Raw genomic sequence first — 288,358 nt, 5'->3', positions numbered from 1 at the left:
AATTGATCTTCATGTGGTATGTCTGTCTCATACATTTGTCACTCTGTTCTTCATTCTTGTGAGAGATGAATTTCCTTCCTCAGACCTTGTCAACATTTAGATTGAGAACATGCAGATTGTGCTAGTGCATCAGGTTAGAAAACTTTATTTTGACAGAACAATCAAGTTGTATAATTTTGGATGAAGACATGAGTGCTGTCCCAACCACCTACATTTTGGCAGAAATCCTGATGTCAAACAGGCCCTCTGATTTGTGTCAAGATTTTTGTTTGTTTTGTACCATTTGGAGAAAATTAAAATAATTTCACTTTGTAGTCACTTGATAGTTCCTGTATATCTTGCAATACTGATTCAGTGCTGAAACAAATGCCTAATTAGAATGTTAAGGGGGAAAATGTACATAATTATTTGAGTTCCGTTATCTGTTATTAACTTGGTCCCATGTCCCATTTTTTTCTTTCCTCTTTTTGAATGCTATTTAAAATATTCTACATTTAAAAATCAGAATTTTTTTTTTTGTTCTGTAAGTCGGTAGAAAGACTGAAAAAACCATTGATCAGATCTGTTGAGATTACATTTTCCATGACATATTTTACAGATATGTACTGTAATAATTACCATCAGTTTTCAATTAAATTAAGAGAAACAAATCAAAAAGGACTGGCTGAAATAGTTCTGCAATACTCTATTTCAGAGAATTTTAGTTACAATTTTCATTTTCAATTCATGCTTTTTTACAATGCTTCTAATATCTTAATCCTTCAAAAAGAAATAAAGATGCATAAGCTAGAAATACCATTAAGATAGAATTCTTTTTTCTTTGAAAAAAAATGATTTTACAATAAAATCAAGGAAGTTCTGAATGATAAAATGAATCTTCAGGCAAATGCTTAAAATCAATTTGGTTGGATGGTGCACAACCAAACCAAACCATGGTGTTTTCATGTACAGAACTGTAGAACTCTTAGGTCCAGTGATTGGATCACTTTCTTGAGAAAACTTGATATCTCAAGTTCTGATGTTTGAATTTTCTTATTTTGATCATCTATGAAAACCTTCCTTCTGTAATATAATAATTTCAGAGTAGAGGTCTGCAAAATCGGGACAAATGGCCAGTTAAGAGACACATGCAGGTCAATTTTGTTCAGCCACTCTTTTGTACTTTTTTCTTGGGAGAGTCAGGCTCTGGTCTGGCTCAAAAAAAACAGTCTTTGAGCTCTTCTGTTTTCCAGTGGCAATAGTGGTTCACAGGGACTGTCCTCGCTGACAGGACCACTGAAACACAGTGCACGTCAGTCATAATTTATTCCCACCCCACCTTACCTGACAAGTTCATTGAACAAAATGAGGTCAAAAGCAGATGATGCAGAGCCAACAGCATCCTTAAATATAGCACCTGGAGGTGTTGCTTCTATAGAGGACCCTGTTGTTGGGGAGTCCAATTTTTTATAAGCTGCTGAGCATTCAAGGTACAACTGAGGAAGAACAGAGCCAGGTTCATGGCTGGTTGTTAATATAACTATTTGAAAGGTTCACGCCTTGCATTACATAATGCATCTATAAAGCAGACCTTGAGAAAATATATTCCATAGAAAGACTTTTACTAGCACAAGCTGAAGGATGGTAAAAATAACAAAGCTGTTCCTCCAGTAAACAAACAGCCAAATAGAAACCCTTCATTTCCTGGCTTTTGTGTTGTCCATTTCCACTTCTGCCTCTCTCCTTGTTTCTTCTGCAGTATCTAGAGTAGTGCTATATAGCATATCAGCCTGTTTTCTCATGGCTTTCCTTAAATGGAATCTTCCCAAATCAGATTTCTCAGCTCTTCCAACAGATGTCTAAATCATTGTAGACCTAACTGTCTTAAGTTTAGAGAAAGTTCTGCAGTTTAGATGACATAAATATTATTGCTAGTGTTATTAATGGCAGACAGCTGAATGACATCATACTACCTAGAAGGTCATGCAGTTATCTTCCCTCCAGAGGAAATTATCTTTATTCTCTTACCAGGAATCATAGAATATCCTTAGCCGGAAGGGAGCCAAAAGGATCATCAAAGTCCAGTTCCTGGCCCTGCACAGGACAGCCTCAAGAATCACACCATGTCCCTGAGAGTGTTGTTCAAATGCTCCTTGAGCTCTGCCAGGCTGGTGCTGTGATCACTCCTCTGGGGAGCCTGTTCCAGTGTCCAGCCTCTGGGTTGCAGCTGTAACTGCAATGCGATCTCTCCTCAGTCTCCTCCTCTCCAGGAGAGAATGAGTGACCTCAGCCCTTCCTCATATGCCTTCCCTTCAAGACCCTTCACCATCTTCACAGCTCTCCTTTGGATGTTCTGTAATAACTTAAAGTCTTTTCTATATTGTGGCAGCCAGAACTGCCCCCAGCACTGGAGGTGAGGCTGTCCCAGAGCAGAGCAGAGCAGGACAACCCCCTCCCTTGCCTGGCTGTGATGCTGTGCCCGATGCCCCCCAGGACACAGTCTATGCATAGCTATGAAGCGGGTCCTGTTTAGAGTAAATTTAGACTAGAAGACCTCCAGGTGTCCTTTTCTACATTAATTTTTCTGTAATTCTACCACACAAGCTAGCATGGAAGGCAGACACCGTCTGTATATGTGACATTAACAACATCATGCAAAACAGCAGTGTGGAGGGGGAGGACTGTTAAAAAGCTTTGACAACTGCATAGGAATTATACCAACTGTGCAGGCCTCTCTTTTTAAGTGTGTTCAGATACAATTCAGTTAATTTTGGTAATGTTATTGTGTTCCTCGTATAGACATAACTATATTAAGGCTTGTAGTTAGGAAACTGCAAGAGACTAATGCAAATCTTTGCAGCTGTGGCATTCAGAACCATTTACTGGTTTATAATTACCAAAGTAAGCAATATGCCTTTTTTCAAATATTTTCAGCAACAATAAAAAGCGCATAAGCAAAAGAAAGGAGCTGAAGCTTTGAAGTCAGACAACCACATGTACAGCACTTGTTTAATGCAAAGAAACATATTGCTTCTCTAAAACAGATGCTATGGGGAAAAAAAAGAATAAAAATATATATAAAAATATCCTCAGATGAGCAATAGGAGAGCACTAGAATTGTGTGTTTGAGACAAAAATTAACCCCACAAATACAGCAATATCGCCTTAACACTTTGATCTTGCATAATTCATTGCAAATGTGATTAGAACCCTTTTTTTCATATATATATATATATATATATATATATATATATATTTAGGGACAACTAAGACAGGTTCAACCCTAGCTTAGTGTTGCTAATAACTAATAGGCAATCTTTTTGATACTTGGCTAATTTCAGAGCATGTATTGGACAGTTACTCTTTATCTGGAGTTTACAGATGCTCTACATTTTCTTCCCTTAAAAGGGTGCTGTGAGAACAGCAGGGAAAAGTTATTTCTCTGGATTTTTATGGGGGAGGGGGGGAGTTGGGAGTCTGCAGCACAGTGCACCCTAAGAAACTGCTAGAAAACACAGGGCTGCTTCTTACAGAGCCAGAAGGTTAACAGTGTTGTCTACAACTGGAAATCTGATGTAATCTGTCTGAGCAGGACTGGAAAGGTGAATAAAAGAAGACAGTAGGTAGAGGGGAGGGAGCTTTGTAGAACTTTTTGTTGGAAAGTTACTTGCTCTAGTTGTGTTTGCAACTAGCCTAGCATCTACAAGTACTGTAGGTGTTCAGAAGAAGAAAATGGTGAATATCAGAAGTCTGGCCAGTTAACACAAAGGTAAGAAACAGTGTCAATCCCTAAAATAACTGTGTTCCACTGGATATCTCTGGAGTGCTGTGTAGTGCCTTACTAGCAGGGAAATCCTATTTGTCCTGCACTCCACCATATCCATGGGAATATTTCAACATGTTGCTTTTGTGACAAGCAAGAAGGTAAGAAAATGCATGAGCAGGAATGTAGTATTTGTGTGACCTTGCTCATGTCCTCCAAGAAGTATGTTCATCCTGCAGGACAGAATTTATCACCTTTATTGATGTAGTAAACTTTACCTTTGAATCTGCATCTGATGTACATGTTAGTGAAATTAATTGTGTTTGAATTATTACTTGATAAATAATACATTTCTCTTACAGCTAAGTGAAAAGAACAAAGAATCAGATTGGATCAGAGTTCCATTAGAAAGACACATCATTAAGCCTAAAGCTTCTTTTCTCCCTTGTTCCTCAAAACAGGATAAATCTCCAGAGGACCTCACTAATATATGAGCCATTTAAAGACTTCATCCTCTGAGAAACCATTTGAGCATGGAATCTACAGCAACAGATAATCTTGCTGTCCTTTCTTTGGATTCACTCCTTCCTGAGCTAGAGATTCCAAAGATGGATGCAGTGTTCCAGGTGGGGTCTCACTGGATTGAGGAAAGGGATCTTTTGTGTGTAGATGTGCTGCAGCAAAAGAGTTACAAATGTAAATAGGAACCTTCAATTTTGTATGAAAAGCACCCAATGAGTCTGGCTTGATATGGTAGAGAAAAAAATATTCCTAAAGAGAATGGCATTTTAAAAAGCGAAATACCAATGCTTCTTATCTTAATTGGTTTACTGATACAGAAAAGAAGGATTATTAAGCAGAAATCAGCTGAAACTGCAAGCAAACTGAGTTATTTTCATTCTCTCCTAGGATTTTATTTTCTTCTACAGCCTTGGGAGCAGCTATGTTTTTATCTCTATATATATCTTGCAGATGCAAATATGTGGTGGGCTAGTCTTAGTTAACAACCAAACTCTCACCCAGCTGCTCACTTATTCCAGCACTCTGCTCCTAGTGGGATGGAGAGAGAAAATAAGAAAAAAAAATTAAGAATGAGAAAACTCATGGGTGGCGATAAACACAGGGACACTGCTTTCCAATTATTGGCACAGGCAAAACAGACTTGACTTGCCAATAATTAATTTATTGTCAATATATTTTATCACCACCAGATTGAGGTGGTAAGAATCCAAACCACAAACACTGAAACAACCTTTGCTCTCCTCTTTCAGATCTTAATTCCTTTAGACCCCTTCATTCCTTTACACTCATCTACCCCACCCAGAGGCACAGAGGGATGTGAAGGATGCACAGGGGGATGTGCAGTCAGTAAATAGCAGTAGGTCTACCCTCTCCTTCCTCTTCACTCTTTTCCCCTGCCACAGATTCCAGTCCTCCACAGGCTGACTTGTGTATTTCTAGAGCTTCTCTTTCTCACCCCTGCCACACTTGGAGGTCCCCCTTACCAACATCTCAACATCTGCATGCAAAACAAAGTATCAAGGACGTGGAGAATGGTTTTTGAAGAAATCAAGACAGAATGGAGGGAAATTGTGGGTTGAAGAGAAGGCAAACTCTGTGATGAACAGAAGCTGCCTGAAAATTGTTCTGGAAGTTTGTGTATCACCCTCTGACTGCCTCCAGCACAGAGTAATACCATGCCAATAAGTTCTGCATTTCTCAGAAGCTGACTGCATTTCCCATGGCTTTGATTCAAGTTTTCAGGGGGAAAAAAAGAGGTTTGGGGATATTTGGTACACATTTGTACCTATTTATCATGCAAATCTTACTTACAGAGGGCCCTTACAGAGGGCTCTGTATCCATCACTGGTGTAATCACTGCTGCAAATACAATGACAAGTCACCGTGTCTGTGGTGATGCCACACCTGGCAGTGCTGAGCTGTGTGGCTCTGAAATAATGGAGCCATGTTATAGCAATTGCCTTCCATTCTGTTGTTCTTCTGCTGAAAAACCACATAAGGTGGGATGTGCCGTGGGACTGCTGGCAGGCAGTGCTTGGGTCCATGGCTGCAGATCTTGGCATCATCACATGGTCCTGGAGACAAGGGATTACTTCAATGTCACACAGCTGGGTATTACTTTTAGCTGTCTTGTTCTTGGAGTGGGAGCTAGAGCCCCAAGTCAGTCGCCTGAGACCAAGCCAGAGGCCATAAATAGGAGATTCACAAATTTAGCATGTCAGGGGATCAGTCACGTTCTCTGGGACAGGCACAGGCTGTCTCTTCAAATTTCTTCTGAAAGACTGAAAACAAGATGAAAGAAAAATAATTTATAAGTTATGACAGAGAATAAAGGAGATGCAGTGACTGATCTGCTCAGTAGTTCTGTTAAACCCTGGAGGACTTTCCTGGGGACAGTTCAGTTATTGGTGGCCTTGAATTTGCAAGTAGTGGGAACAAATAAAGAGAATTCTTAAAATGCCTTATCATTAAAAGCTTTTTCCTAGCAAGTCAGTCATCACAATATCTTTCAACAACACAAAAAAAAATTCTGACTTCTTTCTGTAGTTGGAAAAGTTAGTTCTATACTTCATAACACTGATGTAGAGGTGGATCTTATTGAATTTAATATGGTCTCAAATAGTCACTGTTGGCTACTACAGTGTTATGTTCCATAAGAAGCAGTACAGTATTATTTCAATAAGAAAATTGTTAGGGCAAAATGCTTAAATTTCTGCAAGACATTTAACATAGGCTTACCTGTTGCCCTGCTAAAACAATGCTGTATACAGTCAGCATACAGGTAGTTAAATAATGGTCTGCAAAAATATATGTGAATTAGAGACAGCCACTTGACAACAAGGGTTCTAGTGAAACCTTGCAGAGGTATGTTTAGTAGGGCTTGTTGAGTCCTGGCCTTGCCTTGCATAAGCACAAAATCTGATAATCATCCTCCCAAGCACTTCAAATTTTATTCGAAAAAGAAATAAATCTTGGGAACAGACAGATCTTCTTTTGGATGGTGGCTCAGGATTTCAGTGCTCTAATACTTGCTATAGACCTTTTTCATCCAGGTACACTTGCATACAGACTGCTTTTATCTATTTGCTTTTATGATAGTTTTATCATTTTGATTTTCTCTCCCTCTGGTATTAAATACTCTCCTCTATTTTTAGAAGGAAATTGTTTCAGCTAAGTCTTAATTTTGCAACATTCGGAAGAAACATGCTCTTTTAGTCTCCTTTAAAGGAGTCTTCTTCCAGGTTCACTTGTGTTACTCACTAGGATTTTATTCTGTGTTGGGGTGAAATCTGGATGGACACCTGTCTGTTTTTCCCCATTTCCTGAAACTAAGAACTTCTTGACAGTGTAAGCAGTATTCTGCAACAACCAAACATTGTGTTATCTACATTATTGTCATCCTCAATCTGAAACACAGCACTGCACCAGATATTGGGAAGAAAATTAACGCTACTCCAGCTGAAACCAGGACACTGCATGAAGAAAATCAAGGCACAAAAGTGAAATAGGTCATCAATAGCCTCCATCTGATTACTCTTTTAGTGAGATGTAGGGAGAAAATACTGTGGGGTGTCCATATCCACAGCTTAGACATGGTTTTGCAGTTCTCTGTACATGTTTTGCATTCATATTTTTTTGCCCAGGTAGTCAGGAGTTTATGGTTATCTTTCTGATGGAATTGACCACTATTTGTTATAATGACATTAATATTTCCCTCTCTTGCTTTGAAATGCTTTCCTCATACATAATATAATTGCATTTGCCTTCCTTGGTGCTTAATCTTGATGGTTTATAATAAACCTGCAGCTAATTAGTTGAGATTACAGGTCGCATAGCTTATCAGTTACTTCCAAGCAGTGGAACTCCCAATTTACACTGAGATCCAGAGTATTTTTTCAAGTGCATTGCCTTGCATATAGCAATACTGATTTTATTTGCATTTTCGTTATTTCAGTCCTGGTCATTCAATTATTGCAGTCCTCTTTTATGCATCCTAGCCTAGAAAATTCTGTATGCTTTATAGGGCATGCACTTTTGCTTCAATACAACATCATTAATGAAAATACTGGAAAAGCTTAGTTTCAGGGACAGTACTTAAAAAACTCCACCAATCACCATCTTCTGGCACAGTATTTATTCTTTTAGTGGTATCTGTTGTAGTCACCCCTCTAGCAAGCACCTCACCTCACCTCACCATCTCCTGTACTAACTCTCTAATTCTGTTACTCATTCGGATCTTTTTGAGACAGAGTACCTCAAGTGAGACACACTTCCATCTTGTATGTCATACTTATGGGAAAAAGAGAGGGGGAAGCATGCCAATGAACATGGAAAATAGACAAGATGTCTGACAACCACTAAGTTGAAATCAGTTGTATAAATGAATAATCTTGGACATCCTGTTTTGTCTAAATTACTTCTATTTTTTTCTGACAATGAAGTAATTTCACAGCTTCTATGTTGAATTTAAAGATACTACTCCTTCTTAACATTTACTGCACTACTTTTTAATATAAAATTTCATATTCAGTATATAATGAGCACTTTTCTCTACATCATTATTCCTAAAACAGATTGTTTGTGTCCCATATTAGCTGATATCCACTTCTGCAAAATTTTCAGTCCAGAGAATCATAGATAATTCTAAGAGTCTTTCACAAATAAGGGACATACAGAAGAGAGAGATGCTAACAGCCACTATTATCAATGTTTTTTTCAAAATATTGTCTGTAATTTGTTGTTTGATTTTTCAGAATTCTGATCTTAATGCACATGTAGTTGGTGGCCCATTTAAAGCAGGAGACACTTATGTCAACTTCAAAATTAAAGAGGATAAGTATTTTTGGATATTCACACTTTTTTTTTTCTCAGAGCAATGTAAATTGATGGAAGAAAATATGTCAAAACACAGTTCATAATAAACCTGTGCAACCTGCTGTAAAAAATAAAATAAATCCTTTACTGAGATGAAGAGCTTTGCTGAATTCAAGGTTGGCACGTATCTGTGAATTCATGTGGGCCCCCTCTAACTGTCACTTTGTGAAGTCAAAAGTTCTTACTCCACTAATGTTTGACAGCAATCTGAGCTGCTCAACTAAATAGAAATAATCCCCTAAGGGTTTTTCTGACTGCCCTCTCTATCTCTTAGCTATCTCTGACACACTCTTTAGAGGGCTCTAAATTTTAAAATTGCCTCTTAAAAAATGCATGAAGCAGGGATTTGGGTGGTTAGCTATCTCACACTTCTTTCTCTAGTGGGCAGTCTATTTCTAAAGCAATTAACATCACACACAAAAGATAGAAATTCTTAAAATCATTTTAGGATTTGTAAAAATGTCTGAGAAAAGTGAGTGCACAGAGAAATAGGCATATATTCCTTAACATGTCACGAGGCGGCACATTGTACCACCATCTCAGAATTGTAGCATCTCCAGTTTGCCTTAGGGAATAGGGTGGAGCTCAGAAGAGATTATCATGTTATGCAAATGGATCTGGAAATGCTCTCTAAGTGGTTTCATGGTTTCAGTAGGTACAATTTTTTCGTATTGTACAGCCAAGGCACTAAACAACTTAATCCTCTACTGAAGTTATTTTACCTGCCCTCAGTATTGGTTGGATTAGTAAAAATCCTATTTGTGACTGACAGATGTTCATGCCCAAAGTCATCAGACAGATGTCCCAGGGCTCTGCCTGCCAAAGAAAAATGCCCGTTTGGTAGGATCGACTAAATACATTTCATTTAAATGGATTGGAATGCATTTAACTTCTAAGTATTGGCCTTATTTGTTCTAGTAGCTTGGCTAAAGCCAATTTGAGATAATGTTCCCTCCAAAATGTAACCATTACATCCAGCATATTAAAGTTAATCCATTGTCATTGATTTTGGTTCTGTGCCACACTGGGGAACACATTAGTCACTATTTCAGAAAGTATGACACAATTCTTTGGTATCATTTAAAGAGCTTCTCTTAATCAAAATTTTTAACATGGTATGTATCGATATTATTTTTCTTTCCTTAGCTTACCACTGGTCTACTTGAGTTTCCATTAATTATATAAGGAAAACACATACAAATTTATCTTAAGCTCATATAGATAAGGGTATAAGAAGCCATTTAACAAAGAAAGGAAGAAAAGGAGATAGTTTATTTTCTTGCAATTGCATGCCAATACCAAATAAAACATTAATTTTACAGGGAGTGAAGTGTACCTGCTTCACCTTTCTTGTATTCCTGACACAATTCCCACTCTTTTTTCTTTTCATTCTATCTCATGTTGATCTCACCTGCAATATTTTGGCCACGTAAGTTAGATACCATAAAAAAACAGAGAGAAATATTTTGTTCTAAGAAACCCTGAGCTGCTGCAGCAGGTAGAACTTTAGAAATTGCTTAGAGCTTACAATATATTAGTAATTGTGTAATAAGCCTAAAGTGCCTTCCATATTCTGCTAACAAACGGCACTTCAGAGCTTGGGGAAGAAAAAAGGGAAGATGGCTAGTGATTTTCCTGCTGTATTTTAGAAGCCTGTATTAGCAAGTCTTTTACATGTTTGTGAACAGGGAAGAAGCCTGGTAGTAGAGCTGAGCATGGAGGAGAAAATTGTTACTACTTAAACCCAAACTAGAATTCTTGGTATTGCATGTAGCTTCCCTGAGGAACAGGCAGATTTTCCTGCTTCATAAAGCCATATGGAATGGCTACTTTTTTTGGGAAATCAAAAAAGTAATCTCACACTGATTTTTTTGACCATTCTTGTAAAATACGTTGGAAAAAATAATTATGTTTTGTGCTTACTAAAGATGACATTCATTCATTATTACACCCAGCAGCAGGAAAAATCCAGCCAATGAGCTCTTCACTGCATGTAGGCTCCAGGAGGGTTATCAGTATTCAACACATGTCTGAGTTCCTTCACCCACTCCAGCTTCTCTGTGTGTGCTTCTTAATGAGCTAATCTCAAGAAAGGAGGACCACAGGCATGTCATTGCCTTAATTTCTTTATCAGTATATTCCAGAGATGGAGAAAAAAACATTTTTAAGTGCAGGGCGAGAAATCTCAGAAGTTGTAGTCAGAACCAAGTGATGACTCTCACATGGTAGATGCCTTACTGGGTTGAGAATTGATTTGCAGGCTTGGGATACTGAATACTTGGAGATATCTTACAACGTGAAGAACTTCCTCTTCTTCAAGTTGCGGGAGAGAGTCTTATCCAAGGGTTGATACAAGTAATTCAGAGCAATAAAAACATATCTGTATTCCAAAAATATACACTGAGAGGAACAAGAGGTGGCCAAGTGGGGCTATAAAGCATGAGAGACAAAGTTCTATCTGCATCTGGACATGAGGTGTGCCAAGAGTGGGCAATGACTGTTATACTACCCAACTAGAAGAACTAAATTGAATGCTGTTACCTACATCAGACACAGGTTTTACCTTTGCTCATTTTTATATTTGTGTAGAAATTCTTTAACCACTTCCAAAGTGCAGCTAGGATGCCAGCTATCTCCCAAAAAGCCCCTCCTTAAGCAGACCAGCTGACCAGGTGGGCAAGATATTCCTCTGCCCTAGAAAACAGGCTGCTTCTTCCTTGCCTGTATCTCGCTCGGATGTGCAAGTGGCCTGTGGAGTGTTGGTGTGCTGGCTGCATGGCCAGTTCATGGCAGAACATCTAGATGTGTGCTCAGGAGTCCAGCCACACTGACTGTCCTCACTATGGGTTTTTCCCTAGCAGCACCTTCTGTCCTGTCCCGAGCCTGTGCCTGCCCTGAGTGTGGTTATGTGTCCTTCCAGTGATGTGCCAACGCTGTGTGACGCTGTTCAGCAGATCATGCTTATCTTGCTCAGCGTTGGAGTGTCTGGTGGAGCTGACTTGTCTCCTGTAATGCCAGCTCTGAAATGGTTCTCTTCCAGGTACTGTGGGCTTCCTTGGGCCTTTAGTGGGATAGGAAGCTTTCAGTAGCCTTGGATAAGGGAAACCCCTTAATGTCTGAACTGGCTGCATTTACTGTTTGATGGAGGTCATGGTACATGACATCTTCAGAAGTAGGGTGTCACCATGATATTTTCTGAAAAATCCCTTCACCAGGATTTTTCTCCTGAGAAGCTCAGAAGCCTCAGAAAAGAAACGTAAACAATAATTATCTGATAGCTTGGAATGTGGTCTAGAGGTTGCTTACCAACAGGTGCATCTTTGATTGGTTCCATGTGAATTGTTTTTTATTAATGACCAATCCCAGTCCCGCTGTATCAGACTCTCTGGTCAGTCACAAGTTTTTATTATTCATTCTTTTCTAGCTTTCTGATGTCTCCTTTCTCTTTCTTTATTATAGTTTTAGTATATCATTTTCATATCATATCATATCATATCATATCATATCATATAAAATAATAAATCAACCTTCTGAGAACTTCGAGTCAATTCTCATCTCTCACCTCATCCTGTTGTTGGGACCCCCAACAACACTGTAACAGTCGAGAGTGGGAATGCTTGCAATATCTTTTGGAAACTCCAAAACATGGAAGAGGATGCCAGAACAGAGAGAGTCATGGTGTGATTAATCATTCATGGCCTCAAACTGTAGTACAGATGCTTGAATATTCAACTGAGGTTAAGGAGGTTTTTCACATGGAATGAGGCTCTGGTTGTTTACATTAGAGTTTCTTGGATATTTGGGAACTTGCCACCTCTCTCAGGGCATCTTCTCTTCATCTTGATGCAAGAAACCCTTTGCTCTTTGTGCAACACTAGAGAATTTAAGTCATAAGGATCAAATTGAAAGAGCAATAGGACTATTTTGGGAGCTACATGGGTCACCATGAAGACCCCTGTACAGTTCTTATTTTACTGTTAAAATTAATATTACACTTTAAGCAGCAAAAAGAAGATATTTCTATGTGGAAATACTAAATATGTATCATATATTTGTGACCATCTGTCTCTGGAATCTCTACTGGACTCTAATACTTTATGTTTTACCCAGCTTTTGGGAAATAAGAAATCAGTGTTAGCTGCAAAATTAATAAGCAGGTGAATGGAGAAAGAAAAAAAATCGTGTATGCTTCCACTAATAAAGATTCACTTTGATCATTTTTTAGACATTTGGAACTTCAAAGTGAAAATATACTGGCACCTGTAGTTCTAGTGTAAGAATTCAAGTCCCACATCTCCATTATAGAGGAGCTATTCAGTTTTTTGAATTTGAACACATCTTCAAAAATCTAAGAACACACTTGTTCAAAGGAGCCCACATACGCTCCTTTAAAGACAAAACAAGGAAGATTGTGAAAATTGTAGAGTGTAAATATCAGCAGGAAAATTTGGGGCTACTTTGAAAATAGATAATGCTCCACTAATGACTGCTTTCTGACTTTAGATTTTCCTTTGCTCCTATAGTTATGTCTGGTATATTAAAAATCTACTTATGCCAGAGTTACTTTCAGCTCACCCCTCTTTGAACTTTAAACCCATTAAATTATGAGATAATTTCCTTGGATTTCCTACACAGTGTAGTTCCCCAGCTGACTTTTAAGGAAATAGGGCTCTGCACTTCTAAAGGAAGATGTCCCTATTAAATCTTGATTTTGACAATCATGAAAGTGTGTGAGGCTTTCTTCTAGCCAAAATTCACATTCTGCTTTTCCAAGTCTTTACTTGGAGATAGATAGATGCCTGTGAGTAATAGATAGGTGCCTGTGAATCTCTTTTCAAGCTGAGGATATGTTCTAGGTTCTTAAAGATGCGGTTGGAAGCTGGAACAGCAGATTCTCAAGGCCTTTCTTCAGATCAGGGAAGCTTATTGTCTCAAGTCATAAGCCTACTCTGTCAGACAATTTCAGTTCACAGTTCCCTCTGGGGTTCTGCTTCTCTTCTTATTCACATATTTTGAGATGCAGCCTCAGGATGTAATTTGGAGGGTATCAATTTTTTGCATGCAGAATAAAACCCAGCTATGATCCTGGGACACATCCCAGCCTTCAGTAAGGATGAGCAGCGTCAACTCTTGCTGCCACATGCAACACCTCAGCCTTATCTGTCATAAGCAATACATCAGCCTTATCTCAGAAGAGTTTGTGTCTCCATTGCAGGATGTGTCTTCATGTTCACATTGGACAATAACAGTTCTGCTGGGCTGCAGCACAGCCTTTGCTTTGTTACTGCCAGTGTTGCAATGCCATGGGACAACAGACAGGCCAACAGAGAGAAGTTCCACAGAAGACAGACACAGTCAGAGTTCTCTAGAAGGAGGTAAGACTTGTGGGCTCTCTTGGACAAGGGCCATAATCTCCTGCTGAAACCAATGCATTTAGCACAGAGAACAGAACAGAGGCCTGTATCCTGTAGCTCTGGAGCAACCCCATCACCTGGGTCACTCCAAATGATAAATTTCTTGATGTCCATCCTTTGGAAATGGCTAAGGCTTCAAGCTTCCAAGCTGTTTGCCCTCAGAAATATTAGCACTGAAACCTGAAAGATGGACAAGGACTCTGGCTGAATCAACACACATACTCATTAGAGCTCACACTCTATGGATCCTGGTTTCAAGAAAACATATGGGCCTTTACACATGTGCCAGCACACTTTTAACAGAAATAATATTTCAGGCAAAATTATTTGAGGTTCTTGATATTCAATATTACTGCAAGAATTATAAAGCTATGCTTGAAACTGAGTTCAGAAATACTTCTGACTTACAAAAATTAAGATCTAAAATATTCCAGAATATTTGTATGTGTCATGAAGGTTCCATTATACAAGAGTTACAATTATCACTGTCATAGGGTTAGGCTGGGCTCAGGGAGGTAGGAGGTGAGTAGCTCTTAAATAGATAACTCTAGGATACGTGTGCAATACCCATCCTTTAAGGAACACTTTACCTTGTCAATTAATAAATAAGCTATTGTGTTGTTCTTGCTGATGTATCATTGCTTTGCTTATACCCTTGATATCAAAGGCCACATTATGATGTTCAAAAGCAAAAAATTTAAAAGAATTAGTCAGTGAATTACATTTGGTCAAGTGTTTTCCTTGGAGTGCCCTTGAAATGTTTTTTTGCGTAATCACATTTCCTCTTTGTTTATTGTATTTCATCATGCATAAGTTGCTCAACCATTGCTCACTGGATCTTTGACAAACAGCTTTTATTATAGAAATAATTCTTTGAAAGTTAGAAAAAAAATTTCTGAAGAGGTTCACAATTTCTTGTCACGACCTCCCAACTCAGTTTCACAATAGTTTTCAGAGATGCAGCAGGAAAGAATAATGTTTATTTTACTGATAGAGGAATTATAAAAAGTTTATATATATGTATGTATATATGTATATATCTGTTAGTGCATATATGTATATGCACTAACAGATCCACTATGTAAAGCTGCAATGTTCAAGCTTTAATGGCAATTAAAGGTATTTAAAAATCAAGTGGTCTTATTTTTCAAGACACTAAACACACACAGTTTTCTGGACTTCAGTAATACCTCCTTTAATTAAAAAGATATCTCACAGTGCAACTTTGGTCACCCCTTCCTAATATATTCAGATAATTTCCTTTGCACAGGTTTTTGCAGAGTCAATGGCAGAGAAATTTCATAACTTATGAAGCTCCTAAATCCAGTTGTAGGTACTTATTTTAGAAGTCACAGTGAAAACTGTTAAACATTCAGCACTTCTGAAAATCAAGTCAGGTATATGTCTAATTCTTGCATGCAGCAGTGATTTTCTTGTCAGGGTTGATTCACTGGCTTAAGTGAAGTTACACGACCAGGAAATGTGTTTGCTATGAATTGAACTGTCTTAGTTGATAGTGCTGTTCATTCCCCCACACTGTTGTCATGTCACTAAGCCTCAACCTGTGTTTCCCAGAAAAAAACCTTTAGTATTGATGGGACTATCTAGTCAAAGCAGCATTTCTCATTGATAGCAGGACTTTTACATCTAAATTGCAATACTGCATAAACAAGTAATCTAGGCCTAGCTTCACTTCTATTTCTTTACCTTCTCCACCTGAATGGCACAGGGGAATAGGAATGGGGATTGTGGTCGGTTCATCGCGCATTGTCCTTTCTGCTCCTTCCTCTTCACGCTCTCCCCATTCCAATGTGGGGTCCATCCCACACTGATGGGGTTGCAGTGTTTCAGGAACAGTGTGCTCCATCATGGGGTCACAAGCCTTGCCAGCAAATCTGCTCCAACCTGGTTCTCCATGGGCTGCATGGGCAGCCTTTCTCACTGTGGTCTTCACCACAGGCTGCAGGGGCCTCTCTGCTGCAGTGCCTGGAGCATCTCTGCCCTCTCCTTCTTCACTGACCTTGGCATCTGCAGGGCTGCTTCTCTCATATAGTCTCACTCTTTTCTTTGGATGAAGTTGTGTAGTTTTCTTTTCCCACCTCCTAAAATACATTTTCTTGGAGGTGCTACCTCTGTCGCTGATGGCCTCAGCCTCAGACAGCAGTGGGTCCATCTTGGAGTTGTCTGTCAAGGGCTTTGCTTGACATGGAGGAAGTTTCAGGTAACTTTTACATTGTAGTGGAGTCATCTGGATTGAAAAAGACCCTGAAGATCACAGAGTCCAGCATTTAACCCAGCATTGAGAAATCCACCACTAAACCATGTCCCCAGGTGCCACATCTGGACATCTTTTAATAACCTCCAGGGAGAGTGACTCAAGCATTCCCTTGGGCAGCCTGTCCCAGTGCTTGACACCCATTTTGGTGAAGGATCTTATCCTGATATCCTGTTATAGCTGGAATAGCTGCTACTAAAGTCCAGGGTAAGGAAGCAAAAAGGGCCTTTGCATAATATCCACAGATGTTTAATTCAGCTGTGTGGTGAGATGTTCGGGGTCCAAGGGCACACTCATGGGGAGAGTCCAAGTTTCTGTGTGTCGAGAGCTAGGGGCTAAACAGTGGCATTGGGGCAGTACAAAGATGAAGGCCAGTGGGGGAATAGGGAGGGAGTGGCTGAGGGACCTAGGAACAAGGGAAGGAGCCAATGGGGTCTTAACAGCTTTTGAGGGAAGCTTCTTGTGTCTCTCTAACCCAGGGAATGCCTCTCAGGGTCTTCACAATATCCAATCTAAACCTTGCCTGGTGCAAATTGAGGGCATTTTCTCTTGTCCTATTGCTTGTTACTTGAGAGAAGAGACCCATGCCTGCCTAGCTGCGCTCTCCTTTCAGGTATCTGTTGAGAGCAACAAGGTCTCCTCTGAGCCTTCTCTTCTCCAATCTAAGCCCTCTCTCAGCCCCTCCACTACCAAAACCTTTTCACATAAACCTGATACAGTAAAGAATAAGTCAAACGTGCTGTACATGTTAATTGCACACAAACACAGATTTACTGCTGCTGAAAATCATCTTTGCCATGCTGTTTTAATTTTACTGGTTTTAGCTGAACATTTAAAATCAGATTGAAAAATTACTTCCGTGTTCTAAAGCTATATCAAACCTTGTTGATACATGTTAGGAATCATAGTTTCATCTGTCTTTCCAGAAATGCCAATTTGTTGACTCAAGTGTAGCATAACATATGCTGTACTTCCAGAGGGATGAATTCCATAATCTTGGGATTTTTGCATTTCTATCTCAGAATGTTCTGTACATCCTTACTAGATGCATAGCAGAGGCAGATGCATTTTTTAAAATCAAGGGTTTCTGTGATACTTCCTGCATATTTTTTCTGTATATAATTACTTAAAATGAAGTAAGATTTGATTGTGGTCTGTTTCGGTATATTAGAGTTATATGTGGTTCAGCGCTCCAAAATCATCATATAACTTGTGAAATTTAACAGAGATCACAGTTTTTGAAAAATACCTGTCACTGTCAAAATTCTTTTATTTGAAAACCCTAAAGGTTATAAAACAGTGCTTACTTCTTGTGTTAGCATTCTTATCTGAATTAAGGTTATTCTCTGATGCATTCTAATTGTGCTTAGGAACTAGATACATATCAAACTAGCAGAAACTAAAATTTGTGAAATTTTACAGCTTTAGAGGCAGAGGCTAGGAAATCATTACCAGGATGAAAAATGCAGGACTGCTCTTTTTTATCTACAAAAGATCAAAGGAAGACACATAAATAAAGACTGATCCTGAAAGTGTGGCTGCTGCTTTTATTTCAACTATAGTCATCCGTTGACCACTACAGAAAGGTTTCAGATAGATGTAGACATTCTTTCATAGTTTCAGATTCTGGTTTTTGTCCATCCAAGTCTGACAGAAGACTTCAGGATACATAGGCAAATATAGTGCATAATGTTGTTAGACATGAAGCAATCAAAGAGCATTTTTTAGATTCTATGGAAAAAGAGAGGAAAAACAGGTTTAGTTTATACCATTTGCTCAAGCCATGTGCTGAAAAAAATGTTGAGATGTTCCAAACCCCAGACAGTGTAAATGGGACCAAGGGTACAGGTAGGAAAGAAAAGTCATCAAGGATGTTTAATTCTTCCCCATGGATTCTACAGGGCATGGTGTCTTTGTGAAGGAGACATTAGTAATTTCCTTAAGAGCTTTGTCTGCTGAAATAGGTTGTCTTCACTCCTTAAACGGTCTATTTTGTTTAGTTTGAGTTGTGCTCATAATTAGCAATTAAAATGATAAAAAGGAAAAGTGTTTTTCAGTAACAGTTGTGGATATGTACTGTGTCTCTTTATCAAAGAGATCAGGTAGATCTAAACACTACATTGCATATTTGTAGCATTAAAACATGTACTTTTCCTTCAAAAATACATTGTCTCATTTTTTGTCCTTGCCTTTTTGCTAGCAAAATCTGTGGAGTTTTTCACACCATTTATTTAAAGTCTAAGTAATCCACCATGTTTTCTCCAGCATTACATAAACAGACATGTCCTTATTAGTGATTCTATAATGGAAGGAAAAATAAAAAGAATGCTAGGACTAGATGTCTATTTTTTTTTCATAGTTGTACAAAGAAGATATTAAATGACCATCCAATTCAAAGATGCTTCAGGACTATACATGTGAACAATTGTTCAGTTTTTGAGATTGCTCCTGGATTCATACTGTCCCTGAAAAATGTATTTCTTGAGAGGAAAGAGTCTTATAAATAATACTTTTGGAGCGATCTTATAAATCTCCCTCTTCTCTTGTTTTAGTGATTGTTGTTTTTCTTGGCCTGTGAAAATATCTGTCATTTCCTGATGAGCGTGGGATTCAAAGTGACAGAACAGAGTTAGACAAGTCAGGTAGCAGTAAAAACCCAGAATTTTGCCATATCTCTCCTAGATGTTTCTAAAATTGGGGAAAAGTTCTTAAAAGGAAAATCAAGTTCCTGTAACTTTATTCTTGTGGGAACTGGGCATATCTTCAATATTCCTCTGTAATAACAATCTGCTTCAATGCTTACCATTTTTTAGTTTAATTGACTTGAACTATTACAACTTTTGAGTAACCCTTTGTTCACCATATATCTTGTCTCCTAACATTTTATGACCTTTAAAAATTTTAATCACTAAAATACAGAAGGAAAGAACCATCTTGGTGTCACCGGTGTGATCTGTGGGTCCAGCCAAGGATCAGTGCTTGCTTCAGTTGCTTTCCCGTAGCTTTCAGACCCAGAGCTGCATTTAGAGACCCTCCAAGCTCCTGCTCAGGGACAATTTCACCAGCTCAGTGGCCAGCCTGGGTTGGCCTTTCCTGGCCACCTCTCCCTCTCATGCCCACACCTGCACTGCCAAGCTCTGCGGGCACACCCATGATCTGACCCATTGCTGCATTCCTGACCTGCCACACACACACAGGCGCCCACAGCATCCACACCTCTCATCCAGGATACAGCTGGAGAGGCATTTAATGGCAGGACAATAAATATTCCTCTTTTTCTTTTGCTCCAGAATATAAGACAAGTGGCAGCCTTAACTTATTCGTAAAAGAAAGTACACAGGTCAGATTATAATGGGCCCTTTGCAAAATGAGGCAACATGTGGTGTTTCAATACAGCAAGCACCACTGGATTGCTATGCTAGATTTTGTAATAATACCTTTGATGTTTGAAAAATGGAGGAAAAGGGCAAAAAGCATTTGAGCTGTGAAATTCTTTAAGTTTAATTTAAAATAACACACACCTCCAACCCTATTGCCCTTTTTCTTGACTCTACCATCCAACTTGTATTTTTCTAAGTGAATGAAATTCACAGTTTGAAAAAAGAAAAAGACTCCTTGTTTTTAAGGTGCTCCCTCTCTTTATTGACATTGTGTTTTTAACCTGATTCTTGTTTTAAAATGAATTCTGTAGTGTTCCAAAAGGCACATCGATAGACACCTGGGCTTCCAGAGGACAGGAGACTGAGGAGTGGCATGGGAGACAGGAAGGGAATGCAAAATAGAATGGGTAAGTTTGTCTAAATCAGACTAAAATCAGACCTTGCTGGATTTGGACATGAGCCTAAACAAGCAAAAGATGAAGAATTTTTTGCAGAGTGGTGTTCTTATTTTCATTCTTACTGCTTTGTAGGTCTACTTTCTGTTTGTTCTTGGACCCGTTTTTTTCCCACAAACCTGAGTTTCATTGTAGTTCAAGCTGCCTGAATGAGAGGCTCCACAACTTTACTGCTCATTCACATCTTGGAAATGAAAGATGGCTGTAGATTGTATGAACAGTAGTGATTAAAAAACTACTATTTTATATGTTGTGTATATACAGTATAATGATGGTGACAGAATTATGACCTAATTACTAATTTAATTAACAACATGTTCAAAGATAATCATTTTTTGAGTCAAGAAAGTACTGGAAGAAGCACCTACAGAAATTATTGTACCCCTGCACCAAGCTGCTCCAATCAGAATCCCAAAGCATTTTAAGTAATAAGAGAAATATCTTGTATACAAGAAGTGACATCAGAGTGCTGTTAAGAGGCATAAGCAAAGCTTTGCCTCTCATGTTTTCAAGACTTGATATGACCTTCCACTGAAAACCTTCAAAGGCTCAGAGCAGATTAGATTTGGTGCCTTATGAAAAAAACCCTTGGAAGAGAGCGTGAACGTGCCAAATTTATGTTTGTGAAAATAACAGGCATTGAGACTGTTTGACTGGCACAGTAGAGGAATGGTATTTTATCCTGAGCAGCAGTTGAATGAAGTGAAAATGTAGCTGAAACATTTTTAAATGCAGTTGCAAGTGAAAAATACCCCTTTTTCTGCTATGTTTCAGCTCAGTTTCTGTTTAAAACTCATTGATGTCTATGAAGGTAAATGGCACGTGGAAATGTTGTCTTAGTGGACTAGAATAATCTACATCATTCTCTGAAAAAATATAGAGGCAATTTCATCATCTGAAACATCAGTTTTTCTCCAAATGTTATTTGTTATTTCTGTTAATTCAACTTACAGCATCTGGTTGGAAATCTAAACAGTGAATCTTATGCAATTATGTTGATTTAGACCTAAATTTTAAAAGGTTTTAATACTCATCCTCCCTTTTATAGGTAAATAGAAGGCCACTGTAGGGATTTCGGTAGCAATTAAAGTTCTTTTTTTATTTTCTGTTTGTTTTGTGAGATTTTTTTTTTCACTCTCCAATTTTTAATTCATTTTCAAGCTTCTCTAGGAACCTTATCACCATTTAAATGATAGGAGTAATCACCTTAGTATCATATTCTAGATCCATTCCATCCAATCTATTTCAAATCTGAAATCCAAAGAGAATTTTTTTTCTGACAGAATTGTAGCATCTTGGCAGGCCTGCTAAAGCATGCAGAGCATCCAGAAGTAATGCAAAACATGCACAAAGATGAGCTGTAGACACTCTGGTTTGCCAGTCCAGCTGACACAAGAACATGTAACATGATACAGTAAATATTTTCCCTCTTAGAACATGAAACATAGTTGGTTCTTGTACTGGCAGTGAAAGCACACCAGTGTTACTGCATGTGTCCTAGACAAAGTTTTTGACATGCAAGAAAACTCAAGTTCCAGCCTACAAAAAGATGTTTTGGCAAGGAAGAATAAAAGGTGAATTTGGTTAATGCACTGAGCAGTCAAACCCTTTTTATCCAATTTGTTACAAACCAAAATATACATCTGCCCAGGTCACAATATTGCCCTAAGTATTATGTGTAGAAAAAAAGATAATAATAAAAGTTTTTGGCTGAATTGCTGTACAATTTGATTTTTTGTGTAAATATGCTCCACCATACCTGAAGGGCAGAGTGACAAACACTAGGACAATTCTAAGCACGTTTGCCTTTGGAAACCATAGTTTGCCCAAAGAACTGAGTAGCTCAAGCCATGCAGCACTGTGTTACACACAGCACAGCTGCACAAGTGCTACACCCCACAGGGTCACCCTCTTGCAGCAGAGTGACACAGTGCTAATGACAAAAGCAGCCCAGGACTCACAGTCCTTCCTCCTGCCAGTCAACAATGCTGAGCTCAGAATCCATCTCATAGACTTTTATAGAGAGGTAGCAAATACATTTCAGTGCAAAGTTTGCATCATTATCATGACTCCTGGATCAAATCTAAAACCCTGGTAGAACCAGTTAATATTCTTCATCCACATCAGTAAGAGCTTGAAGGGCTGCACAAAACTGGTAAAAATTTTTTACAAGGATGAAGAGAGGCAGTTAATATATCTCATTTGATATCAATAAGAAACCTCTATATTGATGTAATTTCATTTATTAGTGGAAATATTTCTTTACATACAAAAGAAACACTCCCTACCTCTGAACCCATGAAGAAGGAGGAATAGGAGATTTATCTTGTTACCATAAAATAAAAGTATAAATAGGGAAGAAAAGGTTCATTCACATTATGCTTATACAAGCTGTAATTCTTCTGAGAGTCATCCTCCACATTCCCCAGAGATGCCTGTGTGCAGCTTCAATTCATCTCCATTGGGACAGATATCTTCTTCCCTTGTTTATGCCATAGGAGGTTTTAAAGGCTTCTGGGCTTATTGAAAAAGTGAGTAAGCTCACTGACTTCCTACCAGGCATAGAGAGGTCACCATATCCAATGTAAACTCACCACACCGATTTTGAGCATCTGTAACTGGAACTAGTAACACTCTAAAAAATCCTTCACATTCATGGGGGAGGAGAAGGTGATGAATTAAGCAACACCCCAGAGACAAAAGGACTCCTGGGACAGTAGGTTCCCAGCTTTCCATACTATGAAGAGTCTGCTGAGGACAGTAGGTCCAATATGCTGCTTTTTCCTCCAGCACAAGCCGAGAGGGTAGCAAATAAAAGAAGTCATTATCTTGGCACAGAGTCTTTACCCCGTCAGAGCACCAAGAATCCCACCCTGCTTGGTGTACTTCAGGTGAATCACAGCCTGTAACTACTATCTTATATACTTAATCAGATGAATTATTCCTGAAAATTTATCAATCCCAAATGAAGCTGAATTACCCCTTTTTACTTATTTATACATTGTTCATAAAATTAATCTTAGAAAAAGAAGGTTGTATTACTCATTAATCTAAAATATTCTGCTCCAGGTAATTTGGGATCATCTGTAACTAGTTGTATTTAATTTTTTCCATGGACAAGACTCAGTATAGACTCAGCAAGAATATTTTTAATAAATTACATAATACATTTAACACTTAGTTTTGATATAAAGCAACATGGTACAATATTTTCCTCTCTCACGGTCTTTCTTTTAAGCTAACTTTGTACTAATTTTTGAACAGCATGAGGGACATTGTCTTTATATGGATTGTCCTGAAGCTGATGTTCACATAAAGAAGCAAAGATTACCTTCCTTGGGCAGAGGCTTCAGGATAATCCATATAAAAGTGACAAGCCAAAATTGACACATCAGATGTAAAATGGAAATTAGACTCCTTCCTGGGGTTTTGCTATCTTAAAAATCTTGCCATTCCAGGTTTTTTAAACTGTGGTGCACAGGATGTTTATCTTCTTTTTAATTTCACTGTACTTCTTCCTTTTCTAGGTCATGCATTTCATTATTTTCTAGCTTTTTCACTCATTTCTTCCTGCTTTGATTATGTAAGGAAGTAAAACTGGTGCCACACATGAAGGGCAGAATTAAAAGCATTTCTTCTCTGGTTTAACAAGAGGATCCCCTTTATCAAAATGCTTGTGGCTATTGCAGTGTCTGCTTTCATCTGAGTTCTAATACAAGGGTGACACGAATCATATTATACAAGAGCAATAAAATAAATTCTTTGAGTTAAAGGTATGGGACTTTTACCAGAAGTATAAACTGAAGTAAAACAATGTTCACAAGTTCCCGGAATACACCGAATCCAAAAGAGACAAAGCAGACAAGAAGACAAATAACAGTGTCATCCAAATGAATACCTTTGGGGACAGCAGAAGTGTATGTGTGCATCTTCCAGTTTCTGAATGTATTCGAGCATGTGCACCAGCAGCATGAGCTGTCATGAGACTGGAGGGACAAATTGCAACTATGTCAAGCTGGTCTTCATCTCTGCGGGTAAAACAGTGTTCCTATGAAGAGACCTGGAGGTGTCACATCAGGTTCTCGTCAGTATTCAGTGATCTTAAAGATTATCTGTCCTGTTGATCCCAGACTGTGCACACTGTATTTCAGTGACAGTATTTTTGTGGTGGGCATTATTTGTGTGGTTCTGGTCAGGCAGAGGACAGATGCTGGTTTGGATGCAGTCAAAACAACGATGAGGCAGATTATGTCTCTAGGCCAGCCCAACTGTGAATCAGGAGCCTGTCGTGCTCCTTCACAGCACCCCCAACCAGTCTGACATGAACTGGAATTGTGCTTTGGCATGCAGAATGCATTTAATAGTTATCCTTCTGTCTGCTCTGGCCACCACAATTGTTCTGGTTCGACTGGAAGAAAGCAGCTATAAAGAAAGATATTTCCTATTCCCTTCATCTCAAGCAAAAGCTGTACACCTCAAATGTTGGCCACAAGCCTCAAACTCTTTACATAACATGCAACTTTTATGCAGCTATTGTTGGTTACTTAAAATATCAGATAATTTGATCTCCATGTATGCTATTCCGCAGTACATGGGATACAGCTTTTCTCAGGGATATAGAGAACAGCTGGAAAAAATTTTTACTAAGGCCTATGTGTGTAAACAGATTAAGTTAGGCTTAGAAAATGATTAGACTTCATATTTATAGTTTCTCCTCCATGAAGCAGCAGACTTGCTAACTTCTACAGCTGCTTAGTACCTAGCTGAAAATCAGACTCAAACCCCAAGATTTGAGTGTGCATTTTAAAATTTTTTAGCTACACTCCCCATCTTTCCACTTCAAAACACCACAAGTTCCTTAATGTCTAAAATATGGTCAGGAAACTCATGTGATCACAGTCTGGGTGGGTATCAGTACTACCATTTTATTTTGTGAAAGAATTGAAGGAATTCGAATTTGAAGAATTGAAGGTGAAGGAATTCGAGCCCCCGGGGCCACTCTGATAAAAATATGTGCTTTCAGTTCTGGTCACTGGTGGTGTATTCAGCAGCCCAGAGAGGGAAAAAAGCCTGAAGAACTGAACTACATTTTACTTTGTTAAGTGTCCTTTACTGCTAAGTACTGAATCATAATGCTGAAAAACATGTGGCACTTCATGGTGTTGTTTTGCAGTAAATGTTCTTTTCTACGGAGAAGGCTAGTCCAACAACAAGTTGCCATTGATGTGAACAATGAATCTGACACACACAAACATAAACTAGAACATGATACCATTATTTCAAAACAGACTGATATCTAGGTAAAATACTTTGAGAGCAAAGCCAATGTGAAAATGCTGTAAAAGTGGGTTACTATATTACAATGGCATATGGAAAAAACTTATTTTCTTTTAGCCTTTTCTACTACTGTAAAGAATAATCATTAGTCTTGTGTGGTATGAACTATTGCAATGCTAAAGATTCAGAAGATTAGTTTAAGATTGTTTCTCTTATCTGTAGAGCCATTTTAGAGGCTGCTGTCCTTCCACATTGCTTCTCATTTTCACTTCCTATCTCAGTTTATGTTGCTGCAACTCAGGGCCAATGGTGTGTTTTCATTATTGTCCTTCATGAAATGTTCATTGCATTATAGCCTTAACAAAACAGTAAAACACGGAGCAGAAAAACATATTATAAGATTAGTATGACGCTGCATAAGTTCTTAAATGAAACCCTATTTTATTTTAAGGCGGCCTTGTTTCTTAAATATATGAAAAAATACAGTGAGATAATTCTGAAATGAGTTATTTTATAAAGCTAGAGGGTTCTTTGTAGCTAAAATTAGGGTAGAACCCTGAAGACATAAACAGCAAGCATTTTAAGAAACAGGTAAGAGATGGAGACTTTAATGTAAGTGCATCAAGCTGCCCTGCAGGGAAGCAGCATAATGAAATTGTACTGATTTTCTGTAGCAGTGAAGAATGTCACTCTATGTTACTGCTCTGACCAAGATAGTCCCTGTAATGCTTTGCTGCAGCAATTTGCTTTGGAAGAGACAGAACTTCGATTTTTATCTCGGGACTATGTGGCACATGCAGTTCAAATCTTTTTTCATTGCTTAATTCTTTGCCACACACCACACTGCAATGACATAGTCTAATAAAAACTACATGTAATTAATTGTTTATGGATGTAATAATATGTGTACAACTATCTAGCCTTTTATTGAACTTTATGTTTGTCATCCAAATATTAAGTTATATCTAAAACGTATCGTCTCAAATACAAAATATTGCCTTTAGTTTTTGTAGTATTTGTCCCCTCATGGTAGACATGTCTTGTGCAATTAATTTAAAGGAAAATACTATTTTCACTCCATTTTTAAATTAGGTGAATAGAAAAAAATCTTTTCTTCTAAGTGCTTTAGATTTCCTCAGACATGAATTGAAGATGCTACCAACAAGAGATTTCTAAACCATAACTACTGATTGCAAAAGTCTTTTAAAATAATTTGAACAAACAGACTGTAGAAATATTATTATTGTTATACATGTTACATTCTATCAAGTGCATATTTTCTATGTGTAAGACACTTTCAAATGAGCACAAGACCCTTTCTTGTTAATCTGACAAAGTTCTTTTGTTAAATGTGTATCTGGACATGATAAATAACCTGCTAAGTTTAGCACAGCCAGAGGTTCAGGACTCTTCACAAACATTTGCAGATCAATTTGTGTTTCCAGGAAGCCCGTGACACTTTCTAGCTCAGCCGCAGCCTCAGCTGTGTGTCCTGTTGGTTCAGTGTGCCTGCTCCCCAGGAGGGCAGAGAAGAGATTAAGGGGAGGCAAGGCAAAGAAGGAAAAACCCATCCTTGGCATAGGGAAGACACCAGATGGATCAGGAAAGGAGTGGGAGTGTCCCAAACCTCCCCAGCATGGACACCAAGAGCAGAGTGAAGAGCATGAGTTCACTGGAGTTATGGAACAAGGGAGCTTATGAAGGAAGTTAATGGTATGAAAGAAAGTTCAGGACTTAAGTGGGCTAAGCAACCTCTTCCCCAGGCTGGCCTAGTCCCAGGGCTGGGTGGAGCAGGGAGCTGGAGAGAGCCCCAGGCTGGGGGCGCTCCAGGGGCTGCAGCGAGGAGCAGGACGCTGCCGAGCACACCGCTGGTCTTGCACCTGCGTCGCTCTGCAGGTGTGCAGCAGCACTGCTGCCCATCAGCTGCATCCCTCTGCGCTCAGGAGGGGCTTCTCAAGTGAAGATGGGCAGCAAATTAATGCTAAAGCTGCCATACATAAAGAGCTACTCTCAGCATTTTCTCTAATACTTTAATCCTTATAATTGAATTCCCAAACTGTAAAAAAGGACCAAACTTTGCCCTAGGATGAAACCCTGGTTTCACAGGCACAGTCTGTGCACAATTAATGGCTGACAAATCTGTCAAGCACTGTGAACAATTTCAGTCCTAGGTCTAAGGTTCCCACTGAAGCTCATTGGATTTTAATGCTAAACTGAAGTTAGAATATGAAGCTAATCACTTGCATCCACTTAGGTATGAATTCCCACACAGGATTCAAAATTCCTATTAGCAGAGGACTTGTAAGAACCTAATTTTTTAGTATAATTATTTAATATTATGCTTATTAATACAGCTCTGAGTAAAAAGAGGCAGCACTCTAATTACAGATTTTTATACTGTTGTGACCATGTTCACAGGGGTCTTAGGATGAGGGAAGAGATGAGGATTTGACTCTATGTTTCATAAGGCTTGATTTATTATTTTATGATATATATCATATTAAAACTATACTAAAAGAATAGAAGAAAGGATTTCATCAGAAGGCTAGCTAAGAATAGAATAAGAAAGAATGATAACAAAGGCTCGTGGCTCGGACTCTCTGTCCGAACCAGCTGACTGTGATTGGCCATTAATTAGAAACAACCAACATGGGCCAATCAAAGATCTACCAGTTGCATTCCACAGCAGCAGATAACCATTGTTTACATTTTGTTCCTGAGGCCTCTCAGCTTCTCAGGAGGAAAAACCTTAAGGAAAGGATTTTTCATAAAAGATGTCTGTGACATACTGTATTTTGGTGCATGTTTGTACTAAATGCTTTAGAAATTAGTATATTAGTACATTACATCATGTACAGTGAGGAGCAAGAAGCTTGCTCATTGTTTAAAAAACAGACATAAAAATAATATTGGAGCATCAGGTCTTCCATTAATGACTGTAGGATTTTGCCTAAATAATTCCCAAACTAAGACCTAAAAAGAAGTTACTTTTTTTTACAGGATTACATGAGGTGCAGTGCAAAGGACCAAAACAGGCCCAAACTAACCTCACAGATGTTGCAAGATCAGGGGAAAAAATCAAGGAGGAAGACACAACTTGGAGGGGAAGATATGAGGGACATGGCATGGATAGTGAAAAAAATAAATCTTTGCCAAAGTGAAAGCCATCAAAAGGCATGGGATGCCATGAGGTGCAGAGACATGGAACAAAGCTTGCCCAATTGATCCCCATTGAAATTGCAAGATTTCATTTCCCTTCCCGAATAATATAGAATTCAAGAAAAAAAACCAAACTATTATTAGAAGGAGAGAGAGAAGCACTGAAGGAAATGCAACTAAACTATTTTGAAGTTCAATTAAGAGAATAGATTTAAGAGTTGCTATAAGAAATGAATTAGATATTTGAATTATGTTTTCACCTTAAAAGTAAGGGCTGAAATTTTTAAGGCATGAAAATAGACATAGTGATTTTGTTGATACTGTGGGTTGTTAAGGAAAAAAGGGAAAAAAAAAAGAAATTAAATTATTTCAACTTAAAATTTGTGAAAATTTCTCCAAAACCTATTAAAGGAATATTTTAAATCCTGTTATTATAGGAGATTTTTAGCATGTACTCTGTATTAGAATAGCCTCCATTTTAACTGTACTGAATCCTGTATTCTTCTCCAAGACCTGTGCAAAGAATTGAGGAATAACATTTCCTTAAATGTTCATGATTATCACTGTTAGTGATTTCTTTTATACAATAGTAAGCCCAAGAAATCCAAATTGAGACTGTCACCAATGAGCTGGTTTTGCATAAAATATAAAAGCATAGGCTTGATTGCCTTTGAAGAAAATTCAGTGCCCAAAAAGTCACACCTCTCATCACTGTTCTGTCTACTTTATGTCTCTTATGTGGACCTCCACATTAGTTCGTAAGGGCTCTTTTCCTGTTTTGCAGAAACAGACAATTTAAGAGACATTTTTTAAATGCACGAGAGATGCTGAGGTTTTCCTGTACTTACTTTTGTTTGGTTTGGTTTGGTTTTTGAGCTGAAATACTGAAGGCAAAGAGTCTGCATTTGGCATTGCTCTGTAGCAAAGCTAAAACCAGTTAATACCCCCAGCTGTACCTCTCCATACTACCCTCCAGCATAACAGGTCTAGGTTTCATATCATAATAAATCTTTGTTCTTCCTGAAAATTAAACCTAAGCATGCAAAAAAAGCATTGCACTAAAACAGACCTAAGCATTTTTAAGTAGGAAAAGAAACAATTGAGAAAAAACAGATACATGTTTTAAAAAGTCTCCATTTTGAAACAAGTGTGAGTAGGCAAATGAGCTTAAGTTGATATGTCCTTATTTTTATGTGCATATAAAATATATTCTGCTTGAACATCAGCAGTCAGAAATGTGCTGTATCTATTTCATGATTTTTGGATGCTGCTGTGATTGATACTGCTGACACAGCCTAAAAAAGGCTCATTTTTCATTTTTTGGCTATTTACCACCAGCGATTGACAGCACTTTGAGCCCGCTCCAAAATTGGTCAGAGCCATGAATAATCCATCTCCTTTCTCAGTTAATAGTTTATTCCCTTTCTCCTCTCTTGCACCAATTCATATGCAAGCCAGAATAGTGGGGTAACTCCAGAAGCAGCAGCAACAGCACCCAGAGATGGCCCATTTGAGTTCAAGTCACCTCCAGATAACACTTGGAAAGGGCATCCTCTAAGTCCACTCTCCAGTTTGTAAGGTCCCAAAGTGTCTCTAAACATCAGAGCTGGAAGCAGACACAGTGTAAGAAAGTATTCAGCTTCTTTCTATCCAAGTTGTTAATGGAAGCTGAAGAAAAGCCAAAGGGCAAGGAAAAGCAAAAATATAAGGTTTTCATAGCAAACCAACCTGGCCAAGGAAAACAGAGAGAAGAAATGCTCCCTGCTAGCCCCAGGAAGAGCTGTGAGCAGAACTTCAGATATCTGATCTGGCAAGGGGTTTGTTTATGGCTTAAGACTTGAGGATGCTTTTCAACAATCTGTTTGAAATCCTAGCCTACAGCATTTGCAGCAACTGAAATCCTGTTCCTGTGTCGGGAGCTTTTCTTTAAGATCCTTTGGAATGCACTATTACCATCTGTTTTCTGTTGTTAACAGATCTACCAAGTTCTGTGTGGCTCCACACGGGACCATTTCCCAAACTCCCAAACTCATTGAGGCGTGTTGCAGATTGATACGTGCCAAGTGTTCCTCTTTAATTAACTCAACCTGCAAGTGCAGTGTTAGGGTAGGATTCAGAGCACGCCCATATGTGAGGAGCAGGAAAGCTGGGAGCTGCCTTCCTGGAGAAATGGGCAGACATATGGGGAGTAGACCAGTAGGTGGTTGGTAGCATGAGTTGCTACAGGTGTGGGATGTATGTAGCTGTGGGAGGCAATCTTTGCTAGGCTTGCTTGCTAGTTGTGGGATGAAGATAACTTGGAGTAGCTGAATGCTCTGGGAAAGGGAAAAATCTCCTGGAGGGACTAGGTGCTGCATTTGTTTGGCTTCAGGAGAACTCTGAGGTAGCTAGAGGAAATATTAGTTTTGCAGCTCAGGTAACATTGCAACCACTGCCACAGAGAGTGGCTCTTGCTTCATGCTGCCCCTTTGCAGCTGTGAACAAGAAAAACACCACTTTTGAAAAAAGCAGCAGTTAGAAAGCAATTCTTCAGCCCAACATATGAGTTAAGATGGATGGCAGGCCGTGTCTGTCACTTGAACATCACAGCAGGAACAGAGCATTGCTGCCAGTTCCTGAGCTGCAAAAAGCAGAGATTGAGAGTCTTGCTGGCACCAGCTCCTCTCTACAGTCATAAGAGGTTGCTTCTCTTGCTGCACAGAGACAAATGCATGAGGTGCCAGATCAAAATTTTTGGCCCTTTTCCTGAATATTTATAAAATATATCTGAATGTTAGGTTTTATTTTTCTTCAAATAAAGTGTAGTCGTTTCTCATTTTGAAACCAGTACACAATTTCAGTATTTTGTGCCAATTTTTGTTTCTGGATAAATCAGGATCATAGTTTGGTATATTACACAATTATTTTCTTTTTTTCTTTTTTTTGTTTTCATCCTTGAGGGCTCCATACCAGAGTCAAAAACTTGATAGACAATTCTTTGCACCCACTTAGTTCCATCAAGAGTCTTCCAAAATTGTGCAGTTTGCAAGTTTAAGTCCAGCCTTTGAATTTTTGTCTGGAATAGGGTGGCAAGTAGAATTGAATGGCATGGACATTGTGTGTCTTTAGCCCTAAATTAGATCCCTGGCATAGAAAGAGCTCTAACCAGTGCAAATCTATCCAAAGTCTCTCCAGTGCTGCAGGGGCTTTCCAGCCAGAAGCTTTCCTCTTCCAAGATCCCTATGCAGTGCTGGAAGGACTTTAGGAAAATTATTCCAGAGCCCTGAAATATGAACTTTAATGGCACTGGTGGATCTACAGATATACTATCTTTAAAGTAACAGTGATGTTTTGTTTATATGTATTTGTCTTTTGGATAGGCTAATATGGAAGTTTCTGTGCATTTTGGAAAGATAAAGAAATTAACTTCATTAAACCTCTTCTTTTGTCCTCTCCTCACCCAGCAGCAATGGCTTTCTTAATCAGGGGAGAAAAAAGATTAATTTATATACTTGAGACACTTTTAATGATCAGGAAAATTTTCAGACTTGCAATTTAAACCAGTCACTGATATTTGAGCAAAATGAGACTGTAGTCAGTACTGCTGCAAGTGGGCATTTACTATAATAATACAGTCTTGATTTCTGATTTATCTCTCATGCTGGGTAGAAATGTTCTTATTGAAAAGTATTTTCTAGAACTTTAAATACTTAATCCAGACATTGTTGCTCATTAGGAATGATTGTGCTGCAATTGCTGTTTTTTTTTCTTGGCACTTGGGTCACACAGTGTAAAAGTTAGCATGTGAGTTAAGGTCTCATACTCTTTTTCAGGTCTCAATTGGCTTGGTGTATTCTGATTTTAGATCAATATATTACTCCACCCACTTTAGGAAATGTCTGCTTAAATCTGCTTTTCTGGCAGAATAAGTGGTTATATTGCATAACTTTTCATTACGTTTTCTGTTGGGCCAATTTAGACATGATTTATCTGTAGGCGTTGTGTCCAGATGGGATGCTTAGCCCTACAGATCAGGTGTAAAATGTAAAAACATAAGTTAAAAAAACAAACAAAGAAAAATCCTCAACCAGATCTTTAGAAATGGTAAAATTTGCCTGAAATTAGGAAAAAAATTCCAACAAAAATCAAATATCTTATGGATTTATAATCCTTTCTATGGTGAGGAAATGCTTTTTATTTGGAAGGTCTAACCAAGTTCCTCAAGCAAGAAAAAAAATTTATCCTATTGGAAGAGTTCTGTTAATGCAGGCAGTAATTGCATTTACCCAGTTTCCCAAATTCAGAGCAAATAATTTTCTGTTGTCCTCACCTTCTGCAGTCAAGGGTTAAAAGGGTTAAAAACCTTCACAGGTGTTTACATATGCTTTCCCAGCATTTGCCAAGATTTTTCTCCCTCTTTCTCCTCACAGACCTGATGTTACAGAAGTGGATTGGATAAGTGTTATTCACAGAAGATGGTCAGATCAGCTTTCACATCCACTGCTCAAATATTTCTGTATTCTTGAAAGGATGACATGTACTGCTCTCTACAGTAAAGTGCTCTAGGAAGAAAAAAAGTTTGGAAGACAACCTTTCAGATCAGATTCTCCTTCTATAAATACTGCAAATTTCTATGGGGAATCTAAAGAACTTGATGGAAATTTCTGCAAAGTTTAAGGAAAGAAATGTCAGCAATTTCACTTCAAAGCTTTCAAAATCCTTCAAATTGAACTACTTCCACCTGACTTGGTAAAATGACCTGAAGTGCTTAATTTCAAGCTACTTTAATGTTAGTGTTAATTTAAATTTAACATTTATCTGTATCTATCCCAATGGAATGTTACCCTTGAGAACAGGATTACTGGATGAAAATAGAGACATCCAATGTGTCAGATATCATGGCCAGACAACACTGTTCACTATGCACCAAGAATCCCACCAGTCCTGTGATAATCTAAAAATGTTGCAGCCTAACCCCAAGAAAAGACCAGAAGGTAGAAGTACAGGACTCACAAGGCAAAACGGAAGCCATTCTGGTTAGAATCAAATCCAGCTGAAATGAAGTATTTTGCTGTGAGCTTTCTGATGGAAAATCAGGACTTCAGAAACTTACCAGGATTAACCATATTGGGTACAAACAGCTTGTTGCATTAGTAAAACATTTCATCACAAAATCTGAGCTGCCTCTGACCACATCTGCTACATATATTTTCTTTGCTTTCTTCAAACACAAATGAAACTGTTTATAAGGAGATGGATGGCTAAGTACGCTTAGGAGTTTTGGAGGACAACTGGAAGACATTTCTGCATTAGTAATGACTAAAATTGTTCAAAAAATGGAGATTAAACATTGAGCCCTTTAGTCTATGTTTAATTGTTTGGTCTGTATTTAGGCACGTTAGTGCAGAATCCAATTTTCTGTATATGCTGGATGAACATTAAGTTGCTTTTGTTAATGCCCCAGGTGTGGATTTCATTAAGATGTTGTTTATAAATTTTTTCTTTTTGGTAGGTCAGAAAGAATCTCTGCTTAAAAAACATTTTGTATTTCTCATCACTATGAACAATTGTTTGTTACAATCCATTCCCAATGAAATTACATTGCCATAATTGATAAAATAATTAGTCATAACACAATACAAAAATTATTTAACACAATATGAGTGCTACTTTCTTCATTGACATAACTCCTCCTGAAAATGGAATAGAAATTAAATGCATTTTTACTAAATTGCTGGCTTTTAAAATCTGTATCATTTTAATGAAGAAAATAGATTTTTTTAGTACAGTTAACATTTGATAGTGTTGGTGATCTAACACAGTTGCTTGAGAATTACCCACATGTTACCAAGAGATGTGCTTAATAGTAGAATTACCATAATTTCAGAAGCACAAATATTCATATCATCCAGAGGTTCAAGTGTCATAGTAGACTGTTTAGATTCATAGATTCATAGCTAGCACAACCACAGCTATTTGTATGAAAACTAGAGATAAAAACCAGTTTTTAAATTTGCCACATTTTGTAGGGGTTTTTTAAGAGAAGTGTTCTCAATATAGCAAAAGAAGTTGTATGCAATTTACTTCAATTTAAGTGGACTGAGATAAAACAGCTTCAGAAATAATAACTAAATGTATCAGATGTAGAATTTATGACTCTCACAGGCCTTCTTTCATGTCTAACTGAGCCTATATTTATCATGTCTGCTCTTTTTCAAGTACAAAATACATCAGATTTCAACTGTATTTTTTCTTATTCAGCTCTAAGAGAAGCAAAGCACAGATGTGGTTCTGTGCAGAGCCTCTCTCCAGGGCCATGCCATTAATATTCACAAGAAAAGAATTAGTCTTTAGAAAGAGTTTGTTTCTTCTGACAAGGCAAGCTGATAAGAAACATTCCAGTAAAGGAAAGACAAAAATAAATGAAGGAGAAAAGATTAGATAGTGACATTTCATCCTTGAAAGCAGCATATTTTTACAGGGTAGCTATTATCATTAAGTTACACCCAAATAGGAATGGCTATTAACAAAAGCACTGAAAGTTTAATTAAAGGCTATGGAGAGTTTAATTTAGCAAAAGTAGAATGCAGTTCTTCTAAGTCAAAGGAGAAGTGAACTGGGAGGGATATGATGGGAGAGAGGGAGGGAGAGCTGTGCAGAAGCACCTCTCATCTCCTGCACTGTAAAAATCACAATGCATTTACTTCTAAAACAAGGTCTTGCAATGACAGAAATAGAAATAAAAGCAGAAGAGGATAAGCTGAGCTTTTACTGAGCAGGAATGAGGGCTTCAGTTGCAGCTGGTTTGAATGTTAGAATTGTGGCTAGGAAAGAGGAGACACTGGCATTTCAGCAGGCCAGAGCTTTCCAAGACATGTCTGTTTACTACATCACTTGTGCTGCCAGTAAAATACTCAGATGCTGACAGGAACTAATGTTTCCTGAGCAAATACACACTGTTGACACAGTGAATGCATCATGGACTGGCGAGACTGGTAAACACACCAGCAGTCATAAGCTTCTTTATTACAGCGTATGTGGATTTATGCCTCCAAAACAAATATATATTAATATCCCATTTTGTTGTGGGTTTCTTTTTTTTTTTTTCCACAATCAACAATGTGTATTTCACAATAAAACACAAATTTCATTTATATTAATGTCCAGGTAACACCTGGTCTGTAAATATTGGTTTGCACTTCAGATGTAGTTTTACTAACATATGAAAAATCACACCTTATAATCAGAACAGCCAAGATAGTTTTCAGACAGATTTTTCCACTTTCGTGGAAAAAAAAGAGACATTTCAAAGAAAATAATCCACAAGGACTGTACCCTTTGGTATTCTGCTCCATGTGGTGTTAGCTTGAAAAATCCAAATATTAATTTTTCATAAAAGTTTGTGTATTGACACCTCCTTGCTTCATCACTGAGATGAAGGATTTAAATTTTTTTTTATTTTTTAATTGAAAACTTTAACATCTGATATTTCTCTTAATGCCTGGATTATATGATTGCCTGAGAATATCAGTTTCTGCAGGTGGGGATGAATCTTTAATTTAAAATTCTACAGGTTTTGGAGAATGGGCTAGTATATTAAATCTTTGAGAAAAAATATTATCAGGTAAACAGAAAAGATCTTCTTCTTGCTGTTGTTATAAAGATATGGTTTCAATGTGTATCTTAGAATAAAAAAATGTAAATTAAAATTCTTATATTTCTGGGAATACAGTGGGCATGGGTGCTCCAGACTGAGAGAAAAAAGCCAGCTAAAAATTATTTTGAGCCAAGCTTTCTCCAGGTCACTCCCAGAGCACGATTTGTTCAAAGGTGACTAAGAGAAAATGGAAAACTTGACTGTTTAATTTTTTTTATCTTCTGCCTATAGTATAAATAGAAGTGGTGACTTTGCAACACCAGCTAAGAAACATTTTATCATTCTGTGAAAGATGTTCTATGAAAATTGATAGCAACAGTCATATTCAATCAACTTAAATGTTTATTTGTGCACCGCAGGGATGGCACAATCTTTCAGATGATTTTTTTTTTTTTTGATGCATTCAATCCTTATGAAGGAAGAAGTTGCATAAAGAGAACAAGACATATCTAGCTGTGCACCCTGAGCCTGGCCAGCCCTTGGAATTTTTGTTGCTCCCAGTGGTGAGTCATTTTCTGAAGACCTATGTGTGGCTGGTAGGTCACAGTACATTCCTTCAGTCCAGGACCATTTGGCAACCTTTTTTTTCATTTGTTCCAGCTACTGTTACCTCACAAGTGTTGTAAATGGAAAAATTGCTCTGTGTAGCTATTTCTATGACAAAGCCTCTTTCATGACCTGAGGATAACTTTTCAAACAGTTCTCATTTTGGCAACTAATGTGCTAAGTGGCATTAGCTGTGACTCACAGGCTCAGCTGAAGAGCCACAAAGCAGTGCAGGTAATTGTGGGATCTGACCTGCAGCAGAACTATTGTATAATATATGATTTGAAGGCAAGCCTAGTTTCCCTTTTAAGATGATCTGATAGATCAAAGCAAAAGATCTAAACTGAGTTCACAAAGTCTGTGAGTATTTATACATCCACACAGAAGCAGGGGCATCCAATGTCTTGGTCGCCTGAAACAACATGCAGAAGGTACCAAGGGGCTTCAGAACTGCTGCTGTGCTTGACTTGTCTAACTGTGGTATTCTTCTGGGTAAAATTCTAACTCTTAATGAAGCTAACAGGATTTTACCACTCACTTTAAGGGGAAAAAAGATCTAAATATCTGAAAATATTATTCAAATTTCTTCACTTGTTTAGTTGTAAGAAGTCTTACATGCTTTCCCAGTGATAAAATTCTAACAGGTTTTACCAATTTTGAAGCTGTTAGATGTTCAGTTACATTCTGCTGTTCCAGGTACTATAATGTGTTTTCCTGTACATGTTTAAACCAGAGCAGTGAGAATCACAGACTGGAGTGGATGTGTATTTTGATCTGGGAAACAAGAAAGAAAATTCAAAACAGATCAACAAGGAAAACCATGAAATAAATGTAGTCAATTTTTTTTCACTTCATTTGGAGAACATGCAGAACATTTCAAATATTTTTAAAAAACCCCAAAAAACTGACAAACAGCAATTACTACATTGTTGAAATAAAATTATAAAACTGCATCTAGAATTTAAAAGAAGTGTAACATGCTGACAACAGCAACATAAGGCTTTCTCCACTTCTCCACCTGAAACAAGTTATTTTTCACTTCCAGCATATAATTTCGGTGTAGTGACTGCCCATATCCTGCACCAGACACAGAAACTCTGCCACCTCTTCTGCTCTGCTTGGGTTTCAGCCACAGGAGCTGATGATTGGCTCAGGCAAAGTGTTTGTGTGGCACCCCAGATCTCAAGGTTGTGCAAAGGACACACAAGGTGGAGCTGTAAGGTTTTCTGGAATTTCCATCCCTTAGTTTGGGAGCTGCAGTTTGGCTTAGGCCCCGAGCTGTGTTGCAGCTGCACCTGTGTACCTTGCTATCCCTGCCTTGATGGCATGACTTCCTGGCTTGACTTGGCCCTGTCTGATTGCTACAGCTTGTACTGCAGTCACAGGTCTGTCAGCTGAACCTTGCCACTGCCTTTGCACACACTTTTCAGTGTTGGTTGGTGTGGGACACACTCCTGTAAGTGAGGGGACTACACCTGCCTGCCTTGCTGCCGGTCACCCTCGGCTCCCAGCTGCCCTTCCTCTGTGGAACAGCCCCACTCCTGCTGCTTCTCAAAATGAGGTTTGGCTGTTTACATTGGCATTAATACATCTATGCACTAGCCTACGTTTCTTGATGTTGGAAGATAAAAGTCAGTGGAATGCAGTCTACCAGTTCCTCATGAGGGGAGGAGGAGGGGCAGGCACTGATCTCTTCTCTCTGGTGGCCAGCGACAGGACCCAAAGGAATGGCCTGAAGTTGTGTCAGGGGAGGTTTGGGTTGGACATTAGAGAAAGGCTCTTCACCCAGAGGGTGGCTGGGCACTGGAACAGGCTCCCCAGGGAAGCGGCCACAGCACCAGCCTTACAGAGTTCAAGAATTGTTTGAAAAATACTCTTGGGCACATGGTGTGACTCTTGGGGATGGTGCTGTGCAGGGCCAGGAGTTAGATTCGATGATCCTTATGGATCTCTTCCAACTCAGTTTATTCTGTGATTCTGTGAAATCAATTCTGCTCTGCAGCTCAAAATAATAAAGTAGAAACAGTAAAATGTTATACAGACGATCAAAGGTGTGGAGTAGTTTCTATACACGGAACAGCTGAAAATCCTGGAAAGGATCCTTTATCCTGGAAAGGAAATGACTGCTATGAAACTTCAAGTAGTGAATGACCTAGAGACCTTCAAATAAATGTAGTGTTGATGGATTTAAAAGACATAGAAGGACATGGTTCATGACACATCGTGTCACCAGGTTGTGGAAACACTTGACAATAGGTTGTGGAGTCTGAAAGCTTATTCAAAAGAAAACAAAGTAAGAAAAAAAAAGAGCTGGAAAAAAAATCTACCAGCACTCACTTACTTACTTACTTCCAAGACACTTTTCTCAATGATAAAAATCTCTGTGCTACAAATCACCAGATGTTTGAAGCATCATTATAAGCCTCTGTTCTCATACACTTTCCTGGGCATCCGCTGCGGCAGCGGCAGACAGGATGCCGGGCTAGACGGATGTCTGCTCCGACCCGATACAATTGTTCTGATGTTCTTAGCACCCCCGGCTGACACCAAGGAGTCATCTGTGCCATCAGGATCTGCCTGTGAAAAAGGACTTACTGTTTTGAATCTCCTGGGAGGAAAATAGGAAGTGTCATTTCCCATAAAGAATTCTGCCCAGCTTCTTCCAGTTCTGCAGTACCTGGGGGCTGAATGCATAAGGCTCTTTTATAAACTCTTACCTATCAACTTGGTGCGGGGGTAATATAAGTTTTAAGATGGATATTTTCAACACCTAATTTTTGGAAAATGATTCATATTTTAGAGTTGTTTATATATATCTGAACACATTTACAAAGTTTCCCATTAATGACCTCAAATCTATCCAGGGTTCACATTATTTGGAGTATTTGAGGTCTGGAAAAGGAGCGTAGATTTTGTACTGAGAGGAAGCACTTGCTTTTGGCCCTTTCCCTGGAGTTCCAGCACTTCACTGGGCAGACTGGACACAGGATGAGGGCTGAGCTGGTCCAGCAAATTTGTCACTTTATTCTTTCAATGTGTCCCTGCCCACACAGGAGACAGAAGAGTGCCTATAGAGAGGTGAGAATGAGAACCACCAGCTGTGTCATCACCACTCCCTTTTCTGTTCTTTGAGTGGAGTGGAATGCAAATTCCCAGCTTCCTTTTTTTTTCAACTAAGCCATCCATCCCTGTGGGAGAGGACACGAGCATTTATAAGGCTGGGTGAAGCTCATTTGAAGAGATCATGAGAGACCAGATGACAGAAAAGTATTTTGGTGGGGGGAGGAAGGGGGGAGTTATAAAAATAGAGCAAGCTATCCAGGCCACTCTGAAAAATATAATGTACAGAAAAAGGCAGAGAAGAGGAAGAAGGCAGAAGAGCAGTGTGAGTAATTTAAATGAGCTTTTTGGAACAATTGGACGAGCTCTTGCACATGACTTCAACAAGATGGTACCTACAATGGTACTTAAATCCAGAATAACATTTCCATATTCAACATACAACTTTCCTGTAAATTTTCTCTATTTGCATTCTGTAGCCCAATGAGGTCAGGTTTCCTCATTGCAGAGTTTTATAATCACTCTGAGGCTTCTATATTCTGTCCTTTGCCTTTCCACTATTGCTGATAAAGAGCATAAACTACCTCTAAAAAGAGAATTTTAAGTTGCAGTGATGATATATGAAAATATATCACTCCTCCAGAAAACTGAGCAGAACCCAAAAAAAGGTCCTTATTATGATGTTAGAACATGCTTAGAAGATGATTTTTGATAAAAAAACCAGCTGTACTGCTTTAGACTGGCAGAGTGTCCAGCTCATAATGGTTTAAATGTATTGGTTTATGTGTATTCAAAATGTAAGAGCTCAATTAGCTGTACTTCCCATTCACAAGTACAGGAGATGACCTACCTGGACTTGCTGCTGTAGCTCAGAGACTTGTACTCCTTTCTATAAAAACAAAAAAGAAAGATAACACCTATCCTTAGGTAGTACACACACACACACCCCACACACACTATTTAATTAAAAAAACTTCAACCTGATATAAACTTCAACCTGATATTCTGTAGTCCAGTTCCACTGGGTATATTTGCAACTGGAAATTTCATCAGCCAGAGTGTCTGCCATCTCTCTGTTATGGAGTGATGTCATATTAGTCTTTCTGGTTAAAAAAAAATGGACAATAAAAGCCCCTTACAAGCAGAGAAGTATAAAAAGCCTTACTAGATATTGTGGCAAGGAGGCATTTTTAAAAGAGCTGCGTGAATCTCATTGAGTAAACAACAGTAGGAAAAACTCTAAGTAAAAAAAGATGCAACTAAAAGAACTTGTGATGATGAAAAATATGAGGAAGAGAGAAAAGAAGCCCTAAACAGCCAAATGCTGAGAAAATATGTGTGAAAGCATCAATCTTGAAAGCCAGTGGGACACAGCATGGCAACTCTACCATGTTTGAGAACGTCAGTTTAAGACCTGAAAATTAAGTACAAACTGAGCATGAGCACATCAGTTCAGTACAGCTGCCTCATCCAAATGCTGCTTCTCAGTCCTCAGAGAAAGACCAGGCAGGAAATTGTTCATTTTAGAAGACACTAAACAGAGATGTGAGGAGGAAAGCAGGATTCAGAGAGCCCAGGCTTATGTGCTGGTTTGGAGCCTGAATCCCACTGTGGGAGCAGCAAGCCCAGCTCAGCCCGGCTCAGCCCTGACTCCAGGCCAGGAGATGTGCATCAGTGACACTGCACCGTGTGTAGATGCCAGCAGCCACACTGCCAGCATGCTCAGCCTGTGCTGGGACAAGGAGCCACCTTCTGTAAGGATGTGAGCCTCAAAAGGCATCCTTGATTTACGCTCATAACTGCATTACTCAGTTTATCAGGTGATGCATTGAGAGAAAGTATCAGCTGACACAATATTGCAAGTTCAAGCTTGAATGTAGAAGGCAATTCTGTGAAAGGCTGTGGATTTCCCTGCACCCAGTGGAGAGTTCATGCTGGAGCAGGGAAATGTTTGAGGAGAAAGGAACAGCAGAGAGGAGCTGCAATAGGTTGACCACAGTTCCCTATTATCCACCCCCTGTACCACTTGGAGAGGAGAAAGTAGAGGAGCTGTCAGTGAAGGGCTGAAGCTGGCCCTGGGAAGAAGGCAAAGGGTAGGGGGAAGGTGGTTTTGTCTTTGCTTCTCACCATCCTGATCTATTTTCAATTGGCAATAAATCACATTTAGTTTTTGTCCCAAGTCTAGTCAGTTTTGCCAATGACAGAGATTGGTCTTTCTCTCATCCCATGAGCTTTTCCATCTTATCTTGTCCTGTGTGCAGCTCAAGAGGAAGAGCGAGAGAGCGACTGGGTGGGGTCTGGCAGCCAGCCAAGGTCAACTCATCCCAGTAATAGTAAATTCAACCCATGTTTGGCACATCTGGGTTTATCACATCTATCTCAGATTCTGAGCATAACTCAGAATTTGTTGAAAGAAAGCATGAGGAAGCTCATTTTTCATTGGACTCTCTCATTGTTGCACTGTCACCAAAGAGGTAGTAGAACAACGTTTAGAAGACAGTTTGCTAAGAGTTTCACAGGGTTAGTGGAAGCTGCTTTGCTCACAGAACACAGAGTTTAACCTTAGTAGGGTGCATAACATAGTGTCATGTGGCACACAGATGTGGCATTCCTCAGCAGAACTCTAAGTGTGTGTTACCAGGCAGAAGGGTTGTGATACTCATAATGCTTCAGCCACGTTTTCACTTTCTTTGCTTCTAAGCTTGTTCATGGCAGGGCAAAGTTAGCGCAGCCCTACCTGCAATCAGAACAGGAAACAGTTTACTGAGGAAACATATGTTAATTTAAATAAGCTGTTCATAGTTTCCTTTTCTGGTACAGTCTCGTTGCTCACTCACCAACTGAATGAGTCATGAAAGCCAGTTAAAATCAAGAGTTAATGTCAAAATGCTTTGGCATTTCCTCTTCCACATCTCATACATTTGCAAAGAGAATGATACGTTGCCTGGCCCTTTTTCTTAAGACACTTCAAAATCTGTCTTAACTATACTGCATGAGATCAGATTGCTCATGGTCTGACATGCAAGAGAACAGGCTGATGGCTGTTACAGAGGAAATAAATCTTAGGGAGTAGCTTACTTGAATTTTTTTTTTAAGTTTAATTTGCCAGAGATGACAGAGAAATTATTTCTGCTCAGGAAACAATCAGATAATGAGGAAAGGCCTGAGGCTTTTAAACACAGCACCTCTCCTTCCCTCAATGAAATTGAGAGCAATGGTAAATTTCTGGCAAGCAAATGTTCTTGCAGGAACATTTCTGTCTGGACGTGGTTTTTTTTTATTTTTAAGACAGTTTTAAATATTTAGTAAAGACCCTTTAAATAATCATTAAATTATTAAATAATTAATAAAACCACTACTTCTATGGGCATCAGGTTCTCTTTTCATCACTGATTCCTGCTCCTGACCAGGAACCCACATCTTCCTGGAGACAGCATCAGCAGCATCCTGCTGAGGTCCCGCCGGCAAGCTAGGAAGTGTCTTTGCCAGAATCACTGCAAGCAGTCCTGAGCTTGCCCTGTGGGCTATCAAAAAGTGCCCTGTGTTGGTATAGCTCAGGGCTAGGCAGTCCTTGTAGGACTGTGTGTCATCCAGACATGAGCTCTTCCAACACCAGAAGATCAAAGTGTTTTATGGCCTACTCATAAAGACTATTGTCAAATATCTGTCTGAAGAACTTGGAAAAATGCACCTCTTTTGCAATTCAAAGGGGAAAAAAAGGAAAGGGAAAGGGAAAGGGAAAGGGAAAGGGAAAGGGAAAGGGAAACGGAAACGGAAACGGAAACGGAAACGGAAATGGAAACAGAAATGAGGGAAAGAAGGGAAGGAAGGGAAAGGGAACTTATATTTCTACAAGGTAATACTGTAGGATTTTGCCATCAAATACACAAAAATTGTAAAAGTAGAAAATCTCTACAAATTGTAGGAAAAGACATAGTTTTGTTTCCTTTACAAACAGGATTGTTGTAAACTTTAAACACACGTCAGATGTGGAAACACATTTCCCCAAGCTTCTTTAAGTCATAAAACACACTCCATTTTATAATATATTTTCTGTATTCTCTTGAATAGATTGAAAAGTTGACATTTCAGTCAATTTTGGCTTTCAATACTTGCTGTCAGGGAAAGAAGAGCTGTTTCAAATAAAAGACATGAGATGAAAGAAGAGAATCAGAAGTGAGGTTCTTTAGATAAATGACCTTTCAACTTATGACAGACATGATTATTATTTAATTTGCAAAAAGAGTAGCTTATGAATATTTAATCAACAAAACTCCAGTGGAAACCAGAGCCTAAAACAGAGACAGGTAGATCTTTGTGATGATACTGGTTTCTCCTCTTAATTAGAACTCTACTCCATGCTCTTTTGTTGTGTTTGTACTAACTCTTGTGGTAACAGTATTTTGGTTTTTTCTATGGAAATTTAATTTTCATTTTGTAATGTTTTATGCTTTAGCCCTTCAGCTTTTGTAGATCCCAGCCCACATAATTTGAATTAAATTATAATTTATGACTGGGTGTTGTAAGTCTGTTGGAGTAGCTATAGCTAGAGTTATATCCCTGTATGTTTGATTATGCTATCAAGGTTTTCTTGAAAAAACTAATAATTCAGCACAGGTTTCTTTAAAACAGTGTAAGAAGAAAGGGATTGAATTGGAAAATGGAGAACCCTTATGCAGGTAACATTTCTTTCTTATCTATTCTTTTATAGTGAACTAATCTCCAACTCCACATAAAGCTTCAGGCTAGTCCACTATCAACAACAATTAAAACATTTCTGGAGCTGTCTCACCAATCAATGGAAAAACAACTGGTATTGTTGTGTAGAGTCCTTTTTCATGTAAATTAGCCAGGCATTTCAACAATTAAAAATGAAACACAGCACAAGAAACACAAGTTAGCACTACAAGTGGCTTCAAAATTTGTTTTCAGTTCAGAATAAATATGTTAGGCTTCAGAAAACTGACATCTTGCTCCTTGCTAATTCCCCTGTCCAGCAACTATCTTTAAAGGTATTGGGCTGCTTCTGTTCTCTTCTGTGATCTGTCAGCTGCTTGTAATGTTTGATCAAGTAAATGGTGAAACCTTCCAACTGTTTCCCTAGGATTTTTGTATAGCAACATCCTGCTCCAGAAATCTCACACATGGGACGGGATCACTCTACAGCAGTACAGGCTGGGCACCAGCTGGATGTTTGCAGAGACGGGATGGGGAATCCTGGTGCACAGCAAAGGCTTTAAATGAACACGGGCAAGCTGCCTCTGCAGGGAATGCCCAGCAGCTGTGGCAGCAAGAGCGTGGCCAGCGAGCCAAAGGAGGTTTAGAACTCCCCTCTGTTTAGTGCTAGGGCTTCACAGCTGGACTGGTGCACCTGCCCGTGGGCTTCCCAGTGGAAGGAATGCATCGCTGTCCTGGTGCAAGTCCAGTGGAAGGTTATCAGGAAACTCAGGGTACTGTACTAAAATCAAAATAACAGCCCATGACAGAAAGCAGAATTTTCAAAGGAGATCCTTTCATCTTTAACGTGCTCAGAAAAGCTTTATTTTATGGCACCTAAGAATGTTTATCCAAATTCTGGAGTTTTTGCTGTTATTTCCCTCAAATCTCAAATATCAGCATAAGCACAGATTTTAAACAAACTTGGCTGTGAAGCTACTTAAGAGCTGTCTGGATGCAGTCCTGTGCCATGTGCCCTAGGATGACCCTGCTTGAGCAGGGAGATTGGACCAGATGAGTCCAATGGTGGTCCCTTTCAATCTTACCCATTCTGTGATTCTGTGTTTCTGTGAGAGGTTTTGAATAAGACCTGCTCATGAAAATATCTAGAACCCAGAACTTCTGTGCCTTTAAGTATGTGGAGAGATAGGTAAACAAAAAAAACCCATGAAAAACTAAAAAAAGCAAACACCAAAATGAGGCTTTGAGTACAGTATGGTATGGGCAACCTGTATTTAAAGCATTGAGATAGGCTGCTGAGGGGATCACAGAATTCCAGACTAGTTCACTGCAGTATTTAAATACTGTAATAATTACAGGGGAGTGACCTGAAGCCATACATTTTCTAGAGAAAGACAAAGCTTGTCTTGATACTTGTAATCACAGGGAGAAAGTACAAAAAGAGAAAAGATACAATGCTTGGCATTCTGAATATTCTGGAATTGCATATCACACCACCTTGGGTGGAAGAGATGATTTGTATAAACCTATTTCACAGGTTATGGGCACTTACTATCTGCCATAGCCTTGGACAAAAAGATTGCTGTGACACTGAGTGGAACATTTCAAAATAGGATGACATATACAGAAGGGAGGAGTCAAAATATACATGCTCCATGGTTGCAGGAGCTTTAACAGTATGTTTACTAAGATATAAAACTTGGAATCAAGCAATAAGCAATATTGGGGTATTGCTGCAGAAAACCCAGGAAACATAAGCAATATTGTTGTCATAAGCATTAGTTCAACACATCATAGTTTAATTGCTTGCACAGTATATTAATGTGATCTCAAATATTTTTTTAAACTGTAATATAATTGCTATGACTTTTAATATTATTGTTATGTTCCAGCTCCAGTGTTCATATATTTAAAAGTGATAATATTAATAGTGTTGGTTTACTTGTATCTTTGCCAATAATATTTCATACATAGTTATGTTTTCAAATGTTTTTAATAATGGTCTGAAATGCCAGACTGGGAGACAGAGATGCCTAGGATGAAGACTGAATCACTGCTGGCAGAACATGACTTGAAGCAGTCTAAGCCACAGTGGCATGAGAAACATTCAGAGCATTTTTTAAATGATCCAGAACCATACTATAAAGTACAAAATTTAGTACTACATTTACTCTAAACAGTAAAGTAGTAAACTACATAAAGTACTACATTTATTCTAAACAGTCCTAGCAAAGGGGCCACTGAGGCAAAATAAGTGAATGATTAGATAGCAAAGCAGTTTAAAAGTCCTCTGTAAAAATAAAAGTTGGAGAGATACATTGACAACTTACTGTAAAATTTTTTTGTACATTTTCCACAGAGATCTGAACATTTCAGAGTGAAAGCCAGACTGTGAAAAGACTAATGTAAAATCCTGGCTGCTTTTGCATGAATGAAGGCACACCAGCATAAGAAAAGACAATTAAAAATATGGAAATATTTTACTATGTCTCAGAATAAGAGGAAAAAAGGCAAGATATATTTCTCTCAAAGCAGTTGTTTCAGCATTTGAAACAAAAAATATAAAAAATGCAGCCAGTAATGATCTTGTGCACACTTTATCAGCTGCTGTTGCACGTTTCACAAAGAAAATTTGTGAATATCTCCGATGGGACGTGTAAGATTCAAGTTATGACAACAGCATCACTTCTTGTGCTGGCACTTGATCTGTACATCTTTAACAGAGGCTGAGGAGACTGCTGGAGGCTGTCTGGAGCTGGGAGTGCCTCAATCTGCTTCCCGGGGATCCCAGAGCTGCCAGGGCTGGGAGAGAGGCAGCAAGCAGCTGGCAGTTTGTAACCCACACAAGCTGCACATCTGTAGAGCCTCTCAGGTGTGGGGCAGCTTTATTCAGAGCTGAAGGCTGCACACTTTTAATCAGCCTGCACTGCTCTGCACTTCTCTTCAGCATCACTTCATAACTCTCCTTGGGGTAGGAAGTCAGCCCAAACACTCATCACAGCCATAGAGCACCTGAACTGTGCCTGTGGGAGTCAGTGTCATCCACAAGAGTTTCCCATGGTTTTACCATTCTCCTGGAAAATGTTTGCAGCAGTTGGAAAATGGACAGCACATGTTTCCAGAGCTTTTTTGTGAAAACAAAGGGAGTCTGAATAGCTCTGTTGCATGAGAACATCTGAGCCCATTTGATTATTGATTCTTGGATCTAACTGTGGTAAGCCTAGAGAAGGGTGTGATTCTGGACACAACAGCAGAAGGAAATGAAGGAAAATAATTGTGGAAGTGAAATCCCAAGGAAGCCTCAAACCAGACATCTCCTTTCTCATGATTTGCAGACAACGTGCTTCTGCTGTTCTGATTCACCAGTAGTTATAACACTTCTCCCTTCCAGAGTGATGTTGCAGGAAAGGAAACATGTTTGCTGCTCCTTATGTTACTTGAGTTCTGCTCAAGTAACTGTGAATCGGTTCTAGATGAGACAAAAAAAAAAAATAAAAATACAAGAACTGAAACTTTGGGAAAGAATAAATGTCACTTCTCATATTATTTCCTCCACTGCCTCATATTGTTTACTAACTGCATAACAGGGTCTGTTAAGAATATGACAATATTATCTATATACAGAAGTCTTTATACTATGATTTATGTGGTGCTAAATGTTTACAGCTAGAAATAGCAGATATTTTAAAAAAATATGATGATTAAACATTCTTGATAACTCATCCATAAATCTACGTCCCCAAATGCTGAGTAACAGAAGCAGAACTCTTAGTCAGTATGCCCTGCACACAGACTGCAAGTACTACCAGCTTTATCATATGGCTGAATGCGTAACTTGCATTAAAACCTTTCACCAAAATTCACTCATTTACAAATATAAAGGAAAAAAGTATAAAATACCTTTCTGGATGATTTAATATTCTGATCCAAATATTATATGATGTTCTGTAAATTACCAGAAGTAGTGAATTTGACTGATATTTTAGCATGTGACATAGGAAAAATGTTTTCCCCCATGCCCCCAAGAATAGGCGACAGAAAAAGAAAAATTAGCCAAAATTTTCAGCCATCCCAATAGTTTTTGAAAGGTTTTGGGAGAACTTTCTTAATATTTTCAGAAAATAAATATGTGTTCTTCCTTTAAAACGCTCCCACCAATGAAATATGAAACTCAAAGACTATACATAAAAATCATTATTTTACCCTCAAATAGTTGGCAGAAGTCCTTATTTTCTCTTTGAAAGCACTCCTGTGTTCACTCAACCTCTATATAATAGATAATGACTCAAAGAAATAAACTTCTGAAATTTAGAGAGATAAATATGACTTTCTTCCCCATATCTCATCATGCTTCAAAGATTAAATAGATAAATGCAGTGCATAACGAGCATCTTTATTTTTTATATGTAAGTTGCAGACAGCAAAAAAAATGAGAGGGGAGGAAGGGACCAAAATACAGAACTTCTTTTGTCTGAATTTAAAATTCTACTAGAATAACAGGCGAAGACAAAAAGCTGTGGGTTTTTCCCTCTCTCCTCCAAGCCTTTCTGAAATCATGACTTCTAGCTTTGATAATTTTTTTTCCTTAAGCATACAACTCTACAAAATAATTTTATTTATCATGTCTGAAAATCTGGAACTTCACCTGATGAAGTTATGGCAAACAATATGTCCTTTTAGAAATTTTTAAGTGAAAAGAAAGTTGATTTTTGAGTCTTATACAGATCACCTACCTAAACCTTTATTAGTATTCAGAAATTAGTAATCAAGTGGCTGAAACAAAAACTGATTGTGTCTAATACATGTAATTTTTTTTCTATTTTCAGACGATATCTAAAGAAAAATAAGTGCAAAAGTGATGCTGTATCACAAAGGTAGTACACTAGGAAAAAATTTAGATGCAGAACAAGGATCTTTGATTAAGAGTCTGTGATACACTACTCCCCAGAATGTACTGCAGTGACAGCTCTGTGCCCAGAAAGAAGACAGGTCTTTAGCTTGCCAGTAAAAAGATCCTCTTAATTAAAGATGTTTATCTGTATTTTTCTTATGCCTCTTTTTCATATATATATTTGAGAAAACATGTGGAATCGCTCTGTGCAGTATTTTGGTATTTAATATTTGTAGTTTTCCTGCAATTTTTACTTTATTTTTGTTTATATACATGTTACAACTCAGTACATTTTTTAAAGAGGCAAGTATTTTCTTATTTATTCCTAAATAGAATAAAGCAATATTTTTTCTAAAAATAAGGAAAATATGTGCACTACATTTTGTTGTTCCTTCACTGTTCTCATATATCTTTGTCATTCACTGCCCTAAACAAATCTGCCCTTTCCAAATCCATGAAAATAACCTCTTCACACTGCTGCATACATTTCAGTAATTTATTAGGCTGTCCCAATTTGTTTAGCATTATCTCATTTGTTTGTCCTATAGACTGTCAATTATTTTTAACTGTAGCCAGTCCAGTACATTGATTTAACTTCTTGAGTGTAAAGGCTTAAGATAATTTCTTTTCACAGAGAAACAAGGCTCTGCTGCTTCCAGTGTTTGACGCCTATTTCATCTGAGGCAGATGCTTGGAGCCTGTGAGTAATGCTTCCTTTTACTTGAATGCATTTCATTTAGCAGTCTTTCAAAGTAGTTTAATTCATTCCAGCTAGTTAATGAACATTCATACCACCAGTATAGATATAGTTTTCCTCCAAAAATCAGTAAAATGAATATAATAAAGATGATTTCACCAACACTTGCTGCTAAGAGTCTTCAATGGAATTTGAAAATTAGTTTGGGAGTGAGTCCATGTTCAGAACCAATATAAAAAAGAAAGTTCTTTATAGCAAAACATATCAGTCAGCAAAATCTGAAACAAAAAGCGAAGGCTACAGACTAGAGGAAATTCTAAATAGTAAACTAATATTTGTTTTTAATACATGTTATTCAGTCTGCATGTGACAGTCTCAGGTTATCTTCCAACAACATTTTGAAATTCCCTATCCATTAATCAGTGTTCAGTATTTTTTAACTGAACATTGATGACTGCCATATTTTTTCCAGCTATACAGCACAGCTCAATTTAAAACTCAATTTACTGAAGGATGGCTTATGCAAACAGCCTTTTGGGAAATAAGTTTTTTGAGCAGAGAGGGAGATCTTGGTGATCCCAAGGATGGGTATTCTACCTCAAGGACATCTGTGACACAAGCTCCCCACTGGGCAAGCACAGCTTCTGCTGGGAAACGCTTGCTCAATTTCAAAAAGAAGGACTTGGCAGTGCTCATTTCTACATAATCACTAGGCCATTCTCTGAGGAATACCCCACTATCAAACAACTAAAATTATTCTTCGGACAAATTACAGTAAGACAAACAAAGAAAAGTTATTTGTGACCTCCAAAGTGCTCTGATTTCTGCATCCATCAAAGTAAACATTGTAACTGGAAACATCCCCCATTATTGGTGAAGTAAAGGGAGACAAAAAAAAGCCACTTAAAGTGAGATTATATATGAGACTTTTTCTTCTATTGTTTCTACCTTTCATACCTCAGGCATTTTCAGTCTGACCTGTGATGTGCTAGGAAGAAATTCTCCCTGATAAGGAACACCATATTAGCTTTTTATAGCCAATGTCAGCTCTGCTATAGCATCCAGACATGTAATCTTTCTTTATGAAACAAGTTGTTCTTCATTGTTCATGACATGGCTTTGCCCTGTTAAATCAAGATTTTCCTGATATGACTTCTATGTTTTGTACAAGTGCTGTGGGGAAGGAGCAGACAATCGAAAGAGGAGGGATAAATCTGGAGCAAGATACATGGCTATGCTGCCACACGGCAGCTCAATTAATATCTTTCTGGTTTAAAATATGGTCTTGGTGGAAACATGTAACTAAGGTAACTTCGTGGTTCATTATCTGCAGCTATCTGCAGATAAAAATCATCATGAATTATCTGTCTTAAAATTGTGGTGTGATTACAATAGAACAGAACAGGCTATTTCAGTTTGAGGGACCTACAGCAATCATCCAGGGCAACTGCCTGACTACATTAGGGCTGGCCAAAGTTCTAAAGCAGGTTATTAAGGGCACAGTCCAAATGCTGACAGGCTTTGGGTTTTGACCACCTCAGCAGGAAGCCTGTTCCAGTGTTTGACCACCCTCTCAGTAAAGAAATGCTTCCTAATGCCATCTGAACCTCTCCTTGTGCAGCTCTGATCCATTGCTAGGAGTCCTATCACTGAATTCCAGGCACCTCGCTCTCCCCTTCCCTCTGCAGGGAGCTGTAGAGAGCAATGAAATCACCACTCAGACTCCTTTTCTCCAAAACACACAAGCCCAAAGTCCTCAGCTGCTCCTCACTAGACATTCCTTCCAGCCTCATCATCAGCTTTATTATCCTCCTCTGGGAACATTCAAGGACCTTTACAGCCTTCTTAAGTGGTGGGGCCCAGCACTGCACCCAGTGCTTGGGCTGAGGCTGCACCAGCACTGAATAAATCAGGATAATTGTGTCTCTTGGCCGGCTGGTGATGCTGTGTGTGATGCTCCCCAGTGGGGATTTGGGCTCTGTGCTGCCACAGAATGCACTGCTGACTCACACTGAGCGCTGGTGCTGACCAGCACCCTCAGATTTCCTCACAGGGCTACTCTTCAGCCTCTCCTCTCCCAGTTTATAGCTGTGTCTGGTGTTACTCTGTCCTAGGTGAAACATCCGGCACTTTGACTTGTTAAATTTCATCCCATTTATCGTAGATAGCCCAGTGTGTCAACCTACCTAGATCCCTCTGCAAGGCATCTTGTCCCTTGAGACAGCCAAGGGCACCTCCCAGTTCAGTCTCATGAGCAAAGATGCTAATGGTGCATTCACCTCCTGCTCCCAGGTTGCTCACAGGTGTACTGGGCAGAACTGGCCAAGAGTGGAACCCAGAGGAGCACTGCTGGTGAGCAAGTGCCACACAGGTGCAGCCCCATGCTCTACAACTCAGCCTTGCCCCTCGACCAGTTCTTCATCCGTGCACTGTGATCCTGCTCATCCCACAGCTGGGTAACTTGCCCAGAGGGATGCTGTGAGGGACAAATAAAACTTATTAAAGTCGGGAAAACTACATCCACTGCCTTCTCTTCACCCACTAAGACTTATCATAGAAAGATATAAAATTAGTTAAATATGTTTTTCCTGTTGTGAACCCGTGTTGACTTTTATTGCTGGTGGCTGGCTCAACACCACTTTTCTAAGCACTCCATAACACATTCTTTGCAGTTGATGATCTGGTGAACCTAGACTTGCATTCAGAATTCCAATGGTGATGTTTTTTCAAATTGGCAGCAAGAGCAAGTTGATGAGTTATTCAGGTTTTTTCCACCTCTCAGTTCATGACACTAAATTGTGGTTTTTAACATATGCTCATCTCTGATTATTTAAAAAAAAGAGAGGGAGAAGGAGCATATGGCCCCTATTCTTGCAGCTAATCAAAATAAGAAACATGTAGCAAGAAGCCTGTGGAATGAAAAAAGAGACTCATAAGGACCAACAAATTGTTATACACACACCACACTTCTGAAAGTTCAGTAAAAGTTAAAGATCTCACTCTACATGACTGAGCCAGATACAAAGTACTATTAATTAAAAGGGAAACATAAGCTAGATAGATCCAACATAAGGAATATGCATTGAAGGAGCATAAATGGTAAAACTCTGAAACACAGATCCTAGTTCTCATTTGTCCTTGATGGTGTTGTTGAGTTATAATTATGTGCTCATAAATTTGGTTATTTAGTCAAATAAAATAAATCAAATTATATATCACTTTCTAATCATTACTCATCTTCTTTTACCTTACTAAATTTCTACACTGGGCATTAATTACATGAAGAGTTTAATGGTGGTATGATGTTACTGTTTTTCAAGCCTATTTATTTGCTGGAGTTATATATTCTTTCTCTTTCTGGATTAACACTGCCTTATAAAAACAGATACTCAAATATTTCAAGATAACTGAGATTTTTTTTTGATTCATGCTCCTGTATGGTACTTTGACTAACAGCTGTCACACGCCAGCTGATAATTTCTTGATGTTCTGCAGTGGCACAGTTATTTGGAGGATTTAGAAGTTAAAGATGTAAGACAAATTCTTTATATTTTCTACTTACTCAAGTCACACTTTCAAGGTATTTCTTATGTCTGCTCTATTGCATTTCTTGTACAGACACCCCTGTGCTGCAAAGTCATTTTGCTTCTTTACGTTTCCTTGATGGTGTTTAAAACGTAATTCATTTTACACCACTGTAAATGAAAACCTGTCTTCTCGGGTTTAGGTTAACCTCTCACATGCAAGACCAAAGCTGAGCTGTGACTGCTTCTGTGAGGTTGTTCTGATCCTGCAGGTGTTTCATAAGCAGAATGTCAGTGGGGTGGGAGAAGGGAAAGAGGAGTATAAGTTTTTGTTGTTGTTGCCAGCACATAAAACCATTTGTTCAGTCCAACAGTTTATTACCAACACTCCCGGCTCTCCCCACATCAGATCACATGCATGGCAGCACTCTGCTTGATTGGGAAGAGGGGCTTGCAGGGCACCACTTACAAACAGCACCAGCAGTAGGAAAAAGCAGCACTCAAACTCATTCAAAGTGTACCTTCAGAGCTAAAATAAGTGCTCTTGGTTTTTACTGTGTTGCTGATACAAACGTACATGTATTTGAAATGTATGTTATGCAACAACATTATATCCCTGTTAGGAAAATGGCCTGAGGGCTGAAGTACAGCCAGAGCAGTTGCATGGAGATCTCTCATAATCTGAAGAGAAAGTAATTACAATACTGTTAGGTTCATTTTAGAAGCACGTATCCCCCTGTGCGTTAGTCTATTCCCAGTACAGTTTTACAGTTTTTTGCAGCTTGGCTCTTCTACAGCAACGCTGCATGAAATTCTTCTGGCTGGTCTCAATCATATGTTTGGGAATTAATTATTTTAAAGGAAAATGAAGCTATATTTAAAGAGAAATTCTAAGATGCAAAGATCCCATTTTGCACCTACTGTTTCAGGTTTCAATATTTTATTTGACTTGACTTACAATAGTTGCTAGAGAAATCTGCTATTTTAAAATAAACATTCTTCCCCAAAGCTTTATGAATTCGCACCCAGTATTCCTTTGGTCAATGGTATACTTTCTCTGCTGCAGAGCTTTGAGGGAAGCATCTCTGCATTAAAAAAAAGCAGAGTGCAGTTAATTTCTGCATTGGTATTTACAGTAATTTCAGTATATTTTTAGTAGTTAGTATATCATTACAAAAACAGTTAAATCCTTTTTGGTTTTTTTTACTTACAATTACTCTTATGATATTTCTTTCTTGTACATTTGTATTTTACATTTCATATTATTGCAAGAACCAACCCTGTAAAAGGATCCCTTTTGCTGGGAAGAAAAAGGAAAAAAGAAAAGAAAAAAAAAGACTTAATAAGAAATGAGTTATTGTGAAATTCAGGTTAACTTCTAGATCCCTTGGGGTAACTTTGCTTGCAGTAGGCTTTCAGGTTTTGAATTACTGTTTTCAGAAGCACAAGGGTGTTCTGTAGAAACCAGAGTATAATAATGAAGCACTGCACTCGAAGCATTACCAACTGTAGAAGACAGGCTGCTCTCCCCTTCCACCAAACCTGCTGATATGGTTCATGTTGCTGCATGGCTCTTACCATCTGAAGCATGAATTTTATTTTGTTCTTGTTCCTCAGAGAATATCTCTATGAAAACTTATTATTGATTGTACCACCAGGTCTTGAAACATTCTGCCACTTCTGCTCAACTGCACACTGAGATTCTAAATCTAAAAGAGAAAAAACCACAAAGAGGTATGCTATGTCTTTTTGTAGAAGTAGAAGCAAACTTTTAAGCATCACTTAAAAGAATTTTAAATAAAAAAATGAAAATATTAAACAGCTTTACTTATGGAAAAATCACCTTCAATGAAAGATAATTTTTGATGCCTTGTCTTTATATAAATATGCTTGAAATCTTTTTGAACAATAGATTCTGTGTACATACATGCTATATTTCCAAGCACCTGATGCCTCATATTCTTTGGAAATTTTTATGAATTACTTTTGAAGACCACATGTTGACAAATGTGATTAAAATGTAGCTTTTGTTCTTTTATCGAGACTTCTTTCACTGGCCTATGGTTAATTCACTCTGCAGCCTTATGCAACTGCAAGCAATTATTGGTTTCCTCTGTGCACAGAACCATTGGAAGCAGCCTCTATTCCAGAATCTATTCCATTACTGGCATAAAGCACTTTTGTACTTGTACTTATGTCACTCCTGACAGATGCCTGTCGATCCTGATCTGAAAGGACTTTAGCAATGAAGATTTTACACCCACTCTATCCCACACTTCTGCTGTTCTTGGCAGTTAAATTCTTTCCTGAATATCTAATCAGAATATCCTCTGCAAAGGTCCACTAGTTCTTGCTCTATTTGGACAAAGGAGAAGCTACAAATTTTGCTTACTCTGACTCCAGTGAAGCTAATGAAAATGAAAAAAAAAAATTACAAAATTACTGAAATTTATGAAATAAATTAAATTCAGCAGAAGGTGGTGACAAGTAATCCTATGCAGGAATGATAAACATCATGAAGATTGGATGGGATGAGTTGAAGTGTGTCCCTAGCAATTATGCAGAAAAACATACAAGAGACTATGGAGGATGATGAGAACACTGTGACATCACAGTGTCAGGGTAGTGTGAAAAGAGACAAACATCACTCTGGAAAGTATAAACAGACAGGCTATAAAAAGGAAAGTATAAAGATAAAGCCTAAACTAGCTGATTCTACTAGGAAAGCTTTATTTTCCAGAAAGATGTAAAGCAATTAATGGAACTTTGATGATAAAAATGGAAAGCAGCTAAAGTGTTGTATATATCATCTGAAAAGGTTAAACAAGCTGGGAGTCCCTAACTTAAAGAAGAGAAAGCTTAAGAGGAAAATGACAGCCTTCATCTCATGGATGAAAGAGAAGTATAAAAATATATGATCATTTGAAGAGGTTGCAGTTATTCTCTTATCTTTTTCTAACATATTTTGGATCAGGCTGCAATCACAAAAGTGTTTTCTGGGAGCTGGTCACATATCAGGAGTGTCAGGACAGAGGCTGACTTGCCATCCTGGACACATACATTGACCTGCTTTGAGGGTGTCCTCAGAGCTGTCAAGACTCGTGTGAGTCCATTTTCACTTCCCTGCATCCATGTCCCCTAGGACACACCCTGGTTTGGGCCCCTTGTGCCCTCAGGCATCTCCTGTGGCCTGCCCTGAATTCTGAAACCAGAATCCTTAAGTGGGTTGTTGTCAGCAGCACTGAGTTGTTGACTGGGTCATACTGACACCAAGGATTCCATTATTTGTTGACTTGTTGTGTGCACAGTTTCCTTCTCTCCAAAGCTGTGACCCTGGCCTCACTAGGATGAGCAGCTTTTAATAACACTTCAGACTAAACAGAAACACTGGGGTAAAGCTTCCTCAGCTTCCAAACAGACAAATTAATGTCGTGTGCATTCTCACTGCATTGCTATGAAAATTAGTGCCCAGCATATGTGCTGATGGTTGCAACACTAGAAGCTACTAAAAATTATACAAAGATAAATTAAAATCAATTATTGAAACTAATATTGAAAAATTCTTTGAGACTTTCTGCAATGTCAAATTGTCATGAGATTTATCACCTGCATTGTGTTCTCTCATTAAAGAGTTTCTATGTAGGGCCAGGGATAGGATATTCTTTCACTCTTTGTGTGTGGATGCCCTGTTGTGGATTAAGAAAGGCATGAGGTAATATAGAATAACCTCCGGGTCCTGGCCATGTCCCCCCCAGCTAGTGTAAAAATTAACCCTGCCCTGGCTGTAACCAGAACTCACAGGAGAAAAATGCCATCTATAACTGTAAGAAATATAATTTTATACTTATCTTGTTACTTATATTATTTCACTGTATCTAGAGTAGCCACCAATGAAATAAGGAAAAAAAAATCTTTAATTTGGTAGAAGAAAGGAGACATCATAAGGAGGCATTAGGGATTAATTTCAGTAATTAATTTTCATACTATTACCATAATTAATGATAGCTAACTATTACCATAACTAATGATGGCTTGCTAACTGAAGATAAATACTGTAATAATAAAACATCCATGTTGGTCTTCCTTCATTTTAAAGCAATGATATAATTCTCAACAAGTAAGATTTGATTCCTTTATATACTTCCCAGATGAGCAAGCTGCTGAATGAAGGTACTAACAGGGCCAGAGATTTGAAAGCAACCTTAAGAAATAGAACTGGAAGGGGTCCAGAGAGCTCATACTATTCATGCCCATATACATGTTTAATATCATTGCTGTGAGTAATTCTGAGAAATTAAGTGGAAGAGCTCACCTGAGTAAATAAAAGGATATATGTCAATAGGTCTGAGAATACATTTTTAATTACTAAGCTGCAATTTTTAATTTACCTTAAGTAGGTTAAGTCGCTGATTTAAGGAACTCTGAACTGGGCAACCACTTAAAAGCAAGAAGTCCCACACATTAATTGGTAAAAATGGCAATAGGAAATAAATGAAAAAAAAAAATCCAAACTGTTTCAAATAGTGGTTTTGTACATTTAAATAGCAAACATTAAGACAACCATGAGTGCAAACAAATTAATAGCAGAGCATTTTTTAGGACAAGATTTATCTGCCTGGAAATTTTCAAATACTTCCCAATTGCCCAGCTGGAGAGTTATTCTCATGTTTATTGCTGGATGTAGTTCTTATGGCAAAGTCAGCTTCAAACCAAGTGAGAATTGCCATTATGGGTTGCTTTGATGTTATTCTTTCATCTAATAGCTCTACATTTGAGCTATCATTAACACAAGTGTATGTAAAAAGCTATATATATATTTTAGAATGCTTTCAGTTGTCAGTAAGATATTTGCCTTACTCAAATGCTTGAAATAGAATAGATATTCAGAAATACTATTTCTATTCTATGGCATATTTAATATCAAGGCAGAATTGTTACTTCTTCTCTTATTCTGGTCAACAATAAGCTACAAAAGAAAGTCTACTAAGTGCAGCAATTTTTTTGTGACACTTTCTTAGGGGTCTGGTAAATCATGTGTCAATCTGTATAAAGACAATGTGGCGCTGGATTTGCAGCACTCTAGGTTGTCTTAACATTTGAGAAAAATAATCAGTCTAAGTAAACCAATTAACACTCATATACCTCCAAAATTCTAACTTCTTATGGTGACATTGACCATCAGAGAAAGAAGCTACTTCCTATTTAGAATAACAGGAGATTTCTCAGAAACAGTGTTTTGTGTACATTTGGGCTAGGATTTTAAGAATTTTCTTGACCTACAAATTTGTTACCTCTTTCAAACTAAATAAAACCATTTACCAGCCATTTAATTTCAACCTTGAAATTTAAGATCTTTTTCTTCTATGAGGACATATTTCCTCTCTCTCTTCTGTCCATCAGTTGATCCTTTACTGACTCAATGTGTAATTTTGAAAATTTTCTGACAGCTTGCAGTACCTGATCCAGTTGTTTTTCTAGCCTGCTTTGTATGTGAGAACAATCTTGGCTTGTTGTATATATCCAAATACTTATTTTTCTACATATTTATCTATCTATCTATCTATCTATCTATCTATCTATCTATCTATCTATCTATCATCATCTATCTATCTATCATCTATCTATCTATCCATCTATCTATCTATCATCTAATCTATATCTATATCTATATCATCTAATCTATATCTATATCTATATCTATCTATCTGTTCTAGAAGTAAATATAGAAGAGTTCAAGCAAAAGAGAGATTGTAATACATGAATCATGTTCAGTCAAAAGAGTCAAATAATTCACAGAATTTACCAATTAGAAAAAAAACCCCATATCTTAACTCTTGCAGGTAAAGAGTTGCACCCATTTAGAAGTCCTTAGTCATTCAGCTCATATAAATGAAAAAAAATCTGTGAAACTCATCCCTCAGCTAAAGGACTGCTCAAAAGTCTGTATTATTTATATCTAACTTAAGCAATAGTATGTGAAATTAGTTTTAAGCCATAGTCTTCAATCACTATAGTCATGAACCAGTTGTGGCCATTTAAATACTATATATTTTATTTTACTTTCTCTGTATCCAAAGGAATAAGATAACATTTGCTTTTTGTGATAAAATACATCACCAGGAAGATATAATGCCATCATATACAATACTTTGAACATAGTTAGACATAAGTAGGAGAATAAGTTACCATGTGTGAGGAGGAGTTAATAAGCAAGAACATATTAATTTATAAGAAGAAAATATTAAATTTTTCCTATGGCCAAATTATAAATAGCGGGATTTATCAGAGCAATTCAGAAATTCACAAATATATTAGGTGGTAGGAGGACACAGTTTTCTCTCAGTCAGATTTTTTTGCAGTGAAATGATATCTCTGATACTATTAATACATTTAATAGACCTTTAAGAAATAAAGAAGCTTGTCTACACCATTTAACTTGACAAAAGACACAAAGCCTTTAAAATTTTCACTGTATTTACTATTGTATAATGATGGCTTCCCTAATATTTTTAGGTTTCAATCTCTGGAAATTTTGGTAGGCTACTTAGCCTTCTTTTTTAAAATTTTTTTTCTTTCTTTACTTTTTTTCCCCATTTCAGAAATTAAATATATCAGTTTGGGTTCCCATAGGGGTTTTAGCCATTGCCATATTCATCTGTGCAATGCCAGAGTCCCAGGGTGTCTGGTACCAAAGTGGGATTTCCAGCCTCCAAGTAGCTCTATAAGTTTCCTGAATGACATTTGAGAGCTTGGTGCCGATGTCACAGAATGCTGCAAACTGACTTGGAAATGGTAAACTTGCTTAAAATTGCATAAAATGAGGACAGGTTGAGGGAATGTGGCTCATTAAGCCTGAAGAAGAGAGAGGTTTGGGGGAACTTTACAGCAGTCTGAGGGTTTCCATGAGGAAGTTATTGGGAAGGTGGAGCCAAGGTGCTCTTAGGGATGAGGTGATGTCAAACACCAGGCATAAGTTGAATCATGACATGTTCAGACCATATGTCCACTATGAGGACAACTGAGTAGTGGATCTGATTATATAAAAAAGTTGTATGCTATTTCCAGCCTTGGAAACTTCCAGGACCAGACTGGGCAAAGCCCTCAGTAACATGGTCTGACCTCACAGCTCACCCTATTCTCTGGTCAGCAGCTTTTACCCTGCAGAAGATGACCTCCTGAGGTCCTCTCCAACCTGGATTATCCTATTATCCTATGATCATTTTTATTTCAAGCTTGTACAGAGAAACAGATTAAATATTTATTGATCTGTCTATTTGCTGTCTGTAATTTAAAGGTTAATATGTCTTTAACAAGCAATTAAAGAAAGGAAAAAAACCCCAGTTTCCATCCTAGATAGAGGTTATAATGCAGATACAACACTGAGAGATGCTCTGCATAACTTGTTACTTGCAAATGTATTTGCCAGATTGTGGGAAGGCTGAGTTTAAGCTTTGTCTGCATTAATCGCGAGATCTTGGCTTTCAAAATCCCCAGAAACCTGAGAAAACCAATAGAAAGATCAGAACCATGGACTTCCAGGTATTAGAATGCAGTTTGTTCAGAGATCTGTTTAGCAAAAATTCCATAGAAAATTGATCTGAAGGGCAAAGGAACCCAGGACAGCTGGTAGTTCTTCAAGAGTGTCTTCCTCAAAACACAGCAGGTCATTCTCTGCACATGCAGAGGGTCAACAGGAACAAGGACCCCCTGATCGAGCTCAGTCATCAGAAGGAACTCCATAACAGGCAGAGCTGTGCACAGACTACTCAGCAGGAAAATAAAGATGTTACCAAAACAAGCAGTGCTGGAATTAGGAAAGCCAAAGCTCAGCTGTGGTGGAAATTAAAAACAGACGGAAAGAATAGGCATGATAACTTCTGTATGTCCATCAACATACAAGGGAACACAAAGGTCTAAGGTACCAAATGCCTTTTGTCTCAGTTTTCACCACCAGTGTCTGCTACCAGGCTTCCTGGGTCACTGAGCCTACCAGCAGTCTCTGGGAATGTAGCATTATCCATTAGGAAGCAATCAAGTCAGTTTTGCACATGCAAACCCACATTATTAGATGGACTTCACTTGAGGCTGCTAAGGGAGCTGGACACAGTCATTGTAAGGCCATGCTTTATCATCCTTGGAAGGTCATGGCAAATAAAGGAGGTTCCTTGTGAACAGAAAAAAACAAATATTACACCCATCTTCAGGAAGATCAGGAAGGCAAACCCAAACATCAGTCTAACATCAGTCCACAGGACTGCAAACAAACCTGCCTGGAAGCCCTAGCCAGGCAAATGTATGACAGGAGGGTGATAGGGAAAAGCCAGCATAGATTTAGCCAGAGAAAATCCTGCCCTCCTATGATAACACCATGCCAGACTGTGAGAAGGGAATAGCAAGTACAGGACATTTACCTTGACTTTTGATGTAGCATCACACAGTATTCTTGTAGACCATTTGGTAAGATAAGGACTAGAAAAGATGGTGACAATACACTGGACAGGACTGCTATTAAGAGAGTCCTCAATGAGCTGGACAGGTAAGTTGAGAGGAAGCTCATGAAGTTCAACAAATACAGATTTATGGTTCCCCAATTTTATTTGGATTAACTCTGTGCAGCAATTCAGGCTGTGCACCAACTGACTAGAAAGCAGATTTGCAGGAAAGGGGTGAGAAAGAGGGATGTAAAATAAACAAGAGGCAGCAATGTTTATTATAGGTGTCCCTACAGCAAGGATGGGCAACAACATAGCAATGACTTACAATGGCTGTGTTCAGCTCCCTTAGCAGCCTCAAGTCCATCTAACACAGCAGGAGTGTAGCCAGAAGGTCAAGGGTGGTGATGCTTTCTACGTGGGCTATTTACAGCTGGACTGCTTGTGGGCTTCCCGGGACAAGAAGGACATTGCTACGCTGGTGTGAATCCAATGGAAAGTCATCAAAATGTTTATGGGACAGCAGCACATGGCATGTGAGAGGGCACTGAGGAGAACTGATTTCTTTGACTCTCAAGGGAAGAGAAAGGTGAGGAGACATCTAATTGTTTTGAACTATCCAATAAGCACATGTAGAAAAAGCTGCGGCAGATTATTTTCAGAGGTATATGAGGATGGGACAGCAGCAACCCCAGAAGCACAAACTGCATTTTAAAAATGTTGGCGTACCAGAGTGAGTCCAGTGGAGTTGATTAGGGCTATAATGCATGCAGGAGAGAATGAGACAACAAGGTTTTTTTAGCCTTAGGATGAGAAGTCAAGGCAGTTTCTTACTTCTTTTTTAAAGTTCTTAATAGAATGGCATAGAGAAAAGGGAATCAGGCTGGCTCCTCTCAAAAATGCAGAATGCATTGCATAAGGGTAAGGGATCTAAGTTAAAACATAAAAGAGTCTGATTAGATCCAAGGAAAGCAATTTCATATGAAATCTGTTAAACCCTTGAAGAAATTGCCCAGAGAGATTGTGGGCATCCATCCACCTGCACAAGGCCCTGGGCAACCTGATCTAGTTGGGTGTGGTTCCTTTGACCTGTTTGGATAAGATGACTATTGAAGTTGCTTCTAGATTAAAAGATTCCATTATTTTTTTTCATAGTTTTAGTGTAAGTTTGTATGTCTCCTATGTTTTTATAATTATCTCATAATGTCCTTATTTTATAAAAGAGAACATTCAGAGGACAATATAAACATTTTCTGTATTTAGAAAGCACAATTATGCAGTCTCCCAAAGCTTGTTTGGTTTCATTTAAATAAATATAAGGCTTATCTTTATTATCTATGTAACACAGAGCACTTGTGTTGTTGTGCTGTATAATAAAAATAGTCCCTAAATGAATTAATCTTAATTGTGCTTTTCATGGTACATTTGCAGAGCATGTGTTTAGATTTTACAGCTGTATATGCACCACTCATGGATGGCAGTGCTCTGCTCAGAGGCTGTATGATCCTTCTGTTGTCATATTCTGGACTTTGAAGGATGGAGAGATCAGTAAAGGAAATATATCTATAAAATATACACACAGGCACATACAGAATTCACCATATCCTTTACACAGTCCAAAATTAAGCCTTCCAAGCAGCCTTGTAGACAACCCCTCTTTCCATAACTCCTTCAGCCATATCAAAGACTAAACATAATTCTGCCTCTAGGGACATGTTTGCACGACCCACAGATGCTTTCCCAAGACTGCCATATGCCCAGGGGGTAGGGTAAGGCTTGGAAGGTTATGTGTAACAGCACCACCTGGTGAAATATTTTTAAAGACTACATAACACAAAATACACTAGTAGACAGGTCAATAGACTATGCAAATCAAGACTGTGTTGAACCAAGCTCTTTCCAAAACAGTTTTTCCATTTATCACATATCTGACAGTCGCTTTAAAGATTCCAGGTATTAGAACCAACCATGCAGTACAGAACTTGCCATTACCTAAATTTCATGGTGTCCTAGGGTGACTTTATGATGCTTTTATCCCCAGTCATCTGTTCTGTTTATGGATATTAAATTCTGCACCTTTAAGGCTGGTTCCAAGGGTGAATTAGGAGAGAAGAAGCGCGGAGTTTGTTATCAGAAACTCCACTTGCTCCCCCGCATCCTTTTCCTGGACTGTGTTGTCTGCAGCATGGACAGACGGCAGGACAGAGCTCTCCTTTGCTTTTTAGTTAGTTTTTTTCAGCTAGCTGAGGCAGATAAGTTCCCCAGACTATGGCTTTTCTTTTTCTTGGAACTGATCTGGACTGAAAACCCAGAAAAACACCGGCAGCTCGCACCTGTGGTCCACTGGGGCTCAGGACATGGCATTTTCCAGCACAAGAGGGACTGATAAGAGACTGAGCAAGCCAAACTACACTCCATGAGAAAGACCTTCTGAGTTTGCCATCTCTTCAGAACAGCGAGAGGTTTTATTGCCTAATATTATTCATTTTTTATGCTTGTGAATACTTTGCTTGTTAAATAAATAGGTTTTTTCCACTTTTATCCAAGAAAATCTTTTCCCAAACCAGTTGAGAGAGGGGCTTCTTGAATCTGCTTTCTAGAGGGATTCCTTTGGAAGTTTCCTCCCAAGTTTGCCCTGAACTGGAACACATGGTCACACCATTGCAGCAGTCATTGTAGGACTGGAAGAGAAGACTCTGGAGGTCATTTAGCCTATCCCATGGTCCAGAACAGGATCATTTGCCACTGTTCACATCCTGTCAGCTGCTCTCTAACTTGTTCCAGTGATGTAAGAATCTTTCTAGATCACAATAAAAAAAAAAAAAAAAGAATCCTACAGAGTTGCTAAAATCTTCCCCATTAAACCTACAATCCATTACTTCTCTCCCTGTTCATCACATGAACCAACTATTCCCTCAGTTTTGAGAGGTTTTTCCTTCTCTTTCTCCCAGCTGCCTTTAGCATTTTCCAGTCTTTTTTTCAATCTGCTTTCTGCTATAGATTATCTTTTCTCTGGTCTAGCTCCTCCTATGACAGCAGTGCCAGGCTCTGAACAGTGCTCTAGCTTTTGTCTTCCCAGTGCTGAATGGGGCACCAACAACCTTTAGATTCCTTTTTGCATGTCTGTACCAGACCAGAAGCTTTTTGTTTTCTGTGTGGATTTCTCCCACCCATTTCACTCTGCACAGCAGAATTCTACCTTTTTGTATCACATTCCCATATGTTTCATTTTCATTTCAGATATAACTTGAGTCCTCTTCTTGCTTGATCTCAGTTGCAGATTTAATAAACCATTCTCTTCTCTCATCCCCAGGCTACATATGAAAATATGAACCAGACTTAGGACAGACTCGCACAGGATCTTTCTAGATTTCTCTGATCATTCAGTTACTGAGTCAGAAATAGCTGCTCCCTCAGTGGAGACTTTCTGAACATTAGCAGTCCTGTAGCCACTCTATAATAATTTAATCTGTGGATTTTTTCCTGGTTTGCATATGAGAATATCATCTGAGATGGATTTAAAAACCTTAATCAACTATTTTTTTTCTCTGAAGTCTGTTACGCAGCCATGGACAGAAATCAGATATCATCGACCAGTGCCTAGGAGGAAATTACATCAGGTCTAGGTGGATTGAAAGCATCTTTTCTACCAAGATATTCCCTCCCTATTACAAAATAGACTCCTAATTTTTTGTCAATTATCTTTACTTTGATAGCTATCTGATTGCAACTGATTGAAAAAAATTATGCCTAATCATCGGGTCTCTCCACAGGGCCTGTCATAGCATCCCCTCATATTCAGTAGATCTTTGGCTTTGATTTTACAACTCAAGTAATTGAAATAATAATTTTTCACTACAGGTTTTAATGTTACATTTCCTATACATAATTTAATGCCACAGTTTTTTACTCTTCATTTTTCTACTCATCTTTTTAAACTGGTACAGATTTTTCATCTGTGTGGTTTTTTTTCCCCCAGAGGGAAAGTTCATTTTCTATGAATTCATTACAGTTGATCCTTACAAAAAATGTTGTTTGCCTTTTGTTGCTGGGTATTTTTTCCCAGTGACATCAACTGTACTGATCCCAGGAATAATTAAATTTGCTGCCTTTTCCTACAAGTGCCTTCCCAGACACTGTGAAGATGAATATTTACATTACCTACATGTAATGCACAATTCTTAACACTTCTGGGTCTACCTTTGTTACACAATGAATTTATGCTTTCTGCCAACAATTTTACAACAATTGAACTTGTAAAGTTGCAGGGTTTACTCTTCCACAGCCCAGTAGACTGCATAGCTCTTGATCTATAATTCACACTGCTGCGGATTTTGATATCAACTATATTTTTTTCTTCATACTTTGTACAATTTTATTGCCTGTCTCCTTCTTATGCAGCTATTCAGCACCAGTCTACAGCTTCATTCCAAATTAGAAACCCATTCACATAAGTCTAGCTCACTTTTTTTTTCACCCAGAATAAAAGCTTCAAGCATAAGATGTTTCTCTTCTAAAATTTAAACTATTCTTCCCATATTATGCTATTCTATATTTTTTCTTACACATGGCATGTTTTCTGGATTACACAAATCTATAAAGTAAACACACTAAGAAAGAATATATGCTCTATATATAGGTTTGCTATGCTAGATAAGATATTTCACATTGTTTTATTGTATGTTATGGTTTCCTGGGGATACAAATAAACACCTGGAGGGTGGTTAAAGCTTTCAGCCTTTGTGCTGGCCTTTTCTGCACTTGATTTTTCATCTTTGTGATTGCATTAATGCTATTGTCTTGCTTATAATAACAGTAGCAATGTTATGCTAATCATATCCCCCTGTTTAAGCAAAGTGAAACAATGTTTTAAGTAATAAAAAAAGTGAAGCAGTTATTTATAGATGAGGCATGAAGAAAAGGCTACCTCTGGCAAATATGGCATGAAATATATTATATTAGGAATGCCTGTCTTACCAGGAGAATTGGTTTATCCCAATGGGATTTCAGTCAGGTTAAATATTTGTTCTGAGTTAAGCTTTCTGGTTTCAATCCTCACATCTTCTGGAAAATCAAAATAAGTTTTATTCTCGTGCTGAAGACTTAATATAATTAATTTTTAATTTGTGTCCATGCAAAGCCAGGGTTTGGTGTCAAAATTCAAAGGGTCTGAAGACCTTCAGACTCAACCACACAAGACATGGCTCCTCCTTTCCCATGTCTGAAGTGAGGAGGCCCAGAGTGTTACAGGAAGACACTTAGTCCTCATCCATTGGCACTGTACCAGATACATCACTTATTTAGTCTTTCTCACAGCTTCTCTGCTACCGATGCTTCACCCTAGTTTGCAACATCAGAAAGCATGTAGTGTTAATGAAAACACATTTCCAGGCTCACTTAGCTGCTCCTTAAGCTAGTAGGTATTTAGCACATTTTCTGTTACAATGATAGCTAAAGGATGAAGTGTAATTAATATCATCAGTATCTTCTGGGGAGGGGGTGGTGAGTTGGTGCAAATCCTCTATGATCTGTCATAGCTAAATATTTTAAGTCACAGATGCTTTTCTTAAAACACATCTTTATCTCAAAATATGTCCTTATCAGAGAGGGAGAGTGAGGAGTGTTATCAAGGACTGTTTATACCACTCATTGTGTTTCTGGCATATAAAATGGTGACGTCTTTTCTCCCAGAAATTTCATAAATTTTAATTTAATCTGTTTAATGACTTTTGACATAAACAGAAGAAAAATATTTAATTACCTCTTCTTCCACTTTCATTTCTGAGCTGCTCTACTTTATATGGCATTTACAGCTCACAAATGTACTTTTTCTGCAATTCTTTTTCTACCTGTTATCCCACCTGTGTTAAAAAATTCTCAGACGATGTCCATGACATTGGAAATTCAGCTTTTCACTCTGTAATGAATGGCTGTGATCACCAAGAGCATATTCTCAGATATTCAATATTTTGCAGTAATTCAAATGAACAAAGCTGTTTGCCAAGTAACACTCTAGGAGTTTAAAAATTGAGTGCTACTTAATATAGATGTGACATAAGTCCATTTGTAGTGTTCCTGCAGAAGGCTTTCTACACTTTTTTGGAAATCAGTATGGCTGAAAGAAAGCATAAAGCCACAGGGATGTGACTTTTCCTTTGATCAGAGGCATTCTTTAAATCACACTCTTAGGAATGCTGAACATCCCTGAAAAAAAATTGTATCCCAGAAATTATTTGTATCAAGGTATTTGGTGCCTTTGAGGACTGAGACTTATTTCAATGGGATTTATCAGTATTTACACAGACTCAGGAACTGGCCCAACAATAACAGAAGAATGAACTTATCTTTAAATTATGGTTTCTTGCAGTAATTGTGTAATTTTAATGGTTTCACCTCTAACTGGTTCTTCATATTTAAAAGCTGCTGGCACAATGCTAAGACTAATATTTTTTTGTGCTTTTCTATCATTGTTATGTATGTCCGTCTTTTTTAGAGAAGAAAGACTGTTCCTGTTGTGATGTAACTGTGCTTGTGCTATTTCTATACAGGAATCTGGGGGGAGAAGGAAGAAAGAATATCTGACCTAAAATTTTCTTGGACAACATAGTCCTGTCTTCACTGGCCAGAAGTCATGTGCAAAGGCAGTTATTTTTTTAGCTTCTGGATGCATTTCACTTCCCTAAATAGGGGCTGTGTTGTTTTGGTTCATCAGTTACTTAACAGGTACTTCTCCAAGAAAAGTAAAAGAGGGAAAGGATATGGCATTGCAGCTCACTTTTGTGTGATGTTTATGCAGTACTGATTTTAACTCTTGTTTTTGTACAGCTGGAGTCTTCGATAAGAGTAGAGCGTGGGTGAGAACCTAAATTGCATCCCTTGATCTGTTTGTTGAAAAGATATCTGTTTTCTATTACCAGTCTTAATGACTATCCTCTACGATTTCTGAAACACTCCAGAAACTCCAATTATAATAGCAGGAGCATTACAATGCATGCAGAGTGCTGCTCTCCAAGATGAGAAAACTTCAGAATGGTTCTAGGAGAATAGTTTGGGTATTTCATTGAGATAATTTTTTGCAAAGCCTTTTCTCTATAAAGGTCCTGCTCCTTGGAGTGAGTAAGATCCAATGTCCATCCATCCCAGAAACCTGTCTCAAACACTGGCCAGTGGTGTATGCTTAGTACTACGCACTGAAGTTCATGATGAGTAATAAGGGACCACAAATTACATGAAGATCCATGACTGGACTTTACTCCTGGTATAATGCTGTAACAGTCTAATCAAATACAGCAACCACTTATTCTTAGTCCAATTACAAGCATTTAATTTCCATATTTCTTAATTCTGCTAAAGATCATTAGTAGTATAAAAGTATTTAACCCTTTAGGCTCTCACCCTTCCCATGGATTGTTGTAGGAAGTTGTCAGTGACCTGACTTCTTCCTAAGAGGAAAACAGGTTCATTCCTTGGGTTTGCTCACAGTTATTTTTTCATGTTTTCCAATTACACTGGGGTTAGACATGCTATGGTTACTTAGCTTTGGTTCACTGTGTTGTCATGATACCTTTAGAAGCAGAAGAACTGCACAGCTGAACAAAGCTATGCAAGAATTAAGCTAAAACAAGCTGAACAACACCAAATATAAAACAGGATTAAAACTATGGGACATGCAGCAGACACCTGGAAGCTGGATAGCTTGGCTGCTGCAGGTACAACACTCTGCATGACAGTCATCTGATCAGAGAGCAAAAGAAACTTTTTGCCTATCTTTTTTTGTAGCCATGCTTGAAACCAACATAAAGCACCAAAGCAGATGGACTATAAGAGTGCAGCAGGAAGGTGTATAAATATTGGACAAACTGTATAATAGTGTCTCCTTTGACTCCCCTTTCAGACTTTGGTAACTTGTGGCTGGGAAATACTAATTGCTCAGTGGATGAAGTGGATGTTGTTTCTGAGCCTAATGGCCAGCATCAGATTTCCTCCATCAGCACACATCTTTCTCCAGTTGCTACTTAAACACTTACAAATACTTAGCATTTACAGCATTCTGCAACAAAGAGTTCTACACTTTGCTTATGCACAATATAAGGAAATATCTCATTTGAATCAGGACAATTCCTCCAATCTGTATTTAATATCAGTTTTATAGCTGTTGATTCAGACATGAAAACTGATGTAGATAAAACACACAGCGCTGGTCTTCCTCTTCTCCCTACTAAACCCCATTAGTCTAAAATAAATTAAGTGAGTTTAAGATCAAATAGGGTCTGTGGAAGAATAATATGTTTAGGTCTTGATTTCTGTTATACCATATCCCCTGTCTTTTTCTGTAACTGAGATTATTAGCCTTATTGGAAAAAATCAGGTGCAAGACACTTTTTCCAAGCTGAGCTGTGAATTTGGTAATGAAAGGGACCCATGCATGACTACTTCAGGTAGGAAAGAAGATCCCAAGCTTAATTACGCATCAATAGCAGACAAAACTAATGCTTACCTTCCTAAATCTCATAATGTATTAGTGTGACTTTTTGTAACCAAAATATTTGGTTCAGCTTTTATAATTTTAATTTTTTCCCAAACAGTCAATGACTAGAATATATTTTATTTTAAAAGATTAGCTTTTCATAGATCCAGAAAATTCCTGTATTTCTCTTTTGTTTAAAACATGAAACTACCATGTAATAGCAAACGCAGGAGTTCTTAGCCTATGAGATAGTAATCATAGCAAAGGATTCTTATTATTCTTTTTCTTTTCTATTTTGTTTTAATTTTTATTGAGCAAATTATAATTCTTTATTCCTTTAGATATTTTCAGATTTTTCAGACCAATCCAATCAGTTTCTAAATTCAATAAGACTGAATGACTTTTTTTTCTTCTTGCTCTAAGTGTATCAGCATGGAAATTATGACATTTCACGCTTTGCTCCTGGGAATTCTGATTGTCTTTTGTGATTTCTACTAGCACTTAAACTTACTCTTAAAAATGCCACTCTTTTCTAAATGTCTCAGCTGCATAGGTAATGGTCGGCTTTTGTTTTGGAGGTTTTGGTGTTTTGGGTTTTTTTGGTTTTTGGTTTTTTTTTAAGAAACTTGTTTCACTATGAAGGAGCTGTTTTATAACTGGATAGTTTCTGTGACTGTATGATTTTATCTTAATTTTATTCATTATTAGATTGCCTTCTAATTCACATCTTTATATATTGATGACTTTCCAAAATACTCCTACACCTGTGGAATCCTTTGAATCCTTCCACTGTCACTGTTGCCTTTGATTGTTTTCTACTGAGTTGTTTAAGCATTCTCTTGTATTAGTTCATCAGTTTATTGCTCTCTTTTGACTTTCTCACCCTGCAGGAGTTTGCTATTACCCTGTAGTTTTATGTTTTAAACAAAAGAGAAATACAGTCCAGACTGATGCTGGACTTTGGACAAATGTTCCAAGCCATGTGTCCAACCTAAGGTCACAAAGTCAATTAAACAATTGAAAGATTTTTCTTCAGAGGAAAGCTCAAGACTGTTTAGTTTGGAGAAGGGAAGGTTCAGGGGGATATAAGAGCATAAAAACACCTGACAGGGGGCAGAGAATAGCAAAGATGGAGACAGACTTAGTGCTGCTCAGTGAAAGGACAAGAGGCAATGGGTACAACATGCAAAAAAAAAAAAAAGGCTTAGAAAAAGCTTTCATAGTGTAAGGATGATCAGACACTGGTTGCTCAAGGGTATTGATGAGTTGGCATTCTTGCAGGTACCCAAAACTCAACTGGACACACTCCTGAGAAACCTGCTCCAGATGACCCTCTTTAGAGCAGGGAGGGGGCAGACTAGACAATCTTTGGAAGTCCCTTGTTGCCTCAATAGTGAATTTTGTTTTAGCCCTAAGGAGTGAGAAAGCTCTTGTGAAATGGAGGTCTCTGGTACTTTTTTTTTTGAGACCTTAATCTCAAAAATGGAAAAATTTACACAAAGACTCTTAGTGATAAGATGGTGCTCAAATATCTGAGAGAGTGCTTTAGCAGCTATTTATAAGCTTCCCCTCCAAATACACATTGTGGATATGCAGTTATGTATACCATAACTGTTACCAAGAGTTGTGTATCCACCAGCTGGTTTGAAGAAAAATTCTAAAGCTGGAATATTTTGTTAATTAATAAAAATACTTTTTCTCCAAAGGTATAGGAGAAGTGTTCCCAACATGAGGTAGGTTTCACCAGCAAGGCAAAGGGCTGGACTGGGTTTGCCAATGACATTTACCCTACTGCTCCCCACTCCTTCGTGCTAAGTAGGGTTAGGCTGTGCTGCCAACCCACAATCTCCGTTTAAGGTGTGACACCATGCCAGGACCTGACTCAGCCCACACACCCAAAGCCTCCCTTCAAAAAATTTCTCCAACCTCCTGGACTCCAGCACCCCTGTCTATCACTCATTCAGTACCAGGAGATTTCATGGCCAGAGTGACCTCTTATCCTCAGCAGCTGCTCAGTCTCTCCTTTCTCACTCTGGAAATAACCCTTTCTCCAAAATCCTGGGATCCATTACTCTTGGCAGAACACTCCAGACTTGGGTCCTGGAACGTTTTCAACTCTTACAACTTTCTGCTGTCAGCTGGGTGCTCTTATCAAATATGCAGCTGAAACCATTACCTCACACAGCTTCACACGGCTCTGGAAGCCATCTGTGGTTAGCATGTTTTTACTAAGGTCACTAAGTGGCAGAACAGAAGTTTGAAAGCAGGCAGTGCCAGCTCCATCTCCAAAAGGAGCATGCAGCATTTATCTAGCAGAACATGGTGAAGCTATTAAAGAAGGAGAGGAAGAAATGCAGGACCTCTGCAGGAGTGAGAGAGACTATAGCCCTGGCATGTGGAAATATTATGGATAAAATTTACCTCTGGTCCAAATCTGGAGTGATGTTCAACTCTCCTTTAGTTTTGTGTTTAAGTCCAGTTCAATTTAAATATTAACCTGTTGATAACATTTCCTAGAATTCTTTTCTCAGTCTAAGCAAAACTTTGGCCATTAAATAAATAATACCACAATAATTATAAAAACATGAATCGAGATGGTGTTTCTTGGAGACAAGAAGACGATAAAATTAAAAGCAGGAAATTTTTTGTCTAGGGAAAATACTTGTCATGCCATCTTGCAAAAACCTATTTCACTAATTAGTTCCAAGCTTTCAAAAAGTTTCACAGAAATCCCAGAATTAACATGTACAGACTTTTGTTCCCTTTTAAGTATTTTCAGAACTCGGTTCATATCTTGAATTTTGCAGGATTGTGCCATTTATTTGCACTGCCATTTGCAGCTTCTGTTGGGAGGAAGCTTCCTTTAACATAACTATGACAGCTACTGAGGGAAAAATTGAAGCAACACAGAGATTTTGCAAAATTGGTTTTTTATATACACATGATTTTCTTGGATATGAATTTACCTAGGTGCATTTCTCTATTTCAGCTGCTCATTTTACATTTAGATTAATGTGTTTCTGTTCTGTAGTATGAGTTAACCTGATTAACCTGAATAGGCCAGTAAATGCTTTGTATCTGATTTAATCATTGGAATAATTTTGAAGCATTGCACACTTATGAGTTTGCTTTAGGTTCCTTTTTTTTTTTTTTACTTTTGGTGGAATGTGCAGATGGAGTAAAGATCATAATAAAATGTCTAGAACCAAAATAATTTTACTATATATATGCCTTCCTTATTGAAGGAAGAATATGTAGACTGTGTTGTGTGATTCAGGAGGCTTTGAATCAATGGTCTTGCCCTTTATTCAGGAAATAAACATTTCTTTTAGTCAATTAAATTCATTGGGACACCACTGACCCCAAATGAATGACAATGAAGAATAATCCATGTTAATAACCAGTCTTTGAGAATAGAAAAAAAAAGCGCTGCATCATTATTCAACAGAAGGTGCAAGAAACCCATTTTGACATAACTTGCCTTTTTTATTTTTTTATCCCTGCATTGCCTTGTACTTAGACTAATCATGAAACAGCAACAGCAATATTCCTTGTGATTTATGTTATTATTGACAATTATCAAACTTTAAAAAACATATAAAATCAAATCAGTTTTTTACCCTGAAATTCTTGTTTTACAAGCCTCTTGTGACAGAGTTCTGCTCTGACAGATTAACTACCACAGTGAAATAATATATGCTATTTACAAATTTTGCATTTCATTCCTTTAATTTTCAGTCTAACCTTTTTCTTAAAAAAAAAAAAAGAAGAAGACAAAAATTCCAAGCAGTCTTTTCTAGAGTAATGTTACGTGCGTTAGTATGGTTCCTCCCATGTTTTGTTTGTGTAGATAACTGTCTTATATATTTGCTAAATAGAGGAAACTCCTCCTTGTTTTTGATTAACTGTTCTCTAAAGAATCTGTCTCTAATTCTGCAATGTTTTTTTATGAGGTAGAGTAAGTAGGGTAATAAAACTCAAGATGAAGGTGTAAGGTTGATGAGTATAGAGGTGTTATTGTATGTTCTAAATCATTTACTATCTGATTCTTTGTGCATTCGAAAGCTGTAAAAGTGTTCCAGCTGTAGTTATATATTGAACAGGTCTTTCATGAGCCACCTATGGTACTTGTCTCTAGTTTGTCCAGTCAATTTGCAATTTTATAAAACCACCTGAGCAGTTCCAAATTTCCAAAGTTCTATTGCTTTCCTCCCACCTTCCCTAAATCTCCCACCTGAAAGCAGGTTATCTGGAAGAGTGGGTGGTTTCCTAAGTAATACCACTAAGTGCAAACTGTCCCGATATGAAAGATGAGGAAATGTATAATTGAAGGCTAATGCATTGAAACAGAAAAAGTACAATATTATATAGACTTTGGAAACGAAGTCATATTAAAACAGTGAGTGTAAAGAATAGCATGATCAAAATAAGAAAGGCCAAGGTATAAGCAGAGAGAAAACTGATGCACTTCTGGATAAATTTTTATTTGTCACATGCTTTTTGAAAGAAGACGACTTTGGAAATCACTGGCCCACCATTCAGCTAATAACAGATGGGGTCCAAAACCTTTAAAAATCTGACCTATATTTTTCCTTCTATCTTCAATAAAAAGGTTATCTATGATTAGATGACCGAAGTAGACACCATCTGTGAGAAAATAATCCAAGAAGAGAGGTTACTGAGGTATTTTCAGATAATCTGAATCTCAAGTAGTTCCTTCAATAACCTCAGAATTTTTTAGTAAACACTCTTAAAAGTTTATGGAGAGAGGTACAAAGTTAGATACTGTCTTGAAAAAGGGGGAGGGAGAAAAATTACACAAGGGATTATAGAACAGTCAGACCATTATTTAGCAACTTAAATAACAATGTTAAACACTGCAGGCAAGTCTATATCTAAAACAAAAGTGAATTTCACCTGGTTCCAGGTGTGTGAAATCCAATTTATTTCTGTAGGAAATTGTGTCCTCATTTTTTGAAAAGCAACAGTAACACATAGCTGCCATTATAAGATTTGAAAGAGCCAGTCCTGTTAACTGAACTCAGTAAAATGAATCCAGAAAAATTCAGTAAAAAACCAGCACTCTTTAGTCTTAAACAACAACAACAAAACCAACAACAAAAGTTATGCATCACTAGTGGACTAGTGGACAAAATAATGTTGTTAAGACCCTGGTCACGTAAGATGTATTCACCCATTGATCTTATGGCAGGGATGGCTCTCCAGAGCAACCCTAAGCGGCTCTGGCTGACCTGAGTTTGGTCCTGCTGCCACATCCAAGCTCTGAAGTGCCACTGAAGCACTGGCTATGTGAAACCTTACTGGCAGGACAACCTGACCTGCAGTCTCAGCTCAGTGTGAGGTGCCCTGGTGGCAGTACAGCATCAAGGCTGCAGTGATGGGCAGCATTGGTGGCCAGCTGCCAACAGGGGCAACCTGACCACCAGTGGACTTGGGCAGTGTTTTGCTCAGGCCAATCACTATGGCTCTTTTGTGTGCTTGCTGTCTTGCAGGGCTATGGGATTCAGCAGCTTTCCCTGTAATATATTTCCCATGGTTCAGGTCGTCCTACAGCTGAACAGAGTGGCTGAGAGCAAAGGATCTGTTTCTGCTGGGAGCTAGTCTGTATCCCTGACCAGAACACTCATGCAGAAGACAACAGAGAAGGGAAAGTGAAGGAAAGATGCGATGGAGACTGAGCCAGAGGGGCAAAGAGAGCAATGTAGCAACAAGAGGTTCTCCTGTATGTCCTGTTCCTATTTATCTCTTTCCCTAAGACTTATCACAGATCCCTTTCCACTGGAAGTAAGCTGTGCTAACACAGAACCACAGAACGATTGAGGCTCTGGAAGGGACCAAGTTCTCTAAGTTAATCTGCTACTGCAATGTGTAATGCCTCTGGCTCACAGTTGCTTTGACAAGCAGCTGTGGACCTCAACCTTTTGTTCTGTGTTGTTTTGCTACTCCAGAGGGGTACAACAGATGCTTAGACACCAGCTGGCTAAGGAACAAATTCTTCCATGTTGTTGGAGTCTCAAGGGTACACAGGAGACAGTTTCTGACAATCTTAAGTGCTAGGTTTGCTTTTGTTCCCCATTTAGAGAAATAAGGTAGAATGCATGAAGAGGTTTTTTTCTGAAAGTCCTTTCATTTTCAACCACAAATTACAGAATTCACTGTACCTTCCTTTTCCCTGAAGCATAGCAAACTTTCAGGTTGAGCCAAGTAAGGATGCTTATTTTCAGCTACCTAGGGTAATTGGTCTCTAAAAACATATGGCATTTCAACTTTAGCAATGACATAATTGTCATTCAACTGCAATGTTTGCTTAATTAAATTCATCCTGTGGGGAGAAAAAAAAAGTGTTAATATGTTAAATAAAAAGTAGAGCATTCAAATTAGAAGTTCAAATTCAGATTTGGATACAGCACAGTTTCAATTACCTTGTCCATATATAGAATGTTGCAAACATTATTTGCATGATAGTGTGGGTTTTTTTTTTTACTGGACCATTGCTTCTATCTAGAGATCTGCTCTAAGAACTGATGAGGGTTTTAGACATTAAGGTGTGGGACATTTCTAGCTGAAGTTTGAAGGATGAATTGAAAGATGCTGGTTTCTAGTTTGGAGAGGGAATGTAGAGCGGGTGAGTCCATCAGCTGGACGAGAAAACACAGGAGTCCAATGGAAACATATAATAGAAATGTAGAATCAGAATTGTAGAATATGCTGGGTTGGACACCAGCCTGATGGTACCCCATTCATTGTAACTCTTTGTGCCTGATCTGTGAGCCAGTTGTTCACCCATCACATAACATGGTGATCCAACTGTATGCTGGATATTTTGTCCAGAGGAATACTGTGAGACACAGGACAGCTTATATCAAAAACTTTACTGAAGTCCAAAAAGATTACATATAATGGTGTTTCTAGATCAATGAGGTGGGTTGCCCTGTCATAAAAGGAAATCAGGTTTCACAAGCAGGATATAAGCTGTGCTGGCTGTGACTGATAACTGTATTGTCATGTAGGTGCTTTTCAATACTTTCCAGAATAATATGTTTCATGATTTTACTGGGCACTGAAGTGAGACTGACAGGCCTGTAGTTTCTGGGGTCCTCCTTGCCCTTCTCAAACAAGACAATGTTGACCAGCTTCCAGTCAGATGGGACGTCTCTGGATTCCCAAGACTGCTCAAAAATCATCAGGAGAGGTTTTGGAATGACATCAGCAAGTTCCTTGAGGATTCCCGGTAGAATCCCTTCAGGCCCCGAAGATTTTTAAGGATCCAGCTGGAGGAGCAGATCCCATAAAATTTCAGGGCTGACTGGAGCTGATTGTTCTCTCAGTCATAGTCCTCCAGCTCAGGGCACCGAGATCCCCTTGTTCCATCATCCATGCAGAAGACCAAGGCAAAGAATGCATTAAATACTTCTGCTTTCTCTGTGCCCCTGTTTGGGAGGTGACCATGTTAAGAATATGGAGGAGGCCAAACTTTCTCTGGAGAAAGAGGTTCTCGTTTATTAAAATAGTTGCAAGGAACGGAGTACCCAGGATAAGCCCAGGGACCCACACAGCGAGCCAAAACCAGAAACAGTGCGCTAACCCCAAGTGCACTGGATTCTCACCAGAAAACAAGTACCCAAAAAGAAGAACCCCGACCCAACCAAACTCCCCCCATTTATAGCCCCCTTTGAGTCCAGGATTGGTCCATTTCCAGGCTACTCATTGGTCTTTAACGCCGTTCATTCTGGACCAATCGTTTCTGCAGGGCTTCGAATGATGGGTCAGGTCTTCCATGTCTTCCATCCAATCCCTCTTCGACCTCGCCTTGCCCTGCCAGACCACCCTTCCACCAAACCCTGGACCCTTCCCCTAGAACATTCTAATAAGCCCCCCCCACTATTAACATAGTGCAAATAATATAATTAATACAATATAATTGAACTATACCCTAATTTAACTTAAATTAACTTTTACCTATAACAACCATCCTCATCCTCCAACGGGCCAATGTTATTTCTACTCTTCCTATTGTCATTAATACATTCAAAAAACCCTTTTCTTATTTTCCCCTACAGTTTTTGCCAACTTCTACTCTAGTTGAGCTTTGGCCACACCAATTTTCTCCCTTCAGTAGCAAGCAGCATCTCGACATTCTTCCCATGTCACCTGAAATTTCTTCCACTGGCCTTCCTTTTCATCTTACTTCTGAAAAAAGATTCCTGTTCAGCCAAGCCAGCCTTCCACCTCACCCAGTCTAGGAATTGCCTGCTCCTGCGCCCTTAGGATGTTATGTTTTTACATTATTATTTTGCTTCGTTTTGTTACTATGTTACTTTCTCTTGCTCTGCTGTTGAAACACCTTATGTCTGCTCTTTCAGAAGGAAGTTATGCTTATCCCATTGTTTTGGAAAGGCATGAGACACCGCTGGGCAACCTTTGGGTTAATTAAGTTTTTGCTGTGCAATTATAATTTTATTTCCTGAGAAATTGCATGAGAGTAATATAATGAGGAATTAGCTGTTACAGGCATAAGATCTTACTGAAATAACAAACAAATGACATGATCATCATGGTAAACTCTTTGGAATGGCCTTTCCTGTTCAGGCTCAGGGAGGTGGAAAGCAGTGGAAAGTTATTAAAGCAGAATCAGCTGGGGGAAGAAGACAACCACTTCTACCATCTGTAAGAGTATACTGTCTAAGTTTCAAATGCTTTTGCAAGGATGTGCACATGGAACAGAGAACTTTTTTCATTTTGCCTGTTCAGATCTTTTGCATTTTTGTGACTACTAACAGGATCACGGAATTATTCTTGAATTTTTAAGAAGTGTATATGTGATACTGGTCTTTCCACCCTTGAGAGATCAAAACACCCTCAAGTACCAGATTCTGAGATCTGCTTTTTCAAGAGGCTTTATGTTGTAATTCTGGTTTGGCTCTTGATTTTTTTAAACTCTCTATGCTTATCTCACTATATATGTGTGTGTGACAGTGAGGGTGGCCAACTCCATAATTTCTGAAGTGACTGCAAGTAAAGCCTTTTCATGTTGCAAAAATTCTCACACCCACCTCTACTGACTCCTTCCCAGCAATTAATTCTGCCAGAATGTTCTCCCCACATAGATTTGTGTTCATCCTTCAATCTTACCACTTCTGCTTTTTGAGAGTTTTTCACCTTCTCTCTCCCAAAACAGTGGGTGCGGTTGTAACTTTCCACTTCTCCTTTATGTGTTCCTCCTGCCCCAGAAAGCACTCCAGGGGAAGGAAGAGTGAAAAACAAGCAGCTTTTCTTCCATCCAGCCAGCTGAGAGGAACAGGGGGCAGGAAAGCTCAAGTCTCATCCCTTTTAAAAACCTGAAGAATCTAAGAGGTGCAAATATATGGACAGCACTTTGGAGCTGTACGTGCTATTGGTTTCTCTGCATTGTTACACTCGTGGAGGAGGACCCATCTCTTCTTTTTCTGGGTAGAAAAATCAGTGACACAGGATTTAGCTGTTAAATATAAATTAGTTCACAGTCCATGGAGTTTTAGTCTATATCATCCTAGTTATCTGCCTTCTCTTCCACCTGATTAATGGTCAGCCCTCTATTCTATGTCTCTCATTTATGACAATTTATGACCACTTATGTCAGCTCCAGTTTTTCACCTTTTGTAGTAGCATAGTACTCCCAAGTCCCTCTTGTTTCTAACATTACTCCAATCACCAGGAGACACCCTTGGGACATTCAGGCCCATTAGCATCTGTGTTGCTCTCTTCTCTTCCTCTCCTGGGAGCGTTTTGGCAGGCTCTATGAGTTTAAGGATGTGACAAAGCAACAACAGAGGCTGGAAGGTAGATCAGAGAGGGCAGAGACCGACTTAAGCTGTGGGAAGGGACATTCAGGGAAGCAATGGGCTGGGGATGCAGAACTGCCTGTAAATGCTGTGCATGATGGATATGTAACTTTATTGCGTTAGAAGTCCAGCATCTTTCCAGTCCCTGCTTTGGTAGGAATTAAACAAATCCTTCGGAACATGGTAAACTGGGGAAAAATGTGTCATTGCTTCCTTCTAACTCGAATGCTCGTTTTGACAAAAATCGACGTATGACTTCTTAAAAGGGGATTCCGCCTCCGTCAAAGGTACCTATGAAACAGTCCTGCAAGAGCCCTCCGCCCGTGGGAGCAATTCCAAAGCAATCTCCAGATGTCTCTCCCTGCGGCGCCGGGAGGTGCTGCCACCCACCCTGGGGAAGGCAGCGGCGTCCCCGCGGGATCCGGGCAGGGCCGGGGCCGCCGGGGGCGGGTCGGGAGCGGCACACGCCGCGCTCTCCGCCCCACGGCTGCCGTCGGGAGCGGCACCTGCGGCGGCACCGCGCCCCTTCGGGCGGCGAGGGCTCCCGGCCCCACGCAGGCGGAGGCCGGGGCAGGTGGCGCGACCCCGGGGCCATCTCCCGGCGCTGCTGCGGAGGGGCGCGGGGCCGTGGCTGCTTCCACGGTCGCCCGCGAAGGCACCTCCCGCTGCCGCCGCCGCCGCCCCGGGGCGCTTACTCTGGGCGGGCGCCCGCTGCCCTCCCCGGCGAGGAGGAGCGCGGCGGCCGCCCCCGCCTCCGGGGGAGCCGGGCAAGGCATGTGCGTGCGGGGTGGCGCCTTCCGGAGGCGCACCAAGCCCCGGGCGGGCTGCGCGGCGGCCGCGGCATCCCGGCGCTCCGTGCCCATGCCGCCGCCGCCGCCGCCGCGGCTCCTCCTCTCCGCCTCCCGCGCGGGAGCGCGCCCCGCTCCACTCCCCGGCTGCCTCCTGCGGCAGCGGCGGCGGCGGCGGCGGCTCTGAGGGACTTGCGCGGGCTCTGCCCGATGTGGCAAGAAGCGATGATGATGAGGAGGAGACGCCGCTACCTGCTAGAGCGGGCAGAGCAGGCGGGCGGCGGCTGCGGGGCGAGCGGCGAACAGTCCCGCTCCCGGGACTGGCTCTACGAGTCCTACTACTGCATGAGCCAGCAGCACCCGCTCATCGTCTTCCTGCTCCTCATCGTGATGGGCGCCTGCCTGGCTCTGCTCGCCGTCTTCTTCGCCTCCGGGCTGGTAAGAGACGCCCTCTCGGTCCGGGACCCGCTGCATCCCCGGGTTCCCGGGCATCCCGCTGCCGCCGCCCGGCATCCCCGCTCCGGTCGCCCCCTGGCATCGCCGTACCCGGCGCTCGCAGCCGAGGCGGACGGGGCGGGACGGGACGGGGCGGCCGAGAGCCGGTGCTGCGGCTCCTGCGGCGGAAAGTTGGTGGCGGGAGGCGCCGAGGTGGCGGCGGGGCCCGGGGAGCCCCCGCCCGAACTTTGCTGCCCGATATTTAGAGGCGACGCTGGAGCAGCGGCCGCGAGGCTGATGGAGCGAAAACTGAGTCAACAAGCGCATCGAGTTTAATTCACTTAATTCCTTGGCTCCGCTCTCTTCCAACTGGCGGCTTGGCCGTGGTGGCCTTTGTAGTGTCAGGGTTTTAATCGCCGCGCAAAAATGCGGTCGGTACCTGTATCTGAAGTAATATTTTTAGTGTAAGTAAGCGAGGGCTGTGCCTCTCCTTGTGCTAGCCCCCTCCATCCCCTATGAGATCATTTTCTAGCGTTTGACCCATTTTCTCAAGAAAGCTTTTGGTACAGCGCAGCCTTCGGTTTTAAGTAAGTTGAAGTTTGGTTGGTCCGATGTCTTTTCTGCGTGCTCAGTGTGGGGTTTCCAGGCTTTAGGAAAGCCTCACCACAGCAGCAGGTGACAGTCGGTATCAGTTTATCTCCCCTGAAATGGGTGGCGTTTTGCCCTTGCAGAGGAAAAGCTGCAGAGGGCAGTAAAATTCTTGGTCCTTTACGGAGTTTTCCTGCTGTTAATGGTTAGAGGCAGGCTGTTGGCGTTACTGTATACTTCTGAAGTAAATGGCTGTTTGTGTGGTCTCAGACTCTTTTTCCCCTCTCTTAAAAAAAAAAAAAAAAAAAAGGATCTTTTTATGGTCTTCTGGAAAGCTGAATGTTTACTGAATAGAGCTAGTTATCTTTAAAGGCAAGGATGAGCAGGTCGGTATAATCTAATGGATTCTCCTAGAGGCACTGCAGCTAGTGTTTGCTTATCCTGCTTTCTTGACCAAACTTTTGTCTTAAAACCTGCAGGAGCTGCCTGCAGGATTAGCTAAGCTTTGAGTCGATCCGTGGTTTATTTCCTTTTGGTGTCTGTATTAGCTGTATTTTAAGCTTTTTGTTCAACCATTCCTACTAAATAGAAAACAGTTGTAAAAGTGAGGCTAGTAATGGTGATGCTTCATAATTCAGTTGTTTAATGTCCAAAGGTTTAAATTTTGGAGCTCTGTGTGCAAAATACAGGTTTGACCACTTACCTCCTTCTAGTATGTCAGTGTGGGTGCTTGTCCAGCAGGGCTGAAGGGACTGTTGGAAATTGGAATTGGAAGTCTGTCGGGCAGAGCTAACTGTGGATATGTACACTGTACTTGCCCACAGTCAAGGTGGCAGGATTCGGGCTTGACAGTATTTAGTACCAAATTTTGTACTTTTCAGTGGTGGTATGGTCTGCAGTTTGTTTACAAGTTGCATGTGGTTATTTTGGTAATTTCATCTCTTGAGGTAGATCATTCGCAGTAATGAAAGTTACATAAAACTGGACCCAGATGGAAGGACTGCTGAAAGTTATGGAAACAAAACTTTGAGCTGGCTGAATCTTGCCAGGCGTTACTTCTTCAGAAAGACTGACTTTAATAGTTCAGTCTGCATTTGGAATTCCAGACATACCGGAAGAGGGAAAAAAAAGCTTTTAAAACCATTTTCCTGAGCCTTTATCTTCCTGTAACTAACAACTGGATGGGTGAGTGGAGAAAGAGGTGGGCTTCATCCAAGTTTCCAGTCAACAGATGAAAGTAACTTCAGGCAGAGAGAAAGCTTGCCTATATGGACTTCCAGCCACAGGATGCTGGACAAAATCCTTTGGAACCCTGCCCAGAATTTCACCTAAAAGCATTTTATTATAGTCTAGTTTCTGGTTGCATTTGTGATTAAAGTATTCCTGAAGGTTTAGATCTGTTTCTCCTGCTTCTGAATGCAGGATACACATTTTATACAGCTGTGGACTTTTAGTCGTTTTTTTGTGCCTGGTGATATACAAGGGACATGGGGTTAGGAGTATCTGAGCCACAAAATCTGGTATAACTATCCTTATCTTTCATCTTGCACAACTTGTACAGGTGTGATTGTTTTGACAGAAGACCTAATTCTGTAGAGATTCTGTGCAGATCTGTGCTATGCATCTAAAGTTAAGGGAAGTATTTCTTAACAGTTGTTTCCTTTAGATTTTGTACAAAGCAGTTAAGATTTCACTGAAAAAAAATTACTTAAGCCTGTTGTGGAGAAAAAACTCCAGAATGACTCACTATAACACTCAGTTTGGATTTCTTGCTTGTGCTTCATAGAACAGCTTAGAACATGGAATGTGGAATTGGACATTGGTAGGGTGCATATTCATGAAGTGTGAACCATTTCTGTGTTCTAGACTGTCTTTAAAAAAAAACTGGAAACCAGTGGAAGTGAGAGGATGTCTTCCTTCTATTTTAATGTTTTATTTGGTTGTTAAAATATATCACTGTGGTGTCTGAGTTGCCTTTTTTTGTGTTTTTTCATGTGGCAAAGTATTCTTAAGTGTTCCCAAACAAAGCCAGACATACAGGGGATGTATTTTACTTACTCAGCTCTTTCAACCTGTCAGAATACAAGCTATAGCCTTTCTGATTTCAGATGAAAAATTTATGAAAGCTCTTGCAAAATTACAGTAAACAAGATTACTTACAAAGTGTGCCTGGAAATCAGATTACTTTTCTTTCAGACAATGTACTGCTATTATTACTGCAAGAGGTTTCTTGGGAGATTTTGCTTTTGTTTCAGAGAACTATTGTGATTTTGACCTTTGGAATTAAGCACTCTATCTCCTCAAACACTAGATATAAAACTTGAGTCAGCTTGAATGATGACCATTCACAGCTTGTAATTTTAAATAATGTAGTGATAGTATCAACTTTGAATTTCCTGTGCCAGAGTATCCTCTGTATTTCTCTACCTGGCGTGAACTGCAAGCTGGCAAAATGAGATCCGTCATCCATGTTTAGCTGCTGCTTTAATCTATAGAGAGTAAATTATTTTCCCAAACCTGCGAAAGCCTTTCAGGACTTGAAAATGCCAGAGGTCAGCTTCATTTTCTCTCTGACTATTGTGTTGTTCTTTCAGTGTAATATGTATGAAAAACTCATTATTTGCCCATCTCTCCCTTTGTAGTACTAAAAGCTTATGGCCATTTTTAGTGGTGCCTAGAACAGTTTTGTCTCTGGCAGGAGCATGTCTCTTATAACTACAGTTTGCAGGAGATTGAAAAAAAGAGCCATTTTTAAATTCATAGTGTGAAATATGAGAGTATCTGAAATATCTGAAATTGTGATTAATTTCTTACATGATTGAACAAAAACCCTGAAGATAAGGGTGATGCCCAAATTGCACAATTTATTGGAAGGCCATAACTTTCCTTTATCCGTGCATTTTTCTAGACTTAAAGAGTGCCTACTCCATAGATAAAGGCTTCAAAAAGAACCTACACTTCAGGGATATCAAAATCTTTTGGCACTTGTGTTGGAAGTGGGGGAAGACTTAAACCTGTTGGGATCTTCTTTCTGTTCCTTTTCTGAAAACTTAATGGTTCACCAGTCTGCTCCCAGATAGACATGTTTTCTTTGAGGCTGGCCTGTTCCCCTTGCTCAGGACCTGTAAGCCTGCTGTGTGGTGGTAACATTAGCTGCAGCCCTTATCTCCCTCCTGAGTTCTGGCTGCCATGTGTGACCTTGTACAGCTCTTAAGATGCGGTTGCTGGTGTTAGGCTCTGGTGTGTCAGTGCATGTTTCTTGAGGGTGTCCTCAATCAAGTGGGGCATGTGTTGGGCAAAAAGTGCTCCTGCAACGTGGCATGGTGTTGCCTTCCCTCTTCTAAAACACTCTGAGATGGTTCTGGGTCAGCCACCTAAGGGCTGGCTGTGGAGCAGAGGTATTGGTTGCCCCCTCAACCACTTGTTTGAAGTTCCTGAAAAGCTCAGGATCATCCTGGTTGGCTCAGTTTAGATTTGTGAACCTTTTTATGGATTTATAAATTCAAGAAACTAAAAGTTGGCTGCACATCTATTTCACTGACATACCCAAATACCTTCTGTAGCAAAAAGGGGCATAGTCAGTGATTCTTAAAGAGGGAATACAATTAACTAGATGGATGTACCTGCAGCATGGCAGATGTACATTCTGCAGGAGTTGGTTTTCTGGCATCAGACTGACTGAACTTACCATCAGCTGATCCTGCATGGAAGAAGTAGTTGCCTCATTCTGAAGGAGTATGTGAAAACTTTCTGGCTGCCAACCTGGTTGGCAGAGAACTGTTTCTGTGCAAGGAGAATATCAGGAGAGTCCTGTAAGCCTCTTGGGGTTTGAACTGAGGTGTGCCATTTCTTCCCTCTAATTGGTGTTTTTCCTGAAATAAATTCTTGCTGTGTCTGGTAAAAGCTGGACATCATCCAAGCCCTTCCAGATTTCCATGATCAGAATCTCATCTTGAAATGAAGAGGGAAAAGTCTTCTAGGTCCATGTGGAAAGAGTAGTTTTAGCATGTTTCATCATTCTCTAAAAGCATCTGATGTGTACCTCTGGTAATGTTCTCATCTCATCACTTTGCCTCTGAAAAATTCATCCATCCACACCAAAAGGTCACCACACTGACAATGTGATTTTGTATCTGTATTCTTGAGATGCTCTGTTATAACCTAATTGCATGGAATAATACAGGCATACTATAAGACCATTTGTACTCACAATTTTAGGATATCTTTTGAGATCAACCCTATGTAATTTACAGCTTTTTTTTTTTAGTTTGAGAGCACCAACTGTTTTCCCAAAGCCCAAGAATACCCAAGGTCTGAAAATGTTCCTTGGAATCCTTGCAGACTGAAAGTAAGCCAAAGCATCTGGTAACAGTGTTTTCAAACTCCAATATATTCATTCCCCCAAGAAGAAAGCTAAATCACAGGAAAAGTAATGAAGTAAGAAAATCCTCACTAATTGAAAGACAAGCAGAGGTTTTTTGCATGCTTGATGCTATGGTTGTTGTGCTCAGGTGGTATCCTACCTCTCCTTAAACTCTTTCTACCATACTACTGCTACTACCAACATGAGAAGGAATTCAAAATAAACATCATTGTATTTACAATGCCTTTTCTTTCCACAGTTCCAGTTATAATTGACTGTACAGTTCTGCTTTCAAGTCCCCAATTAAAATGTTCCATGAGGAAACCCCATGTTTCTAATTCTTTTTTTCTTATCTCTAGACATATAGCAGTATATTCTTCTAGCTATAGTTGCTGGTTACTTGATACAATCTTAGGATATTGCTATCCCTGCCAGATGTTCCTTCTGATGTTCTCTGAGAGAGACTTTTTAAAGGCAGTATTATCTCTTTAGTCAGGCAGGAAAGGTTGCTGTATCTTCCTGTCTGAAGCAGGAATTGCCTGGCTTTCTGTCTGGTTTCAGTCCTCAGTGCTGCATCAGTCTGGGCTGCTCCTTCTTTCATTCGCTAATGACACTCTATGTCTGTGGTTACTTTTATTGCTGCTAAGAGCTTGTCTCATGTGCCAGTCCCTAACAAGTCTGGAAACAGAGCCATCAAGTTAATGAGGTGCTGGTGGCAACCTCACTTTGTGTGCCTCTGTTTCATCTTTCATATTGAAAAACCTAAATTCTGAACAAGAATTGGATAAAACTATGAATATGGCAATATTGGAAAAATGCTTAGTCTTTAATTGCAATCTTAATAAATTGAAGTTTTATGAATACCTTGGCAATAGAAAACATATTTAATGCCACAAATTGTGACTCAAAATGGTGGATCCACAACTGCTAATCATTCCTGCAGCTGACAGACATGATAAATAACATTCTGACTAGAGCTGTTTACTGATGTGCAATGGGAATAAGACAGATGATGGATTGGGCTCTGATTGTCTGCTGTCTTTATCAGCCTCAAGCCAGGTGTGTGGATTCACAAATCCTGTACTGGCAACTTCATAGTGGATCTGCCAAGGACTTGTCAATACCTGCCTGCCTATCTTCCTTAAATTTTTATAAATTGGTTTCAAGTTCCTTGTTGCAGACAGATATATCCAACCGATTTGTTGGCTCCTACAAAGTATGTTTCTTTGAGCCTTCAAGGGCTCTTCTAGATTAAGGACCTTAGCCAGAGATCACAGTCCCTGCGTTTACACTGTGATGAATAAAACTTCTTGTTATAACAGTAGTGGTCACTGGAGCCTTCCAGGCTGCTCCATGCATGATCCAAACTGATGGACACTTCATACAGATAGGTGTGTTCTGCAAATCTCTTGAGCAGCTGGATATGCTGGGGAGCAAAGTGTAGCTGAGCACCTGTAATGTTTGATTTTGTGCCTATCTCCCCAGTCACAGCTGAGCTGTGATCCCAAATAATTATGTGCTGCCATAGTAGCTTCTGCATATTTCAAAAAGAATTGAATCAGCTCAAGCCACATTGATATGTGATGATGAGAAGATACCAACAGATTAAACTTCTGTTTTGGGGGATCTGGATCCAAAAATAAGTGAATTGGCACAGTTCTGCCCTTTTTTTCCTGGCTTTTTTTTCTTTGAGCATCAAACCTGATGAAAAAACCTAAGACTCAAAACGGCTCAATACATTTTCTTTTCCATATCTTTTCTTTTTATATCTTGAATAAACAACCTTCAGACACTGACCCCAATTCAGGTGATGCTGAAAATTGAAGGGACTATTGCACCATCTCTACGGAGGAGTGTGAGGCTGTGTCTACACTTACTCTCCCAGTTGTCTGTTTTACCAACCTGTATAGAAACATTTTCTTTATCTCTTCTCTAAACAGAACTCTTGTTTTTAGTGGTGCATATATGATACAAAAGCCCCTTGCTGTTTCTGGTGTGACACTGTTTCAGGCTTGTGTCTGGGAGAGGCAGAGGAAATAACCACAAATGATGATGTGTTAATCTGAACATTTTCTTCTTTCACCATCCATGGTTCTAGTTTTGAAGGTTTTCTTACCTGGAAGGTGTGCTCCAGACTGCAGGAGCAATGGCCTCTGGTTGCATATCCCAGAGACCAGCTGGGATGAGAGGTACTCTAGCCCACCTCTCTGTTTCCCAAATAGCTTCTCAGAGCTGCTAAGTAAGGTTTGCAAAAGTAGTTAGAACTTACTTTTTTCTACCTGCCTCCCACAGCTGAATTGTGTGCTGTGGGACCTTCTAAAGACCTTAAATTCTATGGTTGGCACTGGGGATCTGCTCACAGACTGGATTAATGGGATTGCTGTCCTTCAATTCCAGGTAAAATTTCCATATGCCTTTCTCCAATTTGCTAGTACTTTGGTCAGTCTGGCAGGAAAATCCTAGGAAGGCTTGATTCCCCCCAGCTCCTTTTCCAGCAACATTGATTTCAGGCTGAGGACTTGGACACTTTACTTCCTCTGAGAGAAGTGTTAGGAAAACAGATGCTCTTTTACCTTGGCTCAGCACCTGCTTGGTAGTGCTCCTGTTCCTATAGAATTGTTTAGGTTGGAAAGGATCCTTAAAGTCATCAAATCCAGTCATTAATCCAGCACTGCCAGGTCCACCATTAAGCCATGTCCCTAAGTGACACATCTACATGTGTTTTAAATACCTCCAGGAATGATGACTTTAGCACTTCCCTGGGTAGCCTGTTCACCCTTTTGGTGAAGAGATTTTTCCTTATAGGCAATCTAAACCTCCCCTGGTGCAATTTGAGGCCGTTTTCTCTTTTCCTTTTTTTGTTATTGGGTGAAAAAGACCAAGTCCCACCTTGCTCTGCCTTTCAGGTAATTGTAGAAAATATTAAGGTCCCCACTGAACAGTTTTTTCTCCAGGCTAGACAACCCCAGTTCCTTCAGCTGCTCCTCATAAATCACTCGAGTTGCTTCATATACCTTGGCAGGTGGGTGGGTGGATTCTCTTTCCTTGCTGCAGGTACTGTGATGGTCCTTTGTAGCAGCACAGTGGTGTGAGAACTGTCTAGTCTGGTCAAGACCTAGGAGGACATGGACGGGGAGCTTGTCCAGACCAGTAGCTTGTCCTGTAAACCCCACTGGGGATCCCTGTTAACTCATGCCAAAAAATGGCCATAGACTCTCACTGGGGCTTGTTTTCTGCACAAGTGGGCTCTGGGAATTTTTAAACCTGACTGATAGGTGGTGGGATTTTCTAAAGTTGCTTCAAGTAATGTGAAATCTGTTTAACAATAAAACAATTTACCAGATTGGTTTTGCTCTCTTTGATTTTTATTATTTTCTTACCTGTGCTTTAATGAAATAGGGTAACAGTACTTATGAAAAAGCCCTGGCACATTTTGTCGGCAAATACAGACAAAAATGCCTGTATTTGCAGAATCTGGTTTGCTCTATTTCTTATGATTTAGTCTGAAGTTTTACCCCTGAGATGTTATTTGGCAGTTGTATTTTAAATGTAAGTTAACATGTTTGCAACTTTTATTTGAAATTTTATCATAATAGAAATAATAGCCATTGCAGAATGTGGTCCTGGTCATGGAGTCAGAAATGAAATAAGAAATATCTTAGGTTTGAAGTCAGTTGAACTGAGAGACATATGAGAGTGTGGAAAGCATCCTTAGGGGAATAAACTTTAAGAACATTGTTGCGATACTAATAATGGTGTTTAGTATGTAATTGCACAACCTTAGGAAACACTTCAGAAGTAATTACAAAATGACATTAGTGCCTTTCAATATTAAACCTGTTTTTCATGCTACCCTATTATGCCTCTTCATTAAATCTTAGGAATATTTTTGCAAAATGTATTTTTACAAAAAGACCCATTAGAGAGAGGAGCCTAAGTCTACCTTTTTCTTCGTTAAACAGACCCTTAAAATGAGCAGTTTCCTTGTGTGCTGAAGCTCATGTGCTCTCTGGTTCAAATTTTGTTATTCTTACTTTTAAGTGAGTTGCATCTTGACACTTTTTCTTGATTACAGACAGATTCTCAAGTTATTATGTCAGGAGAAAAATGGTGAGGGAAAGCCACCTTTTAGCTTCGATTTAAAAGTGACAGCCAAAATATGTAACTGTCAGTATTAAATAGCTCCAAGAGTCAGATGAGTACTTCTGACTTCTGCAAATCTAAACGCGTATTTCAGACTTCCATGAATCTATATGGGTACAAGAAAGGCCATAATTTCATTTTTAATACATGTTGCAGTGCAGTTAATCTGAAAAATATGTCTTTGATTCTTGTGAAGTATTGTATTATCCATAATGTTTAGCTGATGGAGCTTTTTCAATGACATGTTTTGAGTATATTTAACTAAAAAATATATGTTCTTCCTAAGTGTTTTACTCAATTTATCTTCCATATGTTGTGATTTGTATAAATAGTAGTTGCATTTATTGGAGAGTTTCTTTAAAAGTATTTTTGTAATATAAGGAAGGATTTTGAGAATATCTGAAAAGCAAGCTAAACTGACTTATTAACCCACCATTTTTTAAGAGGAAGTCAGAACCAATGCATGTAGAATAAAGTATGCAAGAAAGATATTTTGATCACTATATTTACATTAAAAATTAATAAATTACATTAGTAGGTTCCAATTACCTCTGGAGCCTGAAATAACTAGTTTCATCAAAGTACAGATTTTTGCTCACTTTTCTGCTTGCTGAATCCCCCCTCTTCTGAAGGGGACGCTTCAGGGAGCACGATGTACTTAACTATCCTTGCTCTCTGGGACATGGTTTATCTTCTGTGGCTGCCAGCTACTGCCATTGAGTAGGACAATTTTACAAGTGCACCCAGGTGAGTGTTGTAGCCACTAGTAATTGGGTTTGACCATCCTGCTTTTCTTACGCTCTTACATGTTTTAAAGTAAAGCTTTTGATAATTGCCAGCCTAAGAGAAGGTTGAGATGCTGCTGGATGACCGAAAGGCATGGCAGTCCTGTTCATATTCCCAGATCCTGTTCCTGGGCCCTCTGAACCCCAGCTTATTAAAAACATAGTTGTATGCACTGGCAGATTTTATCTGATATGTGGTTAACGAGAGGAGAGGACACAAATTGATGGAAAATACACCAAGGGAGAGAAAACTGCTGATGTGGCAAATGAGGATGTGTAAAAAAACATGCACTGTTCAAGTTGAGTGCATGGTGTTTGCACGGGGCATATTTTTAAATATGAAATATACAGGCCCACACATCCTGGTTCTACTAATTACGTTTTTGGCAGGGATAGGTGTCTGTTCTCTGTTCCATGGCATGTGATACAGTAGGAATGGTCAGGAGCTCATGGAGTTCTGGCTACTACACCTTTGCAGGCAGATAGCTCCAGTGGAGCTTGTTCCTTTTGGCTGAGTTGGACACTACTTTTAAACATGAAAAGAGCTGGATTAAAGAACAGTTGTGCTCAGTCCATGCAGAGAAGAGAAACCTTAAAACCAAGTGTTACTCTTTCAGAATCTAGCCACTGTGCTGCAGCTTTGACTATTCTTGAAAACTATCTTTTCTTCCTTTTCATTCATTTGGAAATGTTGATTGGACCAGAATTACGGTGTTCATCATGCATCAAAGTGGCATTGTGATGTTCTCTCTTCTCTATTCTATTTTCCAGTGTTCTACATTTCGGGTTGTTTTTTGACTGCTGGTGAGCATCTAAGTGATGTTTTCATGGGTCTATCTATGATAAACACCAAATATCTCTTAAGTATTAGTAGCCAGCCAAGAGCTTGTTGTCATGTGTATAAAGTTAGGATTGCTCTGTCTGAGGTGCATCTCTGCACATGCATCTCTGCTGAAATTCATCTGCCATTTTCTTGCTCTGTAGTGATTCTTACGAGATCCTTTTGTGTTTCTTTGTAGCTGACCCTCATCTTTGCCAAACTGCTGTTCATCCCTTTTCCAAACTGTTTATGGATATTTTGAACATACGCCATAAGATTCCTGAGTCCTTTGGTACCTTTGTTTGTTACAATTTTTCCTGGTAGATGCCAGACATGCTAGGACTTCCCTTTGTCTTTGAGAGGGATCCCAGGAGAGACTGGCATTCCATCACATGCCTGTCTTTGGATACTGGGGAACTTTGGGGTGCAGGTTACATGCTACTGCAGGTCCACCATTACAGTTTTAGCTCTTTCTTCTTTGAGTCTTATTGGCCCTTTCTGGTGAATCCTGACTGCTTGTGGTGATTTTTTTATTTATGTTCCATGTTTTTGCTTTTGTCTGTAATGCCTTACACTAATGCTTCAATTTGAAACAGACTTTCTGATTTATTCCTCCTGCATAGATTATTTTGGAATGAGAATTATCCCACAATGGGTGCAGATAAAAAAAAAAAAACAAAACCAAAAACAAACAACCAAAATGCCTTCTGCTACAGTCTGTTCTCCTCTAGTTGTTCTTTTTAATACCTGCCTAATCTGTTTGTTTGGAAGTTCTTTAGCAGGATGCCATGACTCCTGATTATATTTCAAAAAGAATTCACTATTTATTTGTATACTCTTAAAAATAATTTCTCAAGCAAGTTCTTTTCTTGGCCTGCATTACTGAGTCTTTATATTAATTAAGCCTTTATATTAAATCCTTTTTTATTATCCCCTTTCAGGTTGTTGTGTTGTTTTTTATGTTTGTTTTTTTTCCTCTACAGAAGATAAATTTTAGAAGCTTCCTTACTTGGATGTTGAGACATTCTGGTTGTATTTTGGTCTTTCTCAAGTTGTTTAGGGGAATTGATTAGCTTTTGCCCTATGCCTCTGAGTTTTATAGTGTCTTCAGGCTACCTACAAAGATTTTAATCTGTAAGCTTATAGCTCCCCCTTTCAATTTTAGTGTTTAGGTTTTGTTTTTCATTTGTTTTCTTAACAAGCTTTGTCATTGTTATAAAGAAGCCCCTCAATAGCAATATTTTGTGGACCAGGTTCTTGCCATTTCTTGAGACCAGACTGATGTCAAGATTGTTTTGTCTTTCTTTGTATGGGCGGGTTTGTCTGTGTACTTGTTTGTTTTGTTTTTCAGCAGTGCATGAGACACAGACTGTGGTCTCAGCTTCCATCTGCTGTTGTGATGCTTAGCAAGTCCATCTGGGAATCACTAAAGTATCCCTTGATCTGCTGTGTTTTCTTCTTTGACAGCCTTCCTTATATCTGCATGATAACTAGTCCTCCACGTAATTTATTTTTATGAGGCTTTGCTGTTCAGTCTCTTTTTTTTGGTTCATAGCCACTTTATACTATTTGTTAATTCTCTTAGACTGTTAATACAGGCCTTTCTTCAGTCCCTGGTGAACAGTATGGCTTTCAGTCTTTTCCTACTTCTTCATTATTCTGCTGATGATTTTTTACACCAAGTTTTCAGGAAGAGTATTGTGTAAATAATGCTTCAACAACAGGCATTTTTGTTCTTCCATCTAGCTTCCTAGGCTTGTAGAGAAAAGTGTATCCTTTCATATGGTGTCATATTGCTCTGCCAGATTTTAAAAAGAGAGTCTGTTCTGCCTTTCCTTTGCTGAAACCTTCTTAGCTGAGTTTAATCAACTTCTGTCCTTTAGTTGAGACTCACTGGTCTCCTTGACATTACTGCTTCTCTTAAACCGTGTACTCTGTTTCTGTAACAATCAATATATAACATTTAATTTGAATGTTTTCCCATGATGCTGGAAGTGCCAGAAAACTCATTCTTATCTTTTCTTTGTTAAGCTCAGTTGCCTTCTAGAGAAAAGATCTCTATTTCCCAAACATCCTGGTTTCTTTGATTTCCCTTTTGAGTACATTTTCTTAGCTGCTTATTGAACTTTTGCTTGCCAACCACTTGGATTGGTTTTTTTGGGTTTTTTTGGGTTTTTTGGTTTGTTTTGGTTTCTTGCCTGTTTGTTTGTTTGTATTTTTGTTTTGGATTTTGTTTGTTTTGGTTTTTTTTTCTTAGTGTTGTTTTTTTTTTTTTTTTATCATTTCCGGGAGTGCTACAACTGTTCTCTGCTTCTTCACTAGCAACAAATATTTTATCTCCAGAAGTTTTCTTCCAACTTCTTATGTTACTGTTATCTGCACAGCATCCATGGCACCTCCAAAGAACCTTTCCAAAGCCTCTGTGGGGTCTGATGTTTTTTGCATTAAGCAGAGAAGTCTGATCTCTGGTATGACTTTGTGCTCCTGATAATCATTGCTACAACACCGAAGCAGGCGAGGTTCACTTGTAGCTATCAGGCAAACTTGGAAAAATCTGGATGCTATCATTTTCTACTGACTGATTGAGAAGATTAATAATATCTTTATGTGACTGGACTTACTAAAAAAAAAAAAAAAAACAAACCACTGGCCAAAAGTGCTTGGCTTGGTAGTCAGGCATGCGTGTGGTCAGATGGGTGTTCACGTGTTCACAAGATGTGCAGGGTTGGTCACTGTATTGTCACTGTTAGTCCTGTGTGCTCACAGGGACATTGCCTGTAATGCCAGAGAACAGCCCTTGTTGGATTGCAGCAGAAGGGCTGCACTGTTGCAAAACTGTACTCTTCTCTTATGGGGAACACATTTGCAGCACACATGGTTCATGGCTTTCAAGCCTGGGGAAACGCTTCAGGTGGCCAGAATGTCATGTGAAGGGTTTGGATGAAATCTTGCTGCTCCAATTATGTTCCCATGTACTAGTGAGTACAGAATGGTGTAGAGTGGGGCCATGGATGCAGAACTGTTTCTCATGGTTGCACACAACATCACACAGCAGCGGGGCAGCTGTAATGCCACATGGTCCATGTGATGTGCAAATGGCTGGGCTGACATTCATCTGGTGTGGAGTCAGAGATCTCTGTGTGCTAACAGCAAGTGTAGACTGCACATCAGACTCATTAATAGACAGAACTGAATTTCTCAAGACAACAGACATCATGAAACAACTGGTTTTGGGACTGATGCTGTTACCATTGATCGGCTAAGCCAGATGGTGAGCGTTGAATCAAAGAGAAGAAAAATTCAGACATGCAGTTGCATAGGGCCTTAGTGAAAATGAAAAGCTTCATTGACACGAACTTCAAGACAGTTTGATTAAAATATACAGGTCAGTTAATTTTCTGCTAATGTCCTTGAATACACTGCACAAAACTCAATGTAAGATTAAAAAAAATACAACAACAAAAACAAACACAAAATCAAACAAACAAACAAAAAAACCCCCAAAAACCCCACATAAGAAACCTTCTTATGTGGCAGGCAGCTAAGCAAGAAGAAGAAGCAAAGTTTTATATTATGAAAGATAAATGCTGGGCACAAAAGGCAGAGGAGTCTTACTGAGTTGTGGATCCAGAAAACATCGTGTGGTATTGGAAATAGCATCTGGCCTTAAAGACACGGCACAGGTTCTGAAGTGGAGATGGAATAGTAATACTAATGGAATTGATGGAAAAGAAACCTTGGACTGCTGGCAAAAACTTTTCAGTTGATGTGCTAAATGATGAAATCCTAGATGAAACTGTACAGCTACTTGGCCAGGAGCAGGGCACGGCACCTCTTAATAAAATGGAGATTTTTTCCAGCTGTCTAGCAGATGGCACACAGTGCAGTTAGCTGTAAGCAAATTCACTGAAATATAAAACTGTAGGAGAAGGGCCACAAGTAGCCAGAAGAATTTTGCAGATATTGTAGAGAAATATTTTTTTGGAGAATTCGAGAATTTAAATGCTGTCCAGTTTTACAAAGAGAAGGAAGATTATGTCTTCTGAAAATCATTGTCTCAAGTTCTGGAAAAAGTTTTACAGGAAAAATGGGCAGTTTTTGCTGCAGAGACAACTCAACAGATTCTTTCAGTCAGTCCTGCTAAAGGAAGATGTTTGATTGAGAGGTCAGCAAACTGGTAATCCTTGAGCCCTGTAACATTTCTTCTAACACTCAACATTTTTGAAAATGCATGAAATTAAAGATACTGAAAATTGAATAGATGTATGAAACAAAAAAGTAAATCAATGTCTGAAGAACATTAATCATTTGGTTTTATGTTTACATTTAGAGTGTGTTTCATTGATCTCAGCAAAAAGGGATTTTAGTAGGAGTTTAATGTAGTAAATGGTTTGAGTTAATTCAAAGCATGTGAAATTTCAGATCCCAGAAGGAGTCCTCTGTATATAGACTACTGGTGAATTCCATGAAACAAAAAGAGTAAAGAAAAAGTGTCAAAAGAATGAGGGACCATGTGAAAAGATTTTATGCTAAAACTGGCATTTTGACTGCTTAGTTGTTCATTTTTATGGATTGTTTCATCTGACTATGGTTTTATATATAACAGTGAAGTGCTCTACAGCAGCTTTGCTGTTTAAAATTAAACTGAGGGCATGACATTATCTGGGAAAGATCAGGATGTAGATTGAGAGAAGGTTGTAGGTTTTGCAAAGATGATTGAAAGTGACTTTGGATTTTACTGGCGATAACAAGATTATCACAGTTTGGAAGAATTTGTGGGGGTTGAAAAATTTCTAACAGTAGACTTTTTAATTTCTTCAGTAATTAAAAGCCAGCAAGACAGAAGACACTCAGGGAGACAGAACTGTCAGGTAAGATCCATCTATTGCAGGCTTAGCCATTATGTTCAAAAGTGTCATGCTGATACTTTAATTCCATTACCTCTGGTGTATTTTAATTTCTGAGACTAGCAGGAAAAAAAAAACAACAAAGTGTTTGGGTTTGTTTTTTTTCTTCTCCCCTACGTCTTTGGGAAGTGGTTAAGGTTACAGAACAGCTAACCTTTAGGATTCTGCCACACCCAACTTGCTAAATACACTGATAATTGCAAAAATTGATCGGGAGGCTGCAAGTTCTAAATGTCCTGCTCCTAAAGTTACAATTCTATAGAGATTTAGTTCCTCTGAAGTAACAGAAAAATATTGTTCAATGTAGTTTCCAAAATAAACCTCTGCCTTACAGGGCCTGCTTTGCTTGAGCTGACATTAGCTTGTATTTTAAAGGCAGGATTGTGAAAATCCCCCTGTACACATTGAGGCTTTCTGTAAAGGATACAAATTATTATAAAGTTTTATTTTATCATATATTTTATAAATTGCCTAACGTGTACACTATTCAGTCTTTAAATTTAACTTTTACTTCAGAATTTGTTCAGGGTGTGGTTGTGATGCAAGCAGCTTGTGACAGCAGAATGATGTTTCCCTGTATCAGCTCAGGGAGGTCACCTGTGCTCAGGAGCTGATACTGTGTGGTCTACTTTTTTTTTTTTTCTTTGCATACATTTCAATCAAAATGGAAGTTTGTGTAGTAGGCAACCACAGAAGGAGAGAAAGCAGAAGTAAAATTTTAGATTTAGTAATCAAAATAGTTCAGCTATGTGCTGAGATCAGTGTATGCATTAAAAAAGGAAATTGAGTAGCTGTTGATTTGGAACAAGCATTTTGTTGGATTGATCTAATTATAGAATACATATAAATATATGTAGCTGCATGAGCATACGTGTGCTCTAAACAGACATCTAAACATTGTTGATCTGTTATGAAGCCAAATCCTCCCAGAAAGTACAGCAGTTTTATTACTTTTTTACTGGTGTGGAGAAACATGGAGTTGAAATGCATCTGGATTTTCTTACTAATATGCTTGTAGCAGGATCCTTATCGCTGAAATGCTAATTTTCCATCATTCAAATACGTGGTTTTCCACAGTCTGGGCTTACTTCAGGAATATGTGGTTTCCTTTGGTGCTGTGACTTGGGCTGTGTGACAGATGGTGCAAGGAAGTTGATGTTGTCCTGTTGCCTGTGATACCTGTCTCTTGCAACAAGAGTTTGGCAATCCCACCTGGTTGAAGTTAAATGCTTTTGGTGTTAACTGAGCTGACATTGGTTGTGCCACTTACTAAATCAATTAACTGAAACAAGTGTCTGAGATGGGCTTGATTAAAAATCACAACATTTAGATAAATAAATCAGCAGTTTTTCCTACTAGTAGGTAGATTTTATATTTTTACTCTTACTGTGCAGCTCTGTACTCTTGCAGTTACTTACCCCTATGCCTAAATTTAAGGCCATAATTTTGTTTTCAGTTTGACTACCCAAGAGCTTCAAAGCCTTTGTGTGTGTATTTGATATTTGGAAGCTTAGCATTTGCATTTCAGAGTTAGCATCACCATGTAAAATTTCCTGACACTTCTTTTGCTTATACCGTGACTGTCCGTGTTGCAATAAAATTGCTTAAATGTATGACTTGATAAATTTAAAAGGGAATTAAAAATAAGAAGAGTTGAAAGATGAGCTGACTTTTGCCAGGCAGGGCAGGGTATATTGTGGCATTTCCCTTGGTTTCAGCTGGCCAGGGTGGTGGGTGCTCCTCAGCTGGAGCTGGGAGCCAGCTGGGTGTCCCAGTCTGCAGTGCACACGCAGGCAGAGCTGCAAGGAAAATGAAGAAATGGGAACAGCAAAGGGCACCAGATTTTTACAGTGTCTCTAGATATCAAGCTGTAAAATTTACTAGATCAGGATAAAAAACCCAAACAAAACGAAAGAAACCACCTGCTTATGGTATTTGTAAATGTTTGTAAATTTACAAATTTATTTGTAAATTTTACAAATTTAGAACTTGGAAATTTACAAAATAAAATTTAAAAATTTAAAATTTGTATGTAAAGGTAAATTTTTAAAATTTACAGATTTATTTGTAAATTTTTAGTTTTTATTTAATTAAAGCAAATCTTTTATACATAAGAAAGGAAAAAAAGTCATATTCAGATACCTTTAAGTTATGTATGTATTTATGTTGAAAACCTATCAATAAACAAGACTTAATAGGGCACTAAGGAAGCAACTATAAATAAGAGAAAAAGAAATGTTACTTTGTGCTTAGATGTCTTAAAAATCTTCCAATAAGTACTTTCAGATTCTCTTCAAGATTTCACCATGAAAAATGAATCTGAGGCTTTTCTGCATAAAGTCTGTGGTTACTGTTGCAGCAGTAGCATTTGGAGCCTGCTTTTGGGGAATCCTTGTTGCTGTAAATGAGGCTGTTAGAATTCATAACAGCTGGGGAATGACTAAAGATCCTGTGACTGTACTTTGATATAGTGCTGTTGTATTTCAACCAGGTGTACTTTTGAGCATGTACAGCAATAGAAAATCTAATATTTATTTTCTTTTAAAGCAACCGTCATTAGATCATTTAAAGATGTTAGTGTAGTAGCTTCCAAGTAAGCTCTGTATATAAATTTAAATATTGAATATTCTGAATCTTACTTCACATTATATTATAGTCCTTGCTCTGGATGTTGTTTGTACATTTCAAAGTAAGCAGTTGCTAGGAGCAAATGTATATTTGTAATCTAGAGTCTTTACTTCCAGATAAATACTTTAAGGAGAATCAAAACATGTAGTACCTTTCAACTATCACTGTGAAAAAGGCTTTTATAGAGCTGTGGACGTAGTTGATTTGTGAGGCATTTTGACAGCTGCATTGTTTGGGGTGATTTACAGTTTTCTCAACTTGCTTCAAATAGTATTAAATCATAGAGTGCTTTGGGTTAGAAGGGACCTCGAAGATCACCTAGTGCCAACCTTCTTGCCATGGGCAGGCATACCTTCCATTAAAAAAGGCTGCTCAAAGCCCCACCCAACCTGTCTTGTATCACTTGGAGAAGGGAATTATCATCAGTGCATTGCAGGAACCTCCTGGGTTGCTCATGCCCTGCTTTGTTGCCCCTTCAGCAGGTGTTGGGGTGGCTGAAGTTCCTCATGAGGACCAAGACTTAATGAACACAAGGCTGTTCCTGTCTAGAGAGGGTCTCATCTTCTCAGTCTTCCTGGTTGGAGGATCTGTAGCAGACCCCCACTGTAATGTTGCTCTCCCTTTAACCTGCTCTCTGCTCTTCCTTTAACCCAACCTGTAAACCCCTCAGCTCCTCATCCATCACCCGTCAGGGGTTGCTCCATGCATTCTTACTGGTCATTGACGTAGAGGACACACCCCTCCTTGTGTCCCCTCCCCTCTCCTTCCTGAAGAGCCAGTATCCTTCCCTTCCAACACTACCATCGTGGGAACCATCGCACCACATCTGTGTGACAAGGTCCTAGGTGCACATCTCTTGTTTACTGCCCATGCCCCCAAAGCCAACATACTGGCTAGAGTGGCTGGAATTCCTTTTTCTGCACACTTGCAATCCCCTTTCGGACTCAGAGCATCTCTTTCTGATATTGGCATCAAACTTGGAGCGGCATGAATTGAGGTTCTGTTCCCCTGGGAACTTTCATTTTGTGAGGATTGGTGAAAAAACAACTTGCATTCCAGAGTGCCATCACCCTCTGCAATCCATCTTGGTATTGCTCAGACTGCTCCTGGCTGTGTCACTGGTGCCCTTGTGAAGCTACAAGGGCAGTGGGCAGGAGAGGGCTGTGTGAGGCTTGGGAGTGTCTTGGTGCCATCCCTGCTGTGAGCCCCCAGTAAGCAGCACAGCTCTCAGGGTGTGTCAGAGGCAGATCTCCGTGCCTCTCACAGCAGGGTCCCTGCTGCTGTCACTGTCACCTTCCTGTGGTTGCGTTGGCCCTTACAGAGCAGATCGGGCTGCCTGCTTCAGCTCCAGCACCTCTCCTGATGGGGTGGGTCTTTTCAGTCTGCAGAGCAGAGAAGAGGTTCTGCAGGGGCATGTCAGGCATCAGGGGAAGTTTCTTTCTCCTGTACATTGATGCTCTTGCAAGCTTCTGTTCTTCTGCATTTTGCTCCTCTCTGTTCTGTGTGTGCCAGCAGTGGAGTTGTTGGATGGTTGGCCGTGGGCTGTGGGTCCACTGCAGACTGAGCTTGGAACCAGCTTTCCAACTCGGCCCCCCTCATGCTGCACAGACTTCTCACAGCCTGCTGCAACTCAAAGTAGATAACAGAAGTGTTGTGCTATTGTGGTTAGTAATTACAGTAGTAGTTAAAAGGTTGATGCTCCATAAAACAGCTTCTTACCATGAAAGAAAGTCTATTTTGAATTTAACTAACTTTAGATACCCAGTTGTGTCTTTCTGCCATCTCCATGTACAATAAGTTTAGAGTATGCTATTCATGTCTTTAATTACATTTGTTTTTAACTTCCTTTTTATTTTCCTCTGTTTTCAGGAAGTTGAAGACCATGTGGCATTTTTAATAACTGTTCCAACAGCCCTAGCAATTTTTTTTGCTATATTTATCCTTGTCTGCGTAGAACCTGTCTTTAAGAAGCTGCTTCGTATATTTTCTCTGGTGGTCTGGGTATGTCTTGTTGCCATGGGATATCTCTTTATGTGTTTTGGAGGAATCATCTGTCCCTGGGACCAGGTAAGACTGTCATTATTACTAATTTTACTTCCATTGGGTACATTTCCAAGAACCCTTCTATACAAAAGCATTCACGTTTGTTTTTGTGGGACATCTTACAAAATGTTTTTGTGACTAAGTGGTTGCATGCTGAGACTCCCTCAATCTGCTTTATAAATACCAGAGGTGTGCATAATTAAAATACTAGGAAATACTAGAAGAATTTTGCTGTTATATTTTTAAGCTCTTTTAAGGATGAGTACTTGATTCCAATCACCAGCTTCTTTGTAGAGTGAATATTTGATTCTAGTGACCAGTTAACATAGTAGAAATGCTAGTTTTGTTCAACACTGCTTATTGCTCTTTTCCAGTTTAAAATGTTTGGGGTCTCAGTGTAGGCTTTCTGTGGTCCACAAGGTGTTCTCTAACAACGCATGAGAAAAAGGACTGGGAGTCTCCTTACTTGTCTAGAGAAATGGATGAGTAGAGAAGAAGTGAAGTGCCCATCACATTTTTTAAATTTTGTAATGAAGAAAAAGCAAAATATAATTGCAGCCTAATAGCAGCACTTTTGAAACATCAATAAATGATGTGCAATATCCAGCACTGCGGCTGATCGATTCTTCTGAGTTCTGTCACATTATTTTCTTTTCTCCAAACAGCTCTACATGGGAATATGGCTCATATAATATTTTTATAACTCTTCAAAGGATGGAAAAAAGTCTTTTAAACATATAAATATGTCTTCTGAAGATTTCATGCTGATTCTATGAGTTTAGATTTAAATTGTGTTACTCTCTCCAGAAGGCCCTCTAGGTCCTTGAGACAGACTTGGAATACATTCTCTGACTTTTTATTCAGATTTTGCAAAGACTTGGGCAAATACTGAACTTTAAGTAGTTCCTTTAAACTCTTAAATATAAATTTATAAATATAAATTTTTTAAATTACTGGTGCATGCTGGTAATATTTTGGAGCCCTTTGCGGGTGACTTTTTATTTTCATTTTCTTGGAAGGTTCTGGGATTAATTTTCTAAGAAACCTCCTACCTGGTTTGGGGTTTTTTAGGTTTTATATCTTTTCAATAGTTTAAACTACCAAACCAGGTCACACTTGCATATAATAAAAACATCAGAACATGAAATACTTTTCTTTAGATATGGATTTCACCCTGGGAGTACTTCTGTCTTTGGGATATCTCACCTAGGTAATTCACGAGGTCTTACTTTTTTCATTTGTTTTCACTGGCATTTGTGTCATGTTGTGCTAGAATATTTCAGACTTTCAATCTTAGATGTAAATATTTAGTTAGTCATATTATTTATTCATTGAAAATGATACTAAATTTAGTTTTGGTATTTGAAAGCTGGGATAATGATTTTCAAAAGCACATGACTGAAAGATATCTAAGAGGGATACTGATGTCTCAGTCCCGGGGTTGTGTTTAGCCTGTGATGATTTGTCCTGCCTTGCTTTCCTCTTAGGAAAAATACAGGCATTCCCACAGCATGTGTCTGGCCCTGTGATGGAGGAAGGACTGTAGAGCTCTGGGAATTGGCATTGTCTTCCTGTAGGTTGCCAGGACACAACTCCTCTGATATTCAGTCTTCTCTTTGCTTTGCGTGCAAGAGCTGCTTGGAGAAAAGGATATTTGGGATGGAGCTGCTTCTCTTGCTCTGCCAGCAGCAGCCAGCTCTGGGCAGCCACCTTGCCGAGTCCTTTGTGGGCTCCAGCTGAGAGCAGGCAGGGCTTTTCCAGAATGCTGGGACCTGCGGCAGATGTCTTTGGCATCTGGTGGGAGAATAGCCCCTGGCCACTGCTGAGAGTCCAAGGTGGTGTGGCTCCTTGTAGCAGAATCCTTCATTTCCCCAAAGCTGCTTTTTTTTTTCTCCTTGGAATAGCACTGCAGTTTTTTGAGCTGCTTTTGTATAGGAGTACTTTTGCCTAGTGTCAGTTAACAGTAAACTGTGGAAATACGGGAATCTTTCTGGGAATTTGACACCTTACTCAAAAGACTGACTGAAGCTTTGGAGTTTTCAAACATTTGAAAAAGAGCTGTGAGCAGTAAAATACTGCCTTGTATTCCTGTGATGCTGGTGTTTTGTTTGCTCTGCACTGAGAATCTGTAGGTCCATAACTGGTGTTACCTCCTGTATGTGAAACCAAATTTGAAAAATCCTTCCTCGATGGCCATCGACAGGTTCTTTGTTGAAATTTTATATTTTGTGAACCTTTAAACCATTTTACTTGGCATATTGGTTTTGTGATTGTTTTATTCTTTTTATGAAAGAAAGGAGACATGATGTAAAATTTTAATTAGTTAGGTTTCAAATATATCTCTGTCAACATTAACTAATTAGAAAATGATGAAAACGAAAGAGTCAGTTCAAGCATAGTTACTTACTGAACAAGTGCTTTATATTAATTTACTTCATGTTTATATGTATTTACTTTAATTTACTTTTAAGTTACTTCAAATTGCAGCCTAACTTCTGTTCTGGTCCAGGAGAGTTTAAAAATGTCATAACTTTCATGTCCCCTGAATCTTAAGCTTGTTAAGAATATGGCATTTCTTAGTTGTACTAGTAACTGTTGAAAGGTAGATTTTCTTCATACCACAGTTACTAGACAGAGCATGTTATGGTGCCATTTGTGGACAGGCCTTTGAGTGACACCCTTGCATCTTTTAAATTTTGGCTTAATGATTTTCTTTGCAGTTTGCAACTGCTCAATGTAGTGTTTCTCTGTTGTCTTAAGGAACCTGAGGTGTGAACTTTTACGGCTTTTGTTTACAATAAAAATAGAATCTGAGAGAGAATATTTTGGTTAGGAACTCAATATATATTTAATGCAGAGCAGTTCTTCCTTAGCCTGCAGGCACATAGCTCAAATAACCCACAATTAGTAGAGGGCTGGAAATGAAGTGGTTGGTCAGGGCCGTTGTTTTGGTTTTTTTATTAGAAACATGTAGGCTGATGTGAAATAAGTGCAAATAGTAATTGGTTTCAGCTATCTTTTTGCTGTCCCTGCAGGCTGCTTTTATCAGTCTCCATTTCCTTGACTCTTCTTTGGTTGCAGGTACAGCTTTGGAGAAAAGTGTTATCAGGTCTGGCTGCTGTTTGAAGGGGCAGGACAGTGTGGCTGTGGACACTTACTTTGTCCCTTGTGCCAATCTGCCAGCTCCATGCTGGCTCCGTAATTGCCTGCTGAACCCAATCCAAAGGCTGTTATTGTCACTGGACTGCCTGGCCATCGTCCCTTACCCATCTGGGACAGCAGCCAGCATATTTGCACCATCAGCCTTAGTAGCTCACTTACCTCTTTGCTTAGTCCAAACTCCCTTGCTCCTCTGTATCAACAATGAAGAATGATGAGTTCACTGAGAGGGAGATGGAGCGTGCCTTAGGGAGACAGTGGGCCACTTAACATGAAAAGAATTGAAAGTGTGATGGCAAAAGTCTTTGATACCTGACAATTTTTTTAAAGAAGTGTGGCAACCCTCCTTTATTGGTGTCAGCCCAAGTTTTTGTGGCATTGGAGCCCCTGGTTTTCCTTGGTGGCTTGGGGAAGTTGGATCCTAGCCTTCATGTGCTACAGTTTGCATGAGCCAGGAGGGAGACTGGGCTACCTACTAGGAGTCATGAGACACCTGAGTTGGTAGGAAAGAAGCAGAGCAAAGGTAGTCATGCTGAGGCTCAGAGAGGGCCACTGCCTGCTGGCAACTTTCTTCCAAGTCTAGGATGTGAGCAGTAATGTGTGGAGATGTTTTCAGTGAGGAAAGTCCCAAGGGCGATGCTTACTAAGCAAGGTCCGTGAGGAAAGCTGTGGATGGTGTGTTGGTGGAGGGCCAGTAATGCAAGGCAAGCAAGCTGAGTAAGGAGTGCTGGTAGAAAGGAGTGATGGATTGATTTTGTTGTGTTAGAACTCTTCCTTACTATAGTATGAAGCACTTTTCCTTTCAAAATGTAAATCCAGTACCTGTCTGTAGAGTTTCCTGCCGGGGAATGAATTTAAATCAGTTTCCTCTTGTTTTGCTGACAGTGTAGTTATTGTACAACAGTTGCCTTTCTGTGTCACCCTCTGACATGTCTAATACTTCCTCAGCCTTTTATACGGGGTGTATGTAAATATGTCATAGCACATTGATATCAGTGGGTAAAAAGAGCTCTTAAAGCATGCAGTGGATGTTATAAAAAAAGAGTAATTATGCAGCATTATACTAGTCTAATGAATTCTATCATTGCAGAATTTTGGTATTCAATTCTATTTAATCATAAATATGTTTGCACAGTGCAGGCACCAGATGTGTTCCTCCTTCTCTGTATTCAGTTACAGCGCAGAAATTACTTCAAGCGGAATTTGACACTTATGGTTTTAAAAAATATCCAGAGTGATGTGCTTAGAATATATATTTGATTATTTTAGCCTAAATTCCACTTTTTGAGCTGAATTTAAAGTACTTCTTTGTTTTCTTTTAATCTGTTGATATAGAATGGTTTGATTTGGGCCTTGGAGCAGTCCTGGTTTAAGAAGTGTGGGCAAAATTTTATGTCCTAGTATTTATAATTATCTTTTTTTTATATACTGTCTTAGCACCTGGGGATATCTGTTGTGTGCTGAGGTGTGAGGGCCTACACAAAGTTTCTGTGGTTGTGGTAATCAGCTCCTGTATTAGGCAGTTTGGTGAAGCAATGGGTCTGCAGAAAGGGAAGACTTGTCTTTGCGTGAATTACATTGCGTCTGATTTCCACACTTGGCCTTATCTAAAGTCAGCCCTGCCCTAAACTATCAGTAACATGTTTTGTATAGTTAAGCATTATATAAAAAAATAATTTGCTCATATTTGAGGAAAGCAAGGCAGGTGTCAGTGAATTTCCTGCAACACAGGAAAGTGAGGGTTAATTGATGCTATACCACTTGTTCAGGATCTGGAGTGTGGGCGAGACTTGACTTATTTTAAAGTTCAAGATTAATCATACTCTAAGGAATAAGTATCCTGAACAAGGAACCAAATCTTGTAGGAGCACGGTTCAGTACCTTGTAATTGAATATTCACCTGAAAAAGGACCTGAAGAAAACCAGAAGGATTGTATCAAAGGAAAAGATACTGCCAAGCATATGATACTCTGCTTTAGGAATAGGTGTGATAGAAAAACAAGAACCCCCCCAGTATATGCCATATTTTCACTTATAATCTTGGAAAGTGAACAAATGATTTTTATCTTAATGCTTTTTTATCGATATATAAAGTCACAGGCTTTATAGCAAGACATTTAAGTGGTTCTATCAAGTCTGGTATGGTTATATCTGTATAGAAGACAGGAAAAAGATGAACTATTAGAGACACCTGCCAGTTACTAAAATCAGTAATACAGTAGATTAATACAATACAATAGTGTGTGATCCCTGAAATACTGGTTGGCATAACCAACGTGCCATTGTTAACCTTTGCTATGTCATGGCAGTGCATTATGAAAGCAGTGAAGAAAAGCTGGTAACTGTTTTAAATAGGGAATGTATATTGGAAAGCTGGTAACTGTTTTAAATAGGGAATGTATATTGGAAAGAAAAAACAAAATCTACTTTTGTTCCAAACAGGAGACTAGAAGCCCTGCTAAAGGAGATGACCATTATTAAAGTAACTGCACATGTAGGTGAGGGGAGATGGCAGGTAGTGTGACTTCAGAGGGTGTCAGACAGGAGGAGGATTTCATGGTGGATTTCTCAGAGAGCTCTCTGGAGAATATTTCCCTTTATTAGTACTTTTTACTTGTGAAGGGGTGACTGAATGTCACTGCTATAATGAAATTTGTTGATGACCCAGTTCAAGGATTCCTAATACAGCAAAAGATCACAATGTTATGGGGAAGAAAAGCTTGACCTTGAGGACTGCAGTAATAGCAGCTAGATGAAATTTAATAATAGGAAATATAAGGTGCCTGCATTTGGGGACTAACAGCAGAAGTTACAGCTATAGACTGAATTCATCACTAGAAAAAGAAGCAAGGACAAGCAGAATGAAGAGAGGAAGCATTGGCTGATCACTGGGTGATTTGGACATGTGTCCAGAAAAGACTAGTTTATGATGGCAGAGTATCCAGCTAAAATGAATCCTTGCCTGGATGACTATGTAAACTTCTAAGCACCTTTATTCCAAAGATCACTAGAAAAAAGGCAGGTTTTGTGAAAGATGAGAAGAGCTTGACTTGGGTATGGATCTGCAGAGGAGAAGAATGCTGAGAGTTGTGTGACTGCCATCTACAGATAGTCCATAGTCCAGGCATCAGATTTGAGGAGAAGTGATGGAAGACAAAGAATTAGTGACACATACACCTACACCCAAAAAAAAAATAAAAGTCATCTGGCTGGTAATGAAAACTAAACTGAAAATTAGAATTTTCAGTGCCCCATTGGGGCACTTGGTTTATATACTCAGGGTCATAAAGATTAAAGTAATGAATTGGTTTTACAGTGGGATGCTGTCCTTAGCTGAGTCAGTCAGTATCTTCATTCAAAGAGAATGGACTTCAGTGGTTCAGGAGCGTCCTTTTAGTTCTTTATTTCTAGGGACTACAGAACATCTGGAAACTACTGAGATGTTTTAAATGACAATTTCCTTTGACCTGTGCATGAAGTTCATGTAAAAGCTAAAGAGATGCATTTTCTGAATTTTAGAAGTTTATGGCTTTTTGCTATCTAAATATCTTTTATCCTTCCATGTTCTGGAGAAGTAGTCTCAGAATTTAAAACATCAGGGGATAATAATTTTGGTCTATTTCTGCTCTCTTTAGGCATTCTATAACATTTCTGAGAGAGGTTTGATGTAATATAAAGTGGAACATACTGGTTGTATCCAGTAACTTACCAAATGAACCTTATGAAATTCTTTTTTTCCTGCTAGTTTGTTTTCCTTGACTCCATTTCTTGAAGTGTGTTTTTCATCTTGGAGGGGACAATTAAGTACAAAGGCTGAGCTGATTGTCGTTTTCATCAAGATTATTGCATAGTTTACATGCAGTGTGATAATTGCAGTGCAAGTCATGTGAATGAACTCTGCCAAGGCAAATGTACATATTGATGTACCGTAGAAATGTAAGACTCAGATAAATATGCACAAACTGAATGTGGCAAGATTTTTCTCTCTGATGGGAAATAACATTTATCAATAAGAATATTAATGTTTCAGAAAGTACTGAAAATAAGCAATGCTCATGTTAAATATCATCATATTCTTCTGATGTTGCTGAAGTTGAAAGACCAAGTGATAAATGGAAGTGGATAATTTAAGCCCTTCATGTGACTTCTTATGTGCTTAATAACTGATTTGACATCAGGAAATAAACATTTAATAATTTCATAGTATACACATAGTTAACAATTACTTGTATGATGGAGCTACTGGAGAACTACAGAAGCAGCTATCCAGTACTTCTTGTTAGCAGGTTTAATTTAGGAAGACATGCAAATGTCATTCATTGGAATTGTATTTTACTCATAAATCTAATAGTTTGCCTGACTTCCAGGAGGAAAGCTTTTGGCATGATACTGCATTAGTCTATTGGTTTAAGCTGATAGACCTTGCATACCTGTGTGCTATAGAAAAGCTTGTACCTTTACATGGCCATTGCACATAATATTGTATGTTTTTATTTTTCTGAATTGGGTGCTGGAAGGATGTTTCATAATAGAGCCTGGCCTTTGGTCGGTTTTTTGCCTTTTCTCTCAAATCTGATTCAGTTTGCAGGTTTCTAGTGCTGTAAAAATTTAGCTAGTGAGCTATTGAACAAAGAAATAATAAAATAGATGGTGAAAATATTTCCTACAAGCTGCATAAGAAGACATCAGTTTAGTTTTTTGGGGGTGTTTCCTGTTTCTGTAGATTTTATTAAGTATTAGGCACAACTGTGGTGCTAAATAAATGAACCTGAGTATTTGGATTGTCAGAGGATCACTTCTCTTTCAGTCTAGGAAGCAACTAACAGGATTTTAACCCATATCCCTGCAGTTTGTAGTATGCTGGCTGTGAAATCCTTTCCGTCTCCCTTGTTACGATGCTGACCTGGTTTAGGGCAAATGTGGGAGAGAACCTCCAAAAGGATTGCTTCCTCTCCCACTTACTAATGAAGACAGCCTTTGCTAAATCTATTATTTGTTACCACTCTGTATTTTTTTTGCCTTACAACCAGCTGTAGTCTTCATAAAAATATTTCTTGCCTCATTCGATACAGATGAGTTTTCATAGATAACAATTTTTAGGCATCATTATGACAGTGATGGTGTTACAAGTTCAGATATCTGAGGGCTCAATTTGAATTCAGTTATATTCCCCTTGCAGTTCACACTTGCAGTTTTACCTCCCTGCTACTCCCCCAAAAAAAGGAAAGAAAAAAATTCTTTGTGGCAGGGCTTTTTTTCCCCTTTTATTGGTAACATAAGCAAGCAAAGTATTATAGCTTTAACTTCCAGATTTTGTAATTTTTTATATTTTTATAATTTTGACTAAACTGATCCTAAGTAAAATGGAAATGGATTTTAAAATGGAAATGGATTAAGGCTAACAACAGTATAATAAAGAAGAATTTTTTTTTCTTAAAAAAAAAGTTTTTTAAAGCGTTTTTTTTAAAACGTATTTAACATACATATATCTAAAAAGTTCTACGTTCCAAAAAGAGCCAAAACAAAAAAGTATTTTATTGCTATTAAATGAAGCTGAGATTTGATTAAGTCTTTTTTTCCCATGTCACACTCTGATTATCTGCTTATGTTATCTAATGCTAGTTCCTAACAATGTGTACATATTGCTTACACACCTGTACAAACAAATATAAATTGATGCCTTAAATGGCTTTCACATTGCGGAGACTATGGTCTTTGTTAGGTAGATATGCATGCCTTTTATTTTCACTAACTTGAATTTTACCACCTGTTAAAAACTTATTTAAGAATATCAGTTACAATTTTGGGTCTTTGTTAGGTCTGATGTTGATAAACTGCTGGGTCTGCTGGATGACCCAGGGGATTAACAAGAGAAGGAAAGTATGTTGTGTGAATGACATTAATTTGTATATTAAATTCCATTAAAATGTTGACTTGGTGTGCAAAAATAAATTGAGAAAAGTCATGTTTCCTTGGTCAGATGAAGACTGGAAAGAAATCTTGATTGATGACAAAGCCCCAGATGCAGAAAAGTGCAGTATAAATGTGCGTTTTAATGTGTCAGTCATACTTCTTTCTGTACTATGATTTCCTCCAGATTAGCTCAAGAATTCCATGCTTGTTGATGATATGGGCAGACAGGACATGTTTCTTCAGAGATGCTATCAAGAGAATCTGTGCTTTAGAACCCCTAAATTTCTTTTCTCCTCATCTCCTTGTTTAGTTTTCATTGCATTTCAGCAAGTACTACTTCTCTCAAGCCATGTGAACATTCCAGGAATGGTGTTTTACAACATTTCAGGGACATGTGGCCACTGAAGCTACAAAAGGAAAATCTTTCTGGATCCATAGAATTTGCATAGCTTCTGTGATGCATTATTTAGCTGGTGGTTTTGATCACATAGTAGTGATTTCACATGATGTAGAAATGTAGAACAAAACTTTGCCTCTTGTGCTCTTACAGAGTTTGTATTCTCTTTTATTTACCATGCTGAGCAACCACGTATGTTACAAATTTATAAATAAAATGGGATTTTGTTAGTAAAATACCAGGTTTCACTTTTCAGTACTTTTGCTATTTTGTTGCAAATCTTACATGAGGGCTCTCTTGGGTGGTTCGCCTTTTTTTACCTGTTTTATCAAAAGTGAGATTTTCAGGCCAATGTACCGCTTTGTTCAGGATGGCTGCAGTCTCAGGGAGAGTGGGAGAGGACTGAAATCAGGACAGATCCCACCACCACTGTGTCTGTGTCTCTCAGGAGCTGTTTCTGTGGGATGAGACCTGTGCTCATGGGCCGTTCAGTGTGCATGGGCTGAGCATCAGATGCAGCAGAAATGTTGGGACAAAGCCTCCTAGAAATATGATGAAAGCTGAGCACCTCTGCTTGTGCAGTGTGGAGAGCTGGGCATGCAAACAAAGAAATGGCTCGTGTGACAGTGGTGCCCATTGATTTTTTAACAGATATTTTATCACGATACTCTGGTGTTTTCCTTCTCTCTGGGAGCTGTGGAAGTTGGTCTCACAGCCCTGGACAACAGATGGTTCCTGGCCATCAGCATGGATGGAAAATGGCTGAAGGGAAAGGTGGAGAAGGGTTGTGTTAAAATTGAAGGCAATAGAGTCCTTAGGTAGGGGTAGGTTGGTAAGCAGGCAGTAAATGAAATCCCCGGCTGAGTAGGCATGGAGCAGCGCACGTTTTGTTTGTACAGAAAATAGACTTTCAACTCTGACCGTTTGTATACTCAGTGACAGTGGATAGAAATGGGATGGCAAACAACAGGAGCTATAAAAACTGGAATGATTTTGAAGTATTGAAGGTCAACAGGATTGTGTATTTCAGGCTGATGTATCTCACTAAATCATGCAACTCTAGTAAGGTTTCTTGCTGTTATGGAAATTGCTTCTTGAATATGCTTCACCATCAAGACCTTTACATAGGAAAATTTATCTTATGTATATTTAAATACAATTTAACACTTGACATACTAATATTAATATATGTCTCCAGGTGTTTGAAAAAAAAATAACATTAGCAAGAGGGGGTGTGTTTTGAATAGATTAATTTTAATGCAGAATATGCATAAGGATGTCATTCTTTTTAGGCACGGTCTGTTGTTGGAGTCATGCAATATGAAGTAATACATTAAACTTGTCACAATTTTGGAATATATTTGAAGGAAAGAGATTTCTGGGTGAAAAGTATTTGTCTAAAAATGTTCTTCATATGAAATGTGTAGCTGAAAATGTTAAGGCTTCAGTCTCTTACTGGTAATAAAAGTGAAACTCTTTGCTCTTCTCTCAGTTACTTTTACTTTCTGCATTTTGTTACACTCAGATTTCAGAAAAACACAAAAGAAGGGAAGAAAAAAGTTTAAAAATATAACATAATTTGATTTAGTGACTTCCTCAGTATTCCCTTTGGTGCAAAGTATAATAATCATTGTTGAACTACAGAGCAGCAAAATGAACTCCCAGCATTTGTTGTTTAAAACTGACGTGCTCATTTTATCCTTGAAATCCTCCAAAAGAAGCCACAAACTAAACTGTAACTGCATAGTAAAATACTCATAGCTGTGTCTGTGCAATTAAGATATTACTCTAGTTAGGTTTCTTCTTACAATTAAATATATTGCTACTTTCATTGTTCAGTTCTCAGACTAGTGACATTTTGCTTATATAAATTTTTTTTGACTGGAGGTATTGGAGAATTTTTAGGATTGAATTGATTTTACAAAACTTTAATATTTAGGGCTATATGTTTTTCACAGCTGAAGCCCTGAGTTAGGGGCTAGGCTGCTCATGGCAGCTGGTGGGTGAGAAACTATAGTAATACTGAGCAATCCCATTAGAAACCCAGGTCTCTGTTATCCAGAAATATCTCTGTCCTGAACTCCCACCTCCTTTCCTGGAAAGTACAAATCCACTCCTCCAACACACCCCAGCTCCTGTACCCCAATTATTGGGGTAATATTAAGACATAATCACCGCCGATTTGTGAGAGCTTCTACCTGACCTGTTGCCTGGTGATATTGTGGTGGGAAGTTCTGTCTGGTTCCAGAGGTTTGGGAAGCCATGACAGTGGACCGTGTTGACACAGTAAATGAACCTGGTTATAAAATTTTAGTTAGTACACTGATACGGCCTCTGAAACTTGATGTAATTTAGATGTAGAAGAAGAATCTGTTTCAATGTGCATAACAGTGTTCAGGACCTCCTAAAATGGGCCGAGCATGATGTGGAACTGTGATTCCCTCCACCAATGTATCCAGAGCAGAATCTCTTCTAGAACAGCATCTCTGATCCAGTTTGTCCATCCAGTCTCCTAGCGAAAGGCTTCATTCTGTCCCCAGCCCAAAAAATGGGTTTAAAAGCTACAAAGAAGCCTCCTGTAGGATTGTTCTTGAGGTCTTCATTGCAGTTTAAACCTTTTGCAGTGAGAGAACAATGTTTTAAGGTTGTAATTAGACTGGTATAGCTAGAATTTCCCAGACAATGTATTGTCATTGTCCACTTTGACATGTGGACATGTGGTAGTTTTAATATTGACAAACCACCACAGAAGAGCTCAGATGAGAGTATTTTGCAGTCATTGATCTATTGTGCTTGGGCAAGCATTCTATCATGATTGTCAGAAGGTATTTGCATGAATATAGGCAGAGGTTACACAGCCTCTTCACACTTTTCAGCTTGCTCTAAGGGAAGGGAGAGCAGCAGAGGTACCAGCTGGAACAATTCCAATGTTTGTCAGGGCCTGGAGTCAAATAGGAAATTTTCCCTAGAGCATCAGGTCCCTCCTCTGAACATTCAAAACTGGCAAGAGTTCAAAGCCCTTCTGTGCCGTATCTCACACTCCTATTTTGTCCTTTTTTGATTTTTTGGAATCTTAATATGTAATCTTTTTATGTTTTGCATTCCATGTGCTTATTTTTATTTCAGGTATTTGACTTTGGTTTAATTTTGGAGGCTTCATTATGTACCCATTTATTTAACAGGTCATCATGAAAGTAATGCTAAGCAGGGATCATTAAAGGGGATATTGTGTGGGCTGAGTCGAAAGTTATTTTCACCACAAGACTGAAGAGGAGTCTTTTCCATCCTAGTTTCCTAAAAGACAGGGATGACTCATTTAAATTTCAAATGAGATACAGATACCGTCTGTTACCAACTTCATTCAGATTTCTGATGAAGCTTTCAACAGATTGGTTTTGTATGAATAAAAAAATGACTGGTTATTAAATATATCAACAGTAATGTTTGTTCATCTTCGATTACACTGGATTTCTGAGAGATAATGTATGTCGGAAAATTGCATACTGTACTGAAAACTTTAAAAGTTATTAATATTTTTATTTTTGCCCTTTAAAAACAGTAAGGGGAAACAAAACCCCCTTGGTCTCTTTGAAGCCAAGAACTCTCAAATTTTGTGCTTAGTTTTTCAGCTGCCCACTTGAGGTGTTTTGATGTGAGAATCAATTTACCACTCGCAGATTATGAAGCTGAAGAAAGTATTTTCTTTCTTCTTTGGAATAGTGCCTGTTTTCAGGTAACATGCAATAGGTAATTATATTATCTGGCATCTTTTGTATGTTTGGGTAAAAGAAGGAGTTTTATGGCTAAAAAGTATTGTTTTTTCTATATGATAGTCAAAAGTGAGGGTTTAACAAGTTCAGGTACTTATAGTTACGGCTGTAATTTTACTGAAAATTCCTTGATTGATTGTATTTGTGGGTTAGTGGCCTTCAGAAGCATTTACATCCCAGATTTTTCAGGGAGCCCTTGGGAAGCAGAATCGATTGCTTGTTGCAGTGGCGTTTTGGCAACATCCTGCTTTATTGCAGTTCAATAGCAATATCAAACCTCCAAGGACTGCTTCAGAATGGATCAAGATAATGCTGTGGAGAGAGTGTTCCTGCCAGGTGTTGATTTCCTGGGAGAGTATGCAAGGTGGCAAGCCTGGAGAAAGGATGAGGTGGCAAAGATCACGTGGAGGTGGTGTGAAAGAGGCTGAGGAGGGACCCTGTGTTGCTGGAGGTCAGTGGGCAGTGCTGACAAGCTGGCAGTGGTGTTGTACCTCTGATACTGCCACTGTTTGCCTGCCAATCCACTGGCACCTCCTCCAGCTGGACAAGCCTTTGCAGCTGCATCAGAGATGTGTTCCTGGTGTTGGCTGAAGTAATCAAATATCCTGGGAGAAGAGACAAGAAAGAAATTGGAGCATTCTCATTTAGATCAGGGTATCACAGGTGTGATTGCTCACTCTCAGTGGCAGGACATGGCAGGTGACACACTGGACAGCACAGTGGCCTGTCTGATGCACACCGGTGCAGATGGTTGGCCTGAGGACAGCTGAGATCCGTAGGGGTGTGAGACAAAGTGGATGGGAGGAATGCAGTGGGTTTTAGGTCAAAGGAGGTTGAGACAAGATGGGGGTCAGTCTCTTCTTCCAAGTAACAAGTGATGGGACAAGAGAGGAAATGGCCTTGAGTTGCACCTGGGGCAGTCAAGTTGGATATTAGGAAAAATCTCTTCGGCAAGAAGATAGTCAAGCACTGGAACAGGCTTTTGAGGGTTGTGATGGAATCACCATCCCTGGAGGCATTTGGAAGACATGTAGATGTGACACTTAGGGACGTGGTTCAGTGGTGGACTTTAGCACACTGGGCTAATGGTAATGGTTTGACTTGGTAGTATCTGAAGGTCTTTTCCAACCAAAAGAACTCTGTGATAATGAGCTTCTGTGCCATCAGTGCCATGAGAAAAGGAAGGCCAGCAATATTCAAATTATCTGGTCTAAGAAATGGGGTACCTTTGTTGAATGAGGATATGTGAAGTTGGAGTTTGGCTGCAATCACTGCAGACAGACCTGTTCTTCACTGCTATGCCCCTTTGTCCAGGCTGCACGAGCCCTGAGTGGCTGTGTAGTGTTTGATTTACTCAGTGTTGGCTCATGGGAGTGCTGAGGGCTGCCAGCTGCTCTGCATGCTGACCTGAGGGCTTTTTGGGGAAGGGTCTGCAGGGCATGGCAGAGTAGAAATGGGGATCCTGGTATTTGTACTTCCTAGCAGAGGAAATCTTAAAATAGCAGCAGCTGTTCAATCTAAAGATATTACAGTGGGAGAAAAACACACGTTTCTGGGACTGTTTTTTCTGCGTCTCTCACCAGCACTGATCAGTTCTCACTGCTAGTGGAGAAATGCTCAGTTAGCTCACCAACTGCTCGTTGGTGAAATGCTCAGAATGTGGGCACTGACATGTGCAGCAACCCACAGAAGGTAATTCTACCTAGTTGTGGTTGTGTTGAAGGTTTCCCTCAAAGAATCCAGGCCATGACATTGACACCTAAAAAAAGCCACGAAACCTCCATTACAGTGTTGGTGAATGTAAGGATAATATCAAATCCCTGCTCAGTGTGGAAGCACTCAGTTTGTTTATCTGCTACCATGTGAGAGTGGATAGATACGATAAAAAACAGAGAAGTAACTTTTATGCATGGAATAGTACATACAGGTTAGGAGCAGAAGGCAAACCCACTGCTCCTGTCAGATGCCTCTGAGCATCTGTCCCTCTCTGAAGCTTCAGAACTGTAAATACTCGTTAGTGATTACTCTCTTCTCAAGGGTGGGGAAGGGATTCAGATGGAAGCAAAATATTGAATTGCCAGTTAATGTACAGTTTTCCTGTCAGTGCAATATAAAGGTAATGCTTTTGCTCTGCTAGAGGTGATCTCTTTTTTTTGAAGTAGGAATGATGGAGGAAATTAGCATAAATTTTGTGTTTATTGTCAGAGGTGTATGATTACAAGGAACAAGTTAAAGTAACAACAGAGAGAAATGTCTTCCTTAGATATGAAGAAAATGATTATGTAAATGGTATTTGGGTAATGCAGTTTCTTCCCCCATACTGACACTTCAAAGAGCTACACCAGCACTGCAGGATAAATGGGATGAAGCAGGCACATATTCAGATCTTCCTCCACCCACTGTCCCCCGCTTTACTGTTTCTAAATGTTCATTTGAGTACTTCTGAATTCTCACTTACATCACTGAAGCAATCTAAATCCAGGAACTACTATCAAGGTAGCACATCAGGAATCAATCAGGAAACATCCTAATAGTTATTCTGCTGTGAAATCAATGTAATGTAGACTAGAATAATTAATTTCACATGTTTTTCAGTTATGTCTGTTTAGTTGATTTACCCATGTGAAAGAATTAATGCTTAGGAGAGAATCTTTCTGTTGTGCTGCCTTATGTAACATTGGCTGAATTGCTACAGAAGTGACAGGGTCAGAAGGTGCAGGAGGAAATCAGTTGATGTTTCAGATACCAGTCTGAGTGTCTATTTGTAGCTTATAGAAGAGTTTAAACAGCTGTGGATCAGGATTTATAAAGTAGTCCTGCTTGAATGCTTCATCTGGAAACAGCAGCAGCAGCTCTAGGATCCTGGAATATTTATGTGCCATTTGCTGCTTGGAAATCCTTGTTCTGGATTTGTCAAGAGTTCAGCTGATGAAAAATTAGGAGTGAACAATCATGTTTTGGTTTCATAGCTATATTCAAATTGGGGTGCATACACCTGGCCTTGTTCTGTGCAACTTTAAAGTATATCATGTCCCTTTAAAGAAAAAAATGGAAACTAGTGTAAGAAAAATAAATATATCAGAGCTTTCAGTAACTGTAAAATACTGTCAGTCTGAAACACAGGGAGTACTCTGTGTGTCACAGAATTTTCTTCTGTCCATAAGCTGTGTCTCATACAGTGAAGGATATTGCTTTTCCTGTATTTCCCAGTTGTGTTTGCTGCTCCCTCTGTGACTACAAGCATGATGGATTAGCATCACATCTTCCCATCATTTTGTCTGAATTCCTTGCAACCTCTTTCAGATGCAGCTGCATTTTATCAAATTCAAAATATCTAACTATCTATATAGATGTATAATGTCTAGATAGTTTCTCTAGATAGTTTCTAGATATCTGGAAAGTTGTCAAGAGTCAAAGATATCTTTTGTCTGATGCCAGATCAGACAAAAAGATCCCCAGCCTGTTTTCTTTGCCTAGGGATATTCCATTCTGAATTTTTATCTTAGAGGAGGTTGGAGGAATTCTTGGTTCCCCTTATCATAATAACTGATGCTTGAGGGGATATCAAAAGTTGAGGATTTGCAATTGCCCTTTAGCTACTCAATTCTATTGGAAGCCTCGTGGCAGAGAGAGATTTCTGGTCTACAGTTTTTAAGCAAAAGCTACATCACAGAATTCATCAGAATGAAATCATACATAGGATCTAAAGTTCATCACAAATGATTCAATAGTAGTTATTTTAGGAGAGAACGAACACCAACCCTCAAACAAGCCAGAAATTATGACACTGAATGAGAACCAAATTGGATTCTTCTTTTGCTGTTTCTGGTTTTGTCCTCTGTAGCTGCACCCTTGCACAGCCCAGTTATGTCTGTGTGAACAGCACATACACTTTACTGTAGTGTAACATATTTTATGGGTATAACTTCTATCTGTTCATACGCTTGCTCATTTTAGCTAATGATAAATACTGAACCCAATCATTCAAAAAACTTTATTTCTATGATGTGATGTATTGAGTTTCCTATTTTCACAGAATAGGTGACATTTTCTTGCTGATGACTTGGTCAGTAGTGAAAATCAGGACTGCCAAGGAATGATTTATTCGATATCTGAATTTTATCTTAAAAAAATGAGAGATAAAGCAACCAAGTAAGTCTGCCAGTAAGTCTGAAGGTTAAGTAATTATTCTGACATTTCTGACTGATTTTAAATATCAGCTTTTAGAGGAAAACAGGACTGCAGATTCCATTTGAAGCTGATTTTAGAATGCCAGACTTAAAATAGAGCTGTTCCTAGGCACTTCTGTGAGGTTTTTGTGCATTCAGAGACTTGAATTGTTTGGAGAAATCATATGGGTCATTGAGTTACCTGAATTTATGTATGTTCTTTCATGAAAGACTAAATCTCTCCTAAGAGAGATGCCTGCCCTGTCTTGCAAACCCCAACCCACTGAATTCCTCTGTAACAAAAGACCATTGTAAAATGTGACTGACTTAGAAGTAAATATTTTACCTTGTATTTAAATTAATGTTGCATGAACACCAAAGGCCAGACACCAAGCGTATTTAGACTGATATGCTGCTGTAGCTTTGCTGAGTGAATACCATACTGGAAAGTGCTGAACTAGAAATGAAAGTCACTAGTCTTGAAAACAGGGTCAGTGAAAGAAGTTGTGCCAACAGCAAACATTTATGGGAGACAGGCATCTTTTCATTCACCATGGGCAGCAGCAGTCCAGACAGCAAAATAAACAGAGAGAACTGTGTTAGTGCTTGGTATTTGCCTGGATAAGACTGACTCTGTTGCTAGTATATATTGATTTAAATCTAGAGGACACTGAGGGAAGAAAAAAACAACCAGGAGTGATGAGGAAACTATTTTAGAGCTCTTTATGAATAATTCAGTAACATAATTTATTTCCATCTGAGTGATTGATAATTGCTAATTTTTCCCCAAAACTCTCATATTTGTCAGTATGCAGAAGTGTTATGCATATGGTTTTCTTCTGGACAAATACTGCCATGCCTCATCTTGCTCAAGTTTATGTACAATCAGCATGGCTTTTAGTCCCTGTATAATAGTGTAGAAAAGGGTTGTACATATGTCTTTCCAAAACCCAAAAAATGGGCTGAACAGAGTTTAAAATTTTAAAATATGATCTCAATGTTGTTTTCCCATATGTAATCCGGTTCTGAAGTTGCTAGGGGATGTTGAACAGTTGGGAGTGAATTTGGTCTCTGCAATTGCCAATAGGTGAGTAATGGCTTTGTGACATAAACCATCCCTATAAATATATTGCCTGTAGACTAGAGATGTCTGGGAGCTTTCAGCAAAGCACTAGATCTTCCTGTTTTTCTAGGAAAGCCTATAAAAGAGGTTTCTCATTTCAAAACAATTCTCTTTCAAAATATGGTTTCTAAAGAGAATATTCCCCTGAAATTTATGTATAAATTTATAGTTTTTCCATTCATTTGCAGGCTAGCATCAGGAATAAGAGACAACCTGGTGTTCCCTGCTGTTCATGAGTCATTTCAAGATGGACTGCTTAACAGAAAACAGTCCTTTTTACCTGATTGCATAAAAGTGAATCAGACAAAGCATTGAGCTTTGCTTGTCTTTTACTTAGAAGAAGACTGATTTTTGTGTTACAGATTTTTGTTATTTTTGTCAGTGCTGAAAAGTAAGTGCTACATGGCATCAGTCCTCCTGAGAAATGGGATCACAACTGGCATCAGTAATGGAAGGGAAGCAGAAGTGTAGCAGGTATCTGTACCATGTTGATCTTAAGGATTTAAGGATCTTAATTTCTTTAATTGTGTTGAAAATATAACTTTTAATATTTTCAGTGCATGTGGAGTTAATTTTGTTCCCATCTTTAGTGGAATAAATTGGTAGTCTTGATGGACAGCTGTCTTTCATAGGTAAGGGGAGAACTGGTTTGTAACTGGTGTTTTTACTGCTGACAAGAGCTTAAGTAGGAGCTTTCATGTGATTAAGCCTGGGTGAGTTGAAGTAATATCTTCTGTATGGTCTGTGGGGTACTTAAAAATAATACTACTCCACATGGATGTTCCTGGCCAGCTGGTATGGCTGACTGCAGCTGTGTTAGCTGCTGGATCATCTGCCTCAGAGATGAGCTATCAACTTCCTCCCTCTGTGTTTCCTCAAACCTTTCCCCTCCTATGTGGCCTCCTGGGCCCTTCCATGTTTGAAACATTTAATAAACTCTTTAGTTTTGTCTTTGAGAAGTCTTAAGAGTTTCATTTTGACAACAGGTTGAGTCTATCAGCAGGTTAGCAGTGTTACACAGTTCAGATTTTTAAAGGCTCTTTTGAGGCTATTTTCCCTGTTTCTGACAAATGACTGGCCATTGTGACATTGCCTAACAATTTCTTAAATGTTCTTTGCTGGTTCTGCTCTTGAGCTAGAAGAAAGCCTTAGAGAGAGCAAGAGACATAGAGGGAGACAGAGACAGAGAAAGCAAACCAGCAAATATTGCTTACGTCTAAAAGAATGTATCTTATTTACTCTGTGGTACATCCTGTAGGTCTGATACCCACAAGTGAGCCCTGGCCAAATGGCAGGTCTTGATGAGACCTGGGTGCACATTGTTCTTTCCACATTGCCATTTCCTATGGAAGAAAACTCTGTCACGTGGGGAAGGGGGGAATTGCAGTGTGTTCTACCAGGAAGAATGGGTTTATCTTCCTAGGTAGGGTGTGACAGCTCTAAGGGGCCCATCTTTTCCACCCAGCACAGAAATTTTGACTCAGATGTCTGTTGTGCATGCCCACTAGCTGTTTTTCCAGATGGGCTACTCGAGCTCTGTCTTCACAGTTCACTCTGTAAACTGAGAAGGCACTTTCAGAAATTGGGAGATAGCACCAGAAAGGGAAAGTAATGCTCATGATTTGGAACATTCACAATGTTGGGAAGAAATCTGAAAGACAAGTGCAAAGGAGATGCAGGTTTCTTTACAGGTAAATCAATGAAGTAAAAGGCAAATTTAGAAGGAGGAGAGAGAATGTAAGTATTTTAAGGTTTTGTGTGTTTATATTGATTCTCAGTAAAAGATCCATAGACTATAGCATCAGACAATCCTAGCTATCAACTAAGAGAAATAAATTTCTGGCCTTAATGAATGCAGACAGAAGAGCTACAACAATACAGGATATAATCTTCATGTAAGAGGTAAAGGAGAAATTGGGGGGAACGTAGCTTCTTTCTTTCTGAAGCAAAGCCAATCTGAAAATTTTGGTTAGTTGGTCTTCATTTTCCTTTTTTGTTTTTTGTTTGTTTGTTTAGTTTTTATTTGGTTTGGTTTTGTTGTGACTGCTTGGCAAACAGTGCAGCAATAAGAGATAAAGTGTATCTTTGGTTTTGCAGCAGAAAGATTTGTGTGAACACACCTAAGACTCAAGATGCAAGGACTTCAATAATGTGCTTGGGAACAGAAAGTTTGAGAAGTAATCAGGATGTGCAAAAAGAGCCTGGTCTTTTCCTGAGAAAAAATGCCTTCCAAAAACCATCAGGGATCATTTTCCCTTCTAAATCAAGTTTCACCCTCTTCAAGAGGTCTTTTTTTCAGAGAACAGCCTTACTACATAATACTAGTAAGTGCAGCTGTACTGCCACGCACAGGGAAAACTGTGGGATGGACGAAAGGCCCTGTTGAATTCCATACCCTGCAAAAGAGCAACCCCACTATGCCATAGCATTGTTTATCTGTTTCCCACCTTTTCACAAAACAGTACAAAAACATAGAGAATTGCATCAAAAAGAGAAGATGGTGCCATGCTGCATGTCAAACCAAACTCCATGGTGGTTAGTGATTTGTCTTCAAAAGCAAATCAGCAAACTTTTTTTTTTTTAATTGCCCTAAGTTCTAGGTAAAACCTTGTCTCAGGAGTGGAATAAGAGGAATATTTGCACTGGAATGAATTTGATCTTGGCATAGATGAATAGGGAACTTGCTGGCAGAATGAGCATTTCTGAATGCTGCATCTTACCTCCTTATACCTGGAAGATATATATAGAAGGCAGCAATCTGAGAATGGAGGAGCAGTGGAATTTTTCATTAGTAATCTTCTTTTGAGGACAATTACAGTGACATTTCATTAACATCTAGGACTACAGCAATACCTTGATACTTCTCTTAAGAAAGCATTTTACCAGGCTTGTACAACTGGATTCTTCTTGCATATAGAAGGCAGCTGTGCTGGTGTCAGTAATGCCAGCACTCTCAAAGTCAGCACAAATAAGGAGAACAATTGGATTGTCCTGGGGATCCTTTTCACTCCCATGACTAGTGTCTTCTTTCAGCAGTACTGATGCACTGAAATATTCTTGCAGCCCTCACAAGATGACTTCCCTGAAAAGGCAGACTTGGGAGGTTGTCCACTAGTTTTCCTTGCATACGTTAGCTTGGGGATGTGCTATGGAAGAGGAGGACTGAGGGCTCAGGGAGGTGAGTTTTACTGTTGCTGAAATGTAAATACACCACTGAAGTGGCAGCATTGGGATGCTGCTGTGCTTATTTGCCCTAAGGAAAGAAAATGATCACATTTATGAAGGTGGAGTGATGACCCTGAAGCATATTTAGCTCCCCTGCTACTGGCTTCTGCTCTGGTAACTCCTTAAGGCTCTTTATCTCTCCAGGCTTGCACTTAGTAGGAGGTGGTCTTTTTTTTCTGCACAGCTTCAACCACAGGTTTTAATAGGGGCTTCTGCATTATTTAGGCTTGCTGGCTTTTTTGAACAGGGAAGTATGTCAGAGAGCAGACAAAATAGACTAGAAATGCTGTACCAGTGTGTTCTTGTCACTATTCTCATTCTTGTCTGTTTATCTAGCAAATGGGGTCCTGGAGAAAGACAAGAAAGAGAAAAATATGTTTGAGATTGTTTGAGCAGTACAGACACTCAATTCAAAGCCACGTTTAACCAGCTGGACACTGTAACACCTGTCTTAAACAAGCCTTTGGAGAAGTAAGTTACTGTGAAACAGTTTAAATGAGAACAGGAAAGAAACCACATTATGCACTGCTGGTAACTAATCATCCTGCAATGTGGCTTTCCCTGAAGTATTTTTTATTGTTTCAAACGACCTGGTGTTCTGAGAACAGTGCCTTTGTTTATCCTTGCTTCACAAATCCAAAAATAAATAAATGAAGGAGAACAGTATTGAGAAAGTGGTAGCAGAGAGAATGCTGCAGAGAGCTGAATTTACTGTTCCTAGGGAATTTCAGCTACATTTCTAGCATTGCTGCCTTACATTGATTCTTCAGAGACAAAACCAACTTTATTTAAGATTTCAAGGGTTGTAAAGTAAAAATTCACGACTCAAAGGGCAGATCTTAAGTGATTTGAATGTTCTTGTAAAAAAAGTTAGGTTTTATGGTGGGAAATTAAAAGAAGAATCCTTTCAATAAAATCAGAATCTGTTTCAGGCCTTTGACATATGTCTAGCATTTCAAGATCATATTTTTATTGAGTGGAGATGTAGGTCCAGATTTAAAGTGGACACTTTAAATCAAAAAGCTATTTACTATCCCCATTAAAAAATAGAGACCATTGATTTACACATTTAATAAAGGGAAGACATCAATTGGTAGCTGAGGAAATGGGCTGAAATCTGAGACAGTTTTCTGGCAGTACATTAATTATTATTTTTCCATAACCTCCCCAGAGGATGGAATTAATGACACATCAGGAGGTGTGAAGTGTTTAATTTCTAAGGTCAATGGGCCTACTTGTTTGTCTAAAGGAAGTGCTTAAAGCAGCACATATTAGATTTTCCAAGTAAAGCACTTAAAAGAACAATGCCATTAAAAAAAAAGTTTGAAATTATTTTCTTAGTTTATTATTGATGTAATTAAAGAGACTTAGTTTTGTAAACAGTGAAATTTTTATTTGGAATTTCATTTCCTTATTTACTAAGTTCAAAAGGAAAATTTGAAAATCAGTTTGACTTTTGCTTGTTTTAATAGCTCATTTCAGTTTCTGGACAATGAAGGTCACACTGATAGAGTACTTCACCTTGAAAAGTTAAAATACTTTTTAAAGTTTCTTTCTACAGCATTAGTGGGTACTTGTCATAGTTACTGAGCTACATGAATGAGACCCATGGCTTTGCACTTGACTGTGCTTCGCTTTGCTTGGTCTTTTCTTAACACTGATGCCCTTGTTGTACTCATTTCTGCTCTGTAAATCTATAAAATGGGTTTTCCTATATGGAATGGCTCATTTGGCAGTGAGACTAGCTCGCATGATCCAGCAGGAGGAGCTTTTTGTTATAACTGAGAAACAAATACAGCCAGAGCACAGGAGCCTCAGTGGAGCACAGCTGGGGTGCAGACTTTGGCCTGCCCAGCCATTCAGTTTTAAGCTTTTCTGCAATTCAAAGCATAAAAAAGTGGGGAAGGGAAATGATTCAAAATACTGGGGTTTCATAATTTTTCTTTAATTAAGTAGCATTAGCATTATGTAGCATATGTATGCTAGCTTAGTTTAGTCTTGTAATTAAATTATTATCACTCTTTGTTTTCAATTTCTGGCCTTAAAGGAAGGCTTTGTGTCCTATTTAGATTTTATTTTGCTGCACTCTGATAGTGCATGCAGGGGTGTCTGTGTTGCAGCATATTTAGAAGAGTAGGCATTTTTTGTGACAAACAGTTCTGCCTAGTACTGACAGCTGTGTAATTCTAATAGGCTTGTGTGGGGAAGTGCTCAAGAACTTTTAATCAGCTTCCTTAGAAAAAAGTTCAAACATTAGCAGAGGTATAGACTCCTGTGAATATGTATTTGCACATTTAATGATTTACAAATCAGAAGAGTTACATGCAAATGATGTCAGAAGACATTTTTTTCCCACAAGCAGCAAGAGAACAATGAACATCATTTCAAAGGGAGCATTTTGGGGAAGCATAGGGAATATGTGGCATGGACTTACAGCAGAGGCTGTGGGATTCTTTGTCCTGGTCACAGTGGGGTCCAGATAGCTCTGAAACCAGGGTGAGCACCCTGTTGTGTGCCAGACACTGAAGTGGCTGCAGGTGCTGGGGGAGAGGCAGGCAGAGAGATGAGCTTGGGGAGATAAGGGGAGGGAAAAGCTGCTGACAACACGTATGGCTGGAGGTGTCCACCTGGAAGGAGACACTCCATCAAACATGGGCATCCTTCTGAAGCATGGAATCATGACAGAATGGTTTGGATTGGAAGGGACCTTAAAAAACATCTAGTTCCAGTCCCTCTGCCATTGGCAAGGACACCTGCCACTAAACCAGGTTGCTCAGAGCTCCATCTAAGCTGTCCTTAAACACCTTCAGGGATGGGGCATCCACAGCTTCTCTGGGCATCCTGTTCCAGTGTCTCACCACCCTCACAGTAAAGAATCTTTTCCTAAAATCTATTCTAAATCTATGCTCTGTCAGTCTAAGAAGAGACTGGCTGTGAGTGACCTGTGCAGGGGCACCCACACCTCTGAGGAACAGTGGCCATGGATGGCCTGTGCCAGGGCAGTGCTGGCTTAGCACTTGGCTGTCTTGTTTTTTGTTTCTCTGATAACCACAGCAGTGATCACAAGCTGGCATTAGCTGCCACTGAATTAAGTGAAAAGCTCACAAGTGGAGATCATTTTGCCCACAACAGAATTTTAAAAAGAAGAGCTTAGGAACTAGGTAGCTCAGACCCAATATGCTGCCATTAAAAGCATGTATATTCTTTTTGCATTGACTGTGTCATAGTCCATTAACACTACAGCTATTTCCCAGCTACCTACTTTCTTTCATTTTCTGCAAATTATTTCACATTCTTTGCCTGAGTCCGTGGGTTTTGCCTTTATTTTTAAAGCAGAACTAACTGTTTCTAGTACCCATCTGTGCTGCTGCCAGGCCATCAAAATCCCCAATTTCTCCCACAAGCCCCAAACCAACCAGTGAGTGGAAAAGGCAAAGACGTGATGTAGTCATGAAGGACGGAGAGCATTTGGGAAGAGGGATATCTCTCTGCTTTGGAAGCTTTGGATCTTGTCTGTCTCTGTAATTATTTTTAGGACATTAGCAGGCATTTAGGAATAGAGGATAGAGCATTTGGGATTAGAGAGAAGGATTTTTTTACAGTGAACATCATTGTCCTTCATACTCTTACACTGAAAATGCAGAGACGTTTTCTTTATATGTAGACTAAGATACCCAAACTAAAAATAGCTATTTAGTTCCCTTTGAAAAGTGAGAGTCCTGTTTCCTTACTACCAATCAGAACTTCTGTCTGTCCACAGTAGGACTGAATGTATTGAACCTTTGAACTGTGACTGTACATACTGATAAACCATCTTTAAAGCTCAATAAGAGCTATAAAACCTGTCAGTTCTTTGCTATATACAACTTCCACTACTTGTAGCAGATGCAGAATAAGCTGGATATTTTAAATACGTTTTTCTGCACAGAATGTGAAATACTACAGTACATACGAAACCATTTAATGTTATAAGTTACTGGAGTAATGTAGACATTGCCTTGATTTGGGGTGGATCACTGGAAGATGTACATCTGTGTGGGCTGCCTGTCAGGCTTCATGCTAGAAATGATACTGATGCTCTTCAGTCTTCTGTCAGGTCATCAGTTATTCTTTTAGTTAGGTGAAACTTGCATGTTTGGCTCAGTAATGGTTTCCAAACTGAGATGGGAAGAAGTGTGAGGAGAGAAGATAGAAAAGAAAGCAGACTGAAAATGTTCAGTTCTGCAGAAATCGAGGTACAGTTTATTTATTTTAGTGCCTAAGTGAATAGATCCATGGGCCTAAGGTAAAAGCACAGGAGAAATATAAGTGCATTTAAGGAAGAAAGCACTGCACTATATTGCAACAGAAATGCTTTGTTGATAAAATTACACTCAGGGTAATAAATGCTGTGATTTCTCATTCATTTTAGACATACAACTTCATTTTCTCCCAACTCGTAATATTTTGACTTAAAAGTTTTGGTATCTCTTCCTCTGTGTATTTGCATTCAGAAGATCTGGTGGCTGTGGCTCTTCTAGCTGCAATTTCACTGTATTGATGATTTCTCTGAGTTTTGAGTTTTTTACACTATTGGCCAGCTACTGAAATTAGTTAAATGAGAATACTGAAATATTCAAAGTCAATAAATTAAAAATTTGTAAAACTTCAGAAATTTGTTTTATTTCCTGAATCCACATCAGTTCCTAACTTTTCAAACTTGATTCTGCTCTCATACTCTTGTATATCCATTAGTATAACCAGTTAAGTGAGAAGTTAGCTCGTACTTCTTCCTTCCCCAAAAAAGATTTACTATTCTGTATTTTGTATAAAAGTAAAATATGGAATAAAAAGCCTTATTACTTCATGAAGAGTGGCAAGTATAGTATGTGAGATGCCTGACTATCCTTTTAAGATAAGTCAAGCTTGTAAAAGAGCTTGATTATATAAAGTTTCAAAGGGCATGACAGATTTGGCTTTTCATGCATGAGGATGGAAGTGGTCTTTGAACTCTTGCATTCTCAACATTTCCTAGCCCTAGTGAAATCCATCTGGATTAAATTCTGGGTTTTTTTCCCCCCATTATCTAGTATGGGAAAATCTGCCAGAGTAGAGAAGCAACAGAGGAATGGTGCCTTTTTTTTCCCCTCTGTGTGGGATGTGTGTTGTGAGAAGAGTCAAGCTGCTGTACTCTTTTATAAAGCTTGATAGAGATGAATTGACTCTGGAGGGCATAGTTTTTGACAAACAAACCCAAACTCTCATTTGATAACACTTGATAACTGTTGCTAACACTTAAGAAGAGGAAGGCAATTACTGAGAAAGAAGTACATTGATGTAATTTTACATGATAACAATGGAAAACTGGTGTATTCCAGTAACATTGTCAGGAGTGAAAAGAACCAGCAAATTTAATTCTTTAGGCCATGAATCTCCAGGATGCAATCTGAGGGAAAATCCATGCACACATCTGAAATAATATCACTGGACATTGTACTGCTGGCCTTTGATGCCAGGGATTGGGAAGGACTTCCAATGTAAAGAATTTGTGTGTGTTGGGGTATAGAAGAGAATATATGAAGATGTCTTCATATGAAGATGTAAATGAAAATGCCCTGATCCAGAAAAGAAATTTTTAGATGACTTTTATATACACTAAAAATATGTCAGGAATAAAAATTACAATATCTGTGGTAAAAAAGAAAATTGTTATTGCCATAAAAATAATTTCACCTAAAAATAGGTGAGGGGGGTACATAATTTATCTTTTTATTCAAGTTCTTAGTGATGACAAATACTGCCTGTCTTGTAAATGTAGTTGACTGTCTCTCTTTTCAGATAAGCAGTGATTGTGAAAGAGGCCACTGAAAGCCCCACTTTTTATAGTGGTCTGTTTTTACATTTTATTGCTGTCATCTTTAATTCATGCTTCTTTCCATTTTTATCTAAAGCTTTCAGTAAACTATTCCTTTATGAAAAAGCTTCTTGCAGAGATGTACTGGGTGCAGAATGAGATTTGTCCATTAGTACTTCAAAGGGTAGAAAATTTCATCTCTGAGCTGTGGAGTTCTGCTTCAGATTTCTCCTGTCATATTGGCAAAATAATTACAGTGTCTGTAAGATGTGTATAATTAGAAGTTGTAATGGGAGTTCAGAAGTACTTTCATGACGGTTTAGAAGTATGAGTATGGGGATGCTGGAGCCTTCTGATACCTGATGTTCTCTGTTTCCCTTTCTTTGTAAGGACTGTCACAGCTCTGTTGCTGTTAGGGTGTACTGGCATAGGCTGTCTTATTTCAAGGATAATGATATTTATCTAACCTGTCTGTGACTCCTTGGAGCTTATGATTGCTAAGTCATGTTCCTGACACAGTTATGCTGCACCTTAAAATAGTAGAGTCTGTAAAATTGGGAGGTACTTAACTATCAATGGATTAGAACAGTGTATTAAAAATAATTGTTCTCCATTTCCTGCGAGGCATTTTGGTGCACCCCTGTTGCTTTCATTGACATCCTTAGCATGAAAAAAACCAGATGTGAATTATCATTCTAGATGCAAGGGAATAGATCAAATAAACTGAATTATCTTCATAGGTACTCCAAACTTGCTGGAGGACTCTTGGAGGTAAGGTCATTGCTCACGTGTTTCTGTGCTTATCAGGGGAAGATATCTCTGCCACACCAACTCCAGCTGGCCTGGTTTCCAAACATTTTATCAAGCGTGACACTGCTTTTTACAGACTCTGGAGTTGTACTGAACACTGTGAGAGTGTGATTCAGTATCTCATTTTTAAGGATTACCACTTTGGCAGGGATAGAATTTGCCAGTAACCTACCAATTGCCAATAACACAATTCAGGGCAAAATAATTGTAAAATAAGCAATTTGTTTTCAAAATAGGAATACAGAAAGCTATACACAGTTGCAAATGTTTTTGAGATGGGATGCAACAAGTGAAGGAAGATCACACCTAGATTGAGTTATCCTTAGATTAGCCCTGAAGCTTCTCTCCTTCTGTCTGGTTGTTTGCAGCATCCATCTAATTGTGTGCCTGGGCATCATGTTCTTATGCAGAGGAAACCTGTTCTTACGCAAGCTCTACATTTTTATTCATGGAACAGAAATTTGATCTGGACATCTATGTTTTCTTTGCATCCAATCAGGCCTGCAGTTCTGTTAAGATTTACATCATCATCCTTTTGTCCTTTCTTGCCTGGATAAAGCTGTTCCTACCCGAGGGCAGAGAATTATTAAGTCCCCTCTCACTGGACCGTGCAAAGACACAGTGCTGTGTTAAATTATTAAGCTACAAATTGGCAGCCTAATGTGAAGTGCAACACTCTCCTTCAGTGTTCATGGCAGTCTATGTGCTCCATGTACAATCTTTTCAGTCTTTGAATCTTACATTGTATGTTACAGCTATAGCTTGTCAATCTTTCTGTATCCTCTCATTTATGTGGAATTAATACCTGTGGCTCACTGGTGTAGATTAGCCAGAGTCATTGCCAGTCTCTTTGCTGACTTTTAACCTGCCCCAACAGCTGGCATGATAATGGGCAGAAGAAAAAATACATCCCATTACTTCCAAAAAGCTCCCCCCTTTTCTTTTTTTCTATCTGAAAAAAACACAAAGCAAAACAGAGGAAACATTTCGCTCTGACCTTTATGAAGGTTTCTTTGTTCTGGTCATATTCCTCTCTACCTCTGAGCAGACAGCTGTATGTATTCATTCAGAGAGAAGGGAGCTCAGTAAGAATGTATGATTTATTGGTAATGGTAATATGTTAAGCCTATGGATAGGTTGTCTGGGAAAGAAATGCAGGATGCAGGACTGATATCTAGTTTAATTTTTTTTTCCTCTGGCTTATTTAAATGCTCAGAGCTTTGAGAATAGATTTGTTCACTTAAACTGTCAAGAAAGTGGTGTCAAGTCCAGCAGCTTCTCAGGTGCATGGCATGGTTTTCTTTTTTTTTTTTTTTTCTTTTTTTTTCTTTTTTTAATTACTTTGTTAGTACTAAATCAGGTCAGCAGTGACTTTGGATTTGATATAGCACACTTGCTTGGAGTTGGCCAGCCTTCTCAGAAGTATATGAGAATATCATTATATGACTGTATTCTTATACATGCCATGCATGGTTGCCATTGGTTTCTATATTATGATCCACAAGCATTGGCTGGAAGGTAGATTTTAGCCATTTCTGTTACTGTGGCTGCCTCTTAGTTTGAATCTATTTCTGTGGGTGTGAACAATCAGACAGCAAAATAGGAGAGAAGATCTCTACAGTATTATTGCAATAACTGCAAGGAGTACATATGTATTTCAGAATTCTGTTGCAGTGTCTCTGTCATTGCATTCCCAGCAGTATCTGCAAATTCTTGCCTTTGTTTTCCTGCTATTTTATTTAATGGGCAAAGTTGTGTGCTTCCATTAAGTGAGACTGTATGATAATTTAAGCAGAATGTGACCATGTATTTTTTGACATTTTGTGACACATCTGGTCTTGACAGGTTCTTCTTGGCAGGTTCTTCTTGTACACTGAGTTTGGGAACTTGACTGGATTTGGGGGCTTGAATTCAATAGTGTTTGGGGATTGGGTATTTCAATACAGAGATTAAAAATATTCTGCTCATTTTAGGGGAATTGCCTTGTTCTCTTCACCTGCAAAATTGAATGTCATTATTGATAATACAATGCTATTTCCTACTGTGAAAAGGAATGTTAAAGAGCAGTTTCGAGTTTTATGTGGTATTTCTGTGTTTACTGTCTCTTTTAATTAAATCCACACTCCATAAAAACACATGCAGTTTTGGGTAAACAAAAATAAATTAATTGAAATTTCTGTCAATTTTATGAAGTAATTTGACCATTATCTGTCAGGAAGTTGGACAGGATGACCTCCAGAGGCTCCTTCCAACCTAAAATTGCTCTGGTTTTAGTAAGTGAAGAAATACACCAAATATTTCCTTGTTTAATTCAGATAATTTTTCTGGATGTGTGTGGTATACACTACCTAGAGAGATTTTACTGTAAAAAGGTGCTATTCTGATTCTTTTGGAAGTTGTGAAATGCTTTCTGGGATTTTGAGTACGCTGTTTTTTTTACTTTGGGGATTCGGACTTCCATACATATTGTTCCACTGAAAACTTATGAAGAGAAAAAGCTTTGTACCATGGAAGGTGTAAAATGGAAGGTGTGAAACAAGGAAGCAATGGCAGAACTTTCTGCAAAATAACATGTAAATTAATTGTTGACTAATTTTAATACTTACAGTGCAGTGAGACATGAAATCCTATGCTTGTTAAAACAGATTGGAATAACTTTTTCTCTGTATTCATCCTACTGGGATTAATTTAACTAATCCTACAGCTACATAATGAATTTCTTTGTAATTAGAAGATAGCAACATTTAAGAGTTACAGATGGAATCACCTCACTAGTTCATGAGTAGCTGGGACTACCTTACTCATTAAATCAATGAACTTTTTATAAAAATAATTGCAGTATTTCCAATATGAAAGACTCTGAATTTTAAATCAGGATTATAAAGATTAAGATCACCCAGTTTAAGGAAATACTTCACTGCTTCTCTCTATTGCAAAAATACTTTAAATTTTTCAAAACATTGTTTTAAATACAGATGTTAGATTAAAGTAATATCAGTCTATATTTATTTGCTTATATGTCACAGACATCTTTTCATTAAAAATCCTTTCTTAGGATTTTTCCATCTGAGAAGCTGAGAGGCTTCAGGAACAAAATGTAAGCAATGGTTATCTGCTGCTGTGGAATGCAACAGGTGCATCTGGGATTGGTCTCGTCTGCTTGTTTGTAATTAATGGCCAATCACAGCAGAGCTGACTCGGACAGAGAGTCTGAGGCAGCTGCCTTTATTATCATTCTTTTCTATTCTATTCTTACCTTAGCTAGCCTTCTGAGATAAAACTTTTCCTTCTATTCTTTTTAGTATAGTTTTAATGTAATGTATATCATAAAATAATAAATCAAGCCTTCTGAACATGGAGTCAACATTCTCGTCTCTTCCCTCACCTGAAAACCCCTGTGAACACCGTCACACTTATATACTGAAATGATGTTTTATTTGATGTATTATGGTTTTCATTTCCATAATAAAGTGTGTGTTTGAAATTCATCTGAGAATTTCTCCCTTATTATCTATATTATCATTTTGATTTATTTCCACATTCCTATGTTAACAAAAAAAATCCACAAAAATATCTGGAGAGTAAGACCCAGCTACAGTATGAAAAAAAGGTTTGAATTCAAAATGAAAAGAAGCTCACTGTGGAAAACCTGGGCTGAGGAAAGCATTTGACCTTGAGCACAACAGAGGCAGGCAATGAGAGAAGTTTGAGATGACTTATGGTAATGGTGAATCTGCCTGTCTGTCAGGTTAAATTCAAGCCTTCATATAATTTCTGTGTAACCCCTTTCCAGTTTAATCCTTTTTCTCCTTTCAGTTTTTATGTAAAACAGGGTAAACCTCTGACAGATCTCAAGTGAAGGTTTATCTATGTTATTAAAACAGGTCAAATTTCTATGAATTACCATGAAATTATTTTACCCACTTTTTTCTTTAATTTCAAATGAAATTAAATCCCTGTAAGAGAATTAACAGCTTTGATTTATACCATGAATCTAGTAGGGATTAGTGTTCCCAAAAAAGGCAGTTTGAAAAATGTGGCAGTGGAAAATAAATGTATGAATACCTTCTCTCTCGTTCCGTTTTGCTTGGGAGAGTGTTATGAGTGAAATAGATGGAATTTTTACATGTCAAAACTGGAGGACAGATTATGATGATTTTTATTGCCATTATCATTATTAGATTGGGTACATGTGCCCATTCTGACATTGATGTTCAACTTTTGCATCCCACAGCTGTGCCTTTTGCCCCATGGAAAGGTTTGTCTGGAGTGAATGAGAACCTGGACTGCCTGTTTCTCTACTTCCTTCCTAAGGAAGCAGCATCCAGGCTGCTTGGGATGTTGGTCCCCAATGTTCATGTGGAGGCTGCCACGTTAGTCAAAATCTGACTGCTTTCTGTAGAAAAAAGTGATTTCTGATGTTAGAAATCATTTTGTAGACTTCATAAGTTGAGAGGGAAAACAACGTTGAGTAAAAGATGTTAGGACAAGTTCACATGCACAAAGATTTATTGGCAGGCTTTGTAGCTGATGGCATGTGTTGACTGTAATGGTGAGGAAAAAGAAACAAAATAGGAAAGAGTGAGAAAAGGGAAAAGACAAGCTCTTCCCAGTGGTCATCTGAGAGGAGAAGCATCAGGGGCACTCCAGATCAACATCCTTTCCTGCATGTCCCCTCTAGTTCAGCATGTGGTTCTCTCTGTGACACTTGACCCTGATGTGGCTGTGTGGTTCTCTTCAGGAGCTGTTCAGACTCCAGATGATGGTTCCTGCATGGGGTGCTGGTAGTGCTGCCTGGAGCACGTGGATGTCAGCAGCTGCTGAGCTCCCTGCACGCTTGTGTTTGGGTCCCCTCATGTAAATCAAACACCACAGCTGAAGAGGGAGAGAAGTGTGGGGGAGAAAAGAGGTGATACCCATGCCAGGCAATGCTTTTCCATGCAATCCAGAGCAACAGCACTGGTTGGGTTGGCTTGGCCCATGTTATGGCCCATGGGTGTAACAGCCAAAGTTGCAAGTAGGAAGCTCTGAGCAATAGGCTGGGGTCCTAAAGGCACTCTGCAAGAGCCACGGTGGTAATTTCATCCTGTATTGAAGTCTTTGGGAAAGTTTTAGCAGATGATTTGAAAGTCTTTGGGAAAGGCAGGAGTCACAGGAAAATAACACAGATTTTTGAGTAAGTGCTAAACACCTGTTTTAGTCTCATGAAAACTAAAAGCTGTGGGTTTTTTTCTCACAGTTTAGTTTCTCTGAACATGGTTTTGTCCACTTTTTTGATGTCATACACTTCTAGGCATGTTGTTTCTAAGATTAATGAGTTTTACCAAGGAGATGTTGGCATTGAGGTCCTATTTTGGCAGCTCTCCTAAAGAAGAAATTTGTTTTCCTTCCATTCCCATTAACATTGTGCTACTTTTCTTGGCAATGTCTTGTACTTCTTTTCTGTTTTGCCTAAAAATACATGCTTAGAATAAACCACAGTTTGCTAAAAACCCATCTTGTCAGGTAATCATCCTTCTGTAAGCAGAGTCATATAAATTTACCACGTTTTTCTTTTGCAGCAGTTTCTGACTTGAGCTGCTATTTGAGACTATTGGCTTGTGCAAAGGAACTCCAAGTCTCCTTTGTTCAGGCATTTCAGTCATCTAAATTTTTCTATCAGATATACCCCAACCATGACCCCATATCACTGTCTGGTTATTTTCCCTTCATTCTGACACCTGCCACAGCAAATGTCAGCTCACCAGGGAGTGTTGCCCTTTGCTGACACTTGAATATCTCAAGGAAAGGAGGGCTTCTGATCTGTAAAGGAAATGGCTCCTCAGAGTTACCGTCTTTATGCTCCTGCTTCACCTCCTTTATTTTCAAGCACAGCTAGCTCTTGGTGGGTTCTCTGACAATAATGAACTCAGATTTCCAGGGCTTCTCAAAGTGCTGTTAAGGCTACTCGGGTGGCTGCAATGTTCCTGTGGGTCAGTGTGTCAGAGGCACAGGTCTGTCAGGGCTTATACTTCCTCAGGGTTTGGGTGATACTGGACATGGTTCTGTGATCATGCCCTGGGCTTCATTAGGAAGAACTGTGCACTTCCTGATGGTGGAGAGAGGTGATCCTTTTTCACTACTTGGCACTCGGGACTTCAAATCTGAAGTGCTGGCTCCAGTCCTGGACTCTCCAGTGCTCAAGCAATACAGTTTTAAGTGAGTGAGTCCAGAGCCACAAAGATGACTGAGAGACCAGAGCAGCTTTCATTTGAAGGCAGGATGTGAGTGCTGGGGCTGTTCAGCCTAGGGAAGAGAATGCTGGTGTGTGTGTGGGGGGGGCTGTTACCAACATGGTTTCTTTTTTCCTTGATTTTTTTTTTGGGGAGAGAAGTGCACTAACTATTCAAGAAATGTGCACATCATGGATTCATACAGGGTCGTCATGATGCTTGATTCTCTATTCTTTTCCTAATAATTGCTGTCCTTTTATTTGTCCTTTCAGCCCCTGCTATCGTTCATTTTTTCAAAGAGCTATTCACAGTGAGCCTTGTATCTTTGTCAGAGGATGTAATAACTAAGGTTAAGCCCACTTTTGGAAGTGTTTTGTTGAAATTCTTTTCTTCATTCCTATTTTACATTTATCCTGCTGGGTTTCATCTGCTATGGCCCAGTCACAGCAGTGTGAATCACTTCAGCAACTATTCCCACATTTTGCTGATTTTTAATACCCTAAATAATATTAAAACCCCATCAATCATTGCCACATCACTCTTTCACTCCTTTTTTTAAACATTTAGGATGACATTGAATAAATTTGAGTCCTCTGAATCTGTCCTCTCAGTGTAAAAGTTGACTATTTATTTTCTGCTCTTACTTCCTACTTTTTCCTTTTACTAATCTAATTTTACCTCAGTTCTCTGGAGCTGGCCTGGTGTATAGGAAGTATGGAAAATAAACATACATAATCATGAACTCTCATAAGATGCTGGAGCATGTTTTATTGGACCTGCTGTTCCAAAATATCTCAGCATTACCATCTGTGGCTTTATATACTTGTGAGCTAATATTTTGGAACATAAAAATGTACCACGATTATTGTTTAGCATGATGAAAATATATCCTTTAGTTTCTCCCTTGATAAAGAACAGACATTTTTATTTGCTTGTTCTGCTTTTATTTTGTTAGAATTAACAGTTTTACTTTCTCTTAAAATAGTTGATAAAATTCACTGTTAGGCTTCTTTTATGTCTAACATGTAGAAAAAACTCCTTGAATCTCCTGAAGTGTAGTATATTCTTCTTCTGTGGTACTAGCTCATTTGATTTTTAATTTAAATTAATTGCTGTCATTGCTCATATTTTCTGTGTATGTGTAAGCATGTATATCTTAACATGGATTTTCACATATTTTCTAACTAGATTAAGTTTTTATGTATTTTATGTTTCTTTCACAGTTGTGTATGTCTCTTCATAGAAACTCTGAAAATGTTTTCCACCTATGTTCTTATTAAACTATCTTAAAATTTGAGGCATGGTGCTTGGATGTTGTAAAATTACCTCCTTAATAGTCCACGTGAAAATTGAGTTCATTGCTTTGGTCTTGAGTCTGTTTACATATATTGTATAATTATTTGGATCTTCCCACTTTTAAAACGTGTTAATTTACTGCAGTTTAGACTTCTGAGGAGTATGCATCTTGTCTTAGCCAGAATGAAATACATTTGCTTCTACTTTTATGATGGCATAGAAAGACAAGGCTTTAGTTTCAATAACATGCTATAATATCTTTATCATTTTCCTTAGATTAAACAAAAGAATAAATTATTAAGATAGCATGAAAGAGGATATGAACTGTCCCTTTTGGAGAAAATGCTTTCTGTGATGATCTGGAATTCTTGCAGCAATTCTAGGTTTCTGACCTTAATACTTAACACAGTAAAACACAGGAGGGAAAGATAACAAAGATGAACAATGAATTTACTATCTCTGATGGTTTTCACCTATCCTATCACTCTAAAAAAACAAAGACATGGCTTATTGTCATCTGGTCCAGTTAAGAGTGAAATCACTGCCAACAGATGCTATTGTTGGGCTATATGGTGCTTTATGAAGTTGTCTTTCTGCTCACAGGGATTTAGCAATGGTGCAGCAGAACAAATCTGTCTTCTTGACTGCTTGGACAATAATGCGGCTGAAACAAGAGTAGAAAGATACAGCAGAAAGACGAGAATTAAGTGAGGAAAGGAATGATGGTAAAAACAAGGTGTGAGGAGAGAAATGAAATTCTTTCTTTTCTGAATGTGTTCAGGAATAATCTCAAATCTACTAGAGATGACGGTAGCTAAGTCTCCTCTTTTTGTAGCAGAAAGGATCAAAAACTGTTATGAATTGGTGGGTCACTGCTGATGTTCCTTGGGTCACTCCTTCAAAATCTCATGCCTCTCTTACTGATCCCATGCAGTGAAAGAAAAGGTTCTGTGACACAGGAGGCAATCACACAGTAGACAGCATGCAATCAGTTGGTATCTTGATTGTTTCAAATATGAATTTTCCTTCCTTTCCAGGAGTCTTTCATCTTACTATCACATTAATATGTGACTTTGGAACACATTTGAAGGTCTCTTAGTGTAAAATTATTTTTAAATATCCATTTTAGTGCAATCAACTTGCTTTTATTCTGCCCCATTTTGCTAATGGTTGTTGTTAATTTTTTGGCAGAGTCTGTAATGACTGTTTCCTGGTGACATTTAAACCCAGACCTGTGCACAAAAGAAAGGGATTATTACTTTGAGAGTTCTCTATGATCAAGAACAAGGCATGATTTACAGACTTGTTTACTACTTCTATGACGATTATTGGAAAATAAAACTTTATGTTTGGTAAAAACAGTGAAGTAGTAATTTATTTTGGAAATTATTTTGTGGAGTATATCACAAACAAATCTTCCTTGTTGACTTTATTCTTGAGGTTTATGACATACCAGGCACTTGGGAACCATTATTTTTATACAAATTAATATTCAGCTTCTTTTGTGTTTTATCCTGTTGTTGCTCAAAACTCAACTTTCCTCTTCCAGTTCCCTTCTAACTAGGGAATGGTTCTACGATGCTTTCTATTCATAGTCTCGCTGGGCTTTCAGTTCTTTTTCTGAATTGTCTTGCTTTATTTTAAAGTCAGGGAGGGTACTGTGTCATAACTGCTTTATCTTTTTCTTTTCCTCTGAAGCCCTTTTGACCCTTAGCACCAGAACAGAAGGACATCCTGCAGGGAAAGGCCAGGGTCCATCTAGCACAGTAGTGTGTCTCCAGGAATTGCAAGAGAAGCTGCTACTGAAAGGCAGCATGCCAAATTGATCACTTTGTGTGGTCACTTTCTTTCGTACCTTGCGCAGCCTCCACACGTTAGTGACATCAGAGGGTGCATTTCCCTGCCCTGATTTATTATTGTTGGTTCAGATAAGGTGTCCATGAATTGGTTTAATATCTTTTTGATCCTGATAGTGTAAGTTCAAGAAAGTCACTATCTGCTAATTTCACCTTTTTTCAACCAACCTTCTAGTTCCATTGAGTGCCCTTTCTTCTGATGTTCAGGGTTTAGTGAACAACATTTTCACCTTCACTTATCCAATGCTTTCATAATTTTAGCCTTTTTATAAGATGACTCAGAACAGAAGCTGATTTTTGTACTCTGAATTTTTTTGTTTTATGTGGGTAGCTTGTTTTATTCTTTGAACATTGCCCAGGTAGAAGTTTGGGGGCTGGACTTCAGAATTACAATAGCAAAGAGTGTTACATATTTGCAACCTTTACACTGCCAACACAAATATTTTAATATACGGTTTATAGCTTGTATAAATACCCTTCTGATGCCATAAAACATACATTGTATTAAACATAGTATTTGTAACTAGTTTTTAAGATTAGTAGGTTGTACCAAATGTTATGAAATTTAGCTATTTCTTTAGAAAAGCTTGGGCATCTTCTGTGCAATTAGGTATACAGACAACGTTTGAAATCAGTGGCCGGAATCTAAGTGTCTTTCCAAGGGAAAATTCTTCAATTAGCTGATGATTTTTGCTCCTTTTACACAATGATGTGGAAGCTGACCTTGAAAAACCTCTGAAAGTGATCCTGTAGTGGGCTGGCTACTTAGTTTGAGTTTTTGTAGTCTTACCAGTTTAATTACAGTTATAGAGTGAAAAGCCAGCACTGTTGCAGTTATCCCAAAGAACTACAGATATTTTATTAGATGTAGCCTCAATACTGCTGGCTGTGTCCAAAGAAGTGCTTTTCCCTAATTCATACCGAAATGGTACATTTAAATTTGCAGGCCAGCTTCAGTGCCATGCCAAGGTATCATGCTCCTCAGGGGAAAATTCTGGTCAGAGTAGCATCAGCTTTAGTGAATTTTACACATGCCAAGCCTGTTATGATTAACCATCTTAACAGAGTGTTAAAAAGGCTGTCTAGGCGGGAAATTGTGAGTCATTGTTGGAACATAATTTGTATAAAATGAATGATTAGTATCTTTTTTACTGTTGTTCTCAGTGCCAAAGCAACATCCCCTGTGATACCCTGTGTGCCAGGAAAGACAATTTTAATTTGTAAAATATGTTAAAATTTCTACTCCGTGTACTCTTTACAGTTAAGGCAACCCCACTGAGGAGTAGAAACTGGTGATACACGGGAGACAAGGTGTCTCAGAACAGGTTGTGTCCACAAAAACCAGCATGGATTCATGGCTTGGGTCCACTGCAGTTTGTACCATCAGTCCAAACTAGTGACATTTCCAATAGCAATGTCTGCGAAGCACCAAATATTATCAATCTCATACCAGTTCTCCTAGCTGACACTCAACAGAACAGACTAAAGGCTGTAGTAGCCAATGTATGCCTAGACGTGCTGGGACAAAAATGCCAACATGAAAAATGCTCAGAATGGGTTTAACTTAAAGAAGAATCTACTTCTCCATGTTGTGCAGCCTGAATCTTTCCATTCTGAATGCTGAAGATGTTTAGTCATAGTTGCCTTGTGTTCTGTGACAAGAATGAGATTTTGAAAGGGTTCATGATCATCATATGTCACACCATGGTGTCATTTTACCATCTTGTGTCCAGCTCTCTCCAGTGGCATCACTGCAGTAATCTGTATGTGAACTTTTGCTGCCCTTCTGAAAGCAGCTGCACAAAATCTGCAGGAAAATCATTTGTTACGTGCCCATCCAGGCAGCTACACTATGGCAGTGCATTGCCCTTTAAATGTGTGGAAAGGAACTGCTTACATAGTAAATGACAATGTGGCCCAGCTGAAGTGTGGGGGAAGAAATACAGAGAGCAGCAAACCCACTCAGAGTTTGCTAAGCTCTGACAGTCAAGAGTGATGGGCCAGAGTCCTGGATAACCCTCAATCAAAGCCGGAAAGCCACACAGTTGTGTGTAAGATGTTGCACCAGTGTTAATCAAAAGTGAGTGCTACATGCTGTGATGCAAACAATCACTGCTCAATCGCTCCCATCTCCAAGGTATGGATAACATAAACTCATAGAGAAAGTATTTGAGAATCAAATTCCTAAAGCAGTGTGAGTTCAGATCAGGACAAAAAGCATGTTTCAACTAGGCAGTTGTAGTGATGACCCACATGAAAGACTGCTTCCAACATAGCAGCGACAGACCTTGTGATTGTGGCACAGTTTGGTGGCACAGGCTACTTTTAATAGTGTCAAAAATAGTGCACTGTAAATTAATGCTGTGATTACTGACAGGAACATACACCAAGTGCTGGCATGCTGTGATCATTGGCATTAGCAAGTCTTGCAGTGAGATAGTGGGGTCTTTCGGAGCTTGGCATCACTGCTTTTTAATGTCTCTGCAGCAATATTCTGCCATCTTATTTGAGGCTTACATGGGGAAAACACTCTTCAGCCATTGTGAAATGAAAAATCAACCTCTGTGATAAAAGGAACTCTCTTAGGTCATTAGATTACTACTAGAAATAGGGGAATGGCAGTTTGACAGAGAATTAAAGAGCTATTGATCAGTGCCATTTCCTATGTGTATTTTGGAGAATTTCTGCCTTAGCATGTCTGATAGATGTCCTGCTTTGCAACAGCATTCTCATACCGACTTTCAAAACTGCAAATATATGCAAATATAAGAATTGACAGGTCAATTTTTTTAAATCAAGTGTTCTTTGACACAGTTCCTCTGTAACCCAGCCTATTTGAACATGTAATGTCAAGAGGGGCTGTACCTCTTAAAAGTGTTCTGTGTTTGTAGTTGTTGAATGTTGAAATTATCCATTTATTTTGACCAAGGAAAGCAGTGAGGTAATTAATAAAACAGTTGTTTACAGATGTACAAGGAATTTGGAGCTGATACAGCTGATATCACTAGAAGCATTGCAAAATGTCAAAATGTTGCTCACGTGCTTAGTAGTCTGTTTTATGTCAAAGTTGAAAAGCAACAGCATCATACTCTGTCCTACATCCACTTATAAGTTTGGAAGAGTACTTAGCATGGACCACAAAGATGGAGTGGATCCTTCAGTTTGGCTATAAAGTCAGATATCAAAAAATATGCAAGTTACATTTTTTTGAGACAAACCAGTTAAAGAAGAATGATTTATTATTTTCTAATAATAAAATTTTCACAAATGTGTGAATACCACATAGGCAATGAAAAAGTTAAACTTGGAAACAACAAAATTTTGTTTACCTGAAAAATCACTGAGAATGGGGGTGTTTGAAATCCTTCTTCCAGGACTTAGGTCTGGGATTCTTCTTCAAACTATTTTTTAATAATAAAACCACAAAATGGTTTGGGTTGGAGGAAACTTAAAGATCATCTACTTCCCACTCCTCTGCCATGGGAAGGGCAACCTTCTTCCAGATGAGGTTTCTCCAGGCCTCATCCAGCCTGGCCTTTATCTGGAAACATTTTAAGCAGCTGGTCTTACATGCTAGTAGGATATTTTGCCTTTGGCATCTGTTCTTCTTACACCTGTATTAGAGGACCTTTTACATCCCTTGTTGCTGCCTAACTCATTATTTGGGTTTTCCCCTATACTGATGCCTGTTTTCATGGCAGAAGATGTAATTGCTTTAACAGGATTTGTTGTCAGCAAAATCACATTTGCTGTTACCTGTGTTTTTCTTAACTTTTGGGACTCTTAATTATGACATGCATTATTATTGACTGTTACTTCTATAGGAATTTCAGTGAAGCTGATGAGCTTTACCCATTTTCCCAGCCTTTCAAAAACACGTGCTATGTTTCTCTTTTCTAGCCTGCCTTCTAACCTTTCTACACCTTTTCCAAGTTTTAAGACTCCCAGTTGGTTCTGTTAGTAAATCATAACTGATTTTTCCTCAGCCTGGACAGTTTTAAAACATCATACTGCTATAGCCCTGCTCTTATTAGACCAACTTTGTACACCCTTTTCTTTGCTGTTGGTTTTACTAACATTGATCACTGTGAAAAGTTTTAGGGAGGACTGAAAGCAACCAGGTATCAAACACTTTTTTTTTCTTGTGATATTTGTTGGTAGATTGGAAGAGTAGAGAGGCAAAGCTTTTGCTTTGCCTTTTTCTTGCTGTATTTTCTTGTTATCCCTCATTTCCTTTGTATTTCTCTTTCATTTCATGCCTTTGAACTATTTGACTCTTTAGTATATGGGAGAGCTGGCAGCATTGAAAGGGGTATGAGAGGTCAGGAAGAAGCTGGATTGATCTTAATGGAGGCATTGGAGAAAGATGAATGGACAACAGAAGTGGACATCTTCTCCATCTGGTTCTGTCCCCATGGTGGAAAAGAATGCCTCCACTGTCCTACAGGGGCACATACCTTAGACTTCAGTTTTGACTATGTAGTTGTCACATGCAGGTGTGAACAATGCAGACTGACACTGAGGGAAGTGAGCAGCAGATTACTCTTGCTCATACCTGCCTGGGAGCTCTCTGTGTTCTGTACTGTGTGTATGCAGCTGCTGGATGGTGAATAGGCTTGCAAGTCAATTCAGAATGGTGGAAAGCCTTACATGGAGATATAATTATGTACCAGCTGGCACGTTTTCAGAATCGCCCACTTACTTATGTGCGCAAAACCTGTGTCCCAAATCTAGTGGCATTTTCTCAAATGTGTGGTGGGGTTTGGAACATAAGCACAGCATCAAATATATATTTTCCTATGTAAAGTGAAGGAATCCCTTCTGCTGTTATGGGTTGGGCTGTACATTTGTTCCATAAGTTTAGTTTGGACACTAGTACCCTTTAAAAGAAGCTGACAGGAGATTCTGCATATGGACTGTGATTTTTTGCAGCTGTTTTTCATGACTAAATAAATGTATTACCTTAAAATGTAGTGATTTTATGGAATTTGACATAGGTCATGTAGATACTCATGAAATACCATCTTGTTAAATCAAATTTCTTGGCTCAACTTGAGCTTTTCTTGTTTTTGCATAATGTCATGTATATTATACTGTGAATTTTTAGTTCATCAGGACGTAAAAAATCTCTCTGCATTGAAATTAAGGCTCTGTGAGGAGTTTGGCAGATTGTTTTGTAATGCAGGTCATAATCAGAATTCACCAGTCCTGGGATAACTCTTTACTTGTAAATAGAGTATTAATAAAAATTTGAAACTATAAATTTGAAGTAAAATTTGAAAAGTTTGGAGTATTCTGTAGGTCTGAAATCATGACTTAGTATCTTGAAACCACAGTTCTTAAGTCTAATAGAATGTAAATTTTCCAACACTCTTAAAAATTAATTCTTCCTAAATCCATTTTTTCAGTGTTTAGCAATGACTTTCCCGTGACAAACTGGTGTGTAACTTTATGCTGAAGACAGTTCAGAATTAAAATGCTATTTTTAAAATCTTATTCCAAAGTGAATTTGACGTGCTTCTTTTTTCTTGTCTTGGTGTCTTGCGCAGGTATCGTTTTTCTTGTTCATCATTTTCGTGGTGTACACCATGCTGCCCTTCAACATGAGGGATGCCATAGTTGCCAGCGTCGTGACCTCTGCGTCTCACACGATTGTGCTGAGCGTCTGTCTGTCGGGTACAGCTGTTGTAAAGGAGCACTTGGTTTGGCAGGTAGGTGCTCTCTGCAGTTAATGATTACCTGTGCATTGAGTTGCCTGGTCCATGAGCCAGGAGTGCCTTAGTGGGTACTTGGGAGTACAAACTTACTTCTGTCTTGATTTCTGAATTGCTAATTCACAGATAATTCACTTTCTAATAAGGAGAGTTTCAGTAATGTTATGTCTTCCTGAATTACAAATGAAAGTAGTGGAATCTACAGCCATGTAGCACTTACCAATGTGAAAACTTAAATTGCTTAAAAACATTATGTGATGTAGCTGTACTGTGGTAGGTGCCCTACCCCTGTGGTTTGTAAAGAATGTTGTTCATCTCCTTACCTCATTCAGGTCTTGCTTCTAAGACCAAGGATTTTTTCCAAGTAGCAAAATGTTACCTTTGACGTTGTTCCTTTGAATACACTCAAGTCAGCTGGGTTAAAGTTCTGCTGCGAAGACATTGCACTCTAGAAGTCTGCTCTAGGCCTTGTCTTCCTTCTGTAGTTCTCAGCCATTTATAGGAATTTTACTGCCTCATCCTGATTGGTCCCAATGATTGAATGAGTCTGGCTGGCTCCAGACTCCATGACATTTTGGGAACGCATCTGTGTTTGCAGTTGTGTCTTAGATTGTAACTCAACTCTGATAATCTACCACATGACATCCTGCAGATTAATAATTTGTAAAAATCCAAATATTAGGAGTTGTTTTTCCTTACTCTTTAACAGAAGATTTTTAAATGGTGAATTTTTATCATTTTAGTTGTAGTGCTGTGACGATCCCAGCTGACATTGATAGAAATCTGTATTTTTAAAAGAAAACATAGGATTTCATTCTGAAAAACAAAGACGTGTTTGGTTTTTTAGTATAGCTATGCCATGTTAAGGAAACAGATTTATTTTAACTTGTGCATCAAAATGATACTGAATCTTTAAAATAAACACATTTTTATAAGCATACTAATAGAACAAGAAAGAACAGACAATATACTATTTATTATGAGTAGCATTAAGAAGAAAGGAAATAATAGTTTTGACTTATCTTTTGAGATACTTATGGCTTACTTTGAGAAACACTATGCCTCAAAGTGATTTTACAAATGTCCTGCCTTGTGACTTGTTCAGGAAAATACATTTTGTTTCCAGTTATGGCTTCAGGAATGTGTTCTATGGAATACTGAAATTAATGTTTGGTGAACAACATGTGTTCTGAGATGTAATTCTCTGTAGAAATTTTAAATTATGAGCAAGGTAGTTTTGCTTTTCTCTTCCTGATTTGGATTAGTTGAGTGTCTTGTTGTGAAGGTTGTGAAGTTGTGCTGTATGTTAAGCAAGAACTGTCATCTGCAGTTAATATAGTATTTAAATAATTCAGTAATACAGTTATTGATACTTGTAGTGGAAAAAATCAGGGAGAATATTACTCTTCAGTTTTTTGTTAACCTATGGCTTTTATTCTGGGCATCAATACACTGCTAAAGCAGTATTAATGTTTGCCACTCCTCTAAAATTGTTTTGGGTTAAAGTTGCTGTTTGCAAAAAATATTTGTTTTTCTTGCCTCTCTAGACCATTAACATTTGGTATATGTAAAAGAATACTCTCAGAAGATGTTGTATTTTTAGACACATCACCTCTACAGAATCAAAACAAATGAATCATAGTCTGTGAGGCAAAACTATTGTCTTTCATCTCTTCTTTAACTTCCTGTTTCATTCAGAAAGAGTGGCAGTCTTTCCACTGTTTGTAAATTTGTTAAGAATGTTTAGTTTTGACTTGTTACTAATTTTCTATTCTGTCTTTGTAAAATATGTTAAGTGCTATGAATAGCTTGGCAGTTATTGGAGGTACTGAGTGCACTGCATTCTTGAGAATTTGAGGGAAGAACTAAATGATGCTCCCTCATTCCATTTCATTTGCTCTCTGTACATTTTTAGATTACTATAGTTTATACTTTGGAGTGTAAGCAAAAAGTGTCTGTTTTGTGCTCTTTGCTTTTGAAAATCGAGAGCACAAATAAGGGCTCAGGCTAGAGATATTGATGGCACTAAAAAGAGAAATAATACTTGTCAATGATGTACCTGAAGTTCATATAGGATAATATAGTATATATATATCTTGTATGTATAGCAAGCATCCTTCAGTAGAGAATACCTGCATCTCCCTTATAATAGCTTCCTGTGTTTTGAGACTTCCATTGTATCTTCTCAGAACTTTCTCTTGGCCGAACAACCATTTCAGTCTTTCTTCTTATGTCAGGTTCTCCTGCCTTATAATGCATTTGATAGGCCTTTGCTGGACCTTCTTCAGTTTCTCAGCATCTTTCAGTGACTGAATGGCATCCCATAGCATTTTAAATGTTAATCATACCTTCAGTGTATGAGAGAGAAAAATCGATGTCCCGAAGCATCCGCTCATTTTGAAATTTGGCAGAGCCTATCTGACTGGTTTTGTCATTCCTTTGTTATTCTCTCCAAGATTTTACATCAAGAAAGTGTCTTCCTTAAAGCTGCAAAGCTTAGGATGCTCTTGATCCAGGGTCTGTTGCAATTAGAGATACTGAGATAAAGCCTCCTGCTGGGATAAAGAAGGATTCTTTAACAGACTCTGCTGGTTACATGAAGTAGTCTCTGTTTCACCTACATGTCTCTCGGGGAGAGGGAACACACCTTGGTTTAAAAATCGGGAATGATGGAGACGCGCTTCCACAAGCCCTCATATTTTTTCCATGGCTGTTGAGCGCCAGTATTAGAATTCTGTTCATCTTTTGTATTAGGAATTTGTCTAGCCTTGTCATGCAGCTTCTGGATCTCATTTTTCTGGCCGGTAGGCTGACAGACCCAACAGGATCCAATTTCTGTTCCTTCCATGGGAGTGCTTGTAGACTATCATGAATTTGCCTCATAACCTTTTTGTCAGTAAAATAAATGAGTTGCCTTCTTTTGCACTAGCTAAGCCTTCCATTACTTTCACAGTTGTTCTTTGAGTCCTCACTTGTGCTTCATCAACATCTTTCTTGCAGCGTGGGCATTTGCCTTCGGAGGAGCGCGCCAGGAGCAGCTGCAGCCGTGCCAAATGCTAATAGGGACCAGCTCTAACAGGGGCCAGGTCTACAAAGGGGTCAGTGTGCTGCAGCACAGTGAGACACAGCCTCCACAGTGAGACACCCGGCTCAGCCTCCCCTGTATGCTCCTCTGGGGAATTCAGTGCACAGCTGCGGCATCTCTGACGGGAAGGGGGGAAAAAGACTCCTGTGTTCCAGCCTCAGTTTATGAAAAAAAACCAAAAATGACTGTGTATGTATGTCTTGGGGTTTTTATTTCTGTTGAAAGTTTCAATCCTAACCTTTACAAGGCGCACGGTTTGGAATCTGGGACTCTGCCCCCTCTTTACAGGTGAGAATCCTACTGCCAAGCAGAGGATGTTGTTCTGTGTGCTCCAGGACTGCTCTAAGAGAACAGGATTCTAATTCTGCTGTAAAGGCATTTGGCTCAGAAGACTTTCACAACTTTAACATCCCTTTCAGTTATTCCTGGAATGGAAAGTATTTAACTGCCATCTCTTCCTATAAACACATAACCTGTTTTTCCCCAAACCAGAACAGATTCTAATCAAATACTTGTGTTTTTCCTGTTCTATTATCAGCTAGTCAACCAGTCTGATCTCTAAAATAAGCTTGATACTATCATTAGAGGTACTTTTGTTCTTAATCTGTTAAAAAAAGACGTAACCAAAATAATTAAACAACCTATAAGCTTCCATTTTTCTTTTCCCCTATGATTTATGTGAGGAGTCTGATTTTTTTATTTTAGTCTTTTAGTTTTACTTTCTCAGCAAGCAATATTGGTGCTCTTGCAATCATTTTTCATGAGCTGTGTCTAAGTGTTTTCCAAACCTTGGCTAAATCACTACAAACTCCCTTTTTACATTTTTTTTTTCTAAAGTAATGTTTTTTACATTAGAGGATTTTTTTGGTGGCTTCTTGCAGCCCTGTAAAAGTGATCACTTTTAAAGGCACACAGTTATAGCTAGGCAGAATGCATGTGTGCATACATACAACTTCATATTGGCTTTGGACTATGTTCAGGAATGCATACACCAACAAGAAATAATTTGTAACAACTTTTATGAAAGTCTTTGTTTGTGTGATCTCATAGCCTTAAGATAATATTCTATTGGGGTGGGAGAAAAACAAATGCTAAATGAAAAATTTATTTTCAGAAATATTTGTATTGGGAAATTCCACAGCTTCATCCACAAGGTGTTGTGTATTTGTCATCAGATAAGCTGAGGTCTGCTCTTACAAAATTAAAAATCAATGACTATGGCCTATTCAGGAAAAAAAACCAAACAAATAAACCAAACAACAGTGAACTGAAAAAGGGAATTAGCTTTATTAAAAAAAAATTTATCAATTTCTTCATCACTACACATCTTGAAACAAATTATACCAAAAGCTCATCATCAGAAGTGTAGCATCATTTTCAAAGATGGACAACTTTAGTTTTCATCTTAACAATATATGCCTTTTTCAGTTTAGAAAACTGAAAAACTTAGTTCTAAGTGTCTTAGAACACTTAAATCAGTGTTCTAAACAAAAGGTATATGCCTTTTGCAATATATCATGCAAAAGGCATATACCTTTTGTTTAGAACACTGGTTTAAACTCATCTGTTAACTTAGCAAATTTAAGAGGTGAGGATATTTGCAGAAGCTGTTTCATGTGATTGAGTGGCACAGCAGAAAAATAAAAATAAAAAGCACCAGTATTCATTGGCTTATAAAAGAAGAAAATGTACAGCTCTAGGGCTCAGAAATAGAGTAGAAATTGGTTTATGCTGTTATCACACAGTGCAAGAAAAAATAATGTTTATTAAAAAAGTCTAGGAAAAAAGCCCATGTCTTTAAGTACATCCAGTGCTGTACAGCCCCTGAGGCTGTGAAGCTGCACAGTGAAAGTTTAAAGCCCATAGGAACTTCATTCAGTCTGAATGTCAAAATGCTGCTGCTGGGGGCTGAATTTATCCCTTTTCCTTGAATATCTTTATTTTGAAGGAAATGGGGAAGGGTTATTTGTGAAGGTAAAGCAGCTTAAACAACTCCTGCTTTCTGCTGCTCAGTTCCACGAGGTGAATCGCTGTTGTTCCTGCTGCAGGTGTGGAGGGCAGTGACTGCCATGGAAGGACGGAGCCTCTATTCCTTTTATTCCTTCTGCAGCAGCAGTCACTGTCCTGTACCTTGTGCCTTTTTCCCTCTGCCCTCCCCACCCTAGCAGCAGTCTGGCTCAGCACATTGTGCAGCAGCTGGGAGCCTGGAAGGCTCTGTCCTGCATTGCACAATGCAGCAGGTGTATTTTTTATTATTGCACCTTTTTTTTTATTCTTGATTTTATACTTTATCTAGCCAGATATTGAAATGCCATCTGCTGTGGGTTTTTAACTAATTTTCACCATCAGCAGATGTACTTGGTGTTTCACTCATTCTTTAAGATAATCTGTACGGTTTGGATGTGCTTATGAAGAGGCCACTTGCCTGCAAGAGTATAGATACGTAGGAGAATGTAAAATTGCATTTCAGAGTATTTAAACATAAAGACAGAGAATATGAATGTCTTCCAAAAAGTCCCTGAGTCTGTAAAGGGAAGACCTGTAATAGTTAGTGTGATGGAAGGTTCAGCAATATCCTAGAATTGTATTGTGAAATGAAATCATGTGTGCAGGTGGCCGCGTGGGTTTTCAAAAGCACCATTTGCCTGCAGCCCAAAGTCAGCATCTAAGAAATGCATAGAAAGTTGTCCTGGTGAGATGTGTAGAAAATCATCAAAGAATAGAAGATAAATGATAAATGACTCTTTTTTTTTTAAATCATGGAAATATCTGCGTGAGTTCTCAAATAACTCCAGTTAGCATTGATTCTTAAGCTTTACTGAAAGGATTAGATTGACATTTGTGTTAACTTCGTTTAAGTTAATATTTTTATCAGTGAATATTTGTTTATCACTTTCATACTACTTTAGCTTTTCCTGTTCTAAAAATGGCAATTTCTTGTAGCAATTTTTAATTTTCCAAAATAGAAATTAATTTGTTGAACAAGCTCCCAGTCTTTCAGTCTGTCCTTGAAATTATAAAATGTCTATGTCAGAATGCTCAACCTTGAGGCTACTATACTTCCAAAACTGTAAAAAATTGAAACAGCTGTTAGGAAATTCCAGTACATCTAGGCTGTAACAGCAACTAAACTGTAACCTATACAGCATACCTTTTGCAAGGGGGTTGTATTCCAGATCCTTCTAGAGATTACTTTAATGTATATAACTGACCAGTAAAAGGTTAAACCCCTGAATTCAGAATTTTGTAATTCTGTCCATCCAGATAATTTTTCTTGGGTAAAGAATCTTAGTTACTTCATCTGAGTTAGTTTTGCTGATTTCCTTCCATTTTCACAGATGTTGGCCAGCCTTTTCAGTTACATAGTACTTTTAAATATTGGTATTTTTTGTTAAATTTATTGTGAATTAGTTCTTTTCTTATTGCAGCTGGAACATTAAATTTTGTGAATGATACTCACTCTAGACATGATGCTTTGTCATTTCACGTACTCAAAGAATTACTGTATAGCTCTACATATCATTTGGAAAAATTCTGTAGAAGAAAAATAGCTTTCACTATCAATATGTGAATACATTTCCCCATCCTGTCAGCCACTTCTAGTGCAGCATAAAATATGGATCAGGAGCACAAACACCTGTTGTGTAGAGAAGACTTTGGTGAGTCAGAATCTACCTTGCAGTGGTTCAAGACCCCATCTCTTGGTAGGTGCCTGCAGTAGGATATGATCTTTCTATTTGTCATCTAAGCCCCTGCCATCCATCAGTGCTAAGCTGCTGGTCAAGTAGAAGTCATTCTGCTTCCAATAATCTTCCAAAACCTGCACTCCTGTGCACTCATGGCAGGTCCCTGGATAGCCCTTGTTTCCCTCAGCACACTTCTGCCATGTGTTTCAGTAAAATGCTGGCTGCAGAACTGCCTTAACTGCAGCCTCCCAGTGCCCATCTTGTAGGTCCTGTGATGGAATCAGTTAATGCTCCCAGATAAGCATGTGGAAGCCAGAAGCAAAGGAAGTAAAATTCTGCCATGTTTTTGGGTTTTTTTCTTAGCAGCTACAGCTATGCTACTGGTAAAAGGGGAGCTGTTCCTGGCCCTGGAGCTGGTAGCACAGCTTTTGTTTACCTGCCTAAACTCCCACCCCTTTTGCCTTCCCCAGACACGGCGGTCAGGTGTCAGCTTCTTCCAAAACACTCCTGACATATTCTGTCCTCTAAGACATGTCAAGGCTCTGGGAAAATACTGCTTTGCCCAGATTGAAATAGTGCTAGTGAGCAAGGTATCAGGTATACAGAATCAATGATCATGGAACTCAAAACTGCCTTCCAGTTTTACCAGCAGAGACGCAGCTGGAGGACATCGCCTGCAAACCTTGAAGTAAACCTGGACCTCGTGCTGGGTGATATTGTTTAGTGGATTGGGGGCTACAGTGGGAGTGCTGGGTGGACAGTGGCACTGGATGGTCTTGTAGGTCTCTTCCAGCCCTGATGAATCTATGAATCTATGTGAATCCTTCAATTGCTAATTCTTTACAGGGATTGCACCTTTGGAAATTCCACTGCATATTCTTTCCCCTCTCAAGGTATATGTGTTCCTACACACCCAGTGAGTGGCATCATTATTTGTCATTTGTGGGCCTGAAAAGAAATCATGTCTCTTCTGTGCCTCTCTTTAGTTATGTGTAATAAATTATGTTTATCTGCCGTCAGTTTAGAACTGGTTCTGGGTATACTAAAGACTGTATGCTGCATATTTGCTGCAAAGGTCACCTGCCTGGACTCTGCTAGCTCTTACCTGTTTCTGAGTGGGGCAGTATGAGTTACAACTTTGCAGCAGTGTGCAAACAGCAAAGGCTGTAGTTGATCAGACATAAAGTTATGTTCATGAATCTTTTGCAGTTTTATTTTCTTTGTTCCTTTGAGGATATATTTTCTCCCAGATGTAGTCTATCAGCTCAGAAGCCACAAGAACATAAGTCTGAAGTAAGCAAGCTGTCTCCGTCCCAGGTTAGCTCAGGTCCACAGGCTTTGGGAGTTCAGGCTGTGTGAAAGCACTTATGTTACTCTGAAAAGACAAAGCTGTGCAGAGATCTGTCTGCATCTGAACCTTAGGCCAGCTTCTTTGGATATACAATAGCATGTTTAATCCTAAGTCCTTTAGTCTTTTAACAAATAATTAAGATTTACCAATGCTGAAATAGCATACATCTGCAGAAGATTCAAATGCTTATGGGTGCCCAGAACTTAGGCTGATAGGCCATCATTGATGGAAGACTCAGCAGGCCAGGAAACAAACACGCTAAAGGAGCAAAGTCACCCTAAAGGACTCCAGCAGATGTTTTGCTCTTGATGGATGCAAAATACTAGCTACTCAAGATCCCAGTGCCTCTTGTTCAAAAAGTTGTTGCCACTATGTCTGCTGCAGAAGAGGATGAAAAGAATGACTTGAAAGTTCATTAGGTCAGTTTTAAACTGGGGAAATTTATTGCAACATTGATGAATGCAAATGAGTAGGTCAGATTCTGAAGCATGAGATTCTGAGTTCTTCAACACAGGGACACTTTTGTGTTTTAGAAGCCAAAACTGAGTTTTGCTCCAAAGAGATAAATCAAGCTTTGCTATGAAGAAAATTGTTCATTTAAAAGATTTCTAATAGCCACTTAAACAATCTTGTCTTGAATACTCTCTCACTTTTTATGGTCCTAGTTTTGTAGCCTCTCTGTCACAGTAATATTACTTCAGGTTAACCACAGCAGGTTAACAGTCTGTCCTATTAAAGTGTGTCCTAGTGTCATTTGCTACACTTGGCCCCTAGGCACGTAGACATGAGATCCTGCTCAAGTTATTTTCAGACAGGAAAAGACTGATGAGCATTTACTCACATCTGTACTTTTAGTAAAACTGTTGGGATTATTTGAGGAGGTTTGCAACAGCTTATGTGAGAGAGCATCACACTCTGAATGCAAATATGAGGTGTGCAATTATCCTGTTGCCTCTGGTATGTAGGTGATGAGATAGAGTTTTAGCTTCTGATGGAAGTCAGCTGGGGTTTTGCTGATGCTCTCTGAACGCTGACTGCTGCTGACCTCCATGTACACAGACAAGCACACTGCTTGGGCTGTGGAGTGAGTCATTAAAATTTGGCCTCTGGAAAGAACAGGACAAATAGTGACATAGTGACAAGGAGCAATGCTCCCAGGTGGTCTGCCTGCTCCAGCCAGCTGACACAGGCCACTGGGCAGGAGCAGAGAGAGGAGCTGGAGTTGTCCCTGTGTGACACCCAGAGAGGCTGTTGCTGTAGTGACAGTGTCCTCAGGGTCCAGCAGGGCAGCAAAGTTGTGGCATTCCAACCCCAGTTCTTTTGCCCTAACAGTTTATTTAGATCCACTCATTTATCATGTTTAATTTATTTTGTAACATGAAATACAGTCAGGTTGGTTAAAATCCTTAGGGCTTATCTTGCCTTCTTCCTTCCCTCTTTCCCCTTCTTTTTTAATAAAATAAGCATAGGATAGCAATTCAAAAGTCTTGAAATAGGAGAAATGGCCACAATAAAAAAGAAAGTACAGCAAAAAGGAAGAGACAGAGAAGAAACATTAAATTATCTGTGCAAAAATGGTGACAAAAGCATAAATGCTGATAAATAGGAGAAGTAGAATACTGAAAAGTTGAAAGGTGGGTAATGAGGCACCTTTAATAATGTTCTCTGTTATTTGCGCTAAGATTTTGCTTTATTTTCTGTTCAGTCATCAACAATGATACAGTTTTTTTTCTGCTATCCATCATTTAGACAGTAAATGTTTTCCTTGGGTATTTGGAACTTTCTCACCTCAGTTCAGTTTATTGATGCTGCACCAATGATCTCTGAATGCAGAGATGATTCCCATTCTACTCTTATTGGTATTGACTGCATCACTTCAGAATCTCTTTCACATGGTGCACACATAGTCCCTGAAATAATTATCTAGTTATTTTCTCTGAACTGTATTATTTCAGCTTCTGTTGAACTGCATTTGCTAAAAATATTCTTGAGTCAAATCCTGAGGCTGCACACAAGCAGAGCTGGCCTGCCTGGGACAGTGGGGGATCAAGCAGTAACCTTTTTAAGCATGTTCTGTATCCTCCCTGGACCTACCTGTGCTGTCAGTCCTGGGCTTTGTTAGTAAACTTTAAGGTTAGAACCTCAGAGTTCAAGGTTAGAACAGAGTACAAATAAAAATCCCACTCTGCAACCCTCTTTTCCTCAGCACAGTCAGTACTGAACCCAGCTCTGCATTTGAATTGCCTGGTGCAGGTCTTGAATGAGAGACTGATACTGATACTGATGTGTCTTGAGTGGCAAATTTCTGCCCCTTTTCCTCTTCTGAGAGGAGGAGACCAGAGGCAGGAGCAGGTGTGCTGAAGAGCCATTTTAGTCCTGCTGGAGCAGCCTCAGAAGTGACTTCAGTCCTTCTCATATTACTACTGGGATAATCATTGCAGCTATAGCCAGCTGGTCCTCTCTGGAAAAAATGTGTCTCTACTGGATTTGGATATTTTGGATATTTTCCTTGTCTCAGCCTTTGGCTGACATCCATTGTCTGAGCTTTCTAAACTCCACTGACTCTTAGACTGGATCAGCTATTACTTCAATGTTAATTAAAAGCTCATCTTCAGAAATATGAAGGAGCAGGGAAACAGTGACAGAGGAACTCCAATAACCTAATCAGAGCAAATTGGACACTCAGCTGACTTAGGATGGGATATTTAGGAGAGGAACCCAAGTGTGGAAAAGCAGGGCTCATAGTGGTTTGGAGGAGGAACAAATTTGAGAGAATAGATGAACAAGGCAATAAAAGCAGATGACCATGTGTTAAGAGGCTGTGGTCAGTACTGTTATCTGGCCATGCCCTGTCCTGTCTACCCACGCTGTTTTTCCTGTCTTCTTCTCAACCTCCATTCTGTGTGCATGGGCCTATGTGTGTGGGGAGACCATGGAATGGAAGCCTTGTGTCACAAGGTCCCTCTCAGGTGTTGTAGTGGAGCAGCTGGAGAGAATGGAGAGGTCTAAGTACTCTCTGGTACTTTGGGGGATGTGGGTCAGAGGGGCTCAAGGCCTGGGGCAGCTGCACGTGTATTTTGTGAGTGTGTATCAGCTCGTGTGATCACTGGTCAGGCCACACTAGTGGTGAGTGGGAGATGAGGCCATGAGCCTGGGTTGGATACTGGAGAGGTTAGAGGCCATGTGGCTTGCCTGCTGGAAGAAGCAGGGAGTGCAAGCCAGACCAGACACAGATTTGTTTGTGCAGATGGAAGATGGAAGATGATGGGCTGGCTATTGAACAGATCTGTGGCTGATTCCTGGAGGGATATGTAATGTATCTTTGTATGTATTCTGTGCTAAATTGCCATCATCCTGGTCAGCCAGAGAGGGGAGCAGGACCAGGATGTTGGAGTAGCTTGTGTTTGCTTAAGTAATGCATTGATCTTGTGTTTTTCGGTCTGCGTTGATCTGTGTGGTTTGCTATTGGTTTGTGTATAAATGTGTATAAATGTGTATAAATGCACTGTATGTAGTTGAGACTGGATAGATGTAGGGATGTGGTGCTGCAGCAGCTTTGCCTCTGTCAGACTATCAGATTCAGAAACCTCCAGCCACATATTTTCAAATGGAATTCCATATGTTCATAAACAGCATTATGACTTTTGCCTAGGAAGTGGTTTTCTTGGTGAACTTGATGAAGCTTTGACTTTAATATCTTCACAGTGAATAACACAGGGACAGTTTCTACTCTGGGCATCCCTTCCCTTCATATTCACACATGGGATGTGGTAAGCCCTGAATCCATAAGCCATGGTCATCATGAGAAAACATTAAACTTTCATATCTCCTTCTGGGAGTTGCAGGCATATTATTGCATGATGAGGTAGTTGGTTTTTCACTATACGTTTGCTGATCAGCATCAGGGTTTCAGGCAATCACAATAGTATCAGAGTTAAAGAAGAAGTGTGGAAATGCTGCTCCATAATTACTGAACTGGTATGATACCTGACAGTGAAGAATTGCTGCAGGCAGATGCTCTGAGGATACGGAGAGAAGGGAAAGATTTTCTGATGCAAACTGCCTAAGCAGGCAGTGCTGTCCCTAGAGAGATGTTGAGCATTCAGGTAGCAGAGCACATTTTTTCCCTCTTCAATGTCACTGAAAGAAATATAAGGATACAGAGCAGAGGTGAGCTCAGAGTGTTGGAGTCAAGCCAGAAAAGTTGTTATAAATTTTTGAGAAAGATTGAATATTGCTTGTGAAAATAGATTTAGAGTAATGAATGCTCTTTCTATCCCTGAAATACCTGACACAGTTCCCTATGTTTTTATTAGAAATTTATATTAACTGTTATTTAGTTTGTTAAAACAGCTCGAGCAAGGTAGTGGTGCTGAGATTCTCATTCATGCTAGGCTCAAGGATGATTTGATATGAAGCATAATGGGTTTATCTCAGAGAACTGAGGAGCTGAGAGGTAGGGCAAGAGTTGGACTTAAATGCTTCAAGGTGATTCTCCTCTGTGCCTGCAATGCTTTTTTGCAGTTGTGATGTGTGCAGTTCAATTGGCTTCTTTTGCACTTCCCTTAAATAGGTCTTCCCTTCCTGAAGACTAGAACTGTTTGCCATCATGCTGATAGCTCTGAAAGTGGCACCCTTTGGTTAGCATTGACTACAAACTAGCAAAAGTCAGAAGTCTGAAGATATTCAAGAAGCATCTGGACACAATCCTGTGCTCTGTGGTCTAGGATGACCCTGCCTAAACAAGGAGTTTGGGCCAGATAATTCATTGTGCTCCCTTCCACCTGTAACCTTCAGTGATTCTGTGAAGTCTGCCGTTTTATTTTAGCTTTCCAAATTCAAATTTCTCCTTGTAAATTGCTGGAAGCTTTCTCTCAAAATTTGTGTCTTTCTACTTCCCTCACACCTTAGTTTAAAATCCATTTGGCTTATTTTTTTTCCTTATTCTTTCTTACAAACCTGTTTTTTGCTTCTTTTTCTGGCCTAGCTGGGCCTTTAAAAATTTTTAATTTATGTGTTTTTTTTTTTTTAATTCTTCAGTATAGTTCATCCTGCTTATCAGCTTCCTGTGACAGAGAGTTCATCAGCTCACCTGTGTTGCAGGTTGTTTCAAACTTTTGATTGTTTCAAACTTGTCATCTCTTTGCATCCCCCAAACTCTTACACTGGAAAAGACTGAACAGTTGAAGAGCTCAGTTCACCCTTTCCAGATAATTTATGATCTTATAAAACTCTGTCACACCTCCTCTGTAATTTCTTTCCCAGGCTGCAGAATTGAAAACTATTTATCTTTCCTTGTTTAGAAGCCATTCCATACCTTTGATCTTCCTTATTGCTTTTCTCTGATCTGAAAGTTTTCTCTTACACAGTATGAAAGCACAGTCTCTAAGACAGAAAATCCATTAATACTTCATAACATGCTTGTTTAGTAAGGAAGTAGGTCATTGTAAATTCTGATGACCCTGAATAAAGAGGAAAAAAATGACTAGCCTGATGCTCAAGGCAAGCACAAATTAGCTGAAATGGTACTGGTGAAGGAAATGAAAAATCTGTGACCTGACCCATGCAATCTTGAGGGGAAGACTGGGAACATTTTGCTTAACAAAATGCACATGATTCTGTAGCTTGTGAAGGAGGTTCAGAAGAACTGTTATGCATTAATTAGGGTGAAGTAAGAGAAGTAAATATGTTCACTTTTCATGTCAGAAGCTAAAATGTTGAGGTCTGCTTGTACTAAAAATAATTCTAAAGGAGAAAATAGTGGTTCTGATTATACTGTATTATGCTAAGACCTGAGCAGCTAGGTTTGTTTCTGCAGGGTTGTTGCTTATTGGATTATTATCATTTTTTTTAACAATTCCAATTTAAGAGTTGTGAAGCTGAATATGAAAAACAAAATTTTACTTCTATACCCATATTACTAGGGATGTGGGAAATGAAAAGCAAAGAAGCAAAGAATCCTTCCTATATACCAGGAGGAAAAATTGATATTTCTTTTTTTTCTAAGTAACTCTATTCCTCTTTATAAAACATGCATTCACCAAAAGGACATATAAATAGAAATTAATTAAAAAAAATTAAAATTGCAGTGTATCTGAATGATAATGCTGTTACTGTCTCATTAACTGGATGCCAAAAGAAGGCAGTGATAATTGTGTAGCTGCTGCTAAGAAAATTTTCAGAATGCATTATGGATGTTGTGCCTCATCCTGACAAAGTCAGTTCACAAAAGAGCAAGAAGCACTGTCTCAAAGGAGTGTTATGTTTCAGATATTAAAATCTTCCCTTAACAAGCGTCCAAGACCTAGATCAAAGTAGAACTACAGTGGGTATGGGCTTGAAACTCATACATATTTTCTTGAACTCAGGATTGCAGATCTGTTCCTATTTTGGAAATGAGTTAATTCCAGTATTTTTCAGGGAAAGTTCACGGTATGTTCTGTGGTATTCAGCATTTTAGCAGAGATAAAATGCTTTGCATTATGTGATGTCTTGACAATATTAGTGCCTGTATGTGTGTATATATAATATGCAAAATTAAATATATATATAATGTACATAATATCGATAAATACATAATTTTTCTCCTCTTCTACACATTTTTTTTTTAATAGCAAATCAAAGTCTCTGGACTATACTGTTGTGTTTCAGATGTGGTTAGTGAGGTGTTTTGATTACCCAAGTACAGAAGCCTTCTTCCCACAAATTCTGTTTCTTCATCAAGTTCTTGTACTTTGCCATGATGTCAGCAATGGGCCATCAAGTTGAACTACTCATAGCTTAAATCACAGAGGATGTGAACACAGTGCTGCCTCTGAGAGGGGCAGAACAGGCTTGGACAAGAAAGTCGTGTGCATACCTCCTAGACTGAGACTGTCGAGGTTCAGTTTTCTTTCGCTGCCATTTCCACTGTTTAAGGGAGGTGGAGAAAGCTGTGGTAAGGGACAGTGCTAAACCACAGTGTACATGGAAAACTAATAATTTATTTTTAAAAGTTGTTAAATCTCCTACACTGTTACACTTACATAAGCAAGCTCTTGGAAATAGAACAGCAAATATGATTAATGCTGTTTTGGGTGGTTTTGTTTTCCCCTTTCCCCATAGTGTTGTAGAGAAATTCAAAGACATTTAACAGAAAGTTAATTCTCCTTTACTTCTATGAACTTTGTTGAACTGGATGAAAAAAGAAAATAAATCCAAAGCTATGTGCAGTTACATAGCTACTTTAAAATTCTATGTTTTACAGTGGTAGAGCAGTAATAACATTTCCTCAGTGCCAAAGTGCCATGTTACATTGCTTTGGGATTCAGAAGAGCTGACCTGTGTCTCTTTGGCTTCATCTCTTGAAGTCCTGTTGATTTATTTGAAGTCCTTTGAAGTGTTATCTTTATGCTCTATGCCTCCATTAATTCCATTTCTTTATTGGTTAAAGGCTGATTTTAATATGTGGAGTCATACAGTTTGACCTCAAACATCCTATGTTACATTTGTAGCATGAGGACAATTAATGTAAAGGAAAAGCTCAGATCTGGAGTGGAAAATAAGATCTTGCATTTGGCCATATTCTTGTCTATTCTAAACAGATCTGATGAATATCATTATGTATTTTAGGATCTTTCATATGGTACATAAAAAATCATCTTGCTTTCTTAAAGTTTTAAAAAATTCAATGTAACTTAATGTGTTTCCTTATTGTAATTTTGTTTGTTGTCTCCACCTGCACTGTGGGCAATTTAATTACTTTGCACCTGAAACATGAAGTGTGTTGTATCTTCAGCATGAGGCTGGAAATCATTATGACCTTTACTTGTCCAGGGCCAGAAAGTACCTTAGGGTCTAAAGTGTGCTGTTCAAGTAGAAGTAAAGACTAATGTGTAGATTACAGAGCCAGAAGGAGCTGCAAGGATCATCTGGTGCCACAGTGTTTCTGAGATCAATATTGTGTTCCTCACCTGACAATTCTCATCAAGGTTTTTTGGCTCCCTCCCCGTGCAGTTAGTGTTGATGGTGATTGCCTTTGACAACCCTTGAAAGCAGCACAGAAAGAAGAAAAGCAGCAAAATCTGTTTCTGCTCGTCTATCACAGAGCTTCTAAAGAGCCTTTCTGTACCCGCACTGATGCTGCTGTACCTGCTCTTTAAAACCCAGATTGATTTGTGTCTTAACATGGAGGAAATTCGATTCCAACTTGTGAATGGACTTTCCTGTCATCATTAAGACTCGGAGACGTTTGCCATGACCTCGGTCACGCTGACCTTAATTAAAGACCAAATCACCCTGTCTCAGCTAACGTCACACACTATTTTCATAGTCCCTTGCTGCAGTAGTTCCTCAGAAAGCTAGCAACTGAGCACAGCACAGGCAAGGAAAAGACATGCAGTTAACTTGTTTCCAAAACATCTTTATTCAAATGTGATTTAAATTTCCTCAGTTATGGAAACATTTCACATGATATGATAAAAGTTCCTGTAACTACCATAAACATGCTAGATGGGAGGCAAATCTGGAGTATTTAATTTGTTTATTTATTTTTAACAGCAGTAACATGCATGTCTCATCCAAAATGCAGCACATTAAACTTAGTCATTTTCCACCTACTCTCCCTTTTGTGTTGTTCTTTTTTTTTTTTCCCTGCAGTTCCTGTATTTAATGCTCTTTTGTGTAGCCTGTAAATTTCTTCCTTGCCTGGGGACCCACTCTGGCATGGGATCAGGGGCAGGCTGCCTGGGCCTCACAGAGGAGAGGGGTGTCACCCTAGTTTTTTAAGATTTTCTAAGCTTTCTGATGTTGACATTCTTGTAGTGAATTTTCTCACACACTTTCTGTAAATAACTCATTGTTTTGCATTCCTTTATGGAGGAGGAGAGAGTTGATAGACTGTTAGTTCAACCAGTGTCATTGGAGAAATGCCACTGTCACCCTCCAATCTACTGTCACTTTTAGAAAACTATAAATGTTAGAGTCAGAAAATAAACTGCCCTTTTTTCTCTTTCACCTTAAGAACAGTGTAAGCGTGTGTTCCTTTGTGTCCTATAACGACAGAGGGGAATGCAGCAGAGGCAAGGGCAGTGTCCTTGTGGGGCACCACCTTCTCCTACTCCCTTCCCCAGGGAAAGGAGTGCCAGCCAGCAGGCACCACTGCATCCCATCACCTGCTCCAGAGCAACATGGTTGGCAGCTCTGTAATCTGCTAAATTTGTTCTACTTTTCCTGTCATGGCTGTATCATTAATTTTCTTTGAAAAACAGGGATTGTGAAGAAGACAGGTTGTTTAATGGGGGGTAGGATATAATATTTTTGATATTTCAAATATCAAGCTATTGAAACAAGCAGGAAATGCCAAATGTGGGGAGCATAAAAATTATTTATGTGCCACAAAGTATTAATTTTGGGAAATGTTTAGCATCCAGGATTCATCTTGCAGCCTGGTCTATAACTGTGAGGGATTTTCTTAGACATGCCCATGACAGTCTTGGTGTTTTTATAACCACCTCGGTCAGCACCATGTTTTAATTTGAGTCTTTAGGATAGTTGATTTGAATATTTCTCCCAAGTATGAGTAAAATAGAAGTTAATAGAGTGAATATAACATAAACATATTTTAAAATTTTATACATTTCCTTCTACTGCAAGATAATTTATCAATAATTCTAACAATTTTTTTTGTTTTACTATCTTCTGTTACTTGGCAGTAACTCAGTTACTCAGTCCTTAATTATCCATCTGACACTAGTCTCTAGTTGGGGTAGATTAATTTTGTTCCTTCATCCATAATAGAAATTTTCAGTGTATTTCCAACTATTGTTCTATAATTTGTTTATTTCATATGTTTTTTTTAGCATATGAAATTATAATTTTGTGGGTTCTGAGGTGGTTTGTTATTATTAATTTTGTTGGAATTGACTACTGATGGTTGTTTAGATTTATCCCTTGAGCATTTTCAAACTGACTCTAAGTATGTTGCTCATGATAAGTTCTGTATTAAATACTAAATTAGTGTTGAAAGACTGGTAGGGAATCATTTAAATATCAGATTAATATTGCCTACAATATATAATAGCAGGCAAGCCTCTAAAGAACTTATGGAAGAATAGACTGCTGAATAAATGTTTGTTAAATCCAGCTAGATCTTTCTTGAGATGCTAATTTGCTGTCTCTCAGCAAATCAGCATCTCAAGTATCTTTCTTGAGATGCCATGCACTAATTTGCTTTTAGTGCACAGTTATTAAATATATTAATGAATGTTCTAATTCTGTTTTTGTGTCTTACTAGTTTAATTCTTGCTAACTCTTTGAATATTCTTTGACCATTGTGGTAATTGTTTAAAAAAAATCTTAAGTGCCATTAATTTAATCATTTATTGAACACATATATTGTTCAACAAGTAAGAAATGTCAAAAGTCCAAGTAAAACCTGCAGTATTTAAAAGCATGGAAGCACTTACTGTCTTTTCACTTAAGTCGGAGTATTGATTTTTAAAATCTGGATAGATTTTGGCTGCCTCTCATCTGATATTTATTTAGTAGGTGTGAGCCAATCACAAAAACAGATAGTGTCATTTCCATGCCTGTAATCTGCTAAAACTGCTCTTGGAACACAGCTAGTCCAACAGCTCCCTGTAAAACCTGCTTAACATCCCTTATTTTTACCTATTGGTTGCCTGGATTATCTGTGAAGAAAGCAAACCATAGAGACATTTCATTTAGCAGCAGTACAACTTTGATACCGTTTGCAAACAAATAGAATTTTACTCTAGACTTACTTTCCAAAGTCTAATAGGTTTTTTTTTAGGTTGGGAAGGTGACACAATCTTCACAAAAGTTGAAGCAATCTGCATGAGAGAAGTAACTGCATGATGTCTATGTGTACTTCAAGGGGGTTTTCTGACACAGTTCTACATCCATTAAGCAGGTTTTGCCTGAAAACAAAAAATTCTGTATAGAAACACTTAGAAGATTATGAGCTTTCAGGTATTAAAAAACAAGGCAAAAGTAACTTTGTAGTATTTTTTTAGCACTTCCCATTACTCTATAAAAGATGCTTTTGAGCTTTAAATACAGGAAATTCCAGAGGAAAAGCATTTTCCTTTGTAGCATTTGAGTTAGTTGCATTCCTGGCATACATGATGCAGAACCACTGCATCAGATTGCTGCTTGGCTGTGTACATTTCCATTAGACTGGCATGGTTCATTGTTATATCCTGACTGTTACTGCACCTACCTGTGTGTGTGGGGCTGCACCTGTAGTGCTTTGGTCAAAGGTACTGCAGGTAGCCAGCACCTGAGGGCAGCTGGGTGAGACACCTTCCCTGCTCACTCTTGGGACAGCTTGCTCCAGCTGAAGGGCAGCCTGGTCACCAACCACACTGGCTGGAAGAATGTTAAGGACAATACTGTCCTTTTTCCAAGCTCTTCTCTCCACACATTTTTTATCTTGTTCCACTGCTTTTGAAAGGAGTAGACGACTACTATGTGTAATACTTGAGGTATGGTCATGTTGCACTTTGTAAAAGCAACATTTTTGGTTCACTGCTATGAGCTACATCAAGCAGTTCCAAGCCTGGATAGTTTCCAGTATGGCAGAAGTGGGATTCAGGGTAAACTACACTCATGATCCTGAACTAATTCTTCTCTAAGAGTGTTTTGTACAGCTCAGTAGTTTACCTCAAAACAGAATTGTATGATGGTGGTGTGCAGCTTCAACTCTGTCCCAGAGAGGGTAACAGCATCACAGCATGTTTTTTATGACATCACAAGGAACATCTGACAATCAGAATTAAGGGTAGGCAAGTGGTAATAGGATTGAGAGTTATCTATACTGGAGCATGTGATTTAATTTGGGAAGGGCTGCTGGGACACTTAATGCTGTAGTGTGCTGGCAGTGATAAACCACCACTGCTTTACTGTTGAGTTTGGTGTCCTTGGTCAAAGAAATTTATGCCCTGAGGATTTCAACTCTGGGGCTTTGGATTTTGGTCTTGCAGTTTTGTGGTTAGCTATCTCCCACACAGATCCACCTTGAAAGGATGTGTAGTACAATTTGTAATACACCAATGTCTCTCAATCATGCTCATTAGTTGCAGGCTGTGTAACTGATTTGTAGTGTTTGCCTTTTAGTATATGGCAGTGCAGCTCATTATTTTCTAAAATGATGTTTTGTTTAGGCTTTTACCAAACTAATAAAACAATGCTTTTTAAGCAGGATGTGTTTTGATTAAGATGAAACAACCATTATTCATCAATTAAACGCTTCTTAGTATTGTAGGGTTTTTTGACAGCAGTGTTAACTGTTTGATCATTTAAAAATATTTAGGATTAGATAGGTATTGATATATTAGATAGGTATTTTTGGTAGTTTTAGAATTTTATCTTACCTGGTATTAAATGGGTCATTTTTTTTTCCAAACTAAATCCAGCATTTTAAAGTGGAAATATATTTTATGTATAAAAATGATCTCCATTGTTTGCAAACATATCCTAAATTATATGGAAATTAGTGAAAGATTTGGTGACTGTATCCGTCTTTTTGTGTCACTTAAAAAAAACATTTCAACATATTTTGTAATTTTGCTTTCTTAGGGAAATAAGTCTGAAAGTAAAAAAAAATCTACTTTCCTAGGAATTAGCACTGATATTAGTCAAAACGGCACTTTGCCTAAGTTCCCACTAATATATCATCTGTGCAGTTTAAAATATGAACTTATTAGTACTTCATGTGACAGTTCATGAACTTTTGGATTTTCACCAATATATGGATATTCAATGAAAACTGTTTTGCACATATATGCTAAAGCTGATACTTACAATTATATTTTAGTATAGTCAAATAATTTATTCTGCAAAATGATGCACAGATGTAACTTGTTATTCATAAAAGCATATAAAAAAGCTATGATTGAAGCCCAAGTTTGGAGACATTGGTGAGTTATAGAAATGATTATATAGATGCAACTCTTCAGCATTAATCCATGTGAAACATTCCTGGTGTGTAATTACAGTACCTGGAAATTATGTTTTTAAAAACTATAAATGCTTCATTGCACATTTATTCGTAAATAAAAGATACTTTGATGAAACATGGATGAAACTCGATGTGTTAATTGATCAGAATGTTCCTATTGATGGGTCTCCACTATGGAAGGAGGCTAGATAGCATTATGTCCTCTTCCTGCCTTAGTGTGCTATTTTAATGTGTACCAAATAGAAATATATCTCATGAATTCAATCTTCCCTGTCATTGCTTGTTTATAAAGCTCTTATGTTTTCAGTACCTGAATCCAGTGAAATTGCTTGAAAATATTGAAGGCAGTGAACTAAAGTTCATGGGTGAATCATATTATTTTGGTGAAAATTGACTGAATTGAATGGCATTTCTTTTCCGAGCTCTTTGCAAGGAAGCAATAAGGGACAGAGCAATAGGGCCGGGGTGACTGCTCTGATTTTGGCCCCACAGCACTTGAGCAAGGCAAGCCCAGAGACCATAACCGGGTTCAACCAAGAGACAAGACCTATAAAAAGCAAAACCACGGCAAGGAGACAGGTGCAAGGTCAAGCCAGAAAGCCCATGCATAGGTCAGGATCATATCCAGCAATTTATGGGCACATTCCCAGTGACAAGGCAGGGCTGAGGTCAAGTCAGTCCACAGCTCAAGGGTGTCTGTGGTCAGGCACAGCTTAGCTGGATACCAGCATTCCTCCAGAGCAGCACAGGCAGGAGCTAAAGGCCACAGGCTGTGCTTGTGCAGAGCTCCTGGGCCTGGGGATGTCACTAGAAACCCCAGGTGAGGCTGGGGAGGGCTGCTAGGGTTGATGAGCGTGCTCAAAACCCTGTCACATCAACTGCTCCCTCCTCAGCCACAAAGCCAGTCATTTCATCACATAAAGGTTGTCCAGGCATGATTTCTCCTTTGTAACTCTATGCTGGCTAATCCCAGTCACCTTATTGTCCTTTATAGGGTTGGAAATGGTTTCTAGGAGGGTTTGTACTCTCACTTCCCAGGGATCAAGGTGATGTTACCCTCCTTGAGGACAGGAGTGATACTTGCTTTCTTGCAGAACTCAAGAACCTACCCTGGTCCCCATGAGCTTTTCAAGGCACTCAAGAGGGGCCTTGTAATGATATCAGCAGGCTCTCTCAGCTCTCGTGGTTGCATCCCATCATGTCCTTGGACTGGACTGTCAACTGGATCTCTGCTGAGGTCTCTAACAAACCAATAAGAAGAATACTGTGCTGAATCTTTTGTGTCTGAGGCCATCTCCAGGCATGCTGATTTAGAAAAGATGATCAGGATTCTGTGATATGCAAACATGGAGAGAATACAAATCAAAAGAGAGTTTTTGATGTAAAAATGGCAGATAGCTTTTGGAAAAAACTCCACCAATTCTTCTTAACAAGAGAGGACAATTATCCTTATAGATAATTTCTGATTTTGGTGGTGGTGTTGTTGTATGTTAGACAGTGGCCCAGAATGCTTCTCCAGTTTCAGAGTGAATGAAACTCCCTTTCTGTGATAAACTTTCGCTAACACAGACTGCACTTCATTTTCATTAATTACCTTCTCTCTTTAGGATGAATTCAGACACTAAATTACAGTTTCCTATTACCTGGGAGTCTGAAACTTCCCAGTGCAGGATGGGATGAAAAGAGGAGTGTTAAGATTGTGCTAGAGGGAAAAAATACATTTTCAGGAAATAATCTCTGGGGCTCTGTAGCAGTGCACTCCCTTGGTGTGTTGTCTACAAACCTTTTTTTTTGTCACTTGGCAGGCAATAAGCATGATCATCACAGTGCTAATTAAGAAAGGTCTGCACATTGCTGCTGTCTGGAGTGGGGATACACCTGCCCTTAGCCATACTGGCAAATGTTGGCAGCTCCACAAAACTCCAATAAAAGGCCATACAACTGTTTTCTTTGTCAATGTATGAAGTACTTTGATGAACATTTTTTCAGAGTAGGAACGGATGAAGAGTATAAAATACTTATTTTCTGAAAAGCATGGATTTATTTTCTGTTCATTGCTGGTTTATTCTGCAACTGGATCTGCATTTGCCTTGATAAAATGATGGCCTTATGCACAGCTCGTACCCCTGTACTTTCCTTGCAGTGCTGCCCAGCTAGCTGTCTCTAATAGCCATAATATTGCTGCTCATTTCTTCCCCTGAAGAGTGCCTTGCAAAGGACCACTTTGAAGCAATTCACTGTCCATTTCTGTGTTACCTCCATGGACCCTATCTACACTGCCTATTCAGTGCAAAGAAGTGGAGGTGGAGAAAGATGAAGAAATCTGTAGGAAGATAAGTCATAATTTTGAACGTATATGTGACAGCAAATCAAAGAATCTTCAGAGCAAGCAAATGAAAAATATAAGCAAAATAAATGAATAAAGGAGCACTAATACAACACAGGCATTTTTAAGCCTTGCCTAGAGGAAGCAAAGTTTCTTACTCATTGCAATCCTGTTTTTTAAGTGATTACTCATTTTGTCCCTTATTTGTCATTTTAAGCAATGAAGTGTCAGAGTGTTTTTTACCTGTCCTGTGACTATTGCATGCAGCTCCCATCATTTTGGTTTGGGGCCAGCATTTAAAGAGTTCTTCTGTGAGCTGCTGATCATATTATTTCTCATGCTTCTGCTTCAAGAAGCCCTGGTGGCAGGGGCCAAACCTGTCTTTGTGCTCTTGCAAAAGCCAGACCTACTGGTGTTGCCCATCTAACTGGCTGTTCAGTGAATGACCTGCCTGTCAATTTTGAAGTCTTCTTAAGAAAGTCAGCTATTTTCCATGAAGCCTTTTGTTTGTAGGCTGTCTCAGAAAACTGCTTGGAGAGGGGTTCTGAGCAGAATGATAAACTTGTGCTGAAATGAATTGGGAGAGTTGGAGCTTAGGTTTGCCAGCGTTGTTCTTCAGCATCCCACAGCTCATAGAAATATCTGATGAGCAGTGGGAGTGGGGAAGGAAAGGAGTCAATTTGTAGGCTTAGAGCCACTGGATAACTGTAGGTTCCTAGCTGTGATTTTGTCTTTTCCTCAAAGGGAAAAGTATATTGAAAACCTTTCTCTGCAGAAAGTGGTGAATAACAAGGTAGCAGCATTCATTGATTGGATTGGGATATTCAAAGCAGAGATAAAGCATGCCTGCTGGAGAGAACTGAGAAACACTTCCATGAATGTGTTTGAGTGGTTAGTAAAACAGAGCAAGGGGTGTTATGCAGTCCCAGAGGGTAGCATGGGTAATGTCCATACACTCAAATTCACTAACTTGAATTTGAGATGTTAAGTGAAGAAAAATTAACCTAGTGTGTATGTGGATTTACAGATTTGTGTTTTAAACATAACTGAAAAACAAAGTAAATCTGCTATTCTATGTGGTGCTGAGACCTGCTTCCCTTAGATGGCACATTACTTTGCAATACATTGATGCTCCAGCAGCCTTCTCTGATTAAGAAGGGTTGGTATGTGAGAAATACTGCTCCCAAGTCTTCTTTCATGTTATATTACTTCATATCTTCATGATGTGTTGTCAAATCTTTCAAACGCCAGGCTGTACTATTAAAAGGTAGGTTGTTTGCAGGGTGAAGCTTCCTTTGCTGTAAAGATAACTTGTATTAGCAACTGAAACTGATGGGGTTTAAATAGGAATTTTCTTTTTGTACAGGATTATTTTTCTTGTGGAGAGTAAAAAATAGTCATTCCATGCAGGAAAAAGTCCTGCAAGTCATATGCACTTTCTGTATTGTTCATCTTGCTGCTTAGGAGCACTTAGGATGTAATTTTTCTATTATCTTAGAACATGCCAGGTTCAAAACAGGCATATTTTATAAAGACAGACAGTAGACTAAAAACATTAGAGAAGGGAATTTCTTTTTTTTATTTTTGTTGCTATGTGTGCATCAGAATTTGAAAAAAAGAGATTGTATTTTCATGTGACTATTTCTAATTTATCCATAGTGTTCCAATAATATTCCAGTCACATTTGGCAATGAAGTCAGAAATTAATAAATATGATATAACTACAATAATCTGGAAATTTTATTGTTTCCTTCATATTATTAGTAACTTCTCTTTGTATATCAGAAAGCCTTTCAGTTTTGCAGAGCATCATGATATATTTCAATAATAGATTCACAGCTTTTTGTTTCTAAAATATGTAGAAATTTAGTATACAAACTTTAAAGGAATTTGTAAGAAGTGTGTTAAATGCAAAACCTGGCAGCAAGGCAGAGGTGTAGGTATTAGGGAAGGTTATAATGTAAACAGCAGTATTACCAGTTTAGTGACTTCTATTTGTCTTCGTGTTCAAAGTATTAAACACGTTTGATTTTTGAAATACAATCTTTGGAAGGGAAAACTTTGTTGTTTAGTATTTAATCTTCCCTCCAGCCATCATAACCTAAAAGCCACTTCTCGTATGATGCACAAAATTTGTAGGCTCGTTTACCAAGCAAAAACCTCTAGAGAATATTTTGAGCACAGGAAAGAGTAATTAAAATATGAGCGAGAAAATGACAGTAAGGAAATAATTTTTTTTTACGTTGAATGTTACATAATCATAAGCAGTTTAAAATTGTAATTCAGTTAAAATAACATTTGTCTTAGATGCACAGTAGTCGAGCTATAAAATACTTTATGGCGCTATCTCAATCCACCTTGTGATTGTGCCTGTAGTAGCTGCAATTTTTTCCTGCTATTCATTCTGCTAATTAGCATGCTTTATCAGCAATTTTGGAATCTATTTGCACCACTAAAGTCAATTAGCCAAAGTGAAAACATTTCATCTGTGCAAGTGTTTTTTAAAGTGTTGCAAAATGCCTTTGTATGCAGTTACACTGGTCAGATAGGAGTTTGAAGAACATACACTTAAAAGTGTGTAATTTGTTTCAGATAGCAACTAGAGCTATGGCAGTTAATCTAAAACCAATTCCCCTGCTCTGCATGCTGGGTCCTTGCTTCAGCACTTGAGTAACAAAAGGACTTTCAGAGAGTCTGTAAGGACATTTGACATCCAGGTTACAAAAATACTCAGGGAGGACAAGGCTATCACAGAGAAACAATTTCTGTATGCCTGTTCAGTGAAGAAGAAATGGAAGAAAATCTCACATTAAAATCCACTTGGAGGGATGGGTGAAGGAGAGACTGTATAGGTTGGTCTGAAATAGGCCTTGGTTCCTGTCGACTGTAAGCTAGAAAATAGGAAAATAAACTTTAAAAAGTTTATTTTTTAATAAAAAAATAAATTTTGACTCTTCTAGAAAGGGTCAGGGAGACTTTAGGTCTGTAAACTCTGTCTTCATGAGGCAAAAAATGAAGCTGTGAGAATAGAGAATGAGATAAAAATATTCTATTTTGAAAGGAACAAAAGCTAGTCTTTTCTTAAAAGTACCTTGAATCTGACTGAAGGCATCAACAAACAAGCAGATGGGGCTGATTTCATTCATAGCTGTATGTCCTTTGCCCAAACCTTTCCAGTGAACTGAGAGGGAAGATCTGTGTGTGGATAAGAAGTTCTTTAAAAGACAAGAACAGAAGGTAGGAGTAAAAGAACAAGTCTGGAGGGATGGAAAATTTCTCTTCCCTGGACGAGTACCTCCATTTGTTTAATCATTGCTCTCAGCTAGTTTGAGAGTAATAGCCTATTCCTAACAATGCTGTGTAGTATTTTAGGTGCCTGCTGTAAATATGCTGCTCTGTAGGGGTTGTCACTAATGCTGGTATGAATAGAAAATGATGGAGAAAATGAGGCTCAGAAGAGATCTCCTAACTTTATACAATTACCTGAAAGGAGGTTTTAAACAGATGGGTGTGGGTTTCTTCTCCCGAGTAGCAAACAAGAGGACAAGAGGGAATGGCACCAAGTTGTGCCAGGGGGTGATTTAAACTGAATATTAGGAAGAACATCTTTGCTGTCAGGGTGGTCAGGCACTGGAACAGGCTGCTCAGGGGAGTGGTGGAATTGTCATCCATGGAAGTGTTCAAAAAATGTGTGGCCCTTAGGGACAGAGTTTAGTGATGAACATGGTGGTGCTGGGTGAATGTTTGGACTTGATGATCTTAGACGTCTTTCCCAAACATAAGGATTCTATGACTCTGATTCTGCTCTATGAATTGGAGGTACTGTGCTACTTTTAAGATGTTACTCAGAATATATTCCCACAAACCACTTGATTTAGAAAAAAACTGTTCCAGGGTGTCCAAGATGCTTCACACCAGGGCTTTTGAGTAAAAAGCCTGACCTGACAAATGACATCTTGACAGTTTTGAGGCATGAAGGAGAGAAAAATGATGTGTTTTATGTACAGATGGAATGAATTGGCACTAACAACATGAAGAGGTTTTAATATTTTCTTCATTCCTTCCTGAATGTAATAACCCAGATTTAGTACTTTCTTTGTCCCACCTTGCTTGCTCTTGACAGCATTTGCCTGACACCAGAAAATAGAACTTTCAGGTTTCGTGGGAGCGAATTTCCTGTTGGGTGGCTTCCAATGAAGAATTAACCCAAACACTGATTAGAGATCTCATCATATTTCAAAATGGTGACCAAGTTCTTTAAAAAACATTAAAAACACTTTTAAGATTGTCATAATTACTAACTACAACTCTGAGGACATTCTGGAATCCATTTAATCCAACTCTGTAGGTCATCACTTTCCTCACTTAGACACCACTATCATTATCCTCCCTTCTGCTCCACACCATTCTCTATGAACTGTACAGCCAAAGACCACCAATTCCTAGCACAGACTGCCAAGTTATGAAAAGTGAGCTTGATTAAAGTTTGTCATAGTCATCAGACAAGCAGAAAAAAATTCTTAAGTATATCTAATTAAAAAGCTTATTAGGTCATTGTGAACACTGATAGACAAAAATATTACCTGTGAAAAACATGCTTATATAAATCAGAATTTTATATAGAGATCATAAAAATACAATTTCAAAATGTTTATGAAATAGTCAAAGCACATATTTATTGCCAACTCTTTGAAATGCAGTAGAAAGATTATGCTGAGTATATGTTCCTACTGTAATTTATCCGTGTAATTCTGAACTGTCCATTGATTTTAATTTCCATATATATTGATAACTGAGAGTATATAGCATATTAACATGCAGTGCAGTTACATACAGTATAAACTATAGAAATTAGGGGAGAAATCTGAAATCAACAGTAAGTTATTGAGGTTTAGGCATATCAGTACATGAATAATGAGCATATATGTGATTATCAGTTCATTTGTCTTTTCTTCTCCTGGTAGCTTTTGAACCTCTTGCTTAATTTCTGTAAAATTTGCCAGAAGGGGAGATGTTTAGAGATACATGAAGAAATTTCAGTAAGTCTGGTAGATAATAATAAGAAATAAACTTCATGAAGGCTGCAAGACAGTGCAGGAGAGATAGCCCAGGAGTACTTCTGATCAGGGCATGTAGGGAGAAATCTACTGGTGCACATTAAACTTAGCAGTATATTGCTGGTCCTGTAAATGTACTTATATTAGAGATTTTAGTTTTGGGGTTTTTTTTAAGAGTAAACCAGATTTATGGGAAAAGACAAGGTATTTTAAGATCAGACATAGGATTACTTCTGTAACAGGCCAAAGATTGATGTATTAGTATATCTATCCATAGATTTTATTTTGGGGGTTATTAAATTTTTTTATTTTATGGCCTTTTTTTTCCTTATAGCACACTATTACTTACCTCTATGTGAGATCCAGAACCTAAAAATTAATCTCAGTCTTTTTGAGAGAATGTCTGAAGATCAGTTTTAGTAGTAAAGAAATGAAATTATCCCAGAAGTACGTGTAAACACAAAAGACCTCTCTGCAGGGAGGCAGGAGAGTGCAGTGGCTGCCTGTTTCCTTTTTACTGAGGACAGCATGAGCTCCCCTCTGGCAAAAAAAAAAAAAATTTAGATTCAAAATATTAAGAGTCATTAATTAGAGGCAATGATATTGATTATATGTATTACACAGAAGTGATCTAAAGGGACCGTAACTCTGCTTCTTGTTTCTAGTTTATTTTTCCTGGGTTTGATTAAAGAGCTTAGAGTTTATGATCTGTTTTTATCTACATCGTCATATAGATAGGGTCTGTGTATGCCCAGAGCTGAAGGAAATAAATCCAGTCATTCCACAGAACAGCTTAGAGCTGTGAGAAAGTTCAATGTGTAATAATGATAAAAAGAAAATCATATGAAAAAATACAGATATTGAAAAAAAGGAATATCCTGCTGCTGTCCTCAATGCTCTGATTGCAGAAGCTACAGAGAATTACACATACTAATTAGAAGACAACATCACAACTTCCTGGCTTGTAAAATGACATCAATTCCCCTTCCACAAAGGAACTCTTTACCAAATTTATTTTAGCACTGAAAATTTGGAACCATCTGGGATACTGAGTAATTCAAATCTTTATTTTTTTGTTGCTTCTCAGTTATTTTGAGAAGTCTTAAGTTGAATGGGTTTTTTTTGGTTGGTTTGTGGTTTTTCTTTTAAAGCAGTTGTTTCTTGCAAACTTGCAGCTTTTTTTTTACTTACCTTGCTGTAAAACATTTTACATTCTCCTGGATATAGACAAAATGTCTGAGGATATTGGGTCTTCCTGTTTCTTCTCTTTTGTAGTGTGTTCTTATTGTGGCCTTCATAAGTATTTAAGGATTTAAATATCTTTGACCTTTCAGACTAGTAAAATAATTTTGCAGTGGTTAAAGAAATTGATTTTTTACTTCGAATTCATGAGGAAGTAAGTATGCAGTTGCCCATAATTTCTCTGTCCTTCACCCAGTCATGTTCTGTACCTGAATTACTTGAGTTCACAAATTTTTACCATCCTCTCTAAAACAGAAATAGAAATAGAAATCTAAGAGGTTGCTACATTTCTTCATGAAACACCGGAGCTTTCATAATAAAGACCTCAACTTAGTGGTCTCACTAAGTACAGGGAAAGACCAGGTGTTACTTTCTGTAACAGCAGCTGGTAGACCAGGCACCACATGATCACTAGTCTTAGGCCAGCTACCAAAATTTTTGCCCTGTAATTTTGCTCCTCCCCAAAGCTCCTTGTTTTTGAAACAGAGGTTGCCATATGGCAAAACATCTCCCATTTTCAAATTTGCCGTCCTATTTGTGAGCTGTGACATAAATATAAATGTTGTTGGCACTGAAATGTATTCAAATGTTGGACTTCTGTAGGTTTGGAAATCTGAAAGAAGAAAAAGGCAACATTGTACAAGTGGCCAGAGCTCTATGAGGAAGAGATTTGCTTGGAATAGCGGGAGAAACTTCTGAATACATCTACTTAAAATAATGGTATTGGGTGCATGGTGACCAAGTAAATAACTAATTTACATAGCGGCTAAGCATTTCCTTCTAAAATGCTGCTTTTCAGTTCTACCCAGCATTTGCCCTGTTGTTTTTAGCTGAATTACATCAGAGTCTAAAGCTCTACAGGTTCCAAAGCAGCACAGAATTGTTCCATAACCTGGCTGGCCACACCACATGAAAGATCCATCACATCATCATCCACACATGAAAGATCACATGAAGGGAGAGACAATTCATCTTTGCAGAGCTAAAGAATTTGAACTTAGGCAATGACATAAGAATTCTTTTTTCTCACATTAATTTCCATGCAATCATCATAAAAGCCAGTTTTGTCCACCCCTCAGCTTTCATGTCCTCAGTTTTCTTATCTAGAAGAAAAGTTAAAGAAATTTAACTATTGAAAAAATTGTTAATAGTTTGTGTTGGTTTTGTTGTTGTTGTTGTTAAACATCCTGTTCATGCAGTATTTGGGAAGAATATGTAAAATATCTAAGAGGAAAGAAATGTGGCAAAGTAATTCATAAACTGGAAGCTTTCAATGGAGGGAAAATCTATGGCAGATTCTAATTTTTATATTCAGTATTTGAACAGCAGTGTCTAAGATATTTAACAAATTATTTATGCTGCAATCAGAATCAGCAGTCTTTATTATAATTCTTTTATTTTTATATAACATAGTACTTCTTTGTATGTATATACCTTTGTGGGTACTTTTCATCAGTTGAGCTTATATATGATGTACTACATTTTTTTGAGTAACTCAGTGAACTAAAGTACTCTCTTGAGAAATTAGTCATAGCTACTTAACTTTGTCTTCATTTGCTTTTAAATACATTCTATTTTGATAGTGAAGCACTAGACATCTGATTACTTGATATTCACTGAAAAAATACCTGTGCTTGAATGTAAAATTTCCCCATTGCCAGGAAGCACACAGAGGAGTTTTCTGTAGGTCAGAACAGACTGAGGAGACATCAGCCATGATTATGTTCCTTAAGTGATTAGAGATACTTCCTGATGGTATCTTGGTGTTCCTTGTGCTAATTTTGACTCATATTTAGATCACTTTCTTTAGACATGGAATTTATTCATTGATAAAACAGAAACTTCAGCACAGAGTACAGTTAATGGATATATCTGAAGGGATGCAGATGGCCCACAAGATAGATTTGCCTCTCTCTCCACTCTGACTGTACAGAGGGATGGGAACTTCTGCTGTGTTGCTCAGTGTTTCCATATGGTGAATTGAGTGGGAGCTTAGTAGAATTTATGTATACTGTGGGGTTTTGGGGTTTTGGTCATACAGTGCCTGTTTGTAAAGGGTGTGAATCAGGTTCATGCAATACTGTCTTTGAGGTCACTCTGGTCTTTTTCTGCTGTTGATTTACCATTATTATTTACACTCTTTTCCACAGCTCAGGCTTGTCCTCCTGGGAGAAATCCCTAACCATGTTGTGTCATTGATTCGTGAATTCTCTACACAGGTTCTCAGCTACAGTTTTATCTGCACAGTTATCAGAGCCATCACAGAAAGGTGGAAAATTTTTTACCAGAAGATCCACCACAGCTTTGCTTATTATCTAATACAGATCTAGGGTTGGGGAGAGAAAGGGATGAGGCGGGGGAAAAAATAATGGGGGAAAATACACTGCAGAGTTCTATCCTAGAGAAAAGTAGATTGGTCTGACTCAGGATTTCATTCCACATGCTTTGGTACTGGCAGGATTCACAGCATGGCATCTTATCAGAGAAGGTGCCTGAACAGAAGAAACCTTTTTTATGATTGCATATTGATTGGAGTACTTGCTTAAGAAGTGGGAAGCTCAGTTAGGTTTTTTGCACTGAGGTAAACTTTGAACCTCTCTCTTCTGGGAGAATGCCTATGAGACTTCAGAAGAAGCCTGGGATGAAGCTCATGTCCAGCTCATGTTGAAACTGGGCTGCAATTAAAAGAAAAATGCAGCCTTGAGAGGGGAGGGATATTAAGGAAGAAGTATATAGTGTTGCTTATTTTGTTTAGTAATGTTAATTGCACTTGCTATTGAACACTCTATTGGCAGGATGCATTTCCCTCAATAGCAGAAATATTCGCTCAAGCCAGAATAAATACAGGCAAAAAAATATGTTTAGAAAGTAGTTCATTCGTTGATTATTTTTTAAATTTTATCCCTTAGTGACACATTTCTGAATTAAATCCATGCTTGCCTAAATAATCAGGGTGTTTTAAACACAGTTTCTACCTGCATATTCACTTACACTTTTACTTGTTACATCTACACTAAGTATGGCAGTGGCTGAGATACCTTGCACTGTCTTCCAGCTGCTTAATTCAGGTACTGGAAGCCATTGCAGAGCTTCATGTGGGCTGAATTACCCCACTGAGTATCTGAAAAGCCTGGTTAATTAGCTTCCTTGCCTGTCACTCGTTTCCATCTATTTTCTCACTTCAGCTACTTCAGTCATAAAACTGTAATTTGTTTTTCTATGACTGTGAAGATGATACTCATAATTTACTCCTCCATCTACCCATTACAGTATATTTTTTTAAATTTTGATTGATTATATTCCTGAAGTTTTGCTTTAAATGGTCTAGAACTTTATGAAGCTGGACAATTCATTAATAAGTGTATGTGCAGACTTTCAACAGTGACATCTAACTAGAGATTATGACAGCACACTGTTGATTTCAGTTCAATTCACTGATCATTTATTACTAAACCTTCCTGCTATGTATCTCAGCATTTTCTATGCCCAGCAGTCTTTATTTTCAATCATTTTTTCTACTTCATAATTTCATTTTAAAACCCTTCAATGATTGCCAGTTGGAAGATCCTTACCCCTGTACTGTGATCTGTCATGCAAGATCTTTGTTCACTAATACATGTCTGCTGACATCAAAGCAGAATCAAGCAATTGTGATTTACAAAGAAATATAAAATATTTTTAGGTCAAATACACCATGATCTTATATGTTCATGGGGTTTATTTTAGATTATTGGCTGTTGCAAAATGTTTAATTTAAACTATTTCTTATTTCTCTACTTTATAACAGAAGTTCTTCAGAGAAATATGTAGATTTTTCCCCTTGTGTTTAGATTTATCTATTTTAGAAAAATTTAAGAACTCATGTGTTACTTTTAGAAACATTAAAATGCCATGATCTTAACATTTTAGGAAAGAAAAAAGTTCTACCAAATTGAAAACATTGATCATTTTTGCAGTAAAGGTGAATAGCTCCTGCTTTTAGCTTTGTGGAGCCATGAAAGGTGAGATGTCAGAAATGTCACAGATGGAAGAACAAGTATTGCATGTAATGATGTTAAAACCTGTGAGGAAAATAAAAGCATACATTTAAGTCTTGCATTTTAATGTTACCATTTATTAAAGAAACATTAAAACTCCATGGGAGGTTTTTTTTGTGGATAAAATGCATTGCACAAGGAGATGGATTTCTGCTAATACAACAATATGTCTTTTTCCTCTGAGCCACCATAGCACCCTGTTGGACATTTTTTCTGATCTGTCTCTTTCACCACTAGCGATTCACAAAAGATTACCTGGTACATAGGTACACCAGGACCAAACCATGAATGATCACCAGGGAAATCTATCATAACCTTCATTATTAGATTAGCTGTGGAGACTTAACAAAATTTTTGCCCCCTTTCTACCTCCTTTTCTTCCAGACCAAGAGTGCTACGACATCATATAGTGCTTGTAATCCGGGGTATATGATACACTAGGGCTTTACAAGGACAGAAAATAGAGAACTGCTTTGAGCAGACTGCAGCTGTATCTCAACTTCAATTTAATATTATCTTTATTATTACTTTTATTATTGAATTAGGAATTGCCTTCATTACTTTACTGTGTTTCTTTTGCTCTGAGTGAGCTCGAATGGATAAATGTGTTTCTTTTATTTGCAGCAATAAGCTGGGTACAGTTAAAAGTATTAACATCATCACACAATATTGTGTCCTTTTCAAAAGTCAAGTGCAGAAAAGGCTTGGATATTTTTAAGCAAACTTATTTCTCATGTTTGTGGGTTGTTGCTTGCAGAGGGCATCTGATGCTGCAAATGTGACCCCCTAAATCTTAAATCTTTAGGTTCTGTGTTTTAGGCAAATGTAATTTTTTGGTAGTAAGGAAAAGTATATTCTAGTAGGCAGCTGTCAGATCTTGCTCCTTAAACACTGCTTATCATCACCAAGGCTACTATTTATAGCTGACTGATGGATAGCAGTGGATCAGGCTGAGGTAAAATGCAGGTCAGGCTTTTCATGTGTGTGGGTGAAACTTTTCACCCCTTAATCATATGGCACTGCAAAAGAAAACATTGCTAAAAGAGCATAGCAATAACACGGCTTCCAATATTGCTATTAGGAGCCCTATCTATTGTTTTACATGAGTAGGTGATAATCCCACCTAATTAATACTCAGCAGTGAGCTCTAACATGAGCTGAAATTCTTTTTTTGGAAAACGTGTACCTCATTGAGTAGGCAAACATGTTGTTCATTTTCATTCCCGTTTAATCCTAAATTAAAACAGTATCCAGCCTAACTGATTCAGTGATTCTATTATTGCTTGGGATGTTGCCACTATTTTTAAAGGCTTTTTGAAAGGTTAACCTTGGCTAGAAACAAACAAAAGCAAAATACATAACTGCAGCAATCTTTCATTGCAAGCTAGGATTAATTTCTCTTAATACATTTAAATAAATTCCCTGACACTTTTTTTTTTTAATCCCCCTAGATCTTGGCAAACGTAATAATTTTTATCTGCGGGAACTTGGCAGGAGCGTACCACAAGCACCTCATGGAGCTCGCGCTGCAGCAGACCTATCAGGACACGTGCAACTGCATCAAATCCCGTATCAAGCTGGAGTTTGAGAAGAGGCAACAGGTAAAGGAACACCCCTGTCTGGGTCTGCTTTTCTGTTTGCACACTTTCCTCCCGTTTGTTGCTATGTAATCCAGCTTGTTAATGGGAAAACACTTACTGAGTTACTTAAACTTCATGAAACATGCCAAGTCTTTTGAACATGGTTGTGCACAATTTCCATCTGACTGTAGGAAAGTGTTACAGTTATTTCTGTTGTCTAAGTATGGCTTTTTCTCACTTGTTCTATGAAAATATTTTATGATAAAGAGAGTTAAAAACACTGTATAAATCCTGTTTGCACAGCGTATCTTTTGTTGTCCTCGTGGAATGAGCTGTGAGATGTACATGTGTGCTTTTGGGAATCTTCAGTTCTTCATGCCCAAGACCAGTGCTGCAAATCACTGCAGGAAGATAGTATTGCACTGTTTTTGAAAAACATTTGAATCCACAATACTGATGAATCATGTGATATAGTTCTAGAGGTCAGGTTTGTTAACAGGAGTTAGGGAAATTGCATAATGATACTGTCATTTATTGCAGCAGTTAAATAAAAGAATTCTCTGATTGCTTTATATAGTTCTTTTTCTCTTTGCAAGTTCTGAACAGTGCCTATCATCCTGACAGATAGATGCCTCATTTAAGAGAATTTGAAATACAAATCAGTTCATCAAGTAGTAAAGAAGATAGCTGCATTTTGCTTTGAAGGTCACCAAGACTCAAACTTCCATGAACTGTTAAGGATCAGAGAATAAAGACACTGACAAGTGACTGTGGTCACAAAAATGCTTGTGTGTACCTCGTGAGTCCCAGCTGACCTTAATTGTCATGTCTGCCTCACAAATGCCTGTATCTGCTTTAAATTAAGGTTTGCAAGATCCATCACCAACACTTTTTTTTTAAAATAAGCAAATGGAAATTCCACACCAGGACTTTACAGGTCAGAGGGCTGTCCTTATTCTGCTGGGCACTTGGCTTGCATATTGGCTGAAGTTGCTGCAAAACGTTTCATGTAATCTTAAGGAGAACAGTTTATAGTAAAAGCAAGTTTTGATGATTAGATACAAAATTTGCATAAGGCACTATTGCAGGAGAGATTTGTAAGAGCAAACAACCTCTGCCTCCAAAGCTGTGTGCAGGGAATGGGTGGACTTTGAGCTCAGTTGTAAGGGCCTGGGTTTCTATATTGGTAGCTTTTCCCTTCAAGATTGGGAAACACATTGGTTTATCTGCAAGAAGCAGGAGCGTTGTGTTACTGGACACTGAATTCAAAGGAGTAAGGATGCTTTTTGTAAGAAGACAGTACTTACAGCAGACATGGTTCTAGCTGATGTTTTCTGCAAATGGGTATTATTTTTCTAAATATTACGAGTTTTTATGGAAAGTAACTTTGGTGTACTGTCACTTCTGAAGATCTGAAGAAATGATTGAGAACCTGACAGTGAAGAGAAGCAAAACTACCAGGGATTGTGTGACAGATACTTCCTCTTTGGGGTTTGTAGTACTTGTGTTTTAAAAATGCTGTAGCCTAGCAAGATGGAAAGAAGCAAAAAGTGATAAATGTTGTTGTTCTTATATTTATGTTCTTATATTCTTATGTTGTTCTTGTATGTTCTTAATTATATATATGTATATTTAGGTGTGTGTTGTCATGTTTGTGTTTTGATAGGAATAACTATCACTTTAGTTAAGACATCTACACAGCCCTAAGTAGCGTATTGCAGGGCTGGATCAGTAACAGATGGGTCAATGTCTTACTGGAAAAAAGTCAAGTATTCTGTGGAATCAGTGATCTTTTCAACCTCCAGTGAGCTCAAAAAGAGCTCATTAGATCTTCAGATCTTCTATAGATTTCTTTGGCCTTTATCTCCTCAACCCCTTAATATGTGTCCCTTATCTCCTGTCAAGTTTTTTCCAACCAAAAAATGAAGACTTGTACCTCCATATCATCACACTTAGGAACATTAGGTATTCAAATGTGAAAAGGTAAAATGAGGATTCATTTCATAAGATGGCTGGTTTTTTTCCCTCAGGATTAACACACGTCTTTGTTTGCAGACATTAGTTCAGAAGTGGATGTACTGTAGTCTGCTTTTAACACTGCTTGTTTTGCCAGGAAGATACAAAAGATCATCCACATTGTTACTATTCAGGAAGCAAGTCAATCATATTGGTGACTATTTTTAGAGAACTGGGATACAATGAAGAGCACGGTGCATTTTAAAAAGCATTGGTTTTGATCAAAGCCTTTATTAGCCTGTAAAAGGTTGTAGCATGACCCTTCATTCTACATCTCTGTAACAGGAACAAAAAAATTAATTTAGTTTAATTTACTTTGCATAAGCTGCTTTTGTATAAGTGCAGAGCGTAGGATGTACTTCTGAATGGTTAGGGCTCCAGGTCAAATTTGCACATTTTTGCAGATCATGGATGTCATGTATTTTATAATTGTTTTCAAAAGATGTACCATTTATGTTTCAAATTATTATGTGAATTTCCTTTTATGTTATTTGAGAGTAGACTCATACAAATGTAGACTACTGTTGTTTTTCAGTTATTGGGGTTTCTTTTGTGTATCTTTGAATAGGCTTTTTGAGAACACCATTTTGATAGATCAGTAGATAAGTATATTAAAATACCACTAAACAATTATGTCAAAGAACTCAAGAGAGCCCTCAGATTCATTGTTTTCAAGTGAGACCAACGTACATTAGAAAAAGGTGAAATGGGGGGTGTGTGTATACTGAGGTACAAGTTAGACATACTGTACCCACACCACTGTGTATTTCTGCTGTTGGGGCACAGCAAAGGCTGGGTGCCCCCAGAGGGATGGGAAGCTGTGGGTGGTGACACCTCCCAGCAGGGCAGGGGCCACTTTTGAACTCCTGTGGTAGAAAGGAGTATTTTCAAAGCCCACTTTGCTTTTTCGCACACACCTTTTATGTCTTTTCAGAGTTTATAAAGGAGAAATGTGGAACTATTCTGACCTCTTTTTAATTTGCAGCCTTGTTCCAAGATACATATTTAAAATAGCCTCTCATAGTGTTATTTGTCTCCCTGATAAAAGTCTGGCTGACAGTTTGTAGGGGTAATGACTCACTGGTGCTGAGTGCAAGATCTTAACGCTGACAGTGGTATAATTGCTCTTCTCTCTCTCTTCTGGGGCTTTGCATCGTGAGACACAGGAATATACACTGAGAGGTTCTTACAACATTGCAGGGGGGTGTTCATAAGGTGTTGGTGTTCAGTGAGTTCTCTGAAATGCTGTCTTTGAGAAGGAGGCAGTATAATAATGGTTTTAGAAACAACACTCAGGTAGCAGATGAAAATGAATGAGGTTTCAAATCATTGAGTGGGATTTTGATTTTTTTTTACTGAAACATGGTGAAGCAATGCCATTCATTAGAGGAACCGAAATATTTCAAAATTGTTTTTGAATAAATTTAAACAGAGAAGCCTTATACATTTGTGAAGCTTAAGGCTCTTAGTAAAGAATAGAAACATTGAAATACATAATTTGGAACTAATATATGAAATGCGGATTCCTGCAAGTTTAATCAATGCATTTTAAAAAGTAAGCTACTAATATTTTCATGAATATACAATAGTTTTTCTAAGATATTCCTCATTTTCCTTTTCCTCATAGCTTCACGGCTAGTAAATGGGAAAAACAAAATCTAGTGTTGTTTTTTTAAATTTTAGACTCCATTTATTACTTCAGCAGTGTTTGAGCTCATACACGCGTGTGGTGCTGGTCTTTTCTGTTAATTGATGTGTCAGTGTAGGGGGATAGAATATAAGTAAATAAAGGTAGTATAGAAAGTAATCTTACCCCTAAGGAGTTGCACCTGAGCAAATTATTAAAGATTTAGGAACAGGCCTGACTTTAACAGGCCACAGCTGTAGCCAATGAGAAGAAGAGTTCTATAAAAGAGTGGGGTGGCTGGTTAAAAGGGGAACTGGAGTTAATTGGCTACTGTGAGGAGAAGGAAGAGTCAGGGCTTAGAGGAGTTGCCTACGAGAAATATCAAGGAGGTATGAAACTCTTGCAATAAGGAGATAACAATATGCAACCTTTGCAATATTGCAATATAATGACAACATATCAGTACTAGAAGTAAAGCCTGTTCTGAGGAAGTGTTGAATTTTGCATGGTGGACCACGGGGGAGATGGCTAGAATATGCAAACAGAAACTGGACAGGGTTCACTGAAGGGCTACAGGGGCTGCAGGTCATGACAGATGATGAGACTTGGGGAACTCAAGGTATTTAGCCTGGAGAGGAAAAGGCTTGGAGGGGACAACTAACATCTGCCTGGTACCAAAGGAGCTTGCACAAAAGGTGTGGTCACATTTCTCTGAAAGGCATACAGTGAAAGGATGAGAGACAATAGGCTTGAGCGATGACAGGATAAATGTTGGCTGGAAGGAGATAAAAGATTGTTCCCCAAGAGAAGGGCTAAACATTGGGAAAGGCTGCCTGGAGAGATGCTGGAATCTGTGAGCAGAGAGATTTTGAAGTCCTAGCTGTATCAGATCTTATGCCTCAATTCTTGTGAGCAAAAGAGAGCACGTGATAAATATAGAGCTCAGAATCTCATTAGGCTAATTAAAGTCTTAACAATCTAATGAACATACAAAAAAATCTAGTTACAATAATAATAACTGTCACAGTCCATGCTAATTAACACAAAGTAGCATAAATAGAGCTAAAAATGTTATGCAAAAAATATTGAAGTGTATTGCCCTTTTTCTGTGGTATTACCCTCAGTCTTCTGTAACTATGTACCCCACAATACAGTACTGCCACTGCCATGGGCTTTGTGCTGAGTTTGCAAGGCCCCAGGGTTAAAGCTCTCTGAATTTTTTTTACCTTCCTAGAACTTTATTTTTACTTAACTGCAACAGCAGTATTTCAAGTATAACAAGGTAGTTATAGGTAATTAATTTTTTCTTGTGACACAGCATAGATATTACGTAAATAATAGTAATGAACAACTACTCTGTGAAAAATGAGATATTTACAACTGCAATATAAGGTGGAAAATTGCAGACCTGACATGTTAGTGGAAGCCTTAAGAAATGAACACACAGAATGCAGTGGGGGGGCCATACATGCACGTGGTGATTGGACATGGTGCACAGGCTTGGCACTGCAGACTCCAGATCTATAACTATTTAAATCTATAAGTGACCAGTCACCACTAGTCATTTGAAGAAATCAGATCTGGACCTGGTCACAAGTGTTTTTAGGGGCAACAAAGAGCAAGAGCATAGACTTGCAGACCAGCAAGGAAAGAGCAAGGTATAAATGTGTGTGATCAGATATCTAAAAAGTACTGCGGAGAGATCCTAGATTGAGGAATAAGTAACTATCAGCCTCAACGTCAGCATCATTTTTCTCCTCATAAAGGGCTGCAGATGCTTATGGCTTGCTGAAAGTCTTTCACCACCCCTGCCAGGCTGAAATCCATCCACATTAGGACCCAGAGGAACAGTTAAAGCATGAGACTTCTTTACTAGAAAAAGGGTTGTAAACTAAGAAGTGTCTGCATTACAATTTAAACCGTATTATGACTACTAGGAATTTGCTTTCTTAATATAGAAGTATTTCTTTCTTTATTGCTTTTTTTTCTTTAATTTTTTTTTAATAATTACAGCAGGAGTAATACTGATATTTGAATTAGATTAAGATTTCAGTTATGCTATAAAGAAATGTAAACTAACTATAAATTCTTAGCTTTAGATGTGTGTGGGTGTGTGTACATTATCAGGCTTGTTGCCTTTTAGTCCATAAACCAGATTTTGGATATTATTCTTCATGTGTCTCTCTAGATCCTGAAATTGATGATATCAGTGTTATGAAAGCAGGTGTTTCACAGCAAGAGATCTCAAGTTCATTTGGGAGATGTAAATACTGGTAGTTTGAGCCCCCCTTGCTTTTCAATTTTTTTCCAGAGGGATTGTTTGTCCCACAGTGTCAGGCCTGAGGTACTCCCAGAGCTAAGGCACTGTAGAGAGGCAGCAGGCACATACACAACTAAAGTTTTAGTTTGGTTGCTGCCACAACTGAAAATCAGGCAAGGCAAGCTCAGAGAAGACTGGAGACCCAGTGTTGTATACAGAGTTTGTGGTGTTTTGGTAAAATTGTATTTTCTTGGCTACAGAAGCTCTGAGCAACTTCATCTAATGTTGAAATTGGCCATGTTTGGAACAATATATGGGACTGTGCATCTCAAGAGGTCACTTCCATCCTGAATTTTTCAGTGTGTCTTGGGTTTTCTTTAATGTATTTCCTATAACAGAGTGCTATGGCATACAGGAATACTATGATTTCAGTTAGAAAGAAATGAAAAGGTAAATATCACTTTGAATCATATCCTATAATTTAAAATGAATGTTTTTTGAATCAACAAAAAGTCCTATCAGGTGCATTTTTTCCAGGTGTCTCATACTGAGACTTTGCTTATGCCAGGAATCATGTAGCTATTTTTGATGAGAATAATATTAATTTTGCAAGGGGAATATGTGTTCGTTAAGAAAAGTTATTTGATAATGAAATAGATACCCATTGTTACTTCATTATGTTCAGGTTGTCCAGTCACTGAAGAATTTGAAACAGACTAGTCATGATGATACTACAATAACAAGAGTCTGAAATTAATATTCCCCCAAGGCTCAATATTTGGTACAAATCTGAGACTTTGATTTCAAGTTTTATGTCACAACCAAGACCTGTAGATCAAAAAGCTGTAACAAAGGTAGGATTGAAAGGTACAGAGGCTTCACGTGTGCCTGGCTGGCCAGAGCTTTTTTTAAGGTAGAAAAGATGCTCAGGTTCTTGCCTGCAAAAGGATTGTGTACTGCATTAGCAACCTGCATCTTGGTTATATCCCTGGAGTCATTCTTTCATAATACTTCACTGCTGGAAAAGGTGCTTAGGAGCTTCTGCCCTGTAGAGATGGAGCGGTGAGGAGGGTGGTTGGCAGCTTTCCAGTTTACTACTGTGGAAAACTCCACAGGTCTAAAAAGTGTGGGATACTTCCCATTCAGTGCTTTTTCAGGGATCTGGGAAATGACCTTGAAATTTATAGCAAAACACTATTGATAGATGACCACTTTTCCTAACCATCATTTTCCCAGTTTTTCTCTGCTGAATTGTTTGTAGGAGCTACGAGAGACTCCTTATGTAGAAATAAGGCTTCGTCATGTTTTGAAATATTAGAAATGTGCCTTTCACCCCAGGGAATGTATATTTCACTGTAAGGAGAAGAGATGCCAATATTGGAAGTCTAGTTACCTACATGCAGACACTCATATTGTCCACAGTTCCGAAATTAATGGCTTAGCAAATGCCTTGTGCAAGTATCTACTTCACAGATCAATAGAGACACTCCGATTCTTTCATGTAATCTTTCTTCCTACCTCAGGACTTCATTGTGAGAAAAGGTCATTTAGCATTTTGCAGTGAACTAGATGAGATTTCAGTTGCTACTCTGTGTGTTGATCTGCAGTAATTTATTACATTTAACATGCTCGGATAAACTGATGAGTTATATTGCTTTGTTTTATGAGGAAAATGTGTAGTTTAAGCAGATACTAAGTACCACATTTTCATAGATATCCTGATAATTTGGATGAAATACATAGCTGGCAGGCAAATGTTAATTTTTGTCATGGCACCTGCAATTTTGTCAGCCACATTACAAAAGCTAAAATTAATAGGTGAAAAGTCATTGTTTTGAGAAAGAGAATGTCTTTCGACAGCAAGTCCAAAGTTTTCAATTGTTCATTATTCTCATAATTAATTGCCTCATTTTTAAATTGCCATTTTATTTCCAGATAAAAGTTATTGAAGTTCAACTAGATCCCTTTGTCCTTACTAACCTTGCTATGTCTTTTTCAGATCTCCACGTTAAATATTATTCTCTACAGATAGGGATTACAGGGTACTGTGCCTACAGAAACTACACATAAATCACACAGATTTTGATAATCCAGAGGCCTGATTATTATTATTTGACATATAGAATTGTTCAGTCATGTCATAATTATGTTTATAATATTGTAAATAACTTAAAACATCTTAAAGGATTCTCTGTAATGAGGATTTTTCAAGTATTTGTTCATTTGTATGACCCTGTAATGATTCATGATTTTTTGTATCATTTTTACAGCAAGTGAACTGAACACACTGTTGTCAATTATGTTCACCTAAGGAGATAAAGATCCATAAAAAAGTCTTCTTGGAAGTCTCAGGGACACATTGGTTTTGTTAACAGCAGCATCATGCTGGGAGATCCTGCTCATTTGGGTTATGTACCATGAACTCTCTATTCTGTCCAGAACTACTGCTTTCCAGCATAAATGCTTCTATATTGTAAATAGATGTTTTAATTCTGAATTCATTTCCTTTGGGTGCTTCAAATACCTTGTGTGGCACTGCTCACAAACAGTTATGTATTTTTCTAACATTGCTAACAATCATATGATTTCTAAATCTCTTCTTTATGCCAATCCTAATACATTTTGTTCTTTAAATGATTCTTCACATGGACATTCACACTGGCAGTGCACATAAACTAAACCACTTAAGCTGGGTACATTTGAATCCTGTTTGTCACTGTGTTCTTCCTCCTTGCTTTTCTGTGCTCAGGTTATAATGGAAAGGTGTGGTCACTGTCTTTAAGATCTTCTTGGGAATCTGGCTATATTGGGACTTTTCTAGAAGTTCATGTCTGTGTCCATGGCCTAGTAAAATATTACTTCCAACTCATTTTCGACTGTAAATCAGTTACCTTTCTCTTTTTGTAGTACTCTTTTTCTTTCTTCACTCCGAACCCCTACCTCCCTTTATCAATTTTATGGATCTGAAAGGCTTCATACTGTAGGAAAAACCATTAGGAGAAAATACAACTCTGCAAAATATACCATCCCCAGGTGCTTTCAACCAAAAGCACATGCCAAGTGGTAGATGTCAAGTATAGAAGCCCCCTCAGCTACCTTCTAGGAGCTCAGTTGGTTGTGTTCAAGACTAACTTCTTTCTAAGACCTGCTATGAAAGCTGTAAGAACTTAGAGTACAGTCTCCTCACTCCTTCCCTTAGGAGTTGTTTTTTGCTGGGGCTGTCACCCTTGTTCCCCTGCTGAGGTGCATTGCAGCTGCACTGCAGTCATGTCATTGCCTTCTAACTTGTGAGTCTGGACCCCAACCCACAGATTTGACTTTTGGAAGGAAAAACCCTTTCCTGCCATTTGGAGTGGTCATTGGATTCACCTGTTTGTGCTCCAAGATGGTGTTAGGAAAAGTAATCTTTTCCCATAGGTCACTAAGCTTCTCTTTAGGCAATTCCATTTCTCCTTGAGGTTTTGGTAAGAATTGTGCATGTGGATGCTTAAGGAAATGAGAAGGAAAAGCTACTTAATAATAAGCAGAGGTTCTTGGACTGTGTTGCCCTCAAAGGTGCTCACAGGCTGTGTGCCTTGCCGATTCTTAGAGCTGTGTTTCGTGTTTTATTATATTTTAGCTTTCTTTTAAACAAAAGGTCTCTCAGATTGAGAGGAATGTGAATTTTTATGGGGTGGAAGGGGAGGTGATATGGGCATGGTGATTCTGTCAGTCTTTGAGCCAAGAGGTGTATGTCCCACCTCAGATGCATGGGCATATGCACGCCTACAGAATGGCTGTGTACAGCAGCTCTCAGAGTGTGGGGATGTTGAGGCAAATAGGTTTTTTTGTTAAAAGCATTATGTTTATTTGTTCTTCCAGATTATCAAGTAGCTTTCTGGAAACTTGTGATGTCTCAGGCTTGCTACACAAAATACTCGACATAAAAATATGTTTCTCAGTAAATTGCATTTAGAAATCTTCCAGGAAGTTCGATTGCAAGCCATTCAATCTGTGCTACTGTGCTAATTTTTAAACCAGAATGTTGTATAACAGTAAATCATATGTTTGTATAAATCTAAATTATCACATGAACAGTCATTATCGTTGACAAATGTCCTCTTGTTAAAAAAAAAATAGTCTGATTGCCTCATTAAGGGAAACAAACTCAAGAATTACAGCTGCATTGGTTCTTGAGGTAGTTCTAGTTGAAATGAAGCTTTGTGCATTATTATAGGTGAAAGTAAATGTGACATCTTGATGAAAATTAGACTTTACTAAAATGTGGTAGTGGGGACAGTAAACACCTTCTCTGAACTTCCTCTCCCTGTATTTCCTTGTTTCACTGAAACCTGATACTTGCTTTCTAAATCCTTACCAGAGCTACTAATGAATTCTTTCCGGCCTCCTCCTCTGATTTGAATGTTTTCAGATGGCAGAGATTCAAAAAGAAATAAAAAGGAAAGAGAAGTGAGAGAGAATGCAAAAGGCCACAGGCTTAACTATTTACAACTTTTACATTCATCTCTTTTGTATCTACTGAAACCTATTTTGTGAATTTAATTTGTTGCTTTTAAAATTTGTGTCTAACTGAAATGTTCAAAGAATTTTCATGAGCAGAATTGGAAGCTTAGAGTAAACCCTACTAGATCTGTTTTCAAAATACAATTTATAGAAGGCTTTATTCCTATGTCAGAATGTTTTTTGTACAATATTTAGAAATAATAATTAAAAAACAAGTCTCAGATATGAAGAGGTGACTTCATCTTTCTCCTTGCTTGGAGACCCAGCATACTTGAAGGGACCCAGAGTTTTTGAAACATCCTCAGCAAGTGTCTTAACTGTCTCTACAAAATCTGGAGCTTCTATACCTTTCCTAGATGATGTGTTCCATTCTGCTTTTATCTTTGGGGAATATTTTCCCTTTTGCCTGACTTAATAAGCCACAATTCAATCTAGGCCTGTGAATTGCATTGGATATAAATAAAGTTTATTCCTTTCCCCTTTACAACCTTACGTGTGCCTGAAGGCTATTGGCCCCTCTCAGTTATTGCTAAAGTGATAAAGTAAGTACTAAAGGCAAACAAGCCCAGTTTCCTCCACTGTGGCTTGTAGGACATGTTTTCTTGGCCTTTGAGGCAATTTTGTATTGTCTAACTTTCTCCAGCTGGTCCATGTGATTTTTCTATAATGCTGAATACTTTGGCAGCATTATGGGGTTTTTTAAGTACAATTTGACATTTCAGAGGACAAGGACCTTGGAATATAATGTGCTATTGTCCTTTCACCTTTGCATTTCCAAAAGTTTGTTTAAAAATCAAATTACTGGAGGTCAGAATCCCTAATTAAATCAGTTCCATTGTCTACCAGTGCTGGACTGGAACTGTCTCCACAGTTTCATTTCTCTTTGACCAATCCATTCTAGCAGTTTTCCTGCTTTTAGAGTGTAGTTGCATAAGCCACCTTGCACTTAATTAAAATAGAGAAGTGATTTTTGCTTATTTGCTGTAACCAATATCTAATATAAATATGTAGTATTCATCTTTTTTTCTTCTAGAATGAGAAAGAAAATTGCCCCTGGTGCTTTGAACAACTGCAATTGAAAATGGTTTCATATTTCAAATATTGTTAATATAATTCAGCTGTCTGTGTATGATATTAAACTGATCTAAGAAAAACCCAAAATAGCTCCAACATTGATGCCCTTTAGTCAAATACTGGGAAGTCTGCAAGATCCCTCAAGTCTTGTACCTTGGAATTGCAAGAAATTGTTCTCCCTGCCTTTTTGTAACTTTAGATTCCTCCTTAACACTGTGTAATGTTTTCTTTTTGCAACTGTTTGTGTTTGAAGGCTCTTCCAGTCTAATTCTGTTGACTACGTAAGAGTCTTCTGCTTCCAGCTATTGTGCGTTTGTGGCTGCTCTGTATTTTAATAAAGTGACTGTTGCCTTTCTCCTGTACTGTTATTTATATCCAATGCATTGGATTTTCTATTTTACACTAAGTAATGAAATCTGATGGAGCAAAGAATTGCAGGATGAATTTTCCAAATCCATCACTTTGAGTACCCCAGACCATCCTGTAAATAACTTCATTGAGGAGCATTCCTTTTCCTGTCATTTGCATTTGTGCATCCTTAGTGTTTCTCAGATGTTCTTGTTAAAATGATCTCAAAAGGAATTTTATACTCTTAAATATTCCATTTCCTTCTTTCATGTCTCTTTCTGCCAGTAAATAGGTGTCTTCTTCCATGCTTCCTTTCATCTCTTGGGACAGGTCTTACATTCCTCATGTATATCTCTTCTTTCAAGGTACATTTTGTTTCCTGTAAAATCTTTCACAGAGACCTTTTGCCCTCTGAAAACTTTGACAGGTTTACTCTTTGAGAAAAAAGAAGTTTGACTTCTACTACTGTATTTATTTTGTTTGTTTAATCAGAGTAGTTTTTAAATATTTGTGAATATCTGACATGCAGGTCCTGTTCAGGCTGTATTCAGCATCCTTATCCCCTTGTATTTTTAGATGGCCATTCAATAACAACCTCATAAATGTACAATGACCTGCCTGCTACTCCTCCCTTGATAGTCTGCATAAAGAAGGATAATATATTTTGAAAACACTGAAATGCAAAAGATAAGGTCCCAGCTACTGAATGTTCTCAGCCTCTCCTTGAGTATAAGGAACTGCTCATGAAATATGAGCAAGAGGAGCCGTGAGAGTGTATTTATCTATGGCAAATTTAACAACAACAGGAGGTATGGGCTGGGTCAATGTTACGGGCCATGGTGTGTTGTGGGTCATGCTACATAACCTTACTAGGGGAAAAAAATTAAGCTAAATTCCTTCTCAGTTCTTTAAGCAAATTGTAGAAGTCCTGTAAGTAAGCCTTGATTTATTGCTGAATGTTGTCTGTGAGCATCCCTGCTTGGTTAAAACAGGGGAAAGAAAAACAAAACAAAAGCATATGCCTATGAAAAAGTGCAATAGATAATCTTAGGCAGATGCTTCCCCAGTGATCTGAGTGCAAGAAAGTGTATGACCCAGTTACTTAATGAACCAGAACTGATGTTGAATTTAACCAATTTTGATCTTCTCAAATCCCATGGCACACTTTTTCAACTGCATAAGGTGTGAAAAATAATTTCCTTTTGGTTTTAATTATTGACTGCATAGTTTAATTTTGTGACTGCTTAAGTAAGTCTCAGTCTAAAGCTCAGATTACTGTGCCTGTTTTAAAGTTTCTTCTTCCTTGCTACTTTTATTGGATTTTTCAAGTTCAGTAGTTACCAGTTTTCTCATTATAGGTCATCAAATGTGACTGCTCAAGCAGTAGGGCAGTGCTAAATTTGTGTAGCCTTTTTTAATTTTCTGCTTTTAGCAGCAGTACTGTATTGATGACTTTACACAGGATAATAAATTTTCAGGCTCTAATGGTGCCTAACAGTCCCAACCTTTTTTTTTCAACACTGAATAGGAAGTTTCCTGTAGTATTTAGAGAAAAGTGTAATATTGAGATGCTTTAGCCATGGCCCACAGCCAAACATCTACTGAGCTGCTCACTCATTGCTCCCCAGCCACAGCAGGAAAGGGGTAGAAGACAGGGGGATAAAACAGGAATGGGAAAACCTATACATCCAGACAGGGCAATCATTTACCAGTTACTGCTGTAGGAAAAAAAAGATTTAATCTCCTGAGAATAACGTAGTTTTGGCTAGTTGAAGCCAAAGAGACAGATAATAAAGCCTCATCTTTCCTCCCACCTTTCCCAGGCTCAACTTTGCTCCCAGCTCCCCTACTCTGTTCAAGCACCATGGAGTGGGATAAAAGGTGGTCAGTACATAGGACTGACCTATGTACTGCATAGGTCTGCAGCTGCTGTTTCCTCCTCATGGTTTTCCTCTGCTCAGTGACAGCTCTCCACTGGCTGCAGTTTTATCAGGCATATCCATCTGGTCTGGCATTGGGCTGTAGCATGGATGACTACTCTAGAATGGAGCTGTTCCTCCTCTGCTGATCTTGGTGTTCCCTCTGCTGGATCTCACTCCTTGTTTCCTCCTTTCTCTGTCTGGCTTTTCTTGTCCTTCACACACATTTCCCTGGAGATACCTCCAGCTTTGCTGATGGACTCAGTTGTGTTCTGCAGTGGATTTGTGGCAGAGCTACTGACCTCTTTCCCCAGAGGCCACCTCTGCATGTCCTCAGCCTTGCCACCCATTCCCAATGGAAGCAGAGGTCTCACAGAAGGGGCTTGGGAACCATAACAGCTGCTGGTGGGGCTGGCTGGGAGGGAGCTATTGGTGACAGCTCTTTGTACACTGTATTATGTGCCTTGTGAAACCATGGCCTTAGTCCTCTGAGACCTTTCTTCAATTATTCCCAGTCCCATCTTTTTCCTGGTTAACTTGGTATCATCAGAAAAGAAAATGGCCCCCATAATTTTTCTTGCTCATTTTGTCACTTTACTCTAAAACCTGTTCTACTCTAGCATTAATTTGTATTAACTTCTTTGATTCTACCTCAGAATTGCTACTTCTGCATCTTCCCAATTCCCTCTTTTTGGTAGGAGCATATAGTTACATAGTTTTTATGAGTCTTTCTGCAGTATATTTCAATCTTCCTTTGGCCCTCCCAGTCGGTGTTAAACTCCTCGAGAACAAAAATCTTTCTTTTCTGTTGCTCAGAGAAAGTTATTTCTCCAGAACTTTGTTTTTCATGTTTTTTAATGATTTCATGATCTTCTCTATTCCTAATGTTTGAAAGGAATGTCAGGTTTGGAAGAGTGCCTTTCTCCAGTTACATATATTTGATCCTTTAGAAATGCTGTAGCCGGAGTAGATCCTGACACCTGCCTTCCTTCCCAGTTCTAAGGTTTATTGGCTACTGTGATCTTTCAAATGTGAGAGCACTGAGGGAAAATAATGTTATAAATAGGTTTTGTTAAATTCCCTTTGCTTTATAGGTCACATCTGGTTTTGTTTGTGAGTCAGTCTGTCACAGATACCTTTAATAATGCCCTTTACAGCACTGAAGGGAACCCTCAGGCAGCCCAGGGCTGATAATGCTGCAACAACTGTGGCTGCACGTCTTTTTTTACGTAATTAAGAAAAAGGCCTGGTGCTCACAGGGATTCTGTGCAGCTGTAACACTCTCCACACTGACAACACTCTTTAAAAGCACAGTTACAGTGAAGAGTTTTACTCCAGGGGAGTAACTCCTCATCACTGATTTTGAAGTGTAGGGATTGCTGGGCAAAATCTGTGTGTGAAGAATGGAATTTTAAATTGATAATAACTTCACTTTACCAAATTTACAAAAAAAAAATTAAAATTTGCATCAGTAGTTTTTCTGCATTTTTAAGTTATTCTTTAAGGTTATTTTAAAATACATTCTTCCACAGACACCACACAGTAAGAAGGAACAGTTGTTTACTGATACCATGGGAAAAGATACATTCATCTTGTTAGAGGAGTCATAAAAATAGAAAGAAAGAGTTAGTATGCCTAGTTCTGTTATTGTGACATGCAAATACTTTGCAAATATGTCCAAGGATTTCTGAGGTTTTCATTGTTCTAACAAGATAATATAATCAAAATCACAAGCATTTGGTTTTCTTTTTATACCAGCTTTTTAGATTAAACCTTTCTTTTATACATAATCATTTCTTACTCTAATAATATGTGCCTTCCTAATGAAGTTGGTTGCTTATCTTGTGTGTGTCCTGTGATAAAGTTTCTCTCCATTTTCCTCATTTTGTATAAGCTGTAGGCCTAATTTTTCTTTCCCATATGCATTTTCTGGAGTTCTTGTAAATTATTGTGTGCATCTTCAGTGAGTTTGAGGAACAAACAGTATGTCACAACCCAATTTAGTATCAGTAGCATATGAATAACATATTGCTCTTAGCTGAAGCCCCATTGCATTTTATATGCAAAAATCAATTAAATATTATTGTTGTTGTTATGTTTTTGTTCAAACTCTGTGCAAGGATTCTTAATTATGCCAACAGACTATCATTAAAAAGCTGTGTAATGCTATAAATAGATGTACTAAACTTACTCACATAAATCACTGCACCACAGTTTCTTCCTAATTTTTTCCATTCAGTTAAAATTTTCATCTAGCCATTAAAAGACAGAAGCACCTTGTTGCATAGCATGGAATACATTAGCATTTTAAAGATATGACTGTCTGAAGGTGAATTGGTTGACAAGTAGGAGGAATATGAATGATAATGCGCCGAAAAGGAAGTGGCAGAACTGTAGTATAATATGCCTGTAATGCAAACATGGATGCAGTAGGTAATTCTCAGGAAACTCTGATGACAGTTAAATAGAACCACGCATGTTGGGGATGCTGTTCAATGCAGACAGTTGTAAAATCTGCAAAATTTCAGCTATACTGTCTGAGACATACTATAAAAAAAGAGAATCATGTCAGCTTGATCCTGGTGGAGACTTTGGTAAAAAAATGGATGTTGTATGAATACATGTAGGAAAAAAAGTACCCATTTTGAGAAGGAGAGGGACTTTTCTACATGATGATGAAAACGTAGAAGCCACATGATAAATGTCTGTTAGTCATAGTGAGAATTTATGCTGATTTCCAGAAAAAGCATCCTATTATTTTCTATGCCAGCAGGAGTAAACTAAGTACTCAGAATTGCAGTGACAAGGTAAAAAAGTCCATTATATGGAAATAGATAAGGACTTCAGCCCTTTTGGGATCTTACCTAATCCATGAGGTAGGATAACTAGACAATTGAACTGTGACTGTGGAGAGCCATGAGAAATATGGTGAACCTGTCTTGAACTTGGGATGGAGGAAGCTGAAGGAGTGGCCACAATATACACCACTACTGAAAGTACACTGCAAGTTTTCAGAGGAGATTCATTATCCTTTTAATGCCCAAAATCACATTAAAATGTGGTCCTGCTCACTGACATCACTGTTAAAATGAAGAAAGCCCTAACAGCATTCAGAATGCACCAAAGGGTATTTATCCTCCACAGGTGTCCCTAAAGCTCCTGAAGATGACTGACCCTGACAGAGCATTACAGTGGATCCCTCAAACTTGTCCCAGAAAGTGCCAGGTTTATCATGAATTGATCCAGTTCAGTGATACTTCTCAGATTCAAAAACGTGAAGAAATGCAATCCATGTTGAAATTGATTGGGACATTCAGAAAACCCTCTTTAAATCCTAACTAAAAGTTGTGGTTCAGGGGCAAAGAGAAAACAGACATAATAGTGCATGTGTACAGCAGACTTCAAAACCACTTTAGTCTGTGGTTTCAGATCTGGAAAGGCTATTGCTGAGCACCTTTGCTCTGTATAGGATGGGACAAACATTTAGTCCATGAAAGGATGTGACCAGAGTTTCCCCAGTTACCCACTGATACTCATTTTTGCAGCATCTTTGTCCTCATGTGCCTGCTTCAAAGGGCATTCAGGGAATGAGAATGGAAATCTCTGGGAAAGAGATTTACTGTGGCATTCTCAAATAATTTTGGGTTTTTTAATACTCATGAAAAATTCAGTGCAAGATCAGCATATGGTTCAGGCACTAACTTTGTTTAGTATATTACATTTTTTAGACAAGAGCTGCACTGCTGCTGGATTCAAAGAGAGAACCATTGCAAAACACCTCTATCTTTACTTGATCATAAGCAAAGACTCTGCACATCATTGTTGTCATTTAAGTGACTCATTGTTTTTCTCCCTTTCCAGGCAAAATATCTGAAATTTTCTTTCATAAATTAAAACTTTTAAAACTTTTCACCCTAAAAATGATACAGCTAGGCAAGTATCTGCAATGAAACACATTTTCACTGAGAGGAAAAAACAGAGGGTAATGTAAATGAAAGGTTTAGCTTTAGTTGACAAGAAATGCACAAACTCACTTGCAGTACTGTAATATGGTGGCTTTTCTTAAATGATCCTGGAATTTCAACCTGTTTACATGGATAGGTAATAAAACACATTTTTAAGAAGCAGGAAATAAAATTATAAGATTGATATATGAAATTATATGATTGATATGATATGATGCAAGTTTTTCATTCCATGGAAATGTGTGCTTTGGTTGGTTGTGTGATTGATTAGCCCAACTTCACTGAATGAATTGGCTTCTTAGTCTGGAAAGCCACATATTAAAAAACTAATTAAAATACACTCTAAAGAGGTTTTTATTTTTTGAGATAGGTTTGGTATTGGGAACATTCTGGTTTCAGCTGCAGGGTAGGTGCAGTGAGAGCTTCTTTTGAGACACTAACTGTGTTAACAGTGATGCAGGGTTGTTTACCCTTCAGTGAAAGATGTGCTCTTGAGCAGATTAACAAAGAGCCCTGCAGGGACTGCTGTAACCCCACTGTACCCATCACTTTGTGGTAATTATAACTGGTGCAGTGTTGCCATTGTATCCCCACTGCCACATGTTCCTAGCTTGTCTTGTATCTGATATCCCTGTGCTGGGCAATATCTGTGCAGGGAATCTGCTTGCAAATTTTCTTTTTTAACAAAAGGAAGATTGTAGCCTTTTAGCTGTAGAGTCAGAGTGGTAATTCCTTTTTTCAAAGGGCATAAACTTAAAACCATGGAATGGTTTGAGTTGAAGGGACTTTAAAGGTCTTCTATTTGCAAGCCCCCTGCCACAGGCAGGGATGCCTTCCATGAGACAAGGTGGCTCAGAGCCCCATCCAATCTGGCCTTGAATGATGGAGGATATCTTATATTTTGAATATGTAACATCCATTGTTGAAATACACTGCATTATTGAAATGAACTTTTTTTCATATATAGATACATAGATATAGAGAGTAATTTGGTAGTGAATTACATGAGAATGAAAAGATGACACAGTAGGATTTTGTTATTTTGTGTTTTGATTTTATTTTAGCTTTATTATGTGAGTCACATCTTTAAGAATTTGGAAAAATATAAATTTGAGACATTCTGTCATACATGTGCCCTTTGAACCTGAAGTTGGTATACACTGCTTAATTGTACATTGTACAAACAGGAGAAAGAGGCACTCAGAAAGCTACCTGTAGGCATGCCTTAAACACACTACTTCCTCCTGTAGGCAACTTCTGGAAGTCATCTTGGGTGCATTCAAGTACCCCTTGATAAGGAATACATATAAAAAGAAATAGTAAGTGTTTTAAAGGATGACTGTGTTGTGTAGCTTTCCTGCTTTGTTTCCTTGGAAATTCAATAAAATGTTAAAAATCAATCATAAGAAAGCTACTTTTCCTCCACCACTGAAAAAAAAAGTATTAATTTAGTTAGTTCTAGGCCAACCATAAAAAAACAAAGCTAAAAGGAATAGAAAGGCATTAATTCAATTTAATCCATTCCTAATGTTTAATACTTTGTTAATGTGTGTGAAAATTGGTAATAGAGTAATTTTAAATAAGTAAAAAAGCATCTGAAATTTTGCTTAGATGAAAGGGGATACTAAAAAAGAAAAAAAATTTAAAAATTATCTTTTTAGAAAATTAAATTAGCATTGAGAAAACATGTTACTGTAAGTTGAACAATTACTAGAAAGAAACACTAAGTATTTCTAAAACTGTGCAGAAATTAACTGATTTATCTTTTTCAGAGTGAGTTTGTATTCAGAATTATGCCATGTGATTCCCCATAGTAAATCTACTGAATACTTTTTTTAATGCTTCTGTGCTCATTGTGGAGGAAAGGGATTTTCTACGCTTATGGAAGACTAATTGCAGCAGTTATCTCAAGGTGAAGCGTGAGGAGGAGAGGTCAAGTAATAGATAGATAAAATAAAATAAGTGGTAATGAATCCTCCTGTCTATGTATTCAGCAGAAAGAGCTAAAGAAGCTCAGGAATGAAACAACTGAAATGCTGCAGCCACCTCTCACGTGGAGTCTGTCACCCAGAGCTGTGCTGATAGCTCAGGGCAAGAGGGAGGCAGCTGTGATACCAATTTTTGCAGAGCTCCAAGGGAGGCCAGAGGATTACTGACTTAGAAACCCAGTGTCTGTTTGGGCATGTTGGTGGAAGTAGAATGCTAGATTTGGGTGAGGGTGATAGATGAAATAAAAGTCAGGACAGCTTTTGTAAAGGAAAAAAATAGGAATTCTCTGAAGGTTTCAGATCTTGTGGGTGAGAATGATCCACTTTAATTGGCTGCCTGTATTTCTGGAAGACAAGATGCCTCACAAAAGGGTCTTCAAGAAACTAAGCAGACATGGGACAGGACAAATGTCTTTACATTATCAAAGATTTAAAATTTTAATTACTTATCCCCATTGAGAATTTTTTCAATGTTGCTTTTTTTTTTAAATCACTCATGTCCCTTTAGTTTTGTTTCATGATCAGATTATTTTTAAACAGCTTTCTGCATTTCTCTGAAACGTAAACATTTCAGTGAAAGTTGCTTATCAGCCATAAAATATCTACAAGTCCCATAAGCAATAATTTGTTGTTGGAGCATGTGCCACCAGTCTGCATACTGTTATTCACAGAAGTGCTGTAGTGTCACGTAGTACAGCACAATGTGGAGATCTGTCAGCTTTTACAGTGAGCTTTATGCTACCTAAAGGAAATCTGTAAATAAATATGCTTTGTTTTGTAAGATACTTCTAGATCTCTGTTCATGTATAAAATAAAGCCTCAGTAAGCAGGTATACAGACAGTAGTTTGTGTACAATTCTAGAAGATGAAAAAACACTCAAGGAGTAATTTTACTGGAATTCATAAGAGGCAAACATACAGGGCTTTCTTTTCCTCATTTTAATATAACCAGATAGATTTATTTATGAAATAACATAGATATTGAGGGTAGAGCCAATTGTTAGTATGAAATAAATAGCAGGCATCTTTCTTGCTTCTTCATGAAAGTGTTTCTGTCTAGTGTTTGCAAGTAGCCACTATTTTTACTATTCCATCTTGCAGTGTAGCCTGGGCTCCAGCTTTTGGTGTAGCCCAACATATTCTTGTGATGATTTTCTAAAAAAAGCAGAACTGTCAGATTTAGGTAATTGAAGGCATTTTAAATCTGGGCATATGGCACAGCTATTTTTCTGTCTCCTTTGTCACACTGAAGAAATATTATTAATTGCTGGTCATTCAGTTCTTCTTGGGCCATATTTTGTTCCTTTCTGTTTACTCCCTTCTTTGCACTGGGAGCAGAGACATGAAAATGCTGTATTGCACATAGTGTTGGATTTCTGTAGCACATACTACTGTATGTCTGGGGAGTTGTCCTTTCAATGTGCTTCTGTGAGATACTAGAAACAAGCACCTGAGTAATGCAAATGTGAACCTATAGATGAGGAAAGTTAGCTGAAAACAGCAGAACTTGTTATCAAGATGTCACCTTCCCCTTAGTGTTGAGAGAAAAACAAACTTTGAAGAAGTTGTGCTTGAAGATGCAAGGTGATTGGTTTGGGTAGCTTTTACTGCCCTGAGTCCAGTGAATTTTGTCCTGCTGGGAGAGCAAGGTTTGTGCAAGAAAGATTGAGCTCTTGCCCTGAAACTGTCAATATTTCAGCATACAGCCTCAGAGCAAAGCACTAGGCTTCCTTGGAGACTGCAAAAGGAAAAGGATATGGGAGAATAGCAGAGGAACTCATGTCTCACCAGACACATAAGATGCAGAACTTTATCTGTCAAACATTAAATAATAATTGTCTTCTGTATGTGTGGTGTCCCTCTTTGAATAGCAGCTACGAGTTAAGGGATGAGCTTCTGCAATGGAAGTTTCTCTCCAATTTCCCAGATACACAACAACATTTTGCCCCAAATGATTTATAGAATTGCTCACTGCAGTCCATACAGGAGTAGGCACAGCTGCAGAGGCTTCACCTGCTGGATCACTGAGAGAGATTATTCAAACTTTAAGCCACACTTGGTATGACAGAGCATGACTCATAGGTCCTTGGATGGAATAGCTGCCAGTCTCAAAAAAAGAGAAAAGTTTTATTTACAGCAAAGTTACTTAGAGTAAGTTAGGATAACTTTACTCTTCAGCCAAGGATAGCTCAAAATTGCTGATGAAATGGAGAAAATACCAAACTTAAAAATAAATCTCAAAGACTGAGTCTTTGCAGAGCAGTTTCCTACAGCCTTCTTCTAGAGAGACCTTCAGCATGCAGTGGCTTCCATCATTGGAACAACCTCAGCAAGTCCCATCAGGGTCTTAGGAAATATTTCTGTCAAGAAAGTGGGAAATGCTGAAGTTGGGTGCACTGCAGCAGAGCAATATCTCACTTCTTGGTGCTTTTCCCCTGATTTTTCCATCCAGTCTTCTGAAAGGTTCTTTCTTCTGCAGCTCTAAGTGGCTCTCATTTAGATGCATCCACCTGACTCACAGTGGAGCATTCCCTTCCGGTCACACACCTTGGGAAAAAAAAAAAGACAGTTATTTTTTTAATACTGCAACCTGCAATCAAGCAAGTTCTGCAATGACCCAATCTGAATATGTAGGATGGCCCTGATTCATCAGAGCACATCTGTGTATTGAGCATATGCTCTGTAGTTTCTTGGCAGGACTCAGTATTTGAAATGTTGCTAGGCTGTGCTGGATGTGGCAGTGCCAGTGCTGCTAAAGACAGCTATGAGGCTCCGTGGGGAGGAAACTATTTTGAGGTGCACCTTGGACTCAGGATTGAAAAAGAAATCAGCTACCTCTTGCTTATTAATAAAAACAGTGTGCTAACAAAAATCAAAAAGAATATTTTATAGCATTTCTTAAAATAAGTAGCTGAAAACATACAGCAGTCTCATATTTTACTACTTTCTTCAAAATTATGTAATGCAAATGGTGGGAACAGCAATGCCAGTCTAAAAAGGAAGTACATAATCTGTAACTGTTGCTAATATCATACAGAAAGAGCTTTAAAGTAGTAAAAAAAATTCACCAAGAGGACTGGAGCAGGAATTAAATATGAAAATAAATGGCTTGTTACACTAAAGATGTAATTTTTTTTGTTCTTTCTTCCTTTCTAGGAATTATGGTTCCTGTAGCTTAAACAGTTGATATTATGTGCTTGTATGCTGAGGTTTCAGTGATGAATATTAAATTATGGTACTGTGAATTACACAGTAAAATGTTATCAGTTAGTATATATTACCTTCTCATTTCTTATAATTTTATCTCTTTGAACAGCAACACAATACTAATTGTCAACATATTTTTCTATAGATATATCTTAATTCATGTTTAAAATGCAGTGTTTCAAAATGAATCAAATTGCATAAAGGCATGGAGTATATTGATGATGTATGCTGGAAATTACCTAAACCAGCATGGGGTAAAGAAGTCACAAGCTACTCCCAAATTTCTAAAAATTTTGGAAGCTATTTAAGTGGAATGATCATAGAACAGATGTCATTAATCCATAGCATATCTGCCATTACAAATAATGCTGCCAACATCAATCAGCTGCAGCTATGGTATTGTTTTCTTACAGTATGCATCTCCACATGTACAAATGTGCAGGCATCAGGGTGTAAACCAGGATTCCAAAACAATAGACATAGAACATGGAGTTAGTAAGAATAGACCTATTTTAAACCCTTTGACATGTGAGACAAGAATTCAGACACAGCCCTAATCTCTCAAGGGGACAAACTGGCCCCCATCTTTTGCTGTGCTGAGGGACATTTGGCAAATGTCTCCACTGGATTGCACATCCCATGAGAGAGAAATAGGAAGCAGAGCAGCCTTTGTGCAGGAGCCTGGGGACTAGGGAGTTTACCTGGAGCATTGCAGAAACTGGAAATCTGGTCCTTGCTTCAGTGATTTTTAAATGGCTTAATTTTGGAGCAAATTAGTTTCACCTGAAAAGGCTGCTGGGGCTCTACCCTTGTGCTCACTGATAAGTATTTTTCTGGGGGGATGGGAAGAGAGTTGAGGTCTCATTTTGGCAGAGAGCAGTTTTGATGAGGGGTTGCACATGGACAACATTGTTTAACTTGTGGATCTCCTGTTAAAGCTTGAAAACCTCTGGAGCTGACACCCTGCTTCTGCACCGCTGGCCACTGTGGCTTTGTATGGAGCCTGTGTTGGTGGCCACAGGTGGCAGGGGGCTGAGGTGGTGAGCTGCAGGAGGGGTCACTGTGAATCACTTCATGTCTGCCAAAGCTGCCTCCAGCCAACTCTGGGGCACACAAAACAGTCATGGAAAATGCCTGCTTTGTGTAGAAAACCTTAGCCATTGGGCACTAAAAAGCACCTAAGCAGGGACCAAAGGTGCCCCTGCCCAAACACAGTGTGGAAGGAAAGAGGCAGCTCCAGAGGCTGGAGACAAGCTGATCTGTGTAGAGGACTCTGCACTCAAAGGAACCTCACCACTGAGGGGTTGTGGCACATGGGCAATCCATGCTGGAGCACGGACACACCAGAGGACACTGCAGGCCATGAGTGTTCGAGGCCGGCTCAGAGACGTGGAGGACAAGGGCAGCAGAAACCTTTAATCATGGAGCAGCAGAAGTGGTTAAGCAGACAGTGACAGAAAGAAACTATCACACATTGCTATCTCAGCTTCCTACCCTGCCTTCTGCCTCAGCACAGGAATTTTGATGGACAGAGCATAATGCACAGCAAAAATAGGCAAAACTGAGGCCAGGGAGTGCAGAGGATAGATGGTTGTGTGTCTATCTCAGTGATTATCTTCCTTTTTTTGTTGGTTTTTTTTGTGTTTTTTTTTCTTTTTTTCAAAATTGCAATCAGCAGTGAGAGGTTGGGTTTTGTTTACAGTAAATTAATTCTATTAAAATTACCTGACTGCAGACTGTTTTGCCCACAACAGAGTTCCAAGCACATTAAGGTGCCTCCTTCCTTGTGCAGAATCGTAAACAGCACCCTCTTTTGGGCATTCTCTACTTAATGTGGCTTCCTTCTGCAGATCTAGTTTTTTCTCAGTTACGTTTTTAGGATTCCAATTTTCTCAATGCATTGCACACACAGACTTAGTGTCCCAGGAGGACAGGCTTTTCCCAGGTGACAAGGCACTTGAAGCTCTGGTAGTTACCATTCCTGTCTTTCTGTGATTAAGTCTGAGTTCCTGTCTGCAAACTTACATGTGTAAGTACCTCTGGAACATACCATAGAAAACACTTCCAAAATTCTACACACAGTAATGGGGGCAATGTTCAGAAAATAAAATATATAGAATAAAATTCAGAAAATATTTAGAAAATAAAGCCAGGCTAATTCTGAAAGCTTTAACCCTTGCTATGATTTATGCTGAATTTTGTTTTGTGATTAGGCCTACTAATCAGTGTTAATTACTAGTTTAGCATGTATCTACCATCATTAAGTTGTTGCTTTTTTTCCCTGATCAGATTCCTCAAAATAAAGAAAATTGGTTTTCAAAACTCTGTTTATAGTAGGGGTTTTTTTCAGGGGGAGCGAAGTTTTTCATTGAAAACTTTGTCTTTAGTAGCTGGTGAATATAAACATTAAAGAGCAATTGGGAGATTTCTACAAGAAACTGTCAATCCTGAGATGGAAATATAATGCAAGCCATTCTTGTTCCCTTTTATTTAGACCATTGTAAGGAAATAAGAGGTCTGCTTTATGAATGCAATAACAGCATACACCCTCCAGACATCTGCCTGTTCTTTGATTTCCACCTAGTGTGAGTCAGCCTCCTCTGTCTTCAAGGTTAGGAAGTGAGCTGTTGAATAAATAGCAGTGCTCAGAAAAGAGCTGTTAAAATATACAGCTTACAACATTAAAATTTATCATCACTGTTTCACAAGAACTAGCATTGCTCCTTACTGTAGGTTCACTTTTCATTAATTTAGGGGTGAAATAAGCTCTCACTCCTGCTTGAATAAACTTTTATCTCTATTTAAACTAGCTGTTGCATGGGCCAAAACAATGTTTAACTACTTCTACTCTTGATTACTCTAATACAGAGATTGACTGTTTTGATTCATTTCTGTTGCTGTGTGACCCTGCTTCTCACTGCTCTGTCTGACCCACTTTTAAGTGTTTTTGAGCTCCTGACAAGTGCAGCTAGGTGCCTGATATGAATCTTTATTCTTAAAAATCTAGATTTTGATCTTTATTCTGTGTGGTAAGTTACATTTGGTCACTCAGATGTATGCTATCTGTAGACTATCCAGTAAAATATTAGCAAATTGCCATTGAAATACAGAAAGAAATCCATTCTTGCATGTTTACTTGGCAATCTGTAAGCAGATGGCTAAAACACCAGAGGCAATGTCAAAGGTAAAAACTATCAGTTTCATGCTATCTAGAAGGCTGTGGAGGAGTGATGCTGTCAATGTGCTTCAGATGTGATCTTGTAACTTAAATGCAGTGCTGTGCCTTAGGAATGCTTTTGGTTTTGCTTTGAGTTTGATGCTTTTAACCACAAGGTTTGGCTCTAAACTGGGCAGATGAACAGGAAACTTTGGTCTTTGAAAAAGGGCTGTGTAGATACCTTTCAAGCAGTACTCTTGAATATCTTCCCTGACTCTCATAGATGGTTTGGAAGAAGAAAAATATGTAAAACAAGAGATGAGTTTGGTTTTCTTCATTTTTTGTTGAAAGAATAACAAAATTATTCTCATCAGAATGTGAAGTGAGTTGTACCAGTTGTACCATAGTTTATTGTTTAAAAGAATGGTATTGAGCAATTGCCAGCACTATAATACTTCACCTTTATTGAAGACTGATATAATAATAAACATGTTATGCTCATCAAAATGATTCTTTGCAAAATGCTGCTTCTGTCTGTTCATCAGTTCTTGAAATATATAAAACTTAGAGCAAGAATTAACAGGATGAGACAGAAACAAACCTTGAAATTCTGTCAGTTAATTGAGCAGGTCTGGCTGTGTATGTTGCTGTGTTCTTTTACTCCATTGTTGTGCTGTTTGGTGACTTGTCACTTGAACAGCCCCAGGATAGGCATGCTTTCTGAAGGTGTAGTGAACATTGCTTGCAAAATTAGTCCTAAACAGGCTGCATATCCAAACTGTAATCTATGCATAAATATTAAACATCCCCTAGGTTCTGTGTAGGAATTTGTCTTTGCCAAATACATGGCAAGCCTGTGAATTTAAATGAGCTTTCAGTCCCCCACATTGAAGCACCAGTGGTGGTGCTTTCGCATAACTTTAGTATTTTTTGGATGTGTAGGTGACTGGTGAGATGGCAGCTCTGCAGCAAACAAGCTGGGTGCACTGAGGGTGCAGTGCTGAGGGTGCACAGTGCTGTGTATTTAGCCTGCAGACCCTTGCCTGAGTGACAGTCTGCACTGGCTTTACTACTCTTGTGAAGTGACCAAGTCACACCACTGATGTTTGGCAATTCCAGAATTATCTGAAGACAACTGTCCCCTTTCTGGAGGCATGGCTGGAGCTCAGGTGCTGAGTGGGGAGGGCAGAGCTTCTTCCCAGGCAGAGGCTCCCAGGCAGCCCTGTGGGAGCAGATCCCTGTCTGTCCCCAACCTGGGCCTCATCCTGGCCCAGTGCCAGCACCTGGGTGAACACAGCCCATCACCATCTGAGCTTGTGAAAACTGGCAGTCCCCACTCGGGGTCCTCCCTTTCTCATGGAAGCAGCTCCTGGACAACTACAGCTTGTCTTCTGCAGAATAGTTTCATGAGTGCATTTGCATTTTGTGCTTGGGGAACTTGTGTGGAATGAGAGGATGGTGCTTTCATCCCCCTTGTGTGTGTGTTGATTTTCTGGTATTGATATTGTAGCTCCTGGCATTGCACACTTGAAATTTCACCACAAGGGTCATGAAAACAAAAAGCCTTATGGTACTATGCTTGGGGAAAAACTCATTTTCCAAGGAGAAAAAATATCCTAAATGAATGTTGTTAGCTGTGTGTGGGGAGGTGGCATTTAGGAGAACAGATGAGAGTTCATAGTTCTGCCATCAGGAGAGATATTATCTGTGTCATAAAGCCTGAACTAGCCACAAGCAAAAGCAGCAATTAGATATATATAAAAAAAGTTCAGAATGACAAGAGATGTGATATGTAGGAGATTTCTAGATGTCATGAAAAATCCTTGATCCTTTTCTGGTTTTGTCAAGGCCAATAAAAGTTTTGGAAGTTTTCCAGGAGAAAAGCCACCATAACCAAGGAAGTGGCTGCCACTAGATAGAAAAAGTATAAACAATCAGTGTGAAATAAAAGGTGCTGCTGCGATGGGATTGCATTTGGAAAGAAGTAGAGTGATGTTCTCAAGTTTGGTAAGAAATCAAGTAATAAGAAAATGTTTTTTAGTATTTAATGGGTATGGGTCTGGGTTAAGTAAATTTCCATAATCAAAAGATTTCAGTAAGATATTTGATGCAGTGATGCTCAGCATAAAAGTGCTGACACTTCCCAGCAAGACAGTACAGTCTAATAGATTTTGAGTGGAGTAACTGGAAGTTATCAGTGGAGTTGTTCAATGAACTAGCATGTGTGTTATGTTCTGCAAGAATCTCATCTCATTGTTTATGCTGTTATGTATTTTTTATTAATGATCTAGGAAGTACGTGAAGACATTCATAGACAATAATTTTTGCCAAAAATGTAAATACCGGTCAGTCTGATAATAAATACTATAATATTGAATACTTTATAAACAATATTAATCAAGAGAGTTTTTTTGTAACTTTCTGAAGAGACATAATTCTAAGAGAGTACGGGCCATAGCTAGGATATTGTAAGGCTGCAACTTTGTAAAATATTTTGGAGAAAATAGGAGACACGGAACAGCAGCCAGGGAGCTCCGAGGATGTTACTACAGAAGGTTGCACAGAGTAAGTCATGGACATACTGAGGGAAATAAATGTATTTATGTATTAATACATGTCTGTGTTTGCTGGAGCAAAATGTTAGGATTTGTGTCAAGAAACCCTTAAAAATGCTTGAAGGTTGTTGAGGGTTTTGAGAAGAGTGTGTAGAAAATACTTAGGAGGAGGAGATTTTTACACCTAAGTCTATTTACCTGATCAAAAAGACAGTTATCTGTGTTTACAGGAATAAGAGTAGGGGCATTAATCTTGAGCTGAGAAAGATATAACAGGGCCTAGGCTTCAAAGTACGAAATACAGAACACATTTTTAGCAGATTTTAACAGTGCAGGTGGTTAACCACTAGAAGTTGGTGAATTCTGCATCTCTTGATGTCTGTGTAGTCAAGATTGAATACCTTTCTTGTTGTGTAAAAGTCAAATCAATTTATTGGCTTCAGCACAACTAATGAGGTTGATGGAGGTTATTAACATCAGCTAAATTTAAGGAGATAATAGCACACAATTTTTAGGAATCTTCTCATCTCTCAGTTAGGAGTCCAAGTTAGATTTAAGAAAAAACATTTTACAACTCTTTTTTCTTGTAGGTGTATTTTAGAGGATGATCATGAGGTCTGGGTTAACAGTATGGTACTTTGACAAATACTCTCTGGATCATCATCTCTATCAGCTCTTGACTGTTCTATCATTTTGTGATCAGGAATCAGAAAATTCATTTATTTTACGTTATTTCTTTATAGATTTTGAGGGCAGCTTAAAATTTGATGTTATTAGTGTTTATTTCTAAACTTTGTAGTGAAGCAAGATGCATGCATAGGCTAATTGCTTCTTGAGCTCTTATTACTGACTTACTGACCTGGTTTGTCAAACTTGCTAAAGAGGTGATTAGATATATGCCACAGGAATCTGAAAACAAAATCCAACCCACAGAAAAGCAGAATTCAATATTCAGTGCCCTAAATGACATTGAAAGGGACAAAAATATCCTTATACAGGATTATAAAGACAAAAATATTCCTATAGTCCTTTACTGATCTACAAATATATAATTTTTCTGCAGACTTCTTGAATATCAGAAAAAGCTTAACAAGAAAGATGGACATTTCTTCCAGTAAGACCAAAATGTGAACCTTCAGTTCCTTCCCTAGACAAGAGAGAGAGAGAGAGAGACAGCATTGCTACCTCAGAATTTCAGTATTAGATTCTGTGAATTGCCTTGAAGGACAGTTTCTCTCCATTGATAGCAAGACACAAAGTTGATTTTAATAGGGTGAGTCCTATCAGACTACCTTTGTTTTTCCTTAATGACATTCTGTTAGTTGTATTATTCAAGAAATCAGACTAGGTGAAAGAATATTTGGCCTTTAAATCTATAAATTTTTACATTTATGCTCAGTAAAGCATTGATCGTGATGTAATCTTGTACAAATGAGTGAATCAGTATTGGTAGTTTGCATAACAAAACAGGAATGAGCAAATAAATAAAGCATTATTGCCTCAGGCCAAGAAGAGGTTGATTTGTGAAACATGCACTCTTAAAAATAACCTGTACCAAGCGTTTGAGGATATTGTGCTTGTTTGCCGCAGAACAACAGCCTGGTATTTTGTGAGATACTCACATGCAACTGCCACCTTTCAGAAAAGAGCACAATGTTCTTTGACTGAGCTCTGGCAACTTGTTCTAGCTAAGAAAGCAACCAGTTTATCAAGTTTTAGAGAAATTATATGTAACAAAGACTTGCTGCTAAGGTCATCTGGATGTTTCAGGGAAAATTCTGACAAAGAGATCAACTTGGATGTGAGAGATTGAGAGAACAGGAACTCAAATAACATTTTGACATGTACCACAGAAAATCTTCAACTGGAGAACCCAGGGAGGATGACTACTTGCTATCCTTCTAGTGGGGTCCAGGTGGAGAAGAGAGAAGTACTTAACCTATAGTACTGAAAGGCACTTTAATATTGTATTCAGTATAGATAGTGGGCTGCATCTTTTAGCCCTAGGACTTAAAAGGTATCAGATAGAAGTGACTTGAATGGTTGAGAGGAAAGCATAGTCCCAGGGAATAAGTCAGGAAGCAGTCTCGTGTGCATAAATCCCCTGTATAAGTTACTAAGGTCATGTTGTTAATATTCTAGGGAAGGACATTTGTGAGAAGATTTTCATTATTGTCATAGTACAGCAGTTTCTCTTTCACCAGAAGCAGGTATTCTTATTTTCAGTCTGAAGACTTTTAAATGGTGCCTCTTGACCTGCATTTAGAATTATTTCAGCTTTTTTCTTACAGACTGTAACTCTGAGAGTGGCTTCTCTGTCTACTACAAATAAGGAAGATTTTTGTCTATAAGTCATTGTCTTGTATCTCAGTTCAGCTAGTTTTTGATGTGTAGATTTTCTATCCATTTGAGAGAATAGTACAGAATGGAATGTATTGCCAAATATAAAGCCAGCATAAGCAGTAGTCTTGATTTGTGGTGTTCCTCTCATTGTTCCAGTCTGCAGGAGTTTCAGTGCAGAACATTGTGCACTACAAGCTGATCAGTAAGTGATTTTGATTCTTCCACTATGCTCTTTTGAGCCAACAGCAGTGAAAAAACAGAAAGGAAGAGTTGTTCTTGTGTGCTTTGCATTTCTTAAAATCTTTAGCTGACCAGCTCAGCCACAGTGCTCATAAGGGGTTAAGATTCACCTTCTTTCACAGCTGTCTTTTAGTGAAAGAAATGAAAATGAACGATCCACATTATCAAACAAATGATAAGGTCAGGACTGAAGTGTGAGTGCTTGAAGCCTGCAGGATAGAGGGGATGGCTGAAGGCTGTATGTGCACCTGGGTATGGCAAGGTGTTCTGCAGTGTGCTTCACCAATTGCAGTTCTCTAAAGCAGCCTCTGGTTGCAGCCTTCTCTTTTGTACAGTGCAAATGCAGGAAGGAAAACATTCTTTGGAGGGAATTCTGGTGTGGTGAACAGCTTCATCAGGATGTTTAAGCAGAATAGAATAGTGGGCTGGCCTGAAGAGAAAAAGAAGGGGAAATGTTCCATCTCTCCTCATGTCCGCTACAATTAGGGCATTCTGTTTTCCTTTTCCTCTATGATTCTTTAGCTTGTAGTTCACTTTATGCTGCTTTCTATGACAACTTTTTCTCTTTGTTTTTTTTTGCTTGCTTCCTTGAAAACATTTGTTGCTTTATGACCTTTTACCAGCCTTTCTGAGTTTCAAAGATGTAAGCAGTAACCTGGACATTATCTGCATCACTGTGTGTCTGGAATCATAACAGTCAAAGGAAGATAGTGATTGCATTTACTATCCATGGTATAAAAGGAGTATAGTTATGTGAAATTGTTGCTAAGAGCTTCACCTCTTCATTAACTGTGTAATTTTAGTTGTTAACAAGTCTGAACAATCCTCTACTGTTAGATAAAGAGCAACCTGGAAAAGTAAGTTTTCATTATGGAAAAAAATTGATTGGTTGTACAGATACTATTTACAAGTTAGCAAAATACCTCCACCAAGGAGCAGTGGAAGTGAAACATTGCCAGTGAATATAAGCAATGAAAATCTACTGGTCTCTTGGATGTGAATTTGCTAAAATGCCTAAATATACTAAATTAATCTTGCATTTAAGAAATAAATTATTAGTTCAATATTAATTAGCAGCAAAGCAAGATTCTGTCTTGATTCACTGCAATAGAAGTTTTTTGCCAAATATGTGCAAGATCAGTTTCACAGGGCCTCGTGTAATTGAATGCTATGCTTACAAGTGCACAAATGCTATGAGGAATGTGAGTTTTTCACTATACTTGACAGAGATAGATAGCCAAGGTTGCTGCAAATATTAGAAGAGTCTATAGCCCTGTTATTGCCTTGCTCTACTCAAGGTCATCAGACCTGAACAGGAATCCCAGGCAGAGGATTGGATTAATGGCTACGCCTCTTCTGGTACCTTCATGAACAGAGCTGCAAAGTCTGCAAAAATACTCTTGTGAACCAAAGACCATGCATCATTCTGAGTAACACCTGAGAATCATGCACATTTTGAGGTCATCATCTTTTCTGGTGTAGCTGTTTCTGTCTCTGACTCTGTCAGAGGCTTTTTTAGTTACCTTCCCCCTCTTCACTGGTTCAGGCTTCCGGTTTTTTATCCTTAGCCAGAAGGAGTCTCTCATGTCTGCCTGTGAGAAAATGGGAAATTCTTGTTCAGTTTCAAGATGGAATATGATAAAGCAAGAAGGATGGTTTTTTTTTTTTGTTTTGCAGAGTTCTTGTTGACCTGGTTTCCAGAGAAGTAGGAAATCAGTCTAAAGCTGTCACAGGTGAAATGGGCGAAATGGAAGTGTCAGAGAGCTTTAGAAGAGGCAGACCATAATATAAAATGATGAGGAAGACCCTAATGCCAAATGATGAGGAAAAATATATAGGGTTTGGGTTTTTTAAGTATTCTATATGCTTTTAGGTTAATTAGAAAAAAATTGTCAAATGGCATATTAAAGGAGAGAGTACTTATCAAAATGCTTTGCAAAATTCAACATTTTCATATTCTATCTGTATTTTATTTTAGGCCTAACTGCTAAAATTATGGCAGAGCATTTAAAATGTATGAAAGGAAAAAAAAGATGTAGCTTATTCCTGCTTGAATCAAACTGCCTTTCCATTTAAGTCCTCTGGACTGGCCTTGTGACTGTTTCATTTGCTGCATCCTGCTCAGATTTTGAATAGATTCATATACATAACTTCAGCAAACGTTAAGCTTAGCTTAAGCTTTTTTTAATATACACAAAACCTTGGAGAAGGCACGTATTACTTGGAAATGTGTATATGTCCCTGTCACACTGCTCAAGGTACCGATTAACTTTGGAGCTTGTACTTGGTCTGGGTGCAAGCCTCATCAAAATGTTCTGTGGCATTGACAATAGGGTGTGCCTTGCACAGTATTGATGCCATGCTAAATTTATTCTCCTTAAAGAAACTGTGGATTTCATTTTAAATTTCAGGAGCGTCTTCTACTTTCTTTACTGCCTGCTCACATTGCCATGGAAATGAAAGCAGAGATCATTCAGAGGCTACAAGGTCCAAAGGCAGGCCAGCTGGAAAACACCAACAACTTCCACAATTTGTATGTCAAAAGGCACACCAATGTAAGGTATTGTGCTGTAATAAAATGTATCAACAACATTCAGAAAAAAAAAATTGAAAGAAAAGGTTAAGGGAGGAATTAAGAAAACGTTTTTTAAAATATGCTTTTCAACAACTTAATATGTAGCATCCCTTAATTTGATTGAGTGCTGACAGTGCTACATTCCAGAAGAGCACAAAGGTGTTAGTACAAAGGAGTTGTTGAGAAAAAAGACACATAATACTAGGCTTTTTTTCATAATGTCTTCATTTTTCAGATTCAATTACTAAATCCTGCTTCCATGTATGCTAGTCAAAATTGTAATTCATGCCAGTGGTATGATTCAGATTTTGCAATTTTCTTAATTGGAACAATTTCTCAGGATTTGTATCATGTAAACAGAGGCAGCTGTATCACATACATATTTTACACAGTACCTGAGATAAAATATTCTGCTGACAGATCTAATTTTTTATTACTTAAAAATTTCTAGTAGCTGGAAAAATTAATCACTTTCATTTCAAACATTCATTCTTCTTAACAAGGTTCTTTTTCCTATTTTTGTTTGGGTTTTTTGTTTGTTTGGTTTGGTTTTTTTTTATTTTATTGGACAAGTCAGTTTGAATTATATTCTTAGAAACTGATTTATTAAAAATGTTGCAGGACTTTTGAGGAAGCTCATGTTCTCTTGTGAGCACAAATACTCCTTGAAACTATTATATCGCTATTATTATACGATGATTTGTGACTTTAAAAATATTTATATTTTTTTCAGTCCTGTAACAGATAGAGAGGTATAGAATATTTATAAATAACTATAAATATAGGTATGCCTATAAACATTATATCTGAGGAGGTAATACCTGTAAAGGTACATACAGGTATATATTACCTATGAACACAACACCCATAAAGGCAAATATACATTGTCCTATAGATGTAGTTATATTTATTGCTCTACATTTAGTAGTGGCTGTTTTGGGTGTGGGCATATCCCTGTGAAGTCCAGGATGCTTGCTTTCAGGTTTTGCTGCTGGTTGATGGATCTGAGTGCGGCAGAAGGAAGCTGTGACCAAGATTCTCTTCATTTCTGTTGCAGCATCTTGTACGCGGATATTGTGGGATTCACTCGCCTGGCCAGTGACTGCTCCCCAGGAGAGCTGGTGCACATGCTGAATGAGCTCTTTGGCAAGTTTGATCAGATTGCCAAGGTGGGTTGCTATGGGCTGCTGCTGTTAGTTTGAATAAGAAAGTCATCTTTAATTTTTTTTTTTTTCCTCTTGGGGTCTTCGTGCAGTATTTCTGAGACTTTGGCAGGAAGATTGGATTTGAAACATGTGAAGAAAATGATCTGGCTCTGGTCTGAGTGCAACAGTGCATTTCTGCCAGAATGACAGTCTGTGAAACTGAAGATAGCTCTCTAATAGGACCAATAGAGAAAGCTCATGGAGCCCAATAAGGCTTAATGGCAGATGAACACTTCTTTAAATAGATTTTTTGTAATATCAAGGATTAATAAACTCAAGATAGAAAAGTGTTAGTCAGTTTTCTGGTCTCAGAAAAATAATTTTTGAGGCTGAAGGAGAAGAGAGACAGTATTGATCCAATCCATTTTAATTACTGACCACAGCCTCTTTATTTCTCAAGAAACGAGTCAAATACAATCAGATTTTTTTCTTCTGCTTATTTAGGTGTCATTTTTATAAAAATTAAATTAAACTTCATGTGTGAAAGTAAAATCAGAAACCTCAGAATAGATAAAATTTCCTGTGTTTTTATTTGTTGAAAAATTATTGTCAAGTATTTTAAAATTTAAATTAAATTAAAAGTAAATTTCAGTTTTTAAAAAATAAAAATCTTTACATGGTCTTAGAGTAGAAAATATAGAACTACTATTATGATTTCTAGTTTCTGGAAGCATTCCATAGTATATCTTCGTAGATGTAAAATTGGAAGACTATGTCTTTTGATTTCATATTTCAAACAAAAAGGCTTTATTTAGATTGAGGACATGATAGTTTAGCTCAGTTCTTTATTCTCAAGTATGAACATGTTTTGCAGTGAAATTACCTCCTGCTTTTGCCTATTAAGGACCATAACTGGTGGAGGGATCAACCATACAAAATTCTCTCAATGTTTCTGTTGTAGCAAGCCCTTTTGTACTGAAACAAGCTTTAGTAGAAGGACTTTGCTAATGTCATTTAAGTCAATCTTTGTCACAGTAACTCTTCATTTATGTATTTCAAATTGAAAGTCACTGTCTTTTTTTTTTTCCTCCAGGAAAATGAATGTATGAGAATTAAGATCTTAGGTGACTGCTATTACTGTGTTTCTGGGCTACCTATATCTCTTCAAAATCATGCCAAGAATTGTGTGAAAATGGGACTGGACATGTGTGAAGCCATTAAGTAAGTACTAAACTTTAAAAAAAACTTTTAAAACCAGTCCTTCACTAAAATTAGTATACGTAGGTGAGCTACACTTGGCAAAAATGTGTATCACGTGGAGATCTGGATATTTGGGAGTCTTCTGTATGATTTATTTTTCCTAATAAGCTGGACTTTGATTTTAAAACTTGGTGTGCTCTTCTGTAAGTTCCAATTTTTGTGGTTTTGTCTAGATTACATTAACCACTGTCCATTTAGCAAAGTGGGAAATTGGCCCATCCTTGTGAGGTATATGTGTGGTGTGCACCTCATCACGAAATGGATAATTATGTTGAACTGTGTTGATCTTAATGTCTAATGAAGTAGCCATACAAAATTATTCCTCTAATCCTTAAATGTGTGTAATTGTAGTCACAAGAGGTATTTGGCTTTTAGTTATCTGCTTCTAACTCAATCCAGGGTAATTACTGTATGGGTAGGTTGACTAAAGTAAATTTGGTTCTTTTCCCTTTTATGTGTTCATGGAAAAGGTGTAGTATTTTGGGAAACTAGTATTTCAATCTCCTTCCTTTAGTTTTGTAAAAGTAATCTCAGTACAGGAATCAGGTTGTTGCATTCTGTAAAATGTTATTTCTTCATCCAAAAATGGTTGTAACTTACGTTGTGACCAAAGAAATCTAATTTTTAAATGGGACTTGGGAGAATTTCTCCTTGCAAAGCAAGATAAAAGTCTCTACAGATTTGATTGCATTTCAGTCACTTTCATTGGATGCTTTCTCTTTCTCACTTAGTATCACAATTAAGCCATTTGCTTTTTTAGGAAGTAAAATTAAGCCATTTGCATACTAGGAAGTAAAGCTACCATCCCTTCTGTAGAGCAGTTGGTAAGAGGGTGTCAGTCCCAAAGTTCTGGCCCTCCTTGTTGGTTGGCTTAAATATGTCAGGATTTTTTCCCCAGCCATTGAGTGAAAATGAGAGCTTTCTGGTTTGCATTTCAAAACATCTGTGTGCTGTGTGAGAAAAGTGAGTTAAAAGTATTTGCATAGAGTTTCTGGTCAACCTGTTGTTTTGTTACTTAAGAGGAAAAAAATATAGAAGGTTACAGGGTGGTGAAAAAATAACACTAAACTTGAGCCATGAAGTGCCCTTCACAAGGAACCAAAGTATGTCGCACATCATAATGCAATGTTTTACTTAAGCTCAGAGAGCAATCTGTCAGTTCCTCACATTTCAGAACTTTCAATCTTCTCTGGAATAATTTTCTGCTCAGGCTGCTACCAAGTATGTTCATTGTTAGTGCTGTGTGATCAGGTTCTTGGTAAGAGCAGCCTTATAAACTACAAAATTATAGGTTAGTTGTAAAGCATATTCTGATATGACTTTGTTACTGTAGTCAGAAACCAAAATGCTCCCATAGACAGATGCCAGATAACCACAGCCTGTTTACAGAAGGAGTGAGGAATCTGTACCCTGTGTTTTCAAATCGTTTCAAAGTATTATGTCAAGTGTTGCAGCCTGCAGGTGAATGAAAATTGCTGATTATTAACCAACTCCATATTTTGTTGTGTGATTGCTGCATCTTTGTATGGAGGCATCTCCTGACATACTTCTGTGCCCTGTAAAATGAGAAGTAGTAATACTCTTGCTGTTGGCAGTGTGTCACTCAATATGTTCGACTTGCTCTATCTGAAATAACTTTTTTGTCGGATAGAAATTATTGCTACATTCAGTCACTGAGGTGCAAACTGCCCCCCCCGATGTGTAAGCTACTGAAATAAAGTAGTTTGCTGTTTATATTAGCAGTTCTATATAGATTTTACCACCTGAATATGGTTTCAGTTGCAGTTCTCTTTGAAGCAAAAAAGGAGGAATTCTGCCAAATTGACAGGTGATCTGTACTATAAAGTCTTATTCAGTCTTCTTCCCTAATGTTGTGTAGCTCCATTTTGAGCAATTCAGCTTTCCTATGCTATGGATTGTTCCCATTTAAACATGGATTGTAGTCTCACTGATTAAGTGCTTTGCTTCTCTGCTCTGTGTTGGAACAAATCCAATATTTCTTATAGTCTGCAGCCTGCTTGCCCAGGAGTGGGATGCTTACTTTATCAAGCCATAAATGCCAGTGCTGCCTGTGATGCTGAGAGCTGGATGCTTTAAGGACAGAGCTTATCTGTTGAGGCAAAATATTTTTGTGTGTGAATATATGTGTTGTTTCCATTCAGCTCAAACTCTACCTCCATGTCTGTCTGGTGATTTCCCTATTTGCATGTTTCTCAGTCGCACATTCTCAAAGGCTTCCTTTGATTTGGTAGCATGAAACAAATTCCATTTCAGAGGAGAGTGAAAGAAACTGTTGCATATAAGATGGTTATATCATTTTGAATGCTGGATAAAAAATTAAAGAATTCTGTTAGGTACGATTTCATTCCTGCAGGTCTGATCCAAAAGGAAACTATGCTGTTAAAGCTGGCAATTTGCAGGGAATTAAATGCCTAAGGTTCACTCAATGTGTTAAAGTGTGTAAGGAAGGGCTAGGTGAGTCTTATATACCTTGGTCCAGAATTATAGATGAAGAAAGCTCAGGTAAAGTGTATAGATGCTTTCCTAAAGACCTGAACTCTATCTTGTATGGAGCAAAGTTACTGCAATTACCTGCAATATAGCCACACCTCTGAAAAACGCAGAATGCTTTCAAACTCAAATTTCACATTGCAATAGGAAAAATACAGTTTGAGTATTTTGACTGCCCAGCCAGGCTGGGCACACAAACTGTGCTGTGCAGAAGGAAACCAGAGAGACAGGGGAGCACAAAATGAAATAAAGGTGGGAAGTTTCAGATATGCTTCTGTAGGTAATGCAAACATCCTCTGGGGATGTGATAGCCTACATTCTTGAATGCATTCAGTGCCTGCATTGTCATGGCAATTGTTCAAGGAGATCAGGATAGAAGAAGTGGTAAACCCTAATTCAGTCTAGAGTTACACTGCTAATTTAATGTCTCCTGTGGTTTCTTTAATTTGTGAGACAGAAGAAGAGATTTCAGTTCTGGTACAATTCTGTTTGCTTCCCTGCTTAAATCCTGTGAGCTTATTATAAAGCAGACTTTATTCTGCTTGCTCTTGCTTTATTCGGCAGAATATGGAAGGGCAGTCTTTTGACAAGCACTCCTAGAGGATAAATGTTCCACTTCCATTTTGTCCAGTATTTTAAACACTTTTTTCCAAAGTGCTAGGCTTGTGTCATATACCTTGTGGAGAGCAAAGTGGGGTTTGTGATTTGCAAAGTGCTTACAAAGATCATTTACAGGCAGTTCATTTTCAAGTGTGTCAGCTACACAAGAGCAGTGTAAAATGGCAATGTGAAAAGAAATACCAATAAACACTTGAGAGAGACGGATGGAATTAAAATACTTTCAGTATTTCAGTCATGGTCCTGTTATTTTCATTTCCCAGGGAAAAAAACAATTGAGAATTACTGCTTAAATGCAGGATTTACCATATCAATTTAGGCCTTTTGTGTTCTATGTTCCCTTTCAAAAAAAGGGGAAATTGTCACATTAATTCAGTAATTCAGAAGGTACAGAGCTGATGATTCTTATCACTGAGATTGAAGATGTTGCTAGAAGTGTGCGCCCAACTTGTATACAGAAGCCATTTAGTTTCCTTATTCTGTGATTGTTTCTTCCATTAACACCCTGAATTTCTCCAAGTGTGTGTGCACGTTCCTTATTAATGGCTAGGTTTGGGTCCACACCAACTGGGGTTTGATTATGTAAATCTGGTTAAGTTATAATCTTCCCATTTCTTAGAGCTGTCTAAGCCTGTAGGTACCTGAGTTAGTTTTATTACTCTTTACATATGTGGTCAGTACCCATGTGACATATGTCTGGTTGTTTGACCTCAGTTGCCCACCAGTGATTCAAAACTGCTTCTGCAAAGATAATTGCCTGTCTTATGTGTAGGGCTCTTCTGAGATTTGGGGTGGGGTGAACAGATACTTTACTGTAGGGGGATAGAATATAAGAAAATAAAGATAGTGTAGAAAGTAATCTTACCCCTAAGGAGTTGCAACTGGGCCAATTATCAAAAATTGGGAACAGGCCTGACTTTAAGAGACCATAGCTGTAACCAGTGAGAAGAAGAGTGCTATAAAAGAGTGAGGTGGCTGGTTGAGAAGGGAACTGGAGTTAGTTGGCTGCTTTGTGAAGAAGAAAGAGTCAGTGCTCTGAGCAGCTGCCCATAAGAAACACCAAGAAGGTATGAAACTTTTTGCAATAAGGAGCCAACAGTATGGGACCCCTGCAATAAGATGAAAACACTTAAATCTCTGACTGGAAAGGTCAAAGGTTTAGATGTGGTCTGGCCTTTTATTTGCTGTATATTCTAGAGGGTGCAGCATTCACTAAAGCATGTGGAAGGCTGTTGAGCCTATATTCTCCACAGCCTGAATGGCACTGAGCCCGTATCCCCACAGAGTGTACAAGCCCCAGCTTGTGGAATATCCTGAGGTGCTGTGGTTTTTGTCCTTCCTCTCAGATATGGTAGATGTGAGAAGATCTCCGATGTAAACATTGGGGTCTTTAAGTAGAAGGGTGTGTAACAGTAGTTCCAGACCTCCAAAAGCAGCCTGTAGAACAAAAACAGTCCTTAGATTCTACCATGAGACTAAACATTTCCACTATTCACCACAGCCCTCCCAAATAATTTGGGATGAATATAAAAGAAGGAACTTCAGACACAGACTTGAAAATTAATATTTCTACAAATTGTTGTAAATAGAGATAATAGGAAAGGTAATGTATAATCATAGCATTAAAAGAATGGAGGCAAAAATGCTAATGCTAAGAAGAGATAAATGTTATTACTGTTGTTACTGCTACTTTCACAGAATCATAGAATGATAAAATGTTTTGGATTGGAGTGGTCCTTAAAGACCATCTAGTTCCGGCTCCCCTGCCACAGGCAGGGACACCTCCCACTAGAGCAGGCTGCACTGAGCCACATCCAGCCTGGCCTTGAGCATTTCCAGGGGTGTGCCATCCTCATAATTTGACTGGTAAATTAAAAGAAAACCAAGGGCCTATCATGTGTATTAACAGAGGCTTTCTTCTCAACCGCAGGAAGGTGAGAGATGCGACTGGCGTGGACATCAACATGCGCGTCGGAGTGCACTCCGGGAACGTGCTCTGCGGCGTTATCGGGCTCCAGAAGTGGCAGTACGATGTCTGGTCCCATGATGTGACCCTGGCCAATCACATGGAAGCTGGGGGAGTCCCAGGGTAAGAATCTTCTCCGTTACCCTTCAGACACGTGGATTTTTCAGTCATGGAAAAATTCATAGGCGCTTTGTACTAAGCCATAAGCTTTCATGGAGATGCCTAAACTAATTCTTAGGTGCTGTCTTGAGAAAAAAAAACCCAAAAAATAGAACAAAACTGAGGCACTCAATGTTTTCTGTGATTTAAGAAACAGGTTTTTTCTGGATGGAAACCTTTGGATTTATGCCCATTAGAACTTCTAAAATTTAGTTAGATTGAGTGCAAAAGAAGTGAGCAGCAAATAAAAGGTGTATACAAAAGCAAGTAAAAAAGGTTGATCAGGTTTAAATGATGCTTTTGATCAGTATTTGTGACTTTGTCTTTCTTCTAAAATATAATTTCAGCCGTGTTCACATCACCTCAGTCACCTTGGCACATTTGAATGGAGCTTACAAAGTGGAAGATGGGGACGGAGATGTGAGGGACCCATATCTGAAAGAGCATAATGTTAAGACTTACTTTGTAATCAATCCTAAGGTTAGTAGTACTTTTATTTTGTCGCCAGTCATACTTGTTTTTGAACAGGACCACTAATCTCTTTATTGAATAATTCACTACAATAAGATATTGATCAGGGCTGTCATTGATGCCTACAAATATGTAATGTTTGCAGTGCAAATGTTTCCCGCTCTTCAGAAATAAGTCTCTGATGTTTCCCAGCAATATCATTAAGAATTGCGGTTTCTTAGCATGTCTCCATTTATAAGCCCCTAACCATGGAGATCTGTGGTGCCACTGCTGCACTGCTGCTTCAAAAGGTTGTGATCACAAAGGCTGACATCACCTTTTGTCCTCTGTAAACCAGGGAGAGAAGCGAAGCCCTCAGCACCACATTCGGCCTCGGCATACTCTGGATGGAGCCAAAATGAGAGCTTCTGTCCGCATGACCCGGTACCTGGAGTCCTGGGGAGCTGCCAAGCCATTTGCACACCTGCACCACAGGGACAGCATGACCACTGAAAACGGCAAGATAAGCACCACAGTAGGGGCCTACTTATGTCATTTTGTACAATACAGCAATGTTTGAAAGGAAAAAGCTGCTCACTGCTAAATACCTGGTTATTTCTGGTAGAAGATGATACTTGTAGTTGTGCAGGGCATAAACACTGTGAATTTGCTGGAAGCTTTTCCAGTTTTGGATTAGGGTGTAAGTGCATCCCTGAATTCAAAGGAGTCTGGCACTCTTATTGAAGTACAAAATTTGACCCTCTGAGCTCAGACCCCCCACCAAGTCACAGCATGTGCAGTGGCTCCTCTTCGTATTGTGGAAAGATATTTTGAACATAAAGCCAGAATGCAACACCTTTAGGAAGGAAATCCTTTAATACGGAGAAATTCCTAGAGATTTATTGGCTGTTCAGCTACATTCTCTGTTTGGAAGATGGCCAAACGTGGAGCAAAGGCTTTGAACTTAGAGTAATCCCTGTGATATTTTGAGGACTTTATTCAGAGTACCCCAGGAACCAAATCCATACTTACTGTAACATCTACCTTTTGAAGGCACACCTACAAGTCATTAGCTGTGGTTAAAGGCCTGAGTTTTAGAGTACTGTATTTCAACGTTGCATCTTTTACACTAAAATTAAAAATTACTTTTTAATTTTACTAACACTCTTATGCTGCTGTCAGTAAGATATTGATGATCTACAGCTTGTACATTGCATTATCTTCTACCTCTTAAAAGAAAATGTATGAAGGTAAATTCTGATAGTTTTCAACATTGGCATTTAGTTTTTTTCCTGTACTGGTGAGATATATTCTTTTATTTAATAAATATAATGCATGAGAATGTGGGTTGTGACAGGTCAATTACAGGAAGTACCCAGCCATCACTATTAATCACAAAAAAAATGTGGCTGTGATGGCTGCCATTGCTATTAATTAAAAAATAATGACCACTGTCTCTGTATTTGGCCACTCAGGTCTGTTTTTTTCAAAACCATTTAAGATTGGTTTTTGCTGAAGCTGGTAAGAGTTTGGGCTACATCCAAAGAGTGGTGACATTGAAGTCCTTGTGGTAAAGCAAAACTCTTGGATTCAGACTGTTGTATTAGTTTATCCTGTATTTATACAGATAGACGAGTTTTATTCCAGGTCACTCGATCTTCACTTCTAGCTGGATTTTTCTTTTAGACAGTTTTAATTGAATGCTAAAAGTATTTACACTGAAAACTTTTCTCCTTACTTGACCCTGTTGTCAACACTGTCCTAAAAGCAAATTAATATTATTAAAGTCTAGTGTAATTAATAGGGTTCTTTTTGTTTGTTTGCTTTTTAGGATGTTCCCATGGGGCAATATCATTTTCAGCGTTGCAGAGAAAGGTAAATCAATCTTAAAAAATTACTTATTCATAGAAAGTCCATATAAATAGCTACACATTGGTATGCTTTCAAATATTGAGGGCCATTGCTCACATAGACTGTTTTTTATGTAAGTGCTGATACCTCTTACATAAAGAAGGGCTATGGAATCAGATTTGGCAGACATCTTTCTTATGAATTGCAAATTCACTTCCTGATAACAAATAGCTTTATTCTGAGTTGGTATGTTGGTGAACTATTACAAACCAAGTACTCTAACAGTGGGAAGAAAATTATATACAGGAAAATTGGGAGGAAGCCCAGAGAGGGGTAAGAAAAGAGAAGATGGAAAGGGCTGTTAAAAGTTTTTCTTACAACAGCTAATAATATGTACTTAAAGAGACATTTTGTGTATTTGTTTAATTGCTTTGTATTTGTATTGTGGTTCATTATTTTAAAGCCTTTAGTATGTTTGCAGTAGTAGATATTCAGAAGGTATTTTGTGGTCTTTTATAGTGCTCCTACTACACAAAATGTTTGCAAGATCACAATAGCTTAAAGTTTTCCTAGTGCTACTTGGTACCTTGAGTAGGGCAAGATGGTGATATCATCAATACTGTGAAGTCATTTAAATGAACCTCCTAAAAATTTGAATTGTTATTGTCTCTAGTTGCTATGCAATTACCTAAAATATTGTACGTTCCAGAAGGTGAACAAGTTTTGACTGAACATGCATGATATTAATAAAAAGAGTCTAATTCTAAAACTGCACATTTATATTTGGACAGTATGTCCAAAGAGTTTCTATCAGTCAATGAAAGACCATTGGACTGTGGCATTTGGAAATAATTCAGTTCTGAGGTGTTTTTGCTTTTGTGTTTCCAAACACTACTCCAGAGGATATTCAGAAGGCACAAAAAATGTGTCTTTATACCATATCATGGAAGGAATTTCTTCCATTACTGGTGTCTAATGTTCATAGTGAGGCAGACATGTAACCAGGATTCTAGATAAGCTGGTTAATCATTGTCACAGGATAGAGCTGCAGTGATCAGAAGCACTTTGAAAATCAGTATTTTATTAGAATATGCAAATGTAGGGTTTGAAGCTTGACTGCGGGCTTCTGTTTGTGTGAGTCTTAGCTCTTATTCATTACACAATAGTCTTATGTTGTTAAGGACCTGCCAAGAGGATTAACTGTGTCTGGGCAATGTCTATGCATTTTTCCTGGGTTGTTTCTGTGATTGACTTCTGTGAAAAGCAAGTTTTAAGCAATTTTTTACCTAAATTCACTAGTATTGAATAGGCATGAAATCACTTGTGTAATTTTTTTAAGTTTCTGTAGGTCCACTAATACAATTGCTGTACTAATTTGAAACTTACAACAGGTTATCAGTTTTAGAGAAATAACCCAAAAACTTGATGTTGAGGAAAATTTGTGTTTGACTGGGTTCAATTTGTAGGTTAAGAATATTTTGGTGAGGAAAGAGTCAAATTTCAGATCTGACTAATGACTTCTTAGAAAACACTGGTTTTAAGTTAGCAGTGAATTTAAGTTTTCAAATATAGACCTCACCATCAATATTTGAGATATGTCATTTTCAAGGAAAGCACAACTACTGAAAGGATTGATGATTGCAGGAATTTATGTTAGCAAAGGTGAACCCATTGTGATGATCCTCTGTTCGGTTCATGCCGAGTCCAGTCAAAAGTAAAGAAGCTTTTTTTATTGCAGATGAGTTACAAGGCTCATAAACATAGTAATATTATGTGAGCTTGAAATGAATTTCAGTCAGTGCTCAGTTTTCTTATTAAAAAGAGTAAAGTACTTCCAAGAAGAGTTAGCAGGATTTTGGTGGGGTATACCTATTATGCCTCAGTGCACTAATACATTATGCTCATCATACAATTCTGACAAGGTTTTTTAGGAAAAAAGCTGCAAGAAACAGGAATGAATGCTTTATGAATTTGAGCATATTCCCATTCTTTTTCATGAATTCATAATACTGTGGAAGACTTTTCTTTGACCAGAATTTCTTGAACTCTCTTGTTTTTTTATGAAATATTTTCTCGTGTTTGTATTTAAGTGCTCCCTAATAGCTAAGCTCTAGATTTGTGAGTGTGTGTGTGTGTTTGTACATGACACTGTGGCTTATGATGTTTTTTTAAGAGCTTATTAATAGGATCATTGTGCCTGATGCCTATAGTTGCTATTGCAGTATAAATGTTAAAAATTGATGGTAAACTCACAAGTTTATGATAGCTGTTGTTTTTGACGTGACTTCCCACATTTTTCATTTCAGAACAAAATCACAGAAAAGAAGATTTGAGGAAGAACTGAATGAGAGGATGATCCAAGCCATTGATGGAATCAATGCCCAAAAGTATGCCTTTATCCTATATCCTTTGTTGTCTTTGTCCATTCCAACTTTGATGTAAAGCTGCAACAGAGGGCAGTGTTTAATATTTTTTTGTTCCCACATGCACACCAAATCTGAAAACAGTAAAGGTGTTACCAATACTGGTGTAGGATGCCCTGCACATTTTGAAGATAGGCTGTAAAGTGACATTTTCTCCTATATGAGATAAGACAGTGCCTGTGAATCATGCTGTGACTGAGGTATTGACTTGTCTTGATCTGCCTGGCAGAGGGAGTTTGCTCTGTAACTGTTTGTCTGTAGGCTCATGGCTGTGACACTACAGATTTATCTTACCTGGGGGCAGAGAAGTAAGACACAAGAAATGACTGGCTCAGTCAGAATGATTTTCACATCAGAATGATGTGAAAATTGATGCTTCCTAATTGTCACCGAAACAGTTCCTCAGGATTAGAAACTTTCCCTAAAACCATAGTTTAATGTCTCTCACTTGGTTGCTTGGTTTCTTAGGGAAGGTTAATCTTGATGGCATGTTGGAATTGCTGGGTGAAAAAACCTGCCATGTATTTTTTTCCATGTCCTAAGAAGAGCTGGAGGCAGTATGAAGTTTTCTGTTTCCTGGTGAATAGATAAAGCTAGAAAGAAATCAATTTCAGTCCAAAATAAGTGTTGAAGCTTCTTATATTTCTCTGATGAAATAAGGGAATTGCAATTCAAACATGTGGACAATAATTGTGATGAATTACATGTTTCCCCCCCACTTCTGTTAGTCAGAATCTTAATCAGCTGAGTATGACACCTAATTATTAAATGTTCCTATGTCACATTGGGTTTTTTTAATCTTTTAGTCCTATTAAATGGTACTTGGATTTAGGAAATTTTTTTCAGCAATTAGAAGACTGTTGATATTTTTATGTCATAGAGAGAACACAGTGAAATAGGGTAGGTCATGTGTTAAGCAAAGCCTTTTGATTATACTAGACTTGCCTAAAACAGCTATATAAATTTTGGCAGGCTTTTTGTGTCTTTAGGTATACTTGCTCTGATAAAAGGATTTCAAAAATGATGTTTTGATGTCAAAAGTAAAGCATCTGTATAAATGCATTAAAATATTGATGTGACCCTACTGTATGTTGTTTTATCTTAGACAATCCCTGTCTTATCTAATTAGCACATAAAATTCAGAGAAACTTGGTAAAAAACGTTTCTGAAAACGCTTCATTGCATTTTGTGAATTACATGGGAACCTGCAGAAAGATAAGAAATGATTTTATATATCAGAAAGTTTGAATGTCACCTTCCAAAACTAAATTCTCTACCTAGCTCTGTATTGATTTGCTGAATGAATCTCTTAAAAGCTATGATTCAATTGATTAATACTCAGGGATAAGTTATGAAAAGTGCTGATTCCTCAAACGTCAAGGTAATTCAATAATAGTTTAACTCTGTGAAGCCTAAGTGCACAAAAAAAGGTAAATAAAATATTTCCTACATTTAGGACACAAAACTAATCACATTTTTGTTTTCTTTATTATTGTGCGTATTTTTGTGCCTCAATTTTTCATTTGTAAAATGAAAATAACATTATTAGCTAGAGTGAACACGTGGTTGTGAAACTAAACAAAAGGTTTTGTGAATCAATGAGAAAATTTTAAGAAAGTCTATGAGAAAACTGGCGTTTCTAAATGTTTTAAGTGTAACATTTGGATTGCATGGCAAATAAGTCTGACTGAATAAAGAAAATTTAAAAAGAGTTGCCAGAGTGAGTGCAGAACAAAGAGCTTCTGTGCCTTAGCCATTGATTAGGATGTAACATCACACTTTCTCCATGGGTTTCTTTTCCCTGTATCTTGAACAAAGCACTCCTGGCTCCAGGTGCCTGTCCTGCACAGGCTGGGGATGAGCAGCCCTAGCTAAGCCATGCCAAGCCTTGGTGCTTAGAGGAGGACATGAGATGGAGGGATGACCATCTGCCAGCTAGATATCTACCTACAGAGGGCTGAATATGTACCTGCAGAGGGGGCTGAAGTAAAAACAGGTTGCTGTGCTAAAGGGACACACTCTCTTTGCTTTTTCCCTTTAAGTCACAGCGCTGCTGTTTTGTGCATAATTCCTTGCTGTACATTGTCAAGCAGTACAAGCCCTATGAAACCACATACCTCTGTGGATACAGACAGAATTCAGATGTCTGTCTGTGTTGTTCCTGGAATTGCAAAAGAATTTAAGCCAAACTTTGGTACCTAGTTTCCGTAGAGACATGTCCTCATGTACTTGAAAATACTTTGGTGATTTCCAGACCCATCAGGGAGTCAGGCTGAAGGCAGAATTTTTTAGCCCTTGTGTCTGTGCCAAAGTTGTGTGACTTTGTGCTCCCTCTTCTGAACTCAGTCTCCACTTCCATTTGTGTTGTGCTGTTTCCCTCATCTCTGACCTCTCAGTGCCTGCTATGTAAAACCAGTACAGGTTTTTTTGTGAACTTTTAAGAAGAACTAAAAGCTTCTGAAAACGTGAGCTTGTGATGTGGAGTATGAGGCAGCACGTGCTCTAAATGGCACTCCTGACTTCACATGCCATCAAGTGTGTAACCAAATTGGGCCCTTGGGAGTAGATCTGCAGAGAGAACTTTTTAGCAGTGTGCTGATGGTAATTAAATCAATCCACCTGTCAGATACCATTGGAAAAAACAGGAAATTTGTTAACTATTTGGGGAAGAGGGTTACTTCTTATTTAATTTTTGTAACCAAATGGAAAAAACTTTCATTTTCAGTTTATCAAAAATATTCTGCAAACTGAATGTTTTTTCCAGTATATTACAGCTGAACTCAAACAAAATCATGCTTTTTGTACACCAGCCTTTCAGTTCTCTTTCTTCTCAGAGTCCTAACTGTGATCACATAGATGGGAGCCATTGCAGAGCAATAAGGGAAATATATTTTTAAATTAAGCATTCCGAGAACTGAATATGTTTACAGACCCTTTTTTTTAATGCAACTGATTGCACAGGAACAGTCTCCCAGGCAAGGAAACAAATATTTTCCATTTCACAAATTAAAGCTAATAGCTTACACTCTGCTCTGTCCACTCCTGTTCTCCAGGACTTTAATTTAGGATGTGTTCCACTGTGGTTCACTGCTGCTACTTATTTGCATTACAGACTGTCAGTTGAGAAATTCCCTTTTATTTAGGAGGCATTAGCTACACTACTAGTTTAGAGCCTAATTTAACATTATTGCTGGAAATGTTGGAAAAAAATCTCAGTCCCTGCTACTATTGTTCAAGCTCAAGTACTGCATGTCCACAGAACTATTCTGTTTAATTAATTTTTTGTTTTCAAATTTCCATTGTGCCCTTGAGGTACAAGCAGCCAAACCCTCTTGACATTTAAATATTCTATATCTTTTCAAATGTCTGTTAAAATAGATGTAGACTTTCATATTAGAACATCTCATTTTGGAAAAGTTATGTCAAGCTTTTGTCAAGGTTTACTTAGTTTAAAATTGGTTTATCATTTCAATGCAAGTATTTATGCTATTTCTCATGTTAAAGCAGGGAAGAAGGTTTTATAATCAGGAAGAAGATCAAAATTTACCTCTATAGTACAGAGCTGTGGTCAAGAAACAGAAACAGTTCAAAGACAAAATCCCTCCCCCTCTTAATAATTTTTGTTACATTTTTGTTTGCAATAGGAGTTTTTGTAAGTGTAGCTTACCTACCCACCACTCCTGCATGTTGTAACAGTGCCTTTCCTAAAGGAACCTTGTCAAGGCCTGTTTTTGTCTCAGGTCCTCTTCTGTCCGTTGGATATACTGCAGTATTTTGGACATGAGTGGAATATCACTGTTAGAGTTCCATCATATAAATCTCTCCATCCATTCTTCTTAGGCATGATCAACAGAAAAACAATGGTTCACCTGAGCTTTTTTTTCATGTGTACCTTAGCAATAGAAGCTGAAAAGGAGAGGGGATTTTCAGTCTCCACTTTACTGACAGTGAAATTCACCATATACAGTGCAATACACTTGAACTTGCTTAATTCCAACTTATTTTCCTATTTTGCTGCATTTCAGTAATAGAAAAGGACAGGACTGTTTTCTTCCTATGTCGGTGTTAATGCTCTTTCTCTCTTCTAGGCAGTGGCTTAAATCTGAAGACATTCAAAGGATATCACTTCTTTTCTATAATAAGACTCTGGAAAAAGAAGTAAGTTATTTTCAATAAGTTCAGTAAGTCAGGCCTTTTCATTGTTTTGTGGCCCTGTGGACCTTGAGTGTATTTGTACTCACTGACAGCTTCATCAGGAAGATTGGGGAGTTGCCTCTTTCTGCTTTCTCATGAGCAGCTGATGGCAGCTGATGGCTGAACAGCTATGCTTCCCTTTGGGGAAGTAAGAGGTAGGTTGGACCACAACTGGCTGTGTAAATTGGTGAATTTGATGAGAAGGGGCTAGAGGAAGTATTGCCCTGCTGTGCTCACACTGTCCAGCAAGTATCCTCTGTGTCCCATGTGGTGGCTGAATACATACTCAGTTATTTTTGTAGATATCTTTCAGTTCAAAGCATCCAAAAGGATTTTCAGATTCTTTCACAGCTCAGCAGAATAATTGTTACAGCCATCTGACAAAGGCATGTGTTGCTTGGCAGTGCACTAGGGTGGAAAAGGTTTCAAGGCTCCTTGAGCCTGTTTTGAGGACTTCCTAAGAGAGAAGAAGCAAGACCTGGTGTGGTCTCATCCTTGGTGTTTGGGGGTTCACCGATTGGAACAAAGCCGTGCAGCTTTGTGCCTGTCAGCACATGAGATTTTAATGTGGTTGTTACTAACCAATGAATTCTGAAAGAGAACTTAAGAGAAATACATCATTATGTGTACTTTGGACAATGACTTGGGAGAAAATTTGGGAGCTAAGTTATTTGGCTGAGTCAGTGATCCCAGTAGAAGTCCAATATCTTGATGTAAAATGCTGTGGAACAGCAAAGAGCTAATTGTTATTTTTGGATCCATCTTTTTATATCATTTTTTGTTGCCTCTTAATGACTCACGAGTCCAGTCTTGGCTTTAAAGAACTTAGTAAGAAGTCTGCTTTTGATTTAAACAGAAGCTTTTCTGGCCCTATGGGACCTGAAAGTACAGAAAAATAATAAAGCAAAACAATTGTTTAACCTAAGGAGTGAATTGCTTGCCTTCATTAGGAAATGCCTGGAGAAGTGTGAAACACTGAAACAAATTTAAAAGTAGATTGGAATTCTATGAAATTTTAATAGCAGCTCAAAGTTCAAAATCATTGAACAGGACCACTACAAACATACTCGACAGGTGGAAGAGCAGAACTTGCTGCAGAGGTCAAGCAAAGACATATTTGTGCCTTGTAATCCAGTTAGATAAGTGATAAGAATTGATTTTAATTTTTCATACAATTCAAAAGTAAAAAAAGCTGTTGTGTTACCCAAGTGAGTTTCTACATATTCATGTAAAGTTTGGTGCACTGGTTTCATAGGCAGAACTTGGCAGTAGCACAGAGGCACAGCTGTGTGCTTGCAGTTGGAAGGCACAGCTCATGCACTTTCCATTTTCTGAAGTTTGCATCTCCAGCATTTTGTGAAAATAATCTTTGGTATTTTTTTCTTAGTAATTAAATCTTGAACTTTTATCTTTTGAAAAAAAACCCAAAGCAACCTAGTATAGAGTAAGTAACTTTAATAGCTACTTAGATCATTTCCCTTTGAGTACTTAATTGCTTTCAACCTAGATATATCTATCTCAAATAGCAGAGCAACTCTGATAAATATTTCATTGCTTAATTCTCATGTCTCTAGACAGACTAATTAGAGATAAATAGATTTTTCTCATGACAAAACAGATCAAATTGACTCTCTCCTAAGAATATCAAGTGTTTAGTAGTAACATAACATTAGTAGTGGACATATGAAGCCTTTTAACAAAGACATAAAATATTTTAATTGAAGTAATAATATAGGTTCAGTAAATATCAGTGTGCTTCCTAGCTATGCTCTGTAGCACAGGTCACACTTTGCTACTTTTTGTGCTCAGAAGTTTCCTGTCTCAATTAATATTGCATTTTTTGTAACTGTTTCAGCCCATTCAGTATTTATCAATAATTGAAAATCAGTTTGAGGAATTAATCACAAAGAATTTTGAAATCTGAAGAATGCTTGGTCATTCCTCAAAATATTTTAACTTATGTTTTAACTTTTTCATTTTGGTGGGTTAGGGGCTTTTTTTTGGGAGGGGAATTTTTTTGTTAATTAAACTTTTTATATTGAGTTTGGGATATTGAGTTCAGTGGAGGAACAAGGCAAAACCATTTGACACAACTGTTCTTCAATAAGCAAAAGTTTTAATGCTATGTCTGATAATCCCTAACCATGTATGTGTGGATGTGAAGTCACTGAAGAACAGGAAGTTTACTGTTGCTAAGATTTGCCTATACATATATGCATCTTTAAGCTGAAAATTCAGTTGGGTGCTATTTTATCTGCTTTGGCAATTGCATTTTTAACATTTGCTTTTATTTTCTTCTAGTATCGAGCAACTACTCTGCCCGCATTCAAGTATTATGTGACTTGTGCTTGTCTCATATTCTTCTGCATTTTTGTTGTACAGATTCTGGTATTGCCAAAGTAAGTGATATTTAGTGTGTACTTCTTCCTATGTATATTTGCTCATTAGTGTAAAAAAAAAAGAAATACAAGTAAAAAAACTGGGATTGTTAGTTTACATATGTCAGTTCATGGAAATTAAATTCAACAGAAAAGACTGGGGATTTCAGCCAATGTTCAAAGTTAGGCTTCTTTCTAATTTTAAACACTGTTGATAGTTTTATGCCAAACATTAGCAAAATTTCTTCATTCCTTTTAGTTTCTTTCATTGCATTTAAAAATAAGTGTGACAGTTGGACATTAGAGTGAGACAAAATGGATTACAGACTTGTCACTGTGATAAATCACTGTATTTAACTTATGACTATGATAATACTCCTATACTGAGTATGAAAACAGAGCATTAATAACCATAAAGGGTACATTTATAAAGTTAATTTTGGAATACTAAAATCCATTTCTGGAATAAATCTTTTTATTAGAATTTATACATTATGAGATGATTTATATTTGTGCTTCTTGATTTGTGCTTTCTACAGAAAGCCTGAAAACTGGAAGACAATTCCAATATAGGATGTTTTATTAGACTTCTTAAAAATAAATTTTGTGGCTGATTGTTTACACAGTGAAAATTTGGTTTTTGTTTTATAGAAATTGTTTCTAAAGCAAACACTTCATATTCCCTGTCATATAGTAATTCTTAACTCATAGTCCTTTCTCCTGAAGAGTACTTTCAAGATTATTATTTATAACCACAGTTGTGTAATTGGTCTTGTTCTGTAGTATTTACTCACATTTTAATTCAAAGCCAGAAGGAAGTGTTAGGAAATTATAAATTGACTTTCTATCCTGCAGACTTAGAACATGTATAAAGCTTTATGGACTTCTATTCAGATGTTACAGCAGCAATTTCCCAGCAAATTTCTCAAATGGAGGCACAAAGCAAGGGACACTCTTCCAAGAATTGAGCAGTATCCTGCACATATTTGAGTGTGACTTTAAGCATTATTAAAAATATGAAGTTAAGACATGGTAAAGTTTATTTTACAAGCTCATACTGTATTTTGATAAGTAAAAGAATTAGTTCAGAGAAACTCTTGTTTTGCCACATCCCAAAAGGCAAAGGTGAATCTAACTGCTCCCAGCCAGCAGTATGATTTTTTTCGTTTTTATTTTAGTAATAAAAATTAATCTAGATTTATCATCTCTCTTACATGTGGTCAGACATTCGTTTTGCTCTATCCTTACTATGTTGCTTAAACCAATTCTTTATCTCATTAAAATTGATCAGAATATCAGTGAACTCTAGGGAGCTGTATTCAGCTAAGGAAAATATCCTCCAATTTGCTGGTATTTCTGTTATTTCTAACATCAGAGCAAAAGACACTTAAAAATGCTTTGTCATTTTCATTACCAAAATGTTAAATGTCTTATGATCCTTTTGTAGGGCTGCATATCAAATTGTAAAAGCAAGAGTGTAAAATCAGGTATTACAAATACATGAATGGTATTCAGCTTCAGGTGGTCTGTGGATTATTTTAATAGATGTAAAAATGGAATCCAGAAAGGGAAGGTATTATACAGGCACCTGCAACTTTCTAGAAACTTAGGAGCTTTGCAAGTTAAGAGCAACAACAACAAAAGCTGAAAAACCACCAGTGTATGTAGTCATCGCAAATGCAACTTCAATTGAACATACTCCAATGCTGCAAATGTTATTTCCTAATAAATTCTATCTACCCTTATTGTTTTCTTCCAAAAGTTCTCCAGGATTTTTAAATGGTGGTCTAATGAACACAGGGAGATGAACTAAATCTGTCACTGGGTTGTATTGATTCACGATTCCATTAACCTGATTCTGCAGTAGTGTAATATCATTGATTTCTGTGCAGGCACACAGTCTGCTACTTAAAAGTAGATTTGGAGATATTTGATGATGGATAACATCCAGCAAGTTGCAAGTACTAAGTAATATTTTTAAGATCACCAGACATTTTTTTCAAGGCTGGAAAAATTTATTAATGTCTTAATTTTCTTGGGGTTAGTAAAGTGATGTAGTGTTTTAATAATAAGCTTTACACAAAGTGGTAATTATAAATTTAATCAAGAAAACAATATCTTGAGGTGAAATATATGATGAGGAGTAGGTCTTCATTGGCATTAAATAAAAGCAAATCTTTACAGTTCCTTGGAACAGGCCTGCAGTAGGTCTCTAGAATTCTTGGTTTACCAAATGAGAGAAGTATGCCTATTAATTGACAGCAACCCTACACTCTTTATTAAGCAAACAGAATTGGTACTAGCATGGAATTGGTACTGTTGGTTTTTTGAAATACAGACTGGTGAATTGATGAAAGTATATTTCTATTGAACAGGAGGTACTTCTTATAGTATTCAAGTAAGGGATTGTGTTTAGGCTACATTTAAGATTCTTCCAAAGTCTCCACTCTCTGAGGCCATCGTGTTCCTGAGTCATGCCAAACTAACAGTCAAACATGGTTAGGAGGCCTTCACATTATATTTTTGATCAGGCACAAGTGAATTTCTTCATAGGAGAGGGAGTACTCAGAAAGTTTGCCTGAAAGCAGGCACAGAAGATAGAAGATGGTATAAGTGAAAGGAAAGCATTATTACTAACTATTTTTCCCCTGTATTAAAACAAACAACAACAGTTCAAGTGGAATTATAAAACTGAACTGATACTGTTTTAACATTGAAACTGCCATACAGTCTCCATAGATATTGAATCTTTTGATGGCTTAGTGAAAGTATCAATGCCTTTAAGAAATAAATAGCTACTATTAGATACCAAAAAAGTCTGAATTCAGTATTGGCTTGTATAATTGTCAGTTGCAGTGGCTTCATTGTGATTTTATCCCCTCAAGAGAATTTGCAGTCTTATTGTTCAGAACATGGATAGCAATTATCTACAAGCTAAGGAAATGCTCTGCATTAAAGGACATGTGCCAAAAGTCACATATTTTCCTAGAAGTTACAAAATTGTAGGAAAAAACCCACATTCTTTACTGCATTTTTCAATATCTTTATCTTCACCAGTAAATTTCTGGTTTTCAGTTAAATAGTTACTGAGATACACATAAATGTAATTTTTTTCCAATCTTGTACCATTGATAAAAATGAATTGTCCGAAGCAGATATTTCCTAATGAAACCAGAAAAATGCAAGGTTAGCAAAGATCATAAATTATATTGGCATGGAATTACCTGAAGCTTGAAAAATTCTCATATTGCTTCCTCACTTTTCGACTGTCTCTCTGTAGTTTATGGTCAAGGGTTGTCCTGTTTGGGTTTCTGGTGGGGGACTGTAGCAGGGAGCAGAATGAGGTCATTCCTTGAAGCATAGAAGAGGCAGTTAAACACTTACCTGGCTTATGCAATTTCAGGTGCACCTCTGACTAAATATTCTGCCCAAATCTGTCAATGTAATGCATTTGGTAACTCTACATAACAAAAGCAAGGTTGGTTTACTGTAAAGACCTGTACTTGTTTTCTAATGTTTCAGTGACAAAAAAGAAATCATATTATGGCTTTCCTATGGTCAGTGCTTCAAACGAGACTTATTTATGGTGGCACTTAATTGTTAGCATTTTGGTTCTCTTCATACTATTTTCAGCCCACTTCTTTTCTTCTAGGAGCAGCATGAAACCATTTTGTCTTAGCTTAAGTGAAACAGAAGTCTTGATGTTCCCAGAAAAAAGAGGGTGTGGGGAGCAAAAATACTATGGGTTTTCATCACTCAAATCTGGATTCTAAGATACCACTTTTTATTACCTTCAGTCTTTTTCTCTTTGTCCTGTTCACCTTGCTGTGTAATTCTTGTGCTCCCTCAATAACATCATTGATTATGTGAAGCTGCTACAAAGACCTTTTGTTCTTGTCTGTTGCCCGGGAGATTAAGTACTCTTTGCATAAGCTCTCTTTATGCCACGTTAATTTTATTTCCCTTGCTCTCCAGTTTCTCAAACATCTTCATTTCTTCTGCTGAAAGGATGCACTCCAAACTTGACTGATAGGGCTATTCTTGTGTTGAGCCATTTTTTATGGTGTGGAGGCCCCTTTCTTGTATTCTTCATATACAAGAATAGTTATATAAGATATATATAAGAATAGTTATATTTTGAAATGTAGGAAAGGTTCTTTGAATGTTAATTAAGGATATATAAGATTGGCAATGTTTATGTATATGTAAAAAATAAACCTGTTTCTTTCCTAACTGGCCCTGATTTTAGTTTCCAATTTTTTTTTCTTTTCTTTCATCTCTTCTGTAGTTTATGAGAGTTTTCAATTCCTAAGAGTAGAATACTAGTTTTAATACTCTGATGTACTGCTTACTGTCTCAGTCTCAATGAGAAAATCTTGGAGAACATGTATTCATAAACAATAATGATCTTCAAATGACTTTTTAAAGAAATATTATTTCATAATTAATATATGTTATTGATTCTCAGTCATTTGTTTTTCATCAGGTCTGCTGATGCAGCCCAAAATCTGATGATTAATACTTAATATATAACAAGTTCTCTGAATGTTTGGAAAGGAAGCTCATTAAGTACTCTCCAAAATGCTTTTAATGTCATCAGATTTGTTGGTGATGTTAATGCTTTTTTGTTCTTTCCTGAAAATATATTGTATAACACTTGTTAAAAAAGATCAATATGTTTCTTAATATTTCTGGCAAATAATGTCTGGTAAGGTAAAATGTTTGCTGAGGCTCAAAGGAGTTGAGAATTATTTTTTTTTTTAATTCTGTAAAAGTGTCAAATCTGGGGCTAAATCTGAAAGCAGGTACTCAGGTGAGGGACTTCATGACTGCATCTAGGTCCCATGCTTAAGCAACTCTGTTGATCCAGAGCTTCTGGTCTTCTCTTGGCATTCATTAAACATAATTAGGTTCCACTGGATCTTTCCTTAAGCAGATGTGCTGAGAAGCTCTTACATGGTGCCTGATGGAGCAATTATGCTCTACTGTGGTGTTCCTAGAGAGAGATTTCCACATTTGCAGAATGAATGAAGGAAGGAATGAATGAAGAAATGCCCAGATTGTTACTGATTCTCTGTTTACTGAGTATCCAGGGATGCTGCTTTGGCTAGACCTTCCTATTTATAACACACAAGAAAAGGATGAATGATAGCACTGAGTAAGGAGGATCAGCATCACAGCTTCTGCTGCAAGACACTGAAAATGGACATCACTGACCTGTGCAGTTTTCTGCATTTAGGGGGGAATGTTCACCACCAGCAAGTTTATTTTGTGTGTCTATTAGGCTCTATTATTATTGTAAAATCAACCAAAAAAAAAACCAAAACTAAAGCATCAAGGATCTTCTTTAGTACAGGCTTTCTAAAGTTAAAATGAAACAAAGCATTGCTTCTCTTAATGTACTCTGTCTTTATACATGTGGAAATTATTAGCTTCTCATGTTAATAACTTTGAAAGTTAGAATTAATTTAATTCAAGCATTCCTGAAGTGAGAAAATGGCTGGGGAAATGCCTGTCATTCAGGAGAGGGTTTGAATTGGTTTTCCATGGTGTTGATGTTTGGAAGTTGCAACTTGCATATAGTACTTTTTCATATCATCAGTATTATAGACAAAGAAATTTCATGTTACAAATGTGTAACCAAGAAATTAATACCTGTTTTCCTTTTCTTCTAGAACATCTATTCTTGGAATTTCATTTGGAGCTGCATTTCTCTTTCTTTCCTTCATTTTGTTTATCTGTTTTGCTGGACAGCTTTTGGTAGGTATTCAAGGAAATCTAATCCATTAGTTGATGGGTGCTTTGAAATAACATGTTCTGATTTTGCCAAGTCACTCTGCCTTTGCAGAGTACCAGTTAAAGAAGCATTTTCATACTCAGGCTCCTGTGGACATTCTTTTGTCCATGTTGGTTTCTTGTAAAATGTCCTGATTTATCTGAAAAGCAGAAAATGCCAATGCAGTAGTTGTCTGTATTGACACTAATATTCTGTTTCTCATATGAAACTGGATCATCTGAGAGGTTTTCATTATTGTTTGATAGATTGCCTTTTCAAATTTTTTTTTGCTATTGTGCTTACAGGAGGTGACTTATCCTGTGATTGCTTTAATTTGCAGGACTGTGTATTTGTTTAAGTATTGTATAAGACCATTTTCTGAGTTTAAAGAATATTTCACCATAACAATTTCATTTGAAATATAAAAATGTTTTAGTAAATTTCCAGTTTTGTCACTGTGTGGTCCAGGTGTTGTTATAATACCTATAAGTGTATGTAATATTATGATGAATTTAAGAATTTAATTCACTATTTGAGCAAACCATTTTGCCTTTCAGCATGTCTCTCCTTTCAGTTCTCAAATAGATCCAACACAGAACTCCATTTACAATAAGGATAAGGAATTTCATGATTTGTAACAAAGTGAATGCAATTTGGATATGGCATCCCCACTTGTCCTCCTCTGTCGTTGCATAAGTTCACATAGAGAAAACTAGAAGATCTTTTATTAAAAAAGCACATGGGAAAGACAATTACTTCAGTATGCAGTAAAACAGTATGACAAGGTAGTTAAAGAAAAAACCCAGAGGAAGTAGGTTTTTATAATTTCTCTCTCTTATGAGGCTTGTAATTAACCAGGACATGTTTTTAATAAAATATAATTAATATACATTTTAGTTACCTTTCCAATAAGTTAGGGATGCTGCCACTGCTCAGGAATTAATCTGAAATATAATGCAACGATAATCTTAAATATTTTTAATCACTAGAGTGAGGTCTTAGAGGTATTGCTATTACTTGACAGCAAAAATTAGTTCTTAGGTAATGTTATACTTGACTTCTGTTTGTTATTGACAGTAAATTGAGCATAAAATGATCAAGTCAGAGTACAGTTCTTGAATAAGCTAATTTTAAAAAATCCTTCAAGGAAAAGCCAGCCTTTTCCAGTAGGAAAAATAGGTGCTAATGAAATGGTATCAAGAAGTGCTGGGGCATACATTCTCATGGGCTTTTTATTTATAGTGTTACTTAGAAGGAATACAAATACATTTTTCTGCATTTAAAGAGATGGCTAAGCAATATCCCAAGTCAGAGTTGTAGATTTGGGCCACTTGAATAATATCTGACACCTATTTTCAATGCCTTTTTGCCCATGTCACAATAAGTACTGTAAATACTGTGAATAGCAATGGAGACCCATCATTGCATTTCTGATGACTTGCCAGTTGTCATGTTCTAACCTCAGCAACTTGAAGAGGAGTTATTTATGTCCATGTCTTTGTGAGTTCAGCTGCTCTAATACAGAAACTATGCTGTTAAGAAGATTTCAGAAAGTTATGACCATAGTTGATGCCGTGTTGTCTTTCCTTCATGTGCATGGATGTAGTTCTTAAGATGACGAGAACCCACCTTAAGGTGACAAGAACCTAGGTCTTCCCCACAAGGTGGGAAACAAGCAGTAGGTTTTCCTTTCCCTTGTTCTCTCCCTAAGATTTCTTCCTTTATGTCAAAATCCAAGTATTGTTTTGCAGCTTTAACCACAGTGACACCCTATGTTATATTTTGGTAGCATATTTATTGCACAATCTGACCCATCACTGTAAATGTGGGTTTTTTTAGAAGTAAAAGTCTAAAATTTCAAGGAAACTAATAGTGATATCTGAGTTTTCACACAACAGTGACACTGTTAACAGAAATCAGGCTTTATCATCCTAAGGCTGAATAGATTTGGGTTTATTTGGGGCTTTTTCACACATCTTTTTCTAAAGAGGTACATTTCGAATTCCCTTATAGAAGGCTCGTAGTAAATGTGGATTTGCTTGTGTGTACATGCACTTAGACACAATTACAGAGTTTAAAATCACCAAATATCTCTCATCTAAAAATGCACCAAAAAACCCAGGAATTTTTTGTGCCTGTCTGATCCTGAGAGATTAAATCTGGTGAGTTAGCTACAGGCACTCGCCCAGCTGCTCACTCACTCTGCCTCACTCAGAAGGATGGGGTAGGAAAATACAATGAGAAAGCTCATGGCTTGAGATAAGGCAGGGAGATCACAGACCAGTTATTTTCAGAGAACATGCAGATTGAACTTGGGGATAATTGATGTAATTTATTGCTAATTAGGATAGATTGGCATTGTAAGAAACAAAACCAAACATTAAAGCCACACCATTACACCTCCCTTTCCCAAATTTACCTTCACTCCTCTGCTCCAGATTCCTCTACCTTCTGTCAACAAGTACAAGTAGGGGAGAGTGGTTGGTGCATAGACATTTCTCTGCTGCTCCTTCCTTTCCCAGTTCCACCCTACTCAATTTTCAGGACTCCACAGGCTGCAGTTCCTTCAGGAACATCACCTGCTCCAGCACAGATCTTCCATGAGTCGTGCTCCAGCATGGAGCGCCTGCTCCTCCAGCCTTGGGGTTCCCTCTTCTGTTTCTCTCTTTGTGTTCCCTCCTCCTTTCTCTGCCCAACATTTTGGGCTTGTTCTTGCCCTGGTGTTCCCAACGTGCCCAGCCGGGGTCAGGCCTCACCACCAACCTGAGCTCCAGAACTGCAGTAGCAGTCAAATATTTACAGAGTGGGACCTGAAATGCCAGTAAAGACAGCAAAATCTAAGTTCAGTTTAGGACACCTGGGTATCACTGTGTTATATGTGCTTGTCTTAGTACTTTTGACACTTTGCACTCTCAGTCTTCACCTATTACATGTGGCTGTAACCACCACAGACTAAATCCCCCAAAAAAACAACATTGAACAAATTTCTCTGTGTGATTTTCATTTCATTGGCAAAACAAAAAACTCGGTCCAGACTGTAATGCTAAAATTACTAGCTCTTATAGAATTTAATTGCAATATTGTAAGTATAGATTTATGCTCACTGTTTCACTCTGAGTTTATTAATTGATTCTGCTGTTCAGCAGTACTGCAGCGTGGCCCAGCTCAGTCTGGGGCGAAGTGATAATTCAGCCATTAGAGAAGAATAGGAATTTTTCCATCAAACGATGCAGCACCGTAGAAGCACAAATAAGGAGGTTACAGACTTCCAGAGCCTGTCTTTGTGGCATCCCCTGCTGGTCTTGGGCAAACAGGCCAAGGGCAGGGAGAGCTGACAGTTCTCACAGAAATAGTCATTTGCCCATAGGCATTAAACCTTGCTCAATCCTAGCTAAAATGGCATATATGCTGAAACTTGAAAGGAATTTATATGTTCTATATTCAAATTATTTTTTGTGCCTATTAATTTTTTTAATGGGTTTTTTTTTGGATAGTCGCAATATTCAGAGATACTCATAATCTTAAAGATTATGAATATTTTTAGTCAAAGATCCTTTTTGTCTTATTTTTTCATATTCTAAATGTAAGCCCTTCTTTTTAATTAACTTTGAATATTTTCTTTTCATTTCCCTCGAGGCATTTTTTTCCCAGATAGAGGAATAGAGGACAGTGATTGTCCTTTAGCTCAGGTATTTTCTGTCTCTTCCCTTTATCTTCTTGAAGTACAGATGAGTTCATAGAATACATGTGAAATGCCTCAGACCTGGTAAGTGTTAGATGTGTTTTACCTCCTGCTGTGAAGGCAAGGAAGCAATCATCTGGCACCTAAATAATATGTTGGAAAATGTAATGCATTCAGTGGGGGAAAAAAAACACACTAAGCATGTAAAGGAAAAATCTTTGGGGTAGCTGAGGTAGCTGGCCAAAGAAGTATTTTTCTCAAGCAGATGTTCTTTATGCATTGGTGCAAGTACTGTCTCAAAAATCTATTTGCATTACCTGGGACATACATGCACTTAATTGATGTGACATTCTCTTTGTGCCAGTAACATTTTATTATTATGAAATGGGGTTTTTTTGCTGCATAAGCCTATACCTTGCAAACCTGTTTGACTACTTAAGTTAACAGAGAAGATAGAAGTAATGTCATCTGATCTGGACATGTTTATAGTCTCTCTTAGATGCCCAATTGAACAATGGAATTAGAAGAACACGGTACCAACAGAATAAACAACAGAAAATAACTGGATTCACAGTTGAGAAAGATGTTCTGATTTGAGGTTACTGAAGTCTCTGACAAAGGGCAGCCAGTACATGAGCCCTGTTCCTGCTAGAAGAGAGCATATTATTTACACCACATCACTGCATACAGAGTGATCTTTACCTTTTTTTGCAGGGGTTTGTATTTAATTTTAAAGCAATTGGCATTAGTACTTAGGTACAGTTATAATTACTGTGTACACAAAAGATATTTAAAAGCTCTTGTAAGGAGAGAAATGTCAGCACCAGCACTACTTGGAAATTATTTTCAATCTGGAGTTTTGCCTTTGAAATGAGTGTCTTTTAATACAGAAGTAGATGAAAGATCTAGGCCCTTTCGTTTCTTCAATTGTAAGGCTTTGCCACTAAATGAAGACTAAAACAGGGATGATTAGGCAAGGAAAACCTAAAGAAGCACTTTGGCACCTACAGCAGGGTCCATGAAAGAGGCTCATCAATCCTAAAAGTCATTCTAATGAGTCTCTAGTAGGGGCACTACAACAGCAAATCCATCACCACTTAGTTAAGTACCATGTTCAGACTTCAGGAATTCTTAGAAGTGTACTGATTTCAGTAACAAAAATCCTTCTTCTTACTTCTTGAGTTACATGTTTACAACATTAGTTACATGATTGAAGCCAGCTGAAGAATTGCCTAACTTGGTGAAAACCACATTGTTTATGTCTGCTTTGCCAAAAATTCTCTTTTAATAATTCTTTAAATCCAGCAATGCTGCCCTTTAGTGTTTTTGCCCATGATGAGAGATTGCAGGTTAATTTCAAATACCCAAGTGTGCTTCCTAGTGTGCAAACAATTTTTCCTATGATTATTAAAAAAGCAGAAAAGCAGAGAACATCCAGATTGTTTTCAGTGGTCTGTACATGTATTACCTGAGTGCTGATACCTGTGATGTGCTAGTACTGGAATATGGGCTCAGATCAGAGCTCCTGTTGTGTGAGACAGTTTTTGGATGGTAGAATCTCCCTTGGAGATCGAGACTTGGCCAATGTAGAACGCAGCATTTGGAAATCCTTCCTCTAGTTCAGTGCCCTGAGCATTGTCCTTAAAATTTCTTTCAGGTTTGAGTCTTCTCGGAGCTGGTGGCTCTTAAATGTTTCCTGAGAAAAATTAAAACCTTGATGGGAGGGACTGAGAACACCTTAAAGTAGCATATACCACAGTGACTGTATGTTTTCTTGAGTGAGGAAAGCAGCACAGGAAGTGCCAGGACTGAACTCTGACTGCCTAAAGGCATATTTGTATTTACTGTTAGATATTCACTGTTGTTAGATATTTATCTATTATTAATTACCTGTTATTAGTAGATATTTAGAATAGAGACTCGACAAGGTAAAGACCTTGTCAAGCCTCTATGGGGGCTGAAACGATGCCTTAAGTTTTAGCTTTCACATTTTTCAGATTCTGTGCTGCCTTGGTGTGTGACTCTGAATTTCATATAACATGTTAGCAAGTTCTCTCCACAGTTTAGTTAGACAAAAGAATCCTTTTCCACTCCAAGAACCAAGGACTTAGTCACAGCTTGGGGCACAAAAAGTGTAAACAATGGCAAATTGAGGAGAGCAAATTGGCAAGATGGGACTTCATAACCCGAAGCTGTAATTGGATAATTAACCCCAGTATGTAAATGGACCAAAATTTATAAAAGTGTGAAAACTTGTGAGCGATCATCCATCTCGCTTCCATCTTGGGTCCATCTTGGATCCATCTTTGGTAGAGCGATGGCTGGGCTCTTGTACTGCCCAAGGTGTATCCTTTGAAGACCTTTTAATAAATACCTATTTTATTCCTTCTTAACTCTGTCCAGCCTCTGTTCCAGGTCAGCCTGGAACACTGCTGTGTTCTTTCCTTTGAATGACACAGCTGAAGTGAACCACATGGCCATTTTAACGTGACCTATCGTAAAGGATGATTAACACTGCAAAGTATGGTGAAATTAAAAACGTGATGCTGACTTTAGTTTTTGCTGTTATTTCTTTATTCAGGATTCTAGGTTTTGTCCAGTCACTTGCATGAGGTAGAAGTTGAGTAGACTTTTCACCTAGATTCATTTTGTATGATTCAAAATTCCTGGCTTAGATTTACAGGTGCCACCATGAAATTCAAAATCTTGGTGTTACAGTACTTGTTTTAGAAGTACTTTGTCAACATTAGGAGCATTAATAAGTATGTAAAGTAAAAGCTTGTGTCTGTATAGCAAAATCCCCCTTCTCCAAGCTTAGGTGAATGTAATTTCTGTCAGCAAGTTCTTTGGGTTTGAACTTTGGTGTCTTCTTCAACTCTGAGAGAAAACGAGCATGTTAAAAATCTGAATTTTGTTTCTCTTGATTGCATTCTTTGAAGCATCAGTATTGGTAAAATATCGAGTTGTATTTGAATGCAAAATTAAAAGAACAACAATAGAACTATAGAAAATCTGATTCACTGTCTTTTTCTGTAAATAAGAAGTTTTCAGTGAAGATGTTCCAACCTCAACTAGCATCTGAAGGAGAAGTGTGACAGCTCTTGAAACACTGTCTTTCATCTACAACATAGCTGTCACAATTAGTTCTCGCACCAGTTCCTTGATCCCACTCAGAAAGACAGCATTCATCTTATTAAATGCTGAAGTAGGTTTTTGTGTGTGGAAAGACAACACAGGATACATTTTTAATGTCCTGAATATTCAAAATAAGTTATTACTCATTATCATGCTGTGCTGTCATATCAGATTTAACATGTTCAGATGAAAAGGTAATACATTAGTCACCTCTCATGCTACAAATACCTATTATTTCTAGTCAGAAAATGATAAACACTGAACCATATTCTGCAAGCTCCACTTAGAATAAACACTGTGATACTCTCTAATGCTACTGAGATCTGATGTTTTATCTTCCTTGCATGCTTTCAACAACTGATTCTTTCTTTAATCTCATTCTCCATTTTATTCAGAAAATTGCAAAGGAGACATAACACAATAAAAATGTATGATGGAATCAGCAAAATAAACCTGCCTAAGTCTGCTTTTAAGAGTGGTTTTAATGATTACCCCCACCCCTTCAGTTCTGCTTCTAGGGATTCCCCAGATTTTTAGCAGTACTGAACTGCTGCAGTAGGACTAGATATGGGCTGGGTCTGGAGTGCTCAAAAGTGTAATGAAGTTCAGCAAATCTGTTATTCACACAGAGAATTATTATTCAACAATATATTTTTTCATGTTTTCCAAGGAATATCTACTCAATGGCTTAAACATTTTTAGGGTTTTGTCACAAGTTTTCCTTTCAGGACTCTCACTGGCTTAACAAATAAGGTGGGGAGGGCAGATGTGCCAAATAAACAGGGGTCTTCCCCCTCCAGAACTCAGAGCTGTGCATTAACAGACTGGTAAGAAATACATCACTCTGTTGTGCTTCTGTTTGACAAGTGGAAATAACTACCTAGAACTTAATTTTTAAAGTTGCACTCTTACCATAACTCACATTGTTCTTCTGGCTAGAGCCATCAGTGTCTTGTAATTTTAGGAAGAGCACTGGAAATAATCCCTCTTATTGATTAATCACATTGTCTGAATGATACATTGTTTCCTGAAATTTATGTTGTTTTCCAGGCCTGTTCTAAGTGATAAAGTTGCTTTGTTTTTGGTTGGTTTTTTTTTTCCCTAATGATATCAGGAAAACATTTTTGTGAAGAAGTGTAGAAAATCAGTCCAATAAGTTCTCCTTGCTAAAATATATTAGCAAGGTCAGATGATATTGTTCAAAAATCTTGTAAACAAAGAAAAAATGGAATTATTGCAAGGCATTTTAGTACAGAAGTTACATAAGCCTGTACCTGTTTTCCAGACACTTTAAAAACAAAGGAAGTTCTCAGCAATACATGCTGTTCTCAGCATGGGCATTGCTAAGTAGTCTCAGCAATTCTATACTGTAATTTTTTTCAATTATTACTTTCAAATACAAAGAAAGTTCAAATTTAACAATTGGAAGCACTGATGTTAAAGTAGTAAAGTTTGAAAAGTCACCATCATTTGATGCTGACATTCTTGTAGTTAGATACTGGAGTTTAGCAGAGATTTTTTTCTGTGTGAAAGTTAGTTTTATCCTCAGAATTAAGATAACACAAATTGTTTATATGAGTAGAGAAAACTCAATTGACATTGTGTAGCACTACTATAACACAACACTAAAACACCTTTTTTCCAACGTGGTTTTGCATTTTTTACTGAGACGTGATTTTTAAAGTTTTGAAGTTGAAAGTAAGGGCTGCTAGAGCTTGTTGGGTCCAGTGGAGGTCAGGAGCTGGGAAGTGCTCCTCCCCGACCCACTGAAGCAAGATTTGATGGAATTCAAAATCCAGGGAGGGGATCCTCCTGTCCCACTCCCACTGAAGTCTGAGGTGCAACCTGTAGTAAGGCTGGGCATGTGTTCCCAATAGGAAAATGGGCATACACCATACACAGAGGACCAATCTCAGAGATCCACGGACAGAACAGCTCTCTTACAGCACCCATGTAACGATGTGCAGCACTCATGTAAACACGATCCACACTGATGGTCTAGTTCCTTCTTTCTGGAGGATCAGGTCTGATGGGATATACACTTCCTGACTGCCATCATCCACAGGCACACTTTCACTTGTGGGTCTGACATCTGGAATTTTAGTTAATACAGTATCCATACCCAGGCTCTGCCCCCTTTACCAAATGACTAGTTCAACCCTTGGGTCTTTCCAAATGTAGATCTTCTGCTTGCCAGCCAGTTCTGTTTGAATTTTCTTTGTGGTTATGCACACACTCCCCCACACACCCTGTGGGTTTCCTCAGGGACTGGTCTGAGACAGCTCAGCTCCTGACACCTTCAGTTGCTCACCTACATGATCTCTCTCCAGTGGCACCCATCCTGTGCCCCTTGCCATCTAGTGCAGCATGAAGTTTGCTGCCATTCACTCACATGCAGGCACAGAATAAGGACTGCACCTACACAGAGGATGGTTAGAGGCAGAATTTAATAACAATATGCAATACACTCATTTAGAAAAGTGCTCACCTGCATCCATTTCCTTTCATCCCTTCTCGTCACCATCTACCTATATTTGTACATATCTGATCCACATTTATGCCTTCCTTTCCTCTCCTGTGTCCCATTTCCTAAATGCCATGTAAGTTTTCCACATACCCACAATGCCCTTAAGATATACCATTGTGTTTTACACAATTCCAAGTTTCTGCCCACTAGCAAAATTACCTATCCTGTGCTAGCCTGCTAGCCTTTTAGGCAGGAATCACTCTTAAAAGGCAGGGCATCCTGGAAAGGAAGATTTTTCATTGAAGCTTCTTGGTAGATTTCCTATCAGAAATCATGACTGCAGCAACCTCTTTCAGTCATCTTAGAAGCAGCAAACTCAGTGGCTTCTGTTGATGATGTTACTCATCAACTGTCATTGCCCTTTTGATCATCACCATTTGTGTTTGATTTGATCAGGTTCTCATCAGATAGCATAAACCCTGTAAAATTCATAATTCAATTTATCTTGTTTAGACCATATAATTTATTTCCATCATTAGTTTATTTTCTTGGAATTTCTAGTCCTAAAGGCTTTCCTTGGACAGTATGTAATGTAATGTAATTCAGGAAGACCACATTGTACAGCTTTACATATATATATAACTTCTTAGCTATTTTATATTCCTAGTACTTTCTCAGTGTACTTGTCTAGTTTTTTGTGCCTAAGGCAATTTAAACTTATCCAGCTGCTTTTAAATTTCCAAGGAAGTCACAGAACAATGTAGGTTAAGTTGTAGTAAAGCTCCAGGTGAGCAATAATAAAGGTAAAGAGTAATTAGGGCACGATTTCATGACTGTTTTAATTTGCCATAAATCCATGCTCCCTGACTAATTGGGTTTTAGGCAGACTAGACAGATAACTGAATGATTCATTTTTACTCAGATCCATTCCCTGCATCCATCGGAACACTTCCCTCCTGTAGCAACAGCAGCAATCAATACTTTGTGCTTTTTACTATATTGAAGTGGGAGGGATGACAAAATTTTTGTAAAATCTATGTGTGATTTCAAATTATCTTGAAATTTGCTATGTACTTAAGACTGACGAACAAGGTTGGGGAGTCAAAAAGGCTTTTGAGCAGGAATATTTTGTTCAAAAATACAGATCCTTTGAGTTTATGTTTTTGGGTGGGTTTTTAATAAGGGAGAAGAGTAATGTTTATATAAAAGCTGCCTGATATTTTCCCTTTTTTTTGTCCATCCTTAAGATTCCAGTGATTGTTTTGACCTTCCTGGAACTGAATTCAGAATCTGTCCAATTCAGTATGCAAAACTCCCTGTCATAAATGGAAACAATATGTGAAAAAGCTCTGCATATACAGTGGATTTGTCCAAATAATGTATAATTAGGAGCAGAATATTTACGTGCAGAATGATAAAGATTGTCATGCAAAATGCACCCCACATGTAGGGTAGTGGTGTAATTTAGCATGGTGTGCCATAGCTATTGAACCTGAACAAATAGATCAGTACTGTAAAATAAGTTCTATGTTTGGTAGTTTTTCATGTTTGAGTACCCTTTTTTAGACTTCCTGAGCTTGTATCTCTGCTGATGGCTGGGGCAAGGGTGAAAACAATATGTAAAGCCATCTCAGATAATATTAAGTAAATAGAAAGCACACTTTGAAAAAAACCAATTAATTTTGTGGGATTGTCATGTTCCTTAAATTTTCTTTGCCTTTTTTACAGGAGTTTGCATAAAACTGAATTTGACATTTGGAAAGGGCACAAGATGCTTCTAGGCAACCTTATCTCCTCATTGTTAAAGTTTTGGGAAAATTAATGTTTATTGGATGTGTCACAAATCCTTGTTTATTCTTTGTAAGCCGCTTGTGCCTCTAGGCACTATACATGTATGAATGGAGACTTTGCAATGTCTTCTTAGAAACAGATTAAATGAGTCAGAGTTTTTTATTGTTAATTTTTCTCATTATACAAGAAAATTTTTCTATTCACTAAATATTTTTTTGTCAAATTTTACATCCAGTTTTTTATGAAATGCTTGTTTGCCTTCTGGATAGTTTTAGGGAAGGTTGATTTGCTTTGCTGAGTTATTTTCCATTTAAAATAATTATCAAATAAGACTCCAAAAAGATGAAAGAAAAGCCTGAAAGCTTTCCTGTTTTGTGGGCTGCCAGGGATACATCTAGCCTTTATTCTGTGTCAGAGACTTTGCAGAGTCATTATTTACATTTTGAAGTTTCCAGAGGCTACTAAACATGACTCTTTCAATTCAGTCAAGGCAGGTCAGTTCATTTTCGAGGTTTTGATGATGTTAAAGGTAATGACACTGCTGTCAGCTCTGTATTTTGCTATTATTAGTAATATGTATTGAATATTTAGTAAGGTATTTGCAAATTATAATTATTTAATGGAAGTGATAATATGGCAGGTATTTTAAATAAATTTTTCTTTGTGTTCATGTAATCATCATCTGTCATTCTCGTGAGACTACAATAGTTAAATAGTTCTGTGCAATGCTGTAAGATTATTACTGCACTCAGTCTTGACATACCCTAATTCTACCCTTGTTTATACTAATTAAATATACTAAAGATCTTTTTTTTTCTCTTTTCCAAACTGTTTGCACTTAGCAATGTAGCAAGAAAGCATCAGCTTCATTGTTGTGGATCCTGAAATCATCTGGAATAATTGCAAACCGTCCTTGGCCAAGGATCACTCTTACATTGACAACCACTGCTATAATATTAACCATGGCTGTATTCAACATGGTAAGGGAAAAAGGAGTATTTTTTTCCTGTTTCTTTGTCCATTTAAGATTTGTTGTTGTTGTTGTTATTCAGTATTGGTTTAGATGTTAAATTTATGGCCTGTTGCTATGCCAGGAACCTGCGTGGCAATTGGCTGAGACAGAAATGTAAAGCAGAGCAAAGGAAAACATACTGTGTAGTTGAGACCTCTGCAAACCGGGTGCTCAAAAAGAGCTCAGACCCTGGCTAAATTTGTTAAAAAAAATATTATTTATAATGAACAGAAAACAATTAAATCTCAGGTTTGAATTGCACAAGTCCCTTAGTCATCTGTGTGTCACTTAGAAAAGCAGCATTGCTGAGAGAATGAAGTATCTCCTCACAGGATTTGTGGAAGACTTTGTGTGAAACAAACCAAGCTTTATTCAGTTTTGTGATACTTCTCTGCTGACCCCAAAATTATCATAATGTGTACATTATTGGTTTCACATGCTTGAATTTTTTAAATAAGAAAAGAATTCAGAGTTACGTCAAAACTTCAAAAGTACTGACCTACAAATTCATTAGGGCTTATGTTTACTTAAGTTACTTCAACCTGTGCTTTTCTCTCCTAACAGAAAATCTATGTAATTTTATTATTCCTTTGCAACTATAGAGTAAATTATAGAGTAAATCTGTAAGCAATTATAGAGTAGATCTGTCATTAGATTGCCTAAAGCATGAATCTTAATGATCTCATTTAGTCTGAAAGGTCTGTTGTCTAATGGGATGAGCAATACATGGGATCAAAAGTCTTCCTTTGTTTTGCCCTGTTGGCTAAGGTGGATTCTGTTTGTAAACCCGTGAAAGTGTTCAGTTCAGTTCTGCATCTGCAAAGTGGGAACTCTGACATTTATTTAGGCAATGTTTTCATCACAACATCAATGCATAAATATTCACGTTTCAAGTGAGTGAGGTTCAGTGCTTTTGAAATTGCAACCCTAATGCTTGCTTGAGTTGCTGGTACTTTTGTTACTTAGGATTTATAAAGGACTTAGATATTGATAATGCCTACACTGTTTTATTTTGTTTTCCCACATTTCAGGGGACCCTTAATCAATCAGGTATTACACTAAGTACTAAACTTGTCCAAATGATGTAATGTGGGCTTTTAAATGTGAACGCTTGAAATAGTTGGTAGAATGTTCTCTCCATTTTATTGTTAAATTTTTCTAGTCTTGTTAATGTTGGTTTTCTGTTCTTTCTTTTTCCTGCTTTGTTTGAAGGAGAGGAGAGAAACCCAAAACCAATTCCATTTCCAAAATCTAAAATTCACCTAAGTGAATTTAGTGTGTAAGGGTGGGAGAGGAGAAACTCAAAGAAGCAGTGGCTGAAAATAATATAAAACTGAATATAAATTGACTTTTCATCAGTGAAAGCAGTTAGCAATGGAAACAATTATTCTGAAAAGCTGTTGATTGTCCATTAGCTGAAAACTCTTTGAATTATAACCTTTAGCCATGCAAAAGTTATACAACAGCAAAAATCTCAGAGATTTAGTAACCTGTAAAATGAAGATCAGGCTAGATTTTCTTTTTTTTTAAACTCTGTAAATATATCAGAAGAAAATAAAGGACCTACTTGGGTTTAAATTATACGTTGATTTAGGCTTCATGCATATGGTTATTTATTAAGTAAAAAAATGTAAAAGGAGATATAGTCAACGACTGTTTTTCACTTAGACTAAAGTTCTACTAGTGCTTACAGCCCACTTCAAACTTGGCCTTCAAGCAGTAAAAGACATTCTAGCAAGAAAAAAAGGAGTTGTTCTGTACATAATTTTTAGAAAAAGGTTTTAATTTTATTGGTTCACGTCCAGTTTTATGTGGACTGAATGTTACAGTAATACCTAATAGGCTGTATTTTAAAGTCTTAGTGCCTTATAAGCAATGTTACAGAGTTACAAATAATCATGTTCCATGGTATTCATGAGATGGTAATTTTAGGTAGAATTCCCACCTTGAAATTAAACCTTAATAGTTTGACTAGCAAAGATGACTTTAAATGTGATTGTGAATTTTGCATTAGCAAATTGTGGGAGAGACTCTGAAGTATCATTATTATATCTCCAAGCAACATGTACTTAATAGCAGAGTCCGTTAACTGCATTTACTTCCATGAGCCATTTCAGTAGCAAAAGGCAAAATGTAGCCATTAAGATTTAATGGAGATAAAGAGTGTCTAACCATGCCACACCTAATAATTCATCATTAAGACCAAAATGCCAACTAAAACTCAGTCTTCATGGTCAAGGGAGACTGGAGAAGAGTGGGAGTGCAATTTTATTTGAAATTAGCTGTTTCAGCTGATGTCTAAATCTCTTGTTCAGGTTTGAGATATGTGTAGACCTGATCAGCAAAGCGAGGTTAAAAATTGGCTAATGTCACATAAGTATCAAATAGTTCTGAGCTGAAGGGAGAGGGTAAGCATTAGATCTGGTGCTAGATAGACAGTAAGACATCTGTCAGTGGCTGAGGAAAGCTGTTTTTGTCAAGTTGATCTGCCTAAACTGATCAGGAGAAAGAATCCTGCATGGAGCAATACAGGAGGCCCAGAGAGACAGTAGGACTGCATGATTGTGAAGGGTTACTACTTGAAAACTGAATGAATGACTGCATGCAGTACATCAAATGATTGTGCCTTATCATCCTCTGGGATTCATTAGGTCTCAAGGAATCGTGCATGATAAAAGAGTCCTGCAACAGCTCTTGGTTTCAGTGACTTCTGCATCAAATGCATGACTGGTTCTTGGCACAAGCAAAAAGATCTCAGGCTTGTACTCTCCCACTAAGTCTTCATTACTCTAACTACCAGCTTTAACATTCAGGATCATAGAATCATTGAATATTTTGGGTTGAAAAGAATCTTAAAAAGTCATGTAGTTCGCTCCCTCCCCCCCGCCATGGGCAGGGATGTCTTTAACTGAATCTGATTGCTCAGAGTCCCATCTAACCTGACTTTGAGTGTTTCCAGGAATAGGACATCCACCACCTCCCTGGGAAACCTGTTCTAGTGCCTCACCACCTTCATCATATGTTTCCTTATATCTGCTCGGAATCGACGCTGTTTTAGTGTAAAACCATTACCCCTTGTCCTGTCACAACGGACCCTGCTACAAAGTTTGTCCCAGTCTTTCTTAGGCCCTTCAGGTACTGGAAGGTCTCCCTGGAGAATTCTCCGGGCTGAACAACCCCAGCTCTCTCAGCCTGTCTTCAAAAGAGAAGTTCCAGCCCTCTGATAATCTTTGTGGCCTTTCTCTAGATATTACTTGCTCTCCTGTCTTTACATCCAGTGTAACAGTTAACAACTGTTAACAACTGGACTATTTCCTCTTAATGTTTAGGAATGTGAATACTGAGAGAGGCTGGAGTATTTTTGCTCCATTGGTTATTGTACATCTGTGAGCCCAAGCTGCCTTAAATGATACAAGTATTGGCCCCCTCTAAGTCATGAATGATCCTGTGTTCAAATATTGAGAAATAATTAATCAAACCTGCTTTCATTCTCATAGTGGAAAGTTGGTTTCTTTATAAGATCTTCCTTTTAGTGTAGCTGACTCTGTTGGTGAACTTGTATTTTTAATTGTTAAGCTCTTTGGCAGATACACTCTAATTATACATCCCACAGTGCCTGGCACTGACTCTGTTTTGGAAGGTGCCTAATGCATGTCTTTTGAGAAGAATAAATAGATGCTGTCTAGAGGTTGACCTGACCATGGAGCTGGAAGGAGAAAGCACAGCTGAAGAAATGTCATTAAAGTGGTACTTGCAGGGCCCAGTCACAAATCCATTCCAGGATTTAAGGAACTTAAAAAAATCATTATCAATCTAGGTACACTGGATTAGCAGAGATGCACTAGCAGGTGAGACACTGCTCTGAAATCATGTTTACAGCAGTTCTGGTTTCTTTCAAAGGTGTGGGAAGAGATAGAGTCGTGCTGTCACTGCCTTTATAAGTGAGCATCTCTCCATATCTGTCAAATACAAAAATCATGCTGTCTGAGTCTGTAAAGGGCCAGCAGGCTCCTCATCTTTTCTGTTGGTGGGAGCTTTGAACAAGGCAGTGACTTGCCACTACATATTGCCTCTTCAGGGGGCTAGGGATCTAGGGATTGAATACATTCTTGCACAAAGACAGTTATGCATTTTCACTTGGCACACAAACTTTCGTAAAAAAGAAATTATTGAGCAACTTTAATTTGGTCCATTTATGCCACAAGACACCAAATAACACAGATGCATGAGCACTTTGATGTTAAGAAGCTTTGTACCAACTCAGGAAAAATGCTCTAAAATTTCTGCTAAATGCATTTCAGTACTCTCTGGATTTTCATTATCCTTTTACAACTTACCAATATCTCAGCATCACCTTTATTTGGTAAAAAAAAGCATAATAGTCTCATTAGGAACTTAGCATTCCAGGCTGTCCTTAAACCTCTCCTTTTGAGCTTGGGAAGAGGGGGAATGATACCAAAATTTATCATTCTTCACGCTATTCTTGGGGCATTCTTGTGAAGATCTGGGAATAAAAGTCCTGACTCAACTGCCAGACAAACTGCCATTTTTCAAAGGAAGCTGTGATATGCATTCTGCACCCAAGTACTTTCAGACCTCAGTGGGAAAGATGGCTTCTTTTCTAATGAGATCTAAACTAGTGTATTATTGTTGTTTTCAGACAACAAAAGAGATGCACCAATTTGCTTATCCCGTGTTGTGGGGGGAGGGTCTGTCACCACATGGCTCCCATTGAAAGCAGGTATTTTCATTATGTGAGGCAGAAAACTCACAGCTGAGGATTGCAGGTCATGTGAACACAAGAAAAGAAAACACTGTCAGAATATATGAAGTTAAAATAAGAACGTAATGGTAGCATGCTCAGACGTTCCCTGGCAAACCTTGGTATTCATAAAAAAATACTGCTTTCATTTGAGTCATTTGTGTGGGTGTGACTGCTTAGTAGGACTGAACCTACTCTTACAAAAAATACTATGTTGAAGAACAATATGTATCTTCAAAGCATGATAGCAGATGTAGGTAACTGATGAGAGACAAGAAAGAAAAGTGCAAACACATCATTCAGAAATAAGTGTTGTTTGGCTCATGGCAGGTGACAACACTTCTATATCCTTTTTTTTCTCCTTTTTATATTTATTAATATATGCATAGATATACCATATTTCATACAGTGTTCTGTGTATGCAGGTAACATTTATAGGTCAGAAATGCTTTGTGCAAGGTTCAAAACCAAAATTAAAATGCTTTATTCTAAATTAACATATATAAATATGCATGTCAGATGTCTTTCTGTAATATAATTGTGTTTGAGTTCTTCAGATTATATAATCTTTGCTCTGGGGACATGCAAAAAGTGGGATTCTGAAACTAAATATTTCATGTCTACAGAAAAAGTATATGCACTGTTAGAGGGATGTAGTTCTCTTGGCAAATGCCCTTGTTAACAGAAGTTATTAAATAGCTGGAGGCAGGGAGGGAGAATAAATCCTCAAAGCTGTCTGAGGGGGATTTTTTTGTCCAAAGTTGTTCCAGTCAAAAGAGGCAGGTGAGCATCAGCTGGCTTAACAAGTAACCAAGCAATTTCAGAAAATCCTTAATAGAGAAGGAAATAGTGTGAAAATAAGAATAAAAGAAACAGAATCACAGAATGGATGAGGTTGGAAAGGACCACAGTGGTCATGTGGTCCAACCTTCCTGCTCAACAGAGTCATCCTAGAGCACATGGCACAGGATTGTGTCCAGATAGCTCTTGAACATCTCCAGTGAGGGAGACTCCACAGCCTCTCTGGGCAATGTGGAAATGTGTGACAGGAGGCAGAGAGCTATGAGTGGAAACAGATGACTGTCAAAAAACTATTTTGACATTGTAATAAGTCACTTCTCTGGCATCACACCTCTGCTTCAGCCAGCAAGAGCAGCCTGCCTGTCGGATACTGTGAGCTGCCTGCACAAATGGGCAGGCAACAGCACAGGCTGGGACAAGCAGGGACCACTGCTCAGGTTTGTCCCTGCACACAAACCTGCAGGGCTCTCTCTCCAGCATGTGCATTGACAGCTTGCAGGGAGCTGCCCAGGTGCACATAGATACCTGCATCTCCTTTCAGCAGCGTGTGCCAGCAGGGGAACCTGCATTGCCAAAAGGGGAGTGTGTGCATTTCACCCGCACATCCTGTGGGAAGAGGCAGATGTGCATGTAACTCTCTTCATGTGCACGTCATTAGAGCTCTTTGGGATCAGTTATAGAAGGATGTTTCAAAATCTGTAGGTGTTTGTTAACATTTTGTAGGGTCTGTTTTCATGGTTTATCTGTTCTATTTCTGATACTGATCCTCATCTGTAGCAGTGTGGGGTATTTCCCCAAGGGTAAAAGATTCAGAGGATTCCACACTCATCCTGACTTTGTAGTACACTGATGGCAGGTTAATTATATGCAGTTTCACATACACAGTTATGTTGACAAAGCAAGGGAATCCAAAAGTGCAACTGCATAAACACAGGTGAGTGCCAGCTTGGTGTTGGTAGTAGGTGGCGTATAGATAACCTTTGCAAACCCACAACCTTGGACTTCTTTTGAAGGGGAGTTAAGAGAGAGAATGGCTTCAGACTCTTCTCTGCAGAGCCATAAAACATATTAAAGGGCACTCAGCACAGGTGGTGACATGAGAGGTTGGGTAGTCTTCAGAAAGATAAAAGAAGTCACTGTGCATGAACAGCGCTGACTGCTGCCAAGGGGGATTGTGGGTCTCCGTCCTTGGAAGTTTCCAAGACCTGTCCGTCCAGAACTATGACTGAATGACTGACCAGATCTAACATTAGTAAATCAATAAGCCATTTTGACCCACATTTAATTGCTCCGAGTGAAGCAGTTCAGGTTTCCTCTGTAACAGTATTTAAAGACAGAAATGGAGAAATAATTCAGAGGTGGGTTACTCAGTGACTACCTGCAGGGAACAGCATGTGAGAGGAAGGTGACCTCTGGAGCTCTACTCTGGTCAACCACGTGTGGACTTTCATATTTAATGTATAAAAGGGACTATGAAACTAGTAAATTGAGGTGACAGTCAGTGTCTGTGAAGTAAGGCTTGGGATTTTAGAAAGGAAAAAGCCAGGTATGGATTTGAGAAAATAAAATGAACTAAGATGAAATTTAGTTGTAAAAAGGTCAAGATTATGGTTGGTCTGACAGATTAGTGACGAGAAATTCTGATACATGTTAGAAGCTCATCACATGGATAGGCAATGAGTTCAGGAATTTAATTAATTAGGTGGGTTTAATATCAACTCAGCTGAATCACAATCATCCATGTGACTACTTTTAACTCATGGTAAGTATGAACTGCATTTTCCTAGGTGAGTCCCAATGAAGGAAGGGTACCTCACATGTGCTGAGCATGATGTTAATAGCTGGGGTGATAGCAATATACAGAATGTGTTAAGCTGTCTGAGCGTCAGCTGCATGAGGTACAGTGAGCTATTAAGGCTTTGTAGCTGTGAGCAAAGGAGCATTGTTCTAGATATACAAATTCAGTTTTTATATTCAATTTATTCAATACATATAAATACCTCAAAGGCAGATGTCAAGAGGATGGTGCCAGGCTCTCTTCAGTGGTGTCCAGCAACAGGATGAGGAGCAATGGCCATAAACTAAAACACAACAAGTTTCACCTCAACATGAAGAAGAACTTTACATTGAGGGAGGAGAAGGCTGCCCAGGGAGGTTGTGGACTCTCCCTGTCTGGAGTCATTCAAAACCCACCTGGACACTTTGGTGTGTAACCTGATCTAGGTGACTGTGCCACAGCAGGGGCGTTGGACTGGATGATCTCCAGAGGTCCCTTCCAACCCTAAAAATTCAGTGACTGTAGGATGTATGAGAATATATTTTCTGCAGAATTTGTATTAGTGCTATTGCATGACTCACTGATAAAATCTGGGAAGTGTGTTGGCAGTTTTGGTCACCCAGAAGGTTGAATTGAAAGAAATATGTGGTGAAGGTGACTACCAGACTAACTGGGGGAATGAAGAGCTTGTTTTCAGGGAAGAAACAAGAAAAAACATAGATTGATGAGCACAGTGAAGCCTGAGATTACACTAAATATTAGGACTTTAAATACTAGGGAGAGGAAGAAGCTATGGGAAAACTAAAGGATGAGATTATGACAAGAAGAAAGACAAGCAAACTGGCCATGAATAGTGATTAAATGTAGAAACAGCTTAAATACTGAGATTCAAACTAATGGAATAAATGTAGTCACCAAAATCTAAATTGTTAAGAAAGTACTGGATCACTGCATCAAGGGGGTCTGTAAGATGATGGTTTCCTGTGTGATTACTGGCTGAATTTGATGCCCCAAGAGATAACTGGATCTACTTTTCAGTTTCAATTCCATCAGTCCCGATATTAATGTCAGCATTATGATGTTATTGTATCACCTTCAGTAATGACTCCATATTCTTTCTTTGATTCTTCCTTTCTTTAAATAGGACATTCAGTTGAGGTAAATCCAGGAATTATTAATATTGAGTTTATTTCTTCAATGTCTCTTGGGTGTGTGAGCTTCTGATATATGAAAGTAATACAACAAAGAGCCTTTTGTCTTTTATTCAAGTAGAAAGTGTCAGATGAAGGTTAGCACACTTATTTTTGTTTGAGAATGCAGGAACAAGTAATCATGGTATGTCATCTTCCTTTTCCTATTTCAAATTAAAATACAAAAAATGTGAAATACTAAAGTTAAATGGTTACATGTAAAGCTTTCTCTGCTTCCCCATTTCTGTTCTCTATTTTGACCTTAAACAGCTGTCTTGCTAATGGATTATATGTTGATTTTTTTTTCTAGTTTTTCCTGGATAATGCTGTGATAGCTTTTCCCTCAGTTCTTAATTCATCAAATGCAAGTTTTCCTAATTCAAGTAATCAGACACGGTGGTGTATACAAAATAACTGTTTTTTCCTACCGGTAAGTTCATTTCACATTTCTTTGTTTGTTTACAACAATTACACTAAATTGACTGTTACCAGATCTGCTTGAAGTTAAACACCCACCCATTTTTGAGACTGCAGTAAAAGCTTGATTTTTTTTTTTTAAGTCAGCTGCAACTGCACTTGAAGTAAGTGGGAAGTTAAATGAGATTAGTACTTCTGAAAATAGAGGTTTTAATGAATGTCATATTAAAAAAGCAGGAAACAGCGTAATAACAAGGAATCTTAATTCACCCATGCTAACACATTACAAGATATCAAGATAACACACAGCATCTGCAAAACAGACTGTGCACTGAAAGCCAGATTAGTCTGCAGGCAGGTTTCCCATGGTGGGAATATTTTCAGGTGGCTGACCTGAAAATATTCACCATTTTCATCAAATGTGAAATTGTCACACTTCAGTCATTGCATATTTCAGGAAAGCTGGTGTGAGAGGGGTGGGAATAGAACTCTCATGTGCCACTGCTTAAGAGACCTGAACTGATCTGAAGGGGATGTCTCAGTGTGAACAAAAGCACAATGGCACATGCAAGAGGAGGGGGAAGGACATTGCTGCAAAAAAAGTGGGACCTGTGTCCTAAAGAGCAGTGATTCCTTAAAGTATTACAAAAGACCTGCAGTTGAAAATGTCAAGCCATATATTGTGTCAAAATATATGGGTTTGGGTGAATAAGCTGGTGGCAGCAGGAGGAAAAGGAAGTTTATTTTGTCTCTATGGTGAAATAATTACCAAAATGGTGTGTCCTGATTTCAGGATTTATAGCTTTTAAAGTATTAAAACAAATTCTTTCATCTACGAAAATTTTATGCCAATTTGATAGATTGGCATAAAAAATTATGTTAAAATTTCACTTCTGACATTAATAAATGAAAATTTAAAGTTAGCTAAAGATTTTAAAACTTTAAAACATCTCTCAAAGAAGCATTGTTTTCATCCCCAGATGCTGCAAATATTTTAGCTGGAAAAAGCTTTAAATTCCTTTTGAGTTACCCTTTTAATTTTTTTCTTTAATCTTGGATTAAAATTTCTCTCTTTTCACTCTATAAGATATTGAATACTTAGGCTGACAAATGTTTGTTTCCTTAAATTAAAAATTTGTTATAGTTTTAAGCTTTGCTCATGTCAATAAACTTTGTGTGATTTATGATAGTAAACCTGACATCTATTGACTATGTCATCTAAAATGAGTGCATAAGAGCTTTGGAAATTACTTTAGCCCCAATTGATTTAAGTTCATTTTGAAGCAAAGCAATTTATTTGCCTCCTTCTCTACCCCCCAAAATAACTTTTTTGATTAGTTTAGCTTACTTTTTAAAAAGACTTAGCAAAGATTCCTCAGTAAATTATAGCAACATTTTTGTGTTTAGTTTAGTTTAGTTTAGCTACGATGCTCCTGTAGGTTCTGTGTAATAGAAGTTGACATGTATATCTGCTCCTGGGACAAAATACAGTTCTGTATTAGTGCTGCCACCTCCACATGTTAAATAAATAGAAGTTATAATACTGGCATCAAAAAGATGCAGTTTTGGAATAGATTTTATTCGACTAGGAAATTTCTTTACAAAATTACTTTGTCCTCAAGTAATTTTTTCTCTATAGACATATGGGAGTAGAATTCCTTCTTACTTCAATGAAGATCTTTATACCCACAGAACTGCAGGTCTTAAATTTTAAGAGAAGAGACCAAATGGGTTGTGCTGGATCCTAAGTGTGTACTACCCTGGTGCAACACACCAGACCTGTGATCTCAGTAAGAAAGACAGTCAGATTCTGTAAGGCATTGGTTAAAATACCTTTATTAGCTAGCACAAGAAAGAAAAAAGAGAATATATGGGCTTATGCCCCTTTAGATGCTGAGAATCTTGATTTATACAGCATGAGGTGCAGATTCTGTCTGTGGAGAGGTTACCCAGGATTTTCCTCTTTTGAGCTGTTGGAGTATTTTCTTAAAAGGGAACACTTCCATTCACTGCTTCAGCTGTCAGATAAAAGGGCCTCCATGAGAACTTGCGGTTGCACTGTTGGATAAAGCCATGGCATCATGTTGGTAGCAGGTGGGAGCTGCCTGCAGGCCCCTGGGTTGTGATGAGTTGGCTGAGCTGGCTGAGGTTGTCCTGGGGCTGGGGGATGCACTAAGCAGAGCAGGGGCCTGCACCTGCTCAGCTTCACTGCTCTGTGGATTGCCAGACTCTCCAGATCTGCTTGTTGCTAACTGAAACACTGCACTGCAATGCAAGGTCTGCATTCTGAAATGTGTGGCTGTGCCACTCTTCTCTAATTCATCCACCCTTGTCTGAAATTTTCAATCTATTCTATGTATTTGTATGAAACGCTGTCAGAGACTGTTCCACTTGAAAATTTCTGGGTCTTTGTCAAACAGTATTCAGCTATGGGTTCAAGACTGCCTCTCCTTGTTACTTTTTGGAAAACTGATTTCAACACTAGAATGCCATATTGACTCGAAAAAGGAATGCTGCTATTTTTATGTAACCATGAATTTGGAGGGTGACCTCCTCTGAAATGCAGCTAACAGAGAAGTTTTATTTTTTTAATGATTCTGAATAACAGTTCTATCTATTTCTTATTTCAACCAGATCTTTCAGCAAATTACAGTAGCAGCCAAGATTGAGATGGCAGATATATTCTGTCTGATGGGTGCTGTGAAAATTATCCTTCTTAGTGATCCTCCAAAATTAGTATACAGTGATTCAGGTTCTGTCAAAAGTGCTGCCATCAACAAGTCAACAGTAGTCCGAAAATAGCATGACTAGAAATAGAATGCTTTGTAGTTTCAGAAAAGAAACTTCCTTGCAAGGTGCAGGACTGTAATTTTCAGGAAGCATTTCTGGCAAAGGGGTTGCATATTTAAGACTAAGATAATGATTTTAGAGATGATTCCTGTTTTAGCATTAATTTTGATGCTGTAATCAATTGCCAGGAAATATTAGAAGAAAATATTTTTCCAGAAATTTAACTTCAACTGTACATATTTTTGTTGATATATATGACATAGGAAAGAAAATGCTTTTTTTTTTTTAGCAATTGAATGTGTTTTTATATGGTTCTTACTCCACAGGATTTGAGAGAAGGATTTTTTATATTTATATTATGCATAGGCCCTGTTAATAGCTTTGTATTTTTCCTATCCTGGCTGTTTATAAAATTGCATATCTGTGAGATTCATAACTGTGTATTGCATCAGTTTATAACAGGTGAAAATATAGGCAATGAAATTATTGCTTCAGGCCTTTAGACATTTTTACCTTGACCCAAATGCTAGCAAGACATTCAGGGTAATCCTGGGACTCAAGCATGAATGAAAATTTTACAGTGGAACAGGAGTAAATCTTATGTCACTCTGCTGGCAACAGACTCCTACATTGGATTTCAACACCAGCAGTGGTATCCCACAAATGTGGATGAGTAAATCAAAAGTGTCAAAGGGTGAAAATTAGGGAGCATAAATTTATTTTTATTGGCTGTCTATAAACCATAGTGTCCCAGATTGTGATAGATTACACACTTCAGTGGTCAGTCAATGATTTGTTTTTTAAAGTAGCCTGAGCATTTTATTATGCATGATTTCCTACTCAAAAGCCAAATTCTAAATATTTTCCATTTGATTTCTCTTTGCCAGTATTTTATATACAGCTGCATATTAGGGCTCATTTCCTGTTCTGTTTTCCTGAGGATTAATTATGAGTTGAAAATGGTAATAATGTTGATTGCATTGGTGGGCTACAATGTTATCCTTCTGCACACTCATGGGCCCATGCTGGATGACTACAGCAAATTTATGTATGCAATGGCACCTCTTAGAAGGTAGGTGGCTAACTCCAGTCTTTCTGAAGTTCAATACTACCCATGGTAGCTCTTAGTCATGGAACACACGTGTTTGGCTATGTAATCTGAGTCACAATGTAAAATCATTGTCATGCTGCAGCAAATGTTTGATTTCATGTCACACCTCAGAGCATTAGAATAAAAGAAGTCTGGACAAGGCATTTAAATCACACGCTATAGGAAATAGAGTATGGTTTAATTTGAATTTTTGTCACAAAGGATATTAAAAGAAGTCATCACCAAGTTTGTTAAGACCTCAGGCTGCACATAATTAAGGCTTTTAGGGCATATTTGCTACAAGCTGAAGAAAATCAGCTTCCCCAGAACTGTTACATAGTCTAAAATGCTTACAAATAACGTCTTAGTAATTGAACAAATTAGTAGACCAACAGTATGTATATTTTTTATTTAATTTTGCTGTACCTGTGCATTTGTATCTTAAGTTTTTAGTGAGGCTGCTGAAATCTTTGTTACAGCTGATAATATGTAAGACCAAAATTATGACTCCAGTTCTTGTTATTGTTGTGTAAAATAATATTTGGACAGCTGTAATTTCTACCTCATTTTCAAAACAAAGAGGCGATTTTCTTCTGTGTAGGCCAAGTATATGGCATATGCCATACACCAGAAAATCTGGATATTCAGACTGTAGTTTCAATATATTTTTTCCTGTGCTGTAACAATCATGGAAAAGGATCTAATTTGAAAATTTGGGGGAAAAATGTTTGTTTTCTTTGCACTTAAATATAAAGATTAAATGAACAAACCTAAATATTTGTTTCCATATTATTAATGGAAAGAGTATGTGTGTGATGGTATGGAGAACCAGGGAACAGGTTAGATTGAGCTTGTGCTTCTGGCAGCTTTGATTTTGTCAGTCAAGCTCTGCATCTGTTGGCATTTTCCTTCCTAAATCTCTTATCAAGGTTCTTCTTTCAGTGGCATGAGTAGGAGAGTTCTAGTGTGAACTGTTTTCCATTGCCTTTAGTGACTTTTGCCAAAGCAGAGTTTTTAATAAACTCTTTACAAGATCTAGTTTTGTGCCTCCTCAGGAGAAAAGGTATCTTGGGAGATAGGTGCTTTAGTTTCTTTTTATGCATATTCATTGGATATGGTCGAGCTCTCCACAATGGAAATAGCGTTATTGCATTAAAAATCTATTTTTATTCTACTTGTATAGAATAAGCCACAAATGCTCTCCATTTACAAGTAAAAAAGGACATTATTTTTCCTAAATCCTCATCTTATTATTGGACTTCAAAATGTAGGCACATTTGCAGAGAGTATTGTAGGGGTAATTAAATCTACATAATATAAATAATGATATTTTATCAAATAATATACTGTATAATATTTAAATGTTCTTAGTTTATGTACCAGAAAGGAGTGCATATAAATTGTGGTCTTATTTTTGTGCTTGAAGTAATATTGGATTAACTTTTGAGCAGTCTGCTTTACTTATGTTTTTATTTTATAGGCCAGGAATACTGAAGGACCTGAAGACAATGGGCTCAATTTCCTTGTTCATATTCTTCATCACATTACTGGTTTTGGGTAGACAGGTAAGACACACACTTCTCTTCACATGCACCAGTGGACACAATGCCAGCTGCCACATGCAGCCTGTCACCTTCTCAAAGAAACACCTTTGTCCTGTTCTTTCCCATACCCTTGCAAAGGAGTGTCAGGAGCATCTATAACATAATTTTCTTTCTTGCCTTCCAATATGCCCTTAAAACTCACCAGTAACTATCACTGACACTATGCTGATAGTGTACTGTGACTATTGCTTCTCATTCTGACCAATGGTGGCTCCTAGCTTCCTGCCTTGTTCCCATCTGTCTGCATCCATCTGCTGTCTCCCTGGTTGCTTAATTGCAAGCTATTTTCTTCACAGTTATTACAATTTGGTGCAGACACAGAAACAATACAGCGTGCACACAGAAGTGTACCACAAGCTGAGGCCATGGTTGCACTAAAACTGTGACCCAACAGGAAACTACTCCTTTTATGACCCAGTTGTGCTTTTCCAGAACAAATGTGATGTCAATGGTCTTACCCTGTACTAAGCTGAGGGAAGATGCAAGGGCAGTTCTTTCTCTAAATCCTCAGGCTCATACAGGATTCATGGCTAAAAGATGCAATTCCAGCCCATCGTGCCAGAGCAATGCAGTGCACACGACAGGGCTCTGAAACGGAAGAGGCAATCCATGTGAGATCTCATGAACAGCCTGAGCCTTCACAGACTGCAGCCTTGGGAAGGACTTAATCCCAGACTGTCCTTAAATCATTCATTTACATTATAACTCCTCAAAAGTTAATGACTGTCATTTAAATTGCCATGCAGGCCCTGCAGGTTACTACACAAAAATTCTTATCTGGCAGTTTCTGCAGTATTTATTGTAGTTGGGAACATCCTTCTTGATTTAGAAATAACATTCTTCATCTGCCTTGTCAGCAGCAGCACTTAGAGATTATTCATTTGATGGTGGTGACAGAGTGGGTCTAGAGCACAGCTACTTTCCCTCAGAAAGAGGGACAAGTTTTTCATCTCATCAGTGGAGAATCTTTAGTCACTGTCAACCCAAGTCTCAGATGGAGGCAAAGGGTGCAATACCAAGAATAAAGGAGAGAAAGAATATCATCTTCATTGGGAAAACAAAGATTTCTTTGTGGGCTCAGTCACATCAACAAGGAAGTTTGTTCTGCATGCAGCTACAGGTGTTCTCTGTCACACCAACTAAGAAATTAATGTATAATGGAAAAAGTCTTCATTTTCGGAGCTGTAGGTCCAGGATCCTTGTCATGATAACACTTATTTGTAACCCTTCAGTCTTTTGCCTTTGATTTTTCTAACTTATTCTGCTTTAAAGAAGAAGGAGAAAAAAGCTTCTGCATTTTCAAATGCTCTCAATCAAAGTCTAAAATGGAAAATGTTATGAACTAATTTTAATACATACCTGGCATAAGAGCTGCCATTTAAAGTTACTGTTGGTGATATTGATTGGTAGCAAATGCTTGGAAAAAGAATAGGGGAGGAAATCAACCTGCACAGAGTGACCTATTCATGGACATATACTTCCCACCTTCTGCCAGTTAGTATTTCTGTGGCTGTGTTTAATAGCTATTGGCTGTTCTGCTTTCTGTTTCACTGTCTGATCCCTTTTTAACCCATTTTATCTTGCTGGTGTTCCCAACACTGATAATGAATTTCACAGTTTGATAAAAATTCATGTGACAGTGTCTTTCTATTTTTAGACTTCCTCTTTTCTACTTTTATTGAGTGGCACTTGTAGGATGCTGTTGAGCCATCTTGGCAGTGTCAACAAAGTCAAATTCTTCCTTACCCTTCTTCCACAGAGGGTAATATGCAAGTAATTTCTCTGTTAGTGATTGCATTTTTTTTGCAGATAATACATATTTTTTCTTTTTTTGATATCTGATTATTTAAAAAATGCTAAAGATAATAGCAGTGATGAAAAGGACAGCCTTTCTACTTCCCTTCAGCTGCCATCGGTGTTCCTCTGTCCCCAGGATGAGTAACCAAACCTTCATCCAAACAAAAAGTGGATGCTCTCCTGCAAGCCTAGCTCTGTGAGCTTGCTCACCACTGGTCATAGAGATGCCTCTCCTGAATCAAAAGCAGCAGGGGATCAGTGCCACTGGTTCAGTGGGGATAAAGAGAGGAAGGGTTAGTATATCATTACATGGTTTATGAGCCTACCTAATTCCTGTAGCTGCACAGCTAGCATCGCCACTGGAAGAAGCAGACTTCCCCTCTGCTGCTTATTTCTGTCCTTTTGTCTCCTCATTTGTACTGGCCCAGCTCACTGTGTAGATGTATAGTGGATCAAAATAGAGAAATGGTCAGGATTAAAAATTAATCCTGCAGAAGTGGCTGGTTTTGAGGCAGATCTATTTTCAAGATTTATGGTGTGGCCACAGCAATGCTTGTGCCAGAAGAATGGGGGTGAACAGACAAAAGTGAGGTGGAAAAAGCAAAACTGTTTTTTTTTTTTTGATGGCCTTGCCAGCATAGGTGACAACCATTTCCTGACACTGAGACGAAGTGACTCATTTCACCCTGCATACAGATCCCGAGAGTTACTTGATAATGGGCTGGCAACAGGCAGACAGTATGCTGAGAATGGTGATTCTTCCACCCTTCCCAGGAGAATCCAAATTGGTGTGGGCTTGACTGTGTAAGGAGTGTGCTCACTTTTAAACACAGTTGAGCACTAAATCTCTCTTATGATCTGCTTTGAATCCAATATTGACATAGCCTGTGAATTCCTTTCTCAACAGTACCTAAAATATTATGTGTTCCGTTCCTCTGTAGGCTGGCTGTATAGTTTTCCATGATTGATTATATTGTAGTTATCCACACTGAATTTCATTGGTAGTTTTATGCTGAGGTGCTTGTGGCAGCTTCCCAGAGCTGTAAAAATTGTTTCTTTGTTGTCTCTGTTCTGTTTTTTAGCAAGCTTTTACTTTGCGAGAGAATTCTTCTCTTTTTGAACAAAGTAGTCTCTTCAAGAGCCTCTTCTGAAAGAATTCAATGAAAACTTATTTCAAATTTCACTGCTAGTCACATGACCATTTACTTCTTTGTAGTAGATGGAGGCATGTTTACAGAAAGTATGTCACCTCATCCACTTGTATCAGCATTAGCCAGTAAGTCTAAATAGCTCTTTTCCTTAGCATTTACTGGCTTTTTTTACAAAGTACCTTGCTCTATTGTTCCTGCTTATTTTCCAAAGACTTGCCTTATATCGGTACCCTTTGTCAGTTCTCCAACACTCTGTCTGTCTTGACTGATCAGGATAAGTTTCATATCATGCAAACAAACCAACACAAAAACCAACCCCACCACAATTCAAAATAAGTTAATAAGCTAATGCTCTTCTCTTTTTGAAATATGATATGCTGACTTTTCTAATTTCAAAGCAAATTGTAGAATACATTCTGATTTTTTTTTCTGATCTCTAAGTTCTCTTTGCCCTTTTTTGGAGCAGCCTAAATTTAATTCAGTAAAGAGTAAGGTAGTAAATAAATTATCTTTTTTATACTAGCTTTGGAAGAAGAGACATATTTTTGAAAACTTCACTTAGCTACCACCTTTTCTTTTCACTACAAAGTTGGTACAATCTATGGATATTTAGTTTCAGCTGGCATCCATGTTACTTTTGTCAATTTATACCAAGGATTTTGACATCCCAAGGTTTTACTGGATTTTTCCTGCATGAATACCATTTGTGGCATTTGAATTACCATCTATGTGTATTTATATTTATACTAATCCAAGTTCTTGGATGTATAAATATCTAACATATATATAAAAAAGACATTCTAAAAAAGTGACTGCATGTATTTTGCATTGTGTGGACGGTTCTGAAAAAAATCCCTATTCATGACCTCAAGCTTTATAGGACTGATAATTGCCATTTACTACAGGCACAATGACAGGGCAACAATAAAATCCTAATTCCAAATTCCTGCAGAAATCTGTTCTCAGGTTCTCTGTACCTTTATGATTGTCTGTACAAGTATTTAAGTCTCTGCCCACTCTTATTTTGCTTATAGTTTGCAAATACCCTTTAGTAACATATAATTATTTAAAATATCCGGCTTGTTTGTTTATTTGACATTCAAACTCCAGATTTCTGCGATGCAGCATGATCCATTCTAAGATGTCAAGACCCCTTTTACTTTCAGAAGAATGTCACCTTTGAGTCAGAATAGCCAGAATATTTCTTTTGGGGTGCATTTGAGGTCTGCATTCTGTCCTTAGCAGTATCGATATCAGCACAAAGAGAGTATGTTAACAGTGATTTAATGTGATGGATGTTCTCTTTCAGTTCTGTAATTAAATGTTTAAATAGTACCTGGCCCTTATCAACCAATTCAAAGGAAATCTGAGTATATTTCTCTCTATACATTTAAGTGGAGGAATCATTTTCCTCTTACTGTTTTTTCATCCTGCAGGTATTTTGCAGATACAGTTTTGCTTCATCAGTTTTTTTTTTCTTTCATTGCCTTTTAAAAGCTTGCCAAATCATTTTAATACCATCTAATTTCAACTTTCTACTCTTATCTTTTGCTGTGATCTCAGCAGAATACCTATGAATCATTTTGAGCTGTTACAGCCACTGTCCAGTCAGAAGGACTACTCTCATTTTTTATGTCAATGCTTATTGACTGCTAATACCAGTAGGTTGCACTTTTAAGTTTTTCTGTAATAAGATTGCCATCATAATCATATTCTCCTGGTTAATGACATAGTCTTCATTGAGATTGCCTGATAGTGTTAAACCACTAAGACTACATTGAAATAGGTCTTGATTTTATCAGGTCAAATGAGATAGGCCAGAGGAGGCTTTACTGTGGAAATAATGCCTTAGAATTCATGACAACACCCTGACAACATTGAAAGGAAGTGGAGAGAGCTCCGCAAAAGTGCAGTTTTATTAATTTTCCACCACCTTTCTAGTGAAACTGGATCTCAAAACATACTGATGCTCCAAGGATGTTGTGTATTTTCATATAGTTCCAGGTATTGTTGTTGTGGTTACTGGAAAGTTACTATGAAAACTCTGGGACAAAAAGAAAAGCAGGATAAAGTATTACAGAAAGGAGTATAAAAGTAAGCAACCAACCAAAAAAAAGAGCAACTAACAAAACCAAAACTAAACTGAGTTGGCCCAGCTGACTGGGCCATTTTTTGTAGTCTGATCATGATTTGATATACTGAATGTAAACCATATCAATACAATAGGCTGTTTTCTTTTCGCCAGGCTGGTTGCATGGCATAACTTCAAGTTAGTAAAAACTAGGGTCTTCCTAAAATGCCCATTATTGTAAGTGAAATTCTGCACTTATAAAATAATATTAAGTTGCAAAACTATACATTGTTTCCATTACAGTGTTTGATTTCTGTAATGAATTTCTACTCAAGTTTAAGAGTAGATAAATAAATCTGCCGTTGCTTAAGGCACCTTGCAACTTTTCTTTTCTTCTCATGGGCCTTTTTGCTGGATTTGATAAAATGTATGTAACAAAATGTATGCTTGGGGGGTGACTTCTCTGATACCTGGAATTATATTTGAGTAGCCAAATAATTGTAGGAGTTGTGTACTGTGCTTATTTTGTCTCTTAAACCTGTACTCCAGCAGGACAAGATGCCTATTGTTTCTTTACTTCTGTGTCCTCTTGTAACAGAATGAATATTACTGTAGGTTAGACTTCCTATGGAAGAACAAGTTCAAAAAAGAGCGGGAGGAGATTGAAACCATGGAGAACCTAAATCGGGTGCTTCTGGAGAATGTGCTTCCAGCCCACGTAGCTGAACACTTCTTGGCAAGGAACCTGAAGAATGAGGTCAGCTGTCTCTGTATATCCTCTACTCTGTAAGAAAGCAGTGTACCCTGGAAATACCACTTAATGCTGTTTTGAACAGTAGGTCCTTACAGCGAAAATATAAATTTACAGATGCTTTCATTTCCCCTTTCCTTCCTGTAAGGTTTGCTTTACAGCACTGAATGCACCATAAAACCTTGAAATAAAAAGGTGAAATTTTCCTAAATGGCAATGCACTTTTGCCTATTGAAGGATGGTAAAAATAGGTGAGGAGGAGGAGGAACAGAATGGCTGAATCAACATGGGTTTAATTTTAAATCATATGCATGCAGATACTTTTCCTCCATGATCAGAGTGGAGTTGCAACCGGGTTCTGAATTTTCTTCTGTTCACTGGAGAGCTTTTTTATTGGAGTGAAAATTAACTTTTTCCCCAAAATAGTGGCTATGTTAATTCTGGAAAGATGTTCTGAACACTGAATTACCTGTTTATTTACTGTTAAATGGACCTAATCCAAGCACCAGAAAAGTCACCCAAAAGATCCATCTTTACTTTTCTGGAAATTAGATCTGCTCCTAATATTCCTTTACAGTAATAATAAAGAAAAAAAAATACATATATATATAAATCTATTTAGAGAGAGTAGCAGCTATAGAGATCTTAAATGTAAGATTTTTAATTACCTGTGCTTGCCAAATAATTGTTTCAAAAAAGACAAAAGAGGGCAGAGGGCAGATTTAGGGATTCATTTTTGATCTTCTGAGCCAAAAAGGACAACATCTTCCTTTTCACTGTGGTTTGCATTAAGCAGTATTAATCAGGACTGCATTTCAACACTTTAGTATTCCCAGCAAATATTCATTTGGTAGCTAACAAAAATTGCTGTGGGGTTCCTTTGAATGCAGTGAAGATTTTGGCTAGAAGCCAAGTTGACTCAGCTCCAGTTCTCAGTTAAGGCATTAAACACAGCAAACCATCAGGAGATTGCTTTCTTGATTATGTGCTACTCCACCTCAGCTTCCCAGCAGAGCAACACCATCTGCTTACCTTTGTATCAGCTACCAGATTTATCTTGTCACCGCTCAAGATTCTTAGGTTGGAATGAGTTTACTTACTTTAATGAAGCACAGAAATTGTAAAGTGCTGAGCTCCCCAGCTCATCATGTCAGGTGAAGTAAAAATGATGTGACATGATTTTAATGACATCCATTGAAAAAAACCCAAAAAAAACAAACTCAAGTTGTTCCTTGTTTTGTTTCTTTCAAGAGTTTTCAAAGGAAGGCCCTTTCAAATCTCTGGAAGTATTCAGGAATATAAGTATCTGTCATGTCTTTAGATTTCTTTCAATATCAGCAAGGTTCTGTATGTAGATACAGATGTTAGGGCAGATTAGGCCTTTGTTTACTCTGTGTGGATATCTAAGTCAACAGATATGACATTGAAATTTGTCCACATTTTCCTTAGCTGCAAACATTCAAGTTAGTATAGTTTTATGTTTGTTCTTTTCTAAGACAGATTCTGAGATTAAGAAAATGGATGAATATTCTATTTCCAAATACTACTTCCCTTAGTATTTTATGCATGCAGCTGTATATGGAGAAAAGGGAAAGCAAAGTGCGCTGCTGAAAAGCAGGCAGGAGAAATGGAAAGGGAAAAAGTGAGTGGATAAATGCTAACTTGGAGCAGTTGCATGGTAGTTTCAAATGACCAACAAAGGTCTTTTTTTAACAAGATATATATATTGACTAATGCTAATCCACCAAAAGCAAAGGCCCTTAGAGTAAATAATAAAGGTTTGTTTGCCTTACCAGAACCTCCAGAGCTGGGTTTCTGCTTTATAGTCTGCATGCTGGATACAAGACAGGTTATTTTCCAATTGAAAGGCTCAAATCTAAAATGAAAAGCAGGAAACAGGGCCAGGATTAAATATATCTGCACCTGGCTTTTGCAGCTTTCTCCTTAATGCTTTTATCCTTCAGATTCCCTATTAGTAAAAAGTGCTTGGGAGTTTTTGTGCTGCAAGCTAACTGGCAAGCCCATCACTGAGCAAGAGGAATCGTGCTTTATTAGCTACAGGATGGAGCTAGCACTTTACTTAGAGCAAAAATTCTGCCCCAGAGAAGCTGACCGCCATACCCTTCCAAGGGATAGAACTGGACTGGTTTCCCTTCCCTATCCCAGGAAGATCTTCAGGCATTGGAGATGAGGGGACAGTAAAAGGAACATACTTGCAGAATTTCAGATGGTATTAAAGAGGAAAAAGAAAAGGATTGAATGCAAAAGACAGGATGATTTTATTTTTGTTAAAATAAGAAAAGCTATTCCTTCCTAGAATAGTATTGCACTTAATTTTCTGACTACACATTTTGGAGAGTACTGTTTCAAGAGAAGAACTCTCAGGAAAATTAAGGCACTCAATTGTAACATCCTTTATTATTATGATCAAAATAAACTAGATAGGGATGACTCCTTGAAATTCTCTGAAATTTATTGTGATAGTCACAATTACTAGTTATCTTGTTATAAATAGTGCCACTTGTTGTTCCATGATGGTGCTATGTTATTGAGCATTCATTAGTGGAGATGGATATTGCCAGTATTAGAGAGAAAGGAGGACAAATGGGTCGCTATAATTGAAATGAAGTTACAGGGAAGATGACGAGGAAATAGAAGTAAAGCTGAGTTAACCACGGAATGCAGTCTCTGTACCCTTTTAAGGAAATACCCCATGTGACCATGCAGGAGCCACTCAGGCAGTCACACCTGCACCACCTGAGAAGGGGCCAAATTCCCCTCACAGTGAGCAGCTCCAGTGAGCCAACAGGTGCCCTGCTTGACTCCCCAGACACCACACACTCACAGTCAGACCAGATTTCCTTACTGGCTTGACCCTTGGGTTTCCCACAGCAGAGTCTCAAAAATCTGGATTTAATCATGGTGCAACAAGAGAATAACAGCTGGAGCTGTGAATCAATGTATTCCATCCCTACAGCATACAGTTGTGGTGGAGCTTCAGCAACGCTATGGGTATAAAATCCCTAGAAAATACAGGAGGCACAAAAATCTAGTTATAAAAAATTTATCTCCTCCAGCTGCATGTGTTCTTCCTGTCCATCATTATTTTCATGTTTGCTCAGAAACTTCCCTCACACCTGTGATGGGATGAAGCAGTCAGCAGTTTTCCCGTAGTTCTGTTATTTTTCAGTTATACATCAGCAGTAAAGATCCATTATGTCTGTGCACATCTGTGTACAGACACACCACATTCTTCCAAAAGGACACACTGACTGTCAAATTGCAAAAACCCAAGCTTTGCTAAGTAAAAAGGGAAATACTATCTTATGCTTCTTGAACTCACAGAATAAATCCTTTTTATGTGAATGTTGAAATCCCTTGTTACTCAAATAATAACTTGAAGGTAGTTTTACATAAAAGTAGATAGCAGCCTTGTTTATCGCTATGTCTACCTTTGTGTATAGATGTTATTTCTTTTTTAAGTGTTAGTTTAACATTTTTTTCTTCTTTCTATCTTTTTGGGGGGGATGTGAATTTGTCCCGAAGGAAGAGATAGTCAAGGGCAGTGAGATAGTTCAAGGGCAAGAGATAGTTCAAGGGCAGTGGAGAGGAAAGTGAAGGGGGTAGTAGGAGGTGGTCATTTTTAGCACCAGAATCTTTCTGTGGAGTAGAGATGCTCTCATTTCAGTGGTCACAGAAGGCAGTGCAGACTCTGCCATTAGTAAGTTTCAGTTCAGATGAATTCTTTCTTTTTGGCCCAGCTCCTTGTTATGCAAAAGAAAGGATAATTATTTTGTCTTCTTAGGCATATTGTCATTTTACGTTTGGAACTATCAATCAGGGTCATTTTGCATTATTCATTTGTAGTACATTGAGTTTGTGATTTTGGTTCAGTTTTTTAGTTAGTACAATAACAAACAGCTAATAATAAATTGGATATTGTTTTACAAAATACATTTTCAGCCATGTAAGCCAGACTAAATTCTCTTCATATGAAGTCTCAGAGATGGGCCCTGTCTAATGAATTAGTGAACATTTTGTTTTCACAAAGTTAATGTTCAGGAAGAAAAAAAATCATTACAATATTTTCAGCTTTATATGTTAATTCTCTTTTATGAATAGGTTTATGCATTGTTTTAAATTAATAAACGCAGCTAAATGCAAAAAACATCCAACCTCCATCTTAAGGCATTCCAACTACTGCAGCACCTCTGGTTTTAGATCCTGGATACTGCATGTTAATTAGGAAAGTTATTTACAGCAGGCTATGATAATTTTTTTTCTTTATACTGTTTTCTTTTGGACAGGACCTGTATCACCAGTCCTATGACTGCGTCTGTGTCATGTTTGCCTCTGTTCCGGATTTCAAGGAATTTTACACAGAATCTGATGTAAATAAGGAAGGGTTGGAATGTCTCAGGCTGCTAAATGAGATCATTGCAGACTTTGATGATGTATGTACTACAACAGTGATTGACATATGGTTTCAATCTTACTAACTCATGATATGCAACAGTCAGAAAACATACTTAAAGGGGAGAGTGGAAAAGCTGTCAGAAAATACTTACAGGGACTATTAAAGGAAAAATAGATTTATGTGGGATAAATCAGATGCTGATCTCACATCATATTCAGTTGCTTTTGATGTCCTATAATGAGAATCCTATGAGTATTTTTTTTTTTTGCCCATTAGCTGCAGTTTTTGAGACAATTACATTACATGCCATGGATTAACCATAGGTTCTAAATACGAATGTCTAAAGTCAGGTATAACCTTTGTGTTATACCTGATCTGCACTGATGATTTGATACACAAGCACGTCAAAGGACTATAAAAGTTGTGATGTTCCATTCTCTGAAGTCAGAAGCAAATAGAGAGTATGACTACAGATGGATTGGGAAAAGGCATCTATAAAGGCCTCACTGAGAACAGTATTTCTCTATAGGGAAGTCATTAGTGACGAAGATACCAGTAAAAGGTATTAAAATCATGTCATGACTCAGAAAGCACAGTCTGGATTTGTGGGTCTGCAGCTATAGAGGGTATTTTAGCAGCAAACCCGTTTGGAGAGCATTGGGTGATCAATGTTCAAAACAAACTGGGATATATATACTAAAATCCTTGGATTTTAGTCCTACTGGCATGGAATATTCCACTGTCATGGAATGGATGCTTACTTTCAGAAAGCTGCCTAAAGCTTAACTGTTGGCGGGCATGGTGATCCACTTCCAATATCACAGGAGTGCAAAGTCTACTGACTTTTATAAGCTGTATGTAAAATAAGATTGAATTTATGCTCACTACCATAAATTTAATTTCTTTATAGTAAAAAGTTATTTTAGAAGAAAGAATTTCCCTTTCCTTGGAGTTCTGTAACCATTGTTTTATCCATCCTTAAGTCCTTCATCCTGTATATATTTGTGAAGCCATTTGAGGTCCATACAGAAACTGTTCTAAGACTTGATTCTCTGATTGGTGTTAGACTAACAGGACTGCTGATCTGAATAATGAATGACTGTCCTTGTTTTACAGTTGTTGTCAAAGCCAAAGTTCAGTGGAGTTGAAAAGATAAAGACCATTGGAAGCACTTACATGGCAGCAACAGGACTCAGTGCTACACCCAACCAAGAACAGTGTCAGGTACAGGAAAACATGTTTCTGCTTAATAAAAAGCATATTCAAATGAAGGCTAAAATTTTGTTCATTAAGCTGCAGGTTATGTATAATAATGTGGCCTAGTTTTTTTCTTATTAGCATAGATTGTATTGTACTGGACAAGTATATACTTTAGTATACACTCTGTGAATTTTTCTTCACATTGCAGTTTGAAAATGCCACCTCTGTATTTGCTAAAACAGGCCTTCTACTCTGGATGCAGTACAGCATTTCATTCCTATGTGCTACATCAGGACTGGATTTACAAAGCATACAAAAGATTGCAAGAATTAAAGTTTTCCATTGTGAGCTAGGAGGGATGATTTCCCTTACTAACTATACACTTTTAGAACCCTCAGAATCAGCACTGAGAATATATTCCTTTGTTTCTAGTTTACTTAATATGGTAAGATTAGGAACTGCAGTCACTGGAAATCCAGATCAGAAAAGCAATTCATAACTTCTTCAAAAACCTTGCCTCTGCCATGATCTTTAGAGTACTATAGGTTGGCAACAGAGAGACAGCAATTAAGATTCAACACAGTCTCTGCTAAGGATTAATGTGCTCTTGCCAAACTCATGTTCCTTCTAAACACAAGCAATTACTACATGAACTATAGACCCTAAGGATCCTGAGGACAAAGGATTATTTTAAATTAGCTCTGACATTTAATGCAGGGAGGTGAAGGAGATGAAGAAAATGCAGAGCTGCAGACCAAAGATATGAAGATATAGAGAGTTCTCAATCACAACTAAAACTAGTGTATGCAGAGGAAGAAATTTATCACGTGAGTTATTTCCACAATCAGGAGATCCACAGTTCAGCATTCCTTGGGTGTTTTAGTTCGCATTCTCAAAAGAAACCCACCAAAACTCAGCAGCCTTCATTCCAGATTCCCAAAGATGCACAGATCCTGCAGTACCTAGTGAGGCAATGACTGACTGCTAGACATACTGCTGGGAACCACCCCCAGCTTAAAACAAGCATCCAAGGAAGACTAAGTGCCTGAGGAAGGGGTCTGAATATATCAGCTGAACAGGAAACCATCTGTTTTAGCTAGGAGTGAACTCCAAATGAAACAGGCTTCATTTATCTAAACAGCTGCTCCAGCAAGCACCACTACTGTCCCACCCTAGGCTGATGCATGCACTCCATGAATCATTCTCTGAAGTTGTCATCTGTCCATCTCTTCTGTCCCTTTATCTCAAGAAATAGGGAAGATACAGTAATTTCTCATAGAGATCAATGAGTCCATGTCTTATGAAATCAATCACTTGTAAGGATCCTACCTTGGGCTGTGGGACACCAAAATCAATTTTCTCCTCAGCCTGAAAGGACTCAAAACAGTATTTAAAATAAGGTTGCTTTGTTATGTATGAGAGATTAAGTCTACAGCCTTGATAAGTGGTATAAGCTCTGTAAGTAAAAGTGCAGAGTGGGGTTGCCCTCTTCCTCTTGCGTTTTAGTCATTTTCAGGTCTGTTAAATGTTCTCAGATGTACTTGTTTATCTGCAAGATGAGATCAGTGGAAGAATTCTTAAAATTGTGAATTTCACTGGATCTTAAGCATTTTATAAGAGTGCTGAGCTGTGCAACAGTGAGAGGGAAGAATCTCTGTAGGGCTGTCCACAAGCATTATTTATTATGAAAGGGAATACAATAGAAGCAGACACTTAAAGAAAATGAATTAACAAATTCTAGGCACACATAGATATTGAGTGCCTGTGGGATTAAACAGCAGCTAATAAGTCACTTAACAATCAAAATGTTGGATTAGGCATGTTTGGATCTATCACCACTAGACTGCCTGGTTGTACACAAGTGAAATGCTGTCTCTTGGCCATTGTTTGATCTAACTGATGCTGCACAGGGTACCATCTTCTACGTTACTTCTCTGCATCTGCCTGTAGAGGGCATCCCTAAGGGCTTAAGTGTCTTCAAGTGTATTTTGGTTGTTTTCTTACAGCAGCCAAGGCTCACAAGACTGATTTTACACTGTTTGTTTGTCTTTTGAATTCAGGAACCTGAACGACAGTATATGCACATAGGAACCATGGTGGAGTTTGCATTTGCCTTGGTGGCAAAACTGGATGTCATAAACAAGCATTCATTCAATGACTTCAAGTTACGAGTAGGTGAGTATCACATGATTCTTAGGAGAGCATCATGGACAAGGGGGAGAATTAATGTAGTAGTAGAACTGACCAAAAGGGCCATGATAGTAAACAGCACCATCTTCACCTTGTTTAAAAGCAGCCTATGTGGTATTGCCCATCACCCCCTAGAGTGTTTCAAGGCTAGACTTGGAAAAGGGCAGTATTCCTATTTAAAGAATGGTTGAAAAAATTTGTTCACGTGGCTTTGAGTGGTTTTATGGTAACTCTTTAAAAATTATTGCAGAGGTTATAAGCTGTGCATTTTTGGAAGTTTACAAATACAAAAAGAATACACAATAAAACTCTAGATTGGGCTTTGCAAAACTATATCAATGTTTTTTCAGAGGACAGGAGCTATAAGCGGTCAGTGAGGCTGCAGTTTGAAATATTTTACATGTACTAAATTCAAGCAAGCACACAAAAATGTACTCTTTCTTTTGAACTGTTTGACAAGGGAGAATATTTGCCTTTGTTATTCAGGTAAGAGCAAAGATGACTAGTTATTTATCTTGGAAGGAGGTATCCCTTATGTTTCAGTTTCTAATTGCTTTTTCTTGTGCATCCTGGTATTTTTAAAAAGAAACAGACAGCTGCAATAAGCAGTAGAAAGAATGATAAATTAATTCAGAGCTGGTCAAGAACCATATGTTCCAAAATGTTTATTTCCTGATAGCAGTACACAGCAGTTTCACAATGCAATATGTAACGTGGAAAGTGTGAAATGAAAACAGTAAACAAATATTGAGAACCCATAAATTCCGTAAATGTGTCAGAAGTATTTGATTTCCAACCGTTATTCTCCTGTCTTGTCTTTTTCTTGCTGTACCGCTTGCTTTTCCTTTCAGCTGCTTCTCTTAAGTCTATTTCACAGTGCCACCCACTGGCAAAACTTGCTGTCTTCTGACTTGAAACAAGCTTCTTAGGGCACTCCTTTGCCAGTATGTTCTGTATTCCTTGCTAAAAATGACAAAGCAAATCAGAAGTACGCTTCCTTCTCAGAGTGTTACAGAACTTGATGGTTCTGGCCATGGCTGACATTGCACAGACCAGCAGCTTCAGTAGAGAGAGAGAACTGTTGGGTGCCAGGGCTACATCTGCAAACTGCTTAAAGCAGTACTAGGTCCTTTCAAGTGGGGACCATAAAGCAAAACAAAATGCTTAACTTTGGATTTTTACTGATCTTTCTAAAGATTACAGAGAACTAGGACTCCTTTGCTTCATGAAATGAAAAAATGTTTTAACTCTAAAAAGAAACACAGGCCCCAAAGTGGTATTTGTGCCACCATAATGCAACATAGGCACCACTGAGATCTTTATTTTCACATCACTTCTTCTCCACTTCCCAATACCTGATGATGAAAGCCTCTGATATCTATACTAATTGTAGCCACAGAAACATTTTAACAACTACTTCTGACCTAGTCCCCACTGTAAGGATTTGTACCCTAACTGCCCTTTGTAAAAGCCTCCCTTGGCCAGCATCTAAGTCTGAAATTTTTGCAACTCATTAGAGGTCTCATCTTTCATAATCTTCTGTGAGTGCCTGAAATGCTAGTGTGACTTAGGAGGTACACACTGCTCTGATCTTGTCAGATAAGGGAGAGGAGCATCTAGATGACATTTTAGGCATTCCTCCCCTTCTGCAAGTTGAGATACTTGATTTGAGACAAGCTCAGATATGCTTTTGCAGCAAGTTTTGCACAGGTATTACTTTCTTTCAGAACAGAGGCTGGTGTGTTATTTTCCATGTAACTTCATAGTTGGAACATTTGTCTGTGTTGTAGGTGACTTAATTTGGTTCCTGGTTTTGGGTGAGGCTAGCCATGAGCCCAAGCTGTAGGATACTTCAGAATGAGGTATTCTCTGTCATTCCTGCTGAACAGTGTTATATTTCATAGAATGATTAAATATTGCTTTGGATATGAGAGAAAGAGATAGATAATATCACCCTCTGTTAGAGCATCCCCCTGTAGTGAGAGTACTACTCTTCCAGCCATGCCCCTAAAACATTCATGTGCATCACGCAAAAAAGATGAAACACCAGCAGGAATGACATAGAGCAGCATATCCCACAATGCTTGGGTGGCCAGAACACATCCCTAAGATATACTGGTATAAGTTTCCTCAAAGGCGGAGGCATCTGAAGGTGACTCCTGAGCCCCTGAGGTATTTCTCAAGCTATCAACACCAGTGGTTCAGGAAGGAGGTAAAAAATAAAAGTCCCTTCCTGCCCATTGTATTTTGTAGGAAAATCCTACTGCACTGCCCCAGTTTCTGTACCATGGCTACACACATCTCTTCAATATTCCCTGCTAACCAGATTGGACTACCCAGCAGATGGCTTTTGTGGATTCCAGTCTTAGTTCCCCAGTGTTTTCTACAGGTTGTATGTCATGAAGTAGAAAAACCCATCCATGGCTCAGTTGTTAATGCAAAGTGTTGCAATGCCAAAGTCTCTTTGTGCATTGAACCCTGAGCACTTAGAAAAATATATATCTATTATGTTTAATAATTCACATGTTCTGTGGGGTTGGTGGTTAGAGACAGGGACAACACACACACCTCCAAGCTCCATGCAACAAACAGCTCTTCTATTGTTAAGAGCCTCCTTATATAGGGAGTTCAAGACTCCCAGATTTAGACAGCTCATTGGTCTGATCCTCCCACAGCCCAACTCCTGACCAGTGAGATGTCCACCAGTGAGATGTCCAGCCCAGGATGGAATGTGATAGGTGAAGTTCCCTATCTATCAACCCAGGGCCCGGTTTGCGGAACTGAGCTGGGTTTCTTATTTATCAGTACAAGCCAGCTTGTACAGTAACATATATCAGGTTCCATTTGTTATCTTGTAGTGTTTGCATCTTTTCCCAATTTAACTTCTACAGTCACGTTTTCCAGGATTTCCAAGTGGGCTGATAGTGTTGTTGCTAGCCTGTGCTGCCATGTTGCATATCAGATGAGCCAACTCTGAGATCCCTCTCCATCCTACAATCACACTTTCATTTGACTGCACAGATATATCCCTAATGATGGTTTCTGTCAAGGAGCTAACAGAAATCAGTTATGATCCATTGAGATAATTTTATAAATCCAAATTACTTACTTGTTCAGGTTTAATTTCTCACTAGGCCTAACTTGTCTTTCCTGCTCATCAGTATGTACAGTTAAAATTATAATACCTTTGATGCTGGTTATCAATAGTACTTTGGATTTTACCTCCTGGTTTCTTTCCCTACTAGCAAAGTAAAACTCATTTACTTTACAGACGTAATATAGGTTACAAACTTACTGCAAGATAAAAAATGCCCAGAGTCTAACGAGGGACTATAGCTTCTGTTCTACATCATACTTAATCAAAGTATTTGAATACATATATAATGAATTTTGAATTTTCAAAATACATTTATAATGTATTTTGAATACATATATAATGTACAAAGTATATGAATACATATTGCAGATCTTTAGGAAAAGTCTTTGGTCAATCCAGCCTTCAGAACAAGGCTTCAAATCCTTTCAGCTCATTCTCTTTAGTTTATTCTACATTTAAGAAGCAAAGAATACTATAAAAGCAACTTGATAGGGCCATTAACTATTGCAGAGGAGAGGCCCTTTTCACTACAAGTAGAAATTAAAAGAAATTCTTGTATATCTGTTTTCTCAGAAGCTGCTGCTCACCCACAGTGTGGTTCCATGCTACATAATAAAGGCAGCAGCAGGTCATTATTAGGGTGCCAGTGGTTCAAAATAGCAAGTTACTCAGGATGGGAGGGAGCTGTAAAACTAAAATTAGATGAACTGACTTTTGACATTTCTATAACTAACATTCTCCTGCCATAAATGGTTAATAAAACCATGATGTTTGCTGCCATACTCCCTATTGAGTGAGGGGCAAATGCTGCGTTCATCGACTTGCTATATTCCAGATGCACTTTGTGTCCTTGTTTGGTGGATCTTCACAGAATCACAGAATCAGTTAAGTTTGAAAAGACCTCTAAGATCATCAAGTCTGACCTATGACTGAACATTCCCGTGTCAACTAGACCATGGCACCAAATGCCACATCCAGTCTTTTCTTTAACACCTCCGGGGACAATAACTCCACCACCTTCCTGGGCAGCCCATTCCAATGTCTAGTCACACTTGAATGTGAAGCAATTCCTCCTAATGATCACCTAAATCTCCCCTGGCACAGCTTGAGACTGTCATCTTACACTGTCATTGCTTGCCTGGGAGAAGAAACCAACCCCCACCTACCTACAGCCTCTTTTCAGAGAGCTGTAGGGAGTGATAAGGTTTCCCTGAGCCTCCTTTTCTCAAGGCTAAATGACCCCAGCTCCCTCACAGGCTCCTCATAGGACTTGTGCTACAGGGCCTTCACCAGCTTTGTTGCCTTTCTCTTCATTGCTAATGTTAAGTTCTGATGCTTTCCAGGTATAAACCATGGACCTGTAATAGCTGGAGTAATTGGAGCTCAAAAACCACAATATGATATATGGGGCAATACAGTAAATGTGGCCAGCAGGATGGACAGCACTGGCGTCTTAGATAAAATACAGGTAAGCCTTGATTTTGTGCTAAAATGGCAAAATGGGCTAACGTTTGGTTCACAAACAGTTATGTAAGAATCTGGCAACAGCAGCTCTGAAAGGTGATGCTAACCATTTCCTTACCATCACTTCATTTACATGTCCTTAGCAGTTGTAGAATAATGGGGAAGCTTGGTTCTACTCAAGTGAAAATAAGGTCCTGAAGATGAGGAGAGTGCTATGAGGAAGAGTATTGTCCCTAGTTCCATTTATCTATCTACAAGCTCTCTGCTGGCAACCCTGGATACAGATGTGGTTACACCAAATTTGATTCTTGATGTAAATGATTAGAATAGGCAATCCAGCAACAGACTGCTTGAATGCTTAGGTGTTCAAACCTCACCTGAGACCTTTAAAGGCCTTACAAGCATTACAGCAAACCCCTTAAAAATGAAGAGAACATTATGTTATCTTCACATTCCGGAAGAAGGTTCTGCTCTGCTTTGTTATCAACACTGGCTGTATTACTGTATTGTTGCAGGTTACAGAGGAGACAAACAACGTCCTGCAGACACTGGGGTACATGAGCACCTGCAGAGGAATAATAAATGTAAAAGGAAAAGGAGAATTGAAGACATACTTTGTACATACAGAAATGACAAGATCCCTTTCACAAGGGAATGTGGCATCTTGAAGATGCTTGTATGTGTCATCAATACCATATTTTCAGGAAAGTATCACGCACTTTTTAACTACATTTTGGCCCTTAACATGCGTGCTATTTTCTGGTATGTGGCACTTATTTTAATATGGCTGCAGAATAGTCCCATGAGCCATCATTTTGCACCTTGATATTTCTATGTTCAAGGACAGTTGTGATGTACGCTATAGGACTGGAAGATTGTACTGCTACTTGCACTGTTATTCAAAGACAAGAAAAGAAGGAATAGGAATCAAAAGGAGGGAATGCATCCTGAAAGGACTAAAGAGAAGTGTTAGTGACAAATGCGGGGAAAAAAGGCAATAAAGCTAGGGGTGCATACTATTTTCTGATGCATGGTGTTTTCTGGAAAATACAGTCGCTCCCCAATAGCATACTAGACTGGTATTAAAGTATACAGTATTGTAAATAAGTTTACTCTGTCCACACATGATTTGGATGTCATCACCAGTTGCATCTCATAGCCAGGGACACGTTGGGTGGTTTGCTGGCATTCTTTCTGAAGAGAGAACTGAAAATGCTGGAATAGTTTTGTACAAACGTGTCAAATGTTTTGAAGCTATTGTCTTTTGTAAAGTTAATTCATTAAAAGTTTATATGTACTTTGTCTTACTGTTGCTGTCTCTTAGTTTTGCTTCCTTCCTTGGCTTCTGTCACTCTAAAGCTGCGTGTTTTCTGCTGCTGCCTCTGCTTTTTATTCAGTAGTTAGATGTTGAGGCCAGCTGTCCCAACAGCCTTGGTCAATAATATCTGCTAGACTTGCTATTGCCTTTCAGAAACTAAATCACCTCTACTGTCTTCAGTCATTGGTGGCATCCTAGGCACCTTTGCAGTCACTACCTAGGTGATTCAGAAGACTGACTTCAAATCCATAAACACAAAAAAAGTGGGGGATACTGAAGACAGTAGCAGTGCTGCTACTTAACACCTGGCCTGCAGTGCTTAAACAGTAACAAGGAGAAGCTGTTCAAGAGAAGAAAAAGTTATGTTTTGCACTTTGACAACCTTTTTTGCCCTTGCATGTCTTTCATTTAACCTTCACAATGCTGGATTTTGTGGGATATTTAAAGTAATAATCTTATTTATCATTTAAAGTAATAATTTTATTTATACTCACTAGGACATGAGTATGAGTAAAATGCTATTTTGTGGATATCGGAGATTATTTTAAATCCCTTTGAATTAAAAAGTATCACATTTGCAGAGTTTCATAGATGAGCCAGGGGAAAGACAGTAAAAGTAGGTAATTTTACTATCTATGCTCCTTTGAAGCACAGACAGTAACAATTAAGTTTTGCGTTGTTGTAATCAATTATTTTAGTCATAGCATCCTAGCAAGGAAATAATACTATTTACAAAATAGCATATAATTACAAGATTTTCTTCTGAGTGATAGCATATGAATATGGAAGTCAGCTTATGCACTGTTACCTCTTAGCATGTTATTGAAATCCAAAAAGTATTCAGACTACTCATTCATGAAACATACATATACATTTGTATATCAATGGTATCCTTTCTAGGTTCTCAAAATTGTGGGTCACAAATACATGGCATCAGTCCAGTCTCACTGAATGTGGCACAGTTTACTCACAGCAGCCATCTGCCCACTAGTGAATTGGAATGACAGTAGATTTCAAAGTGCCTAATTTGCTGTAAAACAGACAATCTGAATTTTGATCCCCTTAAGCAAGTCTAAAAGCAAAATGTAAGTTATTTCAATTATGTTTGACATAACACACCTAATTTCTCTTCCAGTCCTGGAGACTTTTAAACGGTAATTTTCAAGACAGGTGCTCAGTCTAATAAAATCTCATGAAAAATATTTCTGTTGTCTTTATGATTTCTTCCTTTTAATTAATAAGTTAAGATAAATGTTTTCCAGTGGAATTAAAGACTTTCCAAATAGCTCACATGGCCGCAAACCCAGTGTCCCAGTCATTGGCTAGCTGTCAGTTAGCTATGTCACATAAGACTTCTCCTAAATCCCTCCTCACCACTTACTATAAATTTGTCCAAGGAATATTGAAATAAGTTATTGATCTCCTTCTTAGACTTTGAATGTACTCTGGGCCTTTAAAATCACTGTGGTATTACCACAAGTCAACGCAATAATTTCCTACTGTGGATGAAAACCCTTATGTAAAGTTGATTCTATTATATTGTCATATATATGTGCAGCTTTCAGGTATAACTTGTGCATTCAGGATTTTGCTTTCATTTGTATTCTTTCTCATCATTAACAAACCTTGTACCTAACTCCATAGCCTTGTTACTATGATTTTTATAAAAGTTAAACAATATTATTTCTGTAAGATATGAAATGTTAAAACATCTGAATGTTGGGGAGCTGACTAGTCCAATGAAGTATAAAGAAAGGTGTGTATGTTCCCTCCAAGAGCATGTTGAAAATGCCCATGTTCAAAGCACTCATATTTCACTGGTGTTCTTCTCTCATTTTGTAACTGCATTTAGATTCTTGCAGCCAAATCCTGCTAAAGAACAAGAAAGTGGGCAAAAGATACACATATCTTTGCCCAGATAAAGAAAAGTGCATACCATCCTCTCTAGCCTTCAGTTGCTGAGTATTACTATCTTTCTAGTGCTGAGAAGCTATTTGTATTTAATAAATACCTCTTATCTTCCAATGCATTTTATATCTACTGTTTATATTGATTTATTTTTCTGCTGTCTAGTTACACTTAAGAAAATAACTTTATTTCCTCCTCCTGCAGCAATTTCAGCCTCAGTAACTGGATATAACACTACTCATGTATCAGCCCATAACCTGAAAAACTTTATGATAATGATGTAAATCAGTATTTGACATTCCACATATTCCACATCACAGTAAGAGTCAAGTTCTGCACCTTTCATGTTGGTGACATAATTCACAGCTCCTTAGTGAACCACAGAGTGGGACTTCCAAAAGTACAATGCAAATGCATTTCACACTGTGAGCCAGCAGCCAGAAGATCAATATAAGAGTGATTCACTGTGGTTTGGGAAAAAGAGAATCAAACGGGAACACCTGGAAAGCCTGCTGGAATTGGTTTTCAAAGTCAGTGCTTTGCTCCAATTCATGGAGGGCTACCAAAGGACAGGAAGAAAGATTAAACTTGCAGATATTTTTCTAAACTACAGAAATAGTTTGCGTTACCTGTAAATTATTGCTATTTAGCTGCTGTTTCTAAAGAGAGACATTAGTGCTATATGAATAGACATTTATGCCATATGAAAAGCATTTTTCATTTTCTTATATTCATATATGCTTCCTCCATTTTGTAAATCTACAAATCCTTCCTTTTTCCACTGAGACACAGGTAGTTCAGTCTGCTTGTCTCTAAAGTGATGGAAGAGCTGTTGCAAGTCTTCCCTGTTTTGTTTTTAGAACCTCATACTGGGATAAATAATAAGCTATGTTTACAAGAAGCTTCATATAGCAGAAGATGTACTGTTAAAGTACTGTTATCTTGTACTTTAATACATAGTTTTCCTTCTTGTTGTGATTATATATGAATATACACTAATTTTTAATTTTCAGATAGCAGATTCTAGGTGTAGTTAGTACCCTTCAAGACTTTTTACAGGTGAACCCCAAACAATTTTAAATCTAGGAATTTTTTGTTTTATTCTTCATTTTTTGTCTAAATTAGTGAAGTGATTCTGAGAAAATGTAGAATGAGATGTATGTGCCTTAAATAAAATATGTAACTAAGATAATTTTTTGTTCTTTGAAGTAATTCAGATTTGTGTGGATTTTTCAAAAGTGGTATATAAATCAATTATAACTAGTTCAACCTAAAGCTTGCTACATATTAATTTTA

At 38.2% G+C, this 288,358-nt stretch overlaps 1 protein-coding gene across 2 annotated transcripts; it reads left to right on the top strand.

Annotated features, from left to right (window-relative positions):
- Positions 1 to 81,168: 81,168 nt before the first annotated feature.
- On the top strand, positions 81,169 to 285,133 carry ADCY2 (adenylate cyclase 2). Of its 2 annotated transcripts, XM_071454599.1 has the most exons (25): positions 81,169 to 81,596; positions 101,697 to 101,894; positions 145,183 to 145,344; positions 180,544 to 180,693; positions 214,286 to 214,434; positions 215,507 to 215,618; positions 216,688 to 216,815; positions 221,914 to 222,072; positions 222,456 to 222,588; positions 222,917 to 223,093; positions 224,390 to 224,433; positions 226,716 to 226,796; positions 230,921 to 230,990; positions 233,328 to 233,425; positions 239,080 to 239,164; positions 251,098 to 251,235; positions 260,108 to 260,227; positions 263,892 to 264,076; positions 265,575 to 265,659; positions 271,316 to 271,474; positions 275,776 to 275,922; positions 277,002 to 277,109; positions 279,146 to 279,260; positions 283,716 to 283,840; positions 284,352 to 285,133. In XM_071454599.1, exons 1-25 carry the CDS (start codon positions 81,369 to 81,371, stop codon positions 284,502 to 284,504), a joined length of 3,309 nt encoding a protein of 1,102 aa, XP_071310700.1. In that variant the 5' UTR covers positions 81,169 to 81,368; the 3' UTR covers positions 284,505 to 285,133. The 2 variants fall into 2 exon arrangements, with proteins under 2 accessions (XP_071310700.1, XP_071310708.1); XM_071454607.1 differs by lacking the exon at positions 101,697 to 101,894 and having other exon boundaries at positions 81,170 to 81,596.
- Positions 285,134 to 288,358: the final 3,225 nt, after the last annotated feature.

This window comes from Agelaius tricolor, unplaced genomic scaffold, assembly GCF_023055355.1.
Source record: "Agelaius tricolor isolate 1412-34295 unplaced genomic scaffold, bAgeTri1.0.p SCAF_2, whole genome shotgun sequence".
NCBI lineage: Eukaryota > Metazoa > Chordata > Aves > Passeriformes > Icteridae > Agelaius > Agelaius tricolor.
The sequence above is the reverse complement of the archived record's forward strand: the minus strand, read 5'-3'. Positions and strand labels throughout refer to the sequence as shown.

Bases quoted from the DNA above. Each gene is read 5' to 3' on its own strand.
- ADCY2 (XM_071454599.1), top strand. From the start codon at position 81,369: ATGTGGCAAGAAGCGATGATGATGAGGAGGAGACGCCGCTACCTGCTA. The intron at 145,345-180,543 runs GTAGGTGCTCTC...TAATCCCCCTAG, and splicing joins AGGAGCACTTGGTTTGGCAG to ATCTTGGCAAACGTAATAAT. The intron at 265,660-271,315 runs GTAAGACACACA...CTCTTGTAACAG, and splicing joins TACTGGTTTTGGGTAGACAG to AATGAATATTACTGTAGGTT.